This window comes from Colias philodice, chromosome 1 (assembly GCF_061535455.1).
Source record: "Colias philodice isolate Cphi_HAF_F1 chromosome 1, ilColPhil1 Martin Lab GWU primary, whole genome shotgun sequence".
NCBI classification, from domain to species: Eukaryota; Metazoa; Arthropoda; class Insecta; order Lepidoptera; family Pieridae; genus Colias; species Colias philodice.
The window spans coordinates 2,995,985-3,284,342 of NC_143086.1; the positions used below are offsets into that span (position 1 = coordinate 2,995,985).

The 288,358-nt window shown below is 33.7% G+C and overlaps 8 protein-coding genes and 1 long non-coding RNA gene across 14 annotated transcripts; 4 read left to right on the forward strand and 5 right to left on the reverse strand.

Annotated features, from left to right (window-relative positions):
- Positions 1–117,757: 117,757 nt before the first annotated feature.
- Positions 117,758–191,079, reverse strand: LOC149491048 (uncharacterized). 3 transcript variants are annotated; one of them, XM_089695698.1, is made up of 24 exons: positions 190,863–191,079; positions 172,726–172,832; positions 170,362–170,479; positions 169,608–169,744; positions 168,469–168,570; positions 161,705–161,746; positions 161,202–161,230; positions 160,025–160,157; positions 154,622–154,804; positions 147,489–148,269; positions 142,936–143,103; positions 142,210–142,590; positions 141,789–141,912; positions 140,820–140,883; positions 140,538–140,621; positions 139,525–139,701; positions 138,327–138,557; positions 137,388–138,128; positions 137,140–137,228; positions 135,952–136,083; positions 127,161–127,233; positions 123,755–124,004; positions 118,331–118,490; positions 117,758–118,078 (listed from the first exon to the last, which is right to left on the reverse strand). In XM_089695698.1, the coding sequence occupies exons 1-24, from the start codon at positions 191,062–191,064 to the stop codon at positions 118,015–118,017; spliced, it is 4,572 nt and encodes a 1,523-aa protein (XP_089551824.1). In that variant the 5' UTR covers positions 191,065–191,079; the 3' UTR covers positions 117,758–118,014. The 3 variants fall into 3 exon arrangements, with proteins under 3 accessions (XP_089551824.1, XP_089551819.1, XP_089551831.1); XM_089695693.1 differs by having other exon boundaries at positions 140,820–140,898; XM_089695705.1 differs by lacking the exon at positions 190,863–191,079 and adding an exon at positions 172,916–173,065 and having other exon boundaries at positions 117,759–118,078; positions 140,820–140,898.
- LOC149491049 (uncharacterized) lies at positions 143,119–147,477 on the reverse strand. Its single transcript, XM_089696195.1, has 2 exons — positions 145,013–147,477; positions 143,119–144,772 (listed from the first exon to the last, which is right to left on the reverse strand). Exons 1-2 carry the CDS (start codon positions 145,428–145,430, stop codon positions 143,799–143,801), a joined length of 1,392 nt encoding a protein of 463 aa, XP_089552321.1. The 5' UTR covers positions 145,431–147,477; the 3' UTR covers positions 143,119–143,798.
- LOC149491050 (uncharacterized) lies at positions 151,982–152,273 on the reverse strand. Its single transcript, XR_016315763.1, has 2 exons — positions 152,191–152,273; positions 151,982–152,082 (listed from the first exon to the last, which is right to left on the reverse strand). It is a non-coding gene; the product is annotated as an uncharacterized LOC149491050 (long non-coding RNA).
- Positions 176,757–186,980, forward strand: LOC149491051 (glutamine synthetase 2, cytoplasmic-like). Of its 2 annotated transcripts, XM_089696341.1 has the most exons (8): positions 177,767–177,863; positions 178,692–178,734; positions 180,454–180,651; positions 182,491–182,652; positions 182,992–183,205; positions 183,664–183,921; positions 184,911–185,050; positions 185,849–186,980. In XM_089696341.1, exons 2-8 carry the CDS (start codon positions 178,704–178,706, stop codon positions 185,995–185,997), a joined length of 1,152 nt encoding a protein of 383 aa, XP_089552467.1. In that variant the 5' UTR covers positions 177,767–177,863; positions 178,692–178,703; the 3' UTR covers positions 185,998–186,980. The 2 variants fall into 2 exon arrangements, with proteins under 2 accessions (XP_089552457.1, XP_089552467.1); XM_089696331.1 differs by lacking the exons at positions 177,767–177,863; positions 185,849–186,980 and adding an exon at positions 176,757–176,779 and having other exon boundaries at positions 184,911–185,172.
- A 4,898-nt stretch (positions 191,080–195,977) lies between the features above and the next one.
- On the forward strand, positions 195,978–231,052 carry LOC149491052 (uncharacterized). The gene is made up of 15 exons (XM_089696118.1): positions 195,978–196,080; positions 202,349–202,466; positions 204,836–204,972; positions 206,703–206,804; positions 207,767–207,808; positions 208,280–208,299; positions 215,603–215,735; positions 217,020–217,202; positions 222,729–222,833; positions 223,734–223,819; positions 224,263–224,362; positions 227,059–227,195; positions 228,708–228,839; positions 229,625–229,711; positions 230,146–231,052. The coding sequence occupies exons 1-15, from the start codon at positions 196,009–196,011 to the stop codon at positions 230,267–230,269; spliced, it is 1,578 nt and encodes a 525-aa protein (XP_089552244.1). The 5' UTR covers positions 195,978–196,008; the 3' UTR covers positions 230,270–231,052.
- A 12,937-nt stretch (positions 231,053–243,989) lies between these two features.
- On the forward strand, positions 243,990–251,559 carry LOC149491053 (putative serine protease K12H4.7). Of its 2 annotated transcripts, none has more exons than XM_089696143.1 (10): positions 243,990–244,394; positions 244,495–244,682; positions 244,765–245,003; positions 245,089–245,224; positions 245,440–245,587; positions 245,664–245,829; positions 246,472–246,604; positions 249,775–249,944; positions 250,121–250,273; positions 250,492–251,559. In XM_089696143.1, exons 1-9 carry the CDS (start codon positions 244,194–244,196, stop codon positions 250,231–250,233), a joined length of 1,494 nt encoding a protein of 497 aa, XP_089552269.1. In that variant the 5' UTR covers positions 243,990–244,193; the 3' UTR covers positions 250,234–250,273; positions 250,492–251,559. The 2 variants fall into 2 exon arrangements, with proteins under 2 accessions (XP_089552269.1, XP_089552278.1); XM_089696152.1 differs by having other exon boundaries at positions 250,501–251,559.
- A 3,637-nt stretch (positions 251,560–255,196) lies between these two features.
- Positions 255,197–270,260, reverse strand: LOC149491054 (lysosomal proton-coupled steroid conjugate and bile acid symporter SLC46A3). Of its 2 annotated transcripts, XM_089698869.1 has the most exons (9): positions 270,033–270,258; positions 268,973–269,167; positions 264,444–264,618; positions 260,905–261,090; positions 259,411–259,701; positions 258,867–259,021; positions 257,605–257,773; positions 255,886–256,045; positions 255,200–255,367 (listed from the first exon to the last, which is right to left on the reverse strand). In XM_089698869.1, the coding sequence occupies exons 1-9, from the start codon at positions 270,066–270,068 to the stop codon at positions 255,283–255,285; spliced, it is 1,452 nt and encodes a 483-aa protein (XP_089554995.1). In that variant the 5' UTR covers positions 270,069–270,258; the 3' UTR covers positions 255,200–255,282. The 2 variants fall into 2 exon arrangements, with proteins under 2 accessions (XP_089555066.1, XP_089554995.1); XM_089698940.1 differs by lacking the exon at positions 268,973–269,167 and having other exon boundaries at positions 255,197–255,367; positions 270,033–270,260.
- Positions 270,261–273,468: 3,208 nt separating this feature from the next.
- On the forward strand, positions 273,469–273,966 carry LOC149491055 (uncharacterized). Its single transcript, XM_089700518.1, has one exon. It carries the CDS (start codon positions 273,469–273,471, stop codon positions 273,964–273,966), a length of 498 nt encoding a protein of 165 aa, XP_089556644.1.
- A 488-nt stretch (positions 273,967–274,454) lies between these two features.
- Positions 274,455–278,706, reverse strand: LOC149491056 (nuclear receptor subfamily 2 group C member 2-like). Its single transcript, XM_089700526.1, has 7 exons — positions 278,591–278,706; positions 277,793–277,908; positions 276,102–276,501; positions 275,806–275,963; positions 275,236–275,619; positions 274,874–275,020; positions 274,455–274,693 (listed from the first exon to the last, which is right to left on the reverse strand). Exons 1-7 carry the CDS (start codon positions 278,704–278,706, stop codon positions 274,455–274,457), a joined length of 1,560 nt encoding a protein of 519 aa, XP_089556652.1.
- Positions 278,707–288,358: the final 9,652 nt, after the last annotated feature.

Here is a 288,358-nt window from a genome sequence, read left to right on the forward strand (position 1 = left end):
ACTGTTGTCGATTATTTGTTTTTCATTTTTAATCAGCAATTGGGAATCATCAGTTTTGTTTTTTGCAGATTGGTGATGTACCCTAACAATACGTCGAAAAGGGAAAGCATCAACGAATTATCGTTTTCGTCTTCTTTTTTTATTCTTCGCGTCTCTGTTACTTCTGTTTGTTTAGTTCTCAACCCCACTGAATTTTGATGATGTGATGATAATCCATTCGTTTTAATATTGGTACTTAGAGTTTTTTGGTAGTTTTGTAGTTAGACTAAACTAGAAATGGTGGACTAAATTTGTCAGCGCGTCTGTAAGATCAGAATATAAAACCAACATCCTGTATTTAAGTTACAAAATTAATAATCAAACAACATGCCGCTACGTTGAAAATGACTAGAAGAAAAAATTAAAACACCTCGGATCAATTTTGGAGTAAACAAATCATTTTCCCCGTATGGGGATTTCCCCGGATGAACTTGGGAAGTTCAAGTTCTCAATACAAGTTTATATTATATTTCGTATTTCTCAAACGAAAAATAAACATTTTTGGAACTTCAAAAAAATTATATTATAAGAAAATTTATGAGCTTACTTTAGTTTTAAAGAAATATACATCCCTTTACTGACACCCCGTAAAATAAAGAAATTGTTGCCAATCACCTTTGCAATCTATTTGGTTTCATTAACTTTATGTTCGAAGATAATTTTTTTTCTAGTAGTTACACGCGTATTATTTTCGTTTATTTTCCATATCGAAATCAAATGTTTAAAAATACGAATATTTGCACAAAACTAAGATAAAAATAATCAATTAACAAAAATATTAAATTTTATGAAGTAGAGCAACTTTCACTTCGGTATGAAGGAAAATCGAGCGTAGAGCACACGTCAGAACGCTCCGGCCCAAGGAGCGCGACATGAGCGCGACTAAAGAAATTCGCTAGGATTTTTCCTTATTATTTTAAATATTTTTTTAATATTTAAAGAATTATCAAAATTCAAAAAAAATTTTTTTTAAAGGATTAATACACATTGGTCTTCAACCAACTCGAATAAATTAATGGAAAAAATAACTTTTAGCAGTATTTATCAATCGATTTTGTAAGGCAAAAAATGGGAAATTTAATGAATTTATAACGCTCTAATTAAGAAAATCATAAGTTTTTCGGCAATTGTATTCAGCAGTTTTTAATAACGACTATATAAGGATAATAATGCGCTGATCAGATTATGTAAATTGTAATCGGTTGCAACGTAGTGAGTGCACAAACTTAGCTCGAAATGATTTTGGGGGAAAGAGACTTATCTTGAAGGCCTGATTAAGGTAACATAAAGTAACTTTATAAATGTGAAAAAATTCACGCGCATTGCGTTAATAACACTAATTGATAAACAAGAAAAAAAAATTCAGTTTATCATTTCATTAGCCGGGAAAAAATTGTCAAATAACTTGTTGAAAACGCAATTTTGCTAGACTGCAGCCTTAAAAGTAAATTTTAAGTGAAGTTACTTGTAAAGCTTTAATTAATTTTCTTGTTGCAGCCAAAAAGAAAAACGGGTCAGGAAAATCCGGTAGCAAATACTCCCACATCGAGGAGGACGAGGAGCCCGTGCCGGAGCCCGTGCCGGAGCCCGTGCCGGAGCCCCAACCGACCCGGAAGATCTTCGCACCAGCACAGCCACCGAGTGAAAGACGTGCGTTGCAAGTCAATCAGCAACCACAGCAACAACAACCAACCCAAATAAGCATCCAAGCCCAAATTAACCCACCACCACAACCTAGACCACAACCCCCGATCCAACAACAACCGTCGAGGCAACAGCCCCAAACAAGCCAACAAGCCCAACAGAGGCAACAACCACAATCCAGCCCACAAGCTCACTGCAGTCAACAGTCCCAACAGAGGCAACCACCACAATCCAGCCCACAAGCTCACTCCAGTCAACAGGCCCAACAGAGGCAACAACCACAATCCAGCCCACAAGCTCACTGCAGTCAACACTCCCAACAGAGGCAACCACCACAATCCAGCCCACAAGCTCACTCGAGTCAGGCCCAACAGAGGCAACAACCTCAATCGAGCCCACAACCTCACTGCAGTCAACAAGCCCAAGCCAGACAACAGCCGCAGCCTAAGCAACAACCACAGCCTAAACAACAACCACAGCCCCAACAACAGCCCCAGCCCAAACAACTGCAACCTCAACAACCACAACCTCAACAACCACAACCTCAACAACCACAACCTCAACAACCACAACCTCAACAACAACCTAGGAGACAGGAACCGCAGCAGTACGAACCCTTCCGCAGGACATCGAAAGGGGTCTGGGGTGTCATTACGACTCCACAGGGTCTAGTAATACCAACATTTCAAGGAGAGCCCCAGCCTCCACAGCCCCCAAAACCTAGAGAGCCACGAAAGCTTCCACAAACTAATCAGAGGAAGCCTCGCAGGTTGCCTGTGCCGCGGCGTCCGCCACAACGGGGACCACAGGGGCAGCCACTGCGGCAGCCACCATTAGAAACGCCACAAGGCCCGCAAAGATATCCACACGGATTGCAACCGAAACCATTTCAGCCACCGAGGCGTTTAGTTCCACAAATACCACAGAGAGTACATCTCTCCGTTCCGAATACGCCCTTTCGAGTTCCGCAAAGAGAACCGGTAAACGCCTACAGTGGACCGCAGCGACAATCATTGGGTGATATACGAAGGAATTCAGTACAAATGGAGCCGCAAAGGTTGAGGAGTGCGTCTCATCATCACGTGGTCCCTCAAAGGGAGCTACTGAGGCCCCAACCATCGGGCCAAGCTCAAGCACAGGCATCAGCCCAAGCTCAATCACAGGCATCAGCCCAAGCGCAAGCACCGGGGATAGTTCAAGCGGAAGTACAAACGTCAGCCCCACCAGCGCAACCATCGACGTCAGCTGAGCCGCAACCATCCACTTCTGGACAAGCGCAGGTTCAAGCAGCGGGCCCAGCACAGGCAAAGACAGCGGGCCCAGCACAGGTAAAAGCAGCGGGCCCAGCACAGGTAAAAGCAGTGGGCCCAGCACAGGCACAAGCAGCGGGCCCAGCACAGGCAAAAGCAGCGGGCCCAGCACAGGCAAAATTAGCGGGCCCAGCACAGGAAAAAGCAGCGGACCCACCACTAGTACAAGCAGCGGGCCCAGCACAGGCAAAAGCAGCGGGCCCAGCACAGGCAAAATTAGCGGGCCCAGCACGGGAAAAAGCAGCGAGCCCACCACAAGCACAAGCAGCGGGCCCAGCACAGGCACAAGCAGCGGGCCCAGCACAAGCTCAATCATTGGCTCAAGCGCAAGCATCACAAGCGCAGAATCAGGAACGTCCTGAAAGTCCGCCCCAGCCGCAAATCCAATTGATCGTGCCGCAACAGATTGTTATGTTTCCATCGTTACCACCAAGGGGGTCTAGTATGCTACCAATGTTAAATCCGGAGCCCGAGCCTGAACCCTCGCCCCCCGAACCAGTGAAGGAACCTTCGGGACCATTCGCAGTTCTAGCTCGTACCATACCAAGTGCAGCAGCAATGTTAACAAGGATGAGGAACACAGCTTTGAGTTTAACTATTGGATGCAATACCACCCACACGAACGACGAGCCCCTGGAGTACAACCCGATCATGCAGTACTTCGAAGTGGAAGATGAAGTTTGCAACGCTGGTCCTGGGCTCATTTGGCGCGGACACGACGCTATCCGCAAAGCAGACGGAAGGGTAAGTTCTATGTGTGTGTGTGAGTGCGTATAATATGTATGTAGTATTAATTATAAACTTAAATGATTGTTAATAATTATTATTTTATTTATCGGGGTTTAATATGTTATCAAAAATTTAATTTAATTACATAAATTACAGTTTTCGGATCTGGCTAGTGAATAAAATAACATATTAATGTATCAAAAGTAAAAAGCTTAATTAAAATGAAAATTTCTAAATACATATCCAGTGTTTGCGATTGGTTAAAATATATCTAAAAATACATCTTCAAAATGAAAAAGAAAATGTATTGTATAAGATAAAGAATAGGAGTTGTATCATCTAGTAGAGTTGTAGCGACAATTTTATTATAATCACTTATAATACCACAAGAGCTTCAAAATTATCGGGTATTTTCCGATAGGTTCGTTGCAAACAAATGAAGGAGTCAAGTTTTTAGTCAAGGTTAAAAAATCACGAGCGCGAAGCGCGAGTGATTTTTCCTGAAAAACTTGACGACTTTATTTGTTTGCAGGGAACCTTGAGGGAAATGCCAGATAATTTTGAAGCTCGTGTGGTATTCGGGAGATTATTTTACCGTCCCAAATGTCGGCCAATAATTTCACAATTGAATTGAACCTGTCAGTTTGACGTCAACGACCAGAGAAAATTTTCAAAAAATTATCAGTATAATACCATGTAGGTTGTACCACGTGACGTCGAATGGTGCAATTCTATTGGTCGATATTTGGGTCGGAAAAATAATCAAAACAAATCAATCAATTTTATGTCTAGTGATGGTTGAGCTACGCAGGTAAGTTTAACATCACATGCCGTCGGGATAAAAGCAACAGTTGGATCCGGACTGCGCGACAAAACACAAGGAGTTATTATTTATTTCTAATCTACAGAATTTTTAAAAGCAATTCCTTTTTATCAGAAAGTTGTTTTCGGTAACTTTTTCTCAAATTTTGAACATAGTTGCATTGTAAATTTTCTTATTATTACCTGGTTTCGAGCTTAGTATGAACTCTTTCTTATTACATTAAAAGTAAACTCTTTAAAATTATTAATTATTAAATAAAATAATATAATGAGAATCCATTTGAGTAGATGGTTAATTTTTTTAAATAGCAGAAGAAGTTTAGACACAAGTTTAGATTGCGGTAAGTTCATGCTCTATTCATTACGAAATAATAATTTTATCTGAATTTGTTCAGATACATGTATAACATTTGCACCTATCTCAACCGCCAGAAATATTGTGTTATTTTAAATGGTATTCTCATTCGTTCATTTATATATGATGATAAAATAAAATATCATCATATTATATGATAATATAATATGATGATATTTTATTTTGCCTTGCGGAAATAGGCCGATCGTATAGTATTGGTACTCGCATTTTTCCTATACGACTTTTTATTATATTCGATTGCATTCACTCACGCTATAACGATGATTAAATTAGGCATTTCAAAATTTTACGGCTAGGATTATCAATTTATATGAGTATAAAAAGAGCAAATTTTATGAGAACAATCCAGAATATCTAGTATATAAAGTTTTATGGTATAAGCAAATCGATGACATCCTCCTGCCTTCTTGAAATAAGTTAGGTAGTTATTTCTTTTATACTTTAGTAAAACGTAATAAAAAAATCATTTATTGAAAAAGGTTAATCAACAAAATATACCTCAGACTCCTAATATAACTTTCGCTGTAATGCACATACGCTATTATTTATTTTTAAATAAATTATCGCCTTATATAGCTTTCGCTGTAATGAGCTGTACACAGCTATTTATTTTTTATTATATTATCACCATTTGAATGCTCCTTGAAGTACTTGGATAATAAATAATTATGATAGAGCTGATAGCATTGCGGGTACTAACTAAAATCCTCTGGAATAGCAGATTTCATAATAAACTTCGCTGTCGAGGCTATACCAGAATCTGTATACAATTCTGTCACTCTAAATATGAACTAATTGAATAATAATTTTACCTGGATTTGCGCTTAGCTGTGAAATTAGGCAATGATAGGTTGTATTGAATTTTAATTACCTAGTGTCTGTGACGATTATCGTTTTAGATATAGTTCTAGTGTACTTCTCCGCGTGGGTAGTTAGAAAATATAGATAGGATTTAAATGCAGTGAACTGATTAGAATGTCAACAAATTTAAAACTTTTAAATGGCATTTAAGCATTTATTCATCTTTGTATTACTATAACTTAATATTTTAAAAATGAATAAACAAATTAATCTGAGTGTTAATTTCATCCTTGTGTAACTTGGAATTATAATTTGTCTAATTTGTTTTTACTATTGAAATAAAAATCGTTTAAGTATAACAAAAACTATCTACTTGATAAATTCCCATCGATTTCTAACATTAACCATAACAAAAAAAAAAACAAACAAATAACTTTAACCATCCTACCGCTTTATATCTTAACTAGCTGTGCCCTGCAGTTTTACCCGTACTGATCCGCTCCTATTGGTCTTAGCGTGATGATATATAGACTGTAACCTTCCTCTATAAATGGGCTATCTAACACCGAAATAATTTTTTAAATCGGACCAGTTGTTCCTGAGATTAGTACGTTCAAACAAACATACTCTTCAAATTTGTAATATTAGTATTATTCTCTATATTTGTATTTTACGGTTATCGTTTTAATTTCGAACTCAAACTATCCGCCGCCATTTTTCTCTCGTTTCAAATGAATAAAAGCATAAAAATGCACGCGGTAACACTCGGCCATATATCCTTCATGAACTGAATAACAATTGCAGTCTTGAATTACGAAGAAAGTATAAAAGTTTTCTAGAAACTTTCGCGTAAGGATTATTTGATTTAAAATTTTTATGTGTGATACTCAGAACGTATGATGTGATGACTATTTTGTATGTCAAATAAAATGATAAAAATCTATTCTGTTTCTTGGTTAGTTACATTTTAAAAAGCTTTCGAAAAACAACATGAAATACAATTTTTTTTTTATAAATTGTTATATACGTAAAATGGTGACTATTGTTGAATATATACATGTAAAATTCAGGCAGCTTCAGACCTGTTGATCAACTTCATATGTGTAACAATGTTTATAGTATTTTTGTGCATATAATATTATGCGTCAGTTTATAGATTGACATTATTTATCGGTATAATTATCCATTTTAAAGTGAAACTTTTATTACATCGTCTCAAACTTTTTGGTCTGTGTAGCGCATGTCGCGTGTATCGCGGCTGCCGAGTAGGTTTTTTTTTTTAATTTCATTACGTATTTAACTTCTAAAATGCACAATGTACAACTATTGTTTTGTCATGCATAAATAATTGTTTCGAGATTATACGATTCCATCGAAGCTTAACTGTAAATTACGATACATTAATTAATTTAGAAATTATACTTATTTAATTGGTCGTAAAATACAGAATTATGCAAAATTGTTTTTTAAAATATACTTTTACGTAATATATCGCTCCGTTAGTAAAACGCTTATAATAAAAAAACAAAATCCTTAAAAGCTATGCAAAAACATCATTAAGATATTCTTTACAATACAACTTAAATATATCAGAAACGAGCGACCCATTCCGTATCTTTGATCATACATTTTGACTTAAATTCCTTTGACGATATTTATCTAACCGTAAAATGCTCAAATCACTGCTCCAATAAAATAAAAATCCACTAGAGTAAGGACTTACTCACACGTAACTCGATAAAATAAATAAACATTGTGTTGAATTAAACATAAGGTAACAAAACAAGAAGGTGATATAAAAATAAACACTTCATCGTATTCATAAACCAAAAATAATGATTTATTAGGTACATTTTTACCAGAACATTTTAGGTGTTTTTTTAGATTAACTAAAGACAAGTCACACGATTAGTTCATTATTTATAAACTAGTCTGGGTCGCGTATTGTATAAGCCCGTAGCTATGTGCTACGAACTTACGTAGCAGTTCGTAGCATCGTAGAAGTCAATTTGTCGTGCACATCTCATTTAATAGGATACAAGTGCGAAGGAAATTGTAACTTCAGAGAACATTATGGAGTGTTTAATTATTGTTGTTTATAATGAAATTTTAATTGAAATAATTTTTAATATTAATCTTTGCACGCGATCAAATATTGAATATTGAATCTTATTTACATAATTTAGTTACAATATGAAAATAAATTTTTATTTTAATATAACTTAACTAGACTGATAATAATTTGTAAATAAAATTCCAACTAAATCGATTTTTCTTGAACTGAACTACTATCCAAAGTAAAATTTCCGCTCTTACTATATCAATTTATTGTTTTTTTTGTAAAACGCAATATTGTTATAACATGATATTTAATTTGTGTTAAAATACATCAAAAGAAAAATGACTAAATATATATTTTAAAAGCTCAGCTTTCATTACTTGTTTGTTTTTGATGGAGAAATCAAATCCTACGGAACCGATTTAAGGAATTCGTAGTATCTATACTTATAAATACCTAAATATTTAAAAAAATCATACGTGAGTAAAGGATGATAGAGGCTATATTATTAACAATATAATACACTATAGAAACACTTTCTATACAAGTTAGTAAGCGGCCTTTATCAAACCTACACATCTACCGTTGAAAGTGCAGTTCAAATGAACAGCCACTAGAAACAAATACTTTGACATGCCAATTAATTTTCAAGATCACCCTGCTGAGAAATCGTTCACTGTTTATAGCGTCCAATTACTGATTCCGAGAAGCTTGTAATATTGCTTCTTTATCATGTCATTAGAATACCGATTGTACTACAGGAGATAGCTGCGTAAAATTGTTAGTTATCGGATTTATGATTTGAGTTATTGATTAATTATTTATTTGATTTATTGTGTTCCCCAAGATACGTTAAGGCCTTTTAAGTTCCCGTCCAAGATGAAGATTGAATAGTAAAACAAAAATAAGCGGTATAGCAGTAAACATCTTGTAAATGTAATGTTGTACAATACTTTAAAGGTCGTTCCTTCAATTCCATGTAAATATAAGAAATAACTTTTAAAACGTTATAATTTACAGAACAATATCATGCAAGTAACCCATACAAATCGCCCGTCCACTTTCATCCCCTACAGCCTTACAAAGTCAGAAGAAACTGAAGTTGGTGCATAAAATTATGCCATACCTCGTGTCAACATTTTCCTCAAATGTTTTTACCGACACTTGAGTTCTTTCATTCACTCAAAAGTTTTGAAAACAATTAACAAGGAAAACAAACAAAATTCTTTCATTTAACACGTTTTTAGCACTCTAAAAAAATGAGGTGTTAAAATATTCGTCTAATAATTGTTTTATCACTAAAACTTGTATTTTCCCCTATTAAAAAAAATATATGTTTATCCGTAAACATTACATCGTAAATTAATCTACAACACATCGAATTTAACAAACATAATAACATGTTCAATACGGAGCACTTTTAATTAGCCTACCGGATAACATTTAAATTGTAAATATAAATTGAACGAGCGCATTGAGCAAAAAACTAATTAGCGTACATCCGTAGCGTAGCGCAACTGCTTAACTGCTCTCGGCATGTTCATTACAATAGTTCAATAAAACAAATCAAATATCCTGCACCCGATCACTTATCGATTTACGCCGCGGGCTCTCGGCTTAGCGGATGTAGCGAGCATACCGCCACTGTCAAGTTCACAGAGCAATGTCGTGTCTACATCCCTTTTGCACTGCTTTTATTTACATAGAACCCCGCTAACGACCGGCTTGAGACGTTCACTATTACTGCTTGAGTTTAGTGGTTATGTTTGTTGCATTTGGTACGGGATTTGAAATTTGTTTGATGCACATTAGTTACTCTGTATTACACAGGGTTGAGACTTCAAATCTGATTAGTAGTTTCATAATTTAGTGTGACAAAAAATATGTTTGATTAGAAAAGATTGAGAAGGATAGAAGCTAGTTTGTTTTTTAATGTCGGATATTAAACTGTAATAAGTTCTGTTGTAATATTATTATGTTCTGTATTTTTTATTTCGGTGTGCCGCGATATACCGATCGTATATATTAAAAGTATATAACTAATTAATTTAAGTACATTAAAAAATGCATTTTTTAGATTAATGCATAGTATAATCAATACTTCCATATGCCATACTTATTAAGACTTAGGGATCGGAATAGAATATCTAGATAGACTTTAAGAGATTTAGCCTCTTTGTGTCATCAATAGAATGAAATGAATGAAATAATGTCGCGTTTAATTAACTCTGATATTAGCAGTATGTACAGACAGTTATCATTCTGTAATATTAATTAATATTAAACCCAATCAATACTTCGATTTCTGCGAGTCAAACTTGAATAAAGAAATAGAACTGTTTATACCTCAAATGATTCATTATGTTGCATATTAAAGCCACTGTATTGTTGGGTAAGGAGATATAAAATAATTTCTGTTTAATGGATAAATGATTTTTTCGGGCAAGTAGTTGAAAGGACAGTCATAGGTAGTTATAGGAGGATTTTTGTACTCTCCGGTCGTTATATCTCTATTTGAGTATAGTAATGAGTATAGACTAAAGAGAGGCTTTGATCAATATTATGTGCCTTAGAAAAGCTTAAAATTCTTCGTCCTTCATCATCAAATCCACGTAATTATCTGTTGCGCTTTTAAGCCATATTACTGTAGATTAAAAAGCGTTCATAAATAATATTTTTTTTTCACCATAAATTATTCGTTTATTAAATCACTCGTTATTTCGTGGTGTCGTTTTGTGATGTTTTCACAAAGGTATTTTCGCGCTTTTGCCAAAGGACGTTCAAAGTGAAAGGCTTCGATTGTTATGTCAGTTAGCAACGTTGAAACGTCAGTCGTTTCTGAACTTGAACTTTTTCAACCTGACTTTGACCTGAAAAATTAAAAACATAAACATTGGGGAAAATCCATGCAGTCATATGGAAATATAAGTAATAGATTTTTAGTGATGCACATTATAAATAGTGTTTTTTAAAATCAATAAGTATTGAAAAATATTGTAATAAAAAATTTTTATGGATTATTCCACGTAGCTTATGAGAACATAGGCAATAATATAGAAGAAGGGAAGACAAGAAACTTAAAAGTTTCGAACCGTCTTATGTTTCCTTATAGCTTAAATCAATTAAAAGTTCTGTATTATTAAACAATTTTGCTCACACCGTGTTCCTCAAATAGCTACTAAGTTCCCCGACGCATACAATATCTCATAGAGTGAACGGGTACGTTCGGGAAGCGCGTTTCATTTTAGGCCACATCTTAGCCTATCAGGCGAGTTTGTGGTCAAACGCTGCCCTATTATCAATACAAAGTCGAACACAAAGATAATTATAACAATTTTAACTCGAAAAAAAAAAACTTTCCAATCATGTCATACCCAGTTTATAAACTACAAGAACTATTGTTTGGTAGTAAATTCATATCCCGTATACTGTAATCTTCTATTGAGCATCAAACGTTTCCGTTGTTTACAGAACTTAGAGATAAAATTAGTGGCTTGGTCCGGGAATCAAAACAATGGCTCGGTTTCAATGGCCAGACTTAATCTTATTGTCCTATTGATACCATTAGAGGATGTATGCTTGCGGGAAGCGAATTGTTTCACCAATAATAGGTCATTTGGGGTAGGAAGAATTTTATTTCTGAGTGATGGAAGTGCTGGAAAATTATTTAAGTATTTATTTATTAAAGTGAAACTTTTATTACATCGTCTCAAAGTTTTTGGTCTGTGTAGCGCATGTCGCGTGACGGTCGGCTGCCGAGTAGGTATAAAGCAGTGTTCGGAACCGTTCGAACAGTTTCACTTTTACCGTGGTTTCATAAAACCACACAACATTTTTTTTAACAATTTAATATACCACACCAAGTAAAAATACTTACAATTATACAAAACGGATTAATACATTAGGTACATATTAAGGCGTAATGCTATCGGAAAATTAAAATGTAATGATATATAGTATGTATAACAATTGGTTATAATTATTATTATAGATTTAATCATCTTAATCTTAATACTATTATAAAGGCGAAAGTTTGTATGGATGTATGGATGTATGGATGTTTGTTACTCTTTCACGTAAAAACTACTGAACCGATTACAATGAAATTAGCACACATATAGAGGGTAACTTGGATTAACACATAGGATAGGTTTTATCCCGGAAATCCCACGGGAACGGGAACTATGCGGGATTTCCTTTAAAAACGCGGGCGAAGCCGCGGGCGGAAATCCAGTTTGAAATAGAAAAATAATTTGGTAAGATGAAAGCAGGGTTTGTGATAGGCTGCTTTAAATTTTCATAATCTACGTCTCTTTATATAATATGAATAATGCGTCTTTGATAAGCGGTGGAGTAATTTTTTATAAAGTAATTGGCTAATATATTTTTTTACACAACACAAAATAAGGCCCTAATAAATGCAACGATTGTTCCGGCGATCCATTTTGAAAATGAGGCATCAATCTGCCTTAGATTAGTAGCAAGGAAGTCTCATTAGTGAAAGAGGCAGAACTGTGATAAAATAATCGATCTCGAATTACCATTACAAATAGGGACATTTATATTTTATCTCTTTCTTTTATTTTGAATAATATGAAATTTACTTGGGCACTGAAAAATTTGCCTTTAATCTACTCAAGACGTAACCTGCGCTTCATATTTAAGCTACAAATAAGATATATTTCTCGGAATCGAGTTCATATAAAGTAAATAAATAACGTATCATTTAAATGTTAACTCGAATATTTTTCCCAAACTTTTTGAGAAGATAATAATTTATCATTAAACTTACTTCGACGTCGTTCTTAACAATATTGAATTTTGATCAATTATTTTGATATATAAATATTATTATGTATGAACTGATAATAATATTTCAAATTGTTATTTTTCATGTACATAATTCGATATTTTCATAAGTTATATTACGGTATAACTTAATTTAGAGACGGACTCGGAACGTCTCTATTTTTCAATCAAATGTGAGGTCTATTACCTACTCCTATGTACTAAAAAACGGTTATACAGGGTGTAATCGTTAAGTGTGCACAGGCGATTATTCCGTAACTATTGCAGATATCAAAAAACTTTAAACTGATATCAAAAGCCCTTTACCCAATGAGTAAAATGACAATAATAACTTTTTAAAAATAAAAATCCAATTGGGAAATATCCAAAAAAAATTACATCAAACACTCCCATAGTGAGGGTAGTTGAGTCAGTAATAAATTTAATGTGGGCCGATGTAATGTGAGGTGATATTTTAACACTTTGATATGTTACTATTCAATATTTATCTCGAGTGACAGTTTTGCATAAAAAAATAAATTAAATCTCAAGTAAGATTGCGTTTTTCCTTCTTCTAAATATCAATGTGGTCACCACCGACATAACACTTTTAATACTGATATTGCAGGCGGCATTTTTAAAGAATATAATATTATGTAAGCTCTTGTCGTGGTTGCCATTTTTTTATTATATTTTGAGCATTGTTGAGTGTACGTTTCATCGCAATGCGGGACTAGAACGCAGACGCTACATTATAATGAGAAAAGGTCGAATATTGGTCGATCCTAGTACTTAAAGTCAAACATCTCTATTTCACCCAACATTATCATGCTATTTATAACAATTACCCTCTGACTTAGGTACATAAACCACAATAACTCAAACATTGAAAATAACCCAAGAACTGTTAAGTTAAACATCTCCCGAAACTAATTACAAGTTAGGGGTTACGATTTACTTACTTATCTTTGATCAAAATTTATGCCTGTCTGCACATTAATAATAGTTGCATACATAGTAACTGTAACTAAGTCTTTGAACGTTGATTGTGTCTGCAGATGCAATCCAATTGGATATATAATTGTTTTAACATCACGTCAATACCATATGCTATACACACATATAATAATTAATATAGTTTAAAAAATTAGTTTATATAAAATATAATGTTTTTTATATATGTTACATACAGACAAGTGAAGCTAATAAAAGCGTGTTAAAAATTACATTTTGTTCTATAAATATATACAAATGTTTAAAGCATTAAAAAACAAGTTCGTATTTTTTATATGAAATATAAAATATATTTACGGAATAAAATAAAAGTGGTCAAGTTTCCATACTCTTGATTTAGAACAAGATCCGTGTTACGTACATGTCCGCCCATTTCTGAGTAAGACGATAAAAACAACTTAAAATAGTTCGTTCTTATAAATATTGGCTTACGTAGGCGTTTACTTCGGAAATGTCTTGCTTTACTGTTTCTTAAATTACATAATATATATGTTATAGTCAAACCCAAAAGCTCGGGCACTCTTAGGTTGGACTGGTCAAGCCTCAGGTTTGGCATAATGACTTAGTCATAGCCCAAATAAATGTAATATTTCGGTCTTACTATAAACAATTTTAGTTGTTCCTTGTCTAGCTGAGGCGTCTTATGCGCGTGCGATGCCTATGCTGCGTTCGCCTACGCCTGAGACTGATGCTGACTTCAGTCAAAGGGTGAAATTCAAATGTATTTTGAGGATTGCCCGATGGCTTTTGCCAAACCCAAGATAAACCAACATATTATTATATATAAAAGTAAAGTGGGGAAGTTAATATAATTAGTGCGGAAAGTAAAATCGTGTTCTCTTCTGAAGTAAGCGGCTAATGCATTGCCCTTCGTTTGTTTGTATTGATAAAGTTTGCGAGAAAGTGATGTGCTTTATTTGATTTGTCAAGTATGATTAAATTTACGTCCGACACCTATATCAATTTCATCAACGATAGAAAGTTAAGCCATATTTTAAACGTGGAGTTTAAAAATATCCAATAATATAAAATATACAATATTTGTTTATGCGATTGCTCCTTATGTTTAACGTACTTTTATATAATGACTAGTTTTCCTCCCGCGGCTTCGTACGTTTTGTATAAAACCTAATAAATTATATATTAAAACCTTCCCCTTCAATCACTCTAGCTTTTAAAAAAAGTCTATGTCCAGTTTTAAAGATCTAAGCAAAAATACATACAGAAAGCATATATACAGACGCCGGAAGCGACTTTGCTTTATACTATATACTCGTATACAGTGATAACAAAGGTCGGGGCATGGTCTAACCTTATTTAAACTGTTTACATTTTCGATCTCCGGCCGATTTGTACAAGTATAACATGATGTAGGACAAGTCTATTTTTGTTAAATTCGATTTAAATCTCACGGGAAATGTTTGAACGCGAATCACGAGCGAAACACGGAAGCGAAGCGTAGGCGTGACTCAGCGTAACGTAGAAATTACATTTGCTTGTCTTTATTGAATACTATAATGTTCTGCTATTTGTTTATTGACTTGAAATGTTAATGATAAACGCTATTTTCTTGTAATCTATGGTCCAAGTGAGATCAATTTATATTAGTTTATGAAAATCCGTTTATTTTTCACAACATTTCGACAACTAAATTCTATTTTCGTAACATTTTTCAAAACAGTCCCATTTGCAACTTTGCTTTACTCCTGGGAGTTGCATTCTGAGATTTTTGACAGCCAATCAAAACCAAATCAATTGCCAGTTGATTTTGAACCCTGTTTTCTTAAGATAAAGTTGAAATTCTTATAGCACATATAGTTAAATCGGTACCCACAGATCGCTGGAACGTCTCTCTTGCGCCGCACGACTCAGAACGAATAAGCCTAAAGTGGTTCTTGATATAGATTCAGAAATGAAATATATTCACTTTGAAGTCAGAGCGAGATGAAATGACGCCAAAACGCGCACATACCAATCTTTTTCTGTTTGCTTTAACACTCTTTCTTGAAAATATCCCGTACGTAATCACCCGCTTCGATAAACAAAATATGTGATCCAATATTCGATATATTACGATATTTGAATTTCCGGGAATTTAATTTTGGCGTCAATATAGTCCAACAGAAAAGGTTTCGACCATACTGTTTTAGAAACATTCGAACTAAAATGTAATCAGAAAAAAATAGGGAGTTATAAAACTAGGTACTTATGAGAGTAGCAGGATGTTTTTATTTGGGATGGAAAATTTAAAGCTCTACTTATATAAATCCATAAAGAAAGGAAAAGAAAACATATAACTTCCCATTGTTCCATTATAGTCCCACCAAAGCTGTGGCCACAACAAACACTGGTTATTTTCCTTTATTTATGTTGTATAAGTCCAAATGTAACTACTTAAACATCACAAACACTAGCGGTCTGCCCCGGCTTCGCCCGTGGTACATATTTCGCAATAAAAGGTAGCCTATGTTCTTTCTCAGGGTCTAAAGATTATCTGTGCCAAATTTCATCAAAATCGGTCCAATAGTTTATGCGTGAAAACATACATATACATACAAAGCTTTCCTCTTTATAATAATACTAGCGGTCCGCCCCGGCTTCGCCCGTGGTACATAATATTTACGTTTTCTCTACATAAGAACCATCCTCGTACTTCAAGGAATATAATAAAAAAAGAATTATCGAAATCGGTTCAGCCGTTCTCGAGTTATGCGCTTACCAACACATTTTGCGATTCATTTTTATATATAAGAAGATTAGTATAGATAACTAGTGGTCCGGGAGCCAGCAGCAGATTTTATGACCAAGTTCCTCTCAAGCGGTAATTAGTAAAATGCATCAAAGTATAGTATTATGAAGCCTCGTGAACGTCAGCTGGAGCTCGGTTGGGGGGAAGAGCGGTTGTAGCCTCCCGTATCAGCTGACGGTTTTTCCACCAAGATACAGCCAGCTGACATATATATTTATCCACAGTTACATATAAGCTATCATCAGGTAAATTTTTGTTTGAGAGGAAATAACGGAAAATAAATTTTTCTTTAAATTTAACTTTCATGTTCGAGACACCAGCTGACGTATAATACACCATGTTGTAACCAGCTGACTATTTTTTTTCGTTGAGATATTGGGTTAGCTACAATTTGACAAATTTTTAGCTGAGAGGAAATGAATGAATGAATGTATTTTTTTTCCTATGTGCGTGGGAGGCTACAACCGCTCACCCCCCCAACCGAGCGCCAGCTGACGTTCACGAGGCTTTATAATACTATAATCTCATGCGTCTGACGAATTATCTCTTGAGAGGAAATAGTTAACCAAATTTGCACCTGGCTCCCTAACCATAGTATTCGACGCCCTACCGCAGACCAAATGCTTTACATACTAACATTCCTGTGTAGAAGCTAAATCTATATTCAGTACATTTGGTGTAATCTTCACCGCTAATATACCTTATGATTTACAAGATAATAAATTAGGATTGATTATTTTGATCTTAAATTAGAAGTGAAAGTATTTTAGCTGCGTAGCGTATTCCTTACTTATCCTGACCATTCGAACTGCAGCGAGCGAAGTTTTTAAATAATTACGAAGAATACGAAGTGGTTATTGAAGATGTATTACGTATATGACCTAAAATTTTCATAATTTGTACAGCGAGCGTGTTAAAATTCGTTATAGATGTGAGATACTCACCACATATTTGATACTTTTTGTCGCACATTCTCATACCTAATCTGCTAACTTATCTGATAGATAAGCTGTGTTGTCATTAGAAAACCGCCTTGAGTAGACAAACATACGAAAACCCAGTGGTTTTCGTACTAAACATTGACAAACTGAGATGATTCCCTCAGCCGGGATGATTACAAATTAAATTACCTCCCTGACCCAATTTCCCAGGGCAATTATAATCCTGGTGACACATTGATTTACATTCGCTTTGTTAGTTGCTAGCCAGTCCTGTTCCAATTCCCGGGATAGATACTGCGAATGTCCTACAAATTTTCCGTGTTAGGTCTTGTCCTATTTGAAAATAGGTGGAGGATAGGTCATGAATGCTTCTGAAAATCCTCTTATATGATATCCTTTCTTGTACAATTGTATAAACTCAAACTCAAACTCAAACATTTATTTATTCAATTAGACTTCTTGGAGAAGCACTTTTGAAACGTCAATACATATTTTTTACATTTACCACCGATTCGGAAAGCAGTATCTATGGAGAAGAACCGGCAAGAAACTCCATAGTTGCTCTTTTAAATTATAACAGTATTACAATTTAATTTTACAAAATATGTAACTGTATATTATCATAATATGCCAGAGAACTGTCCTGTGGTTTTTACGCGAAAACCCTCCATGGGTTTTTATCTTCCATATATTCCTTAATGCTGTAATAGGCTCTCTGAACTAATACGTTTTTTACATAATTTTTAAATTTAGCACTACTAAACTCTTTGATACTATGAGGAATTCTGTTGTAAAAAAGTATACCTTGGCCCATAAATGAATTTTTAACTTTAGCTAGACGATAAAATGGCATTTCAATTTTATTTCTGTTCCTTGTGCCATAATATATAGATAGAACTATTCCAAGCATTTCTATGTATTGTTTGTTATGACTTATGAATAATACAGATATTTTCAATATTGAGTCTTACATTTCTTGGAACTAGGTGAAGAAGATAGTTCATGAATTCATCTGAAAATCCTCTTAATAATGTTTATTTTTTTTTTATAAAACTGTGTGGGTAGTAGCTATTCCATGTATTTTTAATGTAACTTATTATTTTCTCAGGAAGGTATTATAAAGTTGAATTTGAAAAAAGATCACTAACAAGTGGACCTATGGTTGTTCTATTTAATAAATGAATTTGAATTAAACGTTATTCATTACGATCGAAATTCTGACCCGAAAACTACTTAAACAGAGCTTAACTGAATTTAAAAAAAAACGTGTGGCACTCGGGGACTGCCGCGGTAAAGCTATTGCCTAGCATGCCTTCAAGCCACACCTCCGCGCCCGTCGGAGTGGGGAGCGTGAGGTTTTTTCGTTACGGAATTTCTGGATTCGGTCCCCGCGCTCAAGGCTGCGATAGAAGCTATGCAATAGCTTAATAAATAATGAGCCAATTAACACTTTCATATTGGATAACCTTTCATTAAGGACCGATTTTTCAATGCTTGGATAAAACTTATCCGTCCAATAAAGTATTACACGATAATATTAAAATGTCACGTAAACTGTCAAATACGGGCAATCAGAATACGTTTTTAAAATGGTAGTTTTATACATTACTAGCTGTTGCCCGCGACTTCGTCCGCGATTCGGTCGTTTTTCGTCATTCGTCGTTTAAAAAAAATACGTGACACTTTATTTTTGAATGTTCTTAATTGTCTCTTATAAAATTTAACTACATTAAAATTGAATACTCTGATAAGAAAATCTTAAAATCATCGAAAATCATAGACATCGAATATCTGAGGAAAACATGAATGAATGTGATTTAAATTCTACATTTCTTAGTAATTAAAATAATAATCTAAATTAAATGTAGATTAACAGTTTGAGCGCACCATTATAGAATATGTACCTAAGTAATAAATTACGTTAGTTTACATAGTAACTTTACTAAAAACACGATGACTTTCTTTCGCGCTCGGTACCACAAACTAAACATGTTTGTGGTACGTGGCCCGCGTCACTTTACCCCCCACGAGTTCCCCTCCATTGCTATGCGAAAATACATTCGTCGCCCTACTGTAGGAAAAATTGTAATACTGCGGCCTGGGCGTTATAACACGCTCAGGGAATTCCTGAGTGCTGATAGACTTCCGTCTATCGGCATTTATACCAATTTTATATTAATATCACCATCTTGAGGAAAAGCTTCTAATGTCGATTTAAAACGCATATATACGGATTAACCTGATGAATTAACATGTTCTAAAATTGTGAAATGAGTTCAGTTTTAAATTCGAGAAATATTGATTTCTTGTATTCGATTATTCGTCGTAGTCGAATACAAAATATATTTAAAGAAACTTAGGTTGGCCTTCAGGCAAAAGGGATCCTATCAAATGATAAACTTGACCTTGTATCTTAAAAGTAAGAATGAAAGGAGCATCTAATAATTGTTGAGCACCAAAGGATCATTTAAAACGCAATACTATAAGAGCTAATATTGTCTAAGAACTGTTTAGATTGCACATGTTCCTCTAAAACTTAAAAGTAGTGATTTCAAAGGTTCCGGCGTATCTTCAAACGAAAGCCGACTCCTTACTCCACTTTAAAGCATTACAAAAAGAACATACTACGTTAATATCGCCTATACAGAAGATGATCTGTAATCAATTGTGAGGTTATAAGCAAACCCACTTTTATATTATTTTGTCGGACCACACCACCGAATTTGTAGATTGATCTTCTATGTTTACCTCTAAGTCATTAAGACTATGTCGAAATCTGTCTGCAATAAGACGGGCCTCTCGCTATTCGTCCGTTTAAAGAGACCAATAGTTTCAATTCTTAATCTTTCATTAAACAAACTTATTAATCGTTCTTGTCTCAAATAATGGTAATATTCGCGTCCCTACTCTAGTCATTGCTTATGCTCATGTTCATCTTCGAGAGATCGAATAATATTATGGTGCACCCTATTATTTGTCAAACGGTCTTCATATTGAGTAAAAGTTTCAGAATTCTCGAGATAAAATATGACGATCGTGATCAGCTGTGAGACGTAATTCCCTCTCAGTGAGGGTTTCGGTCTCACGGGATAGTACAATATGCCATTTGCGATCAGCTGTGAGACGTTATATATACCCTCAGTGAAGGTTTCGGTCTCACAGGATAGTACATGCCGTTCGCGGTCAGCTGTGAGCCGCAATTCTCGTTGTGAAGCGGTTTCAGGTTCGGCATAACACATGTTGTTTTCGGTCAATAGTAAGCCTCTTATCTCTAACGATCCTTGAGAACTCTTATTTCTCATTTTCTTAACTTTCCTCGAATTTCGATATATAAAGATTTTTTAGGTGGCACTGATGCGGGTGAATAAAAATTAAAACGGACTAAGAGTGTTATAATCTCAATCATCATCATCAATACATATAATAAAATTGTGGAAAAGTGATGTCTGTACAATTAAAATATGTAGAAAAAAATTAGCAGGTGTTATTATTATCGAGAAATCGAGAGAAACCATTTTTTTCTCTTAAAAGCTCCCCCCCTCCCACTTCCCGAACTCCGATTGACCGTAATTTATTTTTCCTTACATTTTTATCATATCCTTTTCTAATGGGTTTCATCCTACTGCGATTTTTTTTTGTTTCAAAAATTATCTACCCTGGTGTATAGGTAAATTTTCCACATAAAATGTCCTTTAAATTATGTCGTATTATATTTTTAACCCCCGACGCAAAAAGACTGGTGTTATGTCAGTTATGTGTTTGACCGCTATGTATTTCTGTGTGTGTGTGTGTGTCTGTCTATGGCACCGTAGCTGGCTAACAGGTAAACCGAATTAGATGCGGTTTTTTTTGTTAGGCAGAATATTTTCCGACGCTGGTTCTTAGATAAAGTGTATCAAAATTGGTTCATCCACTTATTATACCTACATAGGGGTAAAAGTGGGAATGAAAAAAATGAAAGTTATAATTTATTTTTAAAGATCGTCGGGAAGTTTATGAAATTATTTATTCCTTTTTCTATACACTTTTCTTCGTCTAAACGGTTTAGTAACGTGCTCTCTCTCTCTTCAGCCTTTAGTTACGTGCGTGAGACACGAAAGATCTAATTTGGATTTGTTTCTGGATTTGATAAAAACTGAGTATCGATTAAGCTGATCAGTGGCTACTGGCTACACCATAGATTATTAAAAACATCCGTTTAAGAAAGGAAGGAAATAGAATTTGCTCCTCTCCCCCCCCCTGGTTCCTAAAAAATAATATGACATAATTTAAAAGAAATTTTACGTAGAATTAGTTAGGCATTTCTTTTTTGATTTTCGATAATTTTTAATTACAATATGTAGTAACTATTTGGTATAGGTTAGGCATTTCATTTCTTGATTTTCTTTAATAATTTGGTACGTAAGTTTTTTAGCTCAGTTTAGTAAGAAATTTTAATAACAATTCTTTTAATTATTTATGGTAGTACAACAGTACAGTATGGTTGTACGTATTTACTCAATAATTGTATGTTAAATAGTAATTCAGCATGGGCGTAGCCACGGTGGGGCTGGGTGGGGCGCTTACTCTGGCTTTGATCTGGTAGGTACTAATTGTGAAGGGGAGTGGGCGTGGGCGTGGGATTGGGACTGAACGTGGCATATGGCGTGGGAGTGCGAGTGGGCGCGGGAGTGGGAGCATGAAAATAAAAATGATTTTTTATTGTTGCCCCACCCTGAGCCCATGGTCATAGGTCCCATAGTCACTATTCCACGCGAACGAAGTCGCGGGGACAGCTAGTAGACAAATATAATCAGAAAGCTAAGCTCAACCATAAAAGATAGACATTTATGATGTCGGGAGATATTTTTTATATAATATGGAGAACATTTCTTTCATACTTGATTTCTGTGTAGCTTTAACCATTAAGATACACGCATTAAGAACGCACACGCGACGAAAGCTTAAAAATGGAGTTGCTGCTCTGCTCACGAATATGAAAAATAATTGTACCAAGTTTCGTTTAAATCCGTCGAGTAGTTTTTGTTTCTATAACGGTTATACAGACAGACAGACGGACAAACATTTTTGACGTCGATGTCGATCTCTAATCACCTCGTGATAGTTATTTAGGAAATATATTTCATGTGCAGAATTGACCTCTACAGATTTAATATAAGTAGGTATACATATATTTAGATTCCAATTTCCATGTAACGTTAAATTCGACTATATAATAACTAACAGACAACGCAGGTTACTCTCGTTTCCGTAAGTTGAGGCGGCTACATATTCGGTCCTAATAACATGACTTTTTGTGAACGAAACGACAGCGCGGTTTAATTCGATGGCAACACCATCAGAAAAAAGGAAATATTTTTAACTTTGAAAAAATATTATGATTTACACTATTAATACTCTTTTAACATTAACACAAAATATAAGACTATGAGTGTGTAAAAATAAATCCAGCTAGTTTCACATCACACTTATGTTTATAATTAGGTATACGACATGAAAATATATTAATTACCAAGCAATAATCATACAGATAAATACTGAACAAAAGTATTAACAGTCAAAGCATATTTTTACTAACAACATGTAAATGATGAAGGAATAATAATTATCAACGAACTAACCTTTTTGTATTAGAGTCCCGCCTCGTGATCGAATTATTAAAACACGAAGATTTTTAAAAATGTAACCAATGAACACAATCAATATTAGATTAACTGTAATGGTGTCTAGTTTGACTTAAAATAATATACATCTACCCTCACTTTTAAAAATGTAGTATATTCACACGAATTATATAAGCGCACCTTATAGGGAAGGGAAGATTTATTATGGGTTAAAGAGTTAAATAAATAAATAACATAATTATATTTAAATTATTAATTTTTAACATTGTGTTCAGTAGTGTTAACATGTAAATTGATTTGATTTTTACGAAATCTCATAGATGGCGCTGAATCAAATTTGTCTTTATAGTACTAAGATTCATTAAACAGTTTCTCTGCCCAAATTACGTAAATGACGTAGTTTTTATAGTGTAAAGCTAGATAATAGCATGGCTTACTCAAAAACAACATTTAAACATGAGTCTTTAGATTGTACGCTGTCGTAGTTCACGGAATACGTAAGAAAAGTAAAGGTTCACAGCTCCTCCCCCGGAGGTGATAGCATGATAATATGTTTAAAAAAACCTCACACGACCTGTTAGTAATATTCATGCAAAATTTGAAGTCAATCTATGCAGTACTTTTCGAGATTAGCTCGGACAAACATACAGACAAACAGACAAACAGACAAACAGACAAACAGACAAAAATTCTAAAAACTATATTTTTGGCTTCTATATCGATTATAGATCATGGATTATGTATTCTTTTAAAAAAATATTCAATGTACAGTTTTGACTTTCCTACGATTTTATTATATGTATAGATTCGACGAATAAGTTTTATCCAAGCATTGAAAATTCGGCCCTTAATCAAATAATTAATTATATTGTACTCCACGAGCACTGCATTATAATGTGCTTTATTTATTAACTGATTATATATTATGATTCGTAGAAGCCACAGGTGGTTAGCACTTATGCGTCAAAACAAGAGGTTTTGGGTTCGATCTCTGGAGAATACTAATTTGTTACTCGCTCTAATCCATACTAATATTATAAATGCGAAAGTAACTCTGTCTGTCTGTCTGTTACTCAATCACGCCTTAACTACTGAACCAATTTGCATGAAATTTGGTATAGAGATATTTTGATTTCTATTCTTCTCTTTCTCAGGGAAAGGACATTGGCTACATTTTACCCCGGGACATAGGATAGGTTTTATCCCGGAAATCCCCCGGGAACGGGAACTATGCGGGTTTTTCTTTGACTGCACGGGTGAAGCCGCGGGTGGAAAGCTAGTAGTGTAGATATAAACTATTACCAACTCGCTTCAAAATAAATGTGTAAGTAAAACGGTCTTAAAATGGAATAAAGTAGTCTACTTCTATTTTAAAAAATTCATTTGCATTTTACTGAAATCCAAAGGATTTCGAAGATCAAGCGTGACCTAATTTGTACCGAAACACAGAATTCTATCCAAAATCTTAATTTCTATTAATTATCTTTTAAACCATGAAATAAACATTTAGATTATTCTGATCGGATTTCTCAGCTCATCCGTCGTGTTTCTTCAAAAAAAAATTGGTTGTCTATAAAGTCGGTTTACTGACGATAGTTGAACGTGACAACGGCCGATTGTGCTTCTTTGTCGCTCGTTCCGCGCTCTCGCTTGCACTTCAAGCCATGGAATGCCTCAGAGCGAGGTAACGCCGCATGAGTCATGTTTTTTCGTGCGTGCAGCCGGCTCTATCGAATTATAAGACGTTGTCACGTCAAAAATGCGATTGGTTTAGTATACGATGCCAATAAGGATATCGGATTTCCGTGTAAACACCGAGCATTCGACACACTCAAGAAACGAGGGTTAAGGAACATCGTTCAGAGTATCGAATACGCGGGGTGAACGCTGAATAATCTTATAAATTGATATGTTATATACCTACGGAATATAAAGATTGTTGAAATGAGTAGGCATCCATACATCGTACATTGAGTACCTACAGAAATAATACACCAACACATTTATACAGAGAGGCTCTTAGAATAAATTGAAGCTATAAAGGTTAATTTACATCTGAATTTCTTGCTTTCATTTGACAAATTGTGCTTTTATGTTATGTAAAGATGTTGGACTTTGATTACATTTATAAGATTATGAGTGATAAAATGTTTATCGAAGTCACAATATTAATGTGAATGCTGAAGAATATTTATTTGGAAAGAAGTCGGTCATTAATTAAATGTTTATTACATAGTTTAACGGTGTCACAGAATACATAATAGTAGACGGTGTTTAAAATGCAACTAGCTGCTTTTTTTTAAATGAAACTACTCAATAGATTTTTGTTAAGATATTCATGCTAAACTTTTACGTTATATAATCAGCTTATTAGAACCAGTAGACAAAACCCTTATCACAGATTTAAATCGTCTATCTTATTATAAACTCTATTATCTTATTCCTTTCCTTTAATGTTTATATGCATATATGTACACAATATGAAGATGTATTTATAAATTGTTATTTTTATTGATAGGAACAGTTATAGATGTAATTTTTTTATTAGTGTTTATATAAATGTAGGACCTCGGAAAATACGCGGGCAGACTGAAAATCAGCGCTGTTCGGGTGTTAGCCCACAGCATGGCTGAGTCTGTTCCGATTGCCTAATATGTGTTTACTTTTTAAGTTAAGATAGTCTTAGTTTTTATTGGCAATAAAGCTTTTTTTCTTCTTCTTTCTTCTTCTTCTTTGCGAAGTTCAATCTTAAATGTTCATTAGTAATTCATACAGATACAAAGAATTGAAATCGTTTTCCCAAAATTAAATTTACCTATTTGTTCTACAATTCAAACAGTATCGATGTATATGTAAGCAATAAATGCTTGAGGAAAATATATTTAAGTCAATAAAGGCAACGATTTTTTAAATAATATGTTCACTCTTCAAGCGAAGAGTGAACCGGTACCTACTAGGGAAGCGCGTACCATCTTAGACCGCATCTTAGCTTTCCATCAGGCGAGATTGTGGTCAAGCGCTTCCCTATCTAGAGTAAAAAAAAATATATATGTTTTCAAACGAAATTTGAAAAGGAAATAATATATTACTTGCAACATCAGAAGAAATGCGTTTTTAATTAAAAACTACAATTCAAAATAAATTATGTGTGATTATGATCGACTGCTTGACATTTGTTGGATTACGGATATAATAATTACTAATAAGTAAGTAAGTAAGTACGGACTACGGATATAATTACTAATTTATTAGGAAAGGTCCTGTGACCAATCCATGTTGAAAATTAATAAACCTATTTCTTAGAAGATACAAAAACTAATCAACAACTTGCCACTATCGCTCACTGATATAGTTATACATAATATATATTTGCCTCTCACACAGCTACAGGGATAAAGAGTCTTAATTTATACGTAATAAACAAAGATATTATATGAACAAAAGTTATAAATTAGAGTATAATAATATTTTATAATTATACGGTGGAAATTACAGACTTTTAAAACAAGCAATAACGAATTCTTTGTTAAACCGATTAATCTATATAAATAACTAGCTGTGCCCCGCGGTTTTACCCGCGTGGCTCCGCTCCTGTTGGTCTTAGCGTGATGATAATAGATAGCCTATAGCCCTCCTCGATAAATGGGCTATCTAACACCGAAATAATTTTTCAAATTGGACCAGTGGCTCCTGAGATTAGCGCGTTCAAACAAACAAACTCTTCAGCTTTATAACATTAGTATAGATATAGTTATCTATATCTATAGTTATCTATCACATAAATTAGTCCAAATAATTTCATTGAAAAACCTACATTTAAAAAAAGCGGTAATCACATATCGATGAAAATTAGAACTCGAGCCAATACTCTATTCACAATGAAGTACGCAAGAAAACTGAATCAGCGCGTGGTAAACGAGTAGGTAAACAGCGTAACTTAAATAACTTTGAAAGGATACAGCGCACTGCCAATGCAAAAATGCATGCGGCAGGTCAGTATTCACTAGTGACTAGTCACTATTCAGTACGGCATTGAACGCCGTTGTGAGCACACGTCCTGTTACTGCGCTCCAAAACTATTACGATGCAAGACGAAAAATTACTATTGCATTTTGTAATAATGAGGGTACTTGAAATTTGGGTATGGAGTATTGAAGAACATTTTAATTTTAAACATGTTATGGTAAACAATCATTTTAAGCAGGCTAATGTATGTAAATATACTAATGGTTATTGCAGGGAGAAATACATCCAAAAACAGTTAAAAAGGTTCCCTATTTGATAGAGATAAAAAACGTACAGTATTGAATCCAATAGGAGTCCGCCCAATTAAAAAAAATGCCCAAACTAGTAAGCAGAATCTCGTTCAACGTCAATAGGTAGTTAAAATCCGTCGCGATCATTAAAACGTAGCCCATGGCGTCTTGTCAATACAAGTGAGACAAAGGTACGGTATCATTATACTCGTATCACTGGTACAGAAAGGGTATTAAGACCGAAATGGATATTTACCCTGTATATAATTTAATAGCCAAACGTTCAGGACCAAAGGATACCAATTTAACTTAGGACCGTATGAGGCATTAGCTTTTGTGAACCATTATTTTGTATTCTTCATAACTACCCACTTACCCCGGTTTCCCCAAAAAATAGCCTATATCATATAATAATGTGGTTTTCTGTTAGTGACATAATTTTCAAGATCGGATCAGTATTTCCGAAGATTACCCCCTACAATCAACATACGTACTAAGTTATAAACTTTGCCTTTACGCTGTTAGCGTAGACAATACCGTGTGTACTACAAAGTTCGTAGATAGTAACGATTAGGTGTGACGTCAGAGGACGAGGGCGGGATCTTTGTTAGGTCATGCAAGATTGTTAGTGTTTACGTTGAAGTAAGACTTTTTAGAAAGTGAATTTATCTTAACTTTTTATGAATTGCTGGGGTAGAAAGTCCTGTTATAATGTTTTCAAGGATACGAGGGTATCATTTTTGTTTATTTGCGTACACTTCACGTACTAATTTCCTCCTCCTCCCCATTTTTTAATGTGCCTAATTCTATAAAAAAATATTACCATTTTTTATGTATTTAGAAAAGATGTTATTCGATAAATAATTATGATACAAAGCTGATATGTAATTTTGACACAAATAAGTGAAATAATGCGTTTTTAATAAAATTGGCGCATGCGAGATGCCCATGCGCAGGCGCACCTTTCGCTCCTTCTTTATAATAATAAGGCGTAAAAATGTATTTCTCAATATTGCACGACTCATAGTGCGAAGCAAGAGTGCTTAACGATCGAAAAATTTGTTTTGCCTTGGCACACCCCGGACACTCCATACAAAATTATCGTTTTGACAGTCACACTGTAGAGACTGCAAATGTGTGTGTTAACGCTTTATGGTTGGCACATTTGTGACTAGCGTAAAAAAAAATTCGCGTTTTTCTGATGAAATGCACCCGTAAACAGCACAATATCTAACCATTTTCTACGAAAAACGATAATCACAAATCCAAAATAATAAAATTACTTTAAGTCAATTTGATTAATGTTTTCAATCTTGGTTGCGTATCGTCCTTGCAGAAAAATGTGGCCCATTTTAATCACGATCGCGCGGGGTGAGGTGTTTAATTTTGGCGGGAGGCGGAGAGTGTCCGTTCTGTAGCGTTTAGCTACTATTATGTATTCTGTGGCCTTGGTTCCGCAATTATTTAGAAAGAAAGAAACATTTATTTATCAAGCACAGCACAACACACACACACACACACATTTAATTAATTACATGATTGTTAATCCACGTAATATCCTAAAGCTGCACATCATTTTTTACATAATTTAATGGAGATTAATACTGGAACTGCTAAAAATTGATTCAAGAAAATTAAACCGGAAAGAAATGTAGAAATAGAAAAAATAAAATTCCCGTCAATCAACACTTTTTTTTCGGTTGAGACACGATAGCTTGTGTAAAACTTAATTATTTTAATTGCATTATTTTTTATTAGCTGTAGATCTACTATGTGGAGATCGGTATTGAAAATGGTGATATTGTTTAGGGTCGTTTAATAGCATAATAGTTATCAACGAAAAACTAAAATTATGTACTTCATTTCGGCAAATGAGCATTATGAGTCGTGCACTTTTGGATTCTCCAAATTATTTTAAACAACAGATTAATTAATAAATATTTAACTATAGGTACTTGATGTGATTTTTGAAAATAAATGACAACATTTAGGTACCTATATTTTTTAAATGTTTAAGAAAAAATTGGTTGAATGCTTATTGCATATTAATAGCATCGATTTCGTAATTACTGTGAAATAAGTGACATTTAAAATACCATTACCATTCAATACCAATTTATCACCAAATTAACCACGTAATTATTCAACAAAAATTGTGTATTTATAACCCAAAAAGCTTGATCTGAAACGAGGAAATAATGAAATCAAAATTAATATAGATTTTTCAAATAAGCTATTAACACCAAAAATAACTGTTGGATAAAAATGCATACATTTTATAATGTCAAATGTGGTCAAATTATTAATATCTTGTTATTATTGATTCAATAGTTTTTTTTTTTTTTTATACTTCATATACTTTGAAAAGAAAGAAATTGTGATAATAACATCATTGTATAATATTGTAATAACTAATAACATAATAACATCTATATATTTTGTAACTACGCTCTTGCAAAAATCAAATAATATTTTATTTGAAATTGAATTTATATCTTCATAAAATCTTCAAAATCTTGTCGTTCTAGAAATCATGAATAATGATAATATTTCGTTTGAGATGAGAAATTTTATTTGTAGCTTGCAACAATTCAAAGTTTTAGTTCCTTTGTCCGTACGTTTTTTCATATCGTATTTTCATTGAATATCAGTTATGTAGTTTCTCTACAGTCAAAAACAACAAACGAAATTGTGTTTAATTTGTCGAAAATTCTAAAATTCCAACAATTTTTAAATCTTATGCTTACTTATTTTATAGTATAACTACCGCATAGATTTGACTGTCTCTGTACAATTGAACAAAATGTTTTCCAACACTCAGTCGATGCATAAGTTCAAATAAATCCCATCTACTTTAGCATAATTGGCTTGTTGAATCATCCTTACTTCCCGCTTTGTTAAACTTTGCTTTTTGCCATCTGATTGGGTGTACAAACAACTGTATAAGGTGCAGCTGATGGTGGCCCTTATTATTTCTTTGAGGGAACTTTTATTAAATCTATACTAATATAAATTATAAAGCTGAAGAGTTTGTTTGTTTGTTTGGACGCGCTAATCTCGGGAACTACTGGTCCGATTTGAAAAATTCTTTCGGTGTTAGATAGCTCATTTATTGAGGAAGGCTATAGGCTATATTATATCATCACGCTACAACCAACAGGAGTAGTGCCACGGGAGTGAAACCACGCGGAGCAGCTAGTTTCTGATATCATTCCGACGCCCGTTGTAGTCCCAGTTTATTTTACAATTTTATCACTGTGTCCTTTGATCTTTTATATCTCTTTGAATTTGCGTATCTGTGTTGATTCTGTTGGATTGCGGAAAATTAAAGATTATAATTTTGTTCACAGCTATTTTATTCGGGCTTTATCTGTGTATCAAAAGCAGTGGGTTATCCTCTCGTATAATATATTTTAGATTATTTCCATAATATATATTATTTTATCATCGTTTTTATATTATATTTTATGATTCATGTAGTCAATTGTAAAAGATATCGACAAAATATCTAGAATGTGAATTTTCCACCAAGAACGATTCTAGAATTAAAATCACGTATTTAAAAACTTGCTTTATCTTGGCGTGATCAAGAAAGATGGAAAATAAGTTTCCGTGTAAAAGCGGAAAAGAGCGCGTGAAGCAGGAAGAAGATTTAAGGCTTTTTATTTATGGAACTCATAAATTATATCTGTTGACATTACACGATACATTAAAGACTTGAAGATTTAGAAATCCCTGCAAATTTTTTACAATCTTTAAAGGATTAATGTCAACATTTTATGTATCTTGCGGAAGTATGATTTTTAGAATCAACTGCGAATATAGAACGCTCAAATCAACCGAAAATATACTACTACGTGTTAGCATGATGATAGCCTTCCTCGATAAATGCCTTATTACCAGTAGTTCCTGAGATTAGCGCGTTCAAAAAAAGAAACAAACTCTTCAGATTTATAATTAAGTATAGATTAAAATATTAAGTATAGATTTAAATGGCAAACAATTCTATGGCGTAATAACAAATGTAGTCATTCTCATCCAAGCCATGTTCATTTGAAAGCGAATAGCCTCACGTGAATAAATTCTTCAATTCAGTTCCACATTACAATTCCTATAAAGTTACAACGTCCAAGAATTCCTTGCTCAATGTGAGGCTAGGAGATTAGTGTGAGTTGTCTTGCATACCTTGTGAGCCACAAAATGCAATACTAAGGCTCGGTTGCACCATATTAGTAGTAATAGTTAACGCTTATATACGCAATATATTGCTCTTTTAAAATATCCAAGTTTCATCACTGGCCGCGTAAGTACATCACGACACCATATCTTAATATATATAAATCTCGTGTCACAATGTTTGTCCTCAATGGACTCCTAAACCACTTAACCGATTATAATAAAATTCGCACACCATGTGTAGTTCGATTCAACTTGAGAGATAGGATAGTTTAAACATTAGGTACCACGGGCGAAGCCGGGGCGGACCGCTAGTGTGTATATATAACAGTAATAATGACTTTTACAGCGACTGCAAAAAGTGTTGCTGCAACGCATTTTTCAGCATAGTTAAAGTTATCATTTACAAGTCAAATGACATCATATTTTGTATTTGACGCTTCTGGCAGTTATTTAACGTTAACAATAGCTTTAACCGGTGAGACACGAGCGGTTATGGTTAGTGAAAAAAATTATGACGTCATCTTTAAAATTGTCAAATGCAACTCATATTTTCCCTAACCGTTACTGCTGTTACTTTAACGTGTTTGTTATTGCTAAAGTAATATGGTGCAACCTAGCTAAACAATGCAAAAAAATACATATACAAATACATTTCCCAGTCACTGAAAAAGTCATTGTACATTACTGTTACATTATTAAAATAGTGAACAGGTACCTTCTAGGGAAGCGCACTCCATCTCAGGCCACATCTTAGCTTACCATCAGGCGAGCGACGCTCAGCGCTCCCCTATCATACAATTAAAAAAAAACTATTTGTGTTAAATTTGACATTAATCTAAGCAACCTATAACTAAAGATGTTAATGGATCTTCATATTGTTTAAATAAATAATAAAGTGCAATTCCAAACGTTTTCTGTAAAAGGCAATGCATTGAGGGTGGTTGAGGTTAGAACGGGAGGTTCACGGGTCGCCCGGGCGTCGAGACAAGTGGGTCAAGGGTGATGTCGATTATCAATACAACTTTCCCTTTTAAATGGCTTTATGGGTAGCAGACTTGTTGCGCTCGTTGTTTCTTATTCTTTTATTAAATTGTATTGCTTTGATTTATTATATGTATTAACTTTTTATTCCGTTTTGATAATAGATAAGCGATTTAAAAGATTTTGTATTTTAGTCCTTTTTAAATAGGGTGATTTTTTGTTGAGAATTTACAATTTTTTAATACTTTTGGACAAATTTAACATAAAAATTTAAGGATTTGTACAGTAATTTTTATCTAAGTACTAGATTTCCGCCCGCGGCTTCACCCGCGTTTGCAAAGGAAAACCCACATAGTTCCCGTTCCCGTGGGATTTCCGGGATAAAAACTATCCTATGTGTTAATCCAAGTTACCCTCTATATGTGTGCTAAATTTCATTGTAATCGGTACAGTAGTTTTTACGTGAAAGAGTAACAAACATCCATACATCCATACATCCATACCTCCATACATCCATACATCCATACATCCTTACAAACTTTCGCCTTTATAATAAATATTAGATATTAGATATTAGATAATATCCGGCATTGATCTATTTTTTAGACCTTATATACTAACTATACTTACTATATAATCTTTTGCATCTATTTCACCAGATTGTTATATATTGTCTTTAATATGTATATTTTATAACATCTCTTTTTTTATTAATCTATACCTTTCCTTATCACTTAAAATTTGACCTAGAGCTTAAAAAGCTTATAATATTATGTATATTGTATAAATGTAGGTTATATATTATATATGTATGGGTTGAAAGCAAGGCTCGTGCGTGCATTCATGCCTTGAATGAATAGGACGTCATATACCTATACAGTATGCAAAAGTTCAATAGAATTTCCATAGAATACTGTGGAACTATAAGAGATAGAATACTATTGTTCTACAGAATGTGGCCTTTCGAAATTCAATTTTAAATCTTTACTGACTAAAAATTGTTATAATTGTTACCTTTTTCCCTGGTTGCCAGTAAGAGATCACTTATAAGTGATAAGGCCACCAAATAAGTTGTGCTCTTCCTTTTTTTGTATGTAGTTGTAAGATTTCCTTTCCGTACTGTAAAAGTGTCAATAAATCTATACATATAATAAATCTGTAGAAGGGTCAATTCTGTACATTGAAAATATTGAAAAAATAAATAGCAGGGGGTGTTACTGGATCGATGCCAAACCCAAATATGTGATTAAAAAAATTTTTGTCTGTCGTTCTGTCTGTCTGTCTGTCTGTCTGTCTGTCTGTATGTGAAGACATCACGTGAAAACTAACGGTTCGATTTCGATGAAACTTGGTATAATTATACCTTATTATCCTGGGCGTAAAATAGGATACTTTTTATCCTGAAAAAATACGAAGAAAAAAAATAATCTTAATTTTTCAGTTTTATCCATAGACGTTGTTCTGTAGAACAGCGAACACACGTTGGGTATTATTATAGGCCCAGCCGTATTTGAGTCCAATAGATATTAAATATCTATAAAATATCTTATAAATTTTATAAGATGTTATTGTCAGAGTTACTCAAAATGGAGAAATAAACCATCCACGCGAAGACCGACATCCGCGCGGACGGAGTCGCGGGCGGAAGCTAGTAAATAAATATATATATATATATATATATATATATATATATATATATATATATATATATAGCTATAGCTGTATAGCCAGATTTTTATTTTATTTATTAGATATATAGATAATAATTAAAAATAATTTTGTCGAAATTTTTAGAGGAAAGAAACTTTGTGAAAGAAAAAATATAAATAATAAAATAAATATCATTGACTGCTTTATCCGCAGCCGGAACAAAATTGCGGAAGTTCTCTAATCCATAACAAATCCATCCAAGTTTGTAATTTGATCCGGTTTTAGGACAAATCATTTTCAATAGTCGAAAAAACAAATTCAATACAAATAGGCATAGTTAAAGTCAATTAAAGAAATCTTTTAAAAACCAATCCAGAAATGTTATATCCATACTAATATTATAAATGCGAAAGTAACTCTGTCTGTCTGTCTGTCTGTTACTCAATCACGCCTAAACTACCGAACCAATTTGCGTGAAATTTGGTATGGAGATATTTTTATACCCGAGAAAGGACATAGGCTACCTTTTATTGCGAAATTTGTACCACGCGCGAAGCCGGGGCGGACCACTAGTGTGTAATAAATATAAATTTATAAAGAATTTGAATTTTGAATGCCATAAAACCAAAAATATCAAATTCAAATGTGTAATAATTTTAATGTATATATATTTTAAAACAACTCGTAGTTACATTTAAAATAAGTCATCGCGAAGAGAACGGTCATAATCCGATTAATTCCTATTTTAGTAGAAATTCTGTGAAAAACCAACATACAACCTGTAAAAGCTTAAATTTTTCATCAACAAGCTAATTCTACTTTTGCTACAATATGTCCTCAATTTTATTTTAAGCTATTGCATAGCTTCTATCGCGGGCCTTGAGCGCGGGGACCGAATCCAGAAATTCCGTAACGAAAAAAAACCTCACGCTCCCTACTCCGACCTGCACGGAGGTGTGGCTTGAAGGCATGCTATGTAATAGCTTTACCGCAGCTGCAGTCCCCGAGTGCCACACGTCTTTTTGTTATTATTTTATACTAAACAAAAACTAATTAAGAATGATGCTTCTCATCTCAATTAGGGATTATCTCAATTAAAATTCAGATATTCTTTGTGACTAAGGGCTGATTTTTCAATGCTTGGATAAAACTTATTTGTCGAATAATGTATAAAACTACCATTTTAAAAACGTATTCTAATTGCCCGTATTTGACAGTTTACGTGACATTTTAATATTATCGTGTAATACTTTATTAGACGGATAAGTTATATCCAAGCATTGAAAAATCCGCCCTTAAAAAATATCAATTTATAAACTTCTTGGATATGAAGTTTTTAAATGCATTTTGTGTCTTTAAATAATTATATATATCGTAAATCAATTAGGTAGTTTATTTTGTCACTTGCGTATTTAGCATTATTTTAATAACAATGATAATATTGTCACATATTTTAATTAAATAAAATAGAATTATGAGATTTTTTTAATATTCTATAGCTTTTATATATTGTGCTTTAAATTTCAGTGTGAAATTTTTATTGAGTTAAGAGACGGCCTTTCATCGTCAAAATTAAAATGCACTAAAATCCGTTTATTTTGTGAGAAAATTATTATTGCCAGCTCTTTTTCGTGTACCTACAATACAAATATTAATATAGGTATTTATAATAATTTAAAGAAATAAAATCAATGCATATGATATAACTCTTTCTTTACCTTGAACATAAAAAAATTATTGGACCAACACTTGTAAAAATTATCGTCAAAAAAAACAGTTACAAAATTTTTCAAAAAATTATTCAATACTATAAGTTGAATACAAAAATATCAATATAAATTGTTCTCATTAACAGAACAATTCGTTTCAAGGCAAGTATGCGTACAATTTTATTAACTGTGTAAACTAAACTATGAAGATGTAAATTGAATTTTTCAATCACTTTCATGATGTTTAACCGTTATGCTGGGGTTAAAGACCTCTGAATACCCACTGACCCAGTTTGCGCCATTTATAATAAAGTGGCTGGAGATTGGCGAAATTTTTTGCACGTATCTTTTGTATTAGATTAGGTACTGACTTTATGAGTATATTATGACTGAAAAGTTATAAATTTAGAATTTTATAAAGGATAATGTGTAAATTGTGTGGGGTGCTATGATTTTAAGGCTTATGAAAACTTAAATGTAGATAATATCTGATTACACCAATATACAATAATTTTCCACACACTTTCAGTATGTAATTATAAAGATGTATATTAAGTATTCACAATAATGTGTAATGGTTTTTTTTTAATTAAATCTAGTGTACTTTAAAATATATTCTCACAATTCAATATTTTGTCCGATTATAAAAAATACAGTAATAAATTAGGGTTGTAGTATGAATATATAGCTCAAATCACTAAGTAACAATTACCAATACGCACTTCATACACTACATATTTGATATTATAAAGGGAGCTATTATTTGCTATTTCCTCGGCATTATGACCAATTATAGCAAATAATCTCGTCTGTATATGACATATATATAGGATTAAAGCGGTATTGACAAAATTAGTTTTGTACTATGCATAGCTTATGGTTTTCTATTTATTCCCAAATTATGGAAGCGGCGATTTTCGTACAAAGTTAACGTCGCGTTTTAGCTTTATGAACACTCATTTCACAGAGAAATAAAAAAAAAATACAAGTAGGTACCCTTGCGCGAAACCGCGAAGATATTTTTGTTGAGGATCGTCTCAACAAAAATATCTTCGCCACAGTCATACATTTTTTATCATAGTCAAAAGTTCTGAAAATAAGATCCTTACAGCTACGAAAACTGTAATCACAACATATAAAAATTCTAAGAGAGCAATGCTTCTACAAGTCTTACTTCCTAGTATATATAAATAAAAATAGCGTATTATAAAAAATAAACTGTATCAGAAACGTGTCAAAAATTAATCTCTCCTAAAATACAATTTAATCTGCAGTCAAAAGTGTACAACGTTAAAAGAACCCACGCTTTATATTCCTAACCTCACTTATAAGTTATAACAATGTCCCAAAAATAGATACAAAGGATTGAGATTTTTTTGAAATACTCTACACGAAAATGCACTTTTTAATCTTTATGAATAAGGACCATTGTTGCAAAACCGTGTGATAGAATTCAATGCATTAGGCCGTTAAGACAGATTACGGTAAAGCCCTCCTAGTTATAGGCTAAAATTACATTCACCGATTATATTAATATTGTGGTTCAAGTAATAATTACGTGATATATATTCTGTTCAATTAATTCATACGCCACGTGGAGTGGCGTTACTTGTACAGATGTAAGGCTTGATCTACACAAATATTTGTATCAATTTTTTTCTAAAGTAAAAATGAAAAAATATCGTCGTATTAGGAAATATTTTTATGTAATGTTCTTATATTAAAAATCCCTTTTGTTTTGGATTAGGTACTAGATATATTTATATTATTTTTAGCTTTAATGCGAAGCCTGAATCATTTCGGTGTTTATTTAAAATTACATACAAGAACTCTATTAACGATAGTACCCATAAAAGCGTATTTTTCCATGTTTTTTTTTGTCTAAAATCTCGGTTATTTTCGTGTTTACACTATATTTCTTCTGCAAATTATCATCTTATAACATACATTTTCCTAGTATATTTTATAGTACATTTTGTATGAAGTAACTTCGACTTACGTCACAACCACAAGTTTAACCTGTCATTCAGTTACCCTCTTAGCGGACTTTCCTGTGTACCGTCAATTTCTCGAAGCTTCTACAGCAATATTTAATGTACTAACTTATTTTATCACATAAATTCTTTATTCATAGTAACTGTCGGAATTATAATAAAATTTCAACGAAGAACATTTTTGACGTTCATTGAAAATAAAAAAAAAGTTCCAAGAAGAATATGCATTTTTCAAAATTATTAATATTAATCAGTTATTGATATACTAACTTGCAAATAAGATTGGTCAATTTCTAGAATGAATAAAAATATTAAATTATTAATCAAATAGGTGTACACAAAATTCGAATCTAACGAATATTCGTAGTATACACATTAATATATCCATAGTAAAAATAATCGCATCGGATTTAAGTCAATACTACAATACACACATCCCGCATTCAGCCCTTATGTGAATGCTCTTTAAGCTTTAGAAGTGAATGTAAATCCTCTTCTCCTAATTTGTATTCTAGCATTTATTATTCTAGATTTTCAAAGATCATTCCATAATCTTCAAAGCATAACTGTTGAATGAGCACAAAAAATATTTTGTAGGGTGTAGAAATCCTATACAAAGTTTAATAAGTACCTACCTAATTTTTTAGCTACTTCTAAATGAATTTTTTTTATTTTTAGCTGACAATAATTAACTGGTTGACGCTACTTAGCGCTCGTAAAATGTCGTTAAAATTGCAAACGTCATCGAAACGTCGCCAACTTGCACATAAGTCCTACAAATGATATAATCATCATAATGTACAATCGGCTTAAACTTCCCATGCAGGGTTGTCACAACGTCTTATTCATGTCAGCATTAAAGTATACGGTTGATATTCGAGGTGCTTTAATTAATAAAATCCCGTTAGGGATGCTTAGACACGGGCAACCATAAAATCCTTTGTTGTTCACTTCGAAACGTTTATGTAAATAGATACATTTTCTGAATTTGCAATTTTATCTTCTTTTTTGTTCGTTTTATGAAACAAATTAACTTATTATGTCCATATAGGAATGCGTAAACAACATTGAGAATCTCTTAATTATGTTCAAAAATTAATATATTCTTTTTTCTTTTCAGTAGGTACTCGTTTAGAGACGGGGGGAAGCTAAGTTAATTAGTTTACATAATATCACAGTGTCTTTATACTGCTATTTTATATATCGCTCTAAAGTAATTTTGCGTATATAGGTTATAAACAAAAAATGACATTTCAAGCTCAATTAAAATACAGGGCTGCCAGATCAAAATTATATACAACCTAAACCAATATTAGAGAATACATTAATAAATGTGATCATTAATGTACGATTGAGTGAGAAACAAACGTCGAAAACGACACTTCCTAACAAACTTTTGCAATTATTATTAAGACAGAATCCTTATAAAAATACCGCGAAGTAAATACGACGTCCTATAAGGTCTGTATCGATGAAAGATGCCGAAATTGATACATTTAAGATTGTAATTTGGTTATGTCCCCCAACCTCAAGCTTACATGTACCCTCAAAATATGTAAATTATCTGAAAGCTTTGTGTGCTAAAGTAATCATTTTACGGTACAAATTATTTGATCGTGAAACTTTTAAAGTACGGTACCTTTATGGTTTACGGATTTTGAAGAGAATAGAAGGGATAAAACTTTTAACTTCGAGTATGAGACGTATCTTTAGCGTAGTATGCATTATATATTTTTAGGATATATCAAGTTAGGGAGCGTCCATAAATTACGTGAGGTGTTTTTTTTTTTTTCAATTTTTTGATCCTCTCTCCCCCCATGGTGATATATCGTGATATTTTATTTCCTCCCCCCTCCCCCAATCTCACGTGAGATTTTTGAAAATTCAAATTACGTGATATTTGCCGAGACCCCCCCTCTCCCTAATGTAAGGTTAGATAAGATTTGTCTCGACCCCCACCCCCCATAAAACACCTCATGTAATTTATGGACACCCTCTTATACTCTTTGAAGCTAATAGTCTTAATGAACTAAAAACTCAATGATTTGATTGATTTGTATTTATTTTATTATTTAAACATTTATTAATCATATTTAAAACGCTCAGAATTACCTGTCAATATTATCGTAAGGATATGGTATCGATTAAATGTTAATTAATTAGTTACAAAACAGAAAAGCAATCAAGAGAAACTTAATTAACTCCATTGAGACGATGGAGGTTGAGGCTGATTACAATTAAAAAGAAAATATTAATATACTATTTATAACGTATTAGTGGATTTATTTACCTTTTACAAAAATTATGCAGATTTCCTCCGTGTAAAGAAAATAAAATAAATTAAAAATGATATTATTATCTATGGTTTCTTACGCAAGTGAGAATTGCAGTTCGATTTACATTGTACTGCTTTCTTTAGTCATTCCAGATTTAGATGAGAATGTCCCTAATCGCTAGCCAAAAATCTCAATATAAAAAATAACGTGTGCGTGTACTAGTGTACACACGTAAGAAGTGAAACTTCTTTATGACCTTATTTTTCAAAAAATAATTTACTAAATGCAACTTTATAGAAATATGTCGAATCACGCGTGGTAGGGATAAGAAAAAGATGGCGCGTAACGGAAAAATGTCACGCGTAACGAAAAAATGTTACACTAAATTTTTTTCCAACCCCGATAAAGAAGTTTCACTTCAAAAAAAATGTGTGCGTGTACTAGTGTACACACGTAAGAAGTGAAACTTCTTTGTGTCCTTATTTTTCAAAAAATAATTTACTATATATGCAACTTTATAGAAATAGGGATAAGAAAAAGATGGCGCGTAAAGGAAAAATGTCACACGTAACGGAAAAATGTCACACGTAACGAAAAAATGTTACACTAAATTTTTTTCCAACCCCGATAAAGCACTTCAAAAATATTTAAAATAAAATTTTAACTTAATGATAATCGCAATTATATATTTATCTATTCTTCATCTAAACTTGTATTATACCGATAACATATAAAAAAAACGAATAGATTAATTTCGGCATCATATCGAAGTTAGTTCAGAAAAGTAAAGAAAAGAGCGTACTTTTCATTAAAAAGCAAAGTAACGCTGTGAGTAAAGTGTTACAAGTGTCTAAGGGTGATGGTGACCATTCAACATGGTGTCCCACCTGCTTGTTTGTTCTGACATTAAAAAGCTCACATAGCATCCAGCGATGTCTAATCGTTCAGAAGTTTCGATTCTCTGAAGAATCTATGAAATTGGCGCTAATCAATTAATATTGTTTCCACAACTTAGTTCCGTCTCCGTCCACATTCGAAGTTAGATAATTCGATATTCTGAGCTCAGAATACTTGAGTTGACTTGAGCTAGACTAAGGTTTTATTGATGTTACACGTGTATTTGAATAATTATATTGTGCTTTAAGTATTGAGTTAAATGAGAGGATAAATTTATAATAAGGTTGTTTTCGGCTATGTTCCAACGTTACAAAGAAAATTTAAGTTGAAGGCATAGAGAAAACTTAAATTGGAATATTTTTGCATAGGTAACCTATGCGATATACAAGCTTTGAGGGTACACGTATTTTACGTTTTATAATAAACGACAAACCAATCGGTCTAAGGTTCAATAAAATACTATACAGTACTCCAAAATTAATAATGCGCATGCAGATCTTCGCTAATTATCGTATTTCCAGAAACACCCGAATCACCCCGAATCATTGAATCGTATGTGCCCTAAACAATGCACTTGCATCTTGCACCTTGTTCAAAAGAAATAGGAGTCAATTCAGAGTCATACACAATCGAAAACAATTCAGGCGATAGGTGACGGTAGCCTGTCAGTCAAAAAATTCAAAAATCCGTCAGTCGTCTTTATATATTGGTGGTGACCGCACGTATTATCTCTGTATGGAATTATATAGAGCTGCTGTTACATACCCTTCTTAGTTTTGTTTCAAAGTTGAGTTTTCCGATAAAATGATTACTTACACAGGTAGCAGATAGCAGTGGGGAAAGTGAAAATTAATAAGAGCATAATGAAAGTTCTGATCATTCTACGATATCAGAAATAGAGATAATCCCTGATTCTGTAAATCCTTTGGACTAAGATTTTAATGATTAGATTTCTACAATTTAAATGTAAACCAGTGTTTGATAATTATTTTTTTAAATATAAATTTTGTCTTATTTTTAACCTTCCATACATCCATCATTACGCCAGCTTCAGTAAGATACTTTAATAGTTCTAAGTATAGAATTTTCCGAGTAAATCAATACAACAAATATATATTCGCAATCGTGTGGCTTATCCTCGCTATTAACTTACATTAAATTATCGAAAAAAAATTCGTTACTTATCTCTTTTACCATAAAATCACAATAAAACTCATAATTCTAATAAACTATGCATGAAGAAAATACATTTAACCACTCTATATACATATCATCTTGGGAGGCTCGGGGAATATGACAGTTGCCGAACAGTGACGAATTTTTCTATGCGCATTATCAGTTTGGGAGTACTATACTTAAGATCTTACTTAAGATTATCTAAATGTACATATATTGTATAAGCATATTTTCTATTATTAGACGGTAGTGTACTTTATACAATTAAAAGAAAATCGGTACAACAATGTCATAAGTACAATATCAAAGAAAAAGAGCAAATTATTGGCTACACAGAAAAACCCTGCCGAGATAAATATCTCTATATAAATCGTAGAATCTTTGCGATAAAAATTTAATAGGTATGTTCGTTCGTTTTATCTTACAAGCAAGATGTAAGGCGCTATCGGTGTGAATTTCGTAAAATAGTTGTAAAACAAGGGAAAAGTTCATAATATCAAAGGATTTTTAACGTTTTCATTCATCCTATTACTTGTTTCTACGTATTTGATGATCCCTGAATCGCGCTAGAAAGGTTGTTCGTCGTTACATAATATGGAAACTTTTAAACACACATGAAATTCATAGAACTGAATCATAGAGTTTACATTTTATGTCTATTTGCACATACACGTAATGGACCCTCTTCACAATGGGCATTATTGGGCGAGTAGAGGCAATCACGATAGTGTAGAGGGTCTAAATGTCTATGATCAGCCGTCATTGTGATGTTTATTCATAATCGCCGTAACGGCGGCAAGCATCGACGATCATATTATGTTGGGCCAACGCTGCCATTGTGAAGAGGGCTCATAAGCTTTTATAATTTCTATCCAATATGGTTTCGACAGATCAAACAATGCATGTATGGGATAAGCCCTCAGACACAGCCTATGAGCCTGATGGATTGAAAACAGGATTATGCAGTTCAACAAAAATATTTTTCAATGTCTATGTCACCCTGATCAAGGTCACGAGGATTCGGAGTACGCATGTACTCGGATTAATAATAGGATTTATTGTAAATACATTACGACTGATTTTTGAATATTTAAATTTAATACAGACATTTCTCTTAATTAAAACTGTAGCTGGGTTTTTGAGCATTGCGTGTTTTGATCTGAAATTTTATAGGGTATTTTGGGGACTTAGTGAAGGAGCAATCCACTCCAAAAATAAGAGTGTGGGTCAGCAAAATGATAATAGCACTCAGAATTAACGACACTATGTTTTTTTTTTTTCGTAAAAGATTTGTTATCGACAGTGAAGAGGAAATCATTGACGTAATACTGATTTATTTTAACTGCACAGAAACTCTATGATAAAATTCTTACAAACTTACAAAAAATAAACAATTAAAGTAACTTCCACGAATAGGATGTCGGCGTATGAAAATAACAGGATAATAATACATCCGATTTACGTTCAAAGAAGTTCACTTTCATATTAATTTAAATACATAATATAATAAATAAATAAATAAAACGTTTCAATTTAGTATTGGTTTGTTTAATTCTATTAATCCTAATAGACGTAAGATTTTAATTAGACATTTCATTGAAATAAACATTTAAATTAAATTAGGCATTACCACACCCCGGACACTCCATACAAAATAATTATCGTTTTGACAGTCACACTGTAAAGACTGCAAATGTGTGCGTTAACGCTTTATGGTTGGCACATTTTTGACTAGCGTAAAAAAAATTCGCGTTTTTCTGATGAAATGCACCCGTAAACAGCACAATATCTAACCATTTTCTACGAAAAACGATAATCACAAATCCAAAATAATAAAATTACTTTAAGTCAATTTGATTAATGTTGTCAATCTTTGTTGCGTATCGTCCTTGCAGAAAAATGTGGCCCATTTTAATCACGATCGCGCGGGGTGAGGTAAGTGTTTAATTTTGGCGGGAGGCGGAGAGTGTCCGTTCTGTAGCGTTTAGCTACTATTATGTATTCTGTGGCATTACTGTGAATGCTTATACTATTATACTAATACTAAGAACTAGCTTCCGCCCGCGACTCCGTCCGCGCGGAAAAATTAAGATTTATTTTTTTCTACGTATTTTTCCAGGATAAAAAGTATCCCATTTTATGCCCAGGATAATAAGGTATAATTATACCAAGTTTCATCGAAATCGAACCGTTAGTTTTTCACGTGATGCCTGAACATACTGACAGACAGACAGACAAAAAAATTTTTAATCACATATTTGGGTTTGGTATCGATCCAGTAACACCCCCTGCTATTTATTTTTTTAATATTTTCAATGTACAGAATTGACCCCTCTACAGATTTATTATATGTATAGATAATAACAGACTACTTTATTAAAAATAGCTGGAACCAACAGAATATCTAGACGATCCACATACAGCGCGCCTTTTCAAAGATATGAAATACCTCTTTTTAATAAAGACAAAGATAATATATTGCGTTTATTTCCTTTGCAAAACAGTATCTACATACTTTATTTTCAAGCCACAGACCGGATAAAAATAGCTGTAGCTAATTTAGTCGGTACCTTTCAAAGGGGCTTATTATATGGATATGACATTTGGACGTAATAAAAATAAATACAATGGAACTATTGAATTCAAAGTTTGCTGATAATTTTCAAGTGCAACAAAAACGTTATGACGGAGTTAATTTTGTAAACAGCGAATATCAGTGTAGGCATTTGCGGTTTTGAATGTTAATAAAATAAACGGAGCTAAAATTGTGGCCACATATTTTTGTCACTTGCGGTTGCGAACGGTGTCTGTATTTATAAGCGCGTGTTATCAAATTAATTTTTTTAAAGGAATATTAATTAATGTTGGTAAGGTAATTCGCACTAACTTGTAATCTATACTAATATTATAAAGCTGAAGAGTTTGTTTGTTTGAACGCGCTAAACTCAGCAACTACTGGTCCGATTTGAAAAATTCTTTCGGTGTTAGATACCCCATTTATCGAGCCTAGGCCATATATTATCACGCTTAGACCAACAGGAGCGGAGCAATGCGAGTAACACCGCGGGGCACAGCTAGTTTGAAGAATAAACGTTCAAATTATAATTCTCATAATAACGAAATTCACCAACAGCTTTAAGGCTATCTAAGAGTAAAATAAGACACACAGACATAATAATAGTTATTGTGATAGTTATTAGATACATAACTATGTACTTCTATATAATAAACATAATATCAATTGTTATTACTAACACCTGGAACACTAGCCTGGCTTTTAACCGACTAAAGTAACAACTTTGGGCACGCTTGTGTTCATTTTAATTATGTTGAAATTTATGGTTCAAGCACTTTACATGTTCCGTTGACGAGGGACAATTTATAATAAACTAATATTATTATAAACGAATTTATTATAAACCGATATACAAGTATAACGTTCAATCTTATTAACTCTTCATGCTATAAATGCACATCTCAGATAAGTTTTACGAAATTTATGTTAATAATTTACACATAGAAATTATATCAATCTGTCAATCGATAAACAAACACATCATTAAATTGTATTGATTAAAAGTACATTATATTTTCTATATTAAAATAGTAATATAAATTGTAATGTTTATTGAAATTCGCCTACTTTATATTCAACGATTTTTTAAAGTTTCTCAAAACGCGCCGGATCGGTTCCGATATTGAAGTCGTTTCTTGTAAATAACACAAAATTTCCTCCAACATTAAACAACCATTTCGTTGATGACAATGTCCCTAAAGTTTCTAAAGTAGGTGTATGTACACATATGTTTAAAAGGCATAATTTTATAAGAAAGTACTTTTTTTAGATAAAATTTTTCCATGAAAACAAAATTTATATTTCTTCTACAGGAACATGGGTCAACAGAATATCCTTCATTTTAATGAAAATTCATAAGGATCTTCTTTAATCATCTCGCTTGTAATATGCACTTTTTATTTTCTAGATCCATAATTTTATCCTGCCAGAGATAATGAACTTTTGTAAGAAAACATGGTAATTGGTAACAATCTCAAAAAATTAGGATTATATTTTTCCGAACATTGAGGTACCCTTGTAAGAGCTGTTTAAAGATTTTTTTTTTAATTATGTGAAAAGAACTTTCATAAAACTGTTGAAAAAACCTGTCTAGAAGCAACATTATTTACTATGAACATAGGTGAGAGATAGGTTTTTATATCCTCTAGTAATTTCTGTAATAAAATAATAATAAAATATTGAATTTTAATTTTATCACGAACAGCTTTCAATATTAATACAACCATTATTTCAAAGAGATCGGGGAAAGAGGTTTTTAAGACATCACGTCTAAACATTGATTAAAGGGTAAAAATGTTACATTTTATTACCGTTAGCCGAAGCAATTAAAAATTATAATTAATTTTAAGCATTTATTTACTAACTATAACAATATTTAATAATTTCATAAAAATAGCGTAACCTAGTAATGATCTATACGAGCCTTAACGAGCGTAAATTCAACCAAAGAATTAAATCTAAAAAAAATACCTAACAACTTAAGTAAAAAGGGATACGTTACTAAAATAGTCGCACAAGTAAATCTAATTGTATACATGAAGTATAAAGCACATTAATGTAAAAACATATCCTTTGTATACAATTTTAACTTCACCTATCAAAATGTCTTAGATATTATTTACAAGGAGCAATCAAGAAAATTTAATTTCACAGAAAAGACATAAATTGTCAAATACAAGCTATATAATAGCTTCTTTGTTCATTATTTGGAACATTATTAATTATCAAAATTCCCGATTGAGGAAAAAATATCAAAATATCTAATTTGCATTGACATGATTTTAAATGAACAACTACAGAGTTTCTTGCTGCTTCTTCTCCGAACTGCTTTCCGAATCTGTGGTAAACGGTAAAACTATGTTATGACGATTGAAGAGTGTTTTTAGAAGAAGTCTAGCTAATAAATGTATCAGTTTGAATATTTAACTATGGTTAGGTTATATTAACTAGCATTTGCTACAAAGCGGGATGTATTGTCTGGCTGTCTGTTAACATTTCAACAAGATGCTCCTATTTTGGAGTTTCCTGGTTTTATGTATTTGTGAAGGTGTGTGTGTATGTGGGTGTGGGTGTACACGTGTGTTTGTTATTTGCGCTTGTCTCTATTAGAAAGTAATAAAAGTTTCTTGTAAAATATGTTGTTGTTAATAAATTCATATCACCGTGATTAAGTCGTCCTTTAATAAAACATAGTAAATTCATCTTTTATCAAACAAATTTTCCTCGAAGCGCTTTTGGTTTAGTTTTAATTGTTACAATCATCATTCTTAGAAGTCATTAGACGCTTGAAGAAACAGGAAAATACATTCAATAAATGTAAAATAAGTGGAAATTAGATTTATCTTAAACGGTTCGTGTTCCTGCCCTTGGCTTTTCTTGCCTTTGATCTTATTGAGCCAGTTACTTTATACGGAATGAATCAAATGCAATTCTTATTATAGTCCTCGAGACGAAATTCTAACATTACAAAGGTGCAATAGAAATCAAACACTTCTCTGTTATCAACACAAAGTATTGACGTTTATTAGCAATTCCTTTAGGAAATGTAATTTGAAATCGAATTTCCAATCATAAGCAAGTTCACGGACATGAAATGTACTGTAATTCCTGGAAGTATTTCCACATAATATTGAACGTTGATGTAGTTTGTGAGAGAATATTCTATCAGAAATTGTTGTTAGCATTTCGGCGAACCTTGACCTTCATGTTGTTGATATTCCCAAAATTAATAGAATATTCGATAAAAATTTAAGAGGATTAATTCATACGTCCGTAGCAAACAAGATGTGCAATAACGTAAGAGCGTACGCCAGGATTTGGATAATACTATCAGATAGACTTGGTTCAATAGTTTGTTTGGCTTATGGATAAACTAACAATTCATTGAATGTTTCATTGTGCACCAAATGTATTGGGTAAGTGGAAAAATGCACAATGTATGAAGTGAAAATCACCATTGGAATTCTGTTATAACTTTATTTGGTGCAGTTTGAATACGACTTTGAAAACTTTTAAGCGCTCCTATATAGTGCTTCTTTAGTCAATCATCTTCATTTAAAAATTACTATAAAGTAATTGTAAGTACACTTTTTGGTTATGTGTGACACAATACAGTACAAAGCGCTAATTGACATTTTGGTATTCGCAGCATCTGAGACACCACTTTCTGAATCCTGCTAGTGTCCCCACAATATAAGAAATTGAAAAACTTGGAAATAATAAAAATTAAAATAGAAAAATTGTGTACTTTAATCGAAATTGATACTATGTATATGCTATCATCATCAGCCCATTTTATTCCCATATTTTTCTGATGATATAAAACAAATGTATTATTCATTATCATCTATCTTTTAGATAATGAAATTTATACAAACTTATCGTGTTGTGAAAAGATCAGTGGAGGAGGTTGTCGGATGTTGAAACATGCACTTAACAAAACCCACAGAAGCTAGGGTTGTCACACACGTAGAATTGTAAATAAACTAGCAACGTACCGCGAATTTTCTTGCTCAAAGTTTTGATAAACATGATATTATTCCATGAAAAAGCTCCCCATTATCTCCTTCTCCTTAGTAAATTACACTACTATCTACTGCTATTCTCTCTATATTAAATCTTCTAAGTCTACTATACAGTTTTCTATATAAATAAATTAATTATTTAAAATAAATGTCTCCAAATAAATAAACAGACTACTCTATAAACAGAATTTCAATACTTCAGAATTCAGTAATTTATTTCTTATTTTGAGCCTGTCCGTGTATAAAATAATATTTTTAACGTGTATAGTAATTCATCATTTTAACAGCTAGGAGTTAAATTAAAAATATATAATCTTAAAAGCAAAAAGTAACAACCCTGTATTCCCCAGAAAGTTCAGGTTATCTCTCCGGTGTGCAGTGAAATGTTTTAAGTTTTAACTGTAAGAAATTTATTGAAATACGAATATTTATTTACCTGCAACTTTTTTTTCAATCAGAAATTGGAAAGTAATTAAGTATCTAATGGCCGTTAGACGTAAACAACATAAAATATTTCATATAAATTTCGTAATGAAAATGTCAATCAACATTTTTTATAAAGTCCAAATTAAATTACTGTACACAAGAATGTGTTCCTCGTTACAAATAAACAAATTTTTATAATGTAGGAAAAATAAAAAATTCTTTTAATTTGACATTTTTTTACCTAAAAAATATTTTTTTCGTCAATTATTAATAGAAAATTCCTGAAATATTAATATGTAGGTATTTAATTACAAACAGAGAATGTTTGTATTACGGATACCTATCAAGGAAAAATAATATTTATAATAACATTCCTATCTTATTATATTAGCGTGCCTTTGTTAGCCCTATTTTTCTGTATAATATTTCTTAGCAAGTACAAACAACAGAACGTTTAGAAAATATTCTACTTATATTTTGATCTACTAAATAAACAGTAAATTCCTAGAATACGAAAAATAATACTTGTTATGTACATGTTCTTTATTCATGTGTGTATGAATCGTACTTAAATTTGAATAAATCTGATAATAAATAAACAACAAATATTCAGCATTTATAAAACATTTCTTACAAGATTAAATGAAACCTTATAAAATACCATATAATTTGAACTATGAATACCGTAATCATGAAATGGGACTACCTCATATAATATAGGTATAGGAACGAAGACAAAAACAAAATTAAGAGCCTTTGAAAATTATTATACATTCAGTATGTTCTGTAGGTTATTTTAATATAAGCCCTATTAAGTGTCACAATGTTTGTTGGTTAAATCCAAGAAGGTTTAATCTGTTGTTTTGAGGTTATGTTATTTCATTAAGCGCCTATTTTTCAATGCTTGGATAAAACTTATCCGTCTAATAAAGTATTACACGATAATATTAAAATGTCACGTAAACTGTCAAATACGGGCAATTAGAATACCTACGTTTTTAAAATGGTAGTTTTATACATTATTCGACGAATAAGTTTTATCCAAGCATTGAAAAATCGACCCTAATTTGACACCTATTTCGGTCTTTGTTTTCAGTTTTTGAAAAAAACATCATACTAATAATATAATGGTGTTTATTTTTGTGTATACCTAAAAGATCAGAATACTTAATAGTAGCTAACTTAAAGCCTAAGTAGGCATAACTTTTTATCTTCGTATTACCTACGAAATGGTTTTAACACTGCTCCTACTTATTTTTGCTATTATCAGGTAAACCTGATATAAATATCAACAGGTTTATGCTAATAATGAAATAACAAGATTTCTAAACAATAATAAGATAGGTCTCTAAATAGCATGTCACATCTATAATTATGATTTACATTTTCCCTTCCTAATCCGTCGCTGGATAAACTAAAAATACTACTATCGCGTGATCAACAATTAGAGGGTCATTTTTAAATAATTAAAACGTCATTTTCGATTTCATGAGCAATAAGCATTTATATGCAATTACCGCTTATCTGATTGGTCGACCGCAGACGAGTTTGTGTACAAAATCAATATCTTAAATTAACATGTTCTCAGATCGTTAACTATTGATTATTGAATGCTAAGGTTAATCGTATTTATGGATTTACAAACATCCCTTCACTCTTTGGAGTAATTTGTTCCCGAACAACTACGACATTGGGGCCTTCAAGAAAAGAGCTTATTTGTCCATAAAAGGCCGTCAAAGCACCTGCAACACTTCTATTGTTACAAGTGTCTATGGGCGGTGGTGACCACTTAACATCAGGTGGCCCACCTGCCCCTTTGCTTGCTCTGTCATAAAAAAAAATACCAAGTTCTATTTTTAGGGCTGATTTAACCTCAAATGATATATGCGGATATTCCTGGTATAAGTCATATAAAGCTGATTCATTTTCCGCTCAAGAGGGGAAACCTAGTAATCTTTTTCTAGAACAATCCTCCACGTGTATTTTAAAAATACCTCGAGTATGCAGATGCAATGAGTTTATAGGAACAACACTCTACATCTCAAGTTGCGTATGATTGCAGTTATTCCACGAACGTATGATAAGCTGCATGAAGAACCATAAATATAGACTGGAGGACGTTCGGTTCTAAGTTTCTATTTGAAGAAATAATCTGAAACACACGTGCTTCTGTGACGTCAGACCTGCGTTGAGGCAGATCTTAGATCAATAGATGGCTTTACAGCAGTTCAGGACAAAAGCTTAGTTTGACAGAATTTCTTGTCTTTTTTGTATAGTTTTTGGAATCGGATAAGATAGTTGAGCGCGGATAAAATAGAGTTAGATAAAACACTCTATTGCCTATTACAACTGTATATGAATTGATGCTTTCGATTCCTTGTTAAGAAACAGACGAATTATACTGTAGGCTGCTACGGTATAATGAAAATATATATGTTCCCCGACGAGTACAATATGGAGGTCTTCAAGAAAAGAGTGAACAGGTACCTTCTAGGAAAGCGCGCTCCATCTTAGGCCACATCTCAGCTTTCCATCAGGCGAGATAGTGGTCAAGCGCTTGCCTATCAAACAATAAAAAAAAATATGATTGTAGATTTAAAAGGATCTTCTTTAATCTGTTTGTGTGTATTCAATAGAATGTGAATAATATCTGGAATACACCAATCAACCAACATGGTATGAATGATAGAATACAGCTTTAAGCCTCACAGGAGGCTTAATGTTCCTGCAGTAACACGGCTTATGATACTAGAACTATGAAGCGATAGTATTTGTAAATTACTAAACTCATTTTTATTCCCACAATTCTGTTTATACAACCTTCCGTCGTCTTATTACGCACCAAAGACATGTGTAAATGTTAGCTTAGGACTATTTTGACTACACGACTCCCGTCCGATTTAATTCCATGCCTTATAAAGTACAAAGCTAAAATATTTTTGCGAATAAAAAGTAATAAAATATTTCGCACGTGATTGTTTTTTTCACCAAATTTTTATTTTGGTTGAAATAATGCTCCGATTTATTTTTTTACACCATTGTACAAGAAGTGCAGAAAGAACAATATGATAATATGACACAATGGGCAGCCATATCATAAATATTGAAATGAAAAAATAACTGCGCCATTTTTATAGTGTTGTGATTCGCAATCGTTGAGGTTTTGCGTTTATCCCTTTGTGAGACTCATTAGATAATTCCTCATTCTCTGGTGGACTCATGGGTTGATTGTTAGGTAATATTGATTAAGACTTACAATGTATATTATTATTGCGAAGTTATAATTTCCAAGCTCTTTAAAAAGGTTAATCGAAATCGTTCATGTAGGTATACAAGATTACATAACAAGGATATAAAAGCTTGTAGAGTTTAAATTATTATATTTCTTTGTTTTATTGTGACTATATTAGCTTAAACACACCCAACGTCACTATATCTTCTTATATATAAAAATGAATCGCAAAATGTGTTGGTAAGCGCATAACTCGAGAACGGGTGGACCGATTTCGATAATTCTTTTTTTATTATATTCCTTGAAGTACGAGGATGGTTCTTATGTAGAGAAAACGTAAATATGTACCACGGGCGAAGCCGGGGCGGACCGCTAGTTATACTATAAAACAAAGTCGCTGTCACTGTGTGTCCGACCTTATGTGTGTGGAATGTTATAAAAATACTATTATCCACGATGAGGCGTTTAATTCGCACGTTACAATATGTATGCTTAAATCTTTAAAACTACGGATTCTGATGCGATTTTTTTATAGAGAGGAAGGTTTCAGTTTATAATTGTTTAAGGTTTTAGACAAAGCAGACGAAGCCGCGTGCAGAAAGCTAGTACATAGTATAAAAAAGTCACTTTCTCTGTCCCTATGTCCGTATACTTAAATCTTTAAAACTACGGATTTTGATGCGTTTTTTTATAAAGATAGAGGCATTCTCGAGGAAGTAACTGCGATTAGTAGGTATATTATTTTTTAAAGTTTTAGACTAAGCAAACTAAGCCGCGTGTGGAAAGCTAGTATAAGATACAAAGCAACAAAACATACGGGTAGGTAAATAAAATATTGAGTAAACGACGCGACGTTAAATCTGTTGTGAAGTCTATATAATTTCAAAATGTACCTATACACCTGGTCGACCGCACTACGCAGCACCCATCTCGCGAACATTAACGGTTATTGTTTGCTTTGTGGATTTCATTTAAATATCCTAATATGAGTACAAATAATTAATTATAAATGAAAGGTGAATATACAAGCTGTGCCGCGCGGATTCACCGCAACATCGACCTAAGTATACTCATTCTGATACAAATTAAGCTACACATGCCAAGTATGTACCATCAAAATCAGTTCCTTGGGTCGTATTATTGACCTCTTATTTTCAGACAGAACGCTGTGAATTGAACAGACTGGCAAATTCTTATTATGATCGCAATAACCATCCATGATTAATTAATAATATTATATGAATTTGTAGCTAACGGTACTATTACTTAGCAATACCTTCATCTCTCTCTTTACACGTGGACAATGATATAATATTTGGTGCTTTACACAATTATTATAATTATAAAGCAATATTTTAATGATATGTCATTGAAATCACCGGGTTTTGATACACGTGGAGACTGGATTTAATCGTTTGTTATTGAAATAATGATGAAATATAAATTAATAGTTTGCGGTGTGTCATGGATGTTCCGCGTGGGTACAAGGTTGCGTACGGTTAGCAAATTAAAAAGTATTATTTGATTGTTTTGTTGTCAGTAGTTAAATTATTATATTGTGTAAATTCTTATGACTGTTTAGATTTAGACAAATGTATTAAATTAGTAATTTAGGGTAAAACTCTTTGAAAAATTGTAACCTTATAAAAAATTGTCTAAGATAATACTAGGGCAAAATATATTATGGCTAATTAGATAAGGTTTCATTCATTAAAAGAATAACACCTCAATAAAATTGCCTTCATCTAGCCATTCTATAAATAAGATTCAATTACGTATAAGGGCACTACAATGACGATGATGTTAGATTTATTTATTGCTCATTTATATGTCAATCCATATTTGAATATTATAAATGGGAAAGTTCTGTTTCTAGCTCAGACGCTTTCACGGCTAGACCACAGCGCTAATTCGGGATGAAAATGCTTGAAGGCCTAAGGTCAAACGTAGACTAATTTTGAATTCTTAGTTTCATAATTTATTAGTTTTAAATCAATAAAGTTATTATGATATTTGGAATGTTTTAATAAAATTAATTCGATCATGTGGATTAGGATTAATAGATTATTAATTTTATGATACGACTTAGGATTCCATTTGAGTAATTTTTTCATAAAACTTGAACGTTCTTTCAAAAACCTCTCGTACAGATAACCAAGGAGACAGATACAGGAGTTTAGTAATAGTTTATTATAGGTCAAAGTATTGGAGAAATCGGCATCATCCAAAATTATTTTGAAATAATGGACTTGTGAAAGAAACAATGGAAAAACCGCACTCAACCACTTAATGGGTATTTAATTGACAGGATGATATTCTGGAAACCTATAGATATCTATATATTTATTTAGAAATTTCCTCTTGTCTAGTCGTGTCTTTCACGCGAGATTATGATCACAGTTTGTTTTTTTATCAAGCAATGATACAGATTGTATACTTGTATTAATGTATCTATATTAATATTAAAAAGCTGAAGAGTTTGTTTGTTTGTTGGAACGCGCTAATCTCAGGAACTACTGGTCCGATTTGAAAAATTATTTCGGTGTCAGATAGCCCATTTATCGAGGAAGGCTATAATAATATATCATTACCCTAAGACCAACAAGCGGAGCGACGCGGGTGAAACCGCGTTAGTTAGTTTATATTTTTTCATTCACAGATTAAATTTTCTAATTGTTTGACGTGGAATAAAACATATTTGTTTGAAATGTTAAATGTTTGTATGGATTTACGTTTATTTGGACATTGAAAATTAAACATCATTAATATATTTTAGAAACAAATTATATCAAAATTGAATCCATTTACCTGAATTATAAACTACATTATTAACGAGCCAACGCGACGGTAATTAGAAAACATAGGTAGAGGTCGATTATTATTTTGTACAGTAAACAATAAACATATTCACAAAAGGATTGATTTTAGTTAGTAATTACTGTAACAAGATCGATACAAAGGACTAGGGTAGTGTCATCCATCCGAAGGTTAAAACGGGACCCTATTACTGAGACTTCGTTGTCTGTCTGTATGTCTGTCTCCAGGCTGTATCTCATAAACCGTGATAGGCAGAAAGCTGAAATTTTCACAAATGCTATAACAACAAATACTAAAAAATAATAAAAATAAAATATTAAGTGGGGTCCCCATAGTACGGAACCCTACGTGCGCGAGTCCGACTCGCACTTGGCCGGTTTTATTTGTTGATAAGTATTTTTGTATCACGTTTACACCCTTATATAGGTGGCCCGTGTCCCAGCAGTGGGAACGTGGGCTGATGATGATGATAACTCGTTTATAGTACTTTATTTTACTAGGTAGTGTTTCTTAAAAAAGTTAAGATTATGTCCTTCTTCTACATTTTGTATGAAAGAACTTTGGAAATAGCCAATAGTGCGCTATTGGCTATTTCGATGCACGCCGGCAGTGCGCCCGATGCGCGCCGCGCCGCTTGTGTCTGTCCCGCGCCTAAGATAAATTGGTAACGTCGCAAACGGCTAAACGTTTTCCTGTCATAAAAATACAAAAACCTCCGACTTAACATAACCGTTAAATCTATTAAATTAAAGGCCGTGAATGCACTTTAAGATGCGCGTTAAAAAGCAGCCACTTAATAAAATTTAAGGGGACATTTATCGTACCGCTTCGAATTTTAGGGCGAGTGAAGTTTTATGTTTACCGCGAACATAAAAGAAAGTCTTTTAAGGGTGCAAACGTTCTTTTATATGGAAACATAAGGGACTTTGTACAAATGTTCTAGCGACGTGTTACGATCAACCCTTTTCTATTGCAGTCATTAATAAATGTTTGTATTGAGACAATGCGATTATTTTTCAGTAGTTCTCGTTATGAATAATGCATTTGGTATAGAATTTATAGGTACTGTGAGATTTACATAGAAGTACTTAGATCCTGCAGTTTTACTATTCGATCTACCCAACGGAGTTCACCTGTGTTTCCGTGCACGTATCGCATCCAACTATTTTGACATAAAATATGAAAATAATGATAGCATGTTGGCATACTGAGTAGAATACATACTCTAAAGAACACACGAGAAGCTTGTGTCTTTTGCCTATAGAAGAAAATCGTGTTTGTAACAAAACTATACTTAACTCAAGAAATTTAGCTGTTCTTGAATAGATTTTTAGTTTTTGGTTGTGTTGACTTGTCTCTGAATTAGAATTCGGAAAAAACACCTTCGTGGAAACTGTGTGGAAACTGGTTAATAATCTATACTATAAAAATGAATCGCAAAATGTTTTGGTTAGCGCATAACTCGAGAATGGCTGAACCGATTTCGTTAATTTTTTTATAACATTCCTTGAAATACGAGGATAGTTCTTATGGAGAGAAAACGTAAACATGAATCACGGGCGAAGCCGAGGCGGACCGCTCGTAAAATATAGATGTATCACATTATAAGCAAACATTAGGTTGATACCAAACAATACTCGCCCTCACAGGGGACACGGGACGCCGCGCGCGTCCATTTCCTCAACACTTCATGAATACATTTTGTACGTAACATACAATATTTCATGTAAGTTTGATTATTCAAAGTAGTATTAGCAAGTCAAAAGCTGCGAATTGGCATACGAAGAATATAACAATGTTTCTCGTTGAACTGTCAATGTCGAGGTTGTTGAAACTTCTGCGAATTTCAGATACGCTTTTGTGATGTACGCTCGATTGAGTTTCAATGAAAGGCTGGAACTCAACTGTTGGTAGTAAATAATTCTTGACTTGTTTTCGTATGTAATTGACCGTGGCTACTAAGTAATTAACATAAAAAATCACAGTTTTAAAAAATAAATTTAACAACTTTTATACGTCATAGTGTTTAAGATTCTTCACTATACAATCAGAAAAGCAAAAATATGATACAAAGAATTTGAATTGATATAATAATTAGTATTCAAATCGAATTATTTCTAACATGTTCGACACAACTGCCTGATAGGTCGATGCAGTGTAATAATGAAACTTTGCAAAATCTCCCATCAATACAAAATTCGTAAACGAACTCTTCAATATGAAGCATTAAAGGTTCCTCCACTGCAAAGCTAACATATACCATTGTTCCAGGACTGTACCGTCTTCATGTTCGACAAGCGCGTCATCGACAAGCTGTACCGCCCAAAGCGCAAAGACCTGATGCTGGACCGCCTCCGGGCCTGTATTGGCGAACTCGCCAGGATGCGTCACCCGCGTATGCTGCAAATTCTGCACCCAGTGGAAGAAAGCACTCACACCATTGCATTCGCTTGCGAGAGACTCATGGGCAGTCTACACAACATCCTGACTTGGCATGTAAGTGATAGTGAATTTTATTTACATACATAGTTGGGTACGTAATTATTGAGTAGGTACATACACGTCATGCGTTCCTATCATACACTACTAAGGAAGTCAAACGGAAATGTAAGATTGTCTTGTGTAGGTGATAGCTAAATGGTATGGAAAGAGGGAGAGAGATTTAGGTTAGATAATTTTCAGTCAAGTAAGAAGACAAACAAAATGTAGGATATGTGCCATAAGTATTTGGAATCTAATAACTCGAGAAAGCCTTTCACAATTTTATCCCTTAAAAAATAAATCCATAACATTTAAACTAGATATTATACTACGTCACAAATTACTATGGCATAACGGAGCACATTAGTTTGTAAATCGCAATTACCGTGCTAGAATTTCAAGGAACACAGCTTAAAATTGCATATAAGATGAGAAAGTTACGAGTGAAATGGGATAAGAGAATATTGAAATAACTCACTGTACGTGATCATAATTTTCCCATTTTATGTATCGTATCTGCTGTATACATGCCGCTTCAAGAATCGTGCTCGCAACGCGGTTCAAACATTTTTAAATTACCCGTATTCCGTTTATGCTCCATAAAATATCAATTTTGTATAGTTAGCGTAGAAATTTTAAGTCCCAGATCGTCAGTTTATGTAGGAAAGAACGTAATGATAGCGGATATAATCGAGGATTTAAATATGTATTCAGGATATAGAAATGAGTCGATAAAAATCGATCACTAGAAAAAATTAGAAGTGACAAGGCTATTTCCAATCACATAACCTATAAACTAACACCGATATCTCTAGAGAAATAGTATTAAGAAGTGAGGCCTAGAAAATCAGGCGTAGCCGTCTAAATTGTATAAATATGTTTACAAAAAGCCTTTCCGTTCGATTGTTTCGTTCTTTGTAGGATTACTTTCGTATTTATACCGACGACAAAGCCAGTAACGTTACAATTACAACTATTTAGTACCCTCCATTACCTCGGGAAAAAGATCAATTACTTTATTCTTTTATCTGAGACGGGATTACATGTCGGCCGGCTAGTCTATTCGAATTATAGTGTCTGGAGTTCTGAGGTAATTGGCTTTTAAGGACCTCATATTTTCCTCTTTTCTGGCAGTTTCTGGAACCAACCTGTTCGGTTCGGTTACATTTCGATTATTGATCGGACAAATTAGTCACGAATGGACGGTTTAATATTTTAACATGTAAGGTTCGCTATGGTTTCGCTGTTTTACTTGTGTGGTTTTGTTTAATTAAAAACAATTTTAAAAGTACAGCCTAACCATGGTTATGTCAATCGCAAAGAATTAGCCATATCGATGACAAAATTAAAACAATACCCATAATTTATTGCAAATTGATCAAATCAAATGTTGAAAGAATATTAAAATTACAAGCCTCCAAAACAGAGACATTAATTTACGCGAAATTAATTAAACACGTTGGGTCCATACAAAAAAGTCAATTGTACAAAACAATCAACGGAAAAAGTACCAAAAAAGTCCAAAGTACATTTCAATTTATCCCGATGAATACAACCTACAAAGGCGCAGAAAATATGAACAGGTATTTTTTCGAAAGGCTCCCCATGATTTTTAAAGTTTAGATACTAATTTTAGTGCAAAATTATATTTCATTTAAATATAATTAAGACGTGATCTGTTTGCTATTTATTTCACTAAATGGTTCTGTAATAATATATTTTAATAAATCTGATTCGGAATAAAAAAAATGTCGTTTTCTAACCTATAGCAAAATAATTTTCAAAGTATAAAATTTGGTACAGTAGTGTCGAGAGACAAATAAAACATATTTCCTTATTAGATTACATAATACCATAACGAGTTAAATAGAACACTACTCATTATGCTACATCATGCTACATTGTATTCATAATCCCCCAATAACGGTCCTTATTCATTACACTGTATCTTCATAACGTACTTCGTGTTTAGGTCTAGGTTTAGGTCTTAGCAACATGAGTAAGTATTAAACAATCTTTGATAAATATGTTATCTATATTTTTGACGTTTCACAAAGATTATACATGCATTTAGTATTAATACAATTAATGTTGGTAATATATTATGTTAATTATGAGCACTTATAACTACGCTTGATAAAGTGCACCCAATCTCGTATTTGTTATATAATAGTTTTTATAAACAAAATTAATGAGATGGAACAATTCTCATGCAACCACTATCTCTAAATCTTACTTTAAATTCATCTACGGTTAGAATATTTAGCAAATCCCGTATTTTCGAGAAGCGGGAACATCCTATTCATAGCCGCTGTTTCAGCCACGCTTCATTTGCGAGATTGGCGTTAAATTTGTATCTATTTCACCCAAATATAAAAACTTTGTCTTCCTAACTTACTCTAAGCCATGAAATACTGTCTTACACCTTGCTTGTTTGATTATTTAATTAAAAAATAACTTCTCTTTTGCGTCATAACAGCTATTTATAATTGGCCATCAAAGTCCGTTCTAAATAGTATAGAAAATCACTTCGATTTTATTCTATAGAATATTTCCCTAATAAGGTACGTATTCCGCCAGACGCTAAACGATTTTGTATTCTTGAATATAATGATGAACGAAGAAATTCTACTAAAAATAACATTTAATGACGCGAATATAGAAAAACGACACTCAAAATGATATTGTAGTTTTTTGTAAAATCCCCTCATTACGTTGAAAATGAGTATATGAATAAAAATAGCTACTTAACTATGTAGTGAGACCTAATGAGGAGTGTGGGATGTTTTTCATAAAAATGGAGGCGAGTATTAATTTTAATGGCAGAAATCGAGCCACCTTATAGAATATCTAAATGTAAAAAGGAATACCGTTTTTCAGGACCCATTCTTTTCCTTCTAACTTTACTCCAATTTGCGATTCCTCGTGTCACACCTGCGGCCAATGTTAATAATTAACATGCTAAAGAGTATTTAAAGAATATTTCTATTCTAAGGGAACCTAGTGTCGGTACAGCTTCATACCTATACTTATCATATGTTCTCAGATCCATGTTTACACAGTTAATGAATTTCATTAGTTTTTCAATTATAAAAATTTAGTATCAAGCAAAAGAACACGAAGGCATAATAACTCTCTGACTCTAATTATATATTGTAGCATTCCGATTCAGACATCCATACTAATATTATAAATGCGAAAGTAACTCTGTCTGTCTGTCTGTTACTCAATCACGCCTTAACTACTGAACCAATTTGCATGAAATTTGGTATAGAGATATTTTGATACCCGAGAAAGGACATAGGATAGGTTTTATCCCGGAAATCCCACGGGAACGGGATTTCTTTTAAAAACGCGGGTGAAGCCGCGGGCGGAAAGCTAGTAAGAAATATAGAAACAATGTGTTGGGTCATCATAGAATGCCGATGCCTTAAAAAAGATTAGAACCACGGACAATAACCAATGTTTAGTTCAATCATCGTTGAAAGATCCTATTTGGCAGCACTCTGAAACAACAGAGGCATCATTATGGTGATCACGCTTCCTTCAGTCCTAATCGAATCAGTTACCAGAAGATCGGCGTTAACTGACTGCGTATTAGCAGTATGTTATCGCATTTCACACGCTTATTAACCTTTGATCCCGTCCCTATCCCTGAGCCTTTGTAATTTGTTTATCATAAAACGTTACACGTGACGCCTCCCTACATTATTATCCCGTACTAGCTTTCCGCCAGCGGCTTCGCTCGCGTAGTCAAAGAAAATCTCACATAGTTCCCACGCTCGTGGTATATCCGGATTCCGGGATAAAACATGTCATTTCTCAAGTTTCAAGAAATCTCTGTACCTATTTTTGTAATTTGAAAATTTAAAATTTGAATTGTATTTTGATGAAACTCCATGCAGTACTTTTTGAGTTTGGCCGGGATACAGACAAACAGACAAAAATTGTAAAAAAACCTATATTTTTAGCTTCGATATCGGTTTTAGACCATGACTATTCTTTAAAAATTTAAAGTACAGTTTTGTTTTTCCTACTTTTTTATTATATGAAGATAACACATCTGCAACCTTGAAAACTGATTACAATGAAACTAGACTGAATGTAACAATTTGTATGAAAATCAAGCTTGCAAAATTTCTGCGACGCTCCGAGGGCAATCATGGAGCGAGATTTTTATAATTCACTATGAAGTCTGTATTAATATCCGGACCTGACGGTGGAGCTTGATTTATGTGGCGTTTGCTCCCAATTTAAATACAATATTAACACTTATTATTTATTTATATTTCAAAACTAAGCTCGTTCAAAAAGCATATTGTTAAAACATTAAACAAATTGTAATTTAAGTTTTTACTTTTTGGTTTCAATTTAGATATAATTTAATTTTTATGAAAAATTGTTAAAGCGGTGCCTACCTGTAATTTAGATACGTAAATACTAACGTTTATTTTAAGTAAATATTGAATTGTTTGAACAAAAAATTATGTATCTAGTTGGTAAGCCTTTTTTAAATAAATAAACACCTTTTCATCAACAAGGTTAGTCAATCTGTGGGTACAATTATAATCTTTACATCTTATACTCAGCATTTACTCGTAAACGGCTCAGGCCGATAATTCGGATAATTCGTATTTTGACGTGTTTCTTATTGTCAGGGGAAGGATCTTATCAAAGAAAAAGCAAGTTATGAAAATGGGAAAATAGGCTATATTTTCACGGATTTGACGATTTGCAAGAAGACAGGACGTCTGTCGGGTTAGCTAGTCAATTATATTAAAGTTAGGTAGCAGTCAACGCGCGTTCAAGTATTCAAGAACAAGTGCAATCTCGTAAAGTATTCTGACTAAGCAGCAATATACCGTACACACAGGGCTCACTTGCCACAATCAATCACGCAAGATGCATTTCCCCCGAGAGACATTAGACGATGGAGTGGATCTGTGAAAGGATCGTGAAAGTACATACTTTACACATAAGATGGTAATCTGAGAACATTCCTCACAAAATTACCATGACATATAGCCCTGCCTTGACGCAGCTGTATTTGCGTGTCTTCAAAATGTGTGACCCCTTTTTTCTTCCTTGAACTTTTTTTGCAACTATGTTGAAATATTATAATCATTGTAAAAAATAGACCATCAATATTACTAAATTACTTCCTATATACATCTGTATTGCGTTTGCAGTCAACAAAATGAGCCATGATTCCTCTAGTGATGTCCTAATATCAATAGCACACATAGGTCAAATATAGCAAAAGCAAGTATGTTGAAATACTGACTTCGTAATAGTGCAGGTCGTCTGTATATAGCAGGTAAACTACGAACATGCATGCATCCTCGTAGGTACCTACCTCCATACATCTCATAAGTCTCCTAAAGTATTTTCATCAATTCTAACTAGCTTATATGTTCCGAGAATGTATTTGAAAACAGTCTAGGTCCATTTATCAAAGTAGAAATGGACTTCAGAGTTTCGTTTTGGAGTTTAGCGTTCCAATAATTTCCAATGCGTATTTCAAATATAAAAGGAATGTTCTAGTATTTGGTTAGAATCGACTCCAAAACTCCAAACTATGAATTTTCTAACGCCTTTATTAACCAAAAGTGTAAAGTTTTATTTTTGCCTGTTATTTGAATCGCTATTCGACGTTTTAATTGTAAGCCACAATATAAAAATCAAATTGAACTAGCTAGTCTGTCAAATAAAAATCACAATAATATTTTTAAAAAGAAAAAAACCAAATGTTGAAATGCGATTTGAAAATCTCCTTTTTTATTACAAGAGGTAGAGGTTTTTATTACAAATAGACACTGACTTTAATTAAAATCAATCACTGATATGTTTTATGCAAGGGCACAAAAAGAACACCATTCAACCAGACCTTTATAAGTAAATGTTAAAGAATAGAAAAAATCCGGCCTCGTGAAATATTCTCTCTATTCTATAAAAATTCACAAAATTCACCCTGTTGGCAAAAAAGCTCAAGTACTAAATTCCCACAGGAGTCGAACCCGATCCCACCAGAGGGTCCGTTCCCGGTGATCCCCAATCCACCGAGCCTGACACCGCCCACGGCGCAACCGCTGCCATTAATGAGCACCACACGCCCAGCGTTCGCGAAGGAGTACAGCTTCCTGGACTTGGAGATACGCCATGGGTTCCATCAGGTTAGTGACTAGTTTGACTAACCAGGTGTTTAGGACTACGGCAAGGAACTGAAAAAAGTATTTTCTTTTAAACGGTGGAACGACTAGCCACTATCATATTTTTTAACCAGACATTAATTCATGGCAAGGAACTTACAACATTTAACTTAGTCAATCAATATTTTAATTATATAAAAAAATTGACTGTTGTGGCTCATTTTCTTGGTTATCTATCTCATGGTTAACAATGTAAACCTATAAAGCTTGATGGATATAATACGGAAGACTTCGAGAGTATTCTAATGTTTTAGTATTATTTTAATATATATTTAATAACGCTGGGACGCTAATAAAATATAAAACAAGGCACTTATTTGCCTTTAAGAAAAGTTCAATATATTCAAAAACCACGGAAAGATAAAGAAAAGCAAATATTTTTAGATGTTCATGTGCTCAATAACGCAAAATCGCCACCGGTTTCAGTAATTTCCCACTCAAACATAAAGAGCCAGTAAACCTGTATCCTGTTTAGTGCGGATGAAGCCATTACTGGCAGCTTATCATACATTGAGCGTAAACATGCTTTTGATGTAGATTATTCATCAGTTCGCGCTAACTTGATTACTTGCATATATCTATACTAATATTATAAAGCTGAAGAGTTTGTTTGTTTGAGCGCGCTAATCTCAGGAACTACTGGTCCTATTTGAAAAGTTATTTCGGTGTTAGATAGCCCATTTATCAAGAAAGGCTATAAGGCTATATATCATCACGCTAAGACGAACAGGAGCTGAGCACTGCGGGTAAAACCGCGGGGCACAGCTAGTATACAATATGGAGATTGAATTATTGAAACCAAAATCATAAAGGCAAGGTCAAGATCAATCATTTGAGGTTAGCTGCCACAATATGCACTTGAACAATACATATATATTATTTAGGCTTATGGTTTCTCTATTAGCGAAGCTTTATTGTGTTCTAGTAATTTATGTATATACCTATTAAATGTTAATAGTATAATAAATTCGAACGATTCGGTATAACTTTCTGGACTGTCTTCATCCTACGGCCAAGAGTGATTTGTGATAGAAAGAATTCGCCGAACTAATGTTTTACGAACTTATGTTTAATCTGTATAAATTGAAATTGTATGTTCTTCATTGGTTTTTAATCGTATAATGTATATAAGTACTATCAAATTTACTACGCAGTTTCATGTAAGAATTATAAAATTAACAACTAAATTGGAGCTCATAATGTGTCTAACGTCAGTACCTCAGTAGAATGATTAAGTTTCTCTTATTTATTTATTTATTTGATATATTAGACTTAAGTACATCACTAAAAAACCATTTTCAAGTTTTATTCGATTAATGTTGGTAGTTACCATTCCTAAAAAATTTCAAATTATGCTGCCGAAATCTGCTCCTTCAGTTACATAATATTTAAACTGTAATATGTTACAGTATCAAATTCAATTTAACATAACCTTTGATATTATATCGCCTGCAAAATGACGCGTAGTACCCTTTATCCATAGTGTCCGCTGCGAAATTACTTATTATCTTCCTTTTGACGTTTACATTGAATTAATCAGCGAATTAATATGGATTAAGCTATCGAGAGCTGGATTTAATACATATTAACCTTTACATTTAACTATCATTTCTGCAACCTTGACTCTAAGAGCGTAATGAAGCTTGTACTGGTTCAATAATTGAATACTTATAAAATTCTCGCTAATAAATTATCGAAGAAAATTTGTTGCTTCGGGCTATAAACTAGCTAGTCTATTTAGAAATCCGCCACTGGCACTTCTGCAAGGTAAATGAAGGACTCAACGATATTTACGAACCGACGCTCGCAACTGCACGTGCTCTAAGCCGTGGATAAAGTTTCTATTAGAACGGTTTCCGCGTAATATCCTCGTTTTATCACTCATTTCAAAGCTTTTAAACAGCATAAATATTTCAATACTCGCCTACTTACAATGGAATGAAATATTCCAGCGTATTTTTCTCAAGTTCAATGTCGAGTCGCTACTTAACGTGGACTAGTTCTTGAAAACGTAATACTGCGTTGACATAAAGCAAAGCGGAGGAAAGTTATTTAACTTCCTCACAATAGCAATAATATTAAAGTATTCCATTACAATCGTGCGACGCTGAGACTTATACGTATTGAAATATCAAGTTTGTTGTTTGTTTATATGCGCTTCAGTAAATTGATTGAATTGATTTGATTTGACTTTGGAATTTCCATTGTGTATCAATGTTATTTTTCCATTGTATTGATGACTACTTATAACTTAACTTGAGACTATGCGAAACAACAATATACAACTCGGAAAATGTAGGCTATTTATTGAATTGGAATAAAAAATTTCGAACTTACCTTAGGCTTATTTCTTCGAAGGCATGGCGTATTTAATGAATTGTCTGTGTCGCTTTTGTATACATTAATTAACATACCTTATCAAAAAAATTACAATTTTAGTTGCCCGCCTAACGCAAGTTTCGATTGCGGAGTTATACTGCTATAGCCTATAGCTACAGCAAATAGGACCTTGGTTCAATTCTAAGCGGACGAAAGTATTAACTTTTATTTATTCATCTATTTAATTATTCTTTGTTTTATAGATTGCTGATAGAGTGAGAGATATTAATATAATTGAGAATCAGTAGAGCTTGAAGTATAATATATTATTGCGGAGGTTAACAGTAATGTTTCGTACTATTTCTATATCCTATTATATAGCTCTATAGAGCTCTATCTTCTTAATATATATAAATCTCGTGTCACAATGTTTGTCCTCAATGGACTCCTAAACCACTTAACCGATTATAATAAAATTCGCACACCATGTGCAGTTCGATCCAACTTGAGAGATAGGATAGTTTAAACATGTAGGTATCACGGGCAAAGCCGGGGCGGACCGCTAGTAGAGCTATATAGAGCTCTGACACTTTTCCACACTGGAATTACTGCTTTAATACATGTTACCAAAATGTTTACATACTCGGGGAGAGTATTTGCGAATATCTAAATATTATTTCCTACCCGTGTATAACGACGTAATATTGCGTCGCATGCAATGTAATGACATTTATCCGTTGGGAAATTGCATCAGATATTGATGTTTATTTATGTTATGGAAATTATCATTAAGTTCAAAGTCAAGTCCCATGTGCCCTTGTGTGGTATGGGGACTACATTTCATATTTCACTGATCAATCTTAAGGACGAGTCACATTAGGTACACAATACACATAGTATAAACTATAAAGCGAACGCTTCCCGCGTCTGTCCTCGTATGTATGCATATATGCTCAGATCTTTATAAATAAGAAACGAATTTTTATGCGTTTTTTTTTAATGAATAGAGTGACTTTCAAGGAAGGTTTAAGTATATAATTTATATATTAATTATCATAAACCACAATCAATTAGGTGGTTTTAGATATTTAGGAGAAGAAACAGATATACCTACAAGCGATTTAGTAAGTAATTGTTTTATTAACAAAAATGGTTTTTGAATCTTGAATTTCAAATGTAATAAAATTTAATATTCGGAAATGTTTAATTTTATTAATTCAACTCGTTTAAAGGTACTCAGTACGATTCTCTTAAACAAAATTCATTCATGCATTTAAATTTCACAAACTCATGAATTACCGACTTCATGTAGAACTGTTTATTTTACACGCATTGTTTTGTTTGACATCAGACTTTGAGCCTTCTCGGCTGTAGTTTGTATGTTTGTGTTTTATGTAAATAGTTCCCAAAAGGCTACCTTTGCCTTAAAATTATTTTACGTTATACGTAAAGTTTTTTTAAAGAAAATCGATCAGTGAAACAGAATTGTTGCTTCTAACAATTCAAGTCTCAATCAAACTCAGTTACAATTAATCACGTTTTGGAATTCAAAATTCAGAAACTACTACATGCGTACCTTCAAAAATGTATATTCTTGTTACAAGTTAATGTTCATACTGAAATCTCCAGTGTATTAGATATAAGGTTCTTGATTCTCACATAAACCTTTATATTGACAAATAAGATGAAATAGGTATATTTGTACGATGTCTAATAATTTTGTCTATATAAAATAACATGTCCGTAAAAAAGAAATGTTTACCCATCAACACGTAATACCTTTCAAACCACACCGTTCATGATGAATCATTTTAAATAACATTCATCAAGATACAACCCATTAGTCGCTCAACCAATAATAATCACTCATTCTATAGCATTTTCCAGTACAAATAGTTGGATTTCAATTATCCATTATACAGCTCGACACACGCCTGACGGCCATTCATTAGCGACTGGATCCTGTAAATACTAATGGATTCGTATTGTTCGCAGATTTCTGAGGCGCTGCAATTCATGCACTTGACATTGAAAAAGATGCATCGTAACGTTTGCCCATACAACGTGCTAGTGACGAGGCGTGGCGTCTGGAAGCTCTTCGGCCTTGAATTTGCCGGTACGTAAACACCTGTCATACCCTATAACCCGGCTAATGTTAACGCTTGAGTGGTTACGCTATTTTGCTATGTTTTGATCGAGTGTGGTGTAATGTGTTCATATTGGAGTACGTACTGGTTATAGATGTGCTGATTCTTTATTCAGTGATTTTGTCATTGACAAAAATAATGAGGTCGTGTTAGTAACACCACTTAGATGAAAGCATTTTAATGATTTTTGGTTAGTTGAAAAACAAATCAAATAGTTGGCGCGAATACCTAGTTATTGATATATAGCTTAGATCATTACTTAATGATCTAAGATATATAGACATAAGATATATCTATGTATATTCTGCAATTATACTACAGTCTACACAGGATATGTCCTGAATTGTTAAATAGTCAATTAATTTTCTACAAACCATAGTACACGCTACTCTATTAAATCTTTGTTAATAATTTATTTACTTGGATACTTTGATCTATCGAACCAAATATTTGTCGAATAATTAAAACAAGTTCTTACCGCGGTGGGGCTTCATGGACTCCAATCATAATGTCATAAAGAAATAGGTACTGAAAACATAGAAATTTCTTTCATATTTCTAGAGTTTTCTTTGAGAATTCTTAAAATAAATATGTGTAATTGAATGTTTTAAATAAGGTAGTGTTTGATCATAATTTGAAAATGATTCTTACAATTTATATTTGCATAAGAACGAGTAACTAGATAAATTTTAATAATTACTGTAATTTATTTTATATTTAACATTTTACATAAAATTGAATTCAACTAATTACCTAAACGGACAGACATATAATTATAACTTTATTTTACAAATGTAAAATCAAACTAACTAATCGGGCTAATCCTAACCTTTGTAAATTTCGAAATTAAACATTCTGCATTATAATTATTGTTTTGTAAGTAACAAATTCAGAATTTTCCGTTGGAGTGATCGTGAATCAAGAGACTTGTAATTTATTTTGAACTTTATTAATAAATGTTATATAATATGCCGCTGTCGGAATCAATTTAATTATTCTGACAGCAATTGAATTTTGTTTATCACATAACTTGTTGGAATTTTGGACAGCAATTACAATTAATACTGAATATATTTATATACTTAGACTATAATACCTACCGAAGAGTTGTGCTTGAACTCGGATATGTTAGAAGCTATTGGTTCAATTGAAACATTATTTTGGATCAGAAAGTAAATTTTAAATGTTCATTGTTCAGTAAGGTTTAATAACGACTGACTGGTTGGCTTGGTTGGTAGTGGCCCTGCCTTCCAATCCAGAGGTCGAGGGTTCGATTCCCACCCGGGGCAAATGTTTGTGTGACGAACGTAGATGTTTGCTCTGTGTCTGGGTGTTAATTATTATCTATATAAGTATTTATTTAAAATTATATATTTATGTTTATCAGCCATCTGGTTTCCATAACACAAGCGAAAGTTTAGTTGGGATCAGATCGCGCCGTGTGTGAATATTGTCCTGAAATATTAATTATTATTTATAAATAAAAAGGAATTAATTGCATTTATATATCAAGATATTTTATGATATTTAGTATAGGTTGAAAAAAAAAAACCTGATGCTAAATTAAGAATTTTATGAATTATGAAAGATTTATTTATTCTCCTTATCAAGGTTTGTACTGCGTATGTTTGTTAAGATTTTATTATTATATGAAACAGCTAAGCTGACTACAAACAATAATTACTTTGCAATTGACATCAAATTACGATTCGATTAATTTAAACCGAATGACTGCCAATCTTAATTATGGCAACGACTTCATCAACAAAGCAACGCTTGTTAAACTTGAATCTAATTAATAATACATATTTTATGTTTGATTTAATAATTATATTAATTCATCTGAATCTTCAAACTTTAGGAAACATGGAGCCGCACTTTTCTACAGTCACTATTGAGTGCTAATGCTACGATGTCTTTTCTTTTGTTATTTTTATTTTTTATTCTTTTTTTTTGTTTTTGTTACAATTCAGTATTAAATCTAACGATGTTACAACAAGAATACATCATCTGTATAAAATTTCAATTGTCACCTATCACGGTTCATGCAATAGGTACGTGCTAACACACGGACAGGCAGATAAAAAGACAGACGGTTGTATAGCAAAGGCAGATAAAAAGACAAATTGTTGTCTAATAGATTAAACAGACGAGCAAATAAACAGACAGACAGGATAGAAAAGTCTGAAAATAGAGTTAGGTTTTTTTTTTATATTTGTAGACTTGTGTATAATCTCCGTGACAGATAAACAGACGAATTGACATTGAAATTTTAGTATCAGATTCGTATTTACCCATTGAGTTCCGTTACCATAAGTCCATAAAGGGAATTCCTTTATTCACTTGCTAGCTAATCTCTAAAGTTTAGACAACGTAGAACTATTCAATACAGGCAATATCCTGTATTGACGTAATTGCCCGCTCAAAGGACCATTGTAGTACCACAGTATAAAGAGGTAGTACGTCCAGTGCCCAGTTTCCAAGACAATAGTATAGAATGTATTACTGTTCGCAAAGCTGCGGTAGAGCTGCGCTTAGAGTTGAAAGCACATGAGGAATTACCTTGAATACGTTTTGTTTTATGTTGAGTTATTAGTTATATTTTGGTTTTATATAGGTAGTTTTTTGAGGACTGAAAAGTGTAGTGGTGCGTTCGTTAGTTAGAAATAAATGTGTGATAGATTTTTAATTGTTAATTAATTGATAAATAGGAAATACAAGTAGTTGTTCTTCAGATATATGCATGTGTTGTAGGTCAGACTATAAACAAGAAGACAGGATGTAAAACCACATCAAATACGAATTACAGTACCTAATTACAAAAAAAAATCAGTGAATCGTAATAATTACATAAAGTTTTGCCGTGAAAAAAGTATAATACATTTACAGAATAATATTAGGCTATAGCGTTATAACATTAGATTCTATTCCCTGTATCGATATCCTAAAATCGTTTTAAATTAGTCTGATCAATTAATTCGTTCTGAAATACAAACTCGGAACGATCAAAGGTCTTCATAATTATTTATTGGTTGGTTAATTAATTTTTGTCAAATTTAGCTCCTCAATTTATACCGTAGGCAGGGATCTACGTAAGTGGGTTCAAATAAACAAATATTTTTAATGGATTTTTTTTTAAATAGAAAAATTCGCAATGCTATTTGTTTACTTCGGAAAAATAACATTTTATCATTGTTTGCGATGTTTTTTGCGTTGAAATTAATGGGGATGTTAAAATAAACAAATGTTTAATGGTATTTTTTGTACAGATAAATACGAAATACTTTAATTTAATTTGTGTACTTTCCAAATTTATTTAGTTTAATGAAGAAACTTTTTATCATTGTTTGCGATTTTATTTGCTTTGTAATTTCCATTAATGAATGTGAAAACAACAACAAGTTATTTTAAGCGATACCTACGTGAAATGGGAAGTAATGGCATGTTTTTTTCCAACTATTTCTCAAATAAATACCTCTAATGAATTCTATAATAGATTACATAAGCTATTGAAATCTCAAATAGATTTCTAGATTTATTATTCCTCCAAAGAGAAATAGGTCTCAATCTTAGATCATCAGATTAAGGACTGATTTTTCAATTCTTGGTTAAAACTTATTCGTCGAATAATGTATAAAACTACCGTCCTAAAAATGTATTCTAATTGCCCGTATTTGACAGTTTACGTGACATTTTAATATTATCGTGTAATACTTTATTGGACGGATAAGTTTTATCCAAGCATTGAAAAATCGGCCCTTAACCCTAGATTACTAACCTTCGTCGATTCGACGACGCGTCACCAAAAAAAATCGCTATAACTTTTACGCGCGCGACCGTATGGTTTTCTAACTTCAGCTAATCTCAGCCGACCCGTTGAGAATGCGATGGACGGTAGTGCTTTGTGCGTGGAAGGTCCACACGCGCTGCTCCAGCAACCATGGCTCGTCACATCGACGAAGGTTAGTATTAACGTAACTTTTCGTACTATTTAGTTAAGTTAAAATTACGTTATTTTATCATTTATAATGGTGCCTATTATTTAATTTTTTAGATACGATTCATATGTTATTATTAGAAGTCGAAAGTGATGAGGATTCATCTCGGAGAGAGTCTGAAGACCACATTGAGGCTGATGAAGCATGAAACGGAGGGTGATGATGAAGTTTCTACTGTAAATAAAGAAAAATTTCTAGATCAAGATAATGAGGCATCTCCCCACGCTCCATTGAAGACGAAACACTTCTAGCACCAAGCAACCACTTCAGCTGACCCTAGCGATTTGATTATAAGACCATCGCGTACCATTCTTCTTGGGAAAGATAAACACATATGGTCATCACAACAGACAAAGTCACAAAGCAGAAGACCTTCAAGGAACATACATACATAGCACGTGGGCCTGTACGCTTTTTTTCAAGATATTTTAGATCCTCTTCAATGTTTTTCAGGTAAACTGATGGCATTACTGATACTCTGCGGGACTCAATCACATAAATTTTTAACATGCCAGGAAGAAGTAATGTGAATGTTATAAATGAGACTGAGCAAAGTAATGCTGCTAATGTCCCTCCCAGCAAAATAAAAGAAACATATATGCTATATGTCCCTCCGTAAAGCAAAGGTAGACTAAAAATAGGTGCACTAAGTGCAAAAAATCGTTGTGTGGGGAACACAAACTTGATGTGTGTCACAAATGTTTTAGATCCTAAGCTATTATCAAAATTATATTTTTAATTAATTTTTCAGATATTATTTTTTTTTATTAATAGTTTATTTCGAGCAATTTAGTGGTATATATTATATCTACGAATTTTTCAAAAATTTTAACAATGTTCATAAAGCGTGTAAACTATGATCTCATTTTGATGACTGTTTGAATTAAAAATATATAAAAATAAGTATTTTAATATTTTTATATGTAGAATAATACATTGTCCTTAAAATAAAAACATAACTACAAATATATTATTTTAATTAAACCCCTAAATCCCCTCCAATAAACAGCGTAGTCGAAACGACGAAGGTTAGTATTAAACGTCGAAAAATAAGGTTAGTGTTCTAGGGTTAATAGGATAAAATATGGGATAAATAGGACAAAGAATAGCAACAATTTGAAAAGTGTAAAATACGGCTGCTAACCTAACCTCACCGAGGAAATACCTTTCGCAATTTTGCATCAAAGCTGCCCAATCTAGGAATTTAAATAATTAAAACTGGAACTGAGATCGAAATTCAACCGTTTGTGAAATATCTCCCAACTATGTTCAATAGGCATGACGACAGTATCGACAGTTTTTAAGGGAAAATGTATAATAGATAAATTACATATAGTGACTTAGAAATCTTAAAAACATTAAGATTAATGAGATTATCAATAAAATAAAACATTGAAATACTGCAGTTGGCCATTTTGACTAAAACACGCGTGACGTCACGCTTAAGTAAACAACTCACGTCAGATGTTTTTTGATGTTATGAATATGTTGAGAATACGCATTTTTATTTATTTTCTATTGTTTCACGTATGCTTTATCGACTCAGAACAGAAAGATAATTGCGAATTCACGAATATATGGTTCGGGGTTCTCCGCGCCAACTTTATACAATCATTTCTTATTATTTTCTCGCTTAAAATAATTACTAACACATTTTTGAGCATTATTTTTATGTGGATTCACACTGCAATACTGCACACCACTTATAAACTTTGAAATTCGTTTCTATAACACATATTAAATAAATATTTTTTTAATTTTCTTCGCAATGCGTACAAATAATTACGTTTTTACCAAAGTGTGACGTCACGCCTACGCCATGACACCTGCGAGCTGTTTTGGCACAGTTAATAAATATTTTTTGGAAAATGGCTTTTATCTTCGTTAAATTTAAGTATATTACCGAAATATAGGGTTTTTCTTGTTTAATAAACGTATACACACATTATGGAAGAGGATTTCAAAATCTTTCGTCATGCCTATTGTTCGCATCGCAATGAAATCTACCACGTTGTAATTTAACGTTATTGTTTGCCGATTGTGAAGAGAAAACTCAAACGCATTTTTTATTGACAATAGGGAAGCGCTTGACCACAATTTCGCCTGATGTTAAGCTAAGACCGTTCCGTTACCCGTTCACTCTACGCTTGAAGACCCGCATATTGTACTTGTCGGGGAACACAGATTTAGGAAGCATATAGTAAAACTAACATATTAAAGTATTTTATTAATCAGTAGTAACACGTCCGTTTTTTGAGCTATTTAAATGTTAATTCTTTGACATCTAACACTTAGCTAGTTTTGGTGTATTATTATGATTTAAATTATATATTTGTAACAGAACCGATCCCGAGCGATGACCCGCTGGACTTCCTGAGCGTTCCATCGTGGTCCTGCAAGGTCTCCAAGTACTGCCAGCCACATCTCGACTATATGGGTATGTATATAAAGTACTTTTAGCTTTGACAGTAACTTACAAACTTTTCATCTTTTCAAAACTTTCATTTTAATAGTTGTCTGGTCAATTAATTAGTTAATTAATGTTATGATTATCGGAAGATAATATATTAAAACTTTAAAATAAGAGCTAAAAATTAGGCAACGAGCAACCTTTGTATGGAATTTAATAGTAATATAATTTAAATTTACTTTCAAAACATTTATTTTTCAACAAATACTTGCATAGATACTATAATTAATCGGGAATCTTAATAAAATCTATTTTATATTCAATTTTATAAGTACCTAAAGAAATAAATAACAGGTTCCCCAAAGCCTACTAAATTTCCAATCAAGCACTTTTTTAAATAAGTAGCTACCTAAGTTTAAATTAAATAAATAAATAATAGGATCCACAAAGCTTTCCAATCCACAATTACAAATTACAATACCTTACCAGCCCCCGAGACCCAAATGCGTGGCCACGCCAGCACGCTAGGAGACATGTATTCGCTGGGCATGATCTTGGCGGCCATCTTTAATCAGGGCCGACCCTTGATCAACACCAACTTTAACCCGATGTTGTATGTGAAGCAGATGGAACAGGTCAGTCTTAATTATAAGAATAGTTTTTTTCAGTATACCCGTGTAAACTCTTGACAATTGCAAATGCAGTTACAATCAAGTTACAATAATAGTATGAGTTGCGGTATAGATCACCCATATGAACACAATACAACCTTACAAATAGAATTATATTCAAAATATTAAAACTTTAATTATTTAATATTTATTTCCTACTACTATAAACGTGAAAGTTTTAAACGATGTTTGTTGCTCTTTCTCACAAATATTGGTCTTCCCGTTTGCATTAAACTTTGTATATAGATAGATTATAGTGTGGATTAGCGTTTTATCCAGGTATAAGGCGTGAACATTTTATATTGTATATTCTAAACTTTACACAACCACTCACAACTTTTATTGGTAAACTTTAAAGTTTGTTTTACAAGTTCGAAAACATAATCTTCTATTTCGGGCTGCCGAGTAAAAATATGTAGTTATAATAAAAAAAACATGATTATATAATAAATCTTTCTTTTGTATTATTAAGGAATTTACTTGTTTTCTATGGTTTCATGTTTTTACGCATAAAGTGAAAAATCATTATCGTTATATTTTAACCGACTTCAAAAAAAGGAGGAGGTTCTCAATTCGAACGGTATATATTTTTTTAATTCAAAGATGATTACTTACAAAACTGCTTAAAGCATGTAAAATAATAGAAAACATTACAAAGAGTTGTCTTCTTAAATATGTTTACACTAAAGAAACAAAACATCTGGGAAATATCACAGTAAATAAGTAATACAAACTGTAGCAAAATTACTAATTGCTTGCCAAATCCCGCTGAGTTCTGAAATTCTCAAACAGTTGATACAGCAGTTTGCTTTATTTAATAACAGATGCTAAATGACTCGTTTTATAGTCTGTGGCATTTTTAGACTACAAAAAGGTTTCCAAATAGATGGTATTTTTCATAACGAGGTGCCAATTATATATTGTTAGAAATACCTAATTGTCCGCGATCTATAAAGTTTTCTATGTACAAAAATAAGTTATTTTCTCCTGTATTCACAATTATTCCCGTCCCGTCTTAGGTGTCATTAAGCTTCTTTGAATATAGAGTTCACCACTCGAAAGGTATTATATTCTTAACATAATTTATTTGTAGTATTGCCATGTTATTCCAATTAGATATAATATGAATTAATAATGGAATAAGAGCCGCAGATTTGATGATTGCCAACATCTATCTTCACGTTTCCTATAGCTAGCTTTCCGCCCGCGCCTCCGCCTGCATTACTATGCACATGGTTCCCATAAGAACCCATATGTTTCTGAATAATAAAATAATAATAATAATAAAATCTTTATTTACCAAAAATAAATAATACCTATAAGTATCCGTTCTCAGGTGACAAACTATCATTGTACAAAATTACATCCAAATAAGTGCATAGGCGTGAGGAAGAGACAGACAGTTACTTACTCATTTAAAATATAAGTAGGGATTTAAAAAGACTGAGTTTAAATGATAAATTTTGTAAAAGGAGCTTTAGAGGAAGCCCGCGATTTGACTAAGCAGGGCTTAACATTAAAACTAACATTTCTGAGTTTGAGTGTCAGCTAGTTTCTAGTAAATTCCTCGCTGATCCTAAAACATTTTTATATTCAATGAGTTCTCGGAACTAGTAAGCGAACTTGGGACATTTATTTGTGAAGACATCTTTATGGTCCACGCTTCTTAAGTGGACAATTTAACTTACAAATGTGAACGATTTTGCTCTTTGCTGTTTTTCAAGTGAATAAAATAAATAAATGATTTTATTTGTAAGATATTAGGGATTTAAATAAATCTGTTTCTTTGTAATTTATTTGATGTTTTGTATACTGTATAAATTATACAGGGTGTCCCAAGAAGTATGGATATACTGAAACCAGGAGGTAGAGGACCAAGAGGGCTATCCGAATCACCCCCATGTATATTATTTATATGTAGATTTCAATTTTTCGGTTGAAGCCTTCTGAATAATAAAATAAAATTTTTAGGGTAGCTACCTGATAGATAGAACAAGTTTTTAAAAACCAAACGGAAAACTTTTTTTAAGCGATTTTATTTTTTTACGGGCCCTTGAAGTTCTGAACATACTGGGTAATTTTATCTTTCTTGGCATTAGGCATAATTCCATTCATTCCATTCAAAGATCTAACGATAGTAAAAGTTACCATACTGAATTGGCCTATCTTTCAGCTTAGCACATCAGCTTAGCACACAAAAAAAAATCAAGCATCTACCGCAATAATTAACGTCACCATGAGTAAAAATCTCATCGTACTCGGCGATGGGTGAAAAATTGAAAGGAACGTCATAACTCCGAAAATACGAAGAATCGCATTACATACATGGGGGTGATTCGGATAGCCCTCTAGGTCCTCTACCTCCCAGCTTCAATATATCACTACTTTTTGGGACACCCTGTATATTTTCTCATTTATTTGATTTAATTCAGACAAGGCATTGTTTCAAATTTATATGCTATAAAACCTATTCTATTAAACAGATACAATATCATCTGACCATATTATATTCTCTAAAGAAATATACGCCTTCCTATATGAGAAACTAAAAAATATTTGCAACTACACGAAACTAACATAGTCTTAGAGAATCGCCCTTGAAAATTCTTATTCTTTTCAAACCTTATTACCACATTTACAACTAGAGTGGTTCTGCGGTAAATATGACAGATGTCTTACTGTCCCGCTCTTAGAAGTGTTTTATTGTGAAAAGAATTACATTTTCTATTCATTTATTATAATTATTTTCACTCTTTCCACTTTAATGTCGTTTTTTCTATGATTTGTTGCTAGTTTAACTACAGTAGGTTGCCTGGAAGAGATGACTTAAGCGATAAGTCCATACTATCTAATGATCAGATTTAAAGTATTAGCGTTCTTTAGCCTGCACAGTAAATCATTTGTAAACAATTTTCATTTTCCTCCTTAAATAAATAAATATTTACTTCTAATTTTAATATCAATTAAAACTGTATTTTCCTTTTATTTTCTGTTTTATTTCCGTTCTATTTATATTAAACCATTAGTTAGGAAGCCGTATAACTGTTTCCTTATCCAGAAATTTCAAAAAGCTCTCTAGAATTTGTAGTCTACAATTTCCGATTTCCTGAGATTTGCCAATATCGTTTATCAGCTAATGCTTTTACGTAGAACCTAATTGAAAATGGTAGTAGATACTTAACGTTAATTGTTAAATATATTGCGTATATATTTGGAAAATGTGAATATATAAAACATATATGTATTTTTACATATAACATATAATTATTTGATTTAGAATATGGAAATAATGCTCTTAATACGGAGAGGTGAACAATGAATATAAAGAATACACAATACAATAAATAAATAAATAACTAATTGAATTAAAAATATACTTCCTATATAGAAGCCAGTCAGAAATCAAGATAATACATATCTTCAAAGGGATCTGAAAACACTATGAAGAGTTCTTTTATTAAATTTTTAAAACCGTATTACGTTTGAAGAAACGATGAATAAGGAAGGCGCAAAGTGGAATATTTAATACTCATTACCATATAAGGGAGAAAAGCCTACAGTTTAAAGACTTGCATATATTTGAATTTCCAATTGAGACTTTTGCGTTCTGTAATTGCTATGTTTAACAGATAATATTATATCCAATTTTGTTTCCTTTTTTACTTAACAAAAGTGTGACTTTTCGAAACGAAAAGCAAACTTTTATATTTTATCTTTGTTAGTTTGTCGTATTAAATCAAATTCCAAACATGAAACATATTTTAAGCGTATAATAATTATGAGGATAAAAATAATCTAAAAAAAAGACGTGTGGCACTCGGGGACTGCCGCAGTAAATCTATTGCATAGCATGCCTTCAAGCCACACCTCCTTGCCCGTCGGAGTGGGGAGCGTGAGGTTTTTTTCGTTACGGAATTTCTGGATTCTGTCCCCGCGCTCAAGGCCCGCGATAGAAGCTATTCAATAGCTTAAAATTTCAAAAATCCCACATCTATTTATAAACCGCACTACAGTTTAAAGAACTGAATGCAAGTTGAGAATCCTACTTTGTGCTTTTGTACTTTATAAAATAAAGGTTTGATTGCAAAATTCAATCACGGAGTAATTATACTCCAAACGAAATCGCAGAAACCCAAAGGAAATAAATCACAAGTAGTGCTAATTATCACGATAAGATAGACCAGTCTTACCGCTAAGCGATCTTAATTAAAGGCACCAATATAATTGGAATCACCTTTACGTAATCTTATTAGTCAAATCAAATGGAAACATTTAGAATCGATCGTCGCCATGGTAACGCGATTTAGCATTTTTAAGTTCTTATTATTATTAATTGGAGGTGGCAACGAAGTGCTACAATACCGGTAATTAGGATATTTTAAGAGCGGCCGTCTTCGAGTTTTTCTTGGTTTATTCTCCTTTATCACCAATAGAGGCAACTATAAATATATTTTCGTATTTCTTGGTGAATGGCAATCATTAAATCAGCTGTATACAATATTGGTAATAAAAATATCGCTCTGTTATTTGAATAAATTGTTAACTAATGAAGGTAATAATAATCAATTCATCAATTTTAACCACTTCCTATTTTTGAGTGAATGGATATTTTCCAAGTTTACGATAATTTGAATTTGCAAATACAATTTGTTTAATCCAAATATATTTGAATAGAAATGAAACTAACTGATGGCTTTTCGATTTAACACATATACGTCTTTATCAAGTTTTTAAATGCGCTGCGGAATCGAGGATTTCAGAAAATGGCTAACGCGACCATTATGTGTTTACTGTTTATAGGTTATATATCAAGCATCATAGTCTATTATCCTGGTAAATGGACGGCCAGGGGCAGATTAGTCACTACATGTATAAAACAAAGTCGCTTTCTCTGTCCCTATGACCGTATGTATACTTAAATCTTTAAATCTACGCAACGGATTTTGATGCCGTTTTCTTTACTAGATAGAGTGATTCAAGCGGAAGGTTTTAGTATAATATAATTTATAAGGTTTTAGACAAAGCGGGCCAAGCCGCAGGCTAGTTAAATATATATCTCATGCAGCTGGACCGCAACGTGAACGCTCTAGTAGAACGGGCCCCAGACTGCTTGCATGAGGCCCTGCCGCGTCTCTTGGACCGCGATCCCCAGAATCGCCCCACCACGCAGCTGATGCCTCTTATCACTTACTTCCGGTACGTAAACTGTGAAAAACATTGCTGCTTGCTGTACAGTTTGTTGATTACAACTCTGCTGCTCAAGCTGATTTTTTTTAAAGTAACAGTCTTTTTTATATCTATGAGAATATTAGGAGCTCATGTCTTCTTATGACTTCAAAACTTATTTTAAACGTGGTTTATTTTTTAATAATAATATACCCGAACAATAAATATCACGCTTATGTGTACGATAATGATCGTAAATCGAGGAAGAAATACATTTTGAGGTCAATTATTATTTAAATTATCTATCACTCTTCTTACTTATTTGATTTAGAATGTTAAAGTCCCTATTGATTTTTATGTTACAGTACCATTGTAAAGTGATCAGAATATAAATTAATAAACTAATCCAATGTTAGAGTTACTATTCTTTCTATTCACTAATATTTAACAGTTTATTTTTATGGCATTTATAGTTATAATTTTTAATAATTTTAGCAATAGTGCTGTGACATATTATAATTCCTTGATGCTTCGTCCTAAGTATTAGTAAACAGGGCCGGATTTAAATGTCACAGCACTTAGCCCTAAGTTATTTTCCCTTTGTATTTTTGGGCCCTATGTCCCTGTCCCGAGTGACCCTAAATCCAGCCCTGTTTTATTAGTAATTATGACATTTAGAATAAATCACTATCCACCACACATATACCTCTATACATTAGGTACACATCACACAACACTATTCAGCTTTTAGATGATAAAATTTTAATAACTTAAAATAACTAAATACAAAATTATTAACAAATACCTACTAATTGTGTGTGATGTTCCCTGTTATCTAGGTATATTAGAATTGAATTATTTCCCAAGAGTAATTGGACAATTGATGTACAAATGAGCTAATGATCATCAAGAATGGACTTTTTCGTTTGGATAAATAAACCAATACTTAAAGTAACCATGGATAAGGTTGGGTAATAAATGTAAGAATAACAATAGTTGTAAATTATTTGTATGTACTCTGAAAGAAAGAAATGCAAGGAGATAAGTACTATATTTTATACCTGATAAAAATAAATAAAAAATATTAAAATAAATTTTCACCTTTTGTTCATACAATTTTAAATATGAGGCTCTGATGATATTAATTATATTTTATCTTCAGACCATAATAAAGGGCCAAAAAACAGGCAGCAACTCTCAAATAGATAGAGAGCTGCCGCTATATTCCAGTTAAATGGTTCAGGAAACAATTGAAAAGTTAAAAAGTTCGTTAAATATAACGTTACAGCTCAGATATTTTTAGCCGTTCCTAAAGTTGCAAGCAAAATTTTGCCAGATTGTTCTAAAGTGTTATGAAATAATAAATAGTTTTACTCTAGGTATAAAATTCAATTTCTCCTATCAGAATGTATTTGAGTGAGGCATGATGAATAATTATGTTTTCGGTTTTAAAAATTAACCTATTTAATCTAAATTCATATGTAATCTTCTACTATTAAAGGTAAGGTAATACATGAAATATTTCATCGATGTCTCTTCTCGATTGCGTCGAAATAAAAACATGGACTCATTACCGCTTATTGCTTGTTGGCAGTCGGGTAACACGTCCGCTCGTTAGTTCCACATAAACTCGCTCATTTGGCACTAAAATAACATACAATTACAAAATTACAGAGTGAGATTTGATATTATAAATTCACAGCTCATGGAAACGAAGCGCAAATGGCGAATTGAATTTCAATTGAATATTGTAAAGGATATAAGCTTACGTGATGGAGCAGATTATTTCGTAATGCATTGCAAACATTATTTGTGTACTCATTCTACGTGATGGATAATGAGCGGGCGTGTTGGTACTGTACTTGTGCATTACCTGGGATTATACCACGTGTTATCATTGAGGATAGCACTGTATATAAGAGCGCATACACCATGACTATGTTATATCAGTGGTAGAGCTGGCGAGTATAGAACAAGTGGGAGCTATAACGGATTGGACGTAGTCTATTAAAAGAATAACAAGTTTAAGCCCTTTTATTTTGAACTTCATTGGCTACTAGGTACGTTTATATTGGTGTATTATTTAATATTTTATGTTACTTTCGATACAATATTTAACAAATCTTTTTTAAGATAAATTCCTAATAAATTAAATGAGTGATGCTCTACCGATAGATTTAATTTCATTTTTTTTTATTTGATTTTGTTGGCATTGAATTTATATTCAAAGTTTTAACAATTTCGTATTATTGTTCTATTTAAGGCCCTAAGTGGGATACATTGCATCTGCGTCAATTAACCGAATTGAATTATTATACAATCGAATGTATTGAGTTTTTAAAAACATTTTTTTCTTTTAGGATTTTAATATACTTGCATAGTTGCTTGCTCAATTTTGAAGGAAGAGTATCCTTTATAAAGCATTTGAATGCCGTAAAACCAAAAATATCAAATTCAAGAGTATCCTATCAAGGAACTAAGACCTGTAGCTAGCTGTTTTTTGATTAAATTAATTTTAAATGAATATCGAAGGAGTATTAATGGATTAGCGACAGGCTGCCAGTAAAAAGGAAGATTTATCCGTAATAATAACATGTGGTATCGTCCCAATAGTTTTTAATTAGTTTTATGCACGTACGCTTCTGTTCTGCACCAAATACTTGAATGACGATTTTGTTTTAATATGAATATGAAGGTTTACATTCTTTATAAATAGATATTTTCTAATGTTTGTCAAACTATATTTTTGTGTAGAGATTATTATAGTTATATAAAAAAAAATCAATTTTTGTGTTGGTTTTTATGTATTTTAATTTTATACTTTAAAATTGTAATCTGAATGCCGATTTTATTTTTATTATGAATGTTTACATTGCTAATTAATATATATTATGTCTGTCGAACTTTATTTTTATGTAACTAGATATTAGTTATATAAAAAAAATGAATTCTTAAGTTGGTTTTTATGTATTTTAATTTAATATTTTAAAATTGTAATTTTGTATTCCGATTTTATTTTAATATGACTGACATTATTTTTTTAAATAGATATTTTATTGATAATTGTTAAACGTTATTTTGTGTAGCTATCAGTTTTTTTTTGTTCTTAAATCATAACCGTTTTTGAAGGCATGTGGTGTTAGCCTATAATTAATTGTTGCACTTGATTTGTTAAATTGCATTCTCCTTGTATGTCTATAATTAGTGTTAACAATTGTTGGCTATCCTTTGTAAAATAAATAAATAAATAAGAAGTTATCAACACTACTTTTAGCATATTTAGCGCACATGTTGCATGATTTATCTATTAATTTACTATCTAATCGGGAATTTATTACTTTATTTTAAAAGTATTGAAGAGATTATAAATTTAAATTCCTTGTAGTAAGTTTTTATTAAAAAATGTGTACACTGAATGACATAAACTAAAATAGAATGAATATAAACAAACATTTTACATGTTTCATACCAAAATGTTTTAGCTGAAAAAGTCGGATATCACGAGAGAACCCCTATTAGTCATAAAGGCTTTTCAAACTGAAATATTTCCTCAAGTCACCCTTTGACTATGACTTAATCTTTCTATGAATATCAGTTATTTTGTACATTACATTTAATGGATTTTTGGGGCTTACCATTTTTTGTACAATTTCCTAGGGTTTTAACATCCAACCAAATGTTTTATTTTAGCAATGCAAATGGTATGAACTAGTATAAAAACCATAAAAACTTTGAACGTCACCTAGATAAGAAATGCAAAGAGTTCTCATGATTTTATTTATTTGACCGCCTCCTTGGTACAGTGGTTGACGCGTGAGCATAGAACCGAGGGGTCCTGGGTTCGATTCCCGGTGGAGGCGAAGAAAAAAAAATGTCTCGGTCTGGTAGGATACAGAAGGCTTATCACCTACTTGTCCCTAAAAAAAATCGATCAGTGAAATAGATGTATGCATAATGCACTACGGGGACACGGGACTTCACTTATCTACTCATGATTTTATCTTACATATTATTTTCACGTCGTTATCGAGACTAATCTCTCCATTTAAAATAGATTGGCATAAAGTAGAAAGTGTCTAAATTAAGTGGATAGTAAAATTTAAGTTTTTACAATACTATTTACTTTAAAATACTAAAGGAAAAATATGTTTCTTTAAAACTACATGAAATACCTTCAACTGAATCGGGAATCAAAGTAATCTAGGAAACAAATACTAATTGACGCATAAGAGCACGATAGTTTTTAATTATACTTGTAGCTTACTTAGCTTACTACTTGTAGCGCAAGCAATTAGTTTAATTCGAAGCATGGAAAGAAATCATAGTGCTTAGCTAATGCCTTATTAACACGCCTTATTATAACATTGCACCTTAAGGTTGAACCACAACAAGCACATCATATATCAAGATTTTTCTAGACACATATTCCAGCCATTCAAACTCCATGAAATCCCTTACAAAACTTTCCAAGCCAACCAACGGGTTGGAAAGTTTTGTTACTTTTTATTAACTTTATTCAACAATTGAGCCATTTAATTGACCTTTGAAATTTTCCAATAACGTTGCACATTTTTTAATTTTTCCGACACGTTTATGTCATCGGACAGCGCTTTCACTAAAAACGTAAAATAATTCAATTAATGTACTCTCACCCGTGGCGCCCAATCTCAAAGAGATAATACCTACATTGGATTTTTTACAGCAAAAGTGCACTTTTCATAACCAAGGTCCCATGGGACGGGAGAACTGATACGATAACTATCTCCCGCTGAGGTCCAGACGTGTACAAACACTCAGAGATTTTTATATTACAAAGATCCTCGTTATCACCTATGTACAATACAAGACAATTTGTTAACGGTATTAATAGACAAGCTATTTGTCGTCCTGTCTTGTTGTGGCTCAGCCGCGCTTTGCTAGTCTTGATATAATCATTTCCACCTCTGCTTAGCATACTGCAAAACCTGCACAAAGATTTCATTTTGGTAGGATTTTTATGTATTTCTTATGTTCTACCAAAATTTATGTAACGCATTCTATATGGTCGTTATTGAGGAATTTGTTTATTCATAATGAAAGTAAGAGATTGTGTAGATGTGCCAATGAGCCCCCCATCCAAGCTTTGGAGTCGCTGGATGTTGCGTTACGTATGGAAGCGAAGGAAAGAACCGATTACTACGTCGAAGATCTAATAGCTTGGCTACCGTTCATTCCGAAGGTAAGATTTTATACCTTTTTGTTTATTGTAAATAATAAAAAAACTGAATTTTAGTTTGTTCTAGTGTCGGGTTAAATAAAATAGCGTCGATGTTTGTATAGAACACGACTAACGCGAATTCCCTATAATTTGTATTGAGTTTCTAGTTTCCCTATTTGACACTAGATTCTTTCAAAAATTTTTGTTACTGTCGATAATCGTTATTAAAATAGTGTGTCTCACTTTATTTTTAAATAAAACAAGAAAAAGTTATTTTTTATAACTACCAGTTGTTTTAATATCAAATTTATTGGAATAAAATGGTTTTTCATCAATTAAAATCAACGTTTAAAACTCAGGGTTTAAAAGGGTATATTTCGATATTGTGTACATAAAGTTGGACAAACTGTCAAATATATAAAATTTATAGCGAATATGATATGAATATTCCGTTTATTTAAAAGGCCCTAAACCGTACGGCGTGATTAATAAATTCGTCCCTTGGTGAAACTGGATGATAGAGCCTACATTTCTCAACGAATTTGCTGTTAACTTTATTTTATTAACTGTTTCTAAATATGTCAAATAACGAAATTTAATAAAAAAAAGTGTTAACAAATACACTTGGTTGAATTGCTTTTATTATATTCAAATTTAAGAAAAATCACATGTTAAAACAAAATCGAATGTTAAGTTTTATTGATTTTGAAGAAATTTAAAGTATTTTAAGTATTATTTTCACTTTGATCAGCTATCGTCAAGTTTTCTTTTATTTTTATAACTGAAGGAACACTGAATAATTAAGTATATTCTACTCCTACACTTGTTATATTTAGATCTTTGTAGCATTGCGAATGATAAGCGAATTTATATTTTATAAAGTGTTTTTGTATGATTTACTACAAATTTATATTTTACGCTATAATATGAATGATTATAAGGACATTTTAGTTTGTAGAAACATGTAATCGAAAACCTTTATATTTTTTAATTACATCCCACATTTTAAAGACTAGTGTAAAAAAAAATAAAAAATAGATTGCCAATCAGTAACTATAAAATAATATAAAATGTTTTATCCAGATAGATATATTTTAATAAAAAAGTACAATAAAAGGTGTAAGCTTACCCTATACATTTCCGAAACAACCTTAAACTTGTATCAGAATTGCTTATTCAATAAAATTATATCTACACAACAATATAATTTGTACAACTTTTTAATTACGCCGTCTTTAGAAGATTTGGATAAAACATGTCCCCAACACCTAAAAGCTCCCGAACTTGATTCAAAGTTTCTATGAAGTGGCAACTATTCGTAAAATATATACGTTTGTTTTGAAAACTATTTATAAAAGGGACAGCTCAATAGTTTTTATTTTTATTTATTAGAAACAATATACCTAGAAGCTAAAGTGGTCTATTTGGTTCAATAAATCTCTTAAAGACATTACAATCCGTAAATTTATTTAACGCTAAAGATATAAAATGCACCTACCCTTATTTGTTTTATTACACGACTCATGATGCGAAGCATCAGAGAGTGCTTTACGATCGAAAAATTTTTTTCGCCTCATTTTTGCAGCTATTCTTATTATTATAGCCTTGTTAGTTCACGGAATCAAGATATTTTGCATACTATTGTCGAGATAATTTAATGGAGATTAATCCCATACTTTTTAAAAATTGATTTACTTCAATAGAATTGGAAAAAAACACCGAAATAGGTCAACAAATTTTCCTGTCCGTCATGTGTGAAACCTGAAAACACTATAACTTGTGAAAAAATCCATCATTTGAGTTAATTTTTTTTTTTAATATTCTAATCGACGATTGTAGGTCACTGAATGCGAATGATTAATTAATTCAGTGTCGTTTAATTGCAATTAATAAAAAACGAAAACTACAATAAGTTTTTTTTTTTTTATATTTCATAATTAAATGAGCATTATGAGTCGTGCACTTTTGGATTTTCCAAACTTTTTAAATTTTGATATAGTTGTGCTTTGCGATATCTTAATTTCATTTATATGTATTACATACTTACATAAGTGTTCAGCCAATTTTCATTAACCCTGAACTCCCTATTTGTAAATAACTATTATATTTGTGCTTTATAACCTTGCTGTGTGATAATTAAATAAAGTTATTTGCGAAATACACTTTTGAAAATAAAATACGAACTGAGAATCGCATTTCAGAAACTACGGTGGGTGAATGTATGGCCCGTGCTACAAGCAGAGTTTAAAAGTTCAGATATGATCCCATACGTGTTGCGCCCAGTGTTTTGGCTCATAAAAGAATCAACACCTGATGAATTTGCTACTCATGTTTATCCAGCACTGAGGTATTATTCCTTTTATAAATTGTTGCGCATGTTTTCATGTTTATCAGTAAAGAAATAATAAGGATCAGTATCGGCATTTCGCAGAAAATTATAAGAGGCTATTTTAAGTACAAAGGAGTAATAACACTTGGAAATTTCTAGATGATTCCTTATATGATTCCTCTTATGTTTAAATTAATAAATTAAATGCAAATATTATATACAGTTCCAGTGATTCTATTCTTATCATAAATATTATGAACCTCTCATAATAGCTTTATTTTCTGTTGAACATTTGTTTAGGAATTGCGAAGAATTATATTATTATTTTTCGATTTATATGCCATCCAATTTATGAACATTTTGATAATATTCAAGGTGGGCAATTTGTTTGTACTATGTTTCTTTAATTGGAGTAAATAACACAAGATAAATATTTTTAGGAAAATAATATACTCAGCAAGGGGAGTGGCAATCACAGTGGTTTTGTTGGAAAATCTTCACATAATGACGAGGAAGTGTAGCAATGAAGTAGCTATGGGTGATTTGATTCCAATGCTCTTATATTCGTTGGACTGCAATCTCTACCAGACACAGGTTTGTATTTCAATTTATGATATTTTTTCATGATATATTTTCAATTGTTTTTTTTATTGGATGTTAAACCACAAAGTTTAAATATACAGGAATGTGTAACATCATCATCATCAGCACTGCAGGGAACCGATGAGAGTACAAGCCATAATTTTTTAAAATTTGGCCACGCTGGCCAAATGTTTACTGGAACTTTTGATTCTTCGACATGTAGGCTTCCCCACGATTTTTTCCTTCGCCGTTTCGAGCAATTTTCAAATTAACATAATCAATTATAACAACAGTAAAAATTATTCTGATAAATGCGATAATCGCATTTCTTATCTGTATATTTTCAAGTCCAGGTGAATAACGTGAAATCTCCGTATTAAAATCTCAGGCTTACTATAACAACGTGTACTACATCCCTTTATCATTCCACAGAGCACTGTGTATTCTGCAAACTACTGTTGAGTAATTGTGTGTGCTTCATGCTGCCACAAAAGCACTCAGATTTCGTATTGCACACGAAACTTAGATGCACAATAACATTGATTTATCACGGTGGTACATATTATTGCACACGAAACTTAGATACACAGTAACATTGACACGAAACTTAGATGTACAATAACATTGATTTATCACGGTGGTAGACATTTCGGTCAAACTGATCTCTGGCTTGCCATATTCGAGATTGATCGGCTCCATGCCCTAAATTCACGCCGTTGTTGTTATCCCCCCTGTAATAGGATGAATTTTGATTGAATCCGCTCAATCATTACATCCCGCTATTCAGGGAAATTTGATTTAATTTCATATGTATGGATTATGTGACTCAATCTATTTTTATACTGATATTATTATAAGGTAATACGAATAAAATTTGCAGAAGTGAAATAAAAGCCCTGATTTGCGGAACGCATCTTCCATATGAACATAAGTTGTTTATCATTTAATGAAGTTTTTACCTTCCACGAACTCCCTTGGATAATAGGACCAGGAAAACTTCAATAAAAATGGAAATCGTTTAAAATTGTATTGTCTCATTGATGCTTTGCGATGTAAATTCCATTAACATGTGATTCCAATTGTAGAATGCTGCATTGATTGCGTTACAAAACGTGTCAGACGTCATCCCTGACAATATTCTTCACGAAACTGCACTAGCAAAGGTGAAGCATCTGCTGGAGAAAAATGTGAATGATGTCAAAATAATCAATCTGGTACTCGGAGTCTTTGAAAAAATACTTCCACGACTGCACAGCCCGAGCGTTAGTAAATACGTTCTACCAACGATGCTGTCAATGAGACTCAACAACCCGGACGTGATCAACAGAGTAGTCAGTAAGTATATTCATAGCATTGCTTTGTACCCCTTTATTATCCTGCTCTTACTTTAAGTTTTATTTCCTATCTTCCTTCTCATTGATATACATTTATATTCTTAATTTATCTTTAATTTGTATATTAGGTACTTTTTTATTTTATATGTAATTTATCTATTTTAAAATTTATCGCGCTGCGAATTTCAGATATCTTGCACGCTCCGCGACTGTATAAGCACAATTTAATATTGCGAACTTAATATCATAATGTTTTACATCATGTAAATCTTCCAGGGCTATATAAGGCTATACTCACTGAAGAGCAATATGGTCTGTCATGCAACGTTATGGCCTGTGAGTTGATACCATCATTGGTGCCGCAAACCGTTAACATGAATTTAAATGTTGATCAATTCAATAACCTCATTGAGGTAAATTAAATTCTTATCTTCTTATTCTAGAAACATAAGTTGTTTACCATTTAATGAAGTTTTTACCTTCCACGAACTCCCTTGGATAATTTTATAAAATCTATTTAACACAGATTCTATATGATATGCTGGATAGTATTGAGGTATACCAGCGGGATAAATTGAAGGCCGAAAGTGCATCAGCTCCAGGTAGCAACCGCCGCATGATCCGACAGCAGAAATATAATGCGAATGTGCCCGCGCCGCCATTTAATATCCCCAACTTACGCGTGGAACACCGCAAGACATCCAGCGCAGAAGATATGGCACGAAGGCATTCGGCTGCTACAGCCTCGCAGCCGCCTAGCGTCACAGGCAGTGTTAACGCAATAAGGACCCGTAAGTGGTTATGGAAAAAAGCTTTTTCTCTACATACCTTAGCCTTACAAACTTCATAATGTACCTACTTAAACACTATTTTATTTAGGACTCGGCCAATGGATATTCGGATCAAATAATTCTACTAACAACGATGGTAACTTCCTGCGAGTAACAAGTATTTTACCAAACCGTCGTTTATCTGATAATACCTTAATGACACCAAAGATACGTATTGCACCATCTTCCGCTTCTTCCCCTGGTGGAACCCCTGGAGGTACAGCAGGTCTTCCGAGTCGTCGACATTCCAGCATTGGACCCCAAGAACGGCGGTTATCGACCGCTAATCTTTCGCCACCAACCGTAAGTCCTAAATGTTAAGACAGCTATGTATTAAGTACACCTACAAAACATAACGCTACTAATCATTTATTAATACAAAACACTTCACATACAAACATCTTACATAATGTTATTAGAAAATACTAATAACATTCATCACTCGAAGTAACGTATAGGTTCATATAATATTCTTCTCAAATTTTAGCATAACCGTCAGCCAAGAGGTCGAGGTTCAGGATCGAGTCTATCTGTACCTTCGACTTCGCGAGTTGGCGTAAGTTGTACTATTCCGAACACCTATGTGGTCCTGAATACTTGAGTGTCGAACGGCTTAAAATTGATGTGGTCTGTCCTTCTGTGGCTCTGATTCCCACTTGGACTGCGTCCTATCATAATCTCATCACCATCAAATATCACTGCACGTTCCTCGTTGACGTCATCACGTGTATCTGTCCCACTCACTTCCATTGATACATGCTATCTCTTCTTATCCTACGTGAATATCGATATAACTAACAAAATATGTGATGCATGCTAAAGTTAGGACAGGATCGTGATGCATGTTGCTGCACCGCGTTGTTCATCTATGTTACTGGGAGTGTAGTCACTCCGTCACACGCTAACCTCTACCAGCGACAAAATTATCGATGATCAACATTCAATTTGGCTATACAATTGGCATTTTTCAAAAATAAAAGTTAAAAAATTATTCTAAATTCAAAATTATTAATCCTGGCGCGTCATCGACACACAGCAGGCTCTTATCTGCTCGAAGCTCGTCAACGAGGAAGAATCAAGCGACACCTTGCGCCAAGGTAGACTTCGCAGAATACGTTTTATTGCCTTCGCAAAAGACACAATTGTTTATGCCCTTGTATGTCATTTGTACAGAGCACGGTTCAAACTATCACAGAACATACTACTAACAACTATTCAACTTAGTATAATATATTTTTTTTTTAATTTACCTACGTAATTAACTTAAAGTTTCGTGTGTCTTATGTTTTTTTTTTAATAAGCGTAATTAGTCTGCTGCGAATTCTACCTTATAAATTGATGATCAGGTGAAAATTTACATGAAAACCAATTGGCAAAAAAATGTATTTATCGCTGTCTCATTTACTGTTGCTATCTGTTCTTCCGCGCAGCTTGCACGGAGCATGATCGTGAGTATCGTTCCTCTTTTGGATTATTTATTGGCAAAACGACATTTCCTTACGTCTTCAGCAATTCCCGAGATATACTTTGATGTTCACTCATAGATTAGTAAAAGAAATAAGTTTATTTTCCCAGATCACAATTGATCATGGTAACATATTCGTGAGTAGTAACGTAGTTTAGTTTATTTTTTTATTCTAAATATTATGTATGAATGATATGCTTTATATGCCAATACCTATTACAATATGAACATGAAATGCATAATCCTTTTCCTGTAAACCTACCTAACATTCAAGAATCATTAATTGTTAACATTATGCACATATCATTGCGCTTTAGTTGTCTAATTTAATCTTAATTGTTGTAATTTTAAAGACTGTACCTATATGAAATATCCAAAAAGTATTGTTCATTTGGTACCCAATACCACGAATAACCTACTTATTAAACAGTAAAGTAGAATAAGTCCAAGTTTTATAAACCTTGTTTAAATAAAAAAAGAATGAAGATTGCATTAAATTTTAAGCGTGTACTACGAAATTTTCTTCACTTAAAATAAAAGTCGAGTGGAATGACACCAGCATAGATACAACCTTAGTTGACAAGAATTTGGCCAATTTTTTTGACGCGCTTTTTAATGTTCATTTAAATTTGCAATCTATAGTAGAGCCATTTTAATAGGCAACATTTGACAGTTCAACAAAATTCAACAACGTAACCTAGTAACGACGACATAGAATAACATGATATTTCGTTTTGTTAGAACTGCACATTTGCTTAACTTTTTTCAATTACGATTACATATATAAAATAATAATGACCGATACAAGTAATTTTAAGATTTGATTTAACTGATAAACCATTCTAAACATAATAAACAATTTCTGGTTTAAACAACTGACGTCGCTACAATTTTGTGTCAATAAACCTTTTTTCTTTTTAAATATGTACCAGAGACGTTACTCTAAAAATCGAAATCTGTCATCTAGAATCAATCTAGAATCGAATTAAGAATCGAATGCATTGATTACTTGTGAATAAAAATCATCATAAGTTAATAAATGCGGTGTGTTTTTTAATTATGTATTATACTTGTCTTATTTTGCTCCTTAAATTAATGAAAGAAAGTGTATTACCTACAGTTGCCTATTAAATTGGCTCGATTATAATTATATCTATCTACAGAGAAGTTCGTAGTACCCTTAAAATGCAATAGTTTAAATAAAACTAAATTAAATAGTCCATTACATTTATGTGAGCTCATTAATATCTAATTTAAATTAACGAACAATTCAATTTAGATGATAATAAAGAATTCAGATGATCATTATAAAGCAACATTTGATAGCGATGTCTATTCTGTTACCGAACGGTGTAAAGCCGAATGACATACATGCACTAAAATAATTTGTATGTTCAGGGTGGATCGATGCCGAATACGTCGTCAAGCGTCCCTTTTCTCTCGGCGACGATTGGCTCGCGAAGAACGTCAGCGCAGGGGGGAGGTTCCCAGGGCTCCGGCCTCCTCGCCCACGTGGTAAGATACTTTTCCCACTCCGCGGGTAACAGCCCCCGTCGCACCCGCAACCGCTGGTACCAACACCCCGGTAGGAGTCCCACCAGAGTAGTCCGCGACACGACCGGTCTCATTGTCAGGAAGTGTCCGTCTCTCAATGTATCCTTCTTACGTTACTACTCGTAAATCATCATCGTTTTTCACGCGTCGATTCTATTTCTTGCAACTGTCACACGTAGGCTGTTTGTTATCTAGCAAACCTATTTATTTTTATCTACTTGCCTTCTTTCTTTCTCTTTTGTATATTCCTTTGTATCTTTTCCAACTTCCATTACAGCTTGTATTTCTCCATTGATCCGTTAAATGTTTTCAAAAGCCTACGGTGTAATTCAACATGCCACAAATTGCAATCAAAAAGATCAGGCGCTATACGTGTTGCGAAAAGTAGACTGGATGCAAATGCTTGTACAATTTAAAATGCACAAGAATAATTACTTTTCAACGAAATTTACCTGCGCGTTTTAAATTCCACCATCTTTTTGTGAATCACGCAATCCTGGCGACCTTTATCATACCATTCATTACTAGTCTCAACTGTCATTTTCGATGTTATTTATCCTATAATTGTTTGCATTTATCTTCTATTCTATGCAAAATTATTAAATCATTTGAGTTTCATTGACAACGAATTAAATTTCCTTTATTTTAGTTTAAAATGACCAGCTAACCACTTTAATTTTTAATGATTTTGGTCGGATAAGTTGGGTAAAGGAAGAGTTGGATTGGTTTTATATCTGGAGTAAAATCAATCTATAAAGAACTGCAAACATTATGACAGGAATCTAATAATATTACTTTGGATATGTAGTATTATCAGAGTGATAATGTGAGGATCTGTGATAGGGCAGTTATGATTATGATGTATACGATCGTTATATTTTTGTTTTCTTTTCAATATCTTTAAGAAAGTGGAACTGAGGAGACAAAAGGGCCTATTGTTTTATAGAATGCTGAAAGCTACAACCAAATTAGTCTGGCTTGTAAGGGCGGGGTGAAAAGGTCTCTTCATTTGATAGTAGCGTATGTACATGCACGCGTTGAGAAGATTAAAAGGGGTGTAAAAGTAAATTGTGAAATTTAATAAGCGGCCCTTAACATCTTACCGTAATTGGACACTTTCTTTTAGTAATATTTTTTTTTTCTAAAAAGTCAATCTATATGAAACTTAAGTTTTTAATTAATAACATATTATTCAAGATCCCGTAGCTGCATGCCATTTCTAAACTTCAATATATTCCGAGACATTATTATTCTATTTCACTTCGATTTGAGCCAGACCATTATTGTATTATCTATGGCGAGAACTAACAATATTATGAATTTTCTTCACCCCGGCCTCAATTGTTACAAGCTGGATATAAAACACTACATTACGATGTGTTATAACTTTCTAAAAGTTATTGTTATGCATTCATTTCTTTGCGAATTTTAGGTCTTGTCTTCATATATTAACAAGTATTGTCAAAACATAAGAAGGAACTAACGAATAACCGCAGTTGTTAACGATCCTTCAAGATTTACCTACATGTTTTAAAGCGAATAATATTTTATTACTGTTTTATGGTTAGGTCAGTTTTAACAACATCATATTATGCAGCATTTAAATTGTTTTGACGAAGATTTGTTTATTTACTACTAACAATGTTTTATTTATTTATTCTATCTATAACTTACTTACTTTACATTTACTTACTTTACAGCTTTTAAGTAAGTGTGTAGTAGTCGTGCATAATTATATAAATAGTAGAAGTAGTTAGATATTAGATGCGTGACGTGCCGCCCTCTGTGTTTCGTAATATTATAATGTCAACTGTACAGACGATTTAAATTTCTTATTTACCTACATTCAATATGTTATCTTAAGTATTAATTTCCAAATTAGAGTCCAATAAGTTTAGGAAAAACCAAATAACTTGTGTTTCAAAATTAATCACATTTAAAAGTACGTTTCCTTTCCAAATTTTTAGACTAAATGCTTGTTTCCCGTTACCGCCTGCAGTTTTTAATACAAAATTTGTGGTTAATTCCAGCAACAACTATTTACGGGCAGATCGTAAACCGTTGGATAAAAATTAAAGCGAAGATCAATTCGAAGGAGCGCGACAACTACGCACCATTCTCAACTTGCATTTTTTCTCTGAACCCATCTACTAAACTATTATTATATAACATTACCATATAACAGTCGCATAGATGCATTTTATATACTAACAATGGTAAATTGTGTGCATGGTATTCTAGATATTACTTTATGATATATTATATTCATTGTTTCTTTTTCATTTAATCATATATTATATACCTAATCATTTCAGACTAAGTTTCAATTTTCTCTATTAATTTTAAAATTTCAAATCAAAACCTGATTTTATTTTTTATATTAAATCTTGAGGGAATCGTAGATGGAAATGTATATAAATGAATATATATAAAATTATTAAAAAAAATGAACTCATGTAAGAATCGAAAGGGTAATAAAAATATAACGCTTCGGCGGTATTTTTATTAGAAGAGGTATAGATAGATGAATATTGTATTGACAGATATTATTATATTTTATTATATATTTACTATTACAAAAAAATCATTAGTTAGAAGAAAAATCTTTATAGTATCCAATTTAATCAACTTCTGAAAGGAGAACTTCAAAAGCGATTTATAAAATGACCACTTCATTTTTTACGTCTTTGGACTTTAAAAAAATGTGTATACTTATTTTTAAATTGAGTTTAGATTGCAAAATAAAATACTGTATTTCATTTAATATACTTATTTTTATTTGTTGCTGAATTCGTAAATAAATTGAACTACTTTGGGGTCCATTACGTTTCAAGACTCCCATGGTCATGAAACGAAATCGGCCCCGACTTTATTCTCTTTACTGCATGTTGTGGGTCTTATAATTCGCAGAATATGTAGTGGCGATGAAAATTTTATCGTATTTCATGTGAATAATGTGAAGCTCTTCCTTGCGGCTGATCTCTCCCGGTCTTGCCCGGAATGTGGAACTTTGAGAGTAGGGAGAGAGAAAGAGATATTATTTCACAAATTATAATAAAAAATAACAACAAATAAAAAATCATAAAAAGCACAAAAAATATAAAAATACAGAAAAAGTACAAAAAAATACGTGTGGCATTCGGGGACTGCCGCCGGCCGCGGTATAGCTATTGCATAGCATGCCTTCAAGCCACACCTCCGCCTGTCGGAGTGGGGAGCGTGAGGTTTTTTCGTTACGGAATTTCTAGATTCGGTCCCTGCGCTCAAGGCCTGCAATAGCTTAAAAATAAAAAAAAGCAAAAAAATAAAAAATGCTACTCCTCTTAATCCTTTCACATGGCATGGACACTCATGGACAGTACTTTAACTGTAACATTAAAAAACTTACTCTGTGACATGTTTATATCGCACCCGCAACATGCAGTAGAATATAATATGTATAAAATTTCACAACAGAAAAGAAGTAAGAGTACCTACTTACCAGATGATGATGTATCGATGCCGGTCACATTATGGCTCCATAATATATATTTTGTTGGTTTAATGGCAAATAAAAATATGTAGTTAAATTCATTAGTAATTTCTTTTGCAATCTCATATCAGTCTTTTTGTTGAACATTCAAAATGATATAACAATCGGATTGATACATAGGATGTACAGTGTAAATGAAATTTAAGAGAAAAACTAGTATATTTATCTCAATTTTTATATATTGTATAGTAAATCGGCGTGGTCGATTTACTTAACATACGACGAGAGCTTTATATTTCTTATGGTTATATATTATTATTTGTATATGTTTTCTTTTTTTAACTTTACTATTTCTTTTTAAAAGCGCATAATTGATTATGTACTCTAAATGTGCCAAATTGTGACTCGACGGGTACCTACCATGCACATCACCCAGGATAAAAAGTTGGTCCTGCTATTACCAACTTTGACAATTTTATTGAAACTATAAGAGTCAGGTCACATCCAGAATAGAGTTTTTAAAGGAAGCAGGATCTCAGATGTCTATTAGGTGCAAAGCAAAGGTATTAATTATTTGGAAGAGTTTATTAAGGATAGGTACCTAATAAGAATGGCTTGAAAGTGAGAATTAGATTTAAGATCATATTATCTTTGAATGCGGTGTGTTAATATTGTTAGATACATTTCACTTTGGGGATATGATGTGATTGTGAATTCCACCTAGATGCAGATGAGATCATCATGAGATCTTAAACATCTGTGTCTTTCTCTTACTTATATATATTCAAGTGAAAGTTTTGCGATTGTGTCGCCTGGTAGCAAAAATTCCAATTCAACTTGCAATCGCGCGAATCCCCAAAGGTGATATTTATTTTTTATCATAATTTTTGTATTTTTAACTCTATTCTATTCTGTTTCATGTATAACTGCAAAGGCCTTTGGTTTGCCAAAAAAATGTCTACCTTTCTTTCTAATTACCTCCTATAGTTATGACCAATTAGCCTTTCCATTGTGGCCTGCATCCAGCAGTTCCCTAAGAACTTTTTTAATATAATCATATTTATTTGGACGATCAGTAAAGCATCACCCACCTTCTTACATTGTTACAAATCAGAATAAATTCAAATAAGTATTATTATTTCGAATGGCTTTCGTTGCTAGAACATTTTTTTTTAATAAATTTGTAACATCAGAAAATAAATTTATGAAGTTATAATTACTTATTTCTTATATTATTACTAATAGTATTAACACACAGTATATAAATGTATACTCTTAATTACTATGTAGATTGTAAATTCGATGTTGTGAGTATTTCTTGATACATTTTGCCTTTTCTTGGTATATATCATAGCTTTATAATATATATCTTTATATATCTATAAGATATTATTATCTCCTATTGTGATGAAATATTTATCATTATATTTATATAATTATCCCCTTTCTAAGTATATATTATCTATAATATACTATCTACTCTTGTGCCTAATATACAATTATAAAATCTTTCCGATAAATTTATCTAAAAAAAATGTTATCTATTGGTTGTGGCATATCCTCCGAGTACCTTTTATTGTATTATATAATATAGAACATATCTATATATTTTGTCCTTTTACTTATTAAATTTATTAAATTTATTAGTAAACAATTTCTACATGATGATATTCATTGTTCGTAAAAATATATACCTTTGACTTTCTAATTTTTATTTTACTTACTGAACATTATTTATTATAGAAATTATACCTACTTACTAATTTTATTTCATTTATTAATTCATGTTTGAATTTGAGGTGTTTTAAAAAATTAATCGCTTAAAACATTTTCCGAAAAGGCCACACGTTTCTTATTTTTTTCATAAGAACTAAAGGCGGTAATATAATATGGTATCGTGCGTACATTGTTTAAATGTGCATATACTAATATTATTTTATCTTGGTCTGGGGGCAAATTTTCGGTACCAGGTGTAAAAGTTATTATCTACGTAAAAAAGTTACTCACTTTTTTGTGAGTACTGATTTTACGTAAGTTTTGCAAAATGTACTTGAAAATTCTTAATTGTCCAACAGAGAATTAGTAACGAGGGCCTGCTGGGGGATCTTAGGTAGGTAAATACTTTATAAACGAAATTATCGTTTTTCTGAAATTCTGTCAAAAGTTTTGCAGTTAATTGTGGTTATAACTTATTTTCAGATACTTGCTAATTTAAGTTAATAATATTTAAGTGGCAATGATATCAGACATGTAAAATTGTTTACTAATGAACAAGTAGCTATATTATATTTATACATTTTTAACTATCTATTCTATGTAAAACCCTGCAACAACTCTGTCTCTAAGATTGATACGACAATACGTTTTGTATACTTTTCAATTTGGACGAACTTTTTCGATTACTTTTATATTTAGCAATTTATATGTACCTACTTCGAAGATTTATCTGATTTTAATACTTGATCGAAATTGTATACTTATTATTTATAAAACACCCTCTTCTTTGTAATTTGTATTTCGATGTATCTTCATTTCTCGACGTTGGTATTTTTATAAAGATTATAAATAGGGGTGGTAAAACATCATTTAACTTGAGCATTACTGCACACGATTTTTAAATATGGTCCTCTTCTGTAATACTCCTAAAAATAGGTAAGAGCATGATTTTTGTATGAAAAGGACATTTACCATCTCAGCTAGCCGAAAGACGTGAGGCAGCTTTAACGTAATGAATCGTCAAATGGTGTTTTACGCTCGCGGAATAAATTCCACAGATCCTATATCTAGATATTGGGATATTATAACCAATTTGGTGTTATCAAAATAATTATTGTCATAACTGAAAACTATAGCACGGAGGCCTGTCATTTAAAAATGGGAATTGTCTGGGAAATTCCTGTTTATGTATGCTCAATGCATAACCTCATGAACATGACCTTCGTGAAATAGTTATCATACAGTAAGATTGAAAATCTTTTGTGTTCGATGTATTGTAGATTTGATGTTGAATCACTATATTTAACCGATTGAGCACTAAATATTATAAATGTTTAAATCAATAGACTCAGAAAATGTTATGTTGGTTATGCTTATGACCATAATAATATGTAGCTTTTGTAAAAAATACATTGGGAAAAATAATTGGTGTTTTATTTTTCTTTTAGCCCCCAAAATACTTGATATAAAAGATTTAATAGTCTTCGTGTAGATATTTCACATTTTTAAATAGAATGAAGATTCTTACTTTAAAATATGAAAATTAGTTCCTAGTCTGTTTGCTTTTTAAGAACACTAAGAAAATGTTGTTAACTTATAATATTTGCATTAATTAAAAGTTCAACTCACGAGATCACAACAACATTTTTCATTCAAAAAGTTATCAAGACAACAAGTTTGTTTCAGCTAATCTCCGAAACGTCTGGACCGATTTTGATGAGATTTTCACAGCCACCCATATGATGTAAAGTGGCACTTAATAAGTTTTAATACTAGATGCTACTTACTACCAGGAATTACTTATTATTTTGATTTGTAAAATTATTGATAAAGATTGATTAACTTATTAATGAAACATATTGACATTATATCTTCGTTTTCATAAAAAAAAAATATTATTTTGTTACAAAATCTCCAACCTAATTAGTAGATAATTAACATTTACTAATGACTAGTAGGTATATGAATCTATGCCTAGTGACTCATTATTTCTTTACCAATGTTGTCCAAAATAAATCCCAAATGAACATATTTTATCTCTGCCTTTGTGAATACGACTATGAAACATATAGGTACATAAAAATATATTATAAAGAAGTGGAGTTCATTTGATTTTTTGCTTGCTAATTATCTCAAACTATGAGTCCGATTTGAAAAATGATGTCACTGTTAAGATAGTCCATTTATCTAGATAGGAACACTCCTAGCAGTAGCAATGCGGGTAAAACCGGAACAGCCAATCCATACTAATATTATAAATGCGAAAGTAACTGTGTCTGTCTGTCTGTTACTCAATCACGCCTAAACTACTGAACCAATTTGCATGAAATTTGGTATGGAGATATTTTGATACCCGAGAAAGGACAAAGGCTACTTTTTATCCCGGGAAAATGACGCAATCCCGAAAATCCCACGGGAACGGGAACTATGCGGGTTTTTCTTTGACTGCGCGGGCGAAGCCGCGGGCGGAAACCTAGTATAATATATTTCAAGTACCTAAGTATTCAAAAGCATAGGTACCAAATACCAATAATTTTCTTAATAACATAAATAAATTAAATCTGGTCAAACTAACGATTAATCCCAGAAAATTGGATTTGCAAAGAACAAACACAAACTTTTGACATGTTTGATGTTAAGAAGGGTCTTCACTAAATTATAAGGGTAAGGTTTTGGTTACGTTCATGACGCTTGCGTGGGAATTATATTTTTCAGTTTTATAAAATCACTAGCGACCCGAAATTGCGTTGCTTTTATTTTAATAAGATATGTATTACATATACTAGTTGCGTTCCTAGAAAGTTCCGTCAAAATCGGTTAATTCGTTCCAGAGAGAAGGGAACAAACAGTCAGACAAAATTTGTAAAAAATTGTATTGTAATTTGAAACGTGTCCTGCTCATTGATATAAAATTAATGAAGTATATCTACTATTTAACAAAGGTACTGAAATTGAAATGATTAACAACCATCTCAACCAATATGAAACACTTTTCAGTGAATACAATATTGTGACGATGGAACACGACCTTTTTTGTTGAAATTGATATTTTGGTTTTATGGCAATTAAATGCTTTATAAATATAAATTTATAAAGAATAGAAAAAATTCGATCACGAGGCGGGACTCGAACCCGCATCCTTTCGCGCCATTCCGGGGCGGATGCCTGACCAACTTAGCCACTCGTGACCCGCCAGAGCAATCGAATTTATTCTATTCTTTCAGTTTTATGTGTCTTAGGGACACACTGCGCGCCATCTTTTGAAATGATTAACAACCATCTCAACCAATATAAAACACTTTTCAGTGAATACAATATTGTGACGATAGAACACGACCTTTTTTGTTGAAATTGATATTTTGGTTTTATGGCAATTAAATGCTTTATAAATATAAATTTATAAAGAATAGAAAAAAAATTTTTCTATTCTTTTTTTTCAATTTTTTTTCTATTGTTCCATCGTCACAATATTGTATTCACTGAAAAGTGTTTCATATTGGTTGAGATGGTTGTTAATCATTTCAATAGATGGCGCGCAGTGTGTCCCTAAGACACATAAAACTGAAAGAATAGAATAAATTCGATTGCTCTGGCGGGTCACGAGTGGCTAAGTTGGTCAGGCATCCGCCCCGGAATGGCGCGAAAGGATGCGGGTTCGAGTCCCGCCTCGTGATCGAATTTTTTCTATTCTTTATAAATTTATAAGGTACTGAAAGAAAATTATAAGATACTAGTGGTCCGCCCCGGCTTCGCCCGTGGTACCTACATGTTTAAACTATCCTATCTCTCAAGTTGGATCGAACTGCACATGGTGTGCGAATTTTATTATAATCGGATAAGTGGTTTAGGAGTCCATTGAAGACAAACATTGTGACACGAGATTTATATAATATATTAAGATAAGATAAGATTAAGATAAGATTAATAATATATTAAGATATAGACCATTTTAAATAGATACCTGAACCGAAATCTTGTATCCTCTGTGGTCGTTGGTCGAAATAGAGCACGTAATTATATGTAATTATGTCAATTCCAACAAATACCAGCAGCCCCATCATAAAAGCGACTAGAAGAAATACAGTAGGGTTTTAGTCGGTAGGAATTCGACAAAACCAACGACTCCTTACAGGGCCGTGGGTTAAATCTATGCAAGATTTGAAAACAAAAGAAAGGAAATGGCCGCATTTGAAACATAATTGTCGTTTTATCTACTGTACGAGGATATGGACGATTTAACAGTCTAACAGCGTCACAACTCAAAATCGATAAAAACTGTAGGGGAACATAAGCCAGATTCGAGAGTTAAGGACACAAATATTTAAAAAAAAATCAATTGTTTCAAAATCCATTTCTCTATTTTAAAGGTCATCAAACGAAGCTTTCTTTCCTTGGGTCTATTTAATTATAATTTATAGTGGACACTGGACAGTCTCATTGATATGAAATATAGTTTTCATTGTCTCCAAATAACAATTAATAACTAAAATGGTATACTGTGATTGTACCTAGAGATATTCCCCCCACCCAAGCATAATAGGTAATTAGGTATGTAACGAATATATTGTCTCCGTAACACGTAAAGATAAAGAAAGACCTAATTAGAAAAGAAATGATAATTACGTAAATTGCTAACTTAATTTTGCCAAACTTTTAAAATACGTAGGTACAATACGAATAAAATGCTGATTTGCTACACCGTGTCGCCGTGTCCTGCCTGGGGCTCGATCAAAGATTATTCTATACTTTTTTTATGAGGTTTAACATTTTTGAACAATGAAACAAAGAATCAATAATTTTAAACCTAGTTATATAAATTTTAGTACTTACAGTGATAGTAAAAATATAGTTACTACTAAACATACTTCCGTTACAAAAGTTTTTTTTTATTTAAAGGGTGTCTCAGTGCCGATTTTAAACTTTGAAAATTTGTATAAAAAAAAACAAATTGTATTCATAATATTTTTACTGTAGTAAATTAAAGTGTATTAGTGCGGATTTTATGTACGGAATATTAAACCGTCAAGATGTCTTCCATCACGGCGAATGCACTCTTCTAATCGGACACGCGAATTTGCCGAGACGCCCCGAAGGATGTCCGCTGCTGATATGGCTCTCATTTCTGTCGTCATTTTAGTCTTTAACTGCTCCAAATTTGTAAGAGGGGTATCAAAAACTCTATCTTTGAAGTTTGAGATAACCACATAAAAAAGTCAGCGGGGGTTAAATCGGGAGATCTGGGTGGCCATAATGTGTCTCCAAATCAGCATATGATTTTTCCCGGAAATAACGCATTTAGTGTGTCCATGGAGACACTAGCAGTGTGGGCTGTGGCCCCATCTTGCTGAAACCATACATCAGACTTTTCAATATCCTCTTCTTGCAGCTGAGGTACAAAAAAGTAATAAATCATGTCAATATACCGCTCACTCTCGTTTTATAAGTGAGCGTCTTGGATGCTCCGCGACCGCAGCGGCGACCCGGTCGATGTTTTCAATCGATCGCACAGGTCTATTTCGTGGTCCAATTGAATGATTTAGTAAACATTCTGTCGCTCTAAACTTCTCTAACCACGAATTATTTAATTGAGTACTCGGGGCATCACTCAAACGGCGGATTTCATAGCGAATACAAAATTTACGCCGTGCTTCACTCAACGAAAACCCATTGCATAAGTACGCTTCTACTGCGTACGCGCGGTGCGCGACAGACCACTGCGCCATGGCGACAAAAAAAATCCGCACTCGTCACCTATCGAACGCTACCACTCCCATCCAGCTAACCCCGCAGGTTGCCGAGAAATTCGTGTTTAAAGTTTAAAATCGGCGCTGAGACACCCTTTATAAGATAGGCAGACATTTGACCACCTGATATGGAAAGTGGTGACGCGGTCTATGGTGATAAATCATGTCTACCTAGAATATACCTATTCATTCACCTTGAAGGTACCCATATTGTAGTTCTCTGGAAAGATAGACGTCGGCAGGGAATTCCACTCCTTGGTCGTTCGCACTAAGACGTCGCAAAGCGTCGAGCGAGCAGTTGGCATTTCCACCAAGTCGGCATGGTACCTGCGTCCTGCAGTGCGCCTGGTCTGCCGTTCCAAAAGAGGGGAAGCAGGGATGATGCTAATATAATAAGTTGTTATAATGCAAAGATACTCAACTTTGAAAATAAGACGGAATAATTTAAGGAATAAATAAATACAGAGATTAGTAACTATTATGATAATGTAATAGTATTATATTGTTTTTACCATATTCACAGGATAAGCAAAGGGTTGTTGGGTTGTTACTAGAAAAAATTATCATTATATTAGGTACATAATGCGCGTTCAAATTATTAAAATTATTTTCCGGCAACAATGTTTATCTGCGCTTCTGAGAAGTGACGTTTATCAGAATTGGCAACCCTACAAGACTTCTCAATAAGCTTTCAGAGAATTCAATCACTTATAGACCGGACTCTCAGTGGAGTTTCGTTTGCAAAAATAGCGGACCTAAATCTGACTTCTGATATATATTGTATAAATCCCAGACATTCTATAGACAGATGTTGCCAACAAGTTTTGTGGTCCCCCTCTCCCCACCCCGGTAATTAAATATGGCATACAAAAAAAAAATAAAAATTTCCAAAACATGCCGTGTGGGGTATCAAATGAAAGAGCTTATTGAGTAGATCACGAATATATAGCATACTATAACATTTCTTACACTTTCTCTAAGATTTTTTAGAAAATTTACGAAAATGCTCCATTTTTGAGTTAACTTTAAACCACTATAGATTGAAAACTCATGAATATAATTATTATTTTAAATAATTAACAATAGTCCATTGTTTACGATTCAATAGTTCGTAATATAATATAAGTGATGTCCCCACACGGCATGTTTTGGAATTTTTTATTTTTTTCTTTGTATGCCATATTTAATTACCGGGGTGGGGGGAGGGGGACCACAAAACTGGTTGGCAACATCTGTCTATAGGATGTCTGGGATCTATACAATATATATCAGAAGTCAGATTTAGGTCCGCTATTTTTGCAAACGAACATCTCCTTGGAGCCTGCTCTATTAGACTTTAGTATTAGATAGGGAGGCGAATAGGGGAAGTTTCAGTAATACTCGAGCGTGGCAGTTTAAGATATGAGAGATACCTTAGACCTAATAGAACAACCTTGTTAACTATTTAGCTCTTTATGTAGTGACGCGCGCCTAGGATATACGATCAGATTAGTAAAAAAAAATCGATAGTCTGAAATACTCGAGCGCGTCAGATTAAGATATTGGGGGTTGATTTTAGTGTTTTAAGACTAAATTTAACTAATCTGACGATAAGTCCTTGACGCCGCCGAGTTATAGGGTCGCGAACTTGTAAAAAAAAACGTTAATCCGGCATTCTCGAGCGCGATTTTTTTTATTTTTATTTTGAAGAATATAATCTAAAACTTACTAAAAATACAAAATCTGCCGGTTTCCGCATGACCGGAAGTCTGGAGGAGCCATTTCGTCTTCCGAAAAACGCGTTGCAGTATATAAGTCGCGAACTTTACTATTTCCAAAAAAAAAGTTTAAATAAACAAAAAAGATAATTTTATTTTACAAAAAAAGGTCTCTTTTCATTTTTGTCCAAAGTTAAAACTTTTTGACTTGAAGCATCATAAAAACTCAAGCTCCCGGTTTTTTGAGTATATCTCGAAAACTGAGGGTGTTAAGAAAAATTGATATGAAATAACGATGATTAAAAAAAAGAAACCCAAAAACCTTTTTTGGTCAGATTAAGAGAACCCACCAACATTTTTGTCAGATTAAGAAAATATGCTTTCAGGATACCGAGATAAACCTCCCCTATGAAAATCTGACGCGCTTGAGTATTTCAAAAGGACTTTATTTTTTTGCATTTTCAAAAATTCATCGTAACTTATCGTCACGCCGGAATCGTCAGTTTTTTTAAGGGGAGCTTCCTTGGGGCCTACTTAACACCCCTTCCGAAAATCTGACGCGCTCGAGTAAATTTTTTTTTTGTGCATTTTTGACGAATTTATATGCCTAGCCCCACCACGCAAACCGGCAGATTAGTATACCGTTGTTATCAGAGGCACTTGGGGCATACGTAGTATGAATATCTGACGCGCTCGAGAATGCCCAAGTAACTGTTTTTTTTAACATTTTTGAAAATCCGTACACGCCAAACCCACCGCTAAAATGGTTTTTACCATAGAAGCTTTTCTTTTCGAAATTATTTTATCTTTCGATTTTGATAAGTCTCGACGGCGCCGTTGAATTACGCCATTTAGCTACCTCGCCTCCCTATCTATATGTATATAAAATACTTCTCTCTAATAGTTTAACTTGGGATTTGGTACAAGGGCTCCTCTTAATAAAAGGATCCTAACATTACAGTCCTAATAAAAATTTAAAGAACTATTTCATTTTTCATGAGTCAGTGGAGCATTCTGTCTAAAAATGTATTGATTTTTTTTTAATATTATAATTCCGATAGTCGGTTCATATCTATACTAATATTATAAAGCTGAAGAGTTTGTTTGTTTGTTTGAACGCGCTAATCTCAGGAACTACTGGTCTGATTTAAAAAATTCTTTCGGTATTAGATAGCCTTTTTATCGAAGAAAGCTATAGGCTATAGGTATGTCATCACGCTGACCAACAGGAGCGGAGCAATGCGGGTGAAACCGCGGAGCACTGCTTGTTAGTTAGATTATAAATATATACAGGGTGTCCCACTATTGGTATACTAAGCGCGAAGGGACTTGTAGTTTTGCATACACTGATCACGTAAAAAATACTCAAACAACAAAATTACATCAAAAATTTTTTGCTAAATTTTTCCTGAAAATTCATGTTTTCTTCTCTAGCTTCGCGCAGCCGGCATATACCGCTTCTCTAATGTGAGCATTTTGTCTATGAAAACATAATCTTAAACGATAGCTCACGTGCTGGTGGCAAAGTTGGGCGGGTTGCTTGTTATGGGTGTACACATAGACTTTTAAGAATTCATCTATTTCAGAAAAAAATGCGTCTGGAATTTTATAAGTATTTTTTACGTACTCAGCGTATGCAATACTATAACCTCCTTTGAGCTTAGTATACCAACAGTGGGACACCCTGTATATTACCTTTTTCTCTGCATTTGTATACAAACGACTTCTTTGTTCTGACCACAGGTTCTGACCTGCTTTAATAGGACAATCTAAGAGGACAATTATTTTAATTCAAACTTATCAAGGGTCAACTATTCAAGGGCAAATTAATAAAAATATCGTATTAAAAAAACAAAACCATATTAAATTCTCTCGGAAAATGCGAAAGACGATTTGTATTATTTAGTTACATTATTTTTACACACACTTTTTCTCTTATAACTTTCCCCCTAACACCCTAACTTTTCTTTTTTTTGGACTGATCAATGATACCTGCACAGATAGGTGGTTAGAGTTAGGTAGAAAAGGGTAGAAATATCATTATTTTTAATTCAAAATATCTTTAATATAAATAATATTTATTTAAATAAGCGCCATCTATACGTTTTTGCTAAAATCGTTATAAATATTTGTCACGAACGCCCTAAACTAGGTTCATCTGTGTACATGATAGTGTGAGTCAAAATGCATTAAAAATTTAGTGATGCAACGAATACGAATACGAATATTCGTATTTGCCGAATAGTAGACATTTACCGAATATTATTAGTAGTATTCGGCGAATATACGAATATTTAAAAACTAATATTTTTGTACGCAACTCTATTTACTACAGAATTAAAAATCGCGCGTAAAAATATGACGTGTGCAGAGACTGCTGATCCACTGGCCTTTTGGCGAGAAGATGTCCTTTTTTTCCAAGTCAAAAAAAAAATCTCCCAAAAATATTTTTCACTGAAGCCATGTACAGTCGCTTCGGAAAGACTTTTTTCAACGGCTGGAAACATCCAGACTGAAAAAAAACGCCTAATACCAAAAAATCTACGAATTTTATGTTTTTTTAACACGTTCAGTGCCACCGACTCGCCCGGAGAGTCCACGTAAATTTTATTCCAGCGCCGTAGACTCGCCCGTCGAGTTCAATGTGTTTGCTATTTTTTTCCAAAATGCATGTGTATTTTCTGGTTAAAATGATACTGAAGACTAAATATACCCTAATCTAAAGAATTACGTGGTGGGCCGGGTGTGCAGACTAGGGTTGCCAACACTTCATCATCAAAATATAGTATTTTCCATAATAAGGTGTAAAAAACATAGTACATTTAAAAAAAATATAGTATTTTATGGGAAAAACAAAAAAAATAGACAAATATATTGTATTTGTTAATTATTTATTTTTATAAAAACTATATTTTTTGCACTTCTCGCACTGTGTTACAGCTTTTTGTTTAAATTAAAAGTGTCATATGCTATTTAACACATTAAATTTTTAGATTAATATCATTCATATAAATCAAAAGCTCATTTTTTATCAATGATACACTACTTCTGTTTCTTTCTTCTCGCCACTGGTATACAGAGTTACCAGGAAAGTCGTACAGAAAGTTGCAGGACGTTATTATTCAGGTCATTTCTGATCAAATTGGTCCCATAATATGGTATCCGAAACTTAACCGTTATGGAGATATTGAATTTTAAAGACCCTATTAATATGTATTATAAATGTGAAAGTTTGTATGGATGTTTGTTACTCTTTCACGCAAAAACTACTGAACCGATTACAATGAATTTTAGCACACATATAGAGGGTAACTTGGATTAACACATAGGATAGGTTTTATCCCGGAAATCCCACGGGAACGGGAACTATACGGGTTTATCTTTGAAAACGCGGGCGAAGCCGCGGGCGGAAAGCTAGTATTTAATAAAAATATTTTTTCTTTTGGTTTTTCTATCGATTTTTTTCGATTGGAGCTACTAGGGCTCGGTTTTTTTATGTTTCCAATTAGAAGACATGCACATTAATAAAAATGATCAATAAAAACTGAACCTATTACTAACAGCTTCAATATAAATTTAATAATAAAATTAATTCAATATCTCCATAACGGTTAGGTTTCGGATACCATATTATGGGACCAATTCGATCAGAAATGACCTGAATAATAACGTCCTTCAATATTCTGTACGACTTTCCCGGTAACCCTGTATATGCGCAATAGGTTATATGACTTAGCCATCTTAACAATTAAAAGGCGCGTTCTTATTTTTTTTTTTAATGAAGGAATTGTTTGTTACATTTGTCGGTGTTGAAAATATAGTATTTTTGCGTACTATATATGTTTTCAACAGTATATAGTACGCAGACCCGAAATATAGTACAATACTATATATTATAGTACGGTTGGCAACCCTAGTGCAGACCCAGTTTATAATCGAAAGAAAATAAACTATTCTGCAATGCCTTGAACTCGCTAGGCGAGTTCACTGACATAGATTCTCAAACTTTTATTAATGAAATATCTATATGTACGGTTGATACTTTTATTTTCATTTTACCAAAAGTCACATTCACTCGTAAAACAACGGCGGATTGTGTTCTAAACCTTGCAGGGGCTCGAATTTGGTGTTATTATATAGGCAAAGGTTACCTTACACGCTACTTTATCACGCAATTGCCGACATTTTAAAACTGTACTGTTTTTTAAACTATATTCTTAAAAAGCCCGTATCAAAATGGTTCCGGGTAAAATTGTTTTTTATTTATTCGAATTGAAAACCTCCTGTTTATAAAAACAATATTAGATTGTATTTAAAATATAATCTCAACAATAACCACTATTTATAACATTGAGAGCCACTGCATAAATTACGAAACAAATTTACCTTTTCTTTTTTCTATAGTTAGACTACAAGCCCGCATAGGACAAAAATATGGGTCAAATGAACCACCAGGGAACATATCTAGAACGATAGCAGAGCAAAAAATAATAAGATTCATCACTATGCCGTCACTTGTAAGCTGTCCAACTGAGTGCAGATGAGAATTGAAAAGTACAGGTAGACTCGGTAAATTTTGGTCATATATTTTTGTACGGCATTCTTAACCATCGATAGATCCATTAAAAATAATAAGAAACCGCTCAGTGCCGTACAAAAATGGTGGTCCACCAAGTCGGAGTTTTTATTTAATTTCCGAGAGTTACCGGGGGTAAATTTGGTCATTTGACCATGTACGGCATCTGTGTCATACTATTGCTATACTGCTTTTAATCCATTATTCCGCAACGCCGTACAAAAATCATGGGGACAAGGGGAAAAAATCGAGAGTTGTAATCCCCTCTCTTTCCCCACTCCAGGGGGTCATTTGACACAACACGAAATAAATTTATTTTTAAAGTATTTTATGCATAGATAATATTTTTTCATGTGCCGTACATTTTCGTTGGTTCAAAGGGGAAAAATCTGAAAAAGAAAAAAATCCATATAACGAAATGTTTGCTTTATATTTTTTCAATAAAATATAAATATACATTAATATTAAGAAGCTCGAGGTGGTTAATTATCACCTTGGAAAGTCGGAGTCAGGTGGAATGGACTCCGTTAAATTGATGAACTAATAAAAAAGCTATGAACGAAAAGATGTGAATTATATGCAATCAGTCCATGAATACAGGTAAAGTCACAAGCAAATGCTAGTAATATATACATATTCAAGTTGTACAAGTAAAGCGCTTTCAAATGATACCAAACACTGCATATTTATCTTAACTTTATTTTTTTAATCTGTATGTTTTGTCCGCTAGAGGGCGCCACATTAGATTTTGTGAAACCCCATATAGCCTTCAGCTAGCTGGTCGCTGGTTATCCAGTGAACAATTCAGACGCGACGAATGATATGTCATTTGTCGAATTCTGATAAGTAGTTTAGAAGTTACGAGGGAATAGATGAACATACATACATGACCTGTAAACAACCATAACCCTCCTTTTGCTTTGCCGTAGTTGGGTAAAAATATGTTAATGCCGTACTGTATCAAATGGCCATAAAGCACCCTTAAAATTGTAGCTTTCGTCGCTTTCATCAGCCTAAAAGATGTGGTCTGCACAAAAATGTACGGCATCGTTTTTTCCTAATTTATCTATGTTAATACTATTTAAAACAACGGATAAAGTGTAGAAAACTATTATATTTCATTAATCTACGATGTTTAAACTTTAACAAAATTTCTGGTTTTGCATTTCTCTATAACTTTTTTCAGAACGGTTTCTTTTGAACGGCAATACTATACAACAATTGAATTTTACAATATCATGTTAAAAAAAAAGTTCCCGTACTGGGTCAAATGACCTTACAGCTCTTTATATCAAGAATTTGATGAAATTAAGATGATTATTGGTATACATTTAAAAGAACAATTATTTTTTGACGGCATTGCTTTTAATAGTACTTTTGAGTGCTAGATAATGTTTTGGAACCGAAGCCGTACTTAGTCAAATGACCCCCTGGAGTGGGGAAAGAGAGGGGATTGCAACTCTCGATTTTTTCCCCTTGTCCCCATGATTTTTGTACGGCGTTGCGGAATAATGGATTAAAAGCAGTATAGCAATAGTATGACACAGATGCCGTACATGGTCAAATGACCAAATTTACCCCCGGCAACTCTCGGAATTTAAATAAAAATTCCGACTTGGTGGACCACCATTTTTGTACGGCACTGAGCGGTTTCTTATTATTTTTAATGGATCTATCGATGGTTAAGAATGCCGTACAAAAATATATGACCAAAATTTACCGAGTCTACCTGTACTTTTCAATTCTCATCTGCACTCAGTTGGACAGCTTACAAGTGACGGCATAGTGATGAATCTTATTATTTTTTGCTCTGCTATCGTTCTAGATATGTCCCCTGGTGGTTCATTTGACCCATATTTTTGTCCTATGCGGGCTTGTAGTCTAAGTGTTTCCTGCCATTTTTATATGTTAAATTACACCGTATGTTAGTTAAACTTTTTAATTGCGTTAAACACGTAACGTACGCTGTCACGGCCACGAAAATAACAAAACATTGTTTTTACCCTAACGCAATGCCACTGAACTCGCCTGGCGAGTGATTCAATTCGTGTTGCAGCGCCGGGGACTCGCCTAGCGAGTCCAACGTAAAATGTAGGCGGCATCCTAGAAAACATCGTGAAAATCGTAGTGGTAATGAAAGTGTATAAAAATTTGCCTATTGTAAATTTTAATTATTAGAAGAGTAAACATTCATTAAATAAATAAGTCTTTTATTACCAAGGCGAGATATTCGTATTCGTATTCGTAAAAGTAGTATTCGTTGCATCACTATTTAAAATAGTGTGGGGTCGCCGCGCCACCTTAGTAGAATTATTATTCTGTCTATAGCTTAAATAGAGTATCCATAGTTTTACTGTTCTGTGATAGGAACCATTACCAACATGGGTGCATCCTATTTCTAGAAACTATTTTCCCCAACTCTAGGAGCAATCGAATTAAACAATACTGCCAACATTATTTTAGGCGTCTGCATGGCTGCGTGTACTGTGACTATTTTCGTTAAGAATTTTAGATTCTACCACAACTCTGTCACTTTACATGTAGATTAAAGTAATACCACAGACTACATAATAGTAGCTAAACGATAGTAATACGAAAATTTTTTGCCACTTGTTTCTTATTCCGTAAGTGGTTATCCAAATCCAAAAACTAAAATTGAAAAAAAAAACAACCAAAATTTTTTGCTTTTTACTTTTTTAGTTGCTAAAATAACGATTTTGTTGCTCAAACCGATCGCTAAAAATCGGCAACCATTCTAGAAAAAATAATGGTTCGTTGTATTTGTTGCTGCAAAAAATTGTGTACCTAGATTTTGGTTTTCTTTTTTAATAGTGTGAGTGATGAATCAATTTTGTGTATTGAATTATTAATAAAAGCAACTTTACAAAAATTGGTTTGGATAAATGGAGAAAATGAAACAAACACAGTATTTTTATTCTTTATTTTTCACTACTTCACATTTTCAATAAAACACCCAGTCGCACAGACGCGACAAATCACTTACATAATATCCTTAAGGTTAAAATTACAATTTGATTTAACACAATTTGGATTTTTTTTTTTAATAAATAACGTTAAAATTGTCTATACAGGGTGTAACCGTTAAGTGTGCGCAGGCGATTATTCCGTAACTATTGCAGATATCAAAAAACTATAAACTGATATCGAAAGTACATTACCTAATGAGTAAAATGACAATAATAAATTTTAAAAAATAGAACGGGAAATATCCAAAAAAGTTACATGAAACACTCCAATACATTTAATTTCCTATACATTTTGTGTTCAAAGCAAATTTTCGAAGTGACGTCCTCGTTTTGGAATATCATTCTATTCCACATCCAGCTCTATTTACAGTTTCTAAATGAATTTACATTAACATTTGCGAAGTAATTTAAGCACAAAACCAAAAAAAGAACCAAAATTTTTCATATTACATGTTTGGGATAGTCATATCTCATACTACATGTATGGGAGTGTTTGGTGTAAAATTTTTGGATATTTCCCGTTTTATTTTTAAAAAGTTACTATTGTCATTTTACTCATTAGTTAAAGGGCTTTCGATATCAGTTTAAAAATTTTTGATATCTGCAATGGTTACGGAATAATCACTTAACGATTACACCCTGTATAATCGGTAAACAAAAATGACCGTCGAATTATACAGGATGTAATCGTTAAGTGTGTACAAGCGATTATTCCGTAACTATTGCAGATATCAAAAAACTTTAAACTGATATCGAAAGTACTTAACCTAATGAGTAAAATGGCCAGAATAACTTTGAAAAAATAAAACGAGAAATATCCAAAAATGTTACATTAAACGCTCCCATACATTTTATTTCCCATACATGTTGTATTCATAGCAGATTTTCGAAGTGATGTCCTCATTGTCCAATACAATGAGGAGCTCTATTTACAGTTTCTAAATGAACTTCCCTTCAAATTTGCGAAGTAATTAAAGCAGAAAACCAAAAAAAGAAAGAAAAAGCTAAAATCTTTCATATTAAATGTACATGGGATATTCGTATCTCATACTAAATGTATGGGAGGGTTGCAAGTTAATTTTTTAGATATTTCACGTTTTATTTTTAAAAAATTAATATGGCCATTTTACTCACTAGGTTAAGTACTTTCGATATCAGTTTTAAGTTTTTTGATATCTGCAATAGTTACGGAATAATCGCCTGTGCACACTTAACGATTACACCCTGTATATAAAACGAAGCCGATACAGAAATATAAAAAAATAAAATATATCCCGCCAAAAAGACTGCGCCGTACAATGCATGCGAACCTATTGTGTATTTTTCCATTCCGCAAATTAAATACTACAAAATAAATTGCAAGCGAATGGAATGCGAATGAACTTTACTTAACTAAATTTTAAACAACCCATTTAAGTATGCAGACACATACCTCTAACATAATAAAAAATACAATTTAAAACAATATTAAACAAGAGAAACTTAAAACGGCTCACAAAATTACTAACATAATTTACATAGTCTTGTGCCTAAAAATCAATTTAAAACTAGTTTACCTCTTAAGGTTTGTTGCTAATATAAATAAAATTTGTCTTTGAGTACACAGCTGTGTGCGACACTATAGCTGTGTGTACAAAGAAGCACAATTGTATAAACAAATATAGTGTTATACAGGGTGACTGGTAAGACGTCAGACGCATTTTGACAGGAGCTTCTTCTCATGAAACTGAACAACTTTTGTTCTACAACTTTGCTGAATTCGTAGAAAAAAAATTGGACTTTGTATGGAAATCGGTCAGCTGATTAGCGAAGTTTCCTTACAAAGTCCAATTTTTTTTGTTCAGTTTCATGAGTTGTTCCTGTCTAAATTCGTCTAACGTCTTACCTTTCACCTGGTATATAGCAACGTTGAAATAAATGTGGAACACCCAAACTATACAATATTTATTATGTGTAGTACCATGTGCAGCCTACACAAAATATCAACACTTAATATTTTTTTAACCATAGATAGTGTTTATATTCATATCGATTTTACCATGCATTAAAATCAATACGAATTTATTTCAAGGCCCATATTTTACTATCGTACGTGATTATTTTACAGAAATTATTATTATATGTATATATTAGCGTATTCTATACAACAACCACGAGAATGAGACAGAAAAACGAGGCCTGAAGGTGCATGTTTATAAAACTGTACTCAACGTGGAGTGGTCGTTAGAGGCGTTTAATCAACAAGCAGTCAAAATCGAGTATCGTTTTACATGCAGAGAAACGTGTGTTAAATTTCCCCGTCTAGGAGCTACTTAATTAATTAGGATAAAATTGGTATGTATTTTTTGTATTTATGTACATCATAAGTACATAAAATGTGCAAATCCGGGTAATGCGTAATGTGCAATTTGTAGAGAGATTTGTAGAGCTATCATGCTTGAAAATCACGGTAGCATATACCAAGAATCACACTAATATTAACATGTCCTATTAGCCTACAATTTAGGCACGTCAATCTCTGTCCCTTTGGCATGAATGACCTGCACTGTAGAAACCTTTTCCATTAGATTGTCGAAAATCTTATACGAGTCAAATCCGTGTTAACGTCGAATCCGTGGGGGCATCGTTTGTTTTGTAAATGGTCCAATTGAAGAATCCAGTTTCGCCAAATTGTACTTATTTTCTAAATAACAAAATGTGAGATAGAAAGTACTGTTTATATGTAATGCCCGCTTGTCTGAGAAGTTGGACACACGGGCCAGTCGCAGAGTATCTAGTGAGAAAGAAAACCTAAAATATTACTCAATTTAAATCGTTGATTTTATACTAATGTTATTAAATTCTCTCCGTTGATGATTACTTCCGCCAGTTTAAACAATGCAAAAATATCTTCTTATTTTACATATTATATTTTCATGTCTGGTTTTTTATGTTATTTTAGGGACTATTTTGAATATTAACCTTAGAACCTCTAAGTGAAAGATCTAGGGAGACGCCTTAATATGTAAGTTATTTTTCGAGAAAGAAGTTGAGACAGATAACCCATCACGCTGGGTCAGTGCATTTTGGGTGCGAAATAAGCCTACTAATTCGGCCTGTGAGCGCCACCGTTGGTGCCCTGAAGGCACTCCTCCGCTGCCGCTCTAAGATTTCTTACAGACAAACGGCAAGTTAGTAGCCTCTGCCGTTCACAACTTGCCATTCGTCTGTAAGAACTCTAAGTAAACATCTTGCGCTGATGTCACTTCACCCTTGATTTACATCACTTTTGAGAGCCTTAAAAAGGCAAGTCCAAAGGGTCGGGGTTTGGAAATTCGGTATGCGAACGCAAACATCTCATTTGTTACAAGGAATTTACAAAACAAACAACTCTAACTCGGCCTGTGAGCGCCACCGTTGGTGCCCTGAAGGCACTCCTCCGCTGACGCTCTAAGTGAACATCTTGCGCAGCCCTAGTAAGCTTACACTTGAATAATCAAAGTTTAATGTCTATTTCAGAGATTTATATTATTAATATTTTACATTATTTTTAAGAGCCTTAAAAAGCCTCGGGGCGTGGGTGTGAAATAAGGTTTGCCGACACAATCTTATAGCTGCAGAAGTAAAAAAATTAAGTCAAGTTCACCAGACTCTAAGGTTCATTATCTCACTAGATATCTACGAATAGCCCGCCAGCCAAACTTAGCAGGTATGCGGGCATAAGATAGATTACCGACTTTAAAAGGTGAGGAATATAGGGAATAGAGAGAATGAAGGATTTAAAACATGTGTTATAAAGACAGTCCTTTCGGGGGTAATAAAGGAAAGGATTGGGAAGGGTAAGGAAAAGGTATGTCGAGTCAAATCCCACATTTTGCCTTTTAAAAAATAAGTAGGGACTGGCAGCACTGGATCATACGACACTTGGACCATAACGGCAAAATAAAAATGTCTAACTAGTCATATCCGGGAAGAGTGTTAAAACACAATGTCATATCCAGTTTTTCCTTACAAACTAATAATAGTGATTTTTTGGATTCCTGTCTTACATTGCTTAGGCGCTTACAGACCCCCTGAATTATCGGAGTATTCTGGAAGCGTCGGGCCTTCATCCGATGGGCTGTCCCTGGAAATGAAAAATATTTGAATTAACTTATTTATACGTGATATGGAGAAAAATCAGTCTTCGAATATTTTCCTTCTTTAAACTTAGCATATCCGTATTTCGATTTCAATATTTCAATGACTTCCGCAAATTCTCATAGCAGTTACAAATAAAAAGGTCAGATGACACCAATTATTAAAATGCAATTATTCTTTTAAAATAGTATTTTAAAAAGTTGTGAGATAAGTGCTATAGATGTTAAAATAGACTTACCCACGCGCCATTTCTTCAACCGCAGGGTAACGCCTAGCGTTATAGTCCAGCGATTGTTCAGCCCTGGAGCGAGCCATGTCTCGGATGGCCACGTGGAATATCGCACGTACTCGTTCGTCCTCGGCGGCGGGCAGTCTAACGACAGCCGCTTCCAAACTCTCTGCGAGTAGTGTATGAATGAGACAATGCGATAACTAGCCACTATGGACTTCTAGCCTCAATTTTATTTGACAAAGGTACGTTAAACGTTTATTTCAAAACTAGATTTCCGCCCGCGGCTTCGCCCGCGTTTTCAAAGGAAAACCCGCATAGTTCCCGTTCCCGTGGGATTTCCGGGATTAAACCTATCCTATGTGTTAATCCAAGTTACCCTCTATATGTGTGCTAAATTTCATTGTAATCGGTTCAGTAGTTTTTACGTGAAAGAGTAACAAACATCCATACATCCATACATCCATACTTACAAACTTTCGCCTTTATAATAGTATTAAGATTCTGCCTTACACTATACATTGTATTAAAGTCCATTTTTGTGCGACACAGATTTTAGCTTCGTGAAAATTATTGGACAAAAGTGTACCTTAATATTTGAATATACATTCGCTTTGGCACTTAGTTATATGAATGTAAATTGTCATTTTTCAGTTTCTTTGAAACATATAAATGAAACATTACTATGTGGAAAGATACTATGATTCGTGATATTATAAATTTCGAAAATAACTTTGTACTTATTTCCTTTATATAATATCACTAAATTTAGTTACAGTTTATAATTGGAAAATAATCTATTTGTTATGCCTTGTAAAAAACACAAAAGACGAGACCGTCTACGATTTGCTTAAACACCATACATAAAACATCTTCTAAATAAGTCGTACTAAAGCCGATTTTTTTTTCTAAATATTTTCTAGCATCTAGAATGGTGAAAAAAGGTGAAGAGAAGATGAACAATAAACATATATGTTTTTGAGGAATTGTACGTAACGATTCGTCAAAAACAGACGGACAGGTCTTTAATATATTATTTAAAATATTAATACTTAATAGGCTAAAAATCTGTATCCTAACCATGACATGACATTCGTCGGATACAATTTTAATTACTTTTTAATTTTAAGTTAATATGAATAACAGTACCTTTGTCAAATACTTAAATTCTGTACTATTCTCAAAGTCTTAATAATTCATTTTAGAAACAACTTAATTGAACTACGATTTATTAATAGAGCTAGAATGTCCAATAAAAAAACGGCACAACATATTGTAGTTCAGAAAATATAGCATGAATCCTGTCACAAGTTGTACCTTCTCAGTTGATGGATAAATGTTACGATAAAATTATTTAGTATACGCCGACTGTAAACAGGTAATTTCATAAACATAATAAAGATATTCAAAATTAAGAGTACAGAAATGCATTGCTTAATCTTTAATGAAATGTAGGTAACTTATAAATTATTTATTATATGATAAAAGTAAGATATTTTTTTTTTACAAATAAACGTCTATAAACAAAATCTTCACTTATTACATGAATCATCATTTGTTTATCCCCAGCTAATTTCTTTAGTTCAATGTAACTTTTGAAATTAGTGTAACTTTTTAAAAATGTGACAGGATTCAATTCATATTTGAAGAACCATAAAAACAAATCTGAACATTCCAAAACAGTGGAATAACATAGACCATAGTTAACGTAAAACATACGAATATTTTTTACCAATAAATATAAAATTAAGTAAGATTACTACATTACTAAAATATATCATAGTTTGTAAGTTTAAACTGCTCCTAATGAAGCGTATTAATCTCCTAGAGAATAAATAAGAAAAAAAATTCGAAGCTAATAATATGAAAAGCTTCTTTATTGTATAGCATGAAAATGCAAAGCAAGTTGGTTAAGTACTTAGTGATTTTTATAATACTATGCTTCCACTACTGTAGACTGTACTAGATTATAATGAATATAAAGATTATAATAAAATTCGTATGTTTCCGTTCCAAGCGTTGGATAAATTAAAAAAGGGTGAAATTGAAATCAAACAAAATAAATAATAAGAAGCATTTAAAGTAACATATGCCCATAGACGAAAATAATGCGCCACCAATATCACTTGTATGTATGAAAAAGATTTTTCCATATCTCTGTACTGGTTTCGAAGTTACTCATAATTATATGCATCAGCATAAACGATTTATTTTTTCGATTTCCCGATAACCAATGAAACGAATTGACAAAATTTAGAAAGAAAGAATAGGCTGAGAAGATAATAAATAAAACAATCACATACATTCCAATTTTAATTATCTTTTTTTCGTTTTATAGTCCCATTTAATTAATAGATTTATAATTTTAGTTAATTATTTAAATGTATATTGTTTTTTTTTATTTATACATTTTTGATAAGATGTGAATTGACCAACTTACAAATTTTATTTTTTGTAAACGTTTATTTTAAGTAGATAAAAATAAACTTGTTTTTTTTTTTACAAAATTCAAAAGGTACAGAAAGTCCCTACTTTTTCTATATACTTACAATTCAGTAAAAATGACGTTGAATTTTCATGAAACGCGTAGACAAACTTCTCAATTAGTACAGAAATATGGTAGTCACTCACCGGGGTATGTTACTCTAAGCAAGCCAATTCTTGAATCGAGGCGTTTTGTTTTGGAACGTTATTCGGGTATCGAACATTTGAAACATTAACAAAATATCATTTTATTTTAGTCGTGTTGGTCGGTAGGTACACAGGGATTAGGGCGCATTTTGTCGTGTTTTGAGGCAAACTGGATTTACTATGGTCATTATTAAAGCTCATTTTTGTGTGTAAGTTCAGCAACGAAAGTCGATTTTTATTTTAGCTACGGCTGATTTCTTTTCCTTGAACAGTTACCAACGTAACAACCTAAAGTAAGAGAGCCGTTTTATGTAATCGAGAAGTAAAGAAGGAATAAATATATAATTTAAAACCTAAGTAGCGACGAGTCAATTATGAAATTGACCCTATTTATATAGAATACACAAAATGTTATACTATATTGTTAATTTTTTGTATTCTATCGGTAAATTGAAACATTCTGTACCGCAGCATTCACTTAATTCAGAATATGTATTTTTCAAGAATTTAATGAAAGTCAATCATAATAATTATAAATAGTCGTCGATAAAAAGCTAAGGTGAATTATTATAGAAGTGTGGAAAACTAACTAAGAAAGCAAAGTATGTTTGAATTGTGATAAATAGAGTTAGATTATAGTCAAAATATAGCGCATTGATACATATGTATATGAAAAATGTGAGTATCGATAGAGTAAAGCTGATCCCACTTACGACCGAATATAATATGCATCCTTTAGCTTCAATATCGAATATAAAATAGATATTTATAATAAATGACACAATTATAAATTGAATTTGAAAATATGTCTCTATATACATTTTGATGTTAGAAAACTTAAAAATTTTGCTTTAAATTTAAACGAATGAAAGGTAAGTAATAAAATGCTCGTCTTTTTTTAGGTCCATGACTATAGCATACATTTTGGCTTTGGTTTATTATAAACTCCGGTCGTAATGGGCATAATGATGTCATTTTGGTTAATAATGTATTTGTTCATCGACTTTCCTTGCTATATATACACATGGGAATCTATGATGCAATTCTATAAATATTCATAAAAGTTATTACTAAATACACGGCACAAAAGGAACATATTTAAGAAATAATTACAAAAAAAAGCGTATTGTGTAGTTTACTGCATTCCTTGATAGAGTCCCGAAATATACCCATGCAACTACGATGAATTAAACGTTTCGAAATTGAACAATATAAATAAATATAAGAAAAAATTAAAAATACTATCAAAATATGTAAACTATTATGTAAAGAAGAGATTAATTAAAAATAATATTGTATAATAAGTATATAGATTCCTATATGCATATAGCACAAGCTTTGTTTTACAAAAACATAGATACACCATGGCGACTGTTTTTTTTTTTTTCTAGACATGAACAATATGTTTTGCACACAAACAATAAATTAATATTTCAATGTTGGAACATTGAGATACTATTACTACGTATAGAGAAGACACCGCCTACATCACTTATGTTCCGCTCAACTGAGGTCAACCGGCCACACTGCACTCAGACGCTTTAGCGCGATGGTCACGTCCCTTGTTTGTTTTAAAGCAAAAAACATGAAACGCATCAAATATGCCCTCGAGTGTGTTACGATATTGCACTTATAATTCAAGTAATGCGGCAAAGTGCAAAGGAATAACTTTTCATCGGTAAGTATCTAGATAATCATTTTTAAAACCATTTGGCGCCATTTTGCGTCATTTGTCATAGACTAAAAATTTAAGAAATGGCATTGGGTATGAAAGATGTTTAGATATCTAGTAATATTACACAATACCTATGTAACAATTTATTTGTTACATTGATTGGTTTTAATTGATAAGTAATAGGTATAATATTAACAAAGTGACTCCTCTATAGCGGTGAGTCAATGACATCGCTTAATCTATGACTCACTAGCCGCCTCGCGCCGCCGCGCTTGCAGCATAGATTTTGTTCGTGGTGTCTTCTCTATACGTAGTAATAATATCTCAATGTGTTGAACATGTTAAAGTTGCCACTAGACAAAAATAATTTTATGAGCACTATCGTGGATCATTTTGATTAAAAAAATAGATTTAGTAATAACGGTATAATTTTAAGGAAAATGTTTTAACAAACTAATGTAGGACGCAAACGTCCGGAAATTTTGATGAAATATGAGTTGGTACTTTTCTTAAAGAAGAAAGTCGCTCTTAGGTGTGATATCTATATTTTTATAAATACATACAGCAAAAATGGCTTTAATTGTTATATATTGCAGAGAGTAATAAAAACAACGCAGTCCCTTTAATAAATTAGTAGATTAAATATAAATTAACTGTTTATATTGAAAATAAATATTGCAAGATCTCTTGATTAGCTATAATCAAGAGCAAGTAAATCTAAAAGTGTAGTTATTAGTAAAAATTAATTAGCGCACGAATTGCACACTTCATTTATATTTCTGCAAATTTTAAAACAAATATTTTTTCAAAATGTCAAAACTTCAAATATCTCACAAAAAATCTAACTTTTTAATCAATCAATACATCATTAACAACTTAACAGTTCGATGGATCAAAAAAAATCACACAACACATTAAATCGATGAAATTTCGTCAAATCAACCCACCCATACACATGACACATGTGAAAACACAGAACAAATTCAAAATCCAATCCAATCTAATCAAATCAATTTTCAATGCAAGCTTGATCCACCGAACCGAGAGACTGGCCGCACGCAAAACGCAACAAACGCGCCGCAATACGCAACGTCCCTACCGCAGTGGCGTCGCGTCGCGATACATACCCTGTATGAAGCCGGTCAGTGTCGTGGGGGGGCGTGATTGGCGTACGCAACGACGCTTCTTAGATGGCATACCGGACATGTACGCGTCGCTGAGCGGCTCGGCGGCGCTGGCGTACGTGTCCGTGTCCTGCTCGCGCATCGTGTTCCGCGCACGCTCCTGCGCCTGCTCGTTGTACTGCACGTGCCGGTCGCGGCGGAACGTCGCCTCCCAATCCTGGCCCCAGTGCTCGATGATGCTATCCGGCGGCACCTTGGGTGTGTACATACATACATATGGGATGATAAAAGAATGAATAAGTTTAAGTGGTAGTTAAAGTAGGCAGGTATATCTTATTTATTTTTATTAGACTTAGTGAATGACTGGCTTTATGTATCCAGTCATTCGATCCCAAGACTCGTCGTTGGTCGTAGGGCTAAGTGTGAGTGTGATGGGAAAGTAATTTTTAGTTAAAAAACATCACAACAACTCATAATTGTATCTATCATTCTTAAAATAAACAAAGCATTTGCTTTCTGGTCTGGTGGTTACAACTGTGGTATAGTAGTGGTATATTTTTTGTAGTTTTCTTTTCTTATTTCTAGTGTTTTTTTGTTTTCTCTCAACAAATTTTATATTGAAAATGTGTTCCAACGAAGTCAGGAGTGGGGGCCTGGTGACCTAAAATACAGGTAATTTTTATTACCTAGTTTAGGCACCAGTCTCACACTTATTTATATGTACTGAAAATGTGTAAACTTATTTATGTAACTGATGTGAGAAAATAAACTCTTTTTTTTTATTAATAATTTGTGTTTCTAAACGTGTGTAAGATTAATTTCTGAACGCTCATCATCGTTGGAAGAGCGATAGACTTTTAGTTAATGTGAAGCACAGAGCGAATGAAGAACGATCTTTCTCTTTTTTGGGATCGTGGGTGAAGACGGCTATTTCTCTGTTATAAGTTATCTAAAAATTAAGATTTTGGTCTGAAAATAAATCAGAAGAAGTTCAAAAGTGGTTTTCATTAAGCCCCGATCCTACATACATATAGTAAAAAAAGAGAGATAACTTCGAACAAAGGTACATTGCGCCGTTTGTTACGCACCCACACCATGCCACTCGGTTGGCACCCTGGTAGCAGTCTAGTGCGGGTCACGCCATTACTGTGAGCGGTTGGTATTTATTTATAAAATTATATAAAATATAAATGTGACAAGGGATAACCCTGCGCCTCGCAAGTTTAGGTACCGTGCGCTCCTAAACGCCGGGAGTTGGCCTACTACTCTCTTTTTACTATGGTAGATAGCTAGGATATGGCCGCACTATAAAGAACTAGACTCACAATGGTCCTTTAAGAGGCCGTCATAAAATGTCCGAGCCGCGTTGTACCAAACAAATGCATTGAATATAACATCTTATTTCGTTGCAATAATGTTCCGAGTCAATTTTTAAAATGAACACCTTATTTTGTTGCAGTAATGATTAATGTCAATTATAACCCTTAGGTAGGTAGGTAGTTTTGCTGCTTCCAAGAAGCTTATATCTTATACACTGGAGATTTCGGTATGAACATTTGACGTGTAACAAGAAAATTGTTGTGTTCTATCACTTTCACACCTAACTTGGTATTGCCACTGTTAATACGAAGTTTTCCCAAGGCTACTATGTATGCTGTAATATTCTGTGCAAAAGGTTAGTTTTTGTACATGAGTTTGTTGATAAATTGCCAACAACGTCATTCAAAAGCATTGTTGGATGAGACAATTATTATTTATGCTAAATAAAATAAGTATCTGAACCAATTATTAAAAAGCGATATTCCCTGATTATGGGTAGTTACCATAATAAAATTGTAGCAACTCTCACTTTGACAATATGACATAAGTGTCAAAAAAATTGCGTCGCTTCGAATATTTAAGTTAATATTGTTGCGTATTTAATAAATATTTTCCGAATATTAATAATGTATTGCATTGTGAAAAATTGCAGAAGTTTTTGGACACCAAATTCTGGGCTATAATTTCACAGGCAAGTGTATATTTACGTTATTTACAATATTCCTCAATACTCATGCATTTACCTGTTTAGAATCATTTTAATGGCAAAAATCGTCAAATTTATCATCATTTTACTAAGCAATCATGTTAAATAAGTTCTTTTCCTAATACTTTCATCATTTTTCAACAAGTTTTCAGCAAACAAATTTAACAAGTAAGGTAACCATGATGATGGGTTTTTACGGATAGCGACGATAATATATTGCTAAACAATATTATGATGAACATTTAGAACACCATTTTAAAAATTTTTATACTAGTAATGAAACAACACACGACATCGGTATTGCACTCACATATTGAGGTTTGTTCTTTTTTACATTGAAATTTATACTTTTTAACCTAATATTTTTTTGTTTTACGTATTTCAACTTTCCAAAAATGAAATAAAAAGAAATAAATGGCTGTCCATAGTGCCTATCAAGGGTAAAATTTATCAACATGCCAGAATATGCAGTTTGCATTTTAAGCCTGAGGATTACGGTCCAGAAAAAAAATACCTTTTGAAAAGTGCTATACCTTTTTATTTACCACATTCTTGTTACTGCGTCTCAACTGATAAAGTAATTTTAATTATATTATAATTAACCACCATGAAACCATTAGTAACCGTAAGTACAGCTCCTGAAAGACATACGAATTTCTGAGAACTGTAATATCGTTACCACACATCAACACTAGCGATGCAACTCTCCCTTTGGAATATTGAAAAGTTTTAGACTGAAGCTTGAGTAACCAAAACGATGTTTTAATGTATGTAGCACTCATTTTAATTAAAAAATCGTAGTATGAGATCAAAAGTTATCAAGCGTTATTTAAAACTATCATTCTCTACCAATTAAAATGGTATGTCCCTATAAAGATGATAATTATTCATGTAAGTTGACCAGTAATATTATAATATAAATACTGTTAAAAATATATGTCGTTATTATTTATAGACCATGATTTTTAGTTTTTTTTATTTCGAAAAATCCTGAATATACAAACCAGTGTGGTCACCCACAGAAAGAGACAAAAAACAACACTGACGTCATTCAAGGTTATATTTTCTTGTGACAAGTTAATGGTCATAGTGCAATCTCCAGTGTATTAGATATAAGCTTCTTGGCTGCTTCCGATAATTTTTGAGCATGATTGAGAGTCTAATTGTTTATTGTACGTCAATTCGAATTTCCTTTGCCATTTCAAGTCAAAAAAAATATGTTTTTAAACAATTAACTACAGGCTTGTAATATGTAATTAAATAATTTTCTCGTCATTAATTTTACGCCAGTATTATACATTTAGATTTATTCCAATATAGCTAAACTTCGTAAATCCGTTATATCTTTAATATTTATATGGATTATAATATAGTGGCACTCACGAAATTCTCATCCGCCGACGATGCAGAGTCCTCCGATATTGGCTGGTGGTTCAATCTCGGCGACAGGTACATTCTGTAATGCATGCGTATAATATGTAAATTTAAAGTTCTCGTGACAGTGTTAAAAAATTTCTCGAAAGAAATCTTTAAGAGTTGTATTTTATATGTTAAATTAATTAAAGTATGATAAACATCAATATGTGGCATAGATATTTGTTAGGCAACATTTGATCAACATTGTTTACGATGAGCGAAAATGTTGCTAGATATTCCACAACATGGTTTTTAAACATTGTGTCTTATTAGGCTGATGAATTTTAATATGTTAACTCTCTACATAGTAATAAGACATACATAGTAATCTTAATATATATAAATCTCGCGTCACAATGTTTGTCCTCAATGGACTCCTAAACCACTTAACCGATTATAATAAAATTCGCACACCATGTGCAGTTCGATCCAACTTGAGAGATAGGATAGTTTAAGCATGTAGGTACCACGGGCGAAGCCGGGGCGGACCGCTAGTATAAAACTAAGTTGATTTCTCTATCCCTATATCTGTTTAAATCTATAAAACTACGCAACAGATTTTGATGCGGTTATTTTAATAGATAGTGAATGAAGAGGTTTATATATTTAATAACATCTATTAAGATTAAGATATTAGATAAGAGATATTGGGGCGCAGTAGGGATTTAGCGTTACTTCTCTCCGCGCAACAAGTGACCGCAGACCCCGTAGTGCGAAGATTTTGCGACACAGTATAAATTTATAATAACAGGTAAAAGTTGCTTTGATTTACGTAATTCATGTTAGTATTTAAACGTATTCGTTTTTAGGGACGTATGAATGAAATGAATGAATGAAATGAATGAAAAATACTTTATTGCACACTCAATACAGGATTATAAACTAAGAACCATACAACTAACAACATGTACAGAGGGCGGTCTTATCGCTATAAGCGATTTCTGCCAGACAACCCGAAAATTTAAAAGGATTACATTTATGGTGGTGGTGCATTACAAACTTAAAATTTTGATTTGAACTAAAATAGAATTATAATAAATAAATATAAAATATAATTATAACCTAAATAATAAATATACATAAATAATAAATCTATAAATAAATACATCATAATATTAATATATTATAATATATAAATATATATGTTACGGCTAAAGGTAGGTGAGAACATAAACTTAAGATTAGCCGGCTAAACTTAGTTTATTTTCGACGAGGTGTTAATGTTAGTTTGTTCTATCTTTAGCCGGCTAAACTTAAGTGTAACCGCAGGCCCGTGGCTAAAAATGTCGGGGTGGGTAGATTTGGTTACTATAATACATGTAAGGAACAGGGCGAGTGTTTTCTGGCACTTCGCCGGCTGCTGCCGCAGCACGCTCGCTGCGCTCGCTCGGCTCGTGCGGGTCTTAAGAGTTCTAACCTAACCTAACCTAGCCACCAGCTTTCTGCCCTGAGTCGGGGTGGGTAGATTTGGTTACTATAATACATGTAAGGAACAGGGCGAGTGTTTTCTGGCACTGTGCGGGCCCCTCAAGCCCTCCACCGGCCCGGCGCTAACCAAATCTACCCACCCCGACATTTTTAGCCACGGGCCTGCGGTTACACTTAAGTTTAGCCGGCTAAAGATAGAACAAACTAACATTAACACCTCGTCGAAAATAAACCTAAGTTTAGCCGGCTAATCTTAAGTTTATGTTCTCACCTACCTTTAGCCGTGACATATACATACAAATATATACATACATACATACATACATGTGAAACTATAAAAATTATGGGCAAGGAATAAATTGAATTAATTAAAATCGGTAGTTATAATATATAAGATTACAATTGAGATAAATATTGCTTTAATGCATTTTTGAATGCAGTTAATGACTGAGCACGTCTTATCGATTCTGGAATAGAGTTCCAAAGGTTGATTGCAGACACAGTGAAGGAAGAATGGAAGAAATTGGATCTGTGGGTGGGGATGCTTAAGGTAAGTAGATTAGAGGAACGAAGGGTAAGGCTATTTTCACCGAGGAATTTAAAATTTTCTTTAAGGTAACATGGGGTTTTAGGATCAAATAAAACTTTGTACAACAAATGCAGGATATGAGCATTCCGGCGGATGCGGATAGGAGGCCACTTGAGCTTGGCTCGGAATTCGGACACATGATCATATTTGCGTAGTCCAAATATGTAACGTATGCATACGTTTTGGAGTCGCTCAAGGGAGTCAAGTTGCTGTTCGGAAAGGTCAGGGTAGGAAATGTCAGCATAATCTAGGATAGGAAGGAGTAAAGTCTCAGCAAGCGATACTCTTGTAGGAATGGGCAGAAAATTGCGCAATCGACGAATGGAACCTACAGCGCCATACATTTTTTTCCGTAGCGTCTCTATTTGCACATTCCAAGACAAGTTCATATCAAGATGGAGCCCAAGATTTTTAACAGACTCACTAAAAGGAATATGTGATCCACCAAGAATTAGCTTTGGTAAGCTGTTCCAATCTAGCTTGGCTGTCATTTTGCGGCTACCAATTATGATGGCTTGAGTCTTAGCCGGGTTAACAGTCAGACCGTAATTGTGTGACCAGGTAGCTATAGTATCTAAATCAGCATTTGTACGTTGTATAGCTTCTGAAATTTCGGAAATGGCTGTATGCGAGTAAATTTGCAAATCATCTGCATACATATGGTAGGGAGAAGTTAAATTATAGGAAATTGAGTCAATAAATATTGAGAAAAGGATTGGTGACAACACGCTACCTTGAGGGACACCGACACTTAAGTCACACCACGACGATAGAACGTCATCAACTTTAATACGTTGCCGGCGCCCCTGAAAAAAGCTACGGAACCAATCAATGGCTGCCGATGAAATATTAAGAGAAGCAAGCAGACCCAGCATAATATCATGATCGACTGAGTTAAATGCGTTACTAAAATCTAATAACGTGAGAATTGTGAGCTGCTTGTTGTCCATTGCTTGGCGAATATCGTCGGTGACTTTAACGAGTGCAGTGGTCGTGCTATGGCCTGGACGGAATCCGGATTGGAAGGGATTGAATAAGTTCTGTTTATTTAAAAATGAACACAACTGTTGTTGAACAAGTCGTTCCAGGATTTTAGAGAGGAAAGGCAGTATTGATATAGGACGGTACTCATGGAAGGATGAAGGATTAGCTTTTTTTTAGACGTATGTATATGGAAATGGAATGGAATTGGGGATGGCCAAGGAAAGGTCACAATCTTCTAGTGTAGGCGTTCCCATCACCATCAGTCTCAAACACAATAGTTATAGTATTACATAAGTATTTCTAAATGACCAGTTATAACCATAATAATTAATGTTATTCGTAGCCTTAGATTACAAAATAAAAGACAGATGGAGCGTTGCCGAACTAAACCGAATAATTTATCGTCATTTCCATAAAGCTATGTGTGCTGTCATTTCGCCGATGCACTGTACGTACACGGTGCTTCTGTGTGGGTGTTATGTTACCAGATATTGAAAATTTTCCCAATATTTTCCCCGACTACGGAAGAAAGAGGGTTATGTTTTTCGAGTGTAGGTATGTATGTATAATATTTCTTTGACACGCCCTGCAGTATAAACTGTTGGATCGATTTTGAGTTGTGACTTATGAGGTGTCATTGCAATCATCTGAATTATGAAGGTAGCTGTGGTGGTAGTGACGTAGGCTACATAAATTATTAGCAGTCATGTTTTAATTTTTATTTTAATATAAATTCGGGTTTTTGATATTATTTTATAATATTGTAAAAATTATTTTATCACCTATATACTAAAGTTATACATGGACAAAATAATTTTATTCAATTTTTATTACTTAAATAAATTACATTAAAAAAAGTTTTTATTTTTCAGAACATATGAATGCGAATAGCGGTAGTTTTTAGTCGAGAATGCGGGACATTTTATTTTCATCATATCACATGAATTAAATCGCAAGCGAAAACGATGCTTTTTATAAAAGTAACAAAAAAATGTATAATGCTTTTTAAAATAATCTAATAATGACCATGAACTTTTATTGCACTATACAAATAATCACATTCACGATCGAAAAATCCAACAGCACTACCCCGAATATCTTTTAACCATTTTACCCCTAAAAATGGCAAATTCATTTTCAAAATACTGGCAGCATACGTTGAAGTTTTGAATTCCTTCGTATTTGTAAAATTATTATTTGTATACAAAATTAAATAAGCCAAATAATCTACAGAAAATCTGTAAAACGATGTTTTATCTTTTTGTTTGTTTTCGGGAACAAGTTTTACAGCGTTTTAATATCACAAGACAGCATTTTTTTACTAAAATAGCAAACCCCTTTTGACGTATTGCATGACACTAGAATCGCTATAGCACTAGCGGAGGAACGTATTCGTTTTTAATTTCGTATTTTCTTTGACAAGGGCGATGAATGATTGACATGCTCCATCTGTATTTTATTTTGTAATCTAAGTTCGTAGCTATCACGATATATTTATGGTAGACCGGAAATTGAAGCAGTTTCACGTTAGTAGTGTTGCATGAAGTGTCTATCGCTGGTTTTTGTTTAACGTTTGGAAATTCATTTACACATCCCCCTCTACAGTTTTACTACACGAGGTATGTAGGACTCCACTAAAACCCATCAGTGGCCACCGTTCATTTTCGGCGACAGGGGTTAACAGCCAGGCTTGTAAACCCGCCGCCTACATGGTGAGTGCCGCAACTTGGCGACTCGACAAGCCCATAAGATGGTAATAGGCGACGGTATCGCAATATGATAACGCCGCCTTATTACCGGGCTATCCACCTTCTATCGCAGGGGGGGCCGGTTTACTTGCAGCGAGCATAGCTGCAGTATACTCGTCTCTACGTAAACCTCCCCCTGTGCTTGTTCGTTGGCTATCGTCTCAAGGATGACGTTGAGCGTAAAGACACCTGCGTTTGCCTGGTCTGCGTGGGCGCAGAGGATCCGCTGCTGGGTCATTCTCCCTGGCCCTCTCTACGTCCTCCGCCAGGACGGCCGCTTCAAGGTGCCAGGGTGAATTACCGGCTATAATGCATACCGCATCGTACGAAACGGTGCAACACTTATGGCTATCACTCGCTGCGACCGCCTTAGCACAATTGTGTTGGGCGTTAAAACCTTGTCATGCCATATTGGGCACCCGTACAGCGCATGTGAGCGCACAACTCCAGCAAAGAGTCGGCGACATGACTATGACATATTTTTATAGCTATGCAACAACGTAGAACAAGCCTTATTATTAATAAACACTGAGTAGAGCAAGAATAACATTACTCCTAAGCTTAATGTAAGAGTCATTAAATTCAGTATCAATAAACTAAGGAAGTAGTAAACTAATCCAAATCTACTCTCGGAATAAAGGTTAATATTTCACATTACCTTGTTTAAGGGGTGATTAAGCATACAACAAAGGTGTATTTTGATATTTTGACCTATTATACAAGACTCACACTTTTCCTACTTTACGCGCGTTATCGATTTGACACTGGAATATCTTGAAGATGGTGCATTTAAAACACGCTTTTTAAGCACACTGTTGTAATAATATGGTGAAAGATGATCTAGCTGGCGATGCAAGAGGTGGCTTTCTACCACCTCACCTTCAAGTATGCTGAAATTAGAACATTGGCCCGTAGAAAGCATAGTAGTAGAGCCATTGATTGTACTCATGTAAGAATATCGAAGGTCGGTGGAGATGTAGGGCAATATCACATAACAGTTCCATATGTGCAAGTGAGTTATTTAGTATAGTAACAATAGTAGGTACAAGTAGCGTATTTACAAACTATACATAGCCAGAACGCAACCATAGGAAACTGCTCGTGTATACTTTGTAATGCTGTTTTTAAGTTTGTTATTACAAAATATACACGAATTTTGCGTACTGATCGTGTATACTTTGTAACGCGGATGCTTGCTTCTTCGTTCCAAACTATACACGATCAGTACGCAAAATATAACTAAATATACCTACTACATCACTTACGCTTGAGTGAAATAATAAATAAGCGTAGGCAATCAAAGACTTGTACAGCTATATCTATCTACTTTTATTCTTCTCGATTGATTCAGTAAAATATGGAATAAAATTATTATGTATTAGATGAGCTTAGAAAAATTAATAGGTAACAGATATAAGGGTTACCTGTGTGTTAGGTTAGGTTCGTGTTTTTTTTAACTACACAAAAATAGAAGCCCCGCGAAGCGGGGCTCCGTCGCCTTGCAACCGTCTTCTTCTGGACTTATTAGGTTCTTACATTTTAGCACTATTGTCAATTGTAAGTCGTGCAGTATAGTCGGGAACGAAGACACAAGCATCCTCGATACAAAAAATATACGACCAGTACGCAACATTACATAGTACATACACAATACACATGCATTTTGATAATAGATTTCAAAACAGCAATACAATAATATAAACGCGAGCAATGGAAAGACGCCGCGCTTACTCCGAAACATACACGATTAGTCCGCATGCGTACTGGCGCTGTATATTTTGGAGCGCTATTCTTACTTACTTCACTACAAAGTATACGCGAGTACTTGCGTACTGCTGTTGTATAGATTGGAAGGACTTTGTAAAAAAGTTATTTCCAAACTATACGCGATTAGTTTCACACCGTTGCGTACTGGCCTTGTATAGTTTGGAAAGACGCGTACAAGTAGGCCTTTCTTTGACACAATTCAATTATCGTGATCATTTTCATGTATTTTTGATATAATAGAGAATATTTAAAGAAAGTTGTTTGAAGCAAAGATTTGAACAATTGGAATTTAAAGACTTTTAGGTGATGCAGGTTATACTTGCAGTCCTGATTTGTTTACTCCAGTCCAAAATACAACTACACAGAAGGATCCAACTACGCCGTTAAACCATGTAGCGCCAACAATTAATTTTTACGCCGAGTTTAGACTCTGATTAGCTTACTCCTTGTCTATTCATAAAGAAATTAGCTACTGCCAACGTAAAACTTGGAGTTAAATTAATCTAACTCAGATCCTTTAATACGATCGACCTTGTCGTCGTCGTCGCTGTAGAGTTTATTGCTTAAATCAAAACCAAAGCGAGGGTTGTAATACGATAGTATTAGCGACACTGATCCTTTTCTCCATACGCCACGCGCCTGTTTGCAGTGAAGCGCGCCGGTAATGGGGTTATAGAGCATTGTCTTGCGACAATATTTAAAAGCTCTGAAAAAAAGTAACCTTAGAATAGTATTTGTATTATTGTTTGGGACTTTTGGTTTGGTCTACTTCAAGTACTTCTTGAAGAACGAACGCAGTTTAATCTAATTTGAAAGATAGTATTGGTCACATCTCAATTTATAGCCCCAAAATTATTTGATTTGGGGTTATCTACCAAGAACCTACCTAAAATAATGAATACTACTGCTAATTACCTACTAACCTACTAAGAGAGCGACTGACTGCGAGTGACGAGAAATCAATATACCAGCGATAGACAAATATAAATTTGAGTTACTTAAAGTACAAAAAGAGCAGCTTCATAATATTTGAGCGCCTTAATATTTGATTGAGTGACAACATTATGTCCTGCATTTTTTTTTTTTAATATTTGGCTTATGATTAATTTATACTGAGCGGAATTTTGCCTTAGATGAGGTGTTTCAAATAGAAAAAACCACTGAAATATGCAATAACGTGCAGAGTAGGTACTATGAGTTTATCAAATAACGATTTGAAGAAACACTACCAGCCAATCAAATTAAATTATTAAAGGGTAAAATGGAAAAGTATATTCCAGTGTTTGCAATTTTAATATCTTAAATGGATTAATCACATCCATTTTTAGTACGCTCAATCTGTATTTTATAATCAACATTAAATTCTTCGCTTTAGTTTATTTGTCGCTTAGTCAAATTCATACCGCTCGGCTCAAGTTATCATATTATACATTATGTATATCATTTCATAAATATTATTCTCTCTTTAATAAATATATATATATATATATATATATATATATATATATATATATATATATATATATATATATATGAAAAAGAAACTGTAAAAAAAGTCACTATCAATGTAAAGTTATTTGCCATTTCTGCATCAACGTTCTTCCTTATCGATCGTTTGTTTAAAAATAGACTATTTATTTATACATTTTATTATGACAAAATAATTTATATAGTTAAAAAAAACACGCTTAATGTAATGAAATTATTGTATCCCATCCTTGATGAGTGCATAATCGAGTTTAAAGACGTCGGTTACATGCCAACATCCCGACATACACAATATATGTGAAGATAACAAGAGCGTGTTATGCAAATGAATGAAGACAAATTATTATTTTTGAAGTGTAACTTCTTTAGGCGCGTTGAGAGGAAAATTTAAAGATCGCGTCATGGCAATGCTGTCACGTCATCGTAAGGCGACGATTTGGTATCTTTGCATCTTGCCAAGAATTTTCACTTCTGACATTCGGCACACACGCTCTTTTTAAAGTGAAACTTTTAATACATCGTCTCAAACTTTTTGGTCTGTGTAGCGCATGTCGCGTGACGGTCGGCTGCCGAGTAGATATAAAGCAGTGTTCGGAAAGTTTCACTATTACCGTGGTTTCATAAAACCACACAACATTTTTTTCTGTTTTTGGACAATTCAAAAACATAGTCTATTTATTTAAATAGATTATGTTTTTGTCTATTTAGACAAGTATTAGAGTTTGAGTTTGAGTACACCTCCGTATTAAATTACCTTCGGCTGCTTCCCGAGCTGCCCTCTTCGTCACTAGAGCTGGTCGAAATGCACGGCGCCGAAAAGCGGCCCTTGCGCTCCTTGTGAGCGTCGCCATTGCTCGTCGGCGCCGGGTCCGCACTCGATGATGCGCTGAAATATATAATCCATACTTACTAATATTGGATAAATAGGGCGAGATTTCAATCAATTTCATCCTAAACTTGTTTGACGGTGTAAATTTCTATGGGCGAATCCATACTAATATTATAAATGCGAAAGTAACTCTGTCTGTCTGTCTGTTACTCAAAATATATAATCCATACTTACTAATATTATAAATGCGAAACTAACTTTGTCCGTCTGTCTGTTACTCAATCACGCCTAAACTACTGAACCAATTTTCATGAAATTTGGTATGGAGATATTTTGATACCCGAGAAAGGACATAGGCTACTTTTTATCTCGGGAAAATGAAGCAATCCCGGAAATCCCACGGGAACGGGAACTATGCGGGTTATTTCTTGACTGCGCGGGCGGAATCCTAGTATATAATATACAAATACGTGAATAAAACTTTATTAAACTTTTTGTATGCATTTAAGTGCATTGGAAATAAATACGTTTGCTATATTTCTTTCAATTAAATAATAAGATATTTATTGATAGCAGAAACATCGCTCCGTGCCGGGATAAGTATCGTCTCTTGAAAAGATCGTAAATATTACACTTATTATCGATATATAAGCCTACTACACTTTTAATCTTATATACAAATTAGTAATGAGCGGAAAGGTCTGTTATCAAACGCGTTGATACAGGAACTCTATTCATCCATTGAGAAGTTTGTTTTTGTATATATATTTACTAGCGATGGGTGCCAATTTTTTTTTATTGGATAAATAGGGCGAAATTTCAATCAATTTCATCCTAAAGTAGTTTGACGGTGTAAATTTCTATGGGCGAATCCCTACTAATATTATAAATGTGAAAGTAACTCTGTCTGTCTGTTACTCAATCACGCCTAAACTACTGAACCAATTTGCATGAAATTTGGTATGGAGATATTTTGATACCCGAGAAAGGACATAGGCTACCTTTTATTGCGAAATATGTACCACGGGCGAAGCCGGGGCGGACCTCTAAAATGCATGTGCAATGCGGAGTGAAAAATAAATCAACGGGTTTTTCTTTATTATATCTACTCACCTTCGATTCTGGAAGGAGCCCATGGTGCATCGCGGGACCGTTATCTCGTTATCTGACCCGTTAGCTTCCATGGGGACGTTGTCATCGCCCTGTTTAATAAATATTACTTTTTATAAGATGCTTTTAAAATTACATAATTTTATGTGCTACAATTTATAATAAAATGGACCTATATAAGCAATTAATCAAATCAGTGAAATTTTAACTGATGAAACAAAGCGTGGTAACAATTAATAAAGAATACATACCATTGTCACTTCGCCGTTAACGAAGGAATGCAATCGATCGCTTATCTGTCCGAACAGCCGGTCAACTAGCGGATGGTCCGAGAAGTCAACCCTTTGTTCTAGCTCTATCATATTCCCAACGGGGCAGGTGATGTCTCCTCTGGATATAATCTCTTGTATTCTGCGTCTGTCTATCTGCGCACTTGTCTCCACGGTCGCCTCCTCCTCAATCTCTGCCAATGTCTCCCCAACTGTCTCCGCAATTGTCTCCGAATCAGACTCCGCACATGCCGCCGCACACACTTGCGCACTTGTCTCCTCAATCATCTGCATAATAGACGGCGCACATTCCAGCGCACTCATCTGCGGCATCGTCTGCACACTTTCCTGTGATGTTGTCTGCGAACTGCTCTTAGGCTTCATCTGTGCGCTTGATTTTTCCTTTGGCTGTGCGACTGTCCTTGCTTGCGCACTGTCCTGCGCACTCGCCTGCGCACTCGCCTGCGCACTCGACTGCGCACTGGCCTGCGCCCTCGCCTGCGCTCTCGCCAGCGCTCTAGCCTCTGCGCGAGCGTACTCACGCATCTCTGCCTCATCGCTCGACTCGTCGCTTGGTGTGGTGGCGTCGGGCAACATCCTCACAAACTGCATGTTGTGTACTGGGCAGTTTCGCACGCGGTTCAGAAAGCCGAATATGTTGTCCATGCATACGCTCATCAGCAAGTCCCTGAGGGTTTCGTCTACGTTGGCGACGGCGTCAATCTGAAAAAGTGTTGAAATATAAGACAACAAAAATAGATTTATTTTTAGACAGCTTAATCTATCGTATCACAAAAGCGAAGATTAGACAGTAGCATACACATTTATACAAAATAATAGAGTGTACTTTAATGTATTAAATACATAACAACATGACACTTCAAATCTATTACAAAGTATATAATATCCATCGATACTCACAATAAAGGACCGATATATGACCCTGACCCCCTCGGTGCCTTCGGTGCAGCAGTGGGCCATGTAGCCGCACACCTCAATGAACATCCTGGGGAAGATCAGGCGGAACCGGTCCATGAACTGCTCCGGGTTGGTGATCTTCACGCAGTTCATGACTTGGCCCATGAAGCGGCCGAGCACGACGCGCATCGTCTCCACTATGTCCACGTTCCGGCGGATCGGCGTCATCTCCGGCTGATAAAAAACATTTCAAACTCAAACTCAAACTCAAACATTCATTTATTCAATTAGACTACTATTTAGCACTTTCGAATCGTCGTTACATAAGTATTTTTAACATTTACCACCGAGTCGGAAAGCAGTAATCTATGGAGAAGGATCGGCAGGAAACTCCATAGTTGCTCTTTGCATTAGAGTTATTGTCCAGTTGTAATTTTCAGCGTTCTTTTTGTAATTACTATTTAATGTAATGCTCAATCATTGTAAAATGTTTCTCGTTTAAAAATAATTATTGACGCTACATCGTGCCGGGGCAGGGCCGTGTCTGAGCCGGGAAACAAATGAAACAATATCCATCGACCCCGTCCAAACACGGCCGAGCCACGATCAGACATGAATCACACACAAAAGTATACAATTAAGGTTTGATAGAGCCCCGACCGGGCCGGTCGCAAAACGGTGTAGCGTAAATCATCATCATTCAAAACCAGTCCTACTAATATTATAAATGCGAAAGTTTGTGAGGATTGATGTGTGTGTGTGTTTGTTACTCTTTCACGCAAATACTACTGAACCGATTACAATGAAATTTAGCACACACATAGAGGGTAACTTGGATTTTTTTTTATTGGTAATAGGGAAGCGCTTGACCACAATCTCGCCTGATGTTAAGCTGAGATGTGGTCTAAGATGGAACGCGCTTCCCCAGGAGGTACCTGTTCACTCTACGCTTGAAGACCCCCATTAACACATACGGTTTCAAGATAGGTTTAAAGCGGAAGTCGCGGAAGAATTCTAACAAATACCCGCAGCCCCATCATTAAAGCGGCGCGACGGAACACAGTGGGGTTTTAGTCGGTAAGAATCCGACATAACCCACCGCTCCTTCCCCGGGGGCCGTGGGTATCTTTGGAAGATTTCCCCACTATAAAAAAAAAAGGTTTAAAGCGGAAAGCTAGTTTGTCCATAACTTGCAACTCACCACTCGTCGCAGGAACCTCTCGTGCCTGCGGAATATAGCGTCCACGAACACCTCCCCGTCGCCGGTGATGAAGTCGTGGTTGAGCAGTTCACGCGCGTACGCGGCCAGCGGCAGGCGCAGCGGCACAAGGTCGCGGGGCGTGAGGAACCGCCCCGTTGTGAACGTACTCGACTCGCGCTGTACACGACATTTATCTTAATCTTAATACTATTATAAAGGCGAAAGTTTGTAAGTATGGATGTTTGTTACTCTTTCACGTAAAAACTACTGAACCGATTACAATGAAATTTAGCACACATATAGAGGGTAACTTGGATTAACACAAAGGATAGGTTTTATCCCGGAAATCCCACGGGAACGGGAACTATGCGGGTTTTCCTTTGAAAACGCGGGCGAAGCCGCGGGCGGAAATCTAGTGAAAAATGAATGGGACAGTAACGGTAGATCCCGCTGTTAATATACAAAGTATTTCATTGTTGTTCTATTTAAACTGAATATATCGTATGTTATCACTACATAGTATAATACAAAGTCAGATGCTTAAATCTTTAAAATCGATCCACAGTTTTTAATGGGGGGTTTTTTAATAGAATTTTAATGGTGATTCAAGAGGAAGGTTTTAGTAAGTATATAATTTATTAGATTCTAGACAAAGCGGGCGAAGCCGCGGGCGTAAAGCTAGTTTGATGTAGAATTAATGAAAAATCACACAGTGCAGACGCTAATTTTGTAAAAGCGGTAATAAATGTGATATTAAATTGTTTTTGCTGTTGAAAAATGAATGGGATAATCACGTTGGACTCCCACGATTAATATGCATATTCCATCGTCATTTGTTGCACGCTAGTCCGTTAATATAAGCCTTATTTTATTGGGTTGTTGGTAAATAGGATAAAATAAGCATACACAAAATAAATTTACTTTATTCGTCGCAACCTGAGGGAAACGTGTATATCTATACACAAGTGTCAAATTTGCGAATGTTTTCTAACTTCAGAAACAATTTTACTAACCAATAACAGCGTCAGAGCAATCAGCAGCCGTGTGGACGGCGTCTCGTTCCTTGAATAGTAGTTGTAGAGCATCTCCACGTTGTTCTGTGTACACCAAAATACACGTTATAAAAACACGCAAATTATTCTATATCAAAAAATGGTTCGCCAAATGTGTTATTAATTCTTGTAGAGAAAAAAAACATAGAAAAGGACAATAAAGTAGTACAACGTGCGCAGGGGCAGCGAGTTCTTAATAAAACGTTTTTCAATTAATTTAATAGTGAAGAAATGATAGATTACCTGAATTTGTCCCATTGTGGATTCGGGCCGGTAGACCAGGCCCGGCTCGTGGCTTCGCGTGTGGCTGATAATAGAAGGACAAAGCAATACATTATTTCAGCCAGCAACAACAGTATTGTGTGCACTTAATATTTATATTTTTCTTTTAAAAATTTGTAACATACCAGGAAAACAGCGAAAATTAACATAAGGTTGTTACATTTTCTTGGTAAAAAAGAGAAATAAACTCAAGCAGCTAGGGAAGTAATTTTCTAACATAATATGTATTTAAATCATAGAAATCTAAATAACAAGACACATAGAAGTGCTCTAATGTCATAATTCGTATGAAAACCGCTGTCGCCAAAATCAACACATTCAAACCGAAAGCTAAACAGTACACACAAGTAAATTATGCCTTTTATTGGACAGCTTGATTTTAGTGAAAACTAACTTAACTATTAAATTAAGCTTTTGAATATGTATCCTAACGCACGAATTTACGGTTTATTTTAGAATAACATCCCTAAGTATATGAGACTTTTTGCTCCAATACGAACAAACGTGATAATAAGAATGGTCGACTGTGTCATTCATTGTTATTTCGATTACTATGGTGACACTCGTAATACTTGTAAATATTCTATAATTTTAAGGAAAAACGGCATTATTTCTAAAAAAAAATATTTTCCGATGAAATATTATTCCTTTATACGTATAATTACAACTTGTGGAAGAATTTCCGCAATGGGAATTGCTGAAACACACCATGTATACACTCATACGTCTCCAGAGCAACTGAACAGTGACGAATGCACTGGTGATGTGAAGATCACCTGAGTGGCGACAAGGTCACGCACGCTTACGACTTCTAGTGTCTTGTTATTTAGATTTCTATGATTTAAATTCATCCAAGTGATTTGGAATGAGAATACTTCATGTAGCCTAACAATAATTAGACACTTACTAGTAAAGTTATTAGATACTTACTTGCTCAGCCGAGCCGCCTCACGGCCCATGAAGCTGGAGCACTGCAAGAAGCGGTCATATATGACATTCTCCAGGGGCACAGTGTAGTGGCGCGCGTACGAGTTGTGCAGGCGGCGGAAAATGTCTGTACGGAAAGGTCTTTTTCAGTGAAATAAAAAAAAAAGTTAAATGATAATGGTCCACTAGTATAAAATTGGTTAGTGGCATTGGTCTAAAAGAGAATGCTTATTTGATTATTTTTTATTGAATGCTTAAATGATAATGATACTCAATCTTTTACACTGCTATATATAACACTATGTTATAATCATAATATCTTTAACAATACGAATATCGATTAGTAAAGTCAAGTTATAATTTCGTGCATGAGAAGCGGGAACCGAACGCGAAGCATCTACAACACAATATACAATATACATACTGTGATTGGCTCGACTCGCGAACCGCTGCCTGTGCACACGCCTCTGAGAGCGTGTTGGAGCTTGATTTGGCTGATTGACATTATCACTCGCTCCCTGAGTCTGAGGTGTCTGAGTCTGACTTTCACTCTGTGTGGTGGACTGATTTTCATTTTCAGTCTGATTTTGTGCCCCATTTCCAGTCGGATTCTGGTTTTGGTTCGGTTGATCCTCCGTCTGTTCATTTGTGGGATTTGCAGAGCCTTGTCCCATGGTGGGTAAGTAGACGTGCATGACGTGAGCCTCGGGCGTGATGCCCGCTAGCCCTTGGCGTATAATAGAGCCCATTACGTGTTGTATGACGTCAGCTGTCGATTGAGCTCCGTTCACATGGGTGACAAAGACTGCAAATATTTGTTTTTTTTATTTATTTTTTCATAATTACTCTCCATAAACAATCAGCGCTCACTTTTTGTGTAAAAACCCAAGTTTTATGTAAAATTATTGATAAAAACCAATACTCAAAAATGTACAAGATAATCTAAAGGTATAAAAGTAGGAAGGTACCTAACTTTATAAGATCATTTGTATAATAAGCTTTTCGAGAACTTAGCCACATCCAAGAAAACATGAAATACTTCCTTTTTTTGCTCCATTATGTGTCTCTTCATAAGACATCCGAAAAAATAGTTAGTAATTATATCTACAAGAAAAATCAAATGTGAATTAGAATAACCATAAATACGTACTGCTATTGCCATCGTCCGCATTTTGTTGATTTCCAGTATAATTTGACTGCGGCTCAGTTCCTCCAGTAACATTAGGTCCAGCAGCAGTACCGCCAGAGCCGTCATCCATATTAACAACGACCTCGAAACCTCCTAACTCACCTGCCCCTAAACCGTTAAACTGGAAATCTAAAACAAAATTTCACCATAATCGAATAATCACTTACTAACCTCGAAACCAAGAATTTTATTTGGATTTTTATTTTTCATTTAAATTACAATTACTAAACATATTCTAGAAGGAACATGCATTGTGCAGGATAAATAAAATTACACAAGTCAAAGATCATTAAATAACATTCCATTATAGATGTGTGAACAAATAGTGAAAAAAGAAGCTGAAATAATATTACATAATATATAATAATCCATATAATACATTTTTACACTTTCATATAATACACCAAACATCAACCTTCAAAAAAGTATAATCATAATTATTTTCATTTACAATTATATCCCTTTGTATCCCCTAATAAGATATAAAGCAACACACGATCAAATATGTCTTATCATTTTACAAGATATCGTCTTTCTTAGGCAAATTTAGCCGTGTACATGCCACATGAAAATATACTAACATTATTGGAACATATTCTTACACAATTACACATACAAAAACGACATTGTTGTAAGCAGTGGTGGCTCAGCGGTTCAAGGCACCAATTATAACCTGAAAGGTCGTAAATTATCTTTGTCGTGCACAACAACTACGACAACAGTAACTACGAGAGTAACTACGACAACAATATACACCAACTGATATTGTCTCAATTATGATGTGGAAACTCTGCGCGCCAATTTGGTACGGTAAGTTTAAGGTATTAGGACCATGCTCTTGCAAAATAAACGAAATTTCGAAAAAGCTCGAAAAAATAAGGCTCAATATTTGCTTCACTGTATGTAAATGCAATGCCCTTACCCGGCAGCTGTAGTCGCCGGCGCAGTGAGGGAGGGATAACCCGTGTGGTGGTTTTGCGTACTTCACGCTTCTTAGCCCGTTTGCTTCTTGCTTTCTGAATAATTCTAGCATTTGCATCGCGAATTTGCGATAACAACGAATGGGGGCGATTTTGATTTTGATTTTGATTGTGATGATCATTGTTTGATGTACGCTCTTGTAGAGAACAATTGGCTTTATCGGGATGATGTTTGGACTGACCTTGATGGCTCTGACCGGATCTGTCGGTCGGATTAGACTGACCGCTTTGATTTCGATGGCGAGTCTGATTGCCTTGATTGTTCCGATTACCCGGACGACCACGCTGGGACTGATTATTTCCACTACCTTGGTTGCTGTTTTTTGTACGACTGTTCTGTTGGGTCCGATTATTTCGAGAGCTCTGATTGTTTCGACCTGACGCATTGCCCGTACGGGGCTGATCATTCTGATTGCATTGGCTCCATTGCATTGGATCTGCCTTAGGTGTTATACTTCTCAAAAGCTCAGCTCCATTGTCCTTTTTATCGTTTGTCTGACTGGTTTCTTCAGGCAAAGGGACGTCTTCTATCCGTACTTCGGCTGAAGTATTACTATCCATTGGAACATCATGCTGGTCTGTCTGTTCGTTCTGATCTGATTTATTCTCATCATGAGTCTGGTTATTCTGATCTTTGTCCTCACTTGGGTCATTGCTATTGTTAGACTTCCTCCGTTTTGTTATAATTTTAGCTTGAACAGACTTGTCCACTTGTATATGTGCATGTTTCAACACATTATAAAATCTGATGTGTTGGTCTATTTTATCAATCACAACCTGGGCAGTGTCTGTGGTGGCAACATTATCACTTTTGGGTTCTACAAAAAAAAAGGTTTTAGATGCCTTGGGTAAGTTAAAACGAAATAGAAGTACGCACATTTTAAATTTATTATAAATTACTCAAATAATTGAATTTAATGGAATCAGAAAACTGTTTATTAAAAAAAATATGTATGTAATATGTGTATGTATGTTTTGGGAAAAATTGTGACTAACAAAGTTAGTGAAATTTATAAGGAAATATGGCACAATAATCGCTGTATATTGCCATTCCTTACCCGACATCTCTACTGCATCATGGCAGGCTTCATCGTTAGGATTAGTTCGAACTACCATTTGCTCTTCTTGCCCGTATGACTGTGTATTTGTGTTTTTATCATCTGTTTTATCTTCTTCGTCCTCACTGTCTGAGATAATGATCACCTCAACATTTTCATCGCAATCATTGGTATTGCCTCGTTGATTCTCGTTTGCAGGACGTAAGTCATTTATCAAGGGACAGACTTCAGGACTTGATAATGTATTATTCTCTGGATCCACGCATAAGGATACACGTTCATCTACCAATTTGCTTGGCCTAACAGCGACGATATCATCAACAACAATATTATCGTCATCATCATCATCGTCTATATCTGATATAGGGTCTAGAAGAAAAAGTTCTAAATTATATATATAATTTTTCTTTTGTAACATAAAGTTTTACGGTATAATTCAAAAAATTATCAAGTTCCATATTCAAAATCTTCTGAGTTGCGGCAAGTTGCACAATAATTATTTTTATTGTGTAGTATTGAGGTTTTTCGCGTAAACAATATTTTGCGTTTCACGTCGCATTTCATATATCCCAACCGCAACTCAGATTGCGCTCTTAGCAGATAAAATCAAATGCAATGTAAAAACGAGAACTTTTAGAAATTACTAATGTTTAAAATGGGTAAAATCCAGTTACGTGTTGTTACAATTTACTTTTTATTAAGGGTTTAAAAAAGAATTGGCTCATTCATTGCTGGCAACCATCAGAAGAACCACGTTTTGGTCGCGAGTAGACAATAAGTCTTAATTTTCTTCAGATACACAACAGGTCAGAGTAGTGTGTTGTTAGAAAGTAATTTCTAGAGAGGAAGTTGATCCTTTCTTAAATGGTCTTTTAGAAAATTACCGTTTGAAAAGACAGAATGGTGAATTGTGACGTAACACGGAGAGTTGCAATTACTTCAACAACTCAAATCATCGATTGCTAGGCAAACTTTAACTTTGGCATCAGTGCAGATCAATATACTTTGCAAGAAAGAGTTTGGGAATATGGTATAATGGCGGCAGTTTGTTTACCAATCAAATTGATCCACTAAAATTTGGAAGCTTGCGTTTTTTCTAACTATAATTTTGTAAGGCATGGAAAGCGATCGCAGAGTACACGGCGTTACAATATAGTATCAATATGTACAAGGTATACCTAATAAGACATTCCATTGTAAATAGATCTTATTCAATATTAATCATGTGTCACTCAAGGAAAATAGGGTATCATATGAAAGGGCATTATATAGCAAATTTACCCGTAATTCGTGAAGATAAGTCCAGCTATTAATTATTTAATGGATAGAAAAACAATCAAGTGTGATCATAAAGGGGTTCATTCTTTTAACGAATCTTAGTGGAATGCAAACGAAGGAAAATAAATTATCATGCTATAACATGGGTAATTTTTATATATCCTACAGTTATGGTTTCGTATATTTCAGAAATTAATAAGCATGTGCGAAATGGTTATGCAATTTAGTTGATTATTGTGAGTTAAATTTTTCAACACGCTGTTACTGAACATTTGATTTTAAGCATAGCACAAGATATATTATGTTATATATTATTCATGATCTGGTATTGGTAGTTAATACTTCAACCAAAGGAGACTTTACGATTATGAAAGCTCAAAAAAATAAAGTAATATACGAAGCAATATCAACACGTTAACGCTATTCCAATTGAACTGTCAAAGTATTTGACGTAAGTGACTGGGGTGTTTTTTTAATTGTATTGGAATATTTAGTCATATTGTAGACTTACCTTCAAATTATGATAACTGTAGAAAAGAACCCCTCCCTTATTTTTAATCTAAGCTTTATACCATGTATATGCAAGCCCATTATTCTAGTCTCCTTTAGTTACACTACCATTCTCGTTCAAATGTAAAGCTTATAAAATCTTACATTATACCTAATATAATTGCAATCACCATCATATCTAAAATGCTTTTATGATAACAATTTTTCACAATCCTACTAGAGAAATAAATCAAATTTACTTAAAACGCTTATAATATAAGTGGGGTAAAATTCAACAACACTATCAAAGAGAAACGCGATGTAGTAGGTTAGACAATAATGGTGGCTAAAGACTGTATACAGCATATTGTATTTTACAATGCTGACATTCAACTTATATATCCGTGATGATCTCGATTGTGATGATGCTAAGTGCGGTTAGTACAAGCTTTTAATGAAATCATGTCATTATTGTGGCAAAAAAAAACTGCTAAAATCGGCTGTTAAGAGGCGTATTGTAACTAAATATTATATATTCGATAACCAATGATACTATTCGGCTTGTCTGGGTGCTATACGAAATCTTAAGACAAAACTCAATCCTATGTTCTATGTTAAATAACAAGACACAACTCAAATAACAGAATACTTTAAAGAATTATGAGGCGCATTCGTAACTAAATCTAGTTGCACAAAATTGCCTCCTTACCCTGTCGCACGTGATTCAGCACGTCGCGGAAATGATCAACCATCATGAGGCCAATGCGGCTCCTCTCACTGTCGTCTCCTTCCCCGCTCGCTTGGTTGTCTTGGTTTCCCGGGGCCTGTTGGTTTCCATCGTTGCCCGCGTTACCTTGGTTTCCGTGCTGGTTTGTGCGCGCGTCTAGGTTTTGGTTTTGCGCTAGGTTCTGGCGTTGTTCCATGTTACCCAGCATCGCTTCGAACGGGATTGGCACGCGCGTTTCGATCTGCACTTGAACCGTGATAGGATCGTGCACCTCAATGTTTACCGTCGGCTGATTTGGGTTACGGCCCCGGTGCTGGTTTGTCGTTTGATTTTGGTTTTTAGCGTCTCTGCTATTTGTGTTTGTCGATTGATTGGGACCTGAAGCCTGGCCCGGAGTGGCCTGGTCTCCACTTGTGTCGTCGTCGAACTCCGATTCCACTTTTATGTCGTCTGCGCTCATGGCTGCGCCGGAACCTGCGGCCTCGTCTAAATTCATGGCTTGTTCGTCTGATTCTGGTCTTGTGTTGCCAGACGCGTCAGCCCGGTTCGCACCTTGACTCATTTGGGCTCTGCTCGCGGCTGATGAAGTTACATCGGTGAATCTGTATTCGTTTGAGTTTTGATGCGAGGATCTGCGTTGACCTTGGTTGTTTGAAGCTTGGTTCGAGTTATTGGATGCGTGGTGTGTTCTATGACCGTGGTGGTGCGTCCCAGGGCCGCCTCGATGGCCGGGACGATTTGTTGTCACCACGTTTACATGAGCCTGAAAAAGATATGAATGGTTAATAGCCTCGTGAGTTCGTGATGTACAAAATTCTTAATTGGTATGATTTCTTGAAATATTATTTACTTTTCTGTAAATCTACACTATTATTATTTTTTAGTCTCAGAAACGGCGCCATATTGCTGGGGGTGAAGAACTAAAAAATGGTCGGAAACGTAAGCGATCGAGAATTTTAATTTGGATCAGATCAAAATGCATCTAATGGAAAATTTGTATGAGCTCTTAATTTTATGTGTAACAAGGGCAAAAGGATAATTTTTAGTATTGTAATTTGTATGACAATTCTGTATTTACAGTGTTACAAACTTTAATGAAGTTATTAGTTAGATGTTCGCTAAGAACAGATTTTGTGATAAGGTTTGGATTAAGGTCTATCGCAAAGAACAACAGTGGATTTCCATATATACATATTCCTACATAATAGCAGTTGAGAAGAATTTTTAATAATAATTTGGTTGTTTGTTTTTGCAATTGCTATTTTGTATACATCTATGAAGAACGTGGTAATTTTTTTATTAACAATGCTTGTATATTGCACTGTGTGTTCATTCAGTCATCAAAATGATTAATATATAATTTACAGTTATAAAAATTTATACATTTTATTTCAGTTACGGTCTTAAAAAGTATTACAAAATACTAGTTGTCTCTGTACTATTTATTTACTCATGTGATTGCCACTTTGTCAACAAATACAAAAATAAGAAAAAAAAACGTGTGGCACTCGGGGACTGCCGCGGTAAACCTATTGCATGCTATGCCTTCAAGCCACACCTCCGCCCGTCGGAGTGGGGAGCGTGAGGTTTTTTCGTTACGGAATTTCTAGATTCGGTCCCCGCGCTCAAGGCCTGCGATAGAAGCTATGTAATAGCTTAAAAATAAATATTAAAGACCCTCCCAAGTTTATTGTTTATGGCAACACTTTTAATATTAACAGAAAACAATAGAGCATGTATGTACTAAAAAAAATAACAAGAATAATTACTCTCGCCACTAAAGGTTCCGTGCAAGTAAGCTATTATTTTTTTTAGGAACCTTTTGATACATTTTCTCTGAAAATTTCAATCGAAATACCGAGTTTCACGATTCATGAAATTTGTACTATACTTATTAGTTATTACTTATTTATTTTATTTGATAGTGTTTTTAGTTTATTTTAACAGCATTTGGCCATGTTTTATACACAGGAAATCTTATTGAAGAATCGGTATAACATAAATATTGTAAACAACTTATAAATATTGTATTAACATAAATATTGTAAATAATACTCATAATAGCTGGAGAGCCAGTGAACCCTGGGACTAACGGTCTTCCTGTAAGGCTAGAAATTTGTATACTTACGATTTATGGCATTCTAAGAGCAATAGCCATGACCTGGCAGGCGTCAGCCCTGCACGTCATCAGCCCCTTTATTTTTTAAACTGTTAATAAAATTGGTTTTCTAAACTTGTTTCTGTAAATTTGAAAATTTAATAGGATAAAGTTTATTTATTGTACATTTTAAAAAAAAATTGACAGGCGATTACAATAAGCAGAAGTATATGACAGATCAATTAGAAAACGCACAGTTGATGGGGTAAAATAAACTTTATCCTGTATACTCGAAATTTTTATATGTCTTCAAATAAACGTCTCAGAGTAAGTATGTACAATGCCAGGCGGCTTTGAACAGCATAAGACCATGACAGGCGAGGGGACAGTTGCTAAGGGCGTGCGAGTGGGAGGTTTTGCGTGAATGCATATAGTGCATTCTGTCTGTCACTCCTGTTGGTCGTAGCGTGATGATACATAGCCTATCACCTTCCTCGATAAATGGGCTATCTAACAGCGAAAGAATTTTTCAAATCGGATCAGTAGTTCCCGATATTAGCGCGTTCAAACAAACAAACAAACAAACTCTTCAGCTTTATAATATTAGTAAAGATTTATTTTATTTAAACGTACAAAAATATTAAATAATTTTAGTTTTGTAAGTTTTCGCTTATCTTATAAGATCTATAAATAGACCATCTAACAAATGAATGAAATAATTTTTCAAATCCGACCCGTGGTTCCTGAATCCTGATATTAGCGCGTTCAACATAGCAAACAAACGAGCAAATTCTTCAGTTTTATTATATTACCTTGTATAGCTAGTAGTGTCACTACTATAATATAGACTATGTATAATAACATCACATAGCGTGGCGACGCGGCCACGATTTAAAAAAAAAAAAGCTTCGTTACAACTTTTGGCCTTTATTTTTTCTGTCTAGCCCATGTCTAGCCCCCTTTCGCAACGCGCGATATGGAACATACTTGTTCCAAAAATATTACAAAATAAATATTAGGTGGTGTAGGTAGTACTTTAAGAAGACATTGATTGCTCACATATTTATTTATCATAATCATCATAAAGAAAGTTATTTGAAGTAGGTACCTACCTATGCATTTTAAAATATTAAAAAAATGAAATAATGTATTTTATTGTGATTTTAATACATTTAAAAAGCTTTTTTGATTTGAATTATAAAACACAATAAAATACATTGCATTTACTGTATGCGTTCATGTAAAATTTCTTATTTGCACGCCGCCCTTAGCAACTGTCCCCTCGCCTGTCATGGTCTTATGCTGTTCAAAACCGCCTGGCATTGTACATACTTACTCTGAGACGTTTATTTGAAGACATATAAAAATTTCGAGTATACAGGATAAAGTTTATTTTACCCCATCAACTGTGCGTTTTCTAATTGATCTGTCATATACTTCTGCTTATTGTAATCGCCTGTCAATTTTTTTTTAAGATGTACAATAAATAAACTTTGTCCTATTAAATTTTCAAATTTACAGAAACAAGTTTAGAAAACCAATTCTTTTAACAGTTTAAAAAATAAAAGGGCTGATGACGTGCAGGGCTGACGCCTGCCAGGTCATGGCTATTGCTCTTAGAATGCCATAAATCGTAAGTATACAAATTTCTAGCCTTACAGGGAGACCGTTACTCCCAGGGTTCACTGGCTCTTGGACCATAATTTTATGTGAGCAAATAAAAATTAAATGTTTGATTTGATAGTAATACAAATAATTGGATCAAGATATTACTTAATACTTTTTTTTTATATTTTAGGGTCGAAGCCTTCAAAAGAATAGTAAGATGAAATAGAGGAGAATATTATTAAACCATTTTTTATTCACCATCGAAAAGTAGAGATTTCAACAAACAGAAAGCTCACCAAGTTTTTGAAAAAAGCTGATATTTTAACGGGTAAATTTCCATTGAAAATTAGGGTATTTATTTAATATTAACTAAAAATAAATATTTCAATTCAAATAAATTTGAGTGTATAAGTAAACCAGAATCTGATGGCAATTAGGGAAATCAAAATTTTGAGTGTGCAACTCTAGGGAAAATGGACTGAACGATCTTGATACTGCTTATTTTTTAGTTTGTTCTCAATATCATTAGTCACATTACATAAGTGGACAATACTGTACTTAATAATAAAATCAGATATCCACTTAATATTATGTGGGTACATACTTACATGTATAATATACATATTACTTTTATACAGGTAATACATATTATCATTTACACAATATACCTATATTTGTATGTTCATTATCATTATGCCATGTAAAAATATCGATGTTATATCGATAGAAAACTAGACTGCTTATAATTTTTTATAAAATAAAATAAAAATAAAATAAAACTATGTTTATTTTCGTAAGTATAAACAGATACACACATTATAAAATTGACTTGGACAGCTTGGACTTGACGAATAGCCGTATTGGAAACTCCTGTAATAAGTTTTCATAAAATTATATTCCAATCAACAAACAATATTATAGTTACCTACATATAATATTTTTTAATTGAAAGTATCAAAGCGGGTAAGTCCAATTTACCAATAAAATCTTCTAAATTGAAAATTGTGATGTGTTTGACCCTTCTTCATCAAATATTTTTCTATACACATTATAAACAACACCTCTTGACATTTTCGAAGATTTTTTAGACAAAATCCTAAAATTTATTTATCAACTGCAAAAAAGACAAATAATTTGACAACCAATTTGATAGTTGTCAAATAAGTTGCCACATGAAAATCTTTTATTTCTTAAATATAAATATGCCATCACATTCTGGTAGACCTATATTTGAGACATAAAAAAACAAGTTTTTACCAAATTTCGTGAAAAAAACAAATTGTTTTATAATAGAAAAAATTGAAAACCACGGCTCTTTTTTATTTTTTTCACTTAAATTTTGAGGTTGTAAAGTGTAAATACAAAATTTCAACAAATATGTATATCATGTTCAACAATCTCTAACTTTGCCATTTGACTTGTTTCTCAAAAATTTCACCCTCTGCCCTTTCCCGACAAAATATCGCTGGTAAATTATTTTCCTTTCATTTTTTATAATATTCTCCTCCTTTTCTAATAGATTTAATGCTACTTTTTTGCTTTAAAATATCGACTGGTTTTTGGCGGTTGGTCTGATATCGTATAAATCTTTTTTTTTTTTTTTGTATTAGAGAATATTACAAGATATCCACTTTCGTATAACATTGGTGTATTTTCAGCGGTTTGTATATATGTATTTTTAGTTATTTTTAGCCTACCACCAGTATCAGTTAAGGGGTTCAGAAAAATATTTACAGATTGCACTGTATCAATTTGAGATTAAGATAACAAATAAAATTGGCCGTGTGGGAGATATAAAGACAAAATAGCAAACAGAAAGACAATCATTTTGGACGTTAATTTAACTCTTCTCGACGCTGCGTTTCGCAAATAACATAAGTTCAGTTTTTTATTAGTAGTGGATTAGTTCAAGTTTGACTTAATTTGAGAGGTGAACTTTTACCACGGCCGTCATCTTGAAAAATAAATGCAAAGGGTCAAAAGTCTACTTAACTAGCAATCACACAAAATTTGACAAGTCATTATTTTTAACAAAGTATAGTCTACAACTTTATACAAAAAAATTGTAAATTTTTGACAAATTATGTCAAAAATCATTACACCAATCTTATAAAAGATCTTTAAACAATGATTTTTTTTTATTATTATTAAGTCAGTTTTAATTAATTTTTTTTATCGTATTTTTTGAGGATTGTTCCGAAATTTTATTTATTTAAGTAATATTCTGCATAAAAATAGCAAAGTAAAGCTAATGTTCCGTCCTTATTTATATGTACTGAAAATGTGTAAACTTATTTATTTAACTGATGTGAGAAAATAAACTCTTTTTTATTTTATTTTTATTTTATCGGATATTTGACCCGGTTCATGAAAGGCTACGTACAAGAACCAAATCTATTTAATATCTTTTACTTGTATAATTATCCTATAATCGAACTGTAATTTGAATCGAAAATATGTATAACGTTATTCCACTTTTTTTTTAATTTCCAGTTTACGGCATAAAGTAATAATATGACCTACCACATTTTCTGTGGGATTGCAAGTTCAGGAAACAAAGCGCAGCCGCGATCTCGATTTAGTCCTAAAGAAAATGGCACATGCACGACGCCAGGCCCGTCCATTACAAAATGGCGGTCGCGGGAAGCTACCTTAGCCTATAGCAAGATTACGGCTGCGCGATGCCGGCCTTGCTCATTACAAAATGGCGGCCCCGGTATTCAAACTTAGGCCAGAACAAAATGGCGGCCGCGGGATGCAAGCCTCGACCATATGAATTAAAAGTTAAGCTTATACTAATCCGACATATACGTCAAAAAAATTGCAACCCTTAATTTAAATTTTTAATAGACTTTATTTTGAATTATACATCCTGCTAATATTAGGAATGCGAAAGATTGTGAGTATGGACGGATGTTTGTTACTCTTTTACGAAAAAGCTACTGATCGGATTTAAATTAAACTTTACAGTAATACAGGTTATATATAAAAATAACACAAGAGGTATAGATATACTGATTTTTCCCGCGGGTTCGCCGGCGGATGAAACCGCGCAGCATACCTAGTACTTACTTTGAGGGAATCCGAGCTCCCTGCGGCGCGAATTGTGTCAGCTAGCACCGGGAAAGGTTGAACACCTCCACAGAAAAACACCGTCAAATAGTATGCTACTAAAAACTAAGTAACTATGACTTCTATTGTAATTCGCGCGAAGAGTTGGAGAATTCGAGAGCGCCCATCGTTTTCCTCATCTTTGATCTCCTTCAGCAATCCAGTCTGTTTTCATTTCCTATTAAAAGCTAAAAATCCTTACCTTTGCAATGTGCATGGGCGATGTTGATCGCGTTCCACCAGGCGAACCGCAATGTTGTTTGCCGGCTCTAGAATAAAAATAGCAACAAACACTTACATGAAGTGGTGACAATGGTCGATTCTCGACGAGCATCTCAGACGTGAGTCGGGATCCATTGTGAGACAGTAGCAAGTTGAAGTCGCTCAAAAGATGGTGTGCGTGGCTGAGGTTGTGGAACACCGCTCGGACCTTGTCCGCTAGCCGCTGGCGGCGTTGCAGGGTACGCTCGCTTAATGTGATCTAAAAAAAATGTTAGTTAAAAACATCGCAATTGCATCGTAATTAAAAAAAATGTCAGTTAAACATTTTTCGTATAAATAAGTAAGACAACAAAGAAAATAAATTTCCAAAAATCAAAAAAAATATTTAAAATGTTCACAACAATCGCAAAAGCAGTTTCCCCAAGATAATCGCAAAACTGTATAAAAACAAAGCTTCGCTTCCATATGGTATCCAAGCAAACAACTCGATCGCTAATCGAAAAAATTCTTAAAATCTAATTGTCGCAACGACTTACTAATATTGTACAAAAGTACGAGGCACAATAAAGAGTCCGTGTGTACCGGAAAACAAACGAAAACAAATTACCTTCCAATAAATCACCAGAGCAAATGGCGTTGCAACGCTTTACTGCAACAGGTAGCACTAGGACGCAAGCCCGGAGACGAATGGGAGAGCGCTACAGCCTACAGCCTACACACTACGATAGCTGTTTACTGCGCAAGTGTGGGGCGGCCGTGTGCATGTAGTGGTGCGACGTTTATTCGTTTTTTTTATTTTTACTTATTTATAATAATGGTTTATAATATACAAAATACGACTATTCAAATGCATTAAGTTCGAGGGGCGATAAAGTTTTTTAAATTAAAAAATAAAACAATTAAACCACCGAAATCATTACATGCGCTCTTTTAGGGTCGCGTTTTAAAAAAAATAATTTATTGGACAAATAATTTTAAGACGAACGTTATAATTCATATAGCATATTTAGTTCTCTCCAAAAACACAAACGTAAACTAACAAAAGCGTCGCATCTCCATGGCAACGAGGCAAGTGAACCATATACATACTTATAGGTTTAGCTAAGATTTGTACGCGCCTCAGTTCATTCTCAGTGTAAATGCCAAGCCGATAGCACGAGAACTCCCTATCCTTTCCCTTTTAAAAGAAGATCCTCTTCAAAGCTCAAACTTGTTTTTAAGTCTAATTTGTTTTTTTTTAACCTTATTTCCATTGTTTCTTTCAAAGCTGTCGACGTACAAGTAATTATCTAACTAGTGTCGTAATTAGATTTCAAACGATTATTTAGTCAAATCTTATTAAGTAGTCCTCCAAAGTATAAATAAAAATACCTAAATATCTGTATAATAAATTCAAAACGTAAAATATTTAGTGTCCGACCGAACTTTCGGTTTCGGTTTCGGTTTCGGCCGAGTTTCGGCCAAAAATCAAGTTTCGGCCGCAGTTTCGGTTTCGGCCAAAATCGGCCGAAACTTTTGCCGAAACCGAAACTTATTTCGCAAGTTCAGTGAACTTAGTTCACACACGTTCACGCTCGCCTAACTTCATTTTCCTCGGCAACGCTTTGGCGGACGCTGTCAAAGCGTTGGTTGACCCACGCTGGTGGAAACAATTTTTGATTATCTATGTTGAGATTGGAACTGGGTGTAATAGTAATTAATAATTATTATTGACGTGACAACGTCTTATAATTCGATAGAGCCGGCTGCACGCACGAAAAAACATGACTCATGCGGCGTTACCTCGCTCTGAGGCGTTCCATGTAAGGCTTGAAGTGCAAGTGAGCGCGGAACAAGCGACAAAGAAGCACAATCGGACGTTGTCACGTTCAACTATCGTCAGTAAACTGACTTTACAGACAACCAATTTTTTTTATATAAGAGACTGATTATTCTTCTAAGTACAAATACCAATCCAAAGTAGGTATTCTTTAATAAAGAGAAAGATCTCAAAATACCAAAACTTAGTATTTAAAGTAACAGTAACAATTACTGATTTGATTTAGATGACTGATTTTACTGAGAACTTAATTAGAAAAAAAAATTAAAATTGTTATTATTAATACCTATTTAAAAAATATTTTTATTTTATTTTATATTAAATAAATGATTACAACAAATTTAATATATGTACTGTGTTTTCATTTCATGCCCTAATTAAGGCAAGATAATAGGTAAAATGCACCAAAGTTCAGTATTTTTAGAAATTTCATACTTGACCACGTGAGTTTCGGTTTCGGTTTCGGTTTCGGCCGAAACTGAAGCCACGGCCGAACATTCGGTTTCGGTTTCGGTTTCGGCCTGGAAACCAGTTTCGGTCGGACACTAAAAATATTTTAAAACATAAAAGTTCATATGTGCGTATATAGAGCAAGAAGGGTCAGAGGCTGGTGCACCGATCGATGGCTCAGTGCACGCAACATTTCATTTTACAGCGCGCAGGTAATCAATAAAATCTGGGGCTCATAATTCTATGTAGCAGTGGGATGAGTCGGTTGCCTAGGGCTTGCTGCAAGTCTATAAATAGACCTGTATCATTGCGTCGACTCGAAACTATTGATTGCATCTCTCGGTGCCGACAATTGCACAGAATATACATAAAATTTTCTTTTAAAATTTTCCTAACGTTATAAAATATGATGACCACTGGGTTTTTTACCAATTTAATCGTCTAAATATGCCAAAATCATTGCTATTGATACCAATCTTTATGATTATTAATGCTTCCGGGAAGGTAAAAAATTATATATTTTGTTTATTGACCCATATATTTTCTTTTAGCCTAACTTTTGGCTAAGTGCACGCCACGTAAGCCCTCTTAAGATGTCTGTCGTCTCACTGCACCGATTGATAATATGATTTGGCAGTTCGCAACTTTTACGTTCTTAACATTCTTTAGCAAAATACTTCCAAGTTATTCGATATATACAGGGTGCATATACTATTGGTATACTAAGCGCGAAGGAACTTGTAGTTTTGCATACACTGATCACGTAAAAAATAGTTAAACAAAATTAACAAAATTACGTCGAAAATTTTTTGCTTAATTTTTCCTTAAAATCCATGTTTTCGTCTCTATAGCTTCGCGCACCCGGTATATTCGCTAATGTGAGCATTTTGTCTATGAAAACATAATCTTAAACGTATTTTTATGTGCACGTATAAGCTCACGTGCGGGTGGCAAAGTTGAGCGGGTTGTTTGTCAAGGGTGTACACATAGTTTTAAGAATTCATCTACATATTTATCAAAAAAATTCGTCTGGAATTTTATAAGTATTTTTTACGTACTCAGCGTATGCAAAACTATAACCTCCTTGGGGCTTAGTATACCGTTGCTGGGACACCCTGTATATTCGATAATATTTTTTATGGATTTTTAAAAACCGGGTTTATATAACTTCGTATTATTTGAACTACATAGGAAAAAAGGCAGTTTATACTGAATTCCAACACAGAAGAATTCTATGTTCATTCATTCATATTTGCAGACACAAACCTTTTTCAACTTAGTGAATATGATAACAATGTAACACTCGCGTATTAGAAATAGAAACTAGCGGTCCACCCCGGCTTCGCCCGTGGTACATATTTCGCAATAAAAGGTAGCCTATGTTCTTTCTCAGGGTCAAAAGATTATCTGTGCCAAATTTCATCAAGATCGGTCCAGTAGTTTATGCGTGAAAACCATACATACATACAAACCTTTCCTCTTTATAATATTAGTATAGATGATGAAATACAAAAAAAATATACCTATATAAGACAGACGCAGACGGGACGAATTCTACGTTAGTTTGGAAAGTATGTAATTTTTCAACAATTTTGGAATAATTACGCGGGTTTAACTAGGTGTTATTTGATAAAATTAGGGATGTAACGATACCGATACCGATACCGATATATCGGCCGATATATCGGCAAGCCGATATATCGGTATCGCCGATAATAAATCAACCGATACCGATATTTTTTTATTAAATTCTTTCTTTTCTTTTATGTTTTTGCATTGTATTCATTCATATTGTTTTATTTCTGTTTCTGTAATAGTGTTAAGGAAGAGCGGAACCTCCTGACAAGCATTTTATTTGCTTACTAGGAGTGTTCCAATCACAAATTTGTTTATATAAAGGAAAGAAATACATAATTTTGAATTTTTTTAATTTTTAACGTGATAACGTTTTTAAAATCGTTTAAGTCGGGTGACATGTTCATAAACTTGTGTCACACCAAAACCTCACGAGCGCGATCGCAGGTATAACGAGAGAGAGACGGACCGATCTCCCGTTTCATCTCGAGCGCTGCCACTGCATTATGTTATCACGTAAACATCTCGATCGTAAACCTACTTTACAAACAACCAATTTTTTTGATATCAAATAATTCAAAAATCCGCGCCCAATGAACGATGCGGGAGGCCGCCCGCGCGTGCGCACTTTGTTTTCTGAAAAAACTCTACCAATTATTAGTGAACTTTTATTAGGTACTGATTGTATGTGTATTACTTAAAGTTTAACTGACTTCGTAAAATAATAATACTAAAATAAATGGTTTTGTTGTTTTTTGATTTGGCATTTTTATTTAAAAGAATACTACACTATTTATTTTTCTACCAAGCCATCGATATCGGTATCGGTATCGGTATCGCCGATACATTACTACAAATATCGGTATCGGTATCGTATCGGCAAAATCGTGTATCGTTACATCCCTAGATAAAATAAAACAATCTCAAAAACTAATCGGTTCGTATAAAGTCCAGACTCAATATAATTACTAGTTTGTGTAATGACATGTTGACACAACCGCACTAAATAAAAATCACAAACTGTAATGGCGCCCGCTTGGTAGCCATGTTAGGAATGTAATTATATTTTAGAGATGGCGGATGACGAGAAACTCGCGCCATATTGCATCCGCACCTTCCTTTTTAATGTTAGAGCGGAAAACCAAACTGGTTGTTCGCCTGAGGGTAAATGATCACCACCACCCATCAACATTTACCAAAGTAGGACCTTTGTAAATGCCCACTCCAGGACCTCATTAAATGCGTTGCCCACTCTTAAGTGACAATTTATTCCACACATCAACATTTGCAGAAATAGGGCCATTGCAAACGTCCACTCTAGGACCTACGTAAATGGGATGCCCACTCTAAAGTGACAATTTACAAAAAAAAAAAAAAACAAAAAACAAATTACCATGGGAACAAAGGAATGGCAACGGTAGGATCCGAAACTGTCATTTGCTGTAAAACCAAATGTTTATGTACAAAAGTTCTCACGTTGAGATCGTCATTTAAAGGACCTAAGTTAATCCGTTGCCCACTAAAGTGACAATTTATAAAGAAACAAATGTAAGTACAATAAAGGAATGAGAACGGCAGAGTGATCAAAACTGGCATTTCCTGTAAAAACACACGTTTATATACAAGAGTGCTCACCGTCGGATCGTTCGCCTCTCGCAGGCACATCATGTACCGCTCCCTGTACGGCTCGAACTGCTCCTCAAGGAAGCGTAACTGGTCCGAGAGGTCCGCGAGGTCTTCAGGCCGCGAGTGCGCCTCGTTCCTGGCCCTGGTGAGGGGGTTCGTGGTGAGACTTCATATGAAAAATCGATGAAAATGTGGGATAGTTTGAGAAATTATACTTATATGTTAAATTTATGGTGAAAATCTAGGGGATCAGTTAGAAAAATACCACATCTGGTACCTCGTCTGCTAATTTTAAGAATCATTGACTTTTTATGCGTTTTTTAAATCACTAAGTGTGATATACGTTTGATTTAATATAATCGAACTAGTTAAACATTATTTTATTATTGAATTAAGAAACATCGTTGTTTTCGAGAACGTCGATAAAAATAAGCTCTAATTAGCGCAAAAGGATTAAAAAAATAAATGTAACAAAATTCCCTGTTTATTTTTTATGAAAAGTATTCCATCGCAATAAGAATAACCTTGGACTTACAAAACAGATTACTGTTGCCTGGCAACAATTATACTTCTCGGCAATAAGAACCAATCTAATCGATTCGCGATACTCTTGTACACAATTATACAGTACTTGAATTATGAAAGTACTAGCTTTCCACCCGCGGCATCGCCCGCGCAGTCAAAGAAAAACACGCATAGTTCCCGTTCACGTGGGATTTCCGGGATAAAACCTATCCTATGTCCTTTCTCTTGTATCAAAATACATATCTCTATACCAAATTTCATGCAAATTGGTTCAGTAGTTAAGGCGTGATTGAGTAACAGACAGACAGACAGAGTTACTTTCGCATTTATAATATTAGTATGGATTAAGAGCGAAAAATCAAATTATTTTTATCTTACAAATTGCGATGTTTAAGCAATGGACGGTACGAAGACATTTTGATAATAAGATACAATGGCAGCCCAAATTTACATCTATTAGAAAATCTTATGTGGAAGATCAGTCACCTATTTTTGAATATAACTATATCCTGCCAAATATATGTTTGTTTTTTATTCTTAATGGAATCGAACTAAAAAAATTATCTAGATATGGCCAAGAATAAAATAGTTTTTTTTTTTTACATATTATAGATAGATTATTATTAATGCAAATTAATATAACAACGGGTTATCAACTTACCTGTCTAGATAGGGTCCATATGCTTCTTCCTGTAGGAAACGAAATGATAAGATTAAAAAATGAGTTGAAAATAATTTACAAAAGAAACTATTGAAGTGCCTAGTGACAGGCAAAATCGTTCAATAGCAATGGATAAATAACATATCCGTAAAATCTTCGCGTTGCTAAGCTACTTGAATAAGTGGGTGTACATTAATTAATTCTTCATTGGCCCAGCCCTCGATTCGTTATTTATCAAGAGGCACGAGAAAATTATATCTGAATTATATTGCGTATATTATAGAATCAGTAATAGAATAATGGAACTCCAAAGTTTTACAAAAAAAAAAGATAGTACTTTTGACAAACTAAATTACAAAGCAAGTAAGTTATAGAAATAACTCATGACTAATAAATGGTACATAAGCTACATCACTTCAAAGTATCATCTAAATCTGTTCAGTGATTTTCGCGTGAAAGAGTATGTAACAAATGAAAAAGTATTAAAAAAATAGGTAACTCACCTCATCTGATTCTTCGCTGTCACTTTCGCTATCAGGAGTATTCTAGGAAATATTTTATATAATTTAGTAATGTCGTTTCAATTAATAATCATATCCGCACTAACATTATAAAGAAGTAATATATTTATGTTTGTTTGTTTGTATTGAATAGGCTCCAATAGTACTGGATCGATTTTAATGATTATTCGTTACTAGAAAGCTACATAATTAGGACAGTCCGTAGGAGTGTAATTGGCTATTTTTTATTTCGTTTTTACCCTGGGTGAGCCAGCTCGTCCTGGCTCAGTAGTAGTGGCTAGTAGTTAATAATTACAATTCTACGAAACAGTGTTTCAAAAGTGCTTGTAGAAGAAGTCTAATTGAATAAATAAATGTTTGAGTTTTGAGTTTGAGTGAAGAAAACATCGTTATACATGCTGAAGAATCGACATGTGACATCTGCCAAGTGCCAACCTGCGCCTGCGCCTTGGCGTCCGTGTCCCAGCAATGGAAACATAATGGGGCGATGATGAATGAACACCGACATCATTAAGAAACATCCCATAAATTATGCCATATGTGAGTCAAGGGCCAAACTTCAATAAAATATACCAGTATCTTATAGGTACTATAATATATCCCCTAGACGGTAATGTAAGCATGACATGCATTTACGTGAATTGTCATGCTGCATGAGTGGGCAACAAAATAGATCATATATATTAATGCAGCATCCTATCTGAGTATAGTGCATGGAACAGTCTAGGCTTTTGCATGACATGCACAGATCTAAATGGTTAGGGAGCCAGGTGCAAATTTGGTTAACTATTTCCTCTCAAGAGATAATTCGTCAGACGCATGAGAGTATAGTATTATAAAGCCTCGTGAACGTCAGCTGGCGCTCGGTTGGGGGGGTGAGCGGTTGTAGCCTCCCACGCACATAGGAAAAAAAATACATTCATTCATTCATTTCCTCTCAGCTAAAAATTTGTCAAATTGTAGCTAACCCAATATCTCAACGAAAAAAAATAGTCAGCTGGTTACAACATGGTGTATTATACGTCAGCTAGTGTCTCGAACATGAAAGTTAAATTTAAAGAAAAATTTATTTTCCGTTATTTCCTCTCAAACAAAAATTTACCTGATGATAGCTTATATGTAACTGTGGATAAATATATATGTCAGCTGGCTGTATCTTGGTGGAAAAACCGTCAGCTGATACGGGAGGCTACAACCGCTCTTCCCCCCAACCGAGCTCCAGCTGACGTTCACGAGGCTTCATAATACTATACTTTGATGCATTTTACTAATTACCGCTTGAGAGGAACTTGGTCATAAAATCTGCTGCTGGCTCCCGGACCAAAACGATCATATGTATTTGCATGTCAGACATACTTGCAGGATAGAAAAATGAAAGGTTCATCAATCAGCCACCAGCACGTTGCATGTCATTCATTTCAACGAAAGTGAGATAAATAACGACGGGTAGTAATAAAAGCTCCGATAATAAATTTAAAAATGTCCTTACTAAAAATATAATATTTACTGCCCGAAATACTAAATCTCCGACTACTTCTGTCCGACTAAAAATGACGAAACGACCGAATGATATACTTAAATCTTAGAAAAAATCTTATGACTGTTAATTGCTGTAATACTTTTTTACCATATAAAATTATGTTCTACTGATAACAATGCTTTGTAATTATTACCTTTACTTGCCAACTAGAAATTCATCAATTACATTTAATTTTTCATAAACTCTGTGCTATTTTTACTACAATGTTATACTTAAATTTCTATTGTTGGCGCTTGTCCAGAAAGTTATTAAAAATACAAAAATGTACTTACTATAATCATGAATAGGCATGACGACAGTATCCATAAATGATCGTATTAGTGTTTTTAAGGGAAAATGTATAATAAATAAATTAAATATAGTGACTTAGAAATCTTAAAAACATTAAGATTAATGAGATTATCAATAAAATAAAACATTGAAATTCTGCAGTTGGCCATTTTGACTAAAACACGCGTGACGTCACGCATACGTAAACAACTCACGTCAGATGTGTTTTGTTGTTATGAATATGTTGAGAATACGCATTTTTATTTATTTTCTATTGTTTCACGTATGCTTTATCGACTCAGAACAGAAATATAATTGCGAATTCACGAATACATGGTTCGGGGTTCTCCGCGCCAACTTTATACAATCATTTCTTATTATTTTCTCGCTTGAAATAATTACTAACACATTTTTGAGCATTATTTTTATGTGGATTCACACTGCAATACTGCACACCACTTATAAACTTTGAAATTCGTTTCTATAACACATATTAAATAAATATTTTTTTAATTTTCTTTGCAATGCGTACACATAATTACGTATTTACGAAAGAGTGACGTCACGCCTACACATGACACCTGCGAGCTGTTTTGGCACAGTTAATAAATATTTTTTGAAAAATGGCTAATAACTTCGTTAAATTTAAGTATATTACCGAAATATAGGGTTTTTCTTGTATAGTAAACGTATACACACATTATGGAAGAGGATTTCAAAATCTTTCGTCATGCCTATTCTAGTTACTACAGGTACAGGGAGCAAAGAATAAAATAAAATTCAGTTTATTATATCTTTTTCTTTTTTGTGGTTAATCTCTTATTGTTTTGTGGACGGTTTTCTGAACTTTCTGTTGCATATTTTTCTTTTAAGAAACCTAACATAACCTAACCTAACGGCTAACCTAACCTAAACTTGATTTTTTTTTGCGCGTCGACGGAGCCCCGCTTCGCGGGGCTCCTATTTCTGTGTAGTTTTTTTTTAAGAAACCTAACCTAACCTAACCTAACGGCTAACCTAACCTAAACTTGATTTTTTTCTGCGCGTCGACGGAGACCCGCTTCGCGGGGCTCCTATTTCTGTGTAGTTTTTTTTTTTAAGAAACCTAACCTAACCTAACCTAACGGCTAACCTAACCTAAACTTGATTTTTTTTTTGCGCGTCGACGGAGCCGACCGCGCGGTCCGACCAGTTTCGGTATTTTCATCAATGTTGAGAGTTAAAAAATATATTTGGTAACCAACACTAGAAAATTAAATAACTCATAAAATTCGTAAAAGAATGATTATTTTGACATGACCTCTGTTGTCAGTAACCCAGTAATCTCGTCGGAGGTTCAGTATTTTATTCAGAAGTTTAGTTTTGTTATTCGAAGTTTAATATATTTTTAAGTAGAAATGTAATTTGATTGTGTTCATAGGTGTCAGCAAAATTTAGGTATTTTATTCGGTATGCTTTGAATTTTTTTGTCGGTATATTATTATAACGCTGGTAAATTAGAATAAAAGTCGGACAGAGATAGCTGGAGATTTATTTATTTGTCGGAACCATTATTATTTTCCAATAACGACAACAACGATGTTACATAATGCATGTCATTCATTTCAATAAATTAAATTTCATAATTATCCGATCCAAGCATGACGCCACATAACGCATGTAATGATGCATAACCGTCTAGGGTCTACACAAAAGACTAGTTGTGCCGTAATTATTTCTATAGCTTATGTATTAATCCGGTACATAAGCCTAGAATCATCCTCACAAATTTTCGCATTTATAATTTTTGTAGGATATCCGTATCATATGTAAAACTAGACGGCACCAAGTTGATACTTCGTATAGCTGTGCGCATTGTTTAATAATTCTGATAACCGAAATTCAAACGAGACCCAAATCCCAAAAATTCTAGCCAGCAGCGATAAAGATATAATCATCTAAATAGATAGGCAAATATTTGAACCCAACTCATATACCTATGGGATGAAGTCTTCGGCGCGAAAGTGAGATAAATAACGACAACTTAACGATGTTACATAATATATTTTCATTTTTTTATAAATCCCTAATCATGCGAATTCTTCTAATGAATAATGCCGAAAAAATTCATCGTAGACTTAATAATTTATAAAAAAAAAATCTGCCGCTATTGTATAAGTATCGGATTATTACGCTCCATATACATGTACAGTTTCCAGGCACACTACGAAGGCTAGGTAACTAAAAATCAATACGAGCCCAATGCCGTATCCCAGGCACTGAATATGCGCACTAAATAAACGTTGAGTTAGCTGCAGTCTGTCCAATTCCCAGAATATATTTTAATATGAATTCGCCATAGCAACAAACCGATCAATACTGGGATCGTAATGGCGACCTGTTATTTCATTGGTTGAAAACTCTATCTCTTTTTAACTTGCTTTCAACAACCATGGCGTCGATCTTTCCTTACACAGCTTTTTTGGCACCAATCCCAGTAAAATAGATGCTATACTCATTTTGAAATAAATTATTTTAAAAATATTTTATTTTTTAATCTACTACTAAGTAGTTGGTCTAATGGCTTTTCGTACTAGAATGAAAAGTTTTGTCTTCACTAGGATAAAACACACGACCTTTTGGTTTTTACGCTCATACGCATAAAGAGAAAATAGGAAATGTCAATCAACGCTCCAACGAAGATCATTTCCCATTTTACAACATCCTTCATTAATTATCCTATAAATCGTCGAGCGATTTCTTAACTTATATATCTGTATCTCTTTTCAATAAACTGACTGACCAACATACAATAATATTTTTTCAATTAAATGTTCCTCTACTACTACCTACTCGTTTAAACCAACCAACAAATAAAGAATCAATCTGTTCAGTTTTATTATTGCATATAACTACAATTATACGAATAAAGAACTAGCTGCTCCGCCCAGTCCGAGCCGGGGTAGTAATGAAATATGTTATGAAGTTTATGTCAGTCAAGAATAATATTAGTCTACTCAAGAACTGAATTTCCTGTGAAAAATGTTCTTGACTATAACTCCAAAAATTTAAGAGATTACAATAGTGAATAGGCTTAAAAGGAATCGTGAATTGCTAGTAGATTCTTAGCAATTTCTCTAAAGTGGTCATTTTCTCAGCCTTTTTACGACTTTCCACAAAAAAACCCTCAAATGGATCAAATCTTCTTTCAACGGTAAAATTCAATAAAATTAATATCTAACAATTAACAAATAATGAATTATTTCTAAGTGACTTCTATTTAACATTTCTAATCAGATCTATAATATAAAAATGAATCCCAAAATGTGTTGGTAAGCGCATAACTTGAGAACGGCTGAACCGATTTCGTTAATTCTTTTTTTATTATATTCCTTGAAGTACGAGGATGGTTCTTACGTAGAGAAAACGTAAATATGTACCACGGGCGAAGCCGGGGCGGACTGCTAGTTTATAATATAATCATATAATTCACAGAAAGTAAACATTTATGTAACCAGAAAGTCCCACAGAAATAGCAAGCCTAAAGAGAAGGAAAATTCCAATAAAAAGGCTCATCTCCCGGCACTCGGCCTCCATTTTCTATAATTTCAATTTGACGCTGAAAATAGGGTTCCGCACGGCCGCTTCAGCACTGACGCGTCACCGCTTAACCGAGAGTGCAATAGAATTTTTTTAAAGTGAAACTTCTTCGCGCGTTGAGAGTAAAATTTCAAGGTCGAGTCATGGCAATACCGCCACGTCATGGGGAAAGGAGACGATTTTGGTATCTTTGAATCTTGCCTAAGAAGTTCCACTTTTTTTACTTATCGCCTTTCGAATCCAATTATCTATCGCTCATATTTTTCAGAGACTCAAAACGATTTCTGTGCAGGAAACCAGTTTTCGAGCTGAATATCTTTCTGCTGATGAAAGATTCTTTATAATTTCGGAGGCAATTCGTTTCAAACAAACAAGCAATAAAGTTCTTCCTTTTTTAATATTTGTCTACAAGCTGATTCGCGCAACTTTTTGAAGTGAAAACTTCTTTAGCGGCGTTGGGTATAAAATCTTAAACTCGCGTCAGGACACGTGGCCTGATCGAAAAAGCGTAAGACGTGTTTTCTTTTTTTTTAGCCCTTATATTCCATGCGTAAGACGGATACCATTCCAAAATATCAAACATGCTGAACGAATAATCAAGTTTTCACTTCTGCCGGCACTCCCGGAGTGCAACCCGTCTTTTTTTTTTATTTACAAAAAGGTTATTATTTCCCAATTTTTAAACATTTTTCATTAGCAATCTTAATGGTTGTAGCGTGATGTATAGCCGTTCTCAAATAGACAATATTTTAATTAAAACTTTAGTTGTAAAATTGCTTAAAATAATTTATTGAAACAAAGAAACATATTTATATTATATCAATAATCTACATTAAACACGTCAACATATGATTTTGGGCCGGTTTCTGAATTCAGTCTTGTCGTTAAGAACATCTCAAACCATTCTGAAATGCTACTTAAATATATTTTTTTACGTGACATAAGCTTTCTCGAACCTTAATCGAATCAATTTTCATTTCAGAAACTGGCCTTAAGTCGGGAGTTCGAATCCAGGTGAACGTGCAAGCAATACATTGAGAATTGAAAAAGTTCAACCACATGTGACATCTGCCTGCACTTGGCCAGCGTGGTGGATTAAGTCCTGCCCTCCTAGACAAGTGGCTTTCTATTAGCGTAAAGTTTAATAGAATAGATTATGAATGTACGAGATGGACGTTTGATTACGACGACGACGATTGATTACGTCAATCTCATACATTCATAATCTATTCTATTGAACTTTACGCTAATAGAAAGCCACTTGTCTAGGGGGGCTGTCCCCTCATAGGAGATCCGTGTCCCAGCAGCGGGAACATAAACAATGATATGACGATAAGGATGATTGATTGAAACTTACCGGATCTGGCACTTTGCAAGCTTTGATGGAAGTGCGTATAGTCCTGAGCAGCGTCTTGAGGTTCAATAGTCTCGTCATTGTGGGCGAGTGATTTGGTGAGAACTGTTAACAAAATCATTCGATAAATACACTCATTTTTCAATAGAATATTATATATCAATAACATAGCTATCCGCCCGTGGTATTTAAAACTGATAACAAAAATACCGCTAGAACCATATTATATAAGCTTAGATTTTATCCATTAAAAAAAAGCATAAAATCTAAGATTATATAGATACTAGCTGCGCTCCGCGGTTTCACCCGCGTGGCTCTGCTTCTGTTGGTCTTAACGTGATGATATGTATATGCTCTATAGCCTTCCTCGATAAATGGACTATCTAACACCGAAAGAATTTTTCAAATCGGACCAGTAGTTCCTGAGATTAGCGCGTTCAAACAAACAAACTCTTCAGCTTTATAATATTAGTATAGATTAGACGATAGGGCCCGCATGCAGGAAGCTAGAGATTCCTGAAATTCACCGGGCAACCGTTTTTATTAGTCGATACGGAACGCTAGCCAGATGCTAGAGATTTCTTTCTTCAGTCTTTCTAGTCAAATAATTGATCATGATAGATCTTGATAGATAATATTTTAACTAAATGGCTGCTACTGTACAGTATATAAACACAAAGACAATCGTTTAAAGGCAATATCAATTTAAAAAAAAAGATATTTGGAATCCAGCAATTTTATAGTTATAGTGAACGCGTGATCGTAGCTTCGAGGGGCCCTGGATTCTACTAAATATACAACGAAGTCTGACTACGTGACTAGTTATACCTAAAGAAAATCGATCAGCGAAACAGATTTATAATTCATTCCCCACACGAGACACAACTTTTTTTATTACAAACGATTATTGTTATTATTAAAGCCTCTTGAAATATTGTTAAGTACACGAAATTATCTGTCAAAAATGGCAAAACACCCTTATTTTTTCATTAAATGATACCTTAACAACACTTTATAATCTGGAGAGCAAAGTTAATTACACAAAATGTTAAATGATTAATCAAAAGTGGCAAAAAACCCTTATTTTTCCATACAAAAGATACGTTTACATACAGTCTGGAGAGCAATAAACAGACACTCACCAGATATTCTTGTTGCTGTATCGAGAACGTCGTCTCACTCGGGTCGATGTTGGGCCCGGCGGGTGGGTTCGGTCGCTGCGAGCTGTGAAGACAACCTGGCGCTCTTTCCACCATGTGCACCACCTTCCCCTCCACCTCTATAGCGACAATATTACACCGTTGAGTAACTCGCGCTTGAATAATTTAGCGGATCGATAAGAATTGTCCCCTACGAACGTGGATATAAAGCTTTTTCCCATTTATGTGCACGTTTTCCACTTTTCTACTGCTCCAAGCGATGGAGGAATCGTGAGGGAACCGGCATGATTAAGAGGTCTTACCTCTAAACTTTGTGGTTTATGAATTAAATCCTCATAGGGTCACTTTATCCTTGCAGTGGGAATAAATATGGTCTAGCTACTAGATGTACCCACGACGTTCTTTCAGGCATGCGTAGATGAAAAAAAATCAAATCAAATTGTGGCCTATATGTTGTCGAAGATTAATAGCTATTTTGTTCATCAAAATCTGACCATTAGTTTTATTGTGTAATCCAGCAGACAGAAATAATTTCTTTTTCCTTGCGTTACTTTTATTAAAACTAGTATGTATAGGCGTATAGCAAGGTGTATATATGTAGTTGTTATTCAATGTTGGCAAAGATGGATATGTTGACATAACTGTTGTTTTATTGCTAGTTTAAGCATATTTTTTTATAATACTATAAAACTTATTGTGATCTGAAAACTTAACATCACGTAACAATAATACTTACTGTAATCGGCGACTCTTTTTTCATCTTGTAAAACTCTGCCGCAGAATATCAACCGTTGCATGTCCACTTCTATACCCATAAGCTCCCGGATTTTTTCTTTGAGTTCCAGTACTGTGCTCTACAATATAAATATTTGTAAGTATCTTATATACATAGATGTTTAATATAGTCCATGATAACATTGCAGCACTAATCGACTTTGGTAGTTTGAGTAATTGGAAACAAAAAATTAACATTTAATATTTTTAGGGCCGATTTTTCAATGCTTGGATAAAACTTATCTGTTCAATAAAGTATTACACGATAATATTAAAATGTCACGTAAACTGTCAAATACGGGCAATTAGAATACGTTTTTAAAATGGTAGTTTTATACATTATTCGACGAATAAGTTTTATCCAAGCATTGAAAAATCGGCCCTTATTCTAACAGCATTTCCAAAAGATAGCCACTTTGGAAAATAAGTTAAATAACTCATGAAATTTTGTAAACCCACAGTGACATTTTTATTGCACAAAACTGATTTCAACTATTTATTAAATCAATATTAAAAATAGAAATGCAATCATATCAAGGACTATATGTATTATCACATATTGCACTTAATAAAATCTTAATAATTCAAATGACTTAATAAAAAAATGTATATCAGCAGCGCAAAATAAAAAATTACTAGGCGTGTCCACACAGAGCGTGCAGACCAAGAGGGTATTTACTATTTACCACACAACAAAAACGGTATTATCCAGTTTACACATAGGAGCCATAAAACAAGAAAGTCACTTTTTCCACTGTTCCCTAGCCATCCGTATGAGCAACATTGCCTCTCAAGGCTGCTCACTCTGTGAGGACCCACCCACTCAAAAATTGATAATATTGCAAAGCTCATATAAAAACTCTTATGGGAGCACCCAAATACATTTGCACTGCATTAAACTTCTATAGTTTCACGAAACAATTGCAATGCTTCTTCAAATATTATTCAATATTAAAATATTTTTATTATATTTTAGTACCAACTGTGCCACATGGGCAAAAGCTAGCTTATGTATCAAACTGATACTTATTGACACCACAGCCAAGTTTTATCAAAATCTGTTCTGTAGTTTTCCGGTGAAAGGGACACAAACATACCTACATCCATCAAGACAGTCAATATTAGACTAAAACCATTATTTTTAACCTGATTACCCACACAGCAGATTTTATTTTATACTCATATATTATTCATATAATTAATTTTATTTTTTCAATAAAAAAATGTACTTTTTATCATTAACACTGCTTTGCTTTCCTCCCGGTGCCTTTTAAATGGTTTATTATTTATACATATTATAGAATAGATTCAAAAAATCAAAGATACTTTCTTAATTTGTTAGCATTCAGCTTCTTATACCTAAGTATCATTCATATAATGTATTGAATTTTGTTTATTTAAAAAAAAACAAACTAATAATTATTAATATTGTAAAAAGCAATTGACATTCTCTATCGTCAATATTATATGCACACAGTTTATCTCATTTGAAAAGTATGTAATTTTGTTTTGGTAACAATGATAAAGAATGTGCAATAACCATTTACATATCATGAACAAAAAAAAAGGTAAATTAGTAGAAAATATATACGCCAAAGCAGTAGAAAGAACAAAATAAATAAATAGCAAAGCAATCAATAGCAACAGCACCTTAACCTAGTCACAGCAATTCTCTTTTGCTAGCTCTAAATCTTATTTTTCAATGTGTATTTTATATATATTTAAGAATAGATTATTATTTATTACTATAAATACATTTTTATTTAATTATGAATATTTATTACTTATAACTGCTGATTTTATCTGGTATAGTTGGAAATGAAAAATATATAATTATATAAAAAACAGGAGATATCTTTCATATTATGTATAAAATTTATATTTTGATTTTATATAAATAATCATTTGCAATATAACTTAAATGTTATATTTTAGAACATTCGCAAGGCAGCCAGATGAGCAGCTCAGATATGTTTGAAATAAAAGGAGTGCTCCTGACAAAATAAAAATATCTTTTTAAATATAACTAATCGAATAATTTAAATTTTATGCGGTTCAAATGCTTTCCTTGTGGCTATGCATGATACTTTTTACTTTTACATGACACCTTTGTTTGACCCTTTCACTGTACTGTACTATAGACATTTTAATTTGTATAATTTATACCAAAAAATAATAATTACTTTAAAAATACATATTATAATGACAATCGCATACATTTTTAGAAATAATCACATATCTCAAACAAAAAAATTGACATAATCTTATTTGGTTATTCCTATCATAACCTATAAGTAAAAACTATATAAAAACTATAAATACTTACATGTTTGTGTACTTCCATTGGATGGTCCCTGGAATCCAGGGTTTTGATGGTAAAGTGCATCATATCCGCCATACTACTTGTGCCAGCGACTTGCGAGTCCGGCGGTACTACAACAAAATGGAGTCACTTAAAATGAGTCACATACGGAATCGCGACGTAAATTCTCTATGCAATCGGTATATACACTTACACTAATAAATTTTAAATAAAAAATTAACAAAAACTATGTAACTCGACTGTTTTAACACGTTCATCGAAGAAAAAATTAGTCATCAGCTGAATCGAAACCTCAAATCTTGGGTCGGCTGACGGAACGAAAACTCGGTATGGCCATCGCTAGTCACGTTGCTACTCCCTTTGAGCCAACCGGTAAATCGAATACATTCGAGAATCGATACCCACGCCCCCGCAATACACCGCAAGGATTATGGAGATATCTCATCAGTTTAATCTTATCAGACAAAATGATGGATTATAAAATAATTATGTTTGATTATTTGGAGAGAAATAACGTTGAACTAGGTAGATTGCATGTAGATAATATAAAAGGAAATTCACTTTGAACATGAACATCTGCTATATGAATATCAAATTGTTATATGAGCCTGTGAACATTTTTTATTAAATATTTTTGTATAAATAAGAACAAAGCATTATTATTTAAATTTATTTTCATTAATATTTTACCACCCGTTTTAATTTTGAATTCTAGACACGGGCAAGTTTCGACGTAAGGGCAAAAAATGGATAAAAGATTTTAAAATTATCATTAAAAATTCGATTGATTTAACAATTAACTTTTTTAATTTTTATAATATATTAATATTAAAAATTTAATCGCTATATTGTCAATCGATAAATGTTTTTATCGCCATTAACATTTAACACCCTATGGCAATGTGACAGCATGTCAAAGTGACACTAAAATTGTAGCCGTCATTGTCAATGACTACAACGCTTGTCGCTACCGTTACGTAAAGCGCGGGAAGTTTCGAAGTAAGCGGCACTTATTTTGTGAGTATATATTTTAATTTTTTGTTTGGCCAGTGGAGTTTAGTTTTGTATATTAGTTTATAATAATTGTAAGTATATATTTTGTTTATGTTCTATAGTCAGTGTTTATATTGAAATAAGTTTTTCATATTTCGTTTTTTATATATATAAAGTATGTATATTGTATAAAGCATTCAGACAGATTGTTCCGTTTGTACAATCCAAACTATAACAAATACAAAAAACACAAATTTTCTTATTGAGACTTGAGAGTAGTTAGGTATACCAAAAAAAGCGGCGTTTTAGAAGGGAAGAATTGGATGATGAAAAGAATCAATTTTTACTGAAAACATAGATGGTAGTTATCACTACATACCTAGTATAAAACAAAGTCGCTTTCTCTGTTCCTATGTCCCCATGTATGCTTAAATCTTTAAAACTACGCAACGGATTTTGATGTGTTTTTTTTAATAGATATTAGAGATATAAAGAGGAAGGTTTTAGTGTATAATTTATTATGTTTTAGACAAAGTGGGCGGAAAGCTAGTGACTTATAATTTATTTTATTTTATTTAATAAGGTCATCCAACACCTGTCACAGTAATACAGCTAAGGTACATGTTACAATTAAAAATATAAGCAGAAAAGTTCTACACAAGATAGTGGGTGTGAATATGAAGATACAAAATCCTATCGTTATCGTTGTAATATATTCTTCATGTTCAGCGAACAAGAACAATGAGGTCAACCGTCAATGTCTACCTTTATTAAAACTTGGTGACTTAAATGCGCACCATACTGGGAAAATGGTATCAGGAAAAGTATTGCCGAATAACTTTTTTTTAATGTTTTTAACTACTTTAACTTTTAGATATTTTCGATTTTTCGACATGTATATTTTATGCATGTGAGCTAACATAACGTCCACGAATTAATGAAATTTTTAGTGCGGCTTCTCTTTGATCTCCAGGATGAGATTCATATATTTATGGGTGTTAGCTATCAACTTCATTTGGTTTATTTTTTGTGTGGTGTTTCTCGATGTTAGCTAGAAGGGCTTCTACATCTTAACGCGAACATGTGGGTGAACGGAAGGTGGTAGTACATGCGCAAGGGCGTCCCCCCTTGACGGGGATCACGAACCTCAGCTTGGGCTGTTGCTTGTGTGGAGGAAGCCGGAAGGGCCCTAGTCGGTCGGGCGCTCACCCGGGTGGGCGCAGGAACGCGGAACAAGGGATCTCGTCTTCGCAGGCGAAGACGGTGTACGCTTTCTGCTGAGCTTTGTGAGCTGTCGCGGTTTGCTCGTTGGGATTCAATCGCCGAGTCTAGCCGTGTCTCGGCCGCTTATGACGAGTGGGATCAGGTTACGCATTGTACGCGATGGCATTTGTCACCAATGGGTTCGGCTGGGATTTAGCCTTGTCAAGGTAGCGTTTAGACGCCTGCTTCATCTATTGGGCAATAGTGGGAGTTCTACGTCCCTATGCAGGTCGACATTACGCACGAATCAGGGCGCTCCAGTCGCTATTCTCATGAAACGCGACTGAATCGGCTTGTGTATGGACCTGGGAGCGCAATGCACGAAAACTACACTAGCATAAGTGAGTATGGGAGGACCACAGTTTTGTAAAGTGTCATCTTACTTCTAAGGGACATTTGACTACGTTTGTTGATAAGGTAATAGATGCAGCTCATAACAAAGCCAGCTTTCTTACGCACCCCCTTGATGTGGGCGTTGAACAACATTTGGTATTGATAATTTACCATTATTATTGATTATTTTTATACGTAACATATACCTGTGTAACATCCCTTACGTATTTAAATAATATAATACATGAAAAAGAGCATATAGCGAGCATACGTGTCAGAAGTGAAACTTCTTTGGCAAGATTCAAAGATACCAAAATCGTCGCCTTACTCCATGACGGTATTTCCATGACGCGACGTTGAAATTTTTCTCTCAGCACACCTAAAGAAGTTTCACTGCAAAAACCTCGATGGATAAACAAGCTCAATAATGCCGACTGAAATAGGTTTAAAGAAGAGGTTGATCTTGGAGATCAAAGATGCAGATATCTCATTAAAATGTATGCAATTCTTGTTCTGCATATATATCCAAGATGGGGCCGACAAACCCCGCAAATCTATTAAAATAGGTATATGAAAATTATATTTTGAAAACATTCCACAATGTACTTTTTACCACAAGATTACTTCACAAACAGAAAAAAGCAAGAAGAATATAAATCTTTGTTCATCTTTATCGCCCACAATATGTTCCAGAGAAGTGTGGAGTCTCCACAGTGAAGACACATAGGCGCTTCCGATAAATGTTCTAGAAATAAACATCTACAATTGAAGGTAGCTGGTAAATATAATGGACAATTTATATTGAATTAAAATCACAAAGTAAGACCATAATATATACCCTATAGACCATAATTATAGTTCTTTGTTAGCGTCACTATTTATACTAGATGAACTCAAAGGTTTATCCTGTGTTGAACATTCCGATCCTGGGATGGAGGGAATTCCTTACTCCTTTCTATCACATCTTTCTGAAAATTTCTGGAATTGTGAAATAAAAATAATCCGCTATTTCAACCAATTTTTTTGTAAGAGCCGACAAGCGTATTATTGGTTCGCCCCAAAATAAAATTTCCTTCAAATGATTTTAAACGCGGATGGAATCTTGGATATGTTATTGATACATAGGTACGTTTATATACGTGTTCGTGAGTTTGTGTATGTGTGTGTGTGGACAATTTGCATTTTATATTCTCCTATGAAACAAAACAAAGCCCACTATTTGTCTACTTTAATGATTGTATACAGAATAAAACATCTGTTCTATTCTCACCCTACAAAAGAACTGACATTGTACACGAAAAAATAACGTTATGGAAACCCGTTAACACGTTTAGTTAATGTTTCTAAACCTTAAATAGATTCTTTACTCGGCCAAACCCCTTAAATGTTTAAAATAGACTTTGTTCATTTTTCGAACGCAATAGTTTACATCGTCTAGTGATCGTGGTCGTAGATTTTTATCAAGAAGGTAAATATAAAGCAAATTTTAATTTGTAGGAATATTGAACCTATTTTATCTATCCATTAGCTTACCTAACTTACTCTTGTCACTATTGTCTACAATTATTGCATTTGCTTATCTGTAAGTTAAAATGGCACAAATTGTATGAAGATTTAGTGGCGGTTTCATTAATTTAATATGTATTAAAAACATATAGAAAGTTTAAAGTCCAAGGTTGAAAATTGAAATCTTTAGACATCACTCATTAGATATACTAGATTTTTTTTTTTTCCCAAATTTACTTACATTTTAAAAACATTATGTGAATCCTTACAAGTAGGTAATTTATAAATACTCAAACTAAGTGTAATAGACGTATAAATATTTACTTATAACGATACGGGCGCTATTTTGTGTACGGAAAAATAATCATTAGTTTTATCACCTAAGATTGGATCTGTACTTAGTTAATGACAACAATTTGTTAATGACATATTATTACGACTATTTCCTCCACGCCAAAACAAAATACGGTAATAACGAAAAACAAAATCCATATTATAGAATTATGGGCTACTTATTCTATACTTTTACCATACTATTAAAATATAATATTAATATAGATATCTAATACAAATCTGATTAAAAAAAATAGGTTATATACATGCGAACCGCTTGCAAATAATAAAACTTGTTATTCCAATAAAAATATCGTCATATTTCGGTAAACAATTTAAATAACTGCGCAAAATTAATGCGCCTTTGTCGTTGCTATCGGGTAAAATATTTAAATAATAACAACATCTATACCGCATGACAACAGATCAGATTTTTATACCTCCAAGTATCAAATAAATACTATAAAAAAACAACAACGCCGTAGAACAACCCTCCTTAATATCCAATTAATGCACTAACATACTCACACATAATATACACACCAATAAAAAACTTATTATAATTAGAAAATGTCTTATTTTCCATTACGCAAGCGCATCGTGCTTCGTATTGGTGGCTTCTTATAACAACAAAACAAATATAATTTACACCAGTCAATCTTGAGCCAGCGCGGATATTGGTCGTGTATTTTAAGACTTCCGTGACGCTACAGGTAATGAACATTGTTATTACTTAACTTGAAAATTAATAGAAAAAAAATCTTTTATAGTTTAAGCATCGCGACAATTGTTTTTTTTTTTAATTATTTATGAATAGTGTAGTTTTATTCTGTTATTTTTGAGTGTATTTTTCAACATTTCTTTGATTTATAACGAGTGAACTTTATCAGAATACCGCCTAGAAATAATATTTATTTCACTGGTAAAAATAAAAAATATAATATTTTGAATTATTTATATTATTAACTACAATCTATAAAATATTTTTTTTTATCTGTAGTTTAAGAAACTAAAATAAAAGCAGTGATATTTTCGCATTTTTTTAAAACGTAATTAAAACCTGTTTCATTTGAATCATATTGCGATCTAATTTGATATATATTGATTTATGCGCCTGACTATTCAAAAAGAGACACGGTGTTTTTTTCCTTATTGTAATTTATACAATTAATATTCCAAAATAACATTGAATATGGATGTAAGCTATGCGAACGCTAACTTAAAACAAAACATGGACCAAGTTGCAAACTAATAAATAATATCTAGCTAAACTTTCAGGCAAGTTTGTAGCTGTGTAGTGATTTAATTAACTTTCAAAGTTTGCACAGAGATAAGCTTGAACATTGAACAATATAATCATTGAGAAATAATTACATATTGTTATCTAAACACTAAATTGCCTACACGTCGTGTTGGAGCTTCCTATAATCTTTCTTCCAATAATTTTGATTGCACTGCTTTACAACTTTTTTTTTTCATTTTTTGTTTATTATTTACTGCATTTAATTGTTCTATTATTCATTTATTTAATTATTTTATAGATTGCCGCAATCATGTCAGACACCACACAAGTGCCGATTGAACGTGAGTATAATAAATTCGTTTATTAGTGAGTTCGTACAAAATGTGTAAAAGCGAAATTAAGTCATAACTCCGATATCAGTATTATCTACGCTTTGCTCTGGCTACAATTAACAATTCTTAGTTACACAGTCATTTAATATTAGCGTAGGTACTAGCGTAATGTTTACCATAAAATTGGTGACCAGTTTTCTAAGGAATTTTGTTATTAACAATCCCTTAAAATGTATAGAGGATATTGCAAAATATACCTACTTGGAATGGCTTCTCATATTTCCGGGATGTTAATACATGTTACTATCAATAACTTCGTTACACTTAATCGCAAATGATGAGAAATAAATTACATTATCCACCTACCTACCATTAGCGATCTTACGTATGTCCCGACAAATTTAGTATATTAGTCTAGAAGTTCTTCTGACTATTTGGAAATATATCATGATCAACTTGATGAGGATTCAAGCATGTTTACAAAATGTGAGTGAGAGAAAGTGAAAATATAATTCGTCTCTTTACCCCAGGAGTAGTTAAATAATAAATAAATAATTATTCAACTTTAAGTCCATAAAAAATATCATAATTCCTGTCAGTTAATCTAACTATAACCCGAGGTTAGACCAAGTGCAAGTAAACAAATTAAATTCAAAGTTTCTATGGTTTTACCCCTTTTTTTTGTAATGTAAAGCGTTCGATAAATAATGCAAAAAAAAAACAACTTGTATGCCACGATAAGACAGGATATCGAATATAATATGAAAATGTAATTGTAAATCCATACTAATATTATAAATGCGAAAGTAACTCTGTCTGTCTGTCTGTTACTCAATCACGCCTAAACTACTGAACCAATTTGCATGAAATTTGGTATGGAGATATTTTGATACCCGAGAAAGGACATAGGCTACCTTTTATTGCGAAATATGTATCACGGGCGAAGCCGGGGGGGACCTCTAGTATTCCATATAGATAAATATCAAATATCAGCTATTAGAATTACCAGGTCAGCCTTGCTATAAATACTGAAGCATGTATGAACCGAAAGCCACAAGAATTTAATTTCAGTGTGCGGTTGATATGAAAATCCTGCATTAACCAGTGTATGTTATTGATTTATTTTATCTACCAATGTGTATATAAGGTATATAAAGCCTAAAATTTTGTATGGCAGATATTTACTGGTCCTTCATAAAGAAATTGATTCTACGTAGAGAAAAAATTTAAAAGTTCAGTTCTTTATTTTTTCTTTCTTGCATTTTTTTTTTACTTTTTCCTACCCCAATTTTTAATCTGGAACTTACCAAATTGAGTATAAAGTTTGTCTCTAGAGATATTGTGCCATAATAAGTGTCAGTTATTTCATTAAATTCATTGATAACACATTTTGTTATATCTTTGAAGTTAAATGCGCACGAGTATCATAATAATAAGATGACTAAAATCAAAATAATTTCGGATATGAAAATAATATCTTAGTATTATCATTTATTTCATCATCGTTGTTTATAAAAGTATTTTTATATCATTGTATTACAATAATATATTACATAATAACGTAATTATTTGTTAAAACCATTTTATGCATGAGCCATTGAAAAACTTTACTAGGCACGAACGTAAGTTGAGTTTACTGATCTTTTGAAAGCTATTAAATTAAAAGTGTTGGTACAATTGAACAAATGAGCGTAGTAACTTCAGAAAGGACATGTTATTCTATTACAGATAATCCCAAAATACTTTCCGGACCAGTTCTAACGAACTCTCCGAATGCCTTTCTCTCCAAGACTCTCCTGAACCGGTACCATGACCTGCCCATTCCGCACGAGAAAATAATAGCCACCTACATTTGGATTGATGGCACAGGAGAAAACTTAAGATGCAAGGATCGAACACTCAACTTCATACCCAGACATCCGAAAGGTACGTTTTAACTTCTGTGGTAAAGGGTAGTAGTATCTTATGACGATTCCAAACTTCTAGAAAAAGTCCAATTGAGAAAATAAACCTTTCTATGTGCCATTTGCAGGATATCTCCTTTTTATTAGGGACAAAATAAAAGTATTTTCGTAAACTGTCTTAGATGTTGATCCATTACATTATGAGTGTTTCTTCGAATAGCTTATATTCCATGATAAGGAGTCATTAAGGCTAACGTCACGTAAAATGTATTAAGCATTAAACAAAGAGGGGTGCGGCTTCTTGCTAATTAAAGTGTACGGTTTCCATTCAAGTCGATTTGTTGGCAATATACAAATTGCTTTACTTCAACGGGTGTTTATGACTTCATTATTTTCTGGAGTTCTAAATGATACCATGTTTCTTGAACTGTATTTTTAATGTAATCATTTAAATGGTATGTTTGTATTTTTTGTAGAGGATAGGAAAGGATTACTTAGGTATATGTATTGACAAATTAAATATAGGTGCCTAAATAATAAAATAGTTTTTATTACCTATATACCATACCTTTTTATTATTTCGTTTATTATACGTACAGTTCTGAGCGTACAATGTGACATTATCTAGAAAAAACATACCTGCCCGTAAAAAGTGGGTAATAAAACGAGAAATAACATTGTTTGCAAGGGATTTCTATACATTGCCATGATATCGCTGATAAGGCGACGCTAGCGTTTGGCAATAATGTCGTAGTTTAATTATCGAGCGATAGAATCTATTTTTGAAAACATGTGGGTGAGATTTACGAAAATAACGTCATGTTACGAGCTATTGACGTGAAGCCCTACCGAATAGGTACGTTGGTAAATATCACTAACGACATGTTTTGTTAATTAAAGTGGATGACGAGGACCGATGCGCTAATGGGGCAGGGAATCTTTTTCTATTGACTCAAGCCAAGCAAGGGCCATAAAAACTATACAAGTCTTGGAGTAGGACACTTGGTTTTGAGCAGTTATAAGAAAAAGAATTTTTTAGAAACATTTCACAAAATTAAAAATAATATTATCATATATCATAAAAATTTAATTAAAGGATTAAGTCTGTGTGTTTGTTGGTTACGATTTAAATCAAAAACTACATGTTATTTTTATACGTAGTCACCTCGGTCGATTCTAGATCCAGGTAAAAACTACACTCTGTTTTTTTTTATTAACTACTACGCATATACGCCTTTATATCTATCCATGCAAACCCCAATTTTAACATGAACCAGATTTATTGTGTTCGTTGTAGACCCTAAAGGAAGGGGACCGACCCTTGTACCTAAATTAGTATGGTCGAAAATTATTAGGGAATCATATTATGAAAATTGTTTTTAATTTGATAAAATTAATAATTATGAACACGTTCATTGTTTTGTTTGAGGTAGTTAAAACTGCTACATTCTAAAATAAATTCAAATCATATAAAAAGGTTTTATAGTAGAAGCTAAAACCTTTTAGTACAAACCTTTAATTTCCTGCGTATACCTACTAAAATTATCTTATTTCTTATTATTATAGTTATCCATGCATCGTATTACATATAATACGATAACAATGAATTCCCAAGGCGCAGCAAATGCAATATCGTTGATACATAATATAAATTGCATCCAGATTGATTCTAAGCACGTAATAAATCTTCCTCTGTTGCTTTTATAACGAGTTAATCAATTATTAAAAGCATAATATAATTATAATCTTAACTAATTTGTACATCTAGCTATGTCTTCATTTAAATCCTAATATCCTACCTATGCCTCAACAGAGTGTAAAAACCAATCACAGAAATACATATCTATTTAAATACTTCCAGAACTACCAGTATGGAACTTCGACGGTAGCTCCACGGGCCAAGCTGACAGGAAGAACGCGGACACCAATCTCATACCACAGGCCATCTACAAGGATCCCTTCAGACGCGGCAACCACATCCTTGTGATGTGCGACACCTACAAATACAATATGGAACCAGCAGGTATTGATCCTGGCTAATTATATACAAATGTACCTAGAATTCCAGACGAATCTATTCCAATAACTTCACCTTCAACATCAGCTAATGAGACGATCGATTCAGCTCAAAAATAGAATCAGCAGACTAAAGCCTACGTAAATATTAACTATTAAACCAATCATAGACGAATTTAATATCTAATATTAATCAAGAGCGAAAATATTCATTCCAAACTTTGAAGTGACTTTCACATTGGAATCAATACTTAATTTTTATCGCTTATAAACCCAAATAGAAATAATTAAAACTGTAACATCCAGCAAACCAAACAATTAAAGATTAATTTAAATCTTTTTCAAGACACAAACCACCGCGTGAAATGCCAAGAAGCGTACGACAAGTGCAAGGACGAGGAGCCGTGGTTCGGCGTGGAGCAGGAGTACATCCTGCTGGACGCCGACCTGCGGCCGTTCGGCTGGCCGCCCGGCGGCTGCCCGCCCCCGCAGGGACCTTACTACTGCGGCGTCGGCGCTAACAAGGTCTTCGCCAGGGACCTTATACAGGCGCATTATTTGTAAGTAACCCGTAATACAAATAACTGTTGCTGGTCACAATTGGCGGCAGAGGGCCGTCGACCGGGCTCAGTGGCGTTCATTGGAAGAGGCCTTCGTCCAGCAGTGGACGAACAAAGGCTGGTAATGATGATGATGATGATGAATACAAATAAAAACATATTCCATCAAGGACGACGACTCAAATTTAATTTACTAAGTGAAAGTTGTTCGATCGAACACGATGCAAATGCGCAGGAATAAAAGGATGACTATTTAAATCACACTGAATGTTGTGACACTATAACTTTCAGTTCTTCTAGCAGTGAATGGAAATATGATGAGAGTCGAAATGTTTTAACATAGTTTTTGTTATAAATACACAAAAAGACAAGTCTGTAGTTATGGCTAATGAGAATATTGTTCTATACATAAATATTAAATTTCAACCTTCAAATAATTCGTAATCTTTTTCCAACAGATGTTGCCTATACGCCGGAGTTCCGATATCGGGAACGAACGCAGAAGCGATGCCCTCCCAGTGGGAGTTCCAAGTGGGTCCCTCCGTGGGAGTCTCAGCTGCTGACGACCTCTGGATCGCGCGTTTCATCCTCCACCGTTTAGCTGAAGAGTTCGGAGTCATTGTAACCTTTGATCCGAAACCAGTGCAGGACTGGAGCGGCTCGGGCGCACACATGAACTTCTCTACCAAAACCATGCGAGCTGATAATGGTATTGTGTAAGTATTTTCAGTTATTTGTACATTAAGCCTCAAATCTATGTTGTAAGATGGAGAGCGTTTCGTTTCTCTGCATTATAGGCTCTTTCTAGGCAGACGTGCATCCAAGTAGACCACATCGCCGCTTTCCATCAGGTGGGATTGTGGTCAAACATCTGCCTATTGATTATATAAAAAAATCGCAACTGCATCAAAGTATACCAACCATTCTTCGGAATTACTGTTTTCAATACAGTAGTGATATATTCGTAGTGATTTAAAGTATTAATATTTTAATATTAGCAGTCCGGTCCGGCTTCGCCCGTGGTATCTATTTACGTTTTCTCTCCATAAGAACCATCCTCGTACTTCAAGGAATATAATCTATATCTAATCTATAGTAATATTATAAAGAGGAAAGGTTTGATTTTTTGTTTGTTTGTTTGTATGAATTGAATAGGCTCCGAAACTACTAGGCAGATTTGAAAAATTCTTTCACTGTTGGAAAGCTACATCATTTCTGAGTGACATAGGCTAGGTTTTATCCCGGAAATCCCACGGGAACGGGAACTATGCGGGTTTTTTTTTGATAACGCGGGCGAAGCCGCAGGCGGAAAGCTAGTAAAAAAATAATTATCGAAATCGGTCCACCCGTTCACGCGTGATGCCGTGACCAAGGAAAACGGTTTTAATTTTAAAATCTATAGATTACAGATTCAAATTTAGTTTTTTAAATACCCAATAAGAAATTTACTAGGTAACGCAAATAATTTCCTATGATTTACTAGCTTTCCGCTCGCGGCTTCGCCCGCGTTTTCAAAGAAAAACCCGCATAGTTCCCGTTCCCGAGGGATTTCCGGGATAAAACCTATCCTATCTCTCAAGTTGGATCGAACTGCACATGGTGTGCGAATTTTATTATAATCGGTTTAGTGGTTTAGGAGTCCATTGAGGACAAACATTGTGACACGAGATTTATATATATATTAAGATTTACATTATGTTTGAAGTGAGATCGAGAAGGCGATCGACAAGCTGTCGAAGGTGCACATGAAGCACATCAAGGTGTACGACCCGCGCGGCGGCAAGGACAACGAGCGCCGCCTCACCGGCCTGCACGAGACTGCCAGTATTAACGACTTCAGCGCTGGTAAGTGAGATCGAGAAGGCGATCGACAAGCTGTCGAAGGTGCACATGAAGCACATCAAGGTGTACGACCCGCGCGGCGGCAAGGACAACGAGCGCCGCCTCACCGGCCTGCACGAGACTGCCAGTATTAACGACTTCAGCGCTGGTAAGTATCTTTTGTACCCACTTTTCGACAAATCAGCCCATAAAATAATATGATTGTATTGCTATACCTGCATAAGGTTGCTAATATTTATGTGAAAATGTATTGGTATGCAATAAATGAAATCATTTTGAATATATTATGTTCTCAATGCTGGGACACGGGTCACCTATGAGGGTTCAGGCCATAATCCACCACGCTTGCTAAATGCGGGTCGGCAGATGTCATATATCGCATTTTGATTCTTCGACATGCCGCTTAACTGACGATGTTTTCCCCCAACCTTTTCGAGTAGAGATGTGTGCATATAAATTAAAAAATGAATATATTGCTTGCACGCTCAACCATTATAGCACCTACCAATTTTTATCCAATTTTTAGTTATACTGTCCTATCCTTAAGGCAATACATAAAATCGTTTGCAAAATCAGCCTGTCTAAATCAAGATTAATCGACCCGACTTTTCGTTTTACTGTGTTACATATAATCGATAGCAAAACTGCCCTATCTACATCAAGATAAACTCTTCAACTTTAAACCTGTGGTAAATGTTAAAAATATGTACCTATGACGTTTCAAAAGTGCTTCTAGAAGAAGTCTAATTGAATAAATAAATTTTTGAGTTTGAGTTTGAACCCAAAATCTTCCACTTCCAGGCGTAGCAAACCGCAGCTGCAGTATAAGAATACCGCGTAACGTGGCCACAGAGAAGAAGGGCTACTTCGAGGACCGCCGCCCGGCCTCCAACTGCGACCCTTACGCTGTCGTCAACGTGCTGCTCAGGACTTGCGTTTTGGACGAATGAAGAGTTAAATACTCGAGAAGAAAAGCCATTTTTATAATAATATAATATATATCACGTGTTGAACGAAGTCCAATACTAACGAAAAAAAAGCCATTTTCATAATAATATGTTACGTACGAAAGAAGCAAAGGCTTTTTATAATATAATATGTATATTTATTATTTACCAGTCCGTACTGAGTAGAAAATTTGTTTTTTAAAGCTTTCCTTACTGAATATAATATATTTTCGGTCGAGAAATAATTAATTTTTGAGTAAGTACCTATATGATTTATGGCAAGCGTATATTGTATGTAGGTATCCACAATATGATTAAATGCCATCTGTTTTGTACAGATGAAATTGCGCTAAATAATTAAATATATTTTATAATATTATTGTCCAGTTATCAAACTTTTATATATATATATTTATTCCATGTTCTCGTGTAGTATGGTAATTGTGAAGTATGAATTTTGATATCAATTCACAAATCTAAGAAAGATTGTAATCGAATATTTTTATAATATAAATTTAAAACAGATCTTTGAGAAATTCATAATCATCATATTATTTTTATTTACGTAGGTTAAACGACATAGACATATTTAAAATTGTGTTTTGCTTTGTGTATGTTAAATATTATACTTATTGTATAGGTAAGCTGCGCACACGCTTGTTTTGTAATGTCAATGTAACAAGAGCTACGATTTAGATATACTTTAACTTTTTACCCTTAAAGCTAATTTCGTATACACAAGTAGGTATTGTAATGTTGTAACTGTAAACAATTATCTTGTGTCTTTAATAATGTATAATGATAATATACATTAAAAATGCTTATGGAAAGGCATATTCAGCCCGGTAGCTGAATACCTATGTGCCTTGAGCCATTATCCGGTAGCTAAAATCGGCAAACAAAACAATATTGAGAAATTCTATTTTAATTAGTATGTATTAAGTATAATATTATAAAAATGTAATAAAAATAAATTCTTACAACAAGTACACGTTATTTCAATTTTAATTTTAGTAAAGTTATCTTTACTTATCATATTATATGTATATATATACCAAAATATCGTCGCGTTTTGTCGATGCATCCATATTATTTTATGCCATGATTCTTCGATAAATAATCTTCACATACATGAACACAATTTTTATTATTCAGAGAAAGAAGAAATTCTTCTAATTACTTTGATAAAATAAAGTCGGCTCAATAAGTTTACACCCCTTCTTTATCGACCTAAAAATACGCGCGCCGTTACATATTTTTTTGAAATGAAGATTATCGTTATTTTTACTCGCATATATGCGTTTATTAAATGTTGAGAATACCGTAGAAGACTCCATAAAACATCAATATATCATAATATGAATAGAATTTTTTCAGCCATTACAGACACATTCAAAGATATAAGATAGTTATGTAAATGTATCTTGTTTTGTTATAGAAATCCTATGCACTGATAAATACATTTAATAATAGCTTGTTATTTGACATTATACATATTATACTTCTTATCAGTAATCACATGCTTAACATTCGCAACGTTGTATGAAAGAAATGACCCTAGTACGTTTTGAAAAATCACATAAAAGAACTATTTTGCATTTCAACAAAACTTGCATTATGTGTTAGATATTAATATAGCCGCAGTCAAAATGTAAGAATGGAAAACTAAAAATATATTGCTACGTTTTTAAATATGTATATCCATAACAGACAATTTAATTATGCACTCGTGTTATAATGTTAGTATTGATAATATTTCGTTCGGAACGCAAAGGTTATAATAATAATTAATATGTACTTTTGATCTAAACATCAGCGATGTTGAGATGAGAATAAAATTAGTTTCAAAAGTTATTGAATGCATATTCATTATTCATATTACCTAATTATTATTTTCTCTGAATCATATACGCAAATGATGCGTAGGTCATTTTATGTTTAATTGTAAACAGATTGTATATTTGACTTAATAGAAAAAAAAGAAAAGTTTAATTTACACAGTTAGTTATATGATTTGGCGTAGATAATTTCTTGTTAACCCATAAATTGACTGAATTCGATCACATCGACGTTATGAGCCTATCTATAAGAGCCACACAAATACGCTATAGACTATAGAGTGGTTTCGTTTTTTCTGTAAACTTAAAAAAAATGCGATATCATCTCGGCTGTTTTGCCAGCTACATACAGCAACTAGGCGTAACTATAACAGAAAGCGGGTAGTCTACAATCTTCGCAAAATCTCTTGCTGTATAGCAGTCGGCAAAGACATTCATGGTGAAAGGATGAGTCGGTGGTATTTTCACACTATAAATAATCAGAGATATTATTAAAAAAAAATTAACACGCAAATACTTTTTTTTTTTTCATATCTACGAAATGTATTATGATGCCTTTCTTACACGCTTTATATTAGCTTCACCTGTATGTTTGTTTGTAACCGACTTCTTTGGGCGCGATTTTGACCCACTTTAAACGGCCAGATTTCGTTCATACTTTGTAAATTTATTGAGAACCGATGACAATACACTAATTTGATAAAATTTTCTATAAAAGGCGTGTTTTTTACTTTTTTTAAACTATTATTATTAAATATGAACTTGAAGGTAAATATCCTAAAAATTATCACTCAAATACATACTCAAGTTTTTAAAGGTTCAAGTACCTACTTAAAAAAACTGCGTTGCCTACACTAGTATACTAAACCTAAGCAATATCTACTAACAAATTTGACTCAAATCGGCGAGTGTCGATTGTTATTTTATATTAACAAAAAAAATCTAGACTTACATATATGTATAACAGATATAGAAAATGTGTAGGTTGGGTAAGGGTGGGAATTTTCATCACTATCGCATCAAGCTATTTAAAATCGTCCTCTAAATTATTTAAATCTATTGAAGTGTTTCAAATAGGCTAGCACGAACATTATCAGCAAGTAGTAAGAACGGTCCCAAGACTCTTAGAAGAAGCTAAGCTTTCATAGAACTTCTTGCAATTGGCAGAATACTTTTTTCTTCATTTTCAAAAAATATATTCACTGATATGTTGCCCTAAAAAAATATTTAGAAATTGGATGGCAACGAAAAGTCGCAGACCAATTTATTCAGGCTATAGAAATAAGCTCCATATAATTAGTCGTAACTCGTAATACGTAATAAGTGTACTTCGTACAGTCGTACTTCTTAGAATCGTAGACATATCGACTTTGTATTTCATCTCTATTGTGAAGTTCTTCTCTCTAGAAAAATCAGGCTTGGGCGTGGCCTAGACGTTTGCAACTAGCAACCCGGTCAACGTATCGACCACGCCTACAACCTGCGCATGTAATCTATAATAAGTTTTTTTCTCTAAAATAAAGAGTTTTGAATAGTTTTTTTTGCTCAAATAATATTTTTCGACATATGCGCAGGTCGTAAAACTTGGTATACTGCCTCTTTTTCCAAAAATTCTAGAAAGACCTACATTTTTTCACATCCTTTTCTGCAAAAAGTAAGAAAATTTGCAAACAATTTCAATGTAATTTTTAGAGTTTTATTAAAGCAACCTCGATATTGTTCACATTATACAAAGAGAGGAGATAGTCTTTAAAAACTGTTCAATAGCAAGATTTATTCAGAAGAAGAAATAAACTTATTTATGTACACGAAGGCTTCTAGATACTTCTTAAATTTTTTGAAATAGAGTTTTAAAAATTTAATTAAAATTGAATCAGTTATTTTTCATAATTATTAAAAATGGCATTGATATTGTTGAAATATTAAAAGCTCCTTCATTTCAAAAATTGTAAGCGGTGGACAGAATTATTATCTTATGAAGGTTGTTGATTAGTGAAAAAAATCTTATTTGAGCAAAATCCTGTATATTTTTTTTTTTTATAAAACACTATACCTCCTTCAAATTATCATAACAAAGGAAATTGAAATGAACCACATGGGTCGGCACCAGCTCAAATAAAAAAAAAAGTTCAATTGAGAACCTTCTCCTTTTTGGAAGTTGGTTGAATAGAGAGGTTTCAATTAATAACTCAGGCCCCGGAATCATAGACACAATAGAAAATCTATTGTTGTGGCCCGATCGGGACGTTCGGGGCTCAATGGGTTAAATACTCATAAGCAAGAGTATTTAAAGACTCAATGTATGTGAACATCTTTACAACAAGATCTTGAGAGAAAAAACATCCCTGATCAGGAGCCAGATGTCTTTGGTCCTCAATAAGCGGGTGCAATTGGTGAAACTGGGTTCAAAAACATAACAAGCATTTTAGAAACCCTTTGCTTTAATATGTGTAATCCAAGAATTCTTTTTGTTTCAGGTCATCAGGCGGTGGACATTGTAATGTTAAATATTTTTGCAATTGAAAGGATTGAATATGATTTTATTGTTATAGTGTCCGACATTTTAAAGTATAAGTATTTGTAGTATGAAACAATTGCATAAATCACTGTTAAGAAAATAATAAAAAATCAAAATCTATTCACCCAGTTAAACCTTTCCTGAGGAAAGAAACCCAAAAAAAATACAGTTAAATTGAGACCCTCTTCCTTTGATGAAGGCGTTACTTAAAATTATGGGATTTTTAAGATCCTAATAAAGTTCGCCCTGATAACATGATAAGGTATGGTAGCCTTGTGATGTCTAAATAGGAACAACTTTCGTACTTATTGTTTACTGAAAAATGTATTAAAATTTAGTAACACAGGAAACTTAGATACATTATTAGACCATACATCTCCGCCAAACCATAGAATATTGTCCTCGCCCAAAAAAATTATTGATACAACAAAAGTTTAACACACTTGTTGATTGTAAACAGTTACAAGGATATTAGATAAATTGCATAGATTGCAAATAGAATTGGTACTTACATTGTAATGGTGACCTGAGTGATTTCTTCTGTCTTTTTCTTTGCGGTGGGGACATCCGGGAGTCATTGTCAGATGAGGATGTTGAATGACTACTACTAGATCCATTATTTATAATGCGAGTTCTCTTGGATGTATCAATTCCGGAACCAGATGGCCCAGGATCACCCGGCGCTTCTCTGGCCTGTTCGTCTCTATTATCCATGATGAGAAAACTATGTCCCAGGGCAGATTAACATTTCAAGCGGAGTTGCGAGTTAATCGGGCGACCAGCAACAAGTGTTGAAGACTACTTGACTCAAAATGAAATTGTTTAGGACTTTGAGCGCGCAATATGCACCTGGTGTGTTCTAGACAGCACTGGAGCTACTGCTCCAACAGGGTTGACCAAACGCAAGTCCGAAAGAGCGGGGGCGGAACATGCGCGGGGTACTTTTAACCAACCTCGCCAGAAAATAGTCCAAGGATCTGTATTGCACTTCACGTTTTATAGTTATCGATTTGATATATCATAGTCCACATTATGAGTCTTTGATACCGTACCAGACAAGAAAGTCTACTCACCACAAGAAAGTCACTACCGTTCCTATAAATCTCCCAATAAAATGAAAAATTATCACTAAAATTAAATAGTATTGATTATATCGCGACTTGAAATCGTAAAAAACGTCTTCCACTCTTCCACTTCACAATGTACACAATTAAAAAAATATTGTTCGGGAATCCAACTAAATGTTCATTTAATTTCCTAGCTTTTTTCAAATAAAAACACTGGAAATTTTGTGCGATGTTTTACCGGCAAAAAATAAAAATCTCAGAGGCTGTGTCCACTGTCCACTGGCTGGCTGTGTCGCTTAATGACAAGCGCCATTTGAAATTTGACAGTAGACCATAGAGCAAGTAATGCACCTGTAGACCGTAGAAGGCATGACGACAGTATAGGTCTACCAGAAATTGGTTGTCAAATTATTTGTCTTCTTTGCAATTGATGAATAATTTTAAGGATTTTGTCTAAAAAATCTTCGAAAATGTCGAAAAAGCCGCTGCGATCACAAGCGAGAGGTGTTGTTTATAATGTGTATAGAAAAACATTCGATGAAGAAGGGTCAAACACATCACAATTTTCAATTTTGAATATTTTATTGGTAAATTGGACTTACCCGTTTTGGTACTTTAAATTAAAAATATAAGTAGGTAACTATAATAATATTGTTTGTTGATTACAATATAATTTTATGATAACTTATTACAGGAGTTTCCAATACGGCTATTCGTCAAGTCCAAGCTGTTCAAGTGAATTTTATAATGTGTGTATCTGTTAATACTTACGAAAATAAACATAGTTTTTTACTTTTTTTTTTATTTTATAAAAAAAAATATAAGCAATCTAGTTTTGATCTGCATTATCATTACATCCATATTTTTACATGGCATAATGATAATGAATATACAAATATAGGTATGTGTAAATAATAATATGTATTAGTTACCTATATAAAAGTAATATGTACATTATACATGTAAGTATGTACCTACATAATATTAAGTGGATATCTCATTATTATGTACAGTATTGTTCACTTACGTAATGTGACTAATGATATTGAGGACAAAATAAAAACTAAGCAGTATCAAGATCGTTCAGTCCATTTTCCCTAGGGTTGCACACTCAAAATTTTGATTTCCCTGATTGCCATCAGATTCTGGTTTACCTATATCCATAAATGATCGAATTAGTGTTTTAAAGGGAAAATTTATAATAAATAAATTAAAAATAGTCACTTAGAAATAGTAAAAATATTAAGATTAATGAGATTATCAATAAAATAAAACATTGAAATTCTGCAGTCGGCCATTGTGACTGAAACACGCGTGACGTCACGTCTATGTAAACAGCTTCCCGTCAGGTGTATTTTGTTGTTATGAATATGTTGAGAATACGCATTTTTATTTATTTTTTATTTTTTAACGTATGTTTTATCGACCCAGAACAGAAATATAATTGCGAATTCACGAATATGTGGTTCGGGTTTCTCTCCGTCCAATTTATACAATCATTTCATATTATTTTCTCTATAACACTATTTTTGGGTATTATTTTTATATAGATTCACATTGCAATACTGCACACCACATAAAAACTTTGAAATTAGATTTTATAACACTTAACAATTAAATATTTGTTTAATTTTGCTTCGCTATGCATACAGATAATTACGTATTTACGTAATAGTGACGTCACGCCTACGCCATGACACCTGTGAGCTGTTTTGGCACAGTTAATAAATATTTTTTGAAAAATAGCTTTTATCTTCGTTAAATTTAAGTATATTAGCGAAATATAGGGTTTTTCTTGTTTAATAAACGTATACACACATTATGGAAGAGGTTTTGAAAATCTTTCGTCATGCCTATTATGTATGTATGTATGTATGGTTTTCACGCATAAACTACTGGACCGATTTCAAAAATTCTTTCACCATTAGAGAGCTGCATCTTCACTGAGCAACATAGGCTATATTGCATTTTCAAAAAAATTAGAGATCCTTATCAAAAAATGCATCTATACTAATATTATAAAGCTGAAGAGTTTGTTTGTATGTTTGTTTGTTTGAACGCGCTAATCTCGGGAACTACTGGTCCGATTTCAAAAATTCTTTCGGTGTTAGATAGCCCATTTATTGAGGAAGGTTATAGGCTATATATCATCGCGCTACAACCAACAGGGGTGGAGCCACGGGGGTGAAACCGCGCGGAGCAGCTAGTCCTTAATAAAAATTCTGTCATCGCGTGCGCTGCGGAATCTATTGAAAATAGAACAAATAAATGTTCTACGGTATTATAGAATGGACCAATATCTACAAGAAAGTCCGCGATATTCCATTCAAAAGATATAAAGAATTTTTAAAAGTGTCAATTTACAGAAAATAGTAGGTATACTGTTTAATAAAATGAGGAGGCGTAGTGCGGGACGGGGCGAAGGTGAGGAGGGAAGCGATATTCGCAGGAACTACTTTGATTCCGATTTGAAAAATTCTTTCAGTCAGAGGAAGGCTATAGTAGGCTATATTGTACCATAACACTTAGACCAACAGGAGTGGAGCCACGTGGGTGAAACCGCGGAGCGCAGCTAGTATATAATTTAAACATATTACTTTTAGATGGGTAATACATATTATTATGTATATACACAAACCTATATATTATACAATGCCCTGCGGTTTCACCCGCATAGATAGCGATATCGTTACAGTGAAAAGTCTACTATAGGTCGGACTATAGGTTAAATTTTTAATCACATGAAAATCACCTTTACCCCGTCCCGTGGGGCCGTGGGTTATGTCGGATTCCTACCGACCAAATCCCCACTGTGTTCCGTCAAGACGCATATTGGTAGAATTCCTCCGTGACCCCCGCACTACGGCCTGCTCGAACAGTATACCTACTATTTTCTGTAGATTGACACTTTTAAAAATTCGTTATATCTTTTGAATGGAATATCCAATTCTTTTCATTTAAAAAGTATTTTGCTGGTATTGAAACAGTCTTTAATAAAACATCATTTAATGGGATAAGGATTAATACATGTGTATGGATAACATGGTTTGATTACTGTCGGCACTTTTATTTACTTTGAAAACGTAAAAAAGTTGTTGTAGTAACATAACTACTGAAGATGGACATATGGTATCGCGAACTTTCTTGTAGATATTGATCCATTCTATAATACCGTAGAACATTTTTTTGTTCTATCTTCAATAGATTCCGCAGCGCACGCGATGACAGAAGTTTTATTGAGGATTTTTTTACACCTTGGGTTACATTATTGCATTTTTGGTAAGGATCTCAAATTTTTTTGAAAATGCAATATAGCCTATGTTGCTCAGTAAAGATGCAGCTTTCTAATGGAGAAAGAATTTTTTAAATCGGTCCAGTAGTTTTTGCGTGAAAACCATACATACATACATACATACATACTTACAAACTTTTCCTCTTTATAATATTAGTATAGAAGTATAGATAATATGTATATATATATCATTATCAAAATCCCATAATGAAAATGTATATGTAATGATAATGTAGATAAAAACTCGATTGTTTATTATTTTTTATAAAATAAAATAAAAAAAATAAAAGAATGTTTATTTTCGTAAGTATTAACAGATACACACGTTAATTATATAGACCCACCCGCGAAGGCGCAAAAAAAAAACGAAATTTACTAAATAATAATTTATTGTAATAAAAAAATTACATTTAAATTATCTCTAACTTAATTAACTACGTCCCTCCGGTTCAATATTGGAACCAAGAGTGTCCATTGTCTTCGGCGGGGCAGCGTCGCGGTGGTGGTGATTGTACCTAATACTTTCTAACCTTCGGTTTTGGTTTCCAATCTGTTCATCCTGTAGCTACAATCCAAATTTGTCGTAAATTATCCGGTTCAGGAAAACTGGAACAAGGCATTGAATATTTCAGATTCTATATTTAATTAAATACACCCTGCAGAATATATATTATTATTTCCCATAATAGTGGGTAACAATTTGTAGAAAAGTTGGCAACACAAAAATTTTAGGTTAAAATTTATAATTGTTATTTTGTGGTTTTTAAACAATGTTACAGAATACATAATAGTAGCTAAACGCACAATGTATTCAAGTCAACAGCACGTGATCTATACTTCTATACTAATATTATAAAGAGGAAATGTTTGTATGCATGTATGGTTTTCACGCATAAACTACTGGACCGATTTTGATGAAATTTGGCACAGATAATCTTTAGACCCTGAGAAAGAACATAGGCTAACTTTTATTGCGAAATATGTACCACGGGCGAAGCCGGGGCGGACCGCCAGTACACAATATATTAACACGCTAAAATATCATGAAGGCCTATAGTTCACTGAATTCTTTCGGATGGTATATTTATCAATGTTTGTCTATGACTAAACTTGTTCAAACAAAAGTAGACTCTAAATTTATGTTATTTCGGGTTAAAGTCGAATGAGGAAGCGCGGCCCCATCGGGTCGCAAGGTGTTTGACAGAACGGCGTATTACGTCATAGCGCGGACCGATCGGTCCGTGCGGTGTTTTATATAAAGGATAACCGCCGGACGCGCAAGTCGCTGGCACAAGTAGTATGGCGGATATGGTGCACTTTACCATCAAAACCCTGGAATCCGGGGACCAACCAATGGAAGTACACAAACATGTAAGTATTTATAGTTTTTATTTATAGGTTATGATAGGAATAACCAAATTAGATTGTCAATTTTTTTTTGAAAAAATGTGATTACATATATTTCTAAAAATGTCTTATAATATGTCGTTATAATATGTATTTTTAAAGTAATTATTATTTTTTGGTATAAATTATACAAATTAAAATTTTATATAAAATGTCTTTTTTCCTGCTCGAGGGTAGGTGTGAAAACACGTGTTTTAAGAGCTCCCTGAAGTTTTATTTTATTTTATTTACAAATTAAGTCTATATTAGCGGTATGATATAAAACTTTGTACCTGGCGTCACTGGCTGTCTTTCCTTATACATATTAAACACTTCCACTTTCCACTTATATTCATATTATGGCACAAGTCACTATGATGGACACAGTGAAGCAATCCATGGTTGATATGACAGTTGCTTTTAATGCACGGTTGGAAGAATTCCAACAGCAACTTGAAGGTATTAAGTCCCCAGCTACTGCGTCTTCAAGCCCTTCGGCAAAATTATCAGCAGAATTTGACGTTTTTCGTACATTTGTTATTACATCTCTCAAATGCTTAACTACACAAGTTGAAGTCCTGTCAAATCTTTATGAAAAGCAAGAAATGCAGAGGCGGAGGAAGATGTTACTAATTCATGGTGTCCCGGAACAAACCAAGGAAGATGCAGTATCCACTGTAGTTAAGGTCATAAGTAACAACTTGGATTTACCAGAGATTGATCCTAATGCCATATCTCTCTGTCATCGCCTTGGTCGAGCCACTAAGGATAAGCCACGGCCTATTCTTATTAAGCTGCATAATATTTCTTTGAGGGACAAGATTTGGTATGGTAAAACAGGATTTAAAGGCTCTGATTACACTTTATCGGAATTTTTAACAAAAAGAAGACATTCCTTATTTATGGCTGCTCGTGAAAAATTTGGTGTTACAAAATGTTGGACGGCTAATGGAAACATTATGGCAGTGGCTCCTGATGGCACGCGTCGTCGAATAGCTACTCAGGCCAATCTGGATGAGTTGTCTGCGGTGGTTGCTTCTTCCTCTGGGGCTGAACCGCAACGCCAATTGGAGTCAAAGAAGCCACTTTCTGCAGCTCAACAATCTCGTAGGAATCCCAAGACTAAGTAATAGTAATTGGGAACTATATTTTCTATCACCAAAATTTATATTTGTCATCAAGTTGTATCACCTAATAAATAGATCTATCACCACGAAATATTTTCGTTCTCAGATAAACAAAAATTGTTCCCAGGTATGAATTATCAAATTAATGTTAATATATGTGTCAAATAAGAGATCGATAACCAATAAAATTATATTGCATTACATGAATATAAACTTCGTTCTTTTAATAACAGTTTTGTTACTTAAATAATAGCTCTGTGCTCAGAATGGTAGATCTGTCACCAAATAAATCGATTATCGATCCCTGACTGCGACTCCTTTTTATTTGATATTTTGTCACCAATACAGTAGTAACATTTTATTTCGTTCAGATATTAAATTAATAGTATTCGTTACCAATTTAATACATCAATTTATAATTTTAATGAAAAAATGATCAAAGGGGCGGAGACAAATTGGCGCGCTTTAAAAATTGATTATTTTAACTTTAATTAAGTGTTTTATCTACAATTATGCTAGCCATAAGCCAGCTGTTAAACCAGAGCTGACTATTCAGTGGTTATTATTTTTAAGAATAAATATTGATTATTTTAAGTTTAATTAAGTGTTTTATCTACTATTCTGCTAGCCATAAGCCAGCTATTTTAAACCAGCGCTGATTGTTCAGTGGTAATTATTTTAAAGAATAAATATTGATTATTTTGACTTTAATAATTGTTTTATTTACTACTCTGCTAAAAATTTTTTTTAAATATAATTTATACTACCAGTGGCAATTTAGAACCTTGGGAGTCTAGTTAAGTAGCAGAATCTTTTGGTTGAAACGATGATACAACCCTAATTTTTTATTTGAACTTAATGCAATTTTCTAGTAACATAATATATGATTTATTGGTGATCTCTTTAAATTAGTTTGCTTAAATAATTATTAGGACACACCTATTATAATACATACAAAAACATTTATTTGGTACTAGACCTTATATTTCAGGATTTTAGGTGATTTATTGTGGAACTGATTTTGCATTGTTTGGTGACTACATTTTGGTGACAGATCTACTATTTTGAGGACAAACCCTATTATTTAAGAAACACAAAACTAATTAAATTGGTGATAGCTTAAATGATACCCATAGTAATTGTCTCTTATATTTTAGATGAACTTTACCTATCTGCATATACTATTAATATTTGTTCCCAACTTAACATCTAATCCAATTTAAATTACCGTTCTTTGATTTTTATTATTTACATACACGTTTCGCCTAAAGGTCTAAGTTATAAATTATAATGTAACTATTCTTTTTATATGAGTACTTCACTTTTATGATTAGCATTATAGAATTAGTTTTTAAGGTACCCACTGTTTGTATCATTTTAATAATTCTAACTTGTTTACATTCGATAATGTTAAATGTCAACTCAGACAGTCAGACTTGACAGTTATCTATTGCTGTTCCGACTACAAGTCTTTTGGTTTGTGTTACTTGCTTTTATGATTGATTAATTATTTTTATAACGATATTATTTTTTATTTGTTTTCTTTTGTCTTAGTTTAGCTAAAGTCTTTATTTTTTTTATGTTGTAAGTGGATTATTGCTGCCGTCTTCTAGATAGGCTAGTGGTACAAGGGATTAGCAATTTAAGAAACTGAATTCTATTTTTAATTAGTTTATCTTATACAGGGTGTCCCAAAAAGTATGGATGAACTGAAGCCAGGAGGTAGAGGACCTAGAGGGCTATCCGAATCACCCCCATGTATGTTATGCGATTTTTCGTAGTTTCGGAGTTATGACTCTTTTTTCAATTTTTCACTTATCGCCGAGTACGATGAGATTTTGACTCATGGTGACGTCAATTATTGCGGTAGATGCTTGATTTTTTTTGTGTGCTAAGCTGAAAGATAGGCCAATTCAGTATGGTAACATTTACTGTCGTAAGATCTTTGAATGGAATAAAAAAAAAGAATTAAATGCCAAGAAAGATAAAATCACCCAGTAAGTTCACAACTTCAAGGGCCCGTAAAAAATAAAATCACATAAAAAAAGTTTTCTGTTTGGCTTTTAAAAACTTGCTCTATCCATCAGGTAGCTACCCTAAAAATTTAATTTTATTATTCAGAAGGCTTCAATCGAAAAATTGAAATCTAAATGTGGTAAGTGTAAAAATTTAATTAACATGATGATTAATAAAAACAAATTAAAACCAATAACAAGGTGTTTAATTACCAGAATTGTTTAAAATAACCCCGCTGTTGGTCAATGCAAGTGCGATATCACCGTAAAAAGTGGTATTTAAAATGTCTGAATGCCCTTTTATCATTTTTAATGGTTTCTTTTGCTACTATGAATTTCGGGGTTATTTCGTCCAAATTGTGTCTTTCTCTCGTTTTTGTAGTATTCCCTCGGAAAAAAATCAATGGGATTTATGTCTGGCGACCGTGTAGGCCAGGCTAAAGAGCAAAGATACCCTGAAAGATGGATTGGTCGTTGCAGCCTGCGCATGCGTCGGTGACGCCTGCCTTAAAGCCTGGCCTACACGGTCCCCAGACATAAATCCCATAAATCCCATTGATTTTTTTCCGAGGGAATACTACAAAAACGAGAGAAAGCCACAATTTGGACGAAATAACCCCGAAATTCATAGTAGCAAAAGAAACCATTAAAAATGATAAAAGGGCATTCAGACATTTAAAATACCACTTTTTACGGTGATGTCGCACTTGCATTGACCAACAGCGGGGTTATTTTAAAAATTTCTGGTAATTAAACACCTTGTTATTGGTTTTAATTTGTTTTTATTAATCATCATGTTAATTAAATTTTTGCACTTATCACATTTAGATTTCAATTTTTCGATTGAACCTTCTGAATAATAAAATAAAATTTTTAGGGTAGCTACCTGATGGATAGAGAAAGTTTTTAAAAGCCAAACGGAAAACTTTTTTTATGTGATTTTATTTTTTTACGGGCCCTTGAAGTTGTGAACTTACTGGGTGATTTTATCTTTCTTGGCATTTAATTCTTTTTTTTATTCCATTCAAAGATCTTACGACAGTAAATGTTACCATACTGAATTGGTCTAGCTTTCAGCTTAGCACACAAAAAAAATCAAGCATCTACCGCAATAATTGACGTCACCATGAGTCAAAATCTCATCGTACTCGGCGATAAGTGAAAAATTGAAAAAAGAGTCATAACTCCGAAACTACGAAAAATCGCATAACATACATGGGGGTGATTCGGATAGCCCTCTAGGTCCTCTACCTCCTGGCTTCAGTTCATCCATACTTTTTGGGACACCCTGTATATTATACTCATCTTTTAATATATTATATATTTTATTATTATTTATTTATTTATCTACTACTTATCTATAATATTATATTGCATACATAAAATATTGCACATTCTGCCATGTCAAGTGTTGAAATTGATAGTGATGGAACTTTTTATTCTTTTGCATCCGACGATAAAGACGGTGATAGCAGTTTTCACAGTACATCCTTTTCTCCTCTATGTGATACTCTTACTTCCTATTTTACTCCTTTCCCAAATAATTTCAATGTTGTGCATATTAATGCGCAGAGTATTCCGGCACACTACTCAGATCTGTTAGCATCCTTTGAAACTCCTCACATCCATGCCATACTCATTTCTGAATCGTGGCTTAAACCTTGCATCCCTTCCAGCTCCTACTCCTTACCTGGATTCCACCTCATCCGCAACGACCGTGAAGGTAAAACTGGCGGTGGCGTTGCAATCTATCTTCGCTCACACATTCCTTACTCTATCCTAAACTCCTCTCCTCAACCTCCGCAAGACGATGCAGCTGAACATCTGCTCCTTGAGGTAACCCTCTCCCACACAAAAATACTTCTCGGTGTTTTTTATAGTCCTCATCTTTCCTTTGATTATTTTGATAAATTTGACATTATCCTTGACCGATTCACTCCCCTTTATGATCACACCATCTTAATGGGTGACTTTAATACCTGCCTCCTTAAATCCGACGCACGTGCGCATAAGCTATGTTCCATTGTCAACTCCTTTAACTTACACATACTCCCTCTCAATCCCACGCATTTTTTTCCAAATTGTGCCCCTTCGCTTCTTGACCTAATACTTGTTTCCTCTCCCGATAAGATCTCTAGGTTTGGACAGTGTCCAGCTGAGGGATTCTCCTATCATGACCTCTTATTTGTTTCCTATAAAATCCGCCCTCCTAAGCCTAAACCTAAAATAATCCTACAGCGCAATTTTAGTGGTATTGATCTAGATCGTCTTATTGCAGATGCATCCGAGATCGATTGGTCTGTGATATATGGGGCTCAAGATGTTAATGAGAAAGTCGAACTCTTCAATAACCTAGTCATAGGCCTTTTTGATAGACACGCTCCGTTGCGACCTATTAAACTTAAACACCTGCCCGCTCCTTGGTTGACCGAGGAAATTAAAGTACTGTTAGCAGCAAAGGCCAAGGCTAAATACAAGCTCAGATCTGACAATAGTGAGATACTTCGGGAAAAGTTCAAAAAAATTCGAAATCGTTGCAATACACTATGTAGAGATGCACAAAGACGCCATATTCACAAATCGGTCGAGGACGGCGACTCTGCTAAAGTTTGGAAATTCCTTAGATCCCTTGGTATTGGCAAATCCTCAAATAATTCCTTACCTTCATGCGTAAACTTGGATAGTCCCAATACGCATTTCTCTTCTCATGTTAATAATTTCGACGCTAAAGTTAAACAGCGTACTTTAAATAGAATTACCTCTGACGCTGTTCCTTTGCATCCTCCGTTCAAGTTTAGTCAATTTTCTGATTGTGATGTTAAGAAGAACATATTAGCGATCAGCTCAAAAGCTTGGATTTAGCCAATTTTGCTAAATAAAGAATGAAAATATTCATTCTTAAAAGATTTGCTGCATAGTCAGTTTGAAAAAAATCGTTTTTTGGATTTGGCCAATTTTGATACCAAAGCACCTGTAATTGGAATCTTTAATATTTAATATTAAAGATTCCAATTACTCAAACTACCAAAGTTGCTTAGTGCTGCAATGTTATCATGACTATACAATTAAAAGTTTTACTAAAAGAGAAACTTACAAATCTCTATATTGTAGAGCACAGTACTGGAACTCAAAGAAAAAATCCGGGAGCTTATGGGTGTAGAAGTGGACATGCAACGGTTGATATTCTGCGGCAGAGTTTTACAAGATGAAAAAAGAGTCGCCGATTACAGTAAGTATTATTGTTACGTGATGTTAAGTTTTCAGATCACAATAAGTTTTATAGTATTATAAAAAAAAAATCCAAAAGTGCACGCCTCATAATTTTTTTTAATAATTATTTATTAATTATTATTTTTGTTTATTTAATAACAATTAAACCACATCGAATCAGACCCTGAAAAATGAAAGGGTTCTATTCCTGAGCATACTCAAGCGTAAGAGAAAAAAAAAGACTCGATTAGTAAAGTATTTCGGTCACTATCGTGTTAACAAGAAAATCCTCCGCACATACAGACACACGGACGTCCTAGACATAACTTTTTTAAACTGTTTTTTAACTAGTTTAAATAACAAAAATGACATCAAAAATATCATGAATGTTAAAAATAGTGTTTTTTCTTAATATGTGTGTGTATGTATTATCTTACAAGTGCAATGTATGATACATAAAGACATTTTAAGTTTGAAAAATCAGATGTTTTGCGCGAAGTGACAGTAGTACCCACCTCAACGCTTCGCTTATGAGGCGTGCAATATGCTTAAACTAGCATTAAGAGGAGGCTCCCTTTCTCATTTCTGGCACTGAGAGACCGGTTACGGTACTAGACGCTAATACAGCCGTAATAAAGTTGAATATCGCGTGCGCTCTTTGATCGCGTTCGAGCTCGAAAAGTAAGTCTCAATTCTTATTTCGTTTATAACTAAAGTAATAATTGATCTAGAGAAAAAATATCTTGGCATTCGATAGTAAACTCTATTTTCTTACTGTTAACATTTATTTTAGACATAAAGTCCAAGTAAATCTTTAAAAAAATGTAATAATCCTTAAAAAAGGCATAATTTTTGAATAAAAAATGAATCGAGCGAAAATGTTACAATTACGTAACTGTCTTGTACATCGAAAGAAAAAGACCCAATAAATCATATACTAAAGTTCCATTTTGATTGTACGTGTGCCTGTTTCAGAATATTAATGCAAATTCACATGAAATTTAGGGAGCTTCCCCTTAAATCAACAGTTATGTCAACATATCCATCTTTGCCAACATTAAATAAAAGCTACAATTAAAGTCCTTACTATATATACAAGTTTTAATAAAAGTAACAGAAAAGTAAAAGAAGAGAAAAGAAATGAAATTTATGTCTGCTGGATGTCCGTCTTATACAAATAAACTACTGGGCAGACTTTTATTTGTTACATAGCTATTCATCTTCGACAACCGAACGGCGTTGCGGAATAATGGATAAAAAGCAGTATTGAAATAGTATGACACAGATGCCGTACATAATCAAATGACCAAATTTACCCCGGTAATTCTCGGAAAATAAATAATAATTCCGACTTTGTGGACCACCATTTTTGTACGGCACTGTGCGTTTTCCTAAGGCGTTTTCTTATTATTTTTAATGGATCTATCGGTGATTAAGAATGCCGTACAAAAATATATGACCAAAATTTACCGAGTCTACCTGTACTTTCGAATTCTCACCTGCACTCAGTTCGACAGCTTACAAGTGACAGCATAGTGCTGAATCTTATTATTTTATGCTCTTATATCGTTCTTGATAGGTCACCTCGTGCTTCAAATAACCCATATTTTTTTCTATACGGGCCTGTAGTCTATGAAACACATGTCAATTTTAAAATTCTTCAGGCGAATCCCTGTCCCAGTAATATACTTTCTTTCGTAAATTTAAGGAGCAAAATAAGACAAGTATCTACATATTAAAAAAAAAAATATTAATTTAAGATGATTTTTATTCACAAGTAATCAATGCATTCGATTCTAGACGTCAGATTTAGATTTTTAGAGTAACGTCTCTGGTATTTAAAAAGAAGTTTATTGACACAAAATTGTAGCGACGTCAGTTCTTTAAATCAGAAATTGTTTATTATGTTTAAAATGGTTTATCAGTAAAATCAAATCCTAAAATTCCTTGTATCGGTCATTATTATTATAAATATGTAATCGTAATTGAAAAAAGTTCAGCAAATGTGCAGTTCTAACAAAACGAAATATGTAATATATTATTCTATGTCGTCGTTACTAGGTTACGTTGTTGAATTTTGTTGAACTGTCAAATGTTGCCTATTAAAATGGCCCTACTATAGTAGCTAGACTATATTTATTCCCACTGCAAGGATAAAGTTCTTGACCCTATGAGGATTTAATTCATAATCCACAAAGTTTAGAGGGAACTCCTCTTAGTCATGCCGGTTCTCTCACGATTCCTTCATCGCTTGGAGCAGTAGTAAAGTGGAAAATGTCCACATAAATGGGAAAAAGCTTTATATCTACGTTCGTCGGCGACAATTCTTATCGATCCGCCAAAATATTCAAGCGCGAGCTACTCAACGGTGAATTATTGTCGCTATAGAGGTGGAGGGGAAGGTGGTGCACATGGTGGAAAGAGCGCCAGGTTGTCTTCACAGCTCGCAGCGACCGAACCCGCCCGCCGGGCCCAACATCGACCCGAGTGAGACGACTTCCTCGATACAGCAACAAGAATATCTGGTGAGTGTTTCTGTTAATCCAAACTGATACTTCTTCTAGAAGCACTTTTGAATCGATTTGGATAGCAGTATCTATGGAGAAAAACTGACAAGAAACTCTATAGTTGCTCTTTTTTAAAATCATGTCAATATTACATATTTTTAATTTCACATAACTATGACTATTGTTCTCCACACTGTATGTTAAGCTATCATTTAATGAAAAAATAAGGGTTTTTTTTGCCTCTTTCGACAGATCATTTCGTGTAACAAGATTTCAAGAGGAGGTGACTTTAATAATAACAATAATCGTTTCTAATAATAAAGTGATGTGTCTCGTGTGGGGAATGAATTATAAATCTGTTTCGCTGATCGATTTTCTTTAGGTATAGATAGTCACTTAGTCAGACTTCGTTGTATACTTATTAGAATCCAGGGTCCCTCGAAGCTACGGTCACGCGTTCACTATAACTATAAAATTGCTGGATTCCAAATATCTTTTTTTTTTAATTGATATTGCCTTTAAACGAATTTCTTTGTGTTTATATACTGTACAGTAGCAGCCATTTAGTTAAAATATTATCTATCAAGATCTATCATGATCAATTATTTGACTAGAAAGACTGAAGAAAGAAATCTCTAGCATCTGGCTAGCGACTAATAAAAACGGTTGCCCTGTGAATTTTGTTGCATTTTTATAATGGATAGAATGGTTCTAGCGGTATTTTTGTTATATTAGTTCTTTTTTAAATACCACGGGCGGATAGCTATGTAATTGATATACAGGGTGGCCCATTAGTCGTTTGAATTGTAAATTTCGAATAAAATACAAAAGGCGCGCGTGAGTGGCGCACGCGGTGCGGGGGGAGTACCGACTATTCCTGGGAATTTTGTCGCCATGGAGTATTTCACCGGTGTGGACCGTGCGTTTTGTGTGCACGAGTTTTATCGAAACAATGTTTCGGCTACCATTGCGCGGCGTAAATTTCGAGAATAAAGCAACTTATTTACGCAACTTTAAAGACAATCCAAGTGTTCAAACGATTAAGAAATGGGTTATTTAGTTCGAAGAGAGTGGTTCGACGTTGGATAAACAACGTTCAGGTCATCACAGAAGGAAGAAAACATCGATGTAGTGAAACACTCAATTCGTGAAAATCCCACCCAGTCTACTCGTAAGCGTTCCAGTGCATTGACCGAGAACTTTTTTACACAAGAATTGCAGAATTTTTCAGGCTTCAATATGCAGACCTGATTTCAACAAGATGGAGCAACCGCACATACCTCTAACGTCGCTATGCCGGTCGTCCGTCAACTTTTCCCTAGTAAAGTGATCTCTCGAAGAGGAGATATTCCTTGGCCACCACGTAGTCCAGATCTGACCCCAATGGACTTTTTCTTATGGGGTTATCTTAAGACTAAAGTGTACGAAACCAACCCGCGGTCAATTGACGCCCTGAAGGAAAATATCCAAAGAGAAATGGCAAACATTACAGAGCTTACTTGCCGCGCAAAGATGGATAATTTTAAACGTCGCTTACAGGAGTGCCGCGATCGTAACGGATTACATTTAGATGATGTAATTTTCAAAAAATAATTCCCGTTTTATAAGGATTATAACAAAATAAAAACCTTTTTCATAATGTCATTAGTTTTTTTTTATTTTTTTTACATTTCAAGGGACTTATGGGCCACCCTGTATTATATTACAATTGATAAATGGGTGTATTTATCGAATGATTTTGTTAACAGTTCTCACCAAATCACTCGCGCATAATCTCGAGACTGTCGGAACTCAAGACGCTGCTCAGGACTATACGCACTTCCATCAAAGCTTGCAAAGTGCCAGATCCGGTAAGTTTCTATATTAATCAATCATCCTCATCATCATATCATTATTTATGTTCCTGCTGCTGGGACACGGACCTCCTATGAGGGTACAGGCCATAATCCACCACGCTGGCCAAGTGCGGGCAGGTGTCACATATCGTTGAACTTTTTCGATTCTCAATGTATTGCTTGCACGTTCACCTGGGTTTTTATTTTCGCGTAAATCGAAATGTAATTATAATATATACATATTTATCAACAAGCAGAGTAAGATACTCTCAGTTAAAAACCTAAGATTGTATCAATAATCATGGATTGAACTACATACTTTCCAGTAGCCGGATAAAAAACAGTAATTAGATTTGGCGCGTAATTTAAAATGTTACGGCGTTTTCAAATCAGTTACTGTCAGATACCTTTAAAAAGGTACCGTGGGCGTTTATGTCATGAAGTTGGATAACATCTTGGGCCCGTACAACTATCGAGCTGCATGCCTTTTAATCTGGGCGTTACGAGGCTAGGGGATATATTATTATAGTACCTATAAGATACTGGTATATTTTATTGAAGTTTGGCCCTTGACTCACATATGGCATATTATGTTTCCATTGCTGGAACACGGGCGCCAAGGCGCAGGCGCAGGTTGGCAGATGTCACACGTCGATTCTTCAGCATGTATCACGATGTTTTCTTCACTGTTTCGTTTAATTGTAATTATTAACTATGTACTAGCCGCTCGTCCCTGCTCACCCAGGGTTAAAACGAAATAAAATATAGCCATTGTCACTCCTACGTAAGTACGTACTGTCCTAATGATGTAGCTTTCTATTAACGAAAAAATCATTAAAATCGATCCAGCTCTATTGAAGCCTATTCAATACAAACAAACAAACATAAAAATCTTTCCTCTTTATAATGTAAGTGTAGATGTGTTGATTGATTGTTAATTGAAACGACATTACTTAATTATATAAAATATTTCCTAGGATACTCCTGATAGCGAAAGTGACAGCGAAGAATCAGATGAGGTGAGTTACCTATTTTTTAATACTTTTTCATTTGTTACACGCAAAAATCACTGAACAGATTTAGATGATACTTTAAAGTGATGTAGCTTATGTACCATTTATAACACATAAGTTATAGAATTACTTGCTTATGTAATTTAGTTTGTCAAAAATATATATATTTTTTTTTGTAAAACTTTGGAGTTCCAATATTCTATTACTGATTCTATATTATACGCAATATAATTCGGATATAATTTTCTCGTGCCTCTTTGATAAATAACGAATCGAACACTGGGCCATGAAGAATTAATTAATGAACACCCACTTATTCAAGTAGCTTAGCAACGCGAAGTTTTTACGGATTATGTTGTCTATCCATTGCTATTGAACGATTTTGCCTGTCACTAGGCACTTCAATAGTTTCTTTTGTAAATTATTTTCTAGTAATTTCTACTACTAATATTAATTTTATCATTTTGTTTCCTACAGGAAGAAGCATATGGACCCAGGTAAGTTGATAAACCGTTGTTATATTAAGATTTATATGTATTAATAATAATCTATCTAATATATATATATATATATATATATATATATATATATATATATATATGTCGGAGACGGTCAATAGCGCGGATGCAAAACGACTCGAAGCACGAGTTCCGGGAGGTGGCAGCACAGTGAAGTTGGCGGCTTACTTCATGCTTGTACCGGGTCGAGCCGGTGAAGGCTCGCCCTCGGGACGGCACTTCACATTCGAACATCGAAGAGTTCGGACCTTCCACTACTAGGAACTGTTAACCTTTTCTTTGCTAGTGTTTAATTTAAATGTGTAACGTAACGGTTATTAAGTGATTGTATTTAAAGTAATTGTATTAAAACTGACATGATTAAAAAGAGCAACTATGGAGTTTCTTGCCGGTTCTTCTCTGTAGATACTGCTTTCCGAACCGGTGGTAAATAAAGAAATGATTGAGTTTGAGGTGTTTCTTTGCTCGATTACCCAACGCAACGCCCACAGCTTGAAAATAGATTCACAATCTACATCTTGCTCCGACATCAGAATTGGGATCAAATCGAGCAAATGAGAAAACACGTGGCGATAACCTCGATACGATATACGATAACCTGATTAAAAGTCAAAGCGCCGCAACCACGTGGCACTTCGATCCAGTTTCAACGGGAAGAAGCATCCTACAGATCTACGAGCATACGTGTCACTGAGCAGTCGGTGAAAAAGGGAGAGCTCGTTATGTGCGGGCAGGGTGGCAACTTCGCCTCGCGCTGCGCGGATGTCACTGCCGCTCGAATCATCGCGAGCAGCGCCGTGTCATCATGTCATGCACCGTGCCATCGCGTCGAGCGTCCGGCTTCGAGCATCATGCGTCGAGCGTCGAGCATCATGCGTCGAGCGTCGAGCGTCATGCGTGGCGCCATGTGGTGCATTACGCATCCTGTATTTTATTACATTATGTATCCATACTGAGCGCCGCGGCACCAAGCTGGGCTCTGCGACACCACGCCAGGTGTTGCACATCCACGCCAGGCACTGCAATACCACGCCGGGCGTCGCGCTACCATCACTACCATCAACACGTCGAGCCTGAGATCACCGGAACCAGAGCGACGTGTCGACGTGTCGTGCAACTATCCTTCAATCTCATACAAAACCGGTCAGTAGATAATATTCCACTTTGAGTGTACAGTAAGATAAAGAAAGGAGGTTTTCAAAATGTACTAACTTTTTTTGAAAGAAAAAGAAATTTATTGCCAAAAACATTAGTTACAAAATTTATTTTAAAATTATAATTGAGGAAAATGGTCACAGCCTCGGCAACATGCTGCACAAAAACAGCGCTAATTTACAGGCTGTACCGAATGTAATGATTACAGATTTTGTTAAAAGTTGTAACCTACAAGACCAGTGTATAGTATCTTATTGCATTACATTTAACTAAACTTATTTACGCAGTGTTGTTATTATTAGGTCGTGCGATATTGCTTTACGGTTTTGTAGTTAAAACTTATTCCATTACATTCAGCCCATCTTAGTTACGCAGTGATAAATTAACAGTACCTATTTCACTTATTCAGGGACGGGTTTACTTTAGTAGGTAATTCACGTTATTTTAACTGAACTGCCATCAAGATAAATTAAGTAACGACTTGCTTTAATGTTTGTTAGTTGTGAGCTACCACTAAAGAAAGAAAGCACATTAATTATTTGTACACTGCATCCAGATTCTTCAATCGAACGTAAACAATAAACATTCGCTTGTCCGTGTGTCAGAACAAAAACAGTATGCGAATTACTTTTAAATTAGTTTCTTAACTACCCACGTTAGTTTCTTGACTACCCGCATTAATTTCTTAAACTACCTGCGTTACTTTTTATTTAGGCTATAACACTTGACAAATAGCAATTAATTGCTACACAGAGACAGCCTTATTGCTATTCGATTAAAAACGAGTGCATTAGAGGTTTAAAAAAACTTTTCGTAGGTTTTTTATTTAAGGTGATATTTGAGGTAATTTCTTAAAATAAAGTTGTGAACAATTCACAGTATAGTTTTACGATATGAAGTTTTATGAAATGTTACAGATTTACTTTGATCGAATAAAAGGTAAATCGAGGCATTTAGTTTTGAATTTTTACTTGGAGAATTTATTAGGTCCTTATTTAGGCAGTTCATAATACAATGTCGCAGATAATTAGCGTGTTCAAATAAACAGCTGGCCTAAGATAAATGTTATGATTGGAATACGGGTCTAGATTTAGTTTGAGTACGTAACTTGATTGCTTTAAAATTATTTTAACTATCTCATCGACGTTTGGGTCCGTTCAATGTAAAGATATTAAGACTGTTGAAAATAATCTTAAGGTTAATAGTGCCTTTACAGTTTGCATACTATCGTCAGATAATGTCTGTTTAATTGCATAGAGAAAAGAAAAACCCATCCAGGTTTTCTGAAGGTTTTTAAAGTGAAACTTCTTTATCGGGGTTGAAAAAGAAAAATTTAGTGTAACATTCTTTCGTTACGCGTGACATTTTTCCGTTACGCACACATTTTTTTTTGTTTTTTTAGCTTCAAATAAGTCCTAAACGTGGAGTATTCGATAGTACCTAATCGATTTACATTGTGTGCATTTAATGTAATTTCTTGATAATAGTTTTTGTGACTAGCTGCAGTTTAACATCAACTGAATACATCAATTAGGTAGTTGTACAGTAGTTGTTGAGCAGTTCAATCTTATTACGTTGAAACTAAAATTTAGCTCAGCCCTTTTGCCGTTCGATATTAGATTCACAGATGAGTTTAAGCCTACACTTATTAATTGTTTTAAGTTGAGTTTTCAAAAGTAAACATAACGTTAAGGAATTTAGCCATATGCAAATTTGCCGATAAAAAAAAGTTTTGAAGGGTTTCTCGCGATTTTTTTTTGTAGGCAGATATTATGTTATCACATGATTACTTTAAATTCAAGTTGGTAAATATTCAGTTGAGAATAAGCTTTCACCACTTTTTGAGTGTTTTCTGCGGTTCAGTTACGAATTATTCGTTTTAAACTTTTTAAAATGTTATTTTTGTGCTGTTGTCACATTTGTTTGTTAATGATCATAACAACAAAATAAAACTGCTGTTAACATTTGAGCAAGCTGCACAGGCTAGCACAATGATAGATTTGGGAGGTATAGTTCAGTAGAGTTCTAGTTGAGTAGAGTTGTAGCATACTGATAGTTGTGTTGTCTCGTACGTTGTGAAGTATATGTGTGTTGCGTGAAATAATATTGTGATGGTAATGTAGTTCATCGAAGGATTGTGGTGTTCTATCTGGCATGAGGTCCAGGATAGTAGATGTGTGTTCTGACCGGTCAGGAGGACCGGGGCAGTATGGTAACCCTGTAAGGTCAGTGTGGGCCGAGGCAGGATGGTAGTTATTTTGGTATCCCGAGATGAATTACCGTAGTAATGTAGTGTGAGAAATGGCGTACGGGGACGCATGATTGTCAGTATGGCTGTATAGAAGATACCTAGAGTTTTAATATTCGGTTGGATGAGTAATATTCAGTTCAGATAAGATTTCACTTTTTTTTTTAACTGTTGAGCTATTGAAATACTAAACACCAATAATCACTTTGAAAAGACAGATGTTGTTTATACAATGTTCGGGTAACTTCACTTTGTTAATATACTGAGGATGCCTGAGGGCCAAGTACCACTTGAAGTTGATTAATGTTTGAAACTTGAGTTTGAGTTGAGTGATAGCGGTGAATCTTAGTTCGATTGGTCCGAGTGTGCCAGTAGTCATTTCGTAGCCGTAGTCCGTTGAAGTCGGTGTCTGCTATAAGGGGTTATGGCTGCTTATAGTAAACCGTGGATACGCGGTTTTATCGTAGTCCGTTGAAGTCGGCGTCTGCTATTAGGCGTATCGATAGCTGCTTGTAGTAAACCGTGGATACGCGGTATTACCGTAGTCCGTTGAAGTCGGTGTCTGCTATTAGGAGTTATGGCGGCTTATAGTAAACCGTGGATACGCGGTATTACCGTAGTCCGTTGAAGCCGGCGTCTGCTATTAGGAGTACAGATAGCTGCTTATAGTAAACCGTGGATACGCGGTGCGCGGGTGACGCTGGCGGAGGTTGGGTCTTGTAGAGACCATTGGAATATGGGAGTCCGTGGGACTCGGCATTCGGAGGAATGCGTGTGGAACAAACATGAGGTTTGTTGTGGGGCTTAGTGAAAAGCCAGAGTTTGCATTCGGAGGAATGCGTGTGTGTTGTTGGGCTTAGTGAAAAGCCAGAGTTTGCATTCGGAGGAATGCGTGTGTGTTGTTGGGCTTAGTGAAAAGCCAGAGTTTGCATTCGGAGGAATGCGTGTGTGTTGTTGGGCTTAGTGAAAAGCCAGAGTTGGCATTCGGTGGAATGCGTGTGTGTTGTTGGGCTTAGTGAAAAGCCAGAGTTGGCATTCGGTGGAATGCGTGTGTGATGATGGGCTTATTGAAAAGCCATAGGCCTCGGATAAGATTCATGCTCTAGTTTTTTTTGTGATACTTTAATAATGATCTGCTGGTGACAATAGCAGTGAAAGTGGTATTTGGTTGCTTAAGCGCTATTTTCTTTTAGTAGTTAGTAGTTCATAAATTTAATTGAAATGATCAGAATTCAATGTTTTATTATTTTAATCAAAATGGTTAATTTCAAAGGGTTGAAGTTGGAAATTATTTTAGGATATTCAAATTAAGAAAAAAACCTGTTTTCATATGAACTTAAATTTTGTTTTATGAGATTCTTTGCTATAGGACGTTTCTTGTACAAATTTCATGATTCTGTGTTCACAAGAAATATCCTGAAGGTATTGATTCCTTGTGTCCCCTGCGAATGTCGAAAACTGCTATCTTTTGATCGACTGTTATAACTTTTCAAAGCTTAACGGGACGATGGTATGCGATATGAATTTCAAAGGTCTTGATAGATAGACTGATAGACTTGCGGACAACTAAGTGATCTTAAGGGTTTAGTTTTTTTAGTTTTTTGGTTTAAAAGCCTAAAAAAATTAAATATCAGAGTTTAATTGTAAAAATTTGTCAGGAGTGGCCGAAGAGCATGTACTGTGCGAGATGTTTTCTATGTTACAGCACACACATACACGAGGACGTGTTCAGCGCAGGATGGCCGTGTCGGAGACGGTCAATAGCGCGGATGCAAAACGACTCGAAGCACGAGTTCCGGGAGGTGGCAGCACAGTGAAGTTGGCGGCTTACTTCATGCTTGTACCGGGTCGAGCCGGTGAAGGCTCGCCCTCGGGACGGCACTTCACATTCGAACATCGAAGAGTTCGGACCTTCCACTACTAGGAACTGTTAACCTTTTCTTTGCTAGTGTTTAATTTAAATGTGTAACGTAACGGTTATTAAGTGATTGTATTTAAAGTAATTGTATTAAAACTGACATGATTAAAAAGAGCAACTATGGAGTTTCTTGCCGGTTCTTCTCTGTAGATACTGCTTTCCGAACCGGTGGTAAATAAAGAAATGATTGAGTTTGAGGTGTTTCTTTGCTCGATTACCCAACGCAACGCCCACAGCTTGAAAATAGATTCACAATCTACATCTTGCTCTATATATATATATATATACAGTAGCACCTCTATATGTCGAATATCAAGGGAGACGCCAAAAAATTCGAGTTATAGAGTTTTCAACTTATGGAGGATTTCGACTTAGGCGGATTTTGATTCGACATAAAGAGTTTGAGGTTTATTCTTATAAATTTTGAGTTAGAGAGGTAAAGTACATTAAAATTCAACTTGCAGAGGTGACAAACATGTTTAAATTATTTATTACAAATCAACATTATTTCAAATCATTTTAAAATAAAAAATATGGCATTAAAAAAGTCAGTATTTTTTTGCTTTAGATAATTTGGTTGTTCTCTAGCATTATCTAATCTATAAAGAACAGAAAATTCTTCTTCTTCAGAGATACTGGTTTGCTCTATAAAATTTCGTAAGGACGTATTCAATGCGGTTCTTGCCTCTTTGATGGAAACCCATGGAGCGCATGTACTATTCACGTCTTCTATGTCATCTTAATCATTAGTATCGGTTTTCTGAGCTACTGAATCGATAATTTCGTCATTAGATACCTACTTAATGCAAACACGTGTTTACGTGAGTCATAAATTTATTATCGTATACTCGTAAAATGTTTTCTAACGAAACAATTATAGTGTACTGCACTGTCGGCAAGTTGTTAAAGTCCAAATGATCAAGTTATAAAGATTGTAAAATAAAATGTTGCCATGTTCGAGATACAGAGGTCAAATTTAATTTTTCGAGTTGTAGAGTGAAAATATGTACCAAAATGGCTTGGAGGGACTCGGTGATTATTTCGACTAACAGAGGGCCAAGATTTCAAGTTACGGAGGTTTTCGGGTTTGAAGGGAAGGGAACAACACATTTTTTCGAGATTTGGAGGTTTTTGACTTATCGAGGTTCGACTTAACGAGGTGCTACTGTATTTATAATTCATTCATAATAACAAAAAAAAACAATTTTATTCTTGGCCATATCGAGATGATTTTTTTAGTTCGATTCCATTAAGAAAAAAACATATATCTGGCAGGATATAGTTATAATATTCAGATATAGGTGACTGAACTTCCATACCGGATTTTCTAATAGATGTGCATTTGTTGTGCTAGTTAAGCTGCCATTGCATATTATTATGAAAATGTCTTCGTACAGTCCATTGCTTAAATATCGCAATTTGTATGATAAAAATCATTTGATTTTTCGCTCTTAATACTTTCATAATTCAAGTACTGAATAATTGTGTACAAGAGTATCGCGAATCGATTTGATTGGTTCTTATTGCCTAGCAATATAATTGTTGCCAGGCAGTAAACTGTTTTGTAAGTTCTTGGTTATTTTTATCGCGATGGAATGAATACCTTTCACAAAAGATAAACAGGGAATTTTGTTACATTTTTTTTTAATCCTTTTGCGCTTATTAGAGCTTATTTTTATCGATGTTCTCGAAAAGAACGATATTTCTTAATTCAATAATAAAATAATCTTTAACTAGTTCGATTATATTAAATCAAACGTGTGTCACACTTAGTGATTTAAAAAAACGCATAAAAAATCAATGATTCTTAAAATTACAGACGAGGTACGAGATGTAGCATTTTTTTTTTACTGATCCCCTAGATTTTCACCATAAATTTAACATATAAGTATAATTTCTCAAACTATCCCACATTTTCATCGATTTTTCATATGAAGTCTCACCACGAACCCCCTCACCAGGGCCAGGAACGAGGCGCACTCGCGGCCTGAATACCTCGCGGACCTCTCGGACCAGTTACGCTTCCTTGAGGAGCAGTTCGAGCCGTACAGGGAGCGGTACATGATGTGCCTGCGAGAGGCGAACGATCCGACGGTGAGTACTCTTGTACATAAACATGTGTTTTTACAGGAAATGACAGTTTCGGATCCTACCGTTGCCATTCCTTTGTTCCCATAGTAATTTGTTTTTAATTTTTTTTTTTGTAAATTGTCACTTTAGAGTGGGCATGCCATTTACTTAGGTCCTATAGTGGACATTTGCAATGACCCTATTTCTGCAAATATTGATGTGTGGTATGAGGTCCTGGAGTGGGCATTTTACAAAGGCCCTACTTCGGCAAATGTTGATGGGTGGTGGTGATCATTTACCCTCAGGCGAACAACCAGTTTGGTTTTCCGCTCTAACATTAAAAAGGAAGGCGCGGATGCAATATGGCGCGGGTTTCTCGTCATCCGCCATCTCTTACAACATGGAACTACTAAAATATAATTACATTCCTAACATGGCTACCATCCGGGCGCCATTACAGTTTGTGACTTTGTTTTATAAAATGTAGTGTGGATATGTCAACATGTCATTACACAAACTATAGTAGAGCCATTTTAATAGGCAACATTTGACAGTTCAACAAAATTCATCAACGTAACCTAGTAACGACGACATAGAATAATATGATATTTCGTTTTGTTAGAACTGCACATTTGCGTAACTTTTTTCAATTACGATTACCTACATATTTATAATAATAATGACCGACACAAGTAATTTTAAGATTTGATTTTACTGATAAACCATTCTAAACATAATAAACAATTTCTGATTTAAAGAACTGACGTCGCTACAATTTTGTGTCAATAAGTAAACCTTTTTCCTTTTTAAATACCAGAGACGTTACTCTAAAAATCGAATTCTGACATCTAGAATCGAATGCATTGATTACTTGTGAATAAAAATCATCATAAATTAATAAATGCGTTGTGTTTTTTTTAAATTATGTATTATACTTGTCTTATTTTGCTCCTTAAATTTACGAAAAAAAGTATATTACTGGGACAGGGATTCGCCTGATGAATTTTAAAATTGACATAAAGTTCGATTGACAAATGATTCAAGTCCGTATCGATTAATTCACTTAAATCGATGTTTTTAAGCAGGTTACCTCTCTTCGAAGATAAAATTGATAGACGTCAAATGTTACCTAATAAATTGGCTCGACTATAGTAATTATATTGAGTCTGGACTCTGGACTTTATACGAAACGATTAGTTTTTGAGATTGTTATATTTTATCAAATAATATATTTTTTTAACTAACATTTTTATATATTATGAATTATGATGCAATTGCGATGTTTTTTTAACTAACATTTTTTTTCAGATCACATTAAGCGAGCGTACCCTGCAACGCCGCCAGCGTCTAGCGGACAAGGTTCGAGCGGTGTTCCACAACCTCAGCCACGCACACCATCTTTTGAGCGACTTCAACTTGCTACTGTCCCACAATGATTTCCGACTCACGTCTGAGATGCTCGTCGAGAATCGACCAATGTCACCACTTCGTGTAAGTGTTTGTTGCTATTTTTATTCTAAAGCCGGCAAACAACATTGCGGTTCGCCTGGTGGAACGCGATCAACATCGCCCATGCTTCCTTTTAATAGGAAATGGAAACAGACTGGATTGCTGAAGGAGATCAAAGATGAGGAAAACGATGGGCGCTCTCGAAGTCTCCAACTCTTCGCGCGAATTACAATAGAAGTCATAGTTAGGTACTTAGTTTTTAGTAGCATACTATTTGACGATGTTTTCCTGTGGAGGTGTTCAACCTTTCCCGGTGCTAGCTGACACAATTCGTGCCGCAGTGAACTCGGATTCCCTCAAAGAAAGCACTAGGTATGCTGCGCGGTTTCATCCGTATTCGAACCCGCGGGAAGAATCAGTATATCTATACCTCTTGTGTTATTTTTATATATAACCTGTATTACTGTAAAGTTTAATTTAAATCCGATCAGTAGCTTTTTCGTAAAAGAGTAACAAACATCCGTCCATACTCACAATCTTTCGCATTCCAAATATTAGTAGGATGTATAATTCAAAATAAAGTCTATTAAAAATTTAAATTAAGAGTTGCAATTTTTTTGACGTGTATGTCGGATTATAGACCAGGGTAGATAATTTTTGAAACAAAAAAAATCGCAGTAGGATGTAACCCATTAGAAAAGGAGGGGAATATGATAAAAATAAAAGGAAAAATAAATTACGGTCAATCCGAGTTCGGGAAGTGGGAGGGGGGAGCTTTTAAGAGAAAAAAATGGTTTCTCTCGATTTCCGACAAAACTACAAGTCCTACGGAAAAAAGTTCAATGGCAAAGTGTAGGTAATAAAAAGATCTACAACTTTTTTATTTACAATTTTTACACATAACTTCACAATTTAGGTGAAAAATTAAAAAAACCAAGTTTTTGGTTTTTTATTTTTATCTACTTCAAAATTTTTTTTTGTACGAAATTTGGTGGAAATTTACTTTATTATGTCCCAAATACACTGTAATTTATTTGATTGAAAATATTTATTATTTCGCCTTATTTTGAATTAATACCAAAAAAACAACCTAATTTTCAATGGAAAACTCACCCGTCAAAATATCAGCTTTTTTCTATTTTTAAAGGCTTCTACCCTGGTGTATTAGTATAAGCTTAACTTTAAATTCATATGGTCGAGGCTTGCATCCCGCGGCCGCCATTTTGTTCTGGCCTAAGTTTGAATACCGGGGCCGCCATTTTGTAATGAGCAAGGCCGGCATCGCGCAGCCGTAATCTTGCTATAGGCTAAGGACGGGCCTGGCGTCGTGCATGTGCCATTTTCTTTAGGACTAGGCTTACATCCCGCGACCGCCATTTTGATATGAGCTAGGCCGGCATCGCACAGCCGACAATGGGCTAACATCCATCTTGGTGAAATCGCTTCTATCGAGATCGCGGCTGCGCTTTGTTTCCTGAACTTGCAATCCCACAGAAAATGTGGTAGGTCATATTATTACTTTATGCCGTAAACTGTAAATTAAAAAAAGTGGAATAACGTTATGTACATATTTTCGATTCAAATTACAGTTCGATTATAGGATAATTATACAAGTAAAAGATATTAAATAGATTTGGTTCTTGTACGTAGCCTTTCATGAACCGGGTCAAATATCCGATAAGGACGAAACATTAGCTTTACTTTGCTATTTTTATGCAGAATATTCGAACTTTTTTCGAAATTTCGGAACAATCCTCAAAAAATACGATAAAAAAAAATTCATTAAAACTGACTTAATAATAATAAAAAAAAAATCAGTTTAAAAATCTTTTATAAGATTGGTGTAATGATTTTTGAGATAACTTGTCAAAATTTTACAATTTTTTTTGTATAAAGTTGTAGACTATACTTTGCTACAAATAATGACTTGTCAAATTTTGTGTGATTGCTAGTTAAGTAGACTTGTGAACTTTGCACTTATTTTTCAAGATGACGGCCGTGGTAAAAGTTCACCTCTCAAATTAAGTCAAACTTGAACTAATCCACTACACATAAAAAAACTGAACTTATGTTATTTGCGAAACGCAGCGTCGAGAAAAGTTAAATTAACGCCCAAAATGATTGTCTTTCTGTTTGCTATTTCGTCTTTATATCTCCCGCACGGCCAATTTTATTTGTTATCTTAATCTCAAATTGATACAGTGCAATCTGTAAATATTTTTTTCTGAACCCCTTTACTGATATTGGTGGTAGGAAATCCATAGGGCTAACAACCATAAACATATGTTATGGACGCTGAAGGCTATTTAATGTACCTAAATTATTTATAATGCTTGATATTTGTATTATACATATTATATTCAATAATTATTTTAAACCAGAATTTACAATACATGTATGTAGGTATACCTACTAAATTATTTTTAAAATGATAAATTAAATTAAATTAAAAAACACAAAATATGCAAAAATAAATTAAAATTATTATTATACGAGCATAGAACCTCCTCCTTTTTGTTTTAGGATGAAAAAGAAAATAGTTTGACAGGCTTAGTGCTTGACAAAGTGGTGACGTCACGTATCGATAAAAATACAATAATTATAATATCTATCTTTTTCTTCCCAAATATTTACGTAATTATGCACATAAATTTAAACAAGATTTTTGTAAGGTTTTCATTTTTTTAGATTTTTTTGCTCTTCTAGATTGCGTAAAAAATAGATGCGATCTTTATACAGACTGGACTCCTAATAGTGACTATTTGTAGCTATCATTTTGGTAGAAAATATGTCAACATAATTTAAAACTCATGCTGCCATAGATATAGAAATTAACAAATAGTCTCTTTCTAACTTATAGTCAGATACGGTATTTACAAATATATTTATTGAAAGGGCTACAAACTGAAACAAGCGATATTTATTTCATGTGAATCATTGACATCACTTTTTTTCACACATCGAAAATATTACCAACACACATAACATGTTTCTATACTATGTATCTTTGTCATTCAAAATCTGTGGATGTGTCACCCGCTACTATCGATCCCCCTCAATACCCTTAGGATACTCGTAAACACGCTTGCTTGTGTGCGTGAGCCATTTTGGACGGTTTGTATGAAGTTTCCTTACTGTATGTATCTGTATAATGTGGTCAAATGCTGTTAAAAATAAACTAAAAGCACTGTCAAAAATAATAAATAAGTAATAAGTATAGTAATTTTATGAATCGTGAAACTCGGTATTTCGATTGAAATTTTCAGAGAAAATCTATTTTCTGTCGCCACTGTAACGACAAGTACAAAAAATATGAATAAAAAATTGGCTTCCATACAAAAAGCTCGAAACGAAATATAACAAACAATATTGCGAATCAAAAGGTTCCTAAAAAAATAATAGACAATAGACACACAACAACTGACAAAAATAATGACAAAACACAGAACATTACAAATAAAGAAATAAAAAAATAAGAAATAAAAAATAAAATAGAATAAAAACAATAAATATTAAATAGTTGTTATAATGTGCTATGGCTGAAAAATGGTTTTGGCTCAGCATATGTCATGAGTCAGTGGACTCATGACGCTGTGGATTCTGCCAGAACCCAGAAGGCAGATGGTAACATTAGAAGAGGAAACAATAAACAACAAAGTAAACGAATAATATTATGTAATATAGGTATAGGTATGATTTTTGTTATATAATGAGTCGAATGTAAAAAAGAAGAAAGTAAGTACATAACATATATGTATATATATTATATGTATATGAAATTACATAAATAGGAATAGGATAGATAGTAAATAAACATTAGTAAGAACAAAAGGTAACATAAATACTTAAATAAAATAAAATAATATGAGAAATAAACAATAATAAAGGGGGAAGTAATAATAGATACACATGCTGCTTAAGAGGGAAGGGATAAAGATATTTTTTGAAGGCACGTCGGAAGCTAAATTTAGACTGCAGACATTTTATGGGAGGTGGTATATTGTTCCAGCATTTTGTTTTTGTAGCAGAGTATCTGAAGCTCCCACGAAATGCTGCAATTTTGTGCAAGAATCCATTAAACTGTATACCTACATGTGATTTATAATATCGTCGTGAGTAGTTAGTAGTATCACAGTATTACCATTATTTCCTACAGTAAGGAATCGCCTTTGATCTCGCGCGATGCCGCCGCCAGCGTAGGTAATGACGCTGCCACACGAAAATACGCTAGGGTTGCAACAAATGGGAAATAAAACAATTGTGATTATTAATATTATGATGAAATCTTTATTCATATGTACATTCAAAATAATTGCGATTATTAAATCTGATGTAATTATTTGTTCATAAATATATAATTACAGATATTGCACTGCTAAATATTATTTACGTGGACACTTTATTTTTGGATGTTCTTAATTGTATATTATAACATTTAACTAAGTAATGCATTCGCATTGGGATGTACAATCTGATTAGAAAATAATGAGGACAACATATATACATAGCTTTGATTTTAATTCAACAGATACAATTAATACAATCTTTCTGAAATATTGTTTCCTTCTGGGATTTCAATGTAGATTTACATCCGTAAACCGAACAGTTTGTGCGCGCCATAATAGAATATGTAAGTACCTATGTATAATAAAATTATTACACAAAAAATACGACTGCGTCATCCTTTCGCGCTAGGTAAAGCAAACTAAGCGTGTTTGCTTTACGCGGCCCGCGTCGCCCGACCCCCGCCAATTCCCCTCCGTTTCTCTGCACAAGTACATTCGTCGCACTACTGTAGGAAATAATGGTAATACTGTGGTAGTATTGTAGTTGTTGAGATAGGCTTTTTCCAAATTAGTTTAAATTGCTCAGTCTTGAAGGAAAAGCGTTTACGGTTTTCATTTATAATAAATCTATAATCATAATCATAATCATAATCATTTATTCACCATAAATACAAAATTAAATACATAGAAATAATTATCTTAATTAATTAAACATAAAAATATTAATATCTATACTAATATTATAAAGCTGAAGAGTTTGTTTGGTTGTTTGTTTGAACGCACTAATCTCGGGAACTACTGATCCGATTTGAAAAATTCTTTCGGTGTTAGATAGCCCATTTATCGAGGAAGGTTATAGGCTATATTTCATCACGCTACGGGCAACAGGAGTGGAGTCACGGGGGTGAAACCGCGCGGAGCAGCTAGTTATATTATATATACTAATATTATAAAGCTGAAGAGTTTGTTTGTTTGTTTGTTTGAACGCACTAATCTCGGGAACTACTGATCCGATTTGAAAAATTCTTTCGGTGTTAGATAGCCCATTTATCGAGGAAGGCTATAGGCTATATATCATCACGCTTAGACCAACAGGAGCGGAGCCACGCGGGTGAAACCGCGGAGCGCAGCTAGTATCTTATATTTAAATAGTAAAAGTTCTAACTTCTTGATATATTACATAGTGTCCATTACACAAACATCCTTAAGTCAAAACTATTTTCATTAAAATTCCTTTTTCTATCAAATAATAATATTATTTTAATCATACAATTATTTCCAGGAAAGATTTTGGTCAGCGTACCAAGCCATGGTGGGTTGGTACACAGGAAGTGTAGCGCTTAGCCCCACGCCACCGAGGATCTTGCCTAGACGGGTGATACGAGTGGTATGTTATGTTTTTTATTTAGTAAATCTATACTAATACATATTATAAAGCTGAAGATTTTGTTTGTTTGTTTTAACGCGCTAATCTCGGGAACTACTGGTCCGATTTGTAAAATTATTTTGGTGTAAGATAGCCCATTTATCGAAGGCTGTAAGGCTATATATCATCTCATTAAGACCAACAGGAGCGGAGCAATGCGGGTGAAACCGCGAGGAACAGCTAGTATAATAAATATTAGTTATCATTTAAACGATTTTTGAGACTTGGATTCGACTACATTAGAATTAGATTAACTAAAAAAATGTTTAAAAAGAAATCCTGGTGTCAAATATTAGTTTAGTTTCACATATAATATTAATACCTTTATTTTAATCAGTTAAATGCTATAAAAATATGCTTGAGAACCTTTAGAATAGTGCAGTAGGTTAAAAATTTTAATACGCAATATTATGTGTAACTGTCTTGTGTAAGTGAAAAAATCCACTCTAGTGTGTGAACCGGGAAATATATGTCAAACAAAACGTTGTGTTGGCTAATTGTCGTTTTTAACACGCTTTTATTAGCTTCACCTGTATGTTTGTATGTAACCGACTCGTTTAGACTCGATTTTGACCCACTTTAAACGGACAGATTTAATTTAAACTTTGTACACTTAATAAGGGTCGATGATAAGACAATAATTTCATGAGCTACATCTGCCTGTAGATACAGGTAGATGTAGAAGTATATAGATATAGCATATAGATATATGTTATACCTATAGGTACCTCTACATCTACCTGCATCTATATTCTATATGTATCTACATTCTATACGTACCTGTAAATCTATCTGTACCTATATATATATATATATATATATATATATATATATATATATATATATATATATATATTCCAGCCGCCATACGAAGACGTAGAGTCTGAAGATGAGCCGGTGATGCCAGAACCGGTGGACTTACCCAGTGAACAGGAGGACTCGACAAGGTACTATTATATTATATAGTTTCGGTTGAATCAAGTGAAAATATTTTGTAATAACATGATATTAAAATATAGAAATAAAAATAATAAATAATTTTGTAAGCCTTAATAAATCATATAACTTTTTTATGTACAAGAAAATACATGTTTAATATAAATTAACATAGTTACTTAAAATTACAGATATGTCATTGTCCGGTATGCAAATAAAATAAAATCGACATTTCAATTTGGACATTTCATTGGATAATATATGTACAAATGGCCTTATGTCTTCGAGTAGATGTTTAAAAAAAATCCAGATGATAAACATTGGATGATGTTATTTCAAAATAAATATTTAAAAAAGAAGGCAAAAAATATCGTTGCTTGGGCATTGGCATTCTAAGCTGCTTACTTCGCTGTCTTTGCAATGAAATAAAATATTTTTTCTTTTTCGAATGCAGCGATCCCATACCGGAATATTTCGCGGCGGAGGAATTTCGCGATGAACGGTCGTGGCTTCACGTACAACACAACGGGGGACAGGCTACTTGTGATATGAAGGTATTTTATTATTTACTAGCTGTTCCCCGCGGTTTCATCCGCATTGCTCTGCTCCTATTGATCTTAGCGTGATGATATATTAAATGGGCTATCTAACACCGAAAGAATTTTTCAAATCGGACCAGTAGTTCCCGAGATTAGCGCGTTCAAACAAACAAACAAACTCTTCAGCTTTATAATATTAGTATTAGACTACAAGCCCGCATAGGAAAAAAATATGGGTCAAATGAACCACCAGGGAACATATCTAGAACGATAGAAGAGCAAAAAATAATAAGATTCATCACTATGCCGTCACTTGTAAGCTGTCCAACTGAGTGCAGATGAGAATTGAAAAGTACAGGTAGACTCGGTAATTTTTGAGTTACCGGGGGTAAATTTGGTCATTTGACCATGTACGGCATCTGTGTCATACTATTGCTATACTGCTTTTAATCCATTATTCCGCAACGCCGTACAAAAATCATGGGGACAAGGGGAAAAAATCGAGAGTTGTAATCCCCTCTCTTTCCCCACTCCTCACTCCCTTTCCCCACTCCCTTCCTCTCATTGGGGTCATTTGACACAACACGAAATAAATTTATTTTTAAAGTATTTTATGCATAGATAATATTTTTTCATGTGCCGTACATTTTCGTTGGTTCAAAGGGGAAAAATCTGAAAAAGAAAAAAATCCATATAACGAAATGTTTGCTTTATATTTTGATAATAAAATATAAATATACATTAATATTAAGAAGCTCGAGGTGGTTAATTATCACCTTGGAAAGTCGGAGTCAGGTGGAATGGACTCCGTTAAATTGATGAACTAATAAAAAAAGCTATGAACGAAAAGATGTGAATTATATGCAATCAGCCCATGAATACAGGTAAAGTCACAAGCAAATGCTAGTAATATATACATATTCAAAATGTACAAGTAAAGCGCTTTCAAATGATACCAAACACGGCATATTTATCTTAACTTTATTTTTTTACTCTGTATGTTTTGTCCGCTAGAGGGCGCCTCATTAGATTTTGTGAAACCCCATATAGCCTTTAGCTAGCTGGTCGCTGGTTATCCAGTGAACAATTCAGACGCTTCTAATGATATGTCATTTGTCGAATTCTGATAAGTAGTTTAGAAGTTACGAGGGAATAGATGAACATACATACATGACCTGTCAAAACCATAACCCTCCTTTTGCTTTGCCGTAGTTGGGTAAAGATATGTTAATGCCGTACTGTATCAAATGGCCATAAAGCACCCTTAAAATTGTAGCTTTCGTCGCTTTCATCAGCCTAAAAGATGTGGTCTGCACAAAAATGTACGGCATCGTTTTTTCCTAATTTATCTATGTTAATACTATTTAAAACAACGAATAAAGTGTAGAAAACTATTATATTTCATTAATCTACGATGTTTAAACTTTAACAAAATTTCCGGTTTTGCATTTCTCTATAACTTTTTTTAGAACGGTTTCTTTTGAACGGCAATACTATACAACAATTGAATTTTACAATTTCATGTTAAAAAAAAAGTTCCCGTACAGGGTCAAATGACCTTACAGCTCTTTATATCAAGAATTCGATGAAATTAAGATGATTATTGGTATACATTTAAAAGAACAATTATTTTTTGACGGCATTGCTTTTAATAGTACTTTTGAGTGCTAGATAATGTTTAGGAACCGAAGCCGTACTTAGTCAAATGACCCCCTGGAGTGGGGAAAGAGAGGGGATTGCAACTCTCGATTTTTTCCCCTTGTCCCCATGATTTTTGTACGGCGTTGCGGAATAATGGATTAAAAGCAGTATAGCAATAGTATGACACAGATGCCGCACATGGTCAAATGACCAAATTTACCCCCGGTAACTCTCAGAAATTAAATAAAAATTCCGACTTGGTGGACCACCATTTTTGTACGGCACTGAGCGGTTTCTTATTATTTTTAATGGATCTATCGATGGTTAAGAATGCCGTACAAAAATATATGACCAAAATTTACCGAGTCTACCTGTACTTTTCAATTCTCATCTGCACTCAGTTGGACAGCTTACAAGTGACGGCATAGTGATGAATCTTATTATTTTATGCTCTTCTATCGTTCTAGATATGTCCCCCGGTGGTTCATTTGACCCATATTTTTTTCCTATGCGGGCTTGTAGTCTATATAGCTATTTGTATAGTTTATTTTTACTTTTAAGCAAAAATATTTTTTGCTCTTTTTTTGAACTGAAGCTCCATAAAATGTTGCTATTTTTTCACTGAAGTTGTAAAAAAAGCAGGTTCAACTAATCAATTTGGATTTTTTCTGGTATTCTTTTCATGTAAGCAAAAGAAATAAACTATGTCTGTAGTCTATAGTGTCTTATTTAAAGTTACTCTGACATTTTTTTATAACTTCCAACATTGTTTATGGTCTATTGCTTGGCTGTTGTATGGTAATAAAATACTTTTTTTATTTATTAAGCTATTGCATAGCTTCTATCGCGGGCCTTGAGCGCGCGGACCGAATCCAGAAATTCCGTAACGAAAAAACCTCACGCTCCCCACTCCGACAGGCACGGAGGTGTGGATTGAAGGCATAGCATGCAATAGCTTTACCGCGGCAGTCCCCGAGTGCCACACGTCTTTTTATTTATATTTTTATTTATTGTTCCATGCCACGTTTTGTCTATTGTCTATGAAAATTATTTATTATCTGTCCCATCAGGTAATAGAACCGTTCAAGCGAGTAATATCGCACGGGGGCTTCTGTAGTGATGGTGCTGCCATCATCGTGTTAAGCGCTTGCCACTTGCCAGATAACGACCGGCCGGATTACAGATACGTTATGGATAATTTGTTTTTGTGAGTATATTTAATTATTTGTATATAAATTGTTTGTAAAAAGTTGTAGATCAAGAGCCCACGACGGCCAGACATTCCTTTCAGATGACTTTTTTATTGTGTCATCGAGATACGTGAAATTCCCTGAAATTCCCAACATAAGTCCCCGTAAAAGATAAGTAATAACTTTATTACTTATAGGTATATTATACTATTATTTTTTAATAATTATAGTTAACTAATGTTTTTAGTGGGTTATTTCATATTTGTTACACTTTTAGGTACTTATGTGAATTTGATGATATGTTAGTTATTTTTTAAATGTGTCTGGCTAGATGAAAGAACCATGAAAACTGTCTGGCTCTTAAGGTAACATCTTTTTATAGGTCCCCAAGTAACATATATAAAATTTAGCTTTTAAACCATAATGAAAGTTAGGTACAATTTTATACACCTTTACTACCTGTTTCCTGCCAAAGTAACCACAACCCACACTTGATAATCGCTAGTCGTTCTTATCTGTATCGGAGACATATACAGAGAAACTTTCAACTTTCCTAAAGAAAGGAATGTCTGGCCGTCGTGGGCTCTTGATCTATTGTCTAATGGTCGATTTCTGGTTTGAGTATTTGATATCTCAAACCATACTTAAATTCTGCTCAGAAATTGTATTGGCACATAAGCTTTCTCAAATGTTAATCAAATCAATTCTCAATTCAGAATCTGCCCTTTAATGTTTGATTAAATGCTTCTGTATTTAAAATTTCAATAAAATCTTTCGTCAGTGTATTAAGTTAAACCCTAGTAACCTTATTTCAGTTGTAGAAAATATCCATAAAACTGATTTTTGCAAAGCTTTCGATAAAGTCAATCAAATTAATTTCATAAATCTTAATGTGTATGGTATCATTGGATCTTTGTTTTATTATTTAGGGATATTTGGTTAATATTTGAATTAGGTATTGTAAATCATACGTAATTACAAATGGCTAATCAAATTAATATTTCAATCAAATCACTTTGCCGTGAGATCGGGTGTTCCCCAGGGGTCACACTTAGGACCGCTGTTATTTCTAGTTGTAGGCGGGTTTTTTTTTTCTATTTAAAAAATATCATTTGCATATATCAAAGCATCGATTTGGTTTTGAAGTATAGATGTCGCTGAATGCTGATGAATTCGCTAGTCATTCAATCAAATAGCAGATTCAAACAGATGACGGTGACATTTTTATTTCAAAACAAAATAAATGACAATCTTTTAAACAAATGAAATTTAAAATTTTAATTCAAATTAAAAAATAATTTCAAAGAAAAACCGCATAGTTCCCGTTCCCGTGGGATTTCCGGGATAAAACCTATCCTATGTGTTAATCCAAGTTAACCTCCATATGTGTGTTAAATTTCAATTTTCATTGTAATCGGTTCAGTAGTATTTGCGTGAAAGAGTAACAATCACACACATACACATCCTCACAAACTTTCGCATTTATAATATTATAAGATTGTGTAACAGTGACTAATTTCCAAAACCAGATACGTGATCTGGAGTCTGGAACGTCTGGTCACAGACGAGTACCGACTCGTGTATTTGCACGGCAGTGCGGGTAGACGGAGAATGCCGAGTTTTTCGTGGTTGCACGAGTATTACATGCTTATTGAACGACGGTGAGTGGAATAATAATCTTTGTTTATTTATTAGTTTTCAATATATGTATATTATGATAGAACAATATGTAGCATGTAAAAATATGGACGGGGGTAGGGAGGGGGAGGAGAGATAGAGTTAAGAAGTTAGCCATAGTATTAGAAAGATGATTCTTCCTAAATCTGGCTTAATAAGAGACGTTGCAAGGCACTATAGTGCGGGTCGAAGGAAAATGGTAAGCTTCGGAAGCTTCTATCTAACCCTTTCGTAACTTTAAACTCAAACTCAAAAACATTTATCTATTCAATTAGACTTCTTCGAGAAGCACTTTTGAAACGTCAATACATATTTTTAACATTTACCACCGATGCGGAAAGCAGTATCTATGGAGAAGAACCGGCAAGAAACTCCATAGTTGCTCTTTTTAATCATGTCAGTATTACAATTTAATTTTATTAAAATATATGTAACTGTATATTATCATAATATGCCAAAGAACTGTCCTGTGGTTTTTACGCGACAACCCTCCATGGGTTTTTATCTTCCATATATTCCTTAATGCTGTAATAGGCTCTCTAAACTACTACGTTTTTACATAATTTTTAAATTTAGCACTACTAAACTCTTTAATACTAGTATACTTGTTGTTTAAACATAATTAATGACAGATATTAAAAAGTTTATATGTAGTTTGTTATTGTCTTTGCAAAACCTTTCATTACTCAGGTGAGTATAAGATTCATTTCACAAAAATAAAAAAAAACTAGCCTATGATTTTTAATTCATTTTGTTTTTCTCTTTGTAGGCTTCGGAAAAGTCTTAAAGAGCTCTACTTAGTGCACCCCACCTTCTGGCTGAAGTGTTTCGTCGTCATCACCAAACCGTTTGTTAGGTAAGTATCATTTATTTTTATTTTTTTCATTTTTTTAGTATCATTTCTCAATTAAACATAGATTTTTATAGGCATAGTGGGATAGTCTAATATTTTGTCATTAAGTTTGTTCAAGAAAAAATCTATATTTTATATAATTTTATTAAAGAAAAGTAACTGAAAACCTCCCAAAGGAGGTTGTTATCGTCTCTATCTAATAATAATCTACTGAATTCTACTGAATTGATTTTGAAAATTGTTTTACTACATTTTTTGTATTACACTGTTCTGTTTGTATTAAATTTTATCTGGTTCAATCCAATAAATTTATAAACTCAATTAGTTTTACTACGCTCATCTAGCTCTATAATATCTATATAAAATAATCAGTTAAAACAACCATCCATACCCAAAAATAACGTTCAAAAATAAACCCTGACCCTATCTCATTACAGTTCAAAATTCTTCCGCAAGTTGAACTACGTGAAGAATCTCGAGGAGCTCTTGGAAAAGGTTCCCGTCGAACCGAACGCCATTCCAGATGAAGTGAAACATTTTGACGATTTAAGCGATAAATAGCAGTAAAATTAATAGAAAATTACAAGAAATCTCTGGGAAAAACGCTTCAATAGATTTTGAACAACTTACTAGCAGAGTTTTGCTTCGGACAATTTTTTACCGTTGAGTCTAGTTTTTTCTACTTCAAATAGAAAATATACTGCAATAAATAAATGATAATTTTGGCGCTTATATAGCTTGCGCTGAAAATCGGATTATGTGGGTATTTTTATTAAAAATAAGCGTGTTTTTTTGTTAAAAGTTGGATGAAAGAATTTTTCAATGTTTAGAAGCAAATGTGTGTAGGAAATCAATGGAGGCGCATAATATATGGATTTTAGCTTTATTCTGATAATGTAAGTTTTTTATTTTTCAAGTACAGTATATAGTGAATAGTTGTTCATTTAGTGCTATATTAAGTAGTTAAAATCCCATGTAGATGTGATTTTAAATTATTTTTAAATATGTACATTCCTCATTTCAAAATTCTAAAAGTATTTTTCCATATACAAAATTTATTTTTTCGAATTCATTATCGAATCTCACGTATATTTTTTAAAATTTCCTACAAAATTAGAGATATTTTTTTAATGAATCGTGTATACCTGAGTGTTGCCATATCGCGTAGATTAGTGGAAGAAATTATTTTTTAGTGAAATGTAGGGAAATTTATTTAAAAAAAAAACGAAATTTCTTTTAACCTAGATGTGCCATCTTCCCCCTTGTACAATATTAATGTTTTATTTTTAACCGACTTCAAACCGATTTTGTTTCTTTCTTTCTTTCTATATGTATTTATTTCCCACCGTTTACTATGTCTTTCCTACTCTATCTATCTTCTGAAAATTGTCATATTTTTGCAAAATTAAATTATAAAATTATACTGATATTGAAAAACTGGCAATATTTGATTGATATCAACATCGAAACACATAATTCTTGTATATGTATGTACTTTAAAGATATTATTTTTATGACAAAATTATGTAAAAATGAACTATTTTTTGTTATTTGTAAAATAGTCAATAATATTTAATAATTTGATTCTTGATTTATTTAGTGATTTAAGTATTAAAAAATCGATATTTTTTTTTAAATAAGTGATTTATTAAGAATTCTCTATACGTTTTTTCTTTTTAAATATTGTGATGAAAGATGGAATTATTAAGGTTTCAATGCAATACTGTAGAAATTAAAAGATATATACAACCTAGTCTCTGAATAAGGCGTGATAGTGTGTGGATGTGTGTAGTGTGTCCAAGTATTATTTTATTGTATTATATATTTTAATTTTTAGTTTATTTATTTCGCGAAAAACAAACTGTTTTGTAAGTTTGTCAATCTGCACACGCGAATCTAAAATTATAGCTGTGTCCAAAAAGGCAATATTTGGCTAAAATCTTGTATTTTTTATCTGTTTTTACATTTCATTATCCATACAGAAAATTTAATTTTGACAAAGAAGATAAATGGCAAAATTTAACTGCTCCGTATGGATTTTTTTTAGTTAAAAACACTCGTAGCTGATTTGCGCACAGTTTTTCTCAAATATCACATTCCGGCGTTCGCTACAAGGCATTTATACTTAAAGAAAAAATAATTTGCAGACATCTATAAAATTAACATTAAAAATTAAATGCCAACTACTGATTTTTTGTTATTCTAAAGGTTTCATTGTGTATGTTTACGAAAGGGAACAATTATATTTGAAACTGAATAATTTTCATATATTTGGCTATGACTAAAAAATAATATTTAATTTAAATTAATATTTAATATGTAAATTTATCAAAATATATTTTGTTTTCATAAATAACCTATTGTCACCCAAGCTAAATGCATTATTTTTTCACACAAATTGTAAAATTCCGCATTTTTATAATTACCTACGGACATTTTTCACAATGACCGAATAAATAATATTTTTAATTAAAATTAAAATAAAGAAATGCGAGGCTTATTCTGTCATTGTGGAAATGTCTCAAAATTTTTGTTACTGGTCTTTTCTATGATTTTCTATTATGTTTGCAAGACTTTTTTTGTTATTTTTTTATATTGTAATAAATATGTGATGGGTATTTTGTGTTTTAATTAATCCTTTAATTTTAAAACAAGCAATCTGAGGATCTCTTGGCTGATTACCTATACAGGGTGTAATCGTTAAGTGTGCACAGGCGATTATTCCGTAACTATTATAGATATCAAAAAACTTTAAACTGATATCGATAGTACTTAACCTAATGAATTAAATGGATATAATACATTTTTAAAAATAAAACGAGAAATATCTAAAAAATTAACTTTAAAGTTTAAACCCTCCCATACATTTAGTATGAGATATGAATATCCCATGTACATTTAATATGAAAGATTTTAGCTTTGTCTTTCATTTTTGGTTTTCTGCTTTAATTACTTGGCAAATTTGAAGGGAAGTTCATTGAGAAACTGTAAAAACTCCTCATTGTATTGCACAATGAGAACGTCACTTCGAAAATCTGCTATGAATACAAAATGTATGGGATTCATGAATGTAATTACTTATCTACATTTTAAGAAGTTGATTTTAAATCACAATCAAATTCCATTGTTAGATTTCCCTATAACCCTAAGATAGATTATTTTCATATGCGTTTATTAAACTTTGTTACATATTAAATTGCTTTTTACATTAACTCTCTAGTAAAATAAAAGTAAAATATAAATCTAAGAATTTATATTTTTTTAGTTTGAATCTGTGCAGTCAGTATCGGCAACACAAAATGATGATCCAAATTCCAATACCATCAACGAGCTATAGAGGAGTTAAAAGGAATAGACAGAAATCAAATGATTAAAATGTGTCCCCAGGTGCTAAAACTCGAAAACTGGTTTGTACTAAAAAATTCATCTTAATTAATAAAAATAACAAGTTATTTGGTAATACATACTTAATAATGGATAAAAAATTATAACCGGAGTAAATTAAGCATTAATTCCATTTTATTTGCCATTGCAGAGTTGTTTTGATGCCATAGTTTCAAATTTAATATATTGAAGTATTTTTATTTCTAATTATTTGCTTTATATGTATATTAATGTTATACTTTGATACCAATATATTGGTATTAACACAAAAAAAAATTTATATTCTAAAATTTATTTTTTCAGTTGCAGAAGCAAAAACAGATATCAGCTAATCGTCTTAAGAAATTGCTTGTTAAATGCTTATAAATATGGAAGAAACAGAAGTTCTCCGCAGCATTGAAAACGGAAATAAAGATTTTCTGAAACTCAAGGAAACGATATTCAAGCCAATTACGCAACTTTTCCTAAATTAATACTAAATTTCATAAGCCCAAAAAAAAAACATTCGACATCGGACTATGTAGATTTTGTACCTACTTGATTTTTATGTTCCAATAGGTATTTGTAATCGGCCCTTAGCACAGAAATTTATACATGTGTAAAATAACCTATGATAATAAAACACATTGAAACTGTATCTGAATTTAATATTCCTTTATTTGTGGTCTTCGAATGTATATTATGTATATAAAAACTACAAAGGTAAATTTTCATTAAAAATACGTCCTCAAATTCACCTAATATTATTTATTTATTACACTGAATTGTAATAAATAATTAATTTTAGAGTGAATTTGAGGACGTATTTTTAATGAAAATTTTCCCTAAAATGTAGCAATGTTTATAAAATGGCAACACTCGAAGATAGAGAAAAATGCACTGAGACTGATAGACCGGGAGATACTGACACAAAATTTCGAGTCATTTGTAACAGGATGGCGGTTCTACAGGGGTCTTAGTACGCAATGACAAAAAGAAAAACGATGGTGTGAACACTGGTACCGGCGGCTGAGTCGCGTGGGCGTTAGTCGAACTCGTCGTAAAAATAGCGAAAGTCAAACGATTTGTAACACAAAAATTTTAGAATTTACCGATAGCCCATAAAAAAGAAGTAGGCGGTAGTGTCATGCCATACTTTTCCGGTGTGACTTACAGCCCGCCATACCGACGCAAATGTGTTGATTAAAAAAAAAACAATTCAACCATTTGTACCAGGCTAACTTTTGCACAGGTAACCATCGTCGTGTAGCCATTTACGAAAATCACCATACCATACTTTTCGGACGATTCCAAATGGTCGCCATACCGCCGAATATCTGCAAAAATTTTTTTTTTCGCCAAACTTTTTGTACCAGTATTGCATTTGGATTTTTGGAGAGTATTTGATAAAATGTGACCATTATTATATTTGCCATACTTCTAGTAGGGGGAAAAAGTGCTGCCATACTTCATAAATAAATTTATTATTTATTTATAGAAGTGAAGATTTCTACCACCTAGATCTTTGAAATTTTGTATTTTTATTTGTTGAACCTCAAACTTATAGGAAAGATTAATGCCATACTGTTACAAATCGTTCAAAATACGAATAAATTCATACAATAAAAAAAAATCTTATACACATTAGCCACCTCCCACAGGTATGGCATTATCACACTTCTATTTATAATCATTCAGGAGTTGTTGAAAAAAAAAATTAGGGTGTTACAAATGGTTCGGCGAAAAAAAAAATTTGCAGATTTTCGGCGGTATGGCGACCATTTGGAATCGTCCGAAAAGTATGGCATGGCGATTTTCGTAAATGGCTGCACGACGATGGTTACCTGTGCAAAAGTTAGCCTGGTACAAATGGTTGAATTGTTTTTTTTAAATCAACACATTCGCGTCGGTATGGCGGGCTGTAAGTCACACCGGAAAAGTATGGCATGACACTACCGCCTACTTCTTTTTTATGGGCTATCGGTAAATTCTAAAATTTTTGTGTTACAAATCGTTTGACTTCGCTATTTTTCCGACGAGTTCGACTAACGCCCACGCGACTAAGCCGCCGGTACCAGCGTTCACACCATCGTTTTTCTTTTTGTCATTGCGTACTAAGACCCCTGTAGAACCGCCATCCTGTTACAAATGACTCGAAATTTTGTGTCAGTATCTCCCGGTCTATGAGGTGGCCACGCATGTTCGGAATCTAGTAGTGCTAGATCTGTGCCCCGGACACTCCAAACAAAATTATCGTTTTGACAGTCACACTGTAGAGACTGCAAATGTGTGTGTTAACGCTTTATGGTTGGCACATTTTTGACTAGCGTAAAAAAATTCGCGTTTTTCTGATGAAATACATCCGTAAACAGCACAATATCTAACCATTTTCTACGAAAAACGATAATCACAAATCCAAAATAATAAAATTACTATATGTCAATTTGATTAATGTTGTCAATCTTCGTTACGTATCAAGAAGCTTATATCTTATACACTGGAGATTTCGGTATGAACATTTGACGTGTAACAAGAAAATTGTTGTGTTTTATCACTTTCACACCTAACTTGGTATTGCCACTGTTAATAGGAAGTTTTCCCAAGGCTACTATGTATGCTGTAATATTCTGTGCAAAAGGTTAGTTTTTGTACATGAGTTTGTTGATAAATTGCCAACAACGTCATTCAGAAGCATTGTTGGATGAGACAATTATTATTTATGCTAAATAAAATAAGTATCTGAACCAATTATTAAAAAGCGATACTCCCTGATTATGGGTAGTTACCATAATAAACTTGTAGCAACTCTCACTTTGACAATATGGCATAAGTGTCAAAAAAATTGCGTCGCTTCGAATATTTAAGTTAATATTGTTGCGTATTTAATAAATACTTTCCGAATATTAATAATGTATTGCATTGTGAAAAATTGCAGAAGTTTTTGGACACCAAATTCTGGCCTATAATTTCACAGGCAAGTGTATATTTACGTTATTTACAATATTCCTCAATACTCATGCAATTACCTGTTTAGAATCATTTTAATGGCAAAAATCGTCAAATTTATCATCATTTTACTAAGCAATCAGGTAAAAATGTACTTTAAGGGCCGTTGAGGGTGGGGGTAAAGGGGGGGGAGGAGGTGAGGAGGGGGGGAGAGGAACCCCCTCTGTGAAGTGGGAGGTGCGGAACCCCCCCCCTTTTCGAGAAAAATGCAAAACAATTTTTGAGGTTATGTTACGAAATGTAATAGGAAAAAGGGGGTAATGGAGAGGAGATTTGGCAGGGAGGGTTGGAAAAAGGAGGGGGGATAAGAATACAACATAAAATACAGTAATTTTCGACATTTTTTTTAATAGTTACGGGAGAAAATGTAAACTTTTTTAAGGAGGGGGAAACGAGTGGGCTTCGCCAGAAGACTCGCTTCGTCGCCCCCTCGCTTTACAAAAACACTCTAGTTGTGTGACAGACAAGACCACGTGGGATCGGGGTGCTCCGATTCGGATCTGCTACTCGAAGTGACCTAACTCGACTCAAGTCGGGGTGCTCTGATTCGGATATGCTACTCAATGTAACCTAAATCGACTCAAGTTGGGGTGCTCTGATTCAGATCTGCTACTCAAAGTGACCTAATTTGACTCAAGTCAGGGTGCTCCGATTCAGATCTGCTACTCAAAGCGGGCTAACCCAATTGGTGTGCTGGATCTCAAATCCACTTTCGATTTTTTCTTTTATGGTAAAAAAAAAATATTTAGAATTAACTGAATGTACTCACAATATTATCGAATTCCCTGAACTAAAAAAATTCCTGATTTTACTGATAAGAGATCCCAGAGATTGTTTATTATGGTACCATTCTTGGGCTACATAAAAATGGATTTATATTTACATTGCAAATACAAATTTGAAAAAAATCGATTTTTCAGAAATCGATTTTTATATTGTGTCAGACACTGCCTTAGCTCCGGCGCTACGGGAAGTGCAGCCCTTCCGCCCTTGCGTGACAAAGCACGGTCGCCCGTACTCCGCTTCGCAGCTTCGGCTTGTTGGTCGCCTTCAGCGACCAGCCTCAGCCGCTCCGCTCCGCACGGCTCCCGAGCTTTGTCACGGCGGGCGAGGGCTGCTCTCCCTCCGCGCCTCCGGCTTTTTACATACACTCTAGGGGTAGGGCAGACAAGACCACGTGGAATTCGGGGTTGACAGCTTCGGTTCTGTGGCAAGTCTTATGATAATGCAATGCTTATTTTAGCGTAACGTTTTTTAGCTAGATTCGGACTTTCGCAGCTTAATATTGAATACATAATATTCCATCATTGAAAAAAATTACATTTTACAAGAATTGTACTTGCAAAAACGAAACGCAACAAAAAAAACAAATGTCAAGATGGTTGCTCGAAATTGTATGAAAAATTATGAAACTTTGATAATTAATTTCTAAAAAACTATGAATCTCCGCCGGTTAAGATTTTACGGGTTAGTTACTTAGGCATAGACCTTTCTCCAAAAAAATTTTGGTTGCCCAACTCGATGGCCCTTAAGGTACATTTTAGCCAGCAATCATGTTAAATAAGTTCTTTTCCTAATACTTTCATCATTTTTCAACAAGTTTTCAACAAACAAATTTAACAAGTAAGGTAACCATGATGATGGGTTTTTACGGATAGCGACGATAATATATTGCTAAACAATATTATGATGAACATTTAGAACACCATTTTAAAAATTTTTATATGTGAGAGAATCATAACAGAGTAGTTGTTATGTGGCTATACCTTCCTATTATAATGTACTCTATTGTGTACAACATAATGTCGATATTGAATTGATATGAAATGCATGGGCTTACGGGTCATGCTATGGTTTATATTCCTTGAGTCAGTAGCTCGATGATATAGTCTCGGTACTACCATCGACTGCGCAAGGTGTGCGCACTGAGTCATTATTTAATATTATTTCACATATCTACCTAATTATAATTAATTATGGAGAGTTATTTAAATTCTCCGACAGCAGCGGTGGGATCGGCACTTATTACCCCCGATTCCAATACGAATAAGACTTTGTTAAACGGTGCAAATCTGCAAGTGAGTGAAACGAGTGATAGTGTTAGTGAGATTCAAGAAGATATAGTTAGTGTTAATGAGGTTCGAGAAGAACCACAGTTTCCACCAATAAATCATGAGAATGTTAGCACGACAACGACAATGTTGTGTGTGGGTTTCGCAATCATCATGTCGTGCGCATCCCTGTTAAAAGAAATGGCAGATACACTTTCCCGAAACGAAACATTTTGTTTCCGGGTCTAACGCATAATTAAGGAAGGTAAACTATAATGATGTTTACATACCGATGTACGACCCAAATGATAGCGAGTTTACGGCAGCATAATGGTGTAACGAAAATACCTTTTTCGAGATATGGTATGGTAAAAAAGTGATCGAGTTTCAACATACATCGAGTGCTCCACTACAAAGTTGGTGCTAACCGACCGGCTGCGAACGGGCTGGAACTACGCGAATATAGTAAATTCGTGGTAGAAGGTATTGCAGATGACCAGGTATGATCTGAATTATTATGATACACGCCGATTGATTTTGTGGGTCTTGATAGACATTTTGGCACAAATCAATTAAAGCGTCGCATGTTGCAAATTGTTTGCTATAACTGTGTGTTCACATGTCATTACAAACGTGACGGTAAATCTCGCCTATGAAACAAAATCAGTTAGTTTAATCATTAAGAATAACAAAGGTCCGTTGAATATTTAAGAAAAAGTACAACAACGCACTTATAGTCATAAATTTGGTCACATAGAAGAGGTTTGTTTTTCTAAGCAACGGGCGGCACGCTCTTTAAGAAACAATACCCTGTTAATGTGTGTTTACAGCACGATACCCTGCTTACAGTCACAGATGTTGCCGGCGTTAAGTTCAAGTGCCTTATTGATAGCGGGTCCGATTGTTTTTTTTTTCCTTTGTAAAAGGATAGCCATGGATAACATGACCAGGCCTCTAGAGTTTGTATACACTCGCGTAACAAGAATTGGCACTGTATCAACCTATTCATTCGCCCGTACAACATTACCTATAACTGTTAATGATGTAAATATTATGAGCTTTGGTTGTTGTAGACTTTCGAGTACTTTCGGGGATGAAGTAACAGGTTGAGATGTTTTTACTAGAGCCGGACGTAGTTTGATTATGAATAACAATGGGAGTCAAATTATTCGTGAATTTAAAATAAAAAATATTTGTTTTTGCGGACAATAATATTGAATTTATAGACGCGGATTCCAATGATTTTAATTATGTTCATCCTGTGTGACCCATCATTGAAAGTAAAGCACGAATTTTGTGAAATGGAAATAAGACTTGTGAATACAACACTAGCACAATCTATAGTTCTTTCAACGTTTATAAGGCTTTGTAATGCCCTTGTTGTTAACCAAGGACTAGATAAATTATGTGACTTCATAGCTACTTTTTATATTCAACGATGTTCTCGAGTTTTCAAAATTATAAGAGGTTACATTCTTTTGTTTAAGAAGAGTATTGAAAGTCTCACTTGATCAGAGTTTTCATTTAATTGGAATAAATGCAAGTTGCTGTTGCAACATTGAATAGGTATTCACAACAAGGTTTCATAACGTCGAACGGTAGCTTCGTCAGATAAATAAGAGATATTTATTCGTGAGGTATTGTAGAGAGATTACTCCTAGCTTTTCTTAAGTCTAAGCCCCTATTGTATGAAATAAATAAAAAAGACGTAAAGTAGGATTGGTGCATTTCGCATACGGACACCCACCTGCGGAGAAATTAACAAAACAAAAAAATAATGACGTCTGCTTCTTTATTAACGATTTTCGGACAAATCTCGTTGTTGAAGTACACACAGATTCCTGTTGAATAGATTATTATGATTCAATTTTCCTACAAGAAAGTAATGATCAACTTTAAAATCGAATATTAAAATCAAAGAATCACTGACACAGAAAGTTGTTATCATAGTTATTGAATAGAGTTAAAAGGTTTAAGAAGACCTCAAGTATAATCAATTAAGCGTTATCATTTTTAAAATATTAACAGATTAAAATAGTCTCAAAGCATCATGACATAAGAAAAAGATTTTCTCCTCGTGTTTATAGATGATGGGCTTACATACAAGCTTTTGATTTCGATGTCGGTACCTACGCAAGGGTGCAAGAATACCGCATGTAGATTTGATTAGTAGAAACTAATTGTCTCCACATAATGTTCAATTCGGGCAAAAATAGTAAAGATTCGCGACATGTGCGATGAAATGACATTATTGATTTAAGTTTAAGGTTGTCACATACGATAAAAAAAATGCCTGCTATATAAACTTCTTGTTTTGTTAGGTGCAAATGAAGTGTTATCATTCGTTTATTGATACAATCATTTCATGATTATTTGAAACATTTAAGTTTGGAAATCCTGCAAAAATTTAGTGTAATTTCGTTAGAACGTACATTGAACGTTTTAACATCGCAAAGGTAATAAAAGGCCCTCTAGAGCTGGACAGACGACTTAACATCCGATAGAAAATATGTCAGAGCCACTTCATACATTACAATCGATACGAATGGCACTTACGAGTTTAAGAAATGCGCATTGGTAATTGTTGACGCATTTACTGGTAAATATTGTCACCTTGCTCCTGTTAAAAATGTGTCTTCACAAAAAAAAAGAGCATGTTAAGCGCTGTGTTTTTGTTGTCTTATTTAAGGCGCTGAAAGGAATAGTAGCCGATCAAGCTACGTCATTTGCAGGTAGCGAACTCATAGACTTGTGTTGACAGTGTTCTTTCGAGTTTTACAAAATTACAAGCGGGATGAGTTGCGCTAATGGGTTATTTTAAAAGGTTTATGTCTGTTCTTAAGTTCATTGTTTCATTATCGCTGAAAATCATGAACGTAGATATTGGCATTCTACAATTATTGGCAGAATTCAACTTACTTTGAATTGTATTGTATGAAAGAAACGCCACAGCACAGGCGACAGCCCATTGCAATTGTCTATAGGCTGCAAGTCCACCGTGTAATAATGTTTTAGTACGACTGTCAACACTTTAGTAGTTGACCTATTTGAAATTAGAAATAACACAAAAGTCAGGATGGACGAGCAATTGCACGTCTATAAGGCTCGTATTGAAAAAAAAAACGCATTCTATTTAATGTTGATGATTTTGTGTTAGTAAGAAAGAAAAGCCGATTGTAACATCAATGTTATTTTACTTGTTTTGATAGTCATTTATGGTTATTGAATCGTCTGAAGGTAGACTGTGACAATGTGATATCGTCGGTAGTGGCAAATGATATGGAAGTCAGTGCGACTTTAGAACCAGGTTCAGTCTTCGTAAATTAATTATTAGTTGTTACTCTGCCCCAATTGTAAAGTGTTGTTATTATACCTAGTATACATCAAGTTATAGGTGCAAGGTGGTTTTGTGTATTCCTGTAAATAGTGTCACTGGATGACGAATTGATGGCGTGTTCTACGATGTTTATTACTGACTTAGGAGAGAAGTTCTCCAGTCCATGCAAAATAATCTAAAATTTGCGATAACGAGAGGTATCGAATCAAGTCTCAAACTGGAGGCCGCAGTTGGAAAGTGAGTCAATGAATGAAAGAAAAATGTAGTCCACAAGTTACTCCTTACTTCCAGCCTGGCAGAGATTGCTGTGTGTGAGCAATAAGGCCGCATATTGTGTAAAATATTTTTACCTGTACTAGATTTCCTTACATTGTTTTGTACAATAAAGTATTATTAATAAATAAATACATACTCCGTATAATTTTATTTTTGTTTTATTTTATTATTTTTACCTATTTATTCCTTTGGTTGTTACATAGTTCCGTATAGTTAATCTAAGTATTACACAAAAATTTCATAACACACATGCACACCACAATTTAATAGCTCAATAATAGCTCTGTGTTTGACATAGCAAGGCGTTTATGTCATATTGTACATTGGAAGCTCCGCGCTTCGTGTAGTTGTGGGTAGCGCTTGCGCTCCTTGTGATCACAGTACATGGCAGGCTCCGCGCTGCATGTAGTTCCAGATGTTATGGGTAGCATTGCGCTCCTTGTGATCACAGTACATTGGAAGCTGCGCGCTTCGTGTAGTTCCAGTTGTTGTGGGTAGCTTTAAGCTCCTTGTAGTCACAGTACATATGAGGCTCCGCGCTGTATGTAGTTCCAGATTTTGTGCGAAGCATTGCGCTTCATGTGACTACAGTACATGTCAGGCTCCGCGCTGCATGTAGTTCCAGTATTTGTTCAGAGCTCTACACTTACAATATAATACACACACACACACACACACCAGTACATATGAGGCTCCGCGCTGTATGTAGTTCCAGATTTTGTGCGAAGCATTGCGCTTCATGTGACTACAGTACATGTCAGGCTCCGCGCTGCATGTAGTTCCAGTATTTGTTCACTTACAATATAATAAACACACACAATACATTCAAAGCTTCGCCTTTAGGCGACAGTAGCAGTTGTTGATATCGCCGATGATGACGATGATGAGTAATAATTTGTGAGTCGGTGTGAAAAGTTACAAACCGTGAAGGGAAAAGAGTTTGAATACAACAAATGAAATAACAACGCAGTAAGTAATTTGCAAACTTACTTGTTACTTGTCGAATTGTTCGCGCGAGAACGCGCTCGTTGTCAGAATGGCCGTGTGAGAGAATCATAACAGAGTAGTTGTTATGTGGCTATACCTTCCTATTATAATGTACTCTATTGTGTACAACATAATGTCGATATTGAATTGATATGAAATGCATGGGCTTACGGGTCATGCTATGGTTTATATTCCTTGAGTCAGTAGCTCGATGATATAGTCTCGGTACTACCATCGACTGCGCAAGGTGTGCGCACTGAGTCATTATTTAATATTATTTCACATATCTACCTAATTATAATTAATTATGGAGAGTTATTTAAATTCTCCGACATATACTAGTAATGAAACAACACACGACATCGGTATTGCACTCACAAATTGTGGTTTGTTCTTTTTTACATTGAAATTTATACTTTTTATCCTAATATTTTTTTGTTTTACGTATTTCAGCTTTCCAAAAAATGAAGTAAAAAGAAATATATGTGCCTATCAAGGGTAAAATTACTGAGGATTACGACCCAGAAAAAAAATACTGCTATAAACAGTTTTTATTTGATGTTTTTGGCTTGAAGTTGACCCGTCGAAGCAATGCGTTTAAAAAGAAGATCTGAGTAACTTACAATTTGGTAAACAGCATCTGATGCAAAACACAACTTTCCTCTATTTACAAAGGATGTTAATGATGTATATCGGTTAATATCCAAGCTTTGTAGCCAAAAGTTATCAAGCGTTATTTAAAACTATCATTTTCTACCAATTAAAATTGTATATGTCATATAAAGGTGATAATTCTTGTAAGTTGACCAGTAATTATAATAAAAATACTGTTAAAAATATATGTCGTTATTATTTATAGACCATGATTTTTAGTTTTTTCTATTTCGAAAAATCCTGAATATACAAACCAGTGTGGTCACCCACAGAAAGAGACAAAAAACAACACTGACGTCATTCAAGGTTATATTTTCTTGTGACAAGTTAATGGTCATAGTGCAATCTCCAGTGTATTAGATATAAGCTTCTTGTTACGTATCGTCCCTGTAGAAAAATATGGACCATTTTTTACTGATCGTGCGGGGGAGGTAAGTGTTTAATTTTGGCGGGAGGCGGAGAGTGTCCGTTCTGTAGCGTTTAGCTACTATCGTAGTATATTATTATTAGTCTGTGCTACTATTATGTATTCTGTGCCTAAGTAATACATGCATATGTGTGCGTGAGCTCGAAATCGAAGTACTGAGTGCCGCGTCTGCGGTCTGTCTACGTCTGTCTTGCTCTGTGGAACAAAGTGAACGCCCGCCCCCCTAGATAGACGTCTGCTCCGTTGGAATTTATTAAATTAATTTAAATAATTCTTGGGTCAATAGTCAATATCTTTAGATATTCTTGATTCTCTGATTATTTTAATGAAACGTTACAAATGCGATTCATTTTAAATTCATATCGATTTTTTATTTAGACTATAATGTCTCGTTTATTTTTTATTTACGTTGCTTTGTTACCGGCCCTTTTGGTAAGCGGAAGTAAACAGTTTCGCTTAGGCCGGGGAAAGGGTGGTAATTTGGGGCTCCCAGTAAAAGATGTAGGCGATCCCCTACCACGAGCTCGGTGGTTTCAACAGAAACTCGATCATGCTTCCCCTACTGATTTGAGAACATGGAAACAAGTAAGTGTATTTTCAACTAAGTTTAAATTGTTTGCTCCTTTAATTATCATTTTAAATTAAATGATGTATGTTGTTATCTACAATAAAAATGTGTTTTCAGAGGTACTATGTGAATGATTCCTTCTACGATGCAAATAACCCGGGCCCCGTTTTCCTCATGGTGGGCGGGGAGGGGCCCGCGGACGCGAAGTGGATGGTCAAGGGAGCGTGGGTCGAATACGCAGAGAAGTTTAAAGCTTTGTGTATCATGGTGGAACATCGCTATTATGGAGAGAGTCGCCCTACTAAGTATATACTTTTATTAATTTTTATATATGCCTCTTATTACTTAGCCTATTATTATAATTTCTCATATAAATCTTTTTTTCAGGGATATCAGCACAAAGAACTTGCAATATCTCTCTTCGTCCCAAGCTCTCGCAGACATAGCCAACTTCATCAATGCAATGAACGCCAAGTATAGTTTGGATACAACTAAAGTGAAATGGGTGGCTTTTGGTGGCTCATACCCAGGGTCGCTAGTTGCTTGGCTGAGGATCAAATATCCTCATCTCGTACATGCTGCTATTTCTTCAAGTGGACCTTTGTTGGCAAAATTGAACTTCATGGGTAAGATCACTCTATATAAAAGTTTAATAAATTATTTTTTATATATTAATGTTTCATGAAATATTAATATCTATCTAATTTTCAGAGTATTATGAAGTGGTAGCCGACGCTATTCAGGAAAAGACCGCTAGCTCTGAATGTGTGAACAGAATAAAAGATGCACATGAACAAATTATTACGTTGATGATAACAAATCCGGAACAACTTGATCAAGAATTTAGGTATTGTTACAAGCAATATCGAACTGAAATTGTGTCATGAAGTTGTTTTAACAGATGTTATTATCATAACAGTAATGAGAGCATAACTAATATTAATTATATTTATCAATGACCTTTACACTCTACTCTACATACAACTTTTACTATACTGATAAACTTTCTTTGTCTGTATACTATTTTTAACAAATTTTCTATAAATCTTTTTTATTTTTTAGAACATGCAAACCGCTAAAGGAAGCCTCAGAGGACGACAAAAAGAACTTTTTCAACAGCATCGCTGATGATTTCGCCGAACTCGTTCAGTACAATGAAGACAACCGTATCAGCCAAGACAAGAAAATGAAGAATTTCACTATCAATACGGTATAATATCATTTTATTGTTACAGTTTTTACAATGCCTTACAAATATTATAGACTAACCAAATAACTTGTTACAGATTTGCGATATGTTGGTCGGGGAACAAAATGAATCGAACATATACATTCAAGTGGGTAAATTCAACTCAATTATTCTGGACATGTCCAACCAAACTTGCTTAGACTACAGCTACGATAACATGATTCAAGAGCTTAGGAACATGTCTTATTCTGCGACTGAAGGAGGTGGGTTTGGGAAATGCGATAGTTTAATAAAAAAAAAAAAAATATGTTTAAAATGCGATTTTTAAAATGCAATTGCGATGGTATTATTGCGAACTTTATTTACCCCTTTCCCGTGTGATTTATGTATTTTTTTTAATTTGGTTAGAATTTGAAGGTATATTATATAGGTTTAAAAAATTCATTATCAACTGGCTCAAAAATCTGGATTATCTCCAAACTGAAAGTCTCTTCACTTTTATTAAATAGGTGTCAAAATCAAAAACACAATTAATCATAATATTCCACTCACGGACACATACACACACACGCACACTCTCACACACACACACACACACACACACACACACATACACACACACATACTCACGCTTATCCACCTGTCCAATTCATGTATCGTCATATATATATATTACATTTATAATTAACTAGTAATTTTTATTCTTTAATTGTTATTAATCTGTAACTAGAATATTCTGTTTACGTATTTTATAATACTTGTATGAACTCATAAGGGAAGGCACTGTTTTCTGAGACACAGGTATTTACCTAGTTCAGAAGGCAGAGCAATATTGTGAACTAAGTATGTAAAATTTGCTAATAAATATTATTTTATTTTATTTTTATTTTATTCCTTTTTCCCAGGACGCCAGTGGATGTACCAGACTTGCACCGAGTTCGGCTTCTACCAGACATCGACTGCAGAGGTTGAACTGTTCGGCGATGAATTCCCGCTGGAATTCTTTATAAAGCAGTGTGAAGATATCTTCGGTGACAAGTAAGTGATTCTTCGTAATTATCTCTATGTACTTTTCTTCCAGGTATACTCATTGCATTTGTATTTTTTACGTGTATGTACTTTGTAACATTTTATGTATGACTTGTCTATTATTCTAAGGGGTTCTTCAAAAATTCGTAATTTTTATGAATTAACTTTTCTTTGTGATCTAAAAAAAATTGCAATTGGGCAAAGCGATTAGCGAAATTGTATTGAAAAAGTTAATGGTCTCAAAATCGAAAATGCAAAAGATAACACGCGAACGTAAATGCTATTTAAATAATTATTATCATTAAAATGTATGTACATATTACGTCTAGCGAAGAATTTCTTTGCAACGCATAATTAATATGATTATCAAAAGAATTTGCAATATCTTAAATTGCCGATGACATTAAAGTACGTTCTTTTCATAGCTGGAGCCATAGAAATATTCCAATTAATTTTATAAAATGTTGAAAAGAGAGATTACTTATTACTTGAAAGCAATCTTCAATATCAATATTCCTTATAAATATTGACAAAGAAAAGCAACCCCCGTCGAGACGTCGAGGAATATAATTATATGTGGGTAGTAATACCTACGCGACGTTTCAATTTCCTTAGAGATGTTCGAATTATTACATACTTCTATGAGACACACTTCAAAATCAAAATTGCAATGGTTAACATGACTTAAAACTCTTTAGTTTAGAAAGGGTATATTAAATAAAGTACGTTCTTTTGTTATCATCGCCAATCATTTCCGTTCTGTTTAAAAGTGTGCAAAACAATTGAAGGGTGCAAATTTTGTGCAAATTTTCATTTGGCCAGTCTGCCATAATAAAAATATCTGAGATTAACAAAATGTGAAATCCGCTTAAAAAAGTACAGGCGAATTGAGAAACTCCTCTTTTTTTTAAGTCGGTAAAAGCATATCGGGTAGTATGTAGGTACCTATAATACCACGTCAAATATTATCATATACTACCCAACTTTAGTTTACTGATGAAATTTTTGTATCAATAAAAGTTTAATACAATTATCTATTCATATCTATAAAATTTCTAAAGAAACTAATATTTTCTCCAAACGAACTCTGTTCTATACTCAAATGCTCAAATAATCGCCTATTTCGCAAAATACATAAATATGTATGTCTGTCTTTGCTGTCCAAAAATTTAATCTCGAAATTTTTAACAAAAAAATTGCTAAATTACTTAGTATTTATGAGTCGTTTAATTGCAATTTATAATTCTAAATAATCATAAACCATGATACACAAATCACAAAGATTCGGAAACATGGATGGCAAAATCGCATTCGAACACGCTGGAAAATTTCCATACGAAAGTTCTAGATATTTGCATCTCGATATAGCAGGTCATCAATAAGTTAGTCTGCGCCGGTCAGAACGTGATGTCTGGAAAACCGATCAATCATGAATTTGTCCTATGCGCAATGGGTATCCTGCATTACCTACCGCTCCGAGATGTGCCTGTGTGCAATAAATCAATACATTCATAACACGACACTCATGCATTCCTGTTGCATCTCGTATATATTCGAATGTTCTAGGCCATCGGTACTTGCGCGGTAGTTCGGACATGCGAGGTAGTTCGGACATGCGCAGTGCTGACTTCGGCTATTTTGATATTGCTATGGAAACGCAGGGACCTCGAGATAGAATCGATATACGTTCGAGAAGCTATCGAGGCTTTGTCTCATGTTTGTTCGATGAAAATTTTTAAGAAAACAACTTTGGGATGAATTTCTTTTAAATGTACGCAGTTACTATGTATTTACAAAGAACTTTAATCTATAACGAAATTGTTTACTTTATGATTAAATTTAAACATTATAAAATACGAACAAAATTAAACGCTTATTTAAGAAAATAACTTATTAGGGAGAGCTTGAACAGTATACTATATGTTAATCAAATACTGTTTTGATTAGTGGTCACTTAATTTTTTTTACGAAATTTTAATTAGAGGAGTCACTGAATAGGGATTAGTTTTTTTTTATTTACTTTATCTTAACGATCATAGTATCTCCGATTTTTGAGATAATTTATAATAATTAATATTCATAGTAAAAATAACGAATTCTAATTAAGTAATGAACTGCTAGTTTACAATTAAACTTCATCGTTCGGCTATCTATGAGACTTATTTAACAGAAAGTATGTCGAGTTTCGTCTTTGTTTTACGTAAAACATTTGACTATGTAGAACATTTTACTCTCTTGTATAATGTTCTACATAGTCAAATGCCGTCACTACAAAATTAAATATTCAGTATCATCACACCATATATTTTAAATTTAGGTTCTACTTACTGGATTTAATAATTTGGAAATGCAGGATTTAATAATTTAATAGTGCGATGAGTCTTGGTGTTCAACAGGGATCCGTTTTGGTTCCATTTTTATATTTTATTTATGTGAATGACATAGCTGTAGCGACACCTCGCTCTGAATCGCGCAAGCGAAATGTTTTCGCTACAGAGCTATATATACAACTTTCCGACATCATCCATCGGGGCCTTCACGGCCGGCCAGTCGAGTAGACTGGTCGAGGATCCTCCCTTTTTCGATGGAGGAATTCCACCTTCCTTCCTCCACAGTGGTGACCCCTGACAGTTCACAACTCCTTCTGTCCATCCATGATGTCCATGCTCACCTATCCCTTCCCCGCCTACGATCACCGCCCGCCAGCCAGCGCACTCGGCTTCAAATGGAGTCCTGTCCACTACCATGTGCGATCGCGCATGCTTGGTCAGCTCCACAGCCATCCTCACTGCACACTCCGACTCACTGGAGCATTACACGCAGCATCACCGCACTCAGTTCCGACTCACTGTGAACTAGCGGCTTCCTGTTCCGACTCACTGGAACATACCTGGCACTGGCGAGGCAACTCCGTACTACGACCTCCGGTCTCGGAGGGGAGTCCTGTAGCGACACCTCGCTCTGAATCGCGCAAGCGAAATGTTTTCGCTACAGAGCTATATATACAACTTTCCGACATCATCCATCGGGGCCTTCACGGCCGGCCAGTCGAGTAGACTGGTCGAGGATCCTCCCTTTTTCGATGGAGGAATTCCACCTTCCTTCCTCCACAATAGCCTTAAAAGATAGCATTTGTTTTGCTAAAAAAACTCATGATTAAAGATGATCCTTTATTTCAGATTCGATGAAAAATTCATTGCAAACAGTGTAGCTTGGACGAACAATGAGTACGGCGGTCTTGGTATAACTGCGTCCAGGGTCATGTATGTCCATGGCTCCATCGATCCGTGGCACGCTCTCGGCATCACAAGTACTATGCATATCGACGCTCCCGCTATCTACGTGAAAGGTGACTCGCATTTGTTTCTAGTTTTAATAAAAATTATTTTTGATAATGTTTTGGCTTCTTTTTAAAGGGTCATCTTCTAAACGGGTAAAGAAGAGGATTAAAATGTTTTAGCTCTATAATACCATAATTTGTCTATAAGTTTACTTGTTTGTAAATAAATAAACTGTGTACACCAGGAACTGCCCACTGCGCTGACATGTACCCGTCCCGCGACGAGGACCTGCCCGAGCTGGTGCGCGCGCGCATCGCCATCCAGAACCAGCTGGCCGACTGGCTGCAGCTGCCCTGACCTTTGTACCCCGAGGACACTCACACCGACAGCCTGCTAGGTATTATAATTATTACGATTGTTTTATGTCAATGGGCTACTGAGCTGTTGAGTCGCGTGATGGCGTACCTCCGCCGCAACCCATGGATATTTATAGAGGAAGGGCCTCTGTAAATGCGTTGCCCGCCTTTAAAACATAAAGGATATCGAAGACACTGAATTGAACGCTATATAAATTGTTTTATACCGAAAACGTGTGTGCTGCAATTAATGAATCAGAATTTCTAGGTTTCCTGGACAGATTCAGGCACAGGGGCAAGCTCTCTCAGGTAATCGCCATCTGCTTCATACCGCACTCGATGTTGATTCTCTCCTTCGCTATGGCCGACGTTTTCAGTGATCGCTTCATGCGAGATTACTGACGCCAGCTTCACCATCGGAAGATCATGTAATGGATAATTATTAATCCATTCGACACTTTCTATTCGTAAAGTGGCGGCATACAGTGCTATGGACAATGACGCTTTTTAAACGTTCCTGTCGCTTAATGCTTTTTGGATATATTTTAAGTGTTTTCTCACAGTGGTTTATTTACAAGATAAGAATATTGTAATCCTAGTATTTAAGATTTTTCTTAGTTGATCATCACATGCTCAATTTAAGTACTCACTTATAGATCTCAATTTTTGTTGGGAAGGCTATTGCTAGATTTGCCAAAGTTGTGGATTATATCGGGTTGCAGATGTACGTTTGAAATATGGGTATAAGGGTAATTTTGTTGGTGACGAGCAAAGCTCGGCTGGCTAGCTAGTAAGGAAGAATTTATATTTTGTTTTAAGGTTTACTTAGTTTAAGCGCGCACTGAGTGTACGACATACAGGAATCTTATTTGTTTAATCTTTATTTGCACTAATTACTATTGTAATACTATAGTATAGGACGTGTACTTGGCGTCTTTGTAAGCCAAAACACGTACATACGTCATACATATTATTAGTCTTTAGAATAGGAACACAAGTATTTAACCGATGTAGTTATGTATTCTCAAGGGCCAAATCGAGAAGTTTTCAAACCTTTTCCTTCTCTTTCTGAATGAAGTGAATAATTACCGAATTATTCACCATTTAAATACTTGTGTTATAATTTATTTATCTACTTCTATTTATCCTATATCTCACTGATACTATCTTCGACTTGGTGATATTTAGAGATGTCGAGCCAAGTTTCTATTTTGTATGCGGTCCTGTAATCAGGGACCGCTTTTTATACGCCTTTCGTATGTGATTGGCCTATTTTATGCTATATTGTAACTAGTTGTAAGACTTTCAATAAATATATTGGTGTGAATGAATGCTGTTTTATTTTAAGCCCCAAGAGTCACATTACTCCCTATCGATCGAATAATTTAATAAGTACTTAATTATTGGAAAACCAAAAAACTTAACTGATTATAGTTTAAATAAAAGACGTATTTTTGCTAACTTTTATAATAAAGACTACACTGTACACTCATAAAACATCTTTTTTTTTGCTATAGAACTTTTTTAATAAATATAATGATAAACTGTCCACAATCCTCTTAACACTAAGGGGTAAAAAAGTGATGAGTTTTTTCAATTATTGGCCTTATAATTTATATTCTCAATAAAAAAAAAATAAGGACAGTTAAATTATTGAAAGGTCGCAGTCTGATACCAAGATGATATCTACTTAATCTCAGAACATTCGTTGCCCTGTCCATTTACTCATACCTACACCACCTACACATAAAAATGAACTGAACAGAGCCCGTTACACCTAACTTTTTTATTTTGTCAGAGGCAAGCAAAGGGGCAGGTGGGCCACCTGATGTTAAGTGGTCACCACCGCCCATAGACACTTGTAACACTAGAAGTGTTACAGGTGCTAACTGAAGAGTTGAATTATATTCATAAAACAGGATAATTAATATTCTTAATTAATATGAGACAAACAGAAACTTATGTAGCATTCAAAATGGCTGTTTTACGGTAAATATACCGAATAATTTCAATCTTATAAAGGGTTGAACCTTGGTTGAAAGTTGTCAGAAATTGTCTATTTGCTATTTGGTTAAATCTGCATTCCCTACTGGCTACTACCACAGTGTAATATACATAATACTACCAAGCTACTACTATGGTTGTTTCATGTGACGTGTGTACGGCTATAAGTCATCTTGGTAACCCCTCGGGACTAATAATTAAATATAGGAACATCTGAGGAACAAATAAAACAAAATATGTCATTCATAGTGAAGTTTTAATACATTCGTTGTAAAGCATAGTAGGAACGTAACATCACAATATAAAAACTGGAATAAGTACACAACCACAAAGTAAACATTAAAAGAAAAAAAAGACGTGTGGCACTCGGGGACTGCCGCGGTAAAGCTATTGCATGCTATGCCTTCAAGCCACACCTCCGCGCCCGTTGGAGTGGGGAGCGTGAGGTTTTTCGTTACTAAATTTCTGGATTCGGTCCCCGCGCTCAAGGCCTGCGATAGAAGCTATGCAATAGCTTAATAAAAGAACATGTTTATAAGAGACTGTATACATGATACTATAAAACCATAGTTACATTATGCATATTATCTATGTTTGAAAAATATTTTCACGTACATAGTTGAAAATAAGTTATAATATAAAAAAATAAGACATGATCCGACAGTGTATCGATAAGTCATCTGCGTCACTACTACATTCAATTTCTGATATAAAAATGCATCAAATGCGCAATTTTTTCAAAATACACCTTCATTCCGTACCACCAATTTTTCCCAGTCTTACCATTTTATATATGTTGTGCAAAAATAAGTAACAATTTGATGAATATTACACTCATTACATTAAAACCTTAATACTAAATTCTTTGTTTTAAGGACGCGTTCTCAAATAAGCTATCGTTCGGAACATTTTTTGAGAAACTATATCAAACAAAACTAACAATTGCCACAAATTTTCTTTCATAATCACGAGACAATTTGGTTTCAAATGTTGATATATGATGTCGGAAACGGGAAAACGATTATCCGTTACCTCTTCACTCAAAATTGACGATATCGGGATTAATTCGGGAACATTTATCAATTTCTATGTACATAATTTTGTTAAAATGCCCCATATAAGTAAGATATAAACCGGTAAAAAATTAAGATTTTTTTACAAATACTCTTAGACGTGATTAAGAACGAATTGTCTTATTTTCACTAATTTAGCTGGTGCACATTCGTTTAAACGTGTGGCATATATGTGTGATATGTGATCGCATTGCATATTATAATATATCCTATAATAATGTCCTATAATATTATTTATATATTTATAATCTTCTTAGGAAAACGCGTCCTTAAAACAAAGACACTATTAAATTAATGGAATTTTTAATCATTATCTATTCCATACTTAATTAGATTTCATTACGTTTTATAATGTTTCAGCACACGGTGAATTGCCGTACTATGCGATTCAAATAGGAATAGGATCGATACATCGCCATTTCGTGACGTCATAGGTGTAAATATCGAATCAAATGTAAACACGCTTGTATTTAAATTTTATATAAAAGTCCGACAAAATAAAATCTTTATTGAGATGCAAAATAATAATTTCCAAGTACCTAGTACATATTTTTCAAATGACTTTTATACGTAGTTTACGCATAAAGGTCATCGACGTTCCTATTCTCAGTTGGATCGCATAGTACAATACTTATACTAATTTATAATAATATATTACTATAAACTTAACTCTAAATAACTGCCAATTTGGAGAACTTAGCTTTAACTTAGCTTAAACAAAGAAGCGGCTAAATTTCACAAAATAAGCTTCTATTTTATTGTAGTTAATAATAACATTAACAAAATAACTTGCAACGGAATACACCAGCGATCGTTTAACGAAATAATACAAATACATAATTGTGTAATTCGATGATTTCATACAAATATGTATACAAATTTATTGTAAGTTCGATTTTGACATAAAAATGCATATCTCGATAAAAGTATATAATAATGTTTTGCTTATCCTATTAATCTATGTAAAATCTTAATTTCTTTTATTTTTAGCTAGTAACTATTCGAGTTACATTCGATTGGATTTAATGAAAATTAACTTATGTAAAAACTTAACAGAAAATATTATTTAAAGATCAAATTCATAGAAGGTAAATCTTTGAACTAATTATTCGAGCTTTTTTTGTTATTTGTATTTTCGGAGAAACAATAAGGTTTAAGTTAAAACAATAAAAATTAAATATATATGATAATATCAGAATTTATATGATAGTAGCCCACAATTCATATCTTACACTAAATTATATAAGACTGTTTGAAAGAGAGTTTGAGCAATTATATTATAAGTAAAAAGGTGTAATGACGTCGAAATGTGGCAAATTAGCCACATTTTACTTCATTTATCTCTTTTACGGTAACAATAATTGAATCATGCCATCTTACTTTGACGTCTAATCGTGTGTGCGTTAGTGTGCCGTTTTTAAGGATTGAATGTTGTGTTGGTAACTTATCTACACTATTGTTCTTTTAATATCATTTATGTTAACTTTAATATTAATCTAATTTTATTAATATTAGGGCCGATTTTTCAATGCTTGGATAAAACTTATCCGTCCAATAAAGTATTACACGATAATATTAAAATGTCACGTAAACTGTCAAATACGGGCAATTAGAATACGTTTTTAAAATGGTAGTTTTATACATTATTCGACGAATAAGTTTTAACCAAGGATTGAAAAATCAGCCCTAATGATCAATCGCTTATCAAAACTAGTTAGTAGTATAATTTTCAAAATGTAGAAATTAACACTATTTGTACTGTTCGATGTTCTAAATAAAGATTGAAAAAAACTGCACTTTAAAAAGCACACAGAAACGCAAACTACACTAACCTCTTGCGGCCTTGTAAAAAAGGCCAGTCTATTTTCTAAAGATTGCTATGTAACACAGTGAAATCATATTTAAATATATAAGTAAATAAAATAATATTTCCAATAATAATGTCTCTAACAAACAGTCCATAATATACTTCCTCATCCCGTACTCTCCGACATGCGCCTTTCATCTTGTTCCAATTGACTTTCAATTCGGCGTCCTTTTAGCAATACGTCCATTGTCCTGAAAATGAAATTTAAACATTTATTAGACAATACAATTTTATTATTTCACCTAAATATTGCATATTAAATGGAAGTTTAAGGAAATTTTCATTTAGAAATCCACGTTCGTGTCTTATTGTAAATTATAAAATGTAGTAAAACGGACAAAGTACCCTTAAATACAATATCATTGAAATAAATGCTATGCACTAAAATAAACAATAGCTTTCTAGAAGAATTTGACACTTTATTTTATGGCAGTTATGTTCAAAGACTATTCTATCGCTTATGAAACTCTGCCTAATACACGCGCGGGCAGACTTTCGCTTCGGACAACATTTTTGTAACCTTACTGAAAAACCTTAATTTTCTTTTTTTTTCCAATACATTGGTTGCTCGGGTTGCCTGGAAGAAATTGCTTGAAGCAATAAAGCCGCCCTTTGCATCAAATGTCCTGTCTGTGTGTGTGAAATTTGTATTTGTTTTGTATGCAATAAATTATAAATAAATAAATAAATAAATAAGAAAAATACTCACAAAGCCAAAACAAAAACCACCGCCTGCGTGCACACGGTCAGGTAGAATATCGAGTTGATGTGCCGCGAGTCGAGCGTCGCCTTGTAAAGCTGCGAGTACACTATCGACGCGAACATTCCCACCGCGTTCTCCATTACTGATAGAAACGCGAACGCGACACCTGGTGACAAAAGATGATTGATTTTTGAAGTGCAAAGTCTTAAGGCGCGATAAGAGTAAAATTTCAAGTTCGCGTCATACCAATACCGTCATGTCATGGAGCTAGGCGACGATTTTGGTATCTTTGAATCTTTTTTTTATTATTTATTATTTATTGAAATTATTCTTACAAATTATTACAATAACTTAACAAAACTGCACATGCAGTTTGTCTGTGGGATCAAGCCTATAACTAAATCTTAATATATATAAATCTCGTGTCACAATGTTTGTCCTCAATGGACTCCTTAACCACTTAACCGATTATAATAAAATTCGCACACCATGTGCAGTTCGATCCAACTTGAGAGATAGGTTAGGTTTTATCCCGGAAATCCCACGGGAAAGGGGGTTTTCTCTGAAAACGCGGGCGAAGCCGCGGGCGTAAAGCTAGTATATTACATATCTATATATCTATCTATAACTAAATATATTATATCATATTATTATCTGTTATAAAATATAGTATTAAGTATATTTTATTGTCAAAGAAGTTCCAGTTCCGATACATGTGCTCGCAAGGGCTCTTTTACTTCAAAATAAGCGGTATCAAAATTCGAAACCGAACAATATATATACATTTTTGAAAATCATTGCGTTTTCATTTTATACTCATAACTAGCATTCCGCCTGCGGCTTCGCCCGCGTTTTCAAAAAAACACCCGCATAGTTCCCGTTCCCGTGGGATTTCCGGGATAAAACCTAGCCTATGTCACTCAGAAATGATGTAGCTTTCCAACAGTGAAAGAATTTTTCAAATCTGCCAAGTAGTTTCGGAGCCTATTCAATTCATACAAACAAACAAACAAACAAAAAATCAAACCTTTCCTCTTTATAATATTTACTCATAATGTGGCAACATCAGGTCTCTTAAAAAACCTGTAACGAACTACACGTGTACATTGTTTATTCCTGATTTAGAAAAACTAAATGAAAACTAAAACGAATGAGTGTTATCAATAGCAGGAGCGGTAATATGAAGGTTGCCTGGCAGAGATGGCTTTGAGCCATAAGGCCACATTTTGAATGGCTTTGTTTTACTTTTATTTTATAAGATTGTTTTACAATAAAGAGGAAATAGGCGTCATTTGGGAACAGAATTCCTGAGTGGTGTCCCTGTTCAGCATACAGAATCACACCTTATTAATATTAATATTTTATATCGTAATTTCACTTTGTTTTTCTATTTAATTTATGTTTTTTTTTTAAGTCTTTATGTGTGTGTTGAATTAAATGTCTTTTCTTTCTTCTTAAATATTATATTTTATATGTCCAACTAGATTTCCGCCCGCGGCTTCGCCCGCGTTTTCAAAGGAAAACCCGCATAGTTCCCGTTCCCGTGGGATTTCCGGGATACAACCTATCCTATTTTTGATGTATAAGATATTATTCTGATGTATAAGCTATATTGTGGTAAAGTTTCATTCAAATCCATTCAGTAGTTTTTACGTGAAAGAGTAACAAACATCCATACATCCATACTTATAAAACTTTCGCCTTTATAATAGTAGTAGGATATACCTCTTTCGCTCGGGGTTAGCACCTTACTGGCCATAGAGCGCACGAGCGACACGACGCAGGGCCCGAGCGCGGCCGCACTAGCGCCGACATACATGAGCTGCCCGCTTGTTGCTTGTGCGTATATCAAGTGCCCGCCCATGTGCGCTAGAGCACCCAACATCACTATTATCTGAAAGTGTGTATTTATTTGTTGAAATAACGTAAAATTATGAATTACTAGCATTCCGCCCGCGGCTTCGCCCGCGTTTTCAAAGAAAAACCCGCAGATTTTTTCGTACTTCTAAAATCAGCATTTAAGGCTAGTCAAATTGTAGGGAATGAACGCTCTTATTTATTATTATTTCTTCTTTTCTTTAACCTTATATTTGTACATTTAAGTTTTAAGTTGGTACATGAATAAATTATTTCTTTCTTTATAAAACGTAGGCGTACAGAAGTTACGCCTCTGCAAATTGATTGTACTTCAATAAATGAAATTTTTAATATTCCATTAACTACTTAATACGTGTAGAAGTTCTAATTATGTATATAAAAATTGCCAGTGTACTATAAAGTGGGCGGAGAAGGAACAAGCGACAATACATACCATAATATACGTAACGTAACTATATACTATATTGGTTTTAGTGTGTAAGTATGTCAATAAGAAGGGAAACGACGAGCGATATGATAGCTTGACTTTGAATCGTCGAATTCAAAATAGACTTATTGTAAGTATTAAAAAAATTGAAGTAATAAAAGCCTGTACGACATGTTAGCCAAGTAGTACTAGCCAACATTTATACAATGTACGAATGTTTACCCTCATATAGTGATAAATATTTGTTTCTATTTTTCATTTTTTTTGTCAATGTAATTTTAGTTTATAAGTAAGTACATATATAATTTTTAAATTGTTTAGTTTTAAGAATTGTAATAATTTCCTGAATAAATGATAAATAAATAAATAAATATGGACTTATGGATGGGTTTGCAAACTCGTGCGAATGTGCGTGACCAGCACTATGATAAAACGATGAATTTTCAGAATTTGTTGTGGCATTTCTTTATTGCCACAATGCGTTGTTAGTTATTTTGTCGCTCAACGATTACTCACTGATTACTCATATAGAATTATACTTTGAAGCCATATTTATCGATTTGTAATAATAAAAATAACAATACAAATGTCTAACTTGATTTTTTTAAATCTTTGTTTAAGTTAGTTTATTTGTACATATTAAAGAGAATAATTAATTTATATATAGATATAAAATACACACCGTATCCCTCCATTCCAGTACTTTTGTCATAAGCGGTATTCCGAAGAGAGTAAAGATCACGTAGCAAGTGTTTAAATACGTTTTGAAGTTGCTGTAGTTTGTCGAGTCCCATTTGAATACTTTTGAAGTGTACAGATATAACACGGCCTTTTCATCTGAGAAATTATATAAATGTTAATAGTAATATGATTTATACGTGTGTTTTAATTTGTTTTTATTCAAATAGGGAAAATAAGTCTTGTACTACATATTTTAAGAAAAACCTTTAAATGTACACTTGGTAATACCCGAATTATAATATTTTGAAATACAAATACTTATATTCATGATTATATTTTTATTAACAACATTTTTGAAGTGCAACTTCTTTAGCGCGTCGAGAGTAAAATTTCAAGGTCGAATCATGGCAATACTGTCACGTCATGGACTAAGGCGACGAATTTGATATCTTTGAATCTTGCCAAAGAAGTTTCACTTTTGATACGTGCGCTCGGCACACACGCTTTGTATTACACTATAATTTAAGATAAAAAATGATACCCACCACGTTGAAACGTATAAAACGCCATAGAAATAAGCAGAAACCATAAGAACATCCTCTTATTATTGGGCCTGTGTTTCGTCAGCGTAACAAACGTTTGTTTTATATTATTTAAGTCAAAGAAATCCTTCAAAGGGTTCTTAATTCCGGCATCTCTTAGTGACACTTGTTCGCTTCGAGTTTGCCATTTTAGGAAGAAAATACAGTGCAGTGTTGCTAACGCCATGAGACATGAGTTGATAGCGAACATGGCTGTGAAGGAGCGGTTTACCAGCTTCGTGTATATTAGGTTACCTGGAAATATATATATTAATTATATTAATAAACTAGCGGTCCGCCCCGGCTTCGCCCGTGGTACATAATATTTACGTTTTCTCTACATAAGAACCATCCTCGTACTTCAAGGAATATAATAAAAAAAGAATTATCGAAATCGGTTCAGCCGTTCTCGAGTTATGCGCTTAGGTACCAACACATTTTGCGATTCATTTTTATATATAAGACTAGCGGTCCGCCCCGGCTTCGCCCGTGGTACCTACATGATTAAACTATCCTATCTCTCAAGTTGGATCGAACTGCACATGGTGTGCGAATTTTATTATAATCGGTTAAGTGGTTTAGGAGTCCATTGAGGACAAACATTGTGACACGAGATTTATATATATTAAGATAATTTGTGGCATGAAAGTAGTAGTTATGCTAGTTTGTGCGTTTTGTGATTTGTCCGATTTTTTTATTATAATTGGAAGCTATTTTGCTGTAAACAAAAAATAATATACATATATATATTCTCCTTAAAAGTAGTATAGACTCAGGGCCAGAATTTGTCATTTACTTTAACAAAGGTAGTTAATTATGTATGATAATTTATAATTAACTTCCTTTTGTCTTTTTATTTCATTCATTTTTATATGGTAGTTAGGAATAACATTTCTAAATGCTGTTTTACATACATCGCTAAAACATAAAAAAATGTATGACTCAGATAACCTCAATACAATGATAAATGCGGTATAGAAGTATTTTACCATAAGTAATTAATTCTATTCGATAACAAAGTTCAAGCGATGTACTTATGAGATTTATTACATGATAGTATTTGTTTGTATTGATAAAAGTGGAGCTATGGATCCTAGTATTTAGACATAGATCTTGTCCTAGGTTTTTTCGAATTAATTTCAATGGAGAAATATTTTGAGATGAACCTAGACTTAATGTCTGTATTTTGCATATAAATGTGTAAACAACTAGCGACAAATAGGAAATTTCTATCGCGGCATTCCTGCGTCTCACGTCTTATTTACTAAGTAAATGACGTCGCGTGTATAAATACTAACAATACATAACTAAACTATTTTTAATAAACGATAACACGTTAAGAAACATATCAGTAGGTATTTATTCACGTCATTGTCAGTATTTATACAAAACCCATTAGACTATAAGCCAATTTTCGCGGTAAAATCATTCCCCTTTTAAGCGCAGTCGGTTACTCACCCAGTGCTATCCCCGTAGGCATAGTGCTCAAGTACACAGCGTCCAACACGCCGACGCGCAGGGTTCGATTCTTGACCGAGGACACGTCGGCCAAGTACGCGAAGCAGCCCGCGAATATGGCCAAGTCCGAGCCGGTCAGTGCAGAAGGGAAAGCCGCGAAGTATATTATGTATTCTACGGGCCAAGCTGGAAGGAAAAATTTGTATATTAGATAAGGGAATAATGGAGAAATATAATTTAAAGAGAAATGTAAGCAAGCGTACAGAGCAAGTTGATTTTAATTTCGCTTTTTATAATATTTTGTTACATTATAAATTGAAATTGAAATAGATCGCATTATTTAGTATGGCCATGAGTACGCGGTTTCGCTACTTAAAAATATATATACAGTAAATAGTTCATGGAAGCCCCTTGCATTGATCTTTGTCCATTGTTGGAACGCAACATTACAATTCTAATTTAATGTTTTCACAGAAAATTAGTAAATTTAAAATAATTTGTAGCTATTTTCTATTTTTTCATAGGTACACATAGTATTGCATTGGCTTGAAATTATTTTTCTCCATCGCCACATCATCATAATCATTCAATTAAAATTCATTCGCATTGGTGCATAAAATCATGATTGCATAAGAATTAAAATTAAAAAGAGTAAACTATTCTTTCTACCTCTTGAATTATTATAATATCGAAGATCTTGTAACTAGCATAATATTATGAGTTGCCAAAACATACCTACGTGATTAGCAAATTATTATAATTGTAGCTATATCATCTAAATTTAATCTAGTAATTAGGAATGTATATTGCGTATCGAAAATCTAATTGTTTAAAAAAATAAAATCTCAAGATTGGTAAATTATATCCTTCTTTAGTATTAATAATTATTTTTCAAAGAGCATTGAAACCTATAAATACACATTGCAAAAGAAGGTTCCAAAAAGAGCTCTGCTTAATCGTTACAACAATAATTTACACAAAAGTTAAAATTTAAATACTACGAAAATTAATTTATAACAAGTATTCGCCGTGAAATATCGCAAGCATTTTATATTCATGGCTTATTTGCAAGGCATTATCTTATCGAAGTCTAGACAGGTAGAAAGACAAGCAACCGTCACTATCAAATGTAATATATTCATGGGAGTTAAAACTTAATCTTATTTTAATATTATTATTTACTAGGATTCCACCCGCGGCTTTACCCGCGCAGTCAAAGAAAAACCCGCTTAGTTCCCGTTCCCGTGGGATTTCCGGGATTGCGTCATTTTCCCGGGATAAAAAGTAGCCTATGTCTTTTCTCGGGTATCAAAATATTTCCATACCAAATTTCATGAAAATTGGTTCAGTAGTTTAGGCGTGATTGAGTACTAGCGCGAACGGTCCACACATCAATAGGTGAAATTTTTTTTGAAATCAGTTCAGTTGTTCCCGAAATTAGCACGTTCAAACAAGCAAACTGTTCAGCGTTATATTATAAGTAAAGTATACATTAGAAAAACTTTAAAATAAATAACAATCGCAAGTGCAAAATCATTTAAAAAAGTAGATACTTAATTGTGCATAATGATACATACATAGCAGTCGCACACACATACACATACATTTATCATTATAACGTAAAATTTTTCCACAAACAAACAAAACTTTGAGATAATAAATACAATTTGACCTATTATTGATCTATGATATATTTTATTTCTTATTATATTCGCATTTGCATACTGTAAGTTTGTCTACAAAGAATTGTATATTACATATTTATTTATATAAGAACGAATGAATAATAACATCTATTCAGACATCAAACCAATTTAATTCTATTGAAAGCCGAAAGCTGAAGCCTCTAAAAAACTTGAAAAAATAATTAATTGGATATATTTCTTAGAAGTCATTTTCAATTAATTATTTTTCGGGATCGTTCACTGACAGAGGCTTAAAAAGTATATGAAATAACGTTTATTAAAACAGCCCATAGACGAATACTTAGCTATTATATTACTTCTAGCTTTTCGCCCGCGGCTTCGCCCGCGTTTTCAAAGAAAAACCCGCATAGTTCACGTTCCCGTGGGATTTTTTGGATAATACCTATCCTATGCGTTAATCCAAGTTACCCATATGTGTGCTTAATTTCATTGTAATCGGTTCAGTAGTATTTGCGTGAAAGAGTAACAAACACACACATACACAAACTTTCGCATTTATAATATGTATGTAAGTAGGATAGGTTTAAATTAATCATATAAAGTAGTGTCCGACCGAACTTTCGGTTTCGGTTTCGGTTTCGGCCGAGTTTCGGCCAAAAATCAAGTTTCGGCCACAGTTTCGGTTTCGGCCAAAATCGGCCGAAACTTTTGCCGAAACCGAAACTTATTTCGCAAGTTCAGTGAACTTAGTTCACACACGTTCACGCTCGCCTAACTTCGTTTTCCTCGGCAACGCTTTGACGGACGCTGTCAAAGCGTTGGTGGAAACAATTTTTGAGATTGGAACTGGGTGTAATAGTAATTAATAATTATTATTTTTATATAAGAGGTACCTAAAAGAGACTGATTATTCTTCTAAGTACAAATACCAATCCAAAGTATTAAATACTCTTTAATAAAGAGAAAGATCTCAAAATACCAAAACTTAGTATTTAAAGTAACAGTAACAATTATTGATTTGATTTAGATGACTGATTTTACTGAGAACTTAATTTGAAAAAATAATAAAAATTAAAATTGTTATTATTAATATTTTAAAAATATTATTTTTTTATTTTATATTAAATAAATGATTACAACAAATTTAATATACTGTGTTTTCATTTCATGCCCTAATTAATGCAAAATAATAGGTAAAATGCACCAAAGTTCAGTATTTTTAGAAATTTCATACTTGACCACGTGAGTTTCGGTTTCGGTTTCGGTTTCGGCCGAAACTGAAGTCACGGCCGAACATTCGGTTTCGGTTTCGGTTTCGGCCTGGAAACCAGTTTCGGTCGGACACTAATATAAAGTAAGATATAGAAAATAAATTAACAGATCAAGGCAGATATCTCATATACAGATAGCATGTTTACCAACACTTAATCAATATAATATTATAATCTTTGCATGTAGTTATTATATGAAGATTACACTTGTACTTAATGTTTAGTTTCACCTATCTTTATTATATTACTTCTAATAATAAACGTATGTAGTTAATTAATAGTTACATTGTAATGAATATTTCTATCATCTTAACGATATTATAAAGATAGAGATGCTCATGATATATATAATATATAGCTTTAGTAATAGACTATTCGAGAAGCAAGGGCCTTGTCGCGAAGTTTTATAAATGAAATAAACTATCATGGATATTGCCCTAACTCCTTAAGAAGTTCTAATAAATAAATCTTTAGTCAGTGTACTTAAAACATTGAAGAGGCGAAAGATCGGTTTATATACAGAAAGTTTTTATGTATACAAATATAAGATGTGTTTGATCAAAAATTGATCGATAGATGATAACAAGTACAGCTCAACACACACACAAACCAAAATACTTACAATTAGTAGTAATAAACGTGATCATAACAGAGAAGTACAGTTTCCCGATAAGGCCGGCCAGTATGATGATCTTCCTGCCTCGCTTGTCACTGTACGAGCCAAGGAAGAAAGCCAGGAGGAGAGGAACTATGTGGCCCGCTACCCCGTTCCATTGGTGGAACACTGAAGCTGTTACCTGGAATATATTTTTATATTATAAATGTGAAAGTTTGTATGGAATATGGATGTATGGATGTTTGTTACTCTTTCACGCAAAAACTACTGAAACGATTACAATGAATTTTAGCACACATATAGAGGGTTTACTTGGATTAACACATAGGATATGTTTTATCCCGGAAATCCCACGGGAACGGGAACTATGCGGGTTTATCTTTGAAAATGCGGGCGAAGCCGCGGGCGGAAAGCTAGTATTTTACTATAATATGGACTGTACTAAATCCTCGTAATATTATCGTCATTATATTTTAATGGCAAAAGTACGAGAGAATGTACGAGGTATGTTTGTGACTGTTTCACGCGAAAACCACCGAACCGATTTTGATGATACTTGGCAGTGATGTAGATTATATGTACCAGAATTACACATCAGCTAGTTCAAACTTTAGTGTCTTATACGAGCATACATTTAGAAATTGAACACTTATTATTTCATCATGTTAATTATTCCGACTTTAAAGAGTTTAAACTATATTTAAAACAATGCTTAGGTAGCACTAAGCAGTGCCAATGAAAAATTTTTCATTATATAAACACTTAAAAAAAGAAGTAAATAGAAGTTTATGCTCGATATTTTTGCATTATAATTCAAAGGGTAACTCAAAGGGTAAAGGGTACTTCAATTTAATTCCTTCCTGTTTATTCTATAGTTTTAGTCACTATAAAATTTGCAAACAACCATAAAAGGGCCATATCATAATAATTGTAATACTAACACTAGAATAAGATTTTACTAATAGTATATGGGCTATGTGGCCTGAAATAAATGAAGTTTATTTATTATTATTTATATCAATTGTTTATCACGGGAGGGGAGAATAAGCACAAACCTTGACCTCTGAAGATTATAAAACCGCCAAATAAATAGTCAAAAGTCCATCTTTTAGTAAATATTTTATGTGACGGTCAGCATGTACTGTATATATTATGTATTATGCATGTATATGTTAATACTTAACAAATTCTCAGTTATCCTTTTTATTAAAATTCTCATTTATCTAGTTATATCACTACATAGTATAAAACAAAGTCGCTTTCCCTGTCCCTATGTCCCTATGTCCCTATGTCCCTTTGTACGCTTAAATCTTTGAAACTACGCAACGGATTTTGATGCGGTTTTTTTTAATAGATAGAGTGATTCAAGAGGAAGGTTTATATGTATAATAAGATCCATTAAGTAGTGGAGAAGTACTGTTATTTTTGAGGTTTCTAATGTGATGTCGTAAAAAATTACATTTATTCCGCTTACATTGCAAACGCAGGTTGAACCCTACGAGTTTTATCAAAATAATGTACTAAGTATTATACACATTGAAAAGGTCTACAGAAAAGTCCGCGATGGTATATGTCTATCTCTTATGGATAACCCACAATAACTTTTTTTTGTCATTTACTTTTTACGACAAATAATGGCTAATTTTCGAAGCGATTTTAACCAATACAGCATTAATCCTTAACCAATTAAATACCATGGAAACATTGTTCATTTAATATAGATCTATATGGCCCTTTACACCGTATGATTTAAGTGAATATTTTCGAAGATATTACAGATTTAAAAATTGCAGGACGTAGCGTTTGCGGCCGCCCGGCTATGTATTTTATACCCGTGCGATGCCGGAGGCCGGAGCGGGCCGCTATATTTTTATACCTATACAACGGTCACAATTTTTCTGTAGTGTATTTAGTATCAGCATTGCACCCGTGCGAAGCCGGGGCGGGTCGCTAGTGTATATATAAAAATGAAACCCGTTTTCCTTGGTCACGGCATCACGCGTGAACGGGTGGACCGATTTCGATAATTCTTTTTTATAATATTCCTTGAAGTACGATAGTTCTTATGGAAAGAAAACATAAACAAGTACCACGGGCGAAGCCGGGGCGGACCGCTAGTACTTAATATTTATCCGTCTTAATCAACAAATGCAATTTAGATGTTGAGTTTTCAATTTCAGTTCACAATTTTTCCGTAATTTAGTTATATAAAATATTTGAATTTCTTGAGAATTTTGTTAAGTCTGGTTATCGATATCTAAAGACACTTTCGAGTGGTTTTCTGATAAAATTGTCATATAAAGACGACATCTGAATGCGGAAAAGATGAAATGGCTAATAGACGAGATTATGTAGCTAGGAAATTGTTTATCTGATTGAAGAAGAAATATTAATCTATATGTATATTATAGAATCTATACTAAGCGTAAAAACCGGCCAAGTGCGAGTCAGACTCGCGCACCGAGGGTTCCGTACAATTTAAGGTTTTCGGAATTTTTCCTTTATGTGTGCTATAAAACGTTGCTTCATGCCAAATTTCAAGATTCTAGGTCGACTGGAAGTACCCTTTAGGTTTTGATTCCCTTGCGAGTTTCAAAATATGCAGCTTAAATTGCTGTATCTTTTGATTGCGTTGACATAGAAGTTTGATTTTTTCACAGCTTCAAGGGACAGTAGACCTGAGTAATTGATATAAATTTCAGCTTCATACCTCCACGCGTTCCTGAGAAAAAGGGTCTTGACAGACGGACGGACGGACAGACGGACAACAAAGTGATCCTATAAGGGTTCCGTTTTTTCCTTTTGAGGTACGGAACCCTAAATATAACAATATTTACATCTTTTAAATTGTGATACAAAATGATTGTGTCAAAACTGAAAATATATTGCACAATATATTTAATTACATAAAATACATGAAAATTCTTTTATAAAAACCAAACCGCCTTCATATTGTCAGATCTAAACTAAATTTAAATGGTACCACATGATGATCATCGATGATGGTTTTAAAAATATGTATGTACCTATTCAGCACGGGTACAAGAATAGGCTATATGATCAAAACATCCAAATCAAAACTAAACAATCATTTGTCGTTTTTAGGCACATCAAGGTAAAACTGACCGGTTAACAATTCTCAGAAAGGTTATAGCTAATTGACTCTAATAATTCTTACACTGACTTTGAAATGTCCTTTATTTGAGTGGGAATTTTGAGAACCTTATAATAAAAAGATTGAGCATTCAGATTTTATAAAATCTTTTGAATATAACTAATACTGCAAAATATTGTAGTCGAAATTGATTGATAAAAAAAACTACTATCATTATAAAAACATTTATTTTATCAATGGACATAGAAACCATCAACCATTTAAACATAAGCTTACATATGTATAGTTTACAATAGTAGAGAAAATATGGAATGTATTTAAATAAAAAAATGCACTACATATTGTATTAAATTGGTATATCTGTACTATTATACTATAAATTATAATACATATATTGTTACATTAAAAATAATTACAGTAATTAGATGCTATGGTATGTGAAAAACTACACTAATAGATATGATTTCATAACTGTGCATTACAAGTAATTTATATGTTAACTAGGTTTCCGCCCGCGGCTTCGCCCTCGCAGTCAAAGAAAAAAATTTTGTGTGGTTTTATGAAACCACGGTAAAAGTGAAACTGTTCGAACGGTTCCTGGCTACACTGCTTTGTGTAGCGCATGTCGCGTGTCGGTCGGCTGCCGAGTAGGTATACCTACTCGGCAGCCGCGATACACGCGACATACGCTACACAGACCAAAAAGTTTGAGACGATGTAATAAAAGTTTCACTTTAAAAACCCGCATAGTTGCCGTTCCCGTGGGATTTCCGGGATTGCGTCATTTTCCCGGGATAAAAGATAGCCTATGTCCTTTCTCAGGTATCAAAATATCTCCATACCAAATTTCATGAAAATTGGTTCAGTAGTTTAGGCGTGATTGAGTAACAGACAGACAGACAGAGTTACTTTCGCATTTATAATATTAATAATAGTATGGATATCCGATCCACAATACCACAGCAGTAAATAATCAGCTGATTTAACTTCAAGAAATTTATTCTTGTATCTATAATTATACATATTCTAATTTTCAATTGTATATTGTGTATCTCTATCTCTAAGATGTGATTAGATGAGATCGTAAAGTTAATCATTTAGTACCTTAATGCCCGATCTTTAGCACATTCCCTAAAAATTAATCCTACTTGATTGATGAAACCCCTTGCATACCAAGTTTCTCCTCAACCCTCAACTCCTGTTGGACTTAGGATGATGTTATATAGCCTTCCTCCATAAAAGGGTTTTATGGATTTTTCCAATCGGATCAGTAGTTCCTGAGATCAGCATGTTCAAACAAACAAACAAACTCTTCAGCTTTATAATATAGAAGTATAGATAGCTCATTTAAAGGAAGAAGATAGCCAGATACATAACATCTATCTTAGTTATTAAAGTTTTTAACACAAATATACCTTACCTGCACTTGCTTGTTGATGTCATCATATTCGCTTATATTGTAGCAGATGTCCTCACTATAGCCATGGTTCACAGTACATGCTCGAAACAAATAGAACGTCTGTTCTATCACATTGGTTATCATGAACGCCATCATGTAGAAGAACATGACAGGCTCCACTGTGATGTATGTGTACCATGGCTTCCTGGCTTCCACCTAAAAGGTTTGTTAAAGTAGGTTTTATATGTGTCAGTTTAAAAGATTGTATGTTAAAGTGAAACTTCTTTAGGCGCATTGAGAGTAAGGTAAACATTTTAGTATCTTTGAATTAGGGAAAGAAGTTTCACTTCTGACATGTCATTTGATCGCTACACACACTTTATTGTTTCTACTGATAGTATACATGTATATAATATAGTATTACAGAACAATTTAAATCTAATATATAAAATTGTGTTTGTAATTAAACTCCTCCGGAAGGGAGACTGATTTTTATGAAAATTTCTATGGATATGAGAATCAACCAGTGTCTATTTTTGATACTCCTAAATTATTATTAATGCAGAACAATGTTTGCCAGATCAGTTAGTCTTATGTATAACAATTCTATTGTTCATATTGTTTTATAATTTTCCTTATAAGATAAAGAAGTGCAGTATGTGTACTACAGTGATTTTAATGTGTTTTTATTGCATATTGTTGTATGCTTCTTATTGTATGTTATCTAGTATTAAGCACACTAACAATATGTAATGAAATTAATTATTCCATGATGAACTATAAATTATATATCCACATAATTTATCAATCCTTATCAATGAAAGGTTTTTTTTAGGCACATTAAAATATATAATAAATTAATTCAAATAAGTAATACTTAAATATTTGACAAAATTTAGGACAAATTAAAAAACATCATGAAATCGATACCTAATAACGTAGATCTCATGTAACCTACAATTGTATTATGCAAATTGCAATAGTACTTAGAATAGCAATTTAATGTTTATTTTAAAATTGGCTGGTTGATCTCAATATAGGGTTATCTTACATAATATTATTAAAAGTTGTAAGTATTTACCATATACGAAGATTCATCCGAATTTTTTACATCCATTTTTGTGTTTCAAATAAATAAATTAAATAAAACAAAACAAAAACATAACACAAAATAATTACAACATTTTGTTCCACTCGTTACTTCATTACAACAAAATTAAAGATTTTTATTATCAAGCCGACCCTACCACGCACATTGCCGCCACAATTCACACTTCACAATCACATTTTCCTCCGCACTTCGCATTTCGCTTCGCAATCAAATCGATACGCTGACAAGTGTGACAACTGACAGGACTTTTTTGATGTTGACAGACTATTAAAAACACATGTCGACAGATAAAAATATTAAATACTCTATCGAGGGTGTGATCGAGGGACTCTGTGGAGGGACTCTACTCGTCCGCCCGACTAAGAAAATAAACAACTTATGTAATATTATATTATACATTCGACAACCATGCAACTAGTACCCACACTTCACAGGATCACAAGTGAATTTTTCATTATTAATATTTTTGTAGCCGCTACTTCTAAGAACTTAGAGTTCTGACTTCTGCATTCTATTAAACACATTTTCATAGCTATACTTTTGTTTTCAAAGCGTACCTTACTAAAAATGAAAGACTTTTAAAAGCTAAAATATACATATTTAAATTTATTCACTTAAAAACTCGTTTCGGATTTATCTAAAGAATTATCTGTCAGCCACATAAGTTTTACGTTATCTGTCAAGTCTTTCATCGTTATTAAATTGGAGGGAAGATTATATTTAAATTTTTATTATTAATAATTTTAATATCAAGAATAAATACCTACAATATACTCATTTGACATTTCCTCATTTGTAATATTACAGCATTCTGCACAACATTTTCAATCCATTTATCGATTTTGTTTTACAGAAGAAGGTACGTTTCCGGCAATGTTTGCGGCACTTTGAAAAAACGATATGGATCTTTAGGACAATAGAAAGAAGTGGCCAATATTTCAATTTAAAGTACATTTCGTGTAAGTAGTACTTATGCAACCTATATTATTATTTGTAGGTACTCTTTAATATGAGGAAGATGCTTAGATCATTAAGTAAGGAAGATGGTAGGTAAGGTAGGTAATTATAAGGAAGGTATATTCGTAACTAGATGCGCTTCGCGGTTTCACCCGCGTGGCTCCGATCCTGTTGGCCGTAGCGTAATGATATATTATAGCCTATAGCCACAGACTAGAAATAATATACTTATATAAGGCTATAGCCTTCCTCGATAAATGGGCTATCTAACACCGAAAGAATTTTTCAAATCGGACCAGTAGTTCCTGCGATTAGCGCGTTCAAACAAACAAACTCTTCAACTTTATAATATTAGTATTGATGGTACATATAGATAGATTTGAGGCAAAAAAGGCTGTGACTGAGATGTCAATACGTCGTTTAGGTACCTCATATAGGTACTAAGATCCTGTATTGGGCAAATCCCGCTAGACCAGCTATACTCAACCTTTTTTTACCTTGGGCCACATAATTGCTACTGTTTAACCTTGCGGGCCGCAGTAATTTACCTACATACCTATGTCACCTACGTCATCAGTAGACATCGGATTATATGCAGTAACAAAATGCCAAAATATGCATGCAAATATGCACTAAAAAAGGCCGAAATATGCACTAAAAACGACTGATATGCCTAAAATATGCACAATACAAAATCAAAAATACCTTTATTATTTTATATATTTAAATCTAAGATGTACAAAAACAGTGAAATTTTCTTGAAATTAAGTATAGTTTTTGTGCCAATATACAATTAAGCATTTTTACCTAATTTTCGAGCGCAAATTTGTGGCGTTTGTCACCCGCGAGCCCAGTGTTGCCACCTTAGACCTTTCCGGGCTAAATCTAGCCCTTTTTTGGAATTCAACCCGTGTTTCAAGTTTTTAGCCCCGAAAGGGTAATCTAGCCCTATTTTGAATGGCTCAAAATTTACTTAAAATGGAGCCCATTTTGTAATTTTTCGCCATTTTACCATGCCAAAATAGGGTTTGTTTACTCGCTGAGCGTTCTGATTGGCTAATAAAGGTTAGTCGACCAATCAAAACTCCCGTTACTTAACGAAATATGCACGATTGGGGAAAAAGGCTAAAATATGCACTAACGCCGTAATTAGAGAGTTTTATGCATTTGCATATGCAAATATGCAAATGCATATAATCCGATGTCTAGTCATCAGTGAATAGTCTATCTATGTACCAAATTTCATCAGAATCGATTCAGTTGTTTATTCACGAAAGCGTAACAGACAGACTGGGTTTCTTTCGCATTTGTTACTAGTGATGAAGCGAAGATTATGCGACAGTTAAATAAAACTATAAAATAATTTGGAAAATCCAAAAGTGCACGCCTCATAATTTTTTTTAATAAATATTTATTAATTATTATTTTTGTTTATTTAATAACAATTAAACCACATCGAATCAGACCCTGAAAAATGAAAGGGTTCTATTCCTGAGCATACTCAAGCGTAAGAGAAAAAAAAAGACTCGATTAGTAAAGTATTTCGGTCGCTATCGTGTTAACAAGAAAAAGGATCCGCACATACAGACACACGGACGTCCAAGACAGAACTTTTTTAAACTGTTTTTTAACTAGTTTAAATAACAAAAATGACATCAAAAATATCATGAACGTTAAAAATAGTGTTTTTTCTTAATATGTGTGTGTATGTATTATCTTACAAGTGCAATGTATGATACATAAAGACATTTTAAGTTTAAAAAATCAGATGTTTTGCGCGAAGTGACAGTAGTACCCACCTCAACGCTTCGCTTATGAGGCGTGCAATATAAAAAATTAGCATTTATTTCTGTCATAAAAATTAATGTGATTTTTGACATTGTAACAAATTTTTGACAATTTTTGATAAATCAGGCACATAGTTACTGCATGCTACTCTCAAGACGTCGTCTAGATGCGAATCGGTAAGCCGAGATCTGTAGATATTTTTTGCATATTTCATTTTTGAATATGAGGATTCACATAGGTAAGTTGATGCAAACAATGTCAAGAGTAAATGTGCGCAATTTTTTAAAGTTTCATAGCTATCCGGTACTTATTTCCAAAATTCTTCATATTGATGTGTCTCTCTTTTCTCTTTGGGCCGCAAAAAAAAGCGCAGCGGGCCGCAGGCGGCCCGCGGGCCGCTGGTTGAGTATGGCTGCGCTAGACTATTCATGTCTTCTATCAATATCTACATCTTATATGAAAAGAGTGTGTCTTTAAAAAAATACTTAAAATCTGTCATAAAAAAAGAAAAAAAAATTAAATGTTTTGAAATACCTAATAAGTACTACTTATCTATTATTATACGGTATACCTACCAGTAGCAACATAGTTCCACAATCCTTTAGAAATATGTATATTAGTTGAGAATTGATATCTTTTTAATATTACAGAATTTTCAAAAATGGTTAAAAGCGTATTAAACCAGTATTTGCCGACTAGCCGAGTTTGTTGCTTCTGCATGCCACCAAAACCCGCTGCCATTTTGATGGCAATATTCGGTTTATTCCCGAGCTTCGTTTATGTTTCATTTTATGAACTGGGTGAAGAGATTTTAAAGAAATTAAACATAGGTGAACTTCAAGCACAAATCATTGTACACATCTATGCTGTAATCGGTATTTTATTAGTAGCTGTTCACGTTTCCCTGTTTATTGCGGCTTTAACATATAACGAAGTCCTCATTTTGATATATCTTTGGTGTGTTTTAATGTTTAGTGTAGTTGATATTTTGGTCGTATCTTATATAGGTATATCTTTAATTATTGACGATTCTATTTTATTTGGCATGTTTATTTTTCTGGGTGATTTATTTTTCTGGATAATTGTATATGTTTTTGTACTGCCTGTACTAAATGGATTTCGAAGGAATATTCATACAGTAGTTATAGTGTTAAGGTAAATTCTGTACGCTTATTAAATTATGTATTCGACACATCTTTATTCTACAGAGTATTATTAATTATTATAGCTAATTTATTTAATAACCTTTGAATGAGGGATGCTTCAAAAGTCTTATTATGCTTTAAAATATTGGTCTATTAAATATATTTAAAAAAATGTTAATCAATCAAGTTATTGCTATAAATATAACAACTTATTGTCTACCAAATTACAAATCTCATACAGTCTCAAGGTAGAATGGGGAGGGTGAAAAAATAAAACAATAATAACAAATTCATGTTTAGTTTAATATGTGACTAGAACTTACAAAAAACATTCGTATAAATATCAGTAAAAATAATAAGAAACATTTTTAACGACTAGAATTTTCGTCAAGTTGCACAAATCCCAAGTGTAAGCACAAAATAATTTGTAAAACAAAAGATAACAAGGAACAAATGCAGTTTTATTATTTTCTTTAGTCTATGCTAAGAAATCGTTTTAAATTTAGAACGCGGTATATTTCAAAATACGGACGAGTGTTCCATTGATGTCTTCGGTTTTCGTGGTTGAAAAAAGTAAATGTTCTAGAATGCCCAAGTTGGCGATACGACAGATGCTGGGCAGAAGTAACATGAGCCTGCCGAGGCGGGATGCGTCCTTGTTAGCACAGTTCCTCTGGAGGTGTATAAGCGCTTGCTCTTGTAGGACTTCAACGTGAGAAAACGTTAGACAATCTATGAAATCTGTGAAAGGTAACTTTATTACTATATTGATGGACTGTAATTAAAATGAATAAAAAACGTTTCACTTGTTACGAACTCCAAAATTAGTTCCTTCGATTTGAAAAAAATATTGAAATTTTTCCTCAATTATGTTTATATAATTCTAAATTTCTATTGAATTTTCAATAATTTTTGATTTACCTGTCCTGAACAGAAGAGCGGATTTCAAGCAGTCGTAATCTAACTTGTCTGGTCGGCAGCGAACTATTTTTTTCAAAAGCAATGTGACTTGTTTGATTTCATCTCTTATGTTTGGCCGCTTCGAAATTAATGCGGACGATATGTGTTCTATAAAATAAATATCAACATGATTAAATTAGATTTAAGAGACCCGGTCAAGTCTGGTCAAACGAAGACCTTTGGAATGAGAAGATAGTACAATTATTTTAAATCTTTAATGTACCTAATAATTCGTTTTAAATGAGGTTATGTCAAAGTTCTGTGAAAAGGTGAAACTAATAGTTTTAAGGTATGGAACGGAACAATAGGTATTTTATACGTACCCTGATCAAATGAAAACGAACACTGCGCTGCCGTTAAAATAAATAGTTCCTTCCAATTACTGATAAGGAGACAGGTCTGTTCGCTTGATGTCATCTGTCTATATGGAGAAATGGTGTGCAGCCACTTGATTGCTGCCACAAGTAATTTCGCAGCCGGTGCATACAACTCCTCATTGCTGAAATCTATATGCTGTACTGGCATAGATGTCTCATCAAATCTTATAGTACTCTCTGCTTGATTCACACTTCTATCTTTTTCGACAACTCGGTTATCCACGGAGACAATTTTGTCGCTGTCAGAATCTGGGTCATCATTGTCTTTGGATGTATACTGCTTCACAGAATTATCGAAATTAATTGATGGTGGGATGTGTTCTTTTTGTTCTGTTGATGAATGAATATTTAATCAGAAACGTAAAGTATCAAAGTAATGATTAATCCTACGGTAGACAATAGTAATCAAAAAGTAACTGCGCGCAGTTCGCTATGCTGCATGCAACTTTCGCAATGCAATTAATTCTAAATATTATGCTATTACAAATAAGGATCTCTGAGCTCTGACATACAAACCATTGCTTCTATCATCGCTAGTTCCAATTTTGCGCGCCTCCTCGGAGCTGGACACTTCATCGTCTTTTATTTTTTCCACCTTCTGCGAATCCGGTTTGTCAGAATTGATATAAAAAGTTGGCGAGTACTTCAGAGAATTGACTGAGGATTCTGTGAAGGTAGTGAATTTCGGTTATGTTTCATTTTAGATACAACTTTAACATAAAAAAATCGATAGCGGCAAACGTTAAGCACATCATTCATGTAAATGATACTGCAGTATGCATAATGCAGCGTACTTACTGTTATGCAAATATTCCAACCCGTGCAAGGTGTCCGATGTTATTATGGGAGGATAGAAAATATTTGTCGGCAAATATCCGGGATGCGGCATCGGGTAGTGAAGTGGCGTCGGGAATATCGGGATCTTGAAAGGATTTACAGAGCTGAGAGAAGTGGGCGTCGATATTAGTGGACTAAGCTGAGGTACTTCTGCGAGTGTGCCTTCGGGAAGTCGGGAAAAGTCTTGCAGGGTATTTTCTATAAAAGGAATGTGATGGCGATCGGGTAATGTTCGATATGTGTGGAAAGGTGAGAAGCTGGATGAAGGAAGTGGTGAGTTGGAAAACGATTGACGGGTCAAGTTGTAGCCTAGCTTTTGTAGCGCTAGCTGCTGGTGGTTGGTTATCGGTCTAGGCGCGCGTTCGTGCTGGACCGCTGGAACAAAAGTATCATTTTTATTTTATATTTTAATACACCTATCTCTATACTTTGCCATTGATTATGTAGATAATAGATATTCAGAAAAATTACATTGAAATTGTTAGTTTATATAGTATAAAAATAAAGTAGGTACAAATCTGAAATTCAATTAAGACCCATAAAGATAGTATTAATTGTGTACACGAATAATATTTATCCAGCAAACAAAGCTGTTAAAATTACAAGCGATGAGCAAACATAACTTAGGGAGTATTGTGGTCTATAACAGCGGTGGCAGGGTTTAGGTTTTCGTTTCGCGCCAATCAAGTGACATGTAAATAAACATGGCAGCTGTGGGTGACGTTCCATTAAGGGACGAGTCTGAGATTGTTAGTGTTATTACAACATTTTTTGATAAATAATTATAAAGTAAAAAATAATATTTAATTTACGTATAATATATTCTTATCCCCTCTCGTTATCCTTTTAACTATTTTTTTAAATATTTTGCTTTTTAAATATCAAAAAGTTTAAATATTAAATAGTCTTATTTAATTCTACGAAAAGCAATACCTAAGTGATTTCAATATCTACACAAGATCTTCACCCACAGTATACGAAAAGCGACAGATAATAAAAATAGAGTGTTGGCGGACTCGCGTGTGAACCTCAAGCTGTGGCTGATCGTGGGGCCGGCGCTTTTTCTCGCCTTTCACCGACACTTGTGTACCGCAAATACTTGAGTGTCTCCTAATGGAAAAGACATGCTGCTACGAGGATGCCTGAATAAATACTTTATAGAGACAAGTGCTCGGTCGTGTCATCGCGCAATCTTCAATTTCTGAACGATTTGCCGTGTGTCAAATATTAGAGGGTTCGAAATCCGAAATGCGGGAGAAGGTAAATCATTCCAAAATTAACTGAAACTACTTATGTACTATACCGATGTGCCGATATGGACATGTACATATTATACAATCATAACTACTTTTCCATTATAAATCATTATAAATTTTAAATTAAACTCCTATGTTATCCTCAAGTAGTCTATCTATAGCACCTATCTACTTAAAACAGAAATAATTAATCCGAAAATTAATTAGGAACCTATGTATTAAATAACTAAAAGTGAAAGTCTTTTAGATTATATATTAAAATCGTATGGAAAGATTTGGTGTCAACGTTCGTAAATTGCTAAAAATAAATCATACTTTACTCGTTAGTATAAAAGCTTCTTATATGTATAATAAAAGCTCAGACTAAAAAAAAAACATTCTAAATTATTTCTCATTGCACATTATCTTACCATCTTTCTTCATATTGACGCGAAGACACTTAGAGAAGCGACAGGCCTGGCATTGGTTCCGACGGTTCACGTCCACAACGCACCGCCCATTTTCTTTGCACACGTAGTCCAAGTTACTGTGTGAATAATTTATTGACATTCATTCGGATTAAATCACAACATAAGTCAAAGTTTTGTTTTATACAAAGTCGCTTTCTCTGTCCCTATATCCCTATCTTTAAAACTACGCAGCGGATTTTGATGCTGTTTTTTTTATAGATAGAGTGATTGAAGAGGAAGGATATGTATAATGATATGTATAATTTATTAGGTTGTAGACTCAGCGAGCAAAGCCGCGGCGGAAAGCTTGTAAATAAAGAGAATATTCTCAATTTATTATCTTAGGTATATCTTGCTTAGGAGAGCGATGTAACAAAAACCCACAGACCTTAAAATAATTAGTGTTCTATTTATAATCTTTAAATTGCTCTTTATTGATTTATCTTTGAACTACTTACAGCCTCGCTTCTTTGTTGTTTTTACAACGAAGTTCAATGAACAAAACATTTAACTTACATTTCAATTAATGGACTATTTTAATTTTTGTTTATAGGACTGCACACATTAAAACATATTGTTAACTATGACGAAAAATTGATGGTGGATATAACTATACTACCTCATTGAAAATTTTAGCACTCCTAAAACGTTGATATTCATGAAGATATCTGTCTCCAAGATCCAAGAGACTTACCTACTAAAACTCCTACATTAAGCAAATGAGTTATATTTTAGTTAGTATTTCTCTAAGAACATTACCGTCGTATACTCCGCTTGAAGAAGCCTCTGCAGCCGTCGCAGGAGGGCACTCCATAGTGCTTCCCTGATGCTTTGTCGCCGCAGACCCGACACAGAGCTTCGGGCTTCGCTTCCATAGCTATTGTGATAAATAAAATCATTATAACGAGATAATGCTGTAGTATTACTGTATTTGGGTAGTAATGAATCCTTATAGTAGTAGGATTTGAATAATTTTGCTTTTCATATAAAATATTCATATTATATGCAGCATATAAGTTGAAACTTGAAAAATTCTTAAGAGTTCGTTGTAAAAAGATTACCTATTACATACATACGATACATTAGCAGTGAGACAAAGGCGTTATTCATAGTATTCAGTAAAATACCTATCTACTTCCAATATGTTATTAAATAGCTAGAGAGCTGAATGTGAAATTACTCTAGATATACAATTTTTTTTATAATAGTAATAGCTCGTAAGTTTCTCTACCTTGTCTTTAAAAATATTTTCTAACAATAATAAAACGGTAGTTTCACCGCGATAGCCGACAACCACAGCTGCGACCCGAAAACGCGATTTTAAACAGCCCCAGCAGGCAAAATATAAAAAAATATGTGCATAACTTGTTCAACAATAGCTCAATCAATATCGGCTCAAACACGTAAAGTTTCAAAGAAAAATGTCGCATCATCATATCGGGTATTAGTAATGGGTTGATAATTCAATAAGGATCCGATGTCATAAAATTATTATTCGATGAAGGGCTTGAATTACTTTTTGATGTGGCTTACGCAAATGTGCTAAAGTTTGATATGGATGTTTTAATATCAAAGTTTGATATCCATATGTGTAACTAGATATTCTAATATCGGGTTAGAAACGCACGTTTTTAAATGTGGGTAAAAAATTTATTCGTGGTATTGCGGAAATAATATTGTAATTTGTAATACTGTGGTATTGCTATGAGGGAAAAATATAAATAACTAGCGGTCCGCCCCGGCTTCGCCCGTGGTACATGTTTACGTTTTCTCTACATAAGAACCATCCTCGTACTTCCAGGAATATAATAAAAAAAGAATTATCGAAATCGGTTCAGCCGTTCTCGAGTTATGCTCTTACCAACACATTTTGCGATTCATTTTTATATATAAGAAGATTAGTTGTCTGAATGCGTTATTATTGTATCACTCTATATGAATAACTAATAAGTAGTTAATCATTTTTTTTTTAAAAGACTCATTCATCTTCTTTCAATAATGTAAAATAATTTTTGGAGAAAGTAGGTACCCATTACATTTCAGTAATTAAGTACTCGCCATCCTGATCAATATTAAAGCCGCTGTGAACAGTTTTCAAAAGGCTCATAACTTATCGCTCAATCATACCATTTTTCAACCTAATAGATATCACGTAAGCTGTCCGAATCTATATAATTTCACCTCACATTCTCGGTTTATCATTACCGTGGTGCTACTAATTTCAATTTTAAACCAAACGAATAAAGTTGAAAATAAAAAATCTCACAATACGGCTTATTTTGTTATATTGAACAATGAATTTGAACCATAATACAATGTGCTTAGGTTGAAAATAGATAAAAGCTGCCATAACAAGTGGTAGGATTCCCACGCGGGTTGGAAAGGGAATGACTTCAGGACTATTTTGTTAAATTATGATCGAAGCGATTCGCCGACGTATATCATTATTATTTCCTATGTGCAGGTTTCATTATGAAAATACACCGTTATTTACGTAAGTAGTACAATATCTGTGATTTTATTTTGCTTTCAAATTACGTCAATCGTGGGTTTATTACCTACTAGTTGTAAGACTATCTATTATTTGCATCTTTAAAAAACTTGCCTATAAATTACGATCAATCAATCAACTTCATACGTCTCTAATTATTAAATTTAAAGTACACATACCAGCTGTTTTGCTATTATCTTATATATAAAATTCTCGTGTCACAATGTTAGTCTGCATACTCCTCCGAAACGGGTGGACCGATTCTCATGAAATTTTCTGTGCATATCGGGTAAGTCTGAGAATCGGCCAACATCTATTTTTCATATGTACCACGGGCGAAGCCGGGGCGGACCGCTAGTATAAGTATAATATACATAAAAGTGTTCATAGTAAAATCGACTAACAATATAAAAAATTACTAGTCTAGATACCAAAAATATTTCTTTCTGAAATGCCTAAGCTATTTTGCTTGTTTAAAAATTTCATTTTGAATATTTGTTAGCCATATTATGACTTGACTTTAACCAACTTAAATATGTAATTAGTGATTGTGCAAACAATTTGTCCATATGTAACCCAGCAAGGGCCAACATAGCACGGTCCATTTAATGGGTGGCCCGTGGCAGGGGTGTGTCACAAGCTGTTTATAATGAGCTCAATTATCAGACCCCAATTAAAAGTCAATAATTTGTTACCGATCGACAAGTGGATATTATTTTTTAATATTTTACGCTGGTGTAATGTGGAGAGGGTTTTTCAGCAAAATAATCAGGGTGATGAACGTTTCCGAACCGGTGGTAAATGGTAAAACTATGTAATCATCCAAAAGTGCTTCTAGAAGAAGTCTAATTCAGTGAATTAATGTTTGAGTTTAATTTATTTTTCACGATCATAGCAAAAAAGGTCATTTATTATTTTTTTTAATATAGAATATTTTATTCCATCAAAAGCGTACTAAACTAATTCGTATTTTACTGGGTGCCTTAGAAGTCCTGTTTTATTATTGGAAATTCAATAGGTAGTTCTTTGATCAATCGGGATCAACGAATTACGAAGGTAAATAGTTCTATTTATACAAATCTATACAATCGATAATGTAAATCAGCTGTCGAATTAATTTATTTTTGTACCCTGTATAGGGTAAAAGTGGGATAGATGCCGCACTAGGATAGATGCCCCATTTTCAAAAAACCTCACTTCCCAGAGTCCTGACTACGAATTAATGATTTAAATAGGAGCTCCTATCACCCCGCACCTCGTGTACGCATGAGCTGTTGTTTGGTGAAGACGTGTTTCGCTAGTGCGTGTTATAATATCGGCGGTGAACTTCACGAACACGTTAAAATTTAAAAAGGTTGATATTTGCCTTTGCATAACTTTATAAGTATTAATAAATTTCACTATATTTCTTACTATGTCTATACACTGGTTCATTAAGTACAAATCTAAGTGAAAATAGTGGCTCTTTTGTTTTTATTTAATAAAAAAACTACTGGGGCAGCTATCCTTATCAAAAAGGATAGTTGCCCCTTTTTTTTCGAGGGATAGATGCCCTTAGGGGCCTCTAGGGCATCTATCCCTCAATACATATGTACATGTTAGTATCGATAATCACAGGTACTGTTTATATTTTTACCTGATTGCGTCAGAGGTTTTCTCTATGTTAACCGATTTTACTCGTTTAATTTGCTTTTTTTTTGTTATGTTTACTTACTTATTAATGATCTGCCCTTATACTGATTGTAGGAGAACCACGCCACGAAAATACAAAAGAAAAGAAGGAGTGCGAGCGCAAGTATATTCTTGGACAACAGAACAACTATGTGAACTTGACATTTGCTGGTTTATCATATTAATTTTATTAGATTTCGCGTTTATAGAGTATGTCAGGCATCTATCCCACTCTGCAGGCATCTATCCTCCTTAGTATTTTCATGGTGGGGCAACTATCCAACTAGGTAGGCATCTATCCTCAAAAAAGGTGTTCTACAAAAATATTTATTACACATTATCTATAAATGATAGGATTAAAAATATATATAGTAATTCAAAACAGATAATTAACCTAGCTATATTCATACAAAGTGTTCGTATAAGATTCATGTTTTTTAAATTATGAGGCTATTTCAAAAAGTGGGGCATCTATCCCACTTTTACCCTACACTTTACCCTATAGAGTAAAGCTTCAGCCGCTCACTTCATTTTAATTTATACACTACTAGCTTCCGCCCACGACTTTGTACTTGCATCCCCGTTTTTCCCCGTTCCCGCAAGAATTTCGGGAAATCCTTTCTTAGCGGATGCCTACGTACTAACATCTACCTGCATGCTAAATTTCAGCCCGATACGTCCAGTGGTTTGGGCTGTGCGTTGATAGATCACTATATCAGTCACCTTTGAGTTTTATATATATAAAGATTGGTAAGTATAAGAATTAGATTATTCAGGTTTTTAATTTACCAGCAGCGTTTAAATGGCTAGGATATTAATTGACTAATAATAAAATTAGTGTACCTACTTGCGACATATAACTAGTTACATACCTACCTATTATTTAATTATCAAACTTTTAACTTATCTGCTACCTATTTGTAGCAAACTATTTACTATGCCCCAATAGAATTAGGAAGTACTTAATAATACAAATTCCTAACTAAATTATATAGATACTAGAGGTCCGCCCCGGCTTCGCCCGTGGTACATATTTCGCAATAAAAGGTAGCCTATGTCCTTTCTCGGGTATCAAAACATCTCCATACCAAATTTCATGCAAATTGGTTCAGTAGTTTAGGCGTGATTGAGTAACAGACAGACAGACAGAGTTACTTTCGCATTTATAATATTAGTACGGATTAAATTATAAATATAAATAAAATGACGAATAGATAATATTTCTAAGAACAAATCTTCCTCAATTCATGATAATAAACTACAACGAAAAGACAACTCATTAAACATAAATTAGTACAAATCAAAATCTCGCGGCATTCGATGGTAACCCCAAATCTATAATAATCGAACCCCAGTGTTTAAATGTCAAAATAGCGACATGTTTTCATAAATGTGGCGTGACGGCGGACCACAATTATACCGTATGGCAACACTAGCGGGCGGGGCTCATGGGTTTTTAAATGGTTCACCTGTAACACAGATAATATACTATACTAGTCTTGTACTCAGCTTGTGCCATTCCAGTGAGGCAACAGTTAGCTAAGGAATGATTTGTTGGGGTGGACTTCTTGAGCTCTTTATTCAAAGTGAAAATTTTAGGTGTACTGGGTAACTGTTTCAAGTAACTTCGCCTACTTAGACGGTACAGATAACTTTTTATTCATGAATTGATTACAATACTTAATGTAAACAATATACCTACTGTAACGGAAGATTACCTACCCATTACAATTTGTTTCAGTGAAACCGCTTCTATTAGGTACCCGAACAAACTCGCCGATAAATAAATTCTAATAAATGTGAAAACTGAAAATGTTTGAATTATTTTCATTTCAGTAGTTGATCAGAATGACTGGTATGACGAAATTTATGGCGAGAGTAAAATTTGGGCCTTTTAAAGTTACATAGGTAGGTACATAACTTTTTGGCTTTTGCCTTGAAAATAGGCGTTGTTCAGGTAAAGATAAATATTTTTTCTAGAATTAGGACCGGTCTAATAGGACCGACTGGTAATTAGGTAAATTTCAAACAGGACAAGATTTTTTCTAATTTCTCTCATCGGGGAACTTACAAAAAAGAAGATTACGACGAAATGAGAATTTCTTGTATTTGAACTTGGTTCATAAGTGTAAGAGAAGATCAATCGGCCCAATGGAAAATCAATGAGTGAAACAGATGTGAAATATCTACCCCACACTCCATAAGGAAACTCGAGACTTTAACTTAACTTTCTGTTGCAATATACCTATGCCTATCTGTAGGTATATCTATATTCTATACCAATAATAAAATTGGATAGTCTGTTTGTAATATTGAAATAACCGCATTATACTAATGAAACCTATCACAAATAAGTTACCTAAATAATCAGGTCACGTTATACCTACTTCTTTACATTTTTCTATTATGATAGATTTTCTCATATTAATTTTTCCAGTCAAGTAGTCCATGTCGGCAACGATTGTGCCAACTGGCCATTTTATTTACACTTAACATAATATGTATCAAGATTTATTGTAATAAAAAATTAGATTTAACAAAAAAACTAAACCGCCTGAGGCACCAGTTTTAAAATGAAAAAAAAAAACCCAATGGAAAGTTAACAAAGCTTAAAAAATACAGTCGAAATGATAACCTCCTCCTTTTTTTGAAGTCGGTAGGAAATATTATTGAAGTAATAGCGTATGGAACCCAAAAACAATTATTACTTATTAGTTAGATTATTTTCTAAAGTGAAGGTGAATGTCCTCGTTTCTTAGCTAAGTGCCTAGCTATCAACATCATAAAATAGGTATAAACTGCAAATTCTTGAAAATCGCTTCAAGGTTGCTTACTATAAATCACTGACATGAGATGTTTATCGAATATTCAATAACAATAAACTTGTTAAAAGAGCAAAATATCCTTACAATTTATATGGAATAAATACTACCTGCCCACTGTTTCCGCCCTGTTTGTTATCGAATAATAATGAACATAGTACAATTTAAATGCAAAGGTGTATTTATTTAAATGAAGGACATTTTCAAATTTCAACAATGAAAGATTACTAAAAAGAATTAACTTTTGACCATATTAGAATCCATACAAAAACTGAACTCAAATCTTACCTCAATAAAATACACGTACCTATCTAGATTCAGCTAATAACATTTAAGGGATGAAAACACTAGAAAATGATATTTTTTCGGTCTAAATTATACCTAATAACCAAGGAGATACAGGAACGTATTAAAATATGTAATTTTTTTCTTACTTGTCGTAGATTACTCGTGTAGTGCTCGTATACCATTAAATGCAGATGCTACGAAATTGCTACGAAAACGGGCAAAAGCGTACATTTCTAAGGCGTGTACCCAGTATTATATTATCATGTGCTACGGCTGTTTTTCTGGTAAAAACTACATACATCAATGCTAATTAATAAATAAATGTATGTATCGTCAAAATTCGTTCAGCGCTTTTTTTGTTAAGACACAGTTAAATATCTAAGCCGTAAATAGTTACATATAAGTAAAGGAAAGTATAAGAAATTTTGCGGCAAAAAATTGTAGAATGTATGGATGAATACCGATTAATTAAATTCAAATTGTTTATTACCTACCTATAAACAATTTGAATAAGTAGGGGAGTTGGTTTTTCCAAGGAAAATCAGGATTAAAAATTAAAGATAGGTAATAAAAATATAGATATTAATTTATAGGTAGTCGTCGGATTAGCTTCCGAATTAATATTTATACCAAGAATTTATTGTTCATTAGTTTATTAAACAATAAAGTCGTTTAATCCTAATAATCCATACTATTCCTTTGATTGAACATTTAAGATAAAACTTTCTTCAAGTAGGTATAGTGTAGTATAGTGAAGTCCCATTTCCCCAAGTGGGGTAAGGGGCAGATGCATTATGCATACATCTGTTTCACTGATCGATTTTCTTCAGGGATAAGTAGGTGATCAGCCTTCTGTGTCCTGCCAGACCGAGACATTTTTTTTTTCGTCTCCACCGGGAATCGAACCCAGGACCCCTCGGTTCTACGCTCACGCGTCAACCACTATACCAAGGAGGCGAGTAGGTACCTACTAGATATTAATTTCTCAAATTAATAATCAAACGATAATGTAAAAATCAATTTAGAATTTGCAGACATTAGATTCATAATAATTTCCCATAGTTAACACAACAGTTTTCCCAAGCCACAATAAATTTTGTTTAGAATAAAATTTCTGTTTTTTTTTTGCAATTAGGTAAGTAACTACTTATTTTGTCCTCTTATTTTTCATAAAACAAATATTTTTTTACACGGACAGATAATATCTTTTATTTGGCAATGAGCCTGTACTCCTTTTCATGATGTTTAATTATTACTAACATAAATAATTATAATTAGGTAGGTAATAGGTATCTATTAAACTAATTTTAAATTAATTTATTATTCTATTAAATTAATTTTAAATTATTCAAGAGCGCATATATTAAATTACCTAGGTACTTCAATGAAATCGAGCCTTGCCTCTAAATTTTAATTCGTATTGCAAAATTAGAAAAGGTTATTTTTAGTTGTTCTAATTAGGTAGGTACAATATACAGTTAATATTTACGTCACTGAAAATTAACTTACCTACATAAATAAAAATACCTGCAATATTAATCCATATTAATTTTAATATTAAGATAATTTTAAATATGAGTATCTAATATTTTTATGTTAAGATATCTAATATTTAAAGATTAAAATCAATATTAAATTACGAAATCACGCAAATTTTTTTTTTGTAACAAATAAAATTAAAAAATAATTTCTATCTATCATAATTCCATCACGCACTACATCCGTTAAAAAAAATTACTCAAAAATAAAAAAGACTCACCTCAGCTCTAGCCAGGACCGTCACTACTGCACATCTGATATCTATGTCCATGGGCGTTACTGAGTAGGGAGGGTTCGGTCGAAGGGCGGCAACCCTCCCTCGCTTCCATTGGACACAATAGCTTGGGCGTAGCATTGTGTGAAGACATTTAAGGTCCGACCGCACTAGGCGTAACGCAGCAGCGACGCGATACAGCTTAATATTCTTGGTATGATTTTGCCTCTCGATGTTAGCCGGACGGGCTAAGGAAGTACATCTTAACCCGGACAGAACAGAAGGTTCACCCTCGGCAACATGCACAACATCCCTTAACGGGTATCACGAAACTCAGCTTGGGCTGTCGCTTGATTTAGAAATTGTATGAGGTATTAGGTACGCACTACGCGACACCGAAACTACGCGAACTTGACCAATCAACAAATGTGTCGCGTCGTGTCGCGTCGCATAGTTACCTACGCGTAGTGCGGTCGCACCTGAAACCGTAAGCTTGAAGTGACCCCAGCTAACTATTTATAGTAATCTGTGCCCCAGCTATAGACTGGCTGTTAAAATATTAATTCGTCGATATGACACTCATTAGTTATTTTATGGAAATGTTTGCATGCTGTAACTGCTGGCTATTAGTTAAAGACGTATAGGTAGTAACTACATATCCTATGTAGATGATCTGTGCTATTATAGTTCTTTTGAATAATATTTTATGAAGAGACTTTATTTGTGGACTGTACTTTATTTATGAATCCTGAGAGTGGGTTGACGTGTTTCTTTCACTTTTTAAATGAATAAAATTGAGTATTATAAACGGATGAATAGGTAACAAAATAAAAATGTTTTTTTCTCGACCATCTGGTTCAAAACTATTTGAAGTTCAAATAACGTTTTCAGTTATTAATTAATATACTTACATATTAATGTCGAATCAATTAATATCACAAAGGTAGGTTTGTAAATATACCTTTTATTTATTTTTCACGTCATGTTTGTTTTGTTTGTGTTTTCAGCATTCCTATAAACTTTTAGAAAAATTGTTTTTTATCGATTTATAAGCAACTAGCAACCAAGGCATCTCGTCAATAGGGCGGGCGGCAAGTTAGAGTTAGGAAAGCGTACTTATTTTAGTCATTGTCTTTATATTTTTTTATTGATTTGCTTATTAAAGGGAAGAAATAAAACGAATTGCATCTCCGTGGAACCTATTTAATACCGATTCCCATTTTTATAAAACAAAATGTTCTAACTTACATAATATTATGTATTACACAAAATGTGCATTAGATGCGTATGACGTAACCGCAATATAAATATATTAACAACATCGTCAATAAATAAACCGCTACACATAACATTGTTCAAACTAATTTGTGCTTTGGACAACACTTATACAAACCAACAGGGATAGGGTAGGATCTATACAAACGATATTTCCCGCGCATTTTCCTAAAAATATTCGATATGACATTTATTGCTTACGTTTGTCGCAAAATAGTACTTTTAGT

Coding starts and splice junctions, on each gene's coding strand:
- LOC149491053 (XM_089696143.1), top strand. CDS start 244,194: ATGTCTCGTTTATTTTTTATTTACGTTGCTTTGTTACCGGCCCTTTTG. Junction 244,395..244,494: donor ATTTGAGAACATGGAAACAA/GTAAGTGTATTT, acceptor ATGTGTTTTCAG/AGGTACTATGTGAATGATTC. Junction 249,945..250,120: donor TCCCGCTATCTACGTGAAAG/GTGACTCGCATT, acceptor TGTGTACACCAG/GAACTGCCCACTGCGCTGAC.
- LOC149491051 (XM_089696341.1), top strand. CDS start 178,704: ATGTCAGACACCACACAAGTGCCGATTGAAC. Junction 178,735..180,453: donor CACACAAGTGCCGATTGAAC/GTGAGTATAATA, acceptor ATTCTATTACAG/ATAATCCCAAAATACTTTCC. Junction 180,652..182,490: donor CATACCCAGACATCCGAAAG/GTACGTTTTAAC, acceptor AAATACTTCCAG/AACTACCAGTATGGAACTTC.
- LOC149491052 (XM_089696118.1), top strand. CDS start 196,009: ATGGCGGATATGGTGCACTTTACCATCAAAACCCTGGAATCCGGGGAC. Junction 223,820..224,262: donor GAACAGGAGGACTCGACAAG/GTACTATTATAT, acceptor TTTCGAATGCAG/CGATCCCATACCGGAATATT. Junction 227,196..228,707: donor GTTATGGATAATTTGTTTTT/GTGAGTATATTT, acceptor TTCCAAAACCAG/ATACGTGATCTGGAGTCTGG.
- LOC149491056 (XM_089700526.1), bottom strand. CDS start 278,706: ATGGAAGCGAAGCCCGAAGCTCTGTGTCGGGTCTGCGGCGACAAAGCA. Junction 276,502..277,792: donor CGTCAATATGAAGAAAGATG/GTAAGATAATGT, acceptor CTTTTGTTCCAG/CGGTCCAGCACGAACGCGCG. Junction 275,964..276,101: donor GACACCTTGCACGGGTTGGA/ATATTTGCATAA, acceptor GAAATTCACTAC/CTTCACAGAATCCTCAGTCA.
- LOC149491054 (XM_089698869.1), bottom strand. CDS start 270,068: ATGGATGTAAAAAATTCGGATGAATCTTCGTATATG. Junction 259,022..259,410: donor GTTTTATACGTTTCAACGTG/GTGGGTATCATT, acceptor ATAATTTCTCAG/ATGAAAAGGCCGTGTTATAT. Junction 256,046..257,604: donor GCTAACCCCGAGCGAAAGAG/GTATATCCTACT, acceptor TTTTGTCACCAG/GTGTCGCGTTCGCGTTTCTA.
- LOC149491055 (XM_089700518.1), top strand. CDS start 273,469: ATGGTTAAAAGCGTATTAAACCAGTATTTGCCGACTAGCCGAGTTTGT.
- LOC149491048 (XM_089695693.1), bottom strand. CDS start 191,064: ATGGATAATAGAGACGAACAGGCCAGAGAAGCGCCGGGTGATCCTGGG. Junction 169,745..170,361: donor AAAAAGAGTCGCCGATTACA/GTAAGTATTATT, acceptor TTGTCGCTATAG/AGGTGGAGGGGAAGGTGGTG. Junction 139,702..140,537: donor TTGCTCTGACGCTGTTATTG/GTTAGTAAAATT, acceptor TGTCGTGTACAG/CGCGAGTCGAGTACGTTCAC.
- LOC149491049 (XM_089696195.1), bottom strand. CDS start 145,430: ATGTTACAAAAGAAAAATTATATATATAATTTAGAACTTTTTCTTCTA. Junction 144,773..145,012: donor TGATGCAGTAGAGATGTCGG/GTAAGGAATGGC, acceptor TTTTTTTTGTAG/AACCCAAAAGTGATAATGTT.